A 284,381-nucleotide genomic window follows, 5' to 3' on the forward strand; every position below is an offset into this window, starting at 1 on the left:
CAGCTAATTTTTAAATTATTTGTAGAGATGAGGTCTCACCATGTTGCCCAGGTTAGTCTCAAACTCCTGGGCTCAAGTGATCCTCCTGCCAGTGCCTTCCAAAGTGCTAGGATTATAGATATGAGCTACGACGCCTGGCTGGGGGAAGTTTTATTCCAAAATCTACAATGTATTTTTAATCACTGGAAGATACTTCAGCAAACCAAACCAAGCCATAATTTTATCCATGACCTTTTTCATATATACATTAGAATATCATTCTAAGTATAAATAGTTGAATTTTACTTTTTTTTTTTTTTAATAGAGATGGAGTCTTCCTCTGTTACCCAGGCTAAAGTGCAGTGGCATGATCATTGCTCACTGCAGCCTTGAACTCCTGGGCTCAAGAGATCCTCCCTTCTGCCTCAGCCTCCTGAGTAGCTGGGACTACAGGTTCAAGCCACTGTACTCAGCAGCATTAAAATGTAAACTTTTAGGTTGCAAATCTTATTTTAGATTGTAGATCTCATTCTCATGCACATGCTTCTGTGGTAACATTTTCTTGGTTTGAATAATAAACACCCTGGTTGATAGAGCATAATTAATGAGGTAACAATTAAATGGAAAAATGGCAAAAATTGGCCAGGTACAGTAGCTCACACCTGTAATCCCAGCACTTTGGGAGGTTAAAGCAGGCAGATCACTTGAGGTCAGGAGGTCGAGACCAGCCTGACCAACATAGTGAAACCCCGTCTTTACTAAAAATACAAAAATTAGCTGGGTGTGGTGGTATGTGCTTATAAACCTAGCTATTTGGGAGCCTGAGGCAGGAGAATCGCTTGAGCCAGGAAGCAGTGGTTGCAGTGAGCCAACATCGCACCACTGCACTCCAGCCTGGGCGACAGAGAAAGTCTCCTTCTCAAAAAAAAAAGAGAAAGGTAAAAATCGTTTCTAAAGAATAATTTGGCACACATCTATACTTGGGAGGCTGAGGTGGCAGGATCCCTTGAGCCCGGGAAGGTAAAGGCTACAGTGTGCTGTGATCTCACCACTGCACTCCAGCTTGAGCAACAGAGTAAAACCCTGTCTAAAAAAAAAAAGAAAGAATAATTCTTCCTTAAGGTGAGGTCTATAATTGACTAGTTGGAGCAGAGGGTTGCTATTCTCAGGTACACATATAGTTTTGAAATGATCACTCTCACTGGGTAGTTACACAAATATGATGAAACCAGTCAAAAAAATTTTTTTCTGTATCCACGTTTGTATAAAACAAGAAAATGTCTGGTAATAAAATTCTAAAATGTTTATATTTTCTGCTCAGTGAAAGCAGTATTTTAAAATGTTTAGATAATTAATAATAATAATAATAGCTGACATTTATCAAGGGCTTGTTATAAGCCAGGTACTGTTACAAGCACTTGCTTGGATTATCTTCTCATTTACTCCATCTCACAGCTCTGTAAACTATAGGTATCATCATTATTCCTGTATTAGTCCATGTTCACATTGATAAAAAGAAATACCTGGCAGGGGCCAGGTGCTGTGGCTCACGCCTGTAATCTTAGCACTTTGGGAGACCAAGGCAGGTAGATCATGAGGTCAGGAGTTCGAGACCAGCCTGGCCAATATGGTGAAACCTCATCTCTACTAAAAATACAAAAATTAACCAGGTGTGGTGGCACACACCTGTAGTCCCAGCTACCCCAGAGGCAGAGACAGGAGAATTGCTTGAACTCGGGAGGCAGAGGTTGCAGTGAGCCAAGATCACACCACTGCATGATCACACCACTACACAGCCTGGGTGATGGAGGGAGACTCCATCTCAAAAAAAAACAAAAACAAACACACAAAAAAAAAACCTGGCCAGGCACAGTGGCTTACGCCTGTAATCCCAGCACTTTGGGAGGCTAATGCAGGTGGATCATCTGAGGTCAGGAGTTTTAGCTGGGATTGCACCACTGCATTCCAGTCTGGGTGACAGAGCAAGACTCCATCTCAAAAACAAAAAAAATAAATATCTGCGGCAGGGTAATTTGTAAAGAAAAGAAATTTACCTGGCTCATGGTTCCACAGGCTGTGCAGGAGACATGATGCTGGCATCTGCTTGGTTTCTGGGGAGGCCTTAAGAAGCTTCCAATCAGAAGACATAGGGGGAGCGAGACATCTCACATGCAGGAGCAGGAGCAAGAGAGTGGGTGGAGGGGCTATACACCTTGAAACAACCATATCTCACAAGAACTTACTATCATGAGGACAGTACCAAGGGGGATGGCACGAAACCATTCATGAGAAACTGCCCCCATGATCCAGTCACCTCCCAGTATGCCCTACCTCTGACACTGGGGATCACAATTCGACATGAGATTTGGTGGGGATGCAGATCCAAACCCTATCAACCCCCATTTTACAGATGAAGAAACTAAGGCACAGAAGGCCAACTTCCCATGTCACCCAGTTAACAGAAGACCCAGAATTTTCACCTAGGCAGTCTCATGCCAGAGCTTATACTCTGGACCACACTGCCTGTTGCTGCCATTCATAAACAAACTACTCGCCCTTCTACTCAAATATTGAGGCTAGTTAGTTGCCAATATATTGTCTGGATCTAGTTGCAGGAAAGAGAAACCACTCTAATGTCTTAAGCGGAAGAGAATTAGGTGTTTAGAAAATCGCTGGAAAGTCTGAGAGGAGTGGGCTCCAAGCTGGGCCTTCAGACATTGTTCTCAGAATAAGACTGTCCAGGCCGGGCACAGTGGCTCACACCTATAATCCCTGCACTTTGGGAGGCTGAGGTGGGCGGATCACCTGAGGTCGGAAGTTCAAGACCGGGGGGCGGGCGGGTGGAGGGGACAAACAAGTTCAAGACCAGCCTGCTCAAAATGGTGAAACCCCGTCTCTACTAAAAAAAAAAAAAAAAAAAAGCTGTGCATCATTAAGGATCACCTGTAATCCCAGCTACTTGGGAGGCTGAGGCAGGAGAATCACTTCAACCCAGGAGGTGAAGGTTGCAGTGAGCAGAGATTGCACCATTGCACTCCAGCCTGGGCAACAAAAGTAAAACTCCGTCTCAAAAAAAAAACAAAACTGCCCAACAGGACCCCCAGGGAGTGAGAGGCTGCCAGTGTCATCGCTAGTGTAATTTAAGAGTCGACTAACTTCTCCAAGCTGTGCGCAGTGTAATCCAGAACTTTCAGAGACCAAAGTGGGAGGATCCCTTTGAGCCCAGGAGTTTGAGTTTATAGTGAGCTATGATTGCACCACTGTACTTCAGCACTTCATCCTGGTGACACAGTGAGACCCTGCCTCTCAATATAAATAAGTAAAAGGAAATAAGCCTGCTACCCCTTAACTTACCTGAACTTCTACCAAATAGTGACTCGTGTCTTCACCATGTTTGTCTCTTGACAAGTATGAAGCTTTTGACAGTAGAATTCTGCTGTGAAAAAAAAAATGTTTTCATAAATGTGCTTGCCAGCATTAACAGTCAAAACAGAAGAAAGATGGTTCCCACCTCATTTCTGCCTTCCAGATCTCACAGAACATCTCATTGATGGGCCACATTTCACATGGGGAAACTGAATTGTAAAGGAGTCTGGGAAATGAACTTTTTAGTTTTCCAGAAGTAAGTTAGAAAGCATGCTCGTGGCTAGGCAAGGTGGTTCATGCCTGTAATGCCAGCACTTTGAGGGGCCGAGGTGGGTGGATCTCTTGAGCCCAGGAGTTCAAGACCAGCCATATAGTGAGACCCTTTAAAAAAAAGAATGCTGTGTGTGCATCCACAGATCTACTCTAAAATCTGCTAGAGTGGAACTTGGTGGTTATCTCAAAAAATAACATTCCGTCAGTATGTAAAAACTGTTTGGGGCACAGACCGTGCTCAGAAATCAGTTCTTTTGGCCGAGTGTGGTGGCTCGTGTCTATCATCCCAACACTTTGGGAGGCTGAGGTTGCGGGTGGATTGCTTGAGTCCAGGAGTTTGAGACCAGCCTGGGCAATGTGGTGAGACCCCATTCTCCAAAAAATTAGCCGGATGTGGTGGTGCACACCTGTGGTCCCAGCTCCTCGGGTGGCTGAAATGCGAACATCCCTGAACCTGGGAGACAGAGGTTGCAGTGAGCCAAGATTGTGCCACTGTACTCCAGCCTGGGTGAGAGTGAGACCCTGTCTCAAAAAAAAAAAAAAAAAGAAATCAGTTCTCTTAAGCCACAAATTACCACTGTACACATCCAGTACACTGGACAGTAGTTAATATGCCCTTAAGTGACAGTGTTGAAGCAGTGAAGCAATCCAAGTAAATGCCATTCTCTGAATGCCCTTCTAGCTCATTACAGCTAGGTGACAGATGAGCTTTTAGTATAGCAATGAGTTGTTCTCAAAAACTATTAATTTTGGGCCAGGTGCAGTGGCTCATGTCTATCATTCCAATACTTTGGGAGACCAAGGTGGGAGGATCACTTCAGCCTATGATTTCAAGACCAGCCTGGGCATCATGGAAAAACCCTGTCTCCAAAAAATACAAAATTTAGCCTGGTACACCTGTAGTCTCAGCTGCTTAGAAGGCTAAGGCTGGAGGATCACTTGAGCCTGGGAGGTCAAGGCCACAGTGAGCCATGGTCACACCACTGCACTGAGTGACAGAGTGAGACTGTCTCAAAGAAAAAAAGTTATTTCAGTTTGTTTTCTTATTTCTTTATTTAGAGACAGGTCTCACTATGTTGCCCAGGCCGGTCTGGAATTTCTGGCTTCCAGTGACCTTCCTGTCTCTGCCTCCTGAAATGCTGGGATTATCGGTGTGAACCACTGGGCCCAGCTCCTCTTCTTTATACTTGCCTGTATTTTCTTTTTTTTTGACCGAGTCTTGCTCTGTCACCTAAGCTGGAGTGCAGTGGCGCAATCTTAGCTCACTGCAACCTCCACCTCCCGGGTTCAAGTGATTCTCTTTCCTCAGCTTCCTAAGTAGCTGAGACTACAGGCGCACGCCACCCTACACCCGGCTAATTTTTGTATTTTTAGTAGAGATGGGGTTTAACCATATTGGCCAGGCTGGTCTCGAACTCCTGACCTCATGATCCACCCACCTTGGCTTCCTAAAGTGCTGGGATTACAGGTGTGAGCCACTGTGCCTGGCCACTTGCCTGTATTTTCTAAATTTTCTATAAGCACATAATACTTTTATAATCAGAAAAAAACCATTATTTTTTAAAGCAATTTCATTGGTCAATCAAAATTATTTTGGTGGAAATTCTTAGCTTAATTACTTGGTTTAACAAGCATAAAATTCCTTTTTCCACTGCTTATGGAAATAAAGCCTTTACACTTTCTACAATAACAAAACCATAATGGTCAATGAAAAAAAAAGTTGAGTCATTTTGATTTTGGTAATTGAAAAAGTTTGGAATACTGTAGAAATTGAAGAGTTTTTTGTGGGGGGCTTTTTGAACCATATGTAGATTTTCCCACTTCCTTCTTACCTATAGTTTGTAAGATATGTTGAATTTTTAAAGCTATTCTGTTCAGTTTTCTTGCAAAACATATTGATGACATTTGGAGGAAAAAAGCAATAGGACTTACTATCTTGGTATCATTTGCTGACCTGCCTTTGGATAATGTTACCTTAAGTTTATTTTATTGTCAAAGTTAAAAAGTATGTTTGGGGCTGGACACGGTGGCTCACGCCTCTAATGCCAGCACTTTGGGAAGTGGAGGTGGGCGGATCACCTGAGGTTAGGAGTTCCAGATCAGCCTGGCCAAGATGGCAAAACCTTATCTCTACTAAAAATACAAAAATTAGTCAGGTGTGGTGGTGGGCACCTGTAATCCCAGCTACTCAGGAGGCTGAGGCAGGAGGATCACTTGAACCCAGGACGGGGAGGTTACAGTGACCGAAGATCTCGCCACTGTGCTCCAGCCTGGGCAACAGAGTGAGACTTTTTCTCAAAAAAAAAAAAAAAAAAAAAAAAACCGATGTATGTTTGGGCCAGGGACAGTGGCCTACACCTATAATTCCAGCACTTTTGGAGTCTGAGGTAGGGGGATCACTTGAACCCAAGAGTTCGAGACCAACCTGGGCAACATGACAAAACCTCATCTTTCCAAAAAATACAAAAATTAGCTGGGCATGGTGATGGGTACTTGTAGTCTCAGCTACTTGGGGGACTAAGGAGGGAGAATCCCTTAAGCCTGGGAGGTCAAGACTGCAATGAGCTGTGATCATGCCACTACACTCCAGCCTGAGTGACAAACTGAGACTGTCTCAAAAAAAAAAAAAAATGGCTGGGCACAGTAGCTCACACCTATAATCCCAGTACTTTGGGAGGCCAAAGTGGGCAGATTGCCTGAGGTCAGGAGTTCGAGATCAGTCTGGCCAATATGGTAAAACCCCCTATCTACTAAAAATACAGAAAAATTAGCTGGGTGTGGTGGTGTGAGCCTGTAATCTCAGCTGCTTGGGAGACTGAGGCAGGGGAATTGCTTGAACCAGAGAGCTGGAGGGTGCAGTGAGCTGAGATCTCACCACTGCACTCCAGCCTCAACAACAGAGCAAGACTCCATCTCAAAAAAAAAAAAAAAAAAAAAAGGATGATTGCTTTTGATTTGTCATAATATTTTTTAATATTGGAAATCTCTTCTTATAAACTTTAATATTAAGATTGAGGTTAGAAAGTGATATATATGAAACATAAAAATACGTATATAAAATGTTTATATTTCTTTAAAAAGAGTTCCAAGCCAATTTGAAGCAAAATGATGTTTCTACTATTATTGTTAATATTAATGATATATTTATATTATATTATTATATATCATATATTACATGTTTGTTATATATTATTAATTATTGATGATTTTCTACTAACTATAACTATTAACTATTGTTATTAATAATCTGTGCCAGATAGTCTATTCTTACATGTTAAAAATGATATCTGACAGGGGCTCTTTTATAACTTTTTTTTTTTTTTGAGATGGAGTCTCACTCTGTTGCCCAAGCTAGAGTGCAATGGCAGGATCTTGGGTCACTACAACCTCCGTCTCCTGGGTTCAAGCAGTTCTCCCTGCCTCAGCCTCCTGAGTAGCTGGGATTATAGGCACCTGCCACCATGCCCGGCTAATTTTTGTTTACTTAGTAGAGACAGGGTTTCACCATGTTGGCCAGGCTGGTCTCAAGCTCCTGATCTCAGGTGATCTGCCCATCTTGGCCTCCCAAAGTGTTGGGATTACAGGCATGAACCAGCGTGCCTGGCCCTTATATAATTTATTTAAATAAATATTTTGTACCTTAGCAGATCTTTCTGCCTCTTATTAGAAAAGTACATTATAAATATCTGTTTTCTCTCTCTACAGGGCAATCCTTCAAACACAGTGTTTGACTTAGAATCTTCCCTTTTTCACTCCATTCAAGAGCAGCATTCATAAATTTCCAGGTATGAAAAGTTTTAATTCTTGATCTATGTCACTTAAATGCATTGACAAAAAGTAGAATTTTGTAGTTGTAGATTTTATATGTCAGAGAATGGATCTATTTCTTGAAAATTCACTAAGATATTCAGCATTCTGATCTTTTTGGTCTCCCTGTTTACTTATTACTAATTTTTTAAAATGACATCTTTATTTTGAATATTCTCTTAAGGCAGTATAGTGTATCCTTGTGAATGTGGGCTGAATTTTTTTTTTAAACATCCAGGATACATACTTGAACTACATTTTTATTTTTTTTTAAACTGGTATCCAGGCAATTGTATGGAACTACATTTTTAATTCATTGCCTCTCTTGTGCCTTGGATTCCAGGGCAAATAACGTTAAATGTAAATGTACGGAAACCATCTCATCAACATTTAATTTAATTTAAATAAGATGTTGCTCGCTCTGTCACTGAGGCTAAAGGGCAGTGGCATCATCTAGACTCACTGCAGCCTCCAACTCCGTGGCTCAAGTGATCCTCCCACCTCAGCCCCCAAGTAGCTGGGACTACAGGCCCACGATACCATACCCGGCTAGTTTTTGTATTTTTTTGTAGAGATGAGGTTTCACCATGTTGCCCAGGCTAGTCTTAAACTCCTGAGCTCAAACATCTACCTGCCTCAGACTCCCGAAGTGTGGGGAGTATAGGTGTGAGCCACTGCGCCCGGTCTATTTTACCAAACTCTTATCATCATCAGTTATTAAAATCTTTTGAATGCCACCCTCTGTTGATGATTCCTGAATCTTTATCTCCAGCCTAGATTTCCTGAGCGTATATCCAGACATCCTTATACTGACTTCATGCTTGGTGAGCAAGATTTTAATGACCGACTTTCCATATCACTTCCTCATAAGGAAAGGAGAATATGTTGGTCAGTGGAAAACAAATATCTGTCCCTTTGATGTTTATATTTTTCATCATAATTTATAAAATTGCATTGTGTCTCTCGTTTGTATGGTATATCTGACATACCACATACAGATATATAACATATATAGACCTATATACAAACTCTGTGAGCTTGATTAAAGACGGGATGGGGGAATAAGGAGGGAAGTAGGAAGGCGTTTGGTCCTAAGAAACAGATCATCTTTTTATAGAACAAAATCACGTTTCCCATCAGTTTCTGAAAATCAAAACCTAAACAAGAGAGAATCATGTAAATGACACCAATTTATCTTAGCACCTAGCGAGCTTGCCATTTTCTCTTTTTGAGACAGAGTCTCTCTCTGTCACCCAGGCTGGAGTGCAGTGGTACGATCTTGTCTCACTACAACCTCCGCCTTCTGGGTTCAAGCAATTCTTCTGCGTCGGCCTCCTGAGTAGCTAGGACTATAGGCACATGCCACCATGCCCAGCTAATTTTTGTATTTTTAGTAGAAATGGGGTTTCACCATATTGGCCAGGCTGGTCTCGAACTCCTGACCTCAGGATCCGCCCACTTTGGCCTCCCAAAGTGCTGGAATTACAGGAGTGAGCCACCCCATCCAGCCTCTTTTTTTCTTCCTTTCTCACCCTCCCTCCTTCTTATCTATGGTAGTACGCTACTTAGGGAAAAGTTTAGATTTTCTCTTCACAGTACACCAAATACATTCTAGAAGAGCTAAGTACTACACACACACACACACACACACACACACACACACACACACACACACAAATGGGGGTAAACATTCATCAAACGTCTGGAGGTGGGAAGATACCCTGAAAGTAGAACACACTGAAAACAAATTATGTAGGGAACTTTCAACATGTGCCATTAATTCACTTATTTGTTTATTAGTCTCCAAGTCTGAAGGATATAGATATGGAGGCTGAGAAGGGAAAGGTTTGGGCTGGAATGGTTCCTGAGTCCTCGATTAGGCACTAGAGGGAGATAGTATTACTAATATGCAAGAAAGGGGACACAGATGAAGGAGTAAATTTCAGGGGTTAAGAAAAGGCAGCAGTAATAAGTTTGGAATACAGTAAGTTTGAGGTTATCTTCTGCCTCTATCTGGTGATTGATGATAAGAATTATAGGGCCGGGCACAGTGCCTCATGCCTGTAATCCCAGCACTTTGGGAGGCCGAGGCGGGTGGATCACAAGGTCAAGAGATTGAGACCATCCTGGTCAACATGGTGAAACCCCGTCTCTACTAAAAATACAAAAATTAGCTGGGCATGGTGGCGCGTGCCTGTAATCCCAGCTACTCAGGAGGCTGAGGCAGGAGAATTGCCTGAACCCAGGAGGCGGAGGTTGCGGTGAGCCGAGATCGTGCCATTGCACTCCAGCCTGGGTAACAAGAGCAAAACGCCGTCTCAAAAAAAAAAAAGAATTATAACAGAGGCTCATATATTATTGAGCAGCTACAATGTCCCAGGCACTTGCAGAGTTCTTGGCATTTGCAATGTCAAATAGAATCTACAATTCCATGAAGTGGCGTTGTACTCTCATCAACTCCCATTTATAGGTGAGGAAATGGATGTGTAAACCACAGCAGAGCCAGGGTTTAGATTCACTTTAATGGCACAGCCCATGTGTTTACCCATTGTTATTTATGCTGCTTCCAAGTCCTACTGATCTGCTGATTCTATCTCTTTTGCTCATCTCTTTCTATTTCTTTTCTTTTCTTTTTTTTTTTTAAGACAGAGTCTCACTCTGCCATTGGAGTGCAGTGGCACGATCTTGGCTCACTGCAACTTCTGCCTCCTGGGTTCAAGCAATTCTTGTGCCTCAGCCTCCCGAGTAGCTGGGATGACAGGCATGTGCCACCATGCCCAGCTAATTTTTGTATTTTTAGTAGAAGTGGGGTTTTACCATGTTGGCCAGGCTGGTCTCGAACTCCTGACCTCCAGTGATCCACCTGCCTTGACCTTGTCTACTTATTTTCATCACCACTGCTGTGGTTTAAATGTTGGTCCCCTTCAAAATTCATGTTGAAACTTCATCCTCAATGTGACGGTATTTTTTTTTTTTTAAGACAGGGTCTCTGTCGCCCATGCTGGATTGCAGTGGCACGATCATGGCTCACTGCAGCCTCAACCTCCCCAAGCTTAGGTGATCCTCTTACCTCACCCTCCTGAGTAGCTGGGACTACAGGTGCATGCCACCATGACTGGCTAATTTTTGTATTTTTTGTAGTGATGGGGTTTTGCCATGTTGCCCAGGCTGGTCTCCAACTCCAGGGCTCAAGCAATTTGCCTGCCTTGGCCTCCCAAAGTTCTGGGATTACAGGCATGAGCCACCAAGCCTGGCCCAATATGGCAGTATTGAGAGGTGGGACTATTAAGAGGTGATTGGGTTATGAAGGATTAATGGGTGATCATGGGCGGAACTGGTGGTTTTATAGGAAGAGGAAGGGAGATGTGAGCATGCTCAGCCCCCTTGCCACCTGTACTGGTCTGTTCTTGCATTGCTATAAAGAAATACCTGAGACTGGGTAATTTATAAAGAGTAGAGGGGTTTTGTTGTTGTTGTTGTTTGTTTGTTGTAAGAGAGAGTCTTGCCCTGTTGCCCAGGCTGGAGTGCAGTGGCGCAGTGCCAGCTCACTGCAACATCTGCCTCGGGTTCTAGCAATTCTCCTGCCTCAGCCTCCGAGTAGCTGGGACTACAGGTGCATGCCACTATGCCCAGCTAATTTTTTGTATTTTAGTAGAGGCGGGGTTTCACTGTGTGGCCCAGGCTGCTCTCGAACTCCTGAGCTCCCAGGTTTATAAAATGGCATTGTGCAGTCCACCTGCCTGGGCCTCCCAAAGTGCTAGGATTACAGGCGTGAGCCACCACGCCCGGCCAAAGAACAGAGGTTTAATTGGGCTCACAGTTCTGCAGGCTGTACAAGGAGCATAGTGGCTTCTGCTTCTGGGGAGGCCTCAGGAAGCTTCCAGTTAAGGTGGAAGGCATAAGAGGAGCTGGCATCTTCACATGGCTGGAGTAGGAGGAAGAGAGGTGCTACACACTTTTACACAACCAGATCTCATGAGAACTGACTCACTATACAGTATCAAGGGGGGATGGTGCTAAACCATTCATGAGAACTCTGCCCCCATGATCCAGTCACCTCCCATCAGGCCCCACCTCCAACACTGGGGATTACATTTTGACATGAGATTTGGCCAGGGACACAGACTCAAACCACGTCACCACCCATTCCCCTGCACTATCCCAGGACTCTGCAGAGTCTCCACCAGCAAGAAGGCCTCACCAGGTGTGGACGCTTGACCTGGGATGTCTCAGCCTTTAGAACTGTAATATATAAATTTCATTTCTTCTTTATCTTCTTCATGATGATATTTATATTTTTTCTTTTTTTTTCCTTTATAAATTACTCAGTTTCAGCATTTTTTTTTTTTTTTGGTTGTAAGTAACGAAACAGACTCATACTACCATACCACTACTTACAACTACTTCCATTCCTTTTTCTTTCTTTCTTTTTTTTTTTTTTCAGATGGAGTTTTGCTCTGTCACCCAGGCTGGAGGAGTTCAGTGGAGCAACTTCGGCTCACTGCAACCTCTGCTTCCCAGGTTCAAATAGTTCTCCCACCTCAGTCTCCTGAGTAGCTGGGATTACAGGAGGCACATGCCACCATACCTGGCTAATTTTTGTATTTTTAGTAGAGACAGGGGTTTCACCATGTTGACCAGGCTGGTCTCGAACTCCTGACCTCAAGTGATCTGCCCACCTTGGCCTCTAAAGTGCTAGGATTACAGGCATGAGCCACCATACCCAGCCCAACCCCTTCCATTTCTACCCCTACCATTTTGTCTAGATTACAACTGCCTCCTGCCTGGTGTCACTGCCAACACTGTTCTTACTGCTCTCTGGTTCGATCAAATACTAAATCACCTCTTTCCTTTGCATAAAACCCCTCAGTGCTTACAAGGTCTAATCCAGACTCTTTAAGAAGACAAATATGGTGCTCCACCCATCTCTCACCATCTCTTTTGCATCCTGTGCTCCAGCCATATTGAACAACTTACTTCCTATTTTTCTGATTATACCAGTCTGTGCCTTGGCTCAAACTATATCTTCTACCTAGAATGTTTTTCCTCTATTTTTTTTTTTTCTGAGTGAAAACTTCCTTGCCAGATCCATGCTCCCTCTGAAGGTATAGGGCAGAGTCCTTCCTTGCCTCTTCCTAGTTTCTGGTGGGTGCCAGCAGTCCTTGACATTCCTTCCATTGTAGCTCCATCATTCCAACCTCTGCTTCTGTCTTCATATGACGCTCTTCCTTCTGTGTGTGTGGTTTTATTTCTGTTTTTGTTTTTTTGAGATCAGCCTGTTGCCTAGGCTGGTCTTGAACTCCTGGCCTCGAACTCCTGGCCTCAAGCAACCCGCCCTTCTTTGGCCTCCCAAAGTGCTAGGATTACAGGTGTGAGTTACCGCGCCCAGCCCCTGTGTGTGTCTTTTCAATGTCCTCATTTCTCCAGATATCTCTTTATAATGATATACCACCATAATTCAGAATGACCTATCTTAACTTGACTATATCTGCAAAAACCCTATTTCCAAATTAAGGTCTCCTGTGTAGGTACCACGGTTTAAGACTTCAGCATATAATTTTGGGGGCACAACTCAACCCATGTTTCACACTTGGGAGCAGGAGCAGGAGAGAGAGTGGAAGGAGGTGGTACATGCTTTTTAATTTTTTGTTTATTTTTATTTGAGACACAGTCTTACTGTGCCACCCAGGCTGGAGTGCAGTGATGTGATCATGGCTCACTGCAGCATCAGACTCCTGGGTTCATGTGAATCTCCTGCCTCAGCCTCCCAACTATAGGAAGGCCACCACACCCAGCTAATTTTTTAATTTTTTTGTAGAAATCGGGTCCCACTATGTTGCTCAGGCTGGTCTTGAACTCCTGGGCTCAAGCAATTCTTCTACCTCAGTCTCCCAAAGTGTTGGAATTAAAGGCATGAGCCACTGTACCCAGCCTGGGCTGTTTGTTTGTTTGTTGAGACGGAGTTTTGCTCTGTCGCCCAGGCTGGAGTGCAGTGGCAAAATCTCAGCTCCTGCAGTTTCCGCCTTTCAGATTCAAGTGAGCATGATGGCTCACCCTGTAATCCCAGCACAGTGGGAGGCCAAGGCAGGAGGATCCCTTGGGCCCAGGAGTTTAAGGTTGCAGTTCCATCATGGAACCTGGTCATCTCTTAGGTGGAATGGCCTCTGAGACAAAACATAGAAGAGGATGGCGAGTACATCTTGCTTCTTAATCATGTTACTGATACCAGTGCCATATTTTGACATTATGTAAAATTGATACTGAGATGCCAGCAAGGTCATTTTATCTCAGTTTTGCAACAGCTAATTTGAAACCACAGGCACGGTGAGCAGACCGCATGCTGTCACTGGTCCTGAGGACACTGCAGTATTTGAATGGTGAGAAGTGACAGCACTCAAAAAAGGACATGCCAGATTTCTATGGCTTCTTTACCCTAGGGTCTCAAAGGACATTATTCCTTTCAGTAGTTCTCATTCCTTAGAAAATAGTGCACCAGAATAATTCATCCCTAAGAACGCTAGATGATTGGTATTTTACCATTTTTACTCCATCCCAGTGCCAAGCTTCAGTGTTTTTCTAGTGTGATTGATATATTAGAATTTTTACTTTATAAGCTGTGATACAGCCATAATACGTTTTGGCCACTTTAAGTCTGGAGCTTTTATGATTTCACATTGAATAAAGGTCTGGAAATGTAACACAGAAGTCTGGGTAATGGAAGCAAATAGCCTGTTTTTGACAGAATTATTCTTTAAAAGCAGAATTAAATTATCTTTCTAGAATTTAGGGGTACAAATTCTCTACCCTCAGCCTTTGACCTATAACCTCTTTAGGAAAAAGGACTCATTTCTCTGTCTCTAATCTTTTATAACCAGAAAATACCAAATAATTAAGTGCACCTGTTCAACAGCAAAATATACCTAAAACAATTAATATACAAAGTAGAACCAGTAGTTTCTCTCATTTTTAGAATATCTTAAAAAAAACCCAACAACTTATACTGGCATTTTATAGTATAACTTGATTTATTTCAGGATCTCATTGTAAGAAACACGAACATATGTAGTATATCATGTAACTGCAACAAAATAGTTTGAAAGTGTTGAAGTTGGGGCCGGGCGTGGTGGCTCACGCCTGTAATCCAAGCACTTTGGAGGCCAAGGCGGGCGGATCACCTGAGGTCGGGAGTTCAAGACCAGCGTGACCAACATGGTGAAACCCCATCTTTAAAAAAAAAAAAAAGTGTTGAAGTTGGGACAATCCTGAGAGATCATACAGTCCCACCTCCTACCAACTGCAGTCACCCTAAATCAATGACATTCCACCTCTGCTACAATGGCAGCATAGAATGTATTACTTTGCAAATTGTCTAATTCTGTTGTTAATTACTTTAGCCCAGTGTTTCTCGAATTTTTCTTACCAAAACCCATAGTAAGAAATACATTTTGGCCAGGCACAGTGATTCATGTCTGTAATCCCAACAATTTGGGAAGCCAAAGTAAGTTGATTGCTTCAGCTCAGGAGTTCGAGACTGCCTAGGTAAGATGGCAAAACCCCATCTCTACAAAAAAACACGAAAATTAGCCAGGTGTGGTGGGATGTGCCTATAGTTCCAGCTACTCAGGAGGCTGAGGTTAGAAGATTGCTTGAGCCCAGGATGTTGAGGCTGCAGTGAGCCGTGATCCTGCCACTGTACTCCAGCCTGGGCGACAGGGCAAGACCCTGTCCTTTTCCCCTCAAAAAAAAAGAAAAGAAAAAAAGAAATTCATTTTAAGGCTGGGCACAGTGGCTCATGCCTGCTTCTAATCCCTGTACTTTGGGAGGCCAAGGCTGGAGAATCACTTCAGGCTGGGAGTTAGAGATCAACCTGAGCAATATAGCAAGACTGTGTCTCTACAAAACAATTAAAAAATTAGCTGGGCATGGTGGCGTGCCCTGTAATCCCAGCTACTCAGGAGACTTAGACGAGAGGACCTCTTGAGCCCAGGAGTCTGAGGCTGCAGTAAGCTATGATCGCCTACTCCAGTCCAACCTGGGCAACAGATTGAGACCCTGTCTTTAAAAAACATTTTTTTTAATTAAAAATAAATAAATAAATAGCTGTTATTTATGAGCTCAAATCTGTTTCCCTTTAGTCCTACATTTTGGTCCATTTGTTTTTTAGTGAATATTTATTCATTCAACAAATACTGACTGAGCACCTATGTGCTGGACATTATGCACTGTGCTAGGGATGCTGAGGTGGAAAAAACAGAGACTCTTACCTTTTGGAGCTTAGATTCTAGTGCTCAGTCTAGAGGCCTAGTCTACTAGACCTATTAAGAGAATAATTCTACGGCTAAGTGTAATGGCTCATGCCTATAATTCCAGCACTTTGGGAGGCCAAGGTAGGCAGATCGTTTGAGCCCAGGGGTTTGAGACCAGTGTAGGCCAAATAGTGAGACCCTATCTCTACAAAAAAAAAAAAAAGAAAGAAAGAAAAAGAAAGAAACAATTAGCTGGGCATGGTGGCGCATACCTCTGGTCCCAGCTACTCAGGAGGCTGAGGTGGGAGGGTCACCTGAGCCTATGAAGTCAAGACTGCAGTGAGTCGTGATAGTACCACTGCACTCCAGCTTGGGTGACAGAGCAAGACTCTGTCTCAAAAATAATAATAATACATACATACATAATAAAAAATTTTAAAAAGAGAATAATTCCTGAGCTGGGCGCGGTGGCTCACGCCTGTAATCCCAGCCCTTTGGGAGGCCGAGGCAGGTGGATCATGAGGTCAAGAGATCGAAACCATCCTAGTCAACATGGTGAAACCCCGTCTCTACTAAAAATACAAAAAATTAGCTGGGCATGGTGGCACCTGCCTGTAATCCCAGCTACTCAGGAGGCTGAGGCAGGAGAATTGCCTGAACCCAGGAGGCGGAGGTTGCGGTGAGCCGAGATCGCGCCATTGCACTCCAGCCTGGGTAACAAGTGAGACTCCGTCTCAAAAAAAAAGAATAATTCTAGTTCTTCCACATAATTGCCTTTTAGTATAGGAAGAAAACTATCATGTTTCCTAATCTATACCTCATATGATGTAGTTTCTATGACAGTAGCTATTGAGCTATAGTGATCAACTAAAGCTCCCCATACTAAAGATGGGCTTGTCAAGGAAACCTCCGATAAAGTGACATTTAAGCAAAGACTTGTGTAGAGTTGGGGAACAAGTTATGTGGAGATCCTTCACTCCTGGGTGAGGAATGTTCCAGACACAGGGACGTCAGGAATGAACTTGGTACCTTGGGAAGCATAAAAGCAGTGAGGTGAGACCTGCAGGTAGGGGAGATCTTTCAGAGATCTGGCAACACTTTTAGACCAGCCTGGCCAACGTGGTGAAACCCCATCTCTACTAAAAATACAAAAACAAAAAAATTAGCCGAGCATGGTGATGCACACTTGTAATCAGCTACTAGGGAAGCTGAGGCAGGAGAATTGATTGAACCTGGCAGGCGGAGGTTGCCATGAGCTGAGATTGTGCCACTGCACCCCAGCCTGGGCGACAGAGCAAGACTCCATCTCAGACAAAAATTAAGGTATAATCTACATACAATAAAATGCTCCCATTGTAAATGTATAATTTAATGTTTGACATATGTTCATATGTAATAATCACCATAAATAATATTTGAAACATTTTCATCATCTAAAATTTTCCTCATGCCTTTTTATTCTTATGCCATTTTGTTGTAGAGCCTCCTGTTTCATTCCCAGTTTCAGGCAGCTGTAATCTCCCTTATGTGATTATAGATTAGTTTTGCCTATTCTAAGATTTCATATAACTGGACTAACACAATAGGTATTCTTTTGTATCTGGCTTCTTTCATTGAGACTAATGATTTTGAGAGTCATTTATATCATTGCTTGTATCAGAGGTTGGTTTGTTTCTATTGTTCAGTAGTATTCCATGGTATGGATATAATACAATTTGTTCATTTATTCACCAGTGGATGGACATTTTCTTTCCAATTTTGGGGTAATACGAGCAAAGCTACTATGAAAATTCTTGTATAAGTCTTTTTGTAGACATGTGTTTTCATTTCTCTTGGATAAATACCTAGGAGTAGAATTTCTGGGTCTTAGACTAGGCATAACTTTATTAGAACTGCTAAATAGTTTTCCAAAGTGACTGTAGCATCTTGCATTTCCACCAGCAATGCATGAGAGATCCAGTTTCTCTACATCCTTGCCAACACTTGGTATTGTCAGTCGTTTTGTTTTTAGCCATGACAGTGGATGTGTAATGACATTTCCTCATAATTTTAATTTGCATTGTCCTAATGACCAGTGACATCTTTTCACATGCCAATTTTGTTTGTTTTCTGTTATGAAGCCTCAGGTTTCACCCTGCTGGCCAGACTGGTCTCGAACTCCTGACCTTGTGATCCGCCCACCTCAGCCTCCCAGGGTGCTGGGATTACAGGTGTGATCCACCATGCCCAGCCTATTATTTTGTTTTTTATAAAAAAAATAAAGACAAGGTTTTGCTGTATTCCCCAGGCTGGTCTTGAACTCCTGGTCTCAAGCAATCTGCCCACCTCAGTCTCCCAAAGTGCTGGGGTTACAGGTGTGAGCCACTGCCCCTGGCGTACTTCACACTTTTTGTGTCTTAAGAAATCTTTCCTACCCCAAAGTCCCAAAGACTTTCCTTTGTTTTCTTCTGAAATTTAGCTTTTACTATGATCTTTTTCTTTTCTTTCTTTTTAAAGACGGGGTTTCACCATGTTGGTCAGGCTGGTCTTGAACTCCTGACCTCAGGTGATCCACCTGCCTCAGCCTCCCAGAGTGCTGGGATTACAGGCATGAGCCACCGCACCTGGCCCTACTATGCCCCTTTTCTATGAACTTTTTCTATGATCCTTGTCAAATGAATATTTATATGTTATATAAAGTAAGGATCAAAATTATTTTTTCTTCTATAATGGATATCCAGTTGTTCTGGCACCATTTGTTTGGAAACATGAACCTTTTGCCATTGAGTGACTGTGACATCTTTGTCAAAAGCCAATTGATAAAGTGAACCTGACTAAAAAGTCAATTGATACTATTTTCATGTGTCTATTTCTAGACTCTATTCTATTCCATTGATCTATGTACCTATCTTACTGCCAATAATACACCGTCTTAGTTACCATAGTTATAGTAAGTCTTGTAATTATGTAGGGTAAGTTCCCTTTTATTCTTTCTCAAAATTGTTTTGGCTATATTTTAGGTCTACTAAATTCCCTTTAAATTTTAGAAGCAGCTTGATAATTTCTACAAAGATAAATTTGCTTGGATTTTGTTGGGATTACATTAATTCTGTACGTCCACTTGAATAGAATTGACATATTAACTGTTTCTAATTCGTGTACCTGGCTTATCTTTCCATTTATTTAGATTGGTTATATTTCTTTCAAGTATTTTACAGTTTTAAATGTATAGAGCTTGCAGGCCGGGTGTCGTAGCTCACACCTGTAATCCCAGCACTTTGGGAGGCCAAGGTGGGCTGATCATGAAGTCGGGGGATCAAGACCATCCTGGCTAACATGGTGAAACCATGTTGCTACTAAAAATACAAAAAATTAGCCAGGCGTGGTGGCATGTGCCTAAAGTCCCAGTTACTCAGGAGGCTGAGACAGGAGACTCGCTTGAACTCAGGAAACAGAGGTTGGAGTGAGCCAAGATCGCACCACTGCACTCCAGCCTGGGTGATAGAACGAGACTCTGTCTCAAAAAAAAAAAAAAGACAGCAAGCAAGCTTGCAAATAATTTAGTTATATTGACCCCTAAGTATTTTTGATACTCTCACGAATGCATTGTTAAAAAATTTTATTTTCCAATTATTCATTGCTAACATATAGAAATAAAATTGATTTTCATATGCTGATCCTGTATCCTGTGACCTTGTTAAATTCAGTTATTCGTTCAAGAAGATTCTTTGTAGGATATTCTCTGTACATGATTGTGTCATCTAAAAACAATAACAGTTTTTATTTTTCCTTTTTACACTTTTTTTTTTTTCTTTCCAGACAGAGTCTTGCTCTGTCACCCAGGCTGGAGTGCAGTGGCATGATCTCAGCTCATTGCAACCTGTGCCTTCCATGTTCAAGCTATTCTCCTCCATCAGCCTCCTGAGTAGCTGGGACTACAGGCTTGCACCACCACACCCGGCTAATTTTTGTATTATTAGTAGAGACGGGGTTTCACCATATTGGCCAGGCTGGTCTTGAACTCTTCACCTCATGATCTGCCCGCCTCAGCCTCCCAAAGTGCTGGGATTACAGGCGTGAGCCACCGTGCCCGGCCTCTTTTTACTCTTTATGCCTATTACTTCTTTAACATCTCTTATTGCACTGACTAACATCTCCAGGACAATGGTGGATAGAAATAGTTGAGAGCACAAATCTTTGCCCTGTTCCCTGTCTTAGGGGGAAAGCATTTGATCTTTCACAGTTAAGTAAGATACTGGCAGTTGGCTTTTTGTAGATGGCCTTTAGCAGCTGAGGAAGTTTCCTTCTATTTCTATTTCAATAGAATTTTTATTATGAATGAGTGTTGGATTTTTCAAATGTCTGTTCTGTCTGTTGAGATAGCCTTATTTTTATCTTGTTCTGTTAATGTGGAGGATTGTACTGATACTTTTTTTTTTTTTTGAGATAGAGTCTCACTCTCACCTAGGCTAGAGTGCAATGACGTGGTCTTGGCTCACTGCAACTTCCGCCTCCTGGGTTCAAGTGATTCTCCTACCTCAGCCTCCCAAGTAGCTGGGACTACAGGCACATGCCACCACACCTGGCTAATTTTTGTATTTTTAGTAGAGACAGGGTTTCACTATGTTGGCTAGGCTTGTCTCGACCTCCCGACCTCATGATCTGCCCACCTCCGCCTCTCAAAGTGCTGAGATTACAGGCATGAACCACCACGCCTGGCCTGATTTTCAACTGGTAAACATCTTGTATTCCAGTGATAAACCTCATTTGGTATTATCCTTTCATATATATTTGATTTTAAAATAAAATTTTTTTTTTGAGACAAAGTCTCGCTCTGTCACCCAGGCTGGAGTGCAATGGCATGATCTTGGCTCACTGCAACCTCTGCTTCCTGGGTTCAAGCAATTCTCCTGCCACAGCCTCCCAAATAGCTGAGATTTTTTTTTTTTTTTTTTTGAGACGGAGTCTCACTCTGTCGCCCAGGCTGGAGTGGAGTGGCATACATACCTGTACTCCTAGCTACTTGGGAGGCTTGAGGCACAAGAATCGCTTGAACCCAGGAGGCGGAGGTTGCAGTGAGCCAAGATTGCACTACTGTATTCCAAACTGGGCAATAGAGTAAGGCTCTGTCTCAAAGAAAAAAAGAGAGAGAATTTTCAAGTTTAATGAAAATACTGGAGAAAAAGTCACTGTCCTATGGTGTTGGTAGAGATATAAATTGATACAGTGGGGCCAGGTTCAGTGGCTCATGCCTGTAATCCCAGCACTTTGGGAGGCCAAGGTGGGTGGATTGCCTGAGGTCAGGCATTCGAGAACAGCCTGGTCAACATGGTGAAACCCCATCTCTACTAAAAATACAAAAATTAGCTGGGCATGGTGGTGGTAGGCACCTGTCATCCCAAACTACTCAGGAGGCTGAAGCATGAGAATGGCTTGAACCCAGGAGGTGGAGGTTGCAGAGAGCTGAGATTGCATCACTGCACTCCAGCTTGGGCAATAGAGTGAAACTCAGTCTCCAAAAAAAAAAAAATGATACAGTGTTTTGGGAAAGCCATTTGTCAGTACCCACTTAGCAACTGGACTTCTAGGAATCAAATTATGTCCTAAATGCTTGTCTTAGTCCATTTCTGTTGCTATAGCAGAATACCACAGACTGTGTAATTATAAAGAACAGAAGTTTATTTGGCTCACGGATCTGATGCCAGCATCTGGCAAGGATCATAGGATGGTGGAAGGCATCCCATGGCAAGGAAGCACAGGAGCAACACAGAGACAACATAAGGGCCAAACTCTTAGCAAGAGCCCACTTTCATGCTAACTAACCCACTCCTGAGATAGCGGCATTAATCCATGCATGAATGAGGTGCCCAGATGACCTAATGATCTTTTTTATTTTCTTTTTTTTGAGACAAAGTCTCGCTCTGTCGCCCAGGCTGGAGTGCAGTGGCATGATCTTGGCTCACTGCAACCTCTGCCTCCCTAGTTCAAGCGTTTCTCTGCCTCAGCCTCTCAAGTAGCTGGGATTACAGGCATGTGCCACCACCCCCAGCTAGTTTTTTTATTTTTAGTAGAGACGGGGTTTCACTGTCTTGGCCAGGCCGTTCCTGAACTCCTGGCTGAGATGGACCTCGTGGTCCACCTGCCTCAGCCTCCCAAAGTGCTGGGATTGCAGGCGTGAGCCGCTGTGCCCGGCTCTAATAATCTCTTTAATCTACCTCTTAATACTGTTACATGAATTTGGTAGGGACATTAAGACCATAGCAATGCTCAAGGATCTATATTGAAAAAAATTTTTTTTTTTCTTTTGAGACGGAGTTTCGCTCTTGTTACCCAGGCTGGAGTGCAATGGCGCGATCTCGGCTCACGGCAACCTCCACCTCCTGGGTTCAGGCAATTCTCCTGCCTCAGCCTCCTGAGTAGCTGGGATTACAGGCACGCGCCACCATGCCCAGCTAATTTTTTGTATTTTTAGTAGAGATGGGGTTTCACCATGTTGACCAGGACGGTCTCAATCTCTTGACCTCGTGATCCACCTGCCTCGGCCTCCCAAAGTGCTAGGATTACAGGAGTGAGCCGCCGCACCCGGCAAAAAAATTTTTTTTGAGATGGAATTTCACTCTTGTGAACTCGGCTGGAGTTCAGTGGTGCAATCTCAGTTCAATGCAACCTCTGCCCCGCCAGATTCAAGCAATTCTCCTGCCTCAGCCTCCCAAATAGCTGGGGTAACAGGTGCACACCAACCTGTCCATCTAATTTTTGTAATTTTAGTAGAGACGTGGTTTTGCCACATTGGCCAGGCTGGTCTCAAACTCCTGACCTCAGGTAATCGACCACCTCGCCCTCCCAAAGTGCTAGGATTACAGGTGTGAGCCACCGCACCCAGCCCACAAAAATATTTGTTGCAGCATTGTATTAGTCTGTCCTCACACTGCTATGAAGAAATACCAAAGACTGGGTAATTCATAAAAGAAAGAGGCTTAATTGACTCAGTTCTGCATTGCTAGGGAGGCCTCAGGAAACTTACAGTCATGGCAGAAGGTGAAGGAGAAGCAGGCACCTTCTTTACAGGGTGGCAGGATGGAGTGAGTGTCAGCAGGGGAAATGTCAGATGCTTGTAAGACCATCAGATCTCTTGAGACTCACTTACTATCATGAGAACAGGATAGAGGAAACTGCCCCCATGATTCAATTACCTCCACCTGGTCCCACCCTTGACATGTGGGATTATGGAGATTACAATTCAAGATGAAATTTTGGGTAGGGACACAGCTGAACCATAGTAACTATTATTTATCATATCAAAAAAATGTAAAGTCATGACCCAACTGCCTTATTTCAAAGAGAACAAAGGAATTATTAGATTTTTAACTGAGAGGATACGCTAGTACAGGTTGAGTATCCCTAACCTGTAGTCTCAGCCATTCAGGAGGCTGAAGCAGGAGAATCACTTGAACTTGGGGTGGGGGCATGGAGGTTGCAGTGAGCCGAGATTGCACCATTGCACTCCAGCCTGGGTGACAGAGTGAGACTCCATCTCACAAAAAAAAAAAAAGATGAGCCATTGATTCAATGCTTCTGTAGCAGTATTCCCAGATGCCTTGTTTTGCACTTGTCTGTCATAACCATGCATATATTATGTCTCTGTGTTAGCACAGTATCCCGGGTTTGTCTGTCCTCCACAGACAAGGTCATATAAGGACTGAGCAAAAGCTGGGTCTTTGGGCCTGTAATGAGAATATGAAGGTCCAATCTCTAGCAAAGTGACTCAGTCTTTTTTATTTAATAGTGTCTGGGAGATTTGGGATTTCAAAGCCCATTACTAGTAGAACCTGGCCTATCTTAAACATGGAAGAAACTTCGTTATAGATGGAACTCCTTGAGAACTAACTCATTATAGGTTCTTCGTCTCTATATATGTTCATATTTATAACTTTCATACAGTACTGATTTTTTTATTTTTTTTGAGATGGATTGTTGCTCAGTCGCCCAGGCTGGAGTGCAGTGGTGTGATCTCAGCTCACTGCAACCTCCGCCTCCCAGGTTCAAGCGATTCTCCTGTGCCTCAGCCTCCCGAGTAGCTGGGACTACAGATACACACTGCCGTGCCTGGCTAATTTTTTGTATTTTAGTAGAGATGTGTTTTACTGTAGTTGGGATTACAGGCACCCGCCATCATGCCTGGCTAATTTTTGTATGTTTGTAGAGATGGGGTTTCACCATGTTGGCCAGGCTGGTGTCGAACTCCTGACCTCAGGTGATCCACCTGCCTCAGCCTCCCAAAGTGCTGGGATTACATACGTGAGCCACTGCATCCAACCAGTTAATGTATTTAAAAAATAACCGCTCTGCCCGGGTTCAGTAGCTCATGCCTGTAATCCCAACACTTTGAGAGACCGAGGCAGGCGGATTGCTTCAGCCCAAGAGTTTGGGACCAGCCTGGGAAACATAGTGAAACCCCGTCTCTACTAAAAATACAAAAATTAACTGGGCATGGTGGCGCGCACCTGTAGTCCCAGCTACTTGGGAGGCTGAGGCAGGAGAATTGCTTGAACCCAGGAGGCAGAGGTTGCAGTGAGCCGAGATTGTGCCATTGCACTCCAGCCTGGGTAACAAGAGCGAAACTCCGTCTCAAAAAAACAAAAACAAAAATTAGCCAGGCGTGGTGATGCACCCCTGTAGTTCTAGCTACTCTGGAGGCTGAGGTGGGAGTATTGCTTGAACCTGAGAAGCAGAGGTTTTAGTGAGCCAAGATTGTGCCACTGCACTCCAGCATGGGTGACAGAGTGAGACCCTGCCTAAAAAAAAAAAACAAAAAATCGAGTTAAGTAACTGAATCTGGTGGTGGTCCAGGGTGGAAATGCAGATAGTGAGGCATTAATATAGTCTCAGTCATAGGGAGGTAGAGACTGGATTAGATTATTCCAGTAATACAAAGATCATTCAACATCCAAGAAATCCATTAATGTGATATATCATTTTAACAGATTGTTATGGGTTAAATTTTGTTCCTCCAAAATGATATGATGAAGTCCTAATCTATAGTCTCTTATTTGGAAATAAGGCCATTGAAGATGTGATTAAATTAAGATATGGTCACTAGCGTAGTGTGGGCCCTTAATCCAATATTACTGGTGTCCTTAAGAGAAGACAATGTGAAGATGTGAGGAGAGAATACTTTGGGTTTTTTTTTGTTTTGTTTTTGAGATGGGCTCTCACTCTGTCACCCAGCCTGGAGTGCAGTGGCAGGATCTCCACTCACTGCAACCTCCACCTCCCAGGTTCAAGCAATTATCCTGCCTCAGCCTCCTGAGTAGCTGGGATTACAGGCACCTGCCACCGTGCCCAGCTAATTTCATATTTTTAGTAAAGACAGGGTTTCACCATGTTGACCTTACCATGGTGACCATGTTGATCTTGAACTCTTGACCTTAAGTGATCCACCATCCTTGGCCTCTCAAAGTGCTGGGATTACAGGTGTGAGCCACCACACCTGACCAAGGAGGAGAGAATACTTTGTAAAGATACAGACACACACGCATGGAGAATATAACCATGTGAAGACACAGGCTGAGATTGGGGATAAGCTGCTTCAAACCAAGGAACACCTAAGGCCACCAGAAGATAGAATGAAATAAAGAAGGATTCCTTCCTTACAGGTTTCAGAAAAATCATGGCCCTGTTCACAATTTAATTTTGGATTTCCAGCCTCCAGATTGTGAGACAATAAAATTATATTTTTTTAAGTTACCTAGTTTTTGGTGCTTGTTATGGCAGCCCTAGGAAACTAATATACCAAGAGGGGAAAACATATATATGCAGAATAAATAATACAATTTAGCACTAATTTACAATTTTTAAAAAAGTTTTAGCAAATTGAAAACAAAAGGATACTAATCAAACTCCTATATTAAACATCATCATTCTTTTTTTTTTTTTTTTTTTAATAAGGTTTGTCTCTGTTGCCCAGGCTGGAGTGCAGTGGCACAAACAAGGCTCACTGCAGCCTTGACCTCCTGGGCTGAAGGGATCCTGTTACCTCAGCCTCCTGTGTAGCTGGGACCACAGGCACGTGCCACCATGCCTAGCTAATTTGTTTTGTATGTGTGTAGAGACAAGGTCTCACTTTGTTGCCTAGACTGGTCTTAAACTCCTGGGCTCATGTGATCCTCCCACCTTGGCCTCCCAAAGTGCTAGCAAAGTGCTAGATTACAGGTGTGAGCCACCGTGCACAGCCTAAACATCATTATTAATGGTTAATTTTAGCAGTGTTTCCATTCAGCAAATGATGCCTGCTCTCATGGCTTCTGTTTCACACTTTATGGGAGATCCTAGCCCATGCAATAGGATTAACATAAGAAGTGAGACATAAAAATGGAACTAGATGAAATAAAACTCCTTATTTGCAGGCATTTAATTATCTACAAATAATGTTTCAGAATATCTTTGGGTTTTCTTTCTTTTTCTTTTCTTTTTTTTTTTTTTTTGAGGAGGGTATTGCTCTGAGGCTCAGGCTGGTACAGTAGCACTATCATGGCTTACTGCAGCCTCAACCTCCTGGGCTCAAGCAATCCATCCTCCCTCAGCCTCCCAAGTAGCCAGGACCACAGATATGTGCCATTTTCTTACTTTTGTAGAGACAGAGTCTCCATATATTGCCCAGCTGGTCTTGAACTCAGACTCAAGAGATTCTCCCAACCTGGCCTCCCAAAGTGCTGGGATTATAGGTGTGAGCCACAGCACTGGACTAAGAAAATCTCTGGATAAACCATTAAAATTAATAAGAGACTTTAGCTAATAAGAGAGGTTGCCATATATAAGATTAATATACAAATATGAATAGTATGCCTATAAACCAGTAATGCAATAGGAAAAAATTGTCCATTCACTATAGCAATAAAATCTATGATCAGTAGGAATATAAGAAAAATATGTAAGATCTTAACAGAGAAAATAACATTGAAGAGTATGAAACAAGACCTGAATAAATGGAGAATTATACCATGTTCATGGATAGTGAGACTCAACATTATAAAGATGTAAATTTTCCCCTCAGTTAAGCTATAAGTTCAATGCAATAATAAAGCTTGTCAAACTGATGCTAATGTTTATGAGGTAGAAGGGTCAACAGCATTTTTGAAAAAATGTTACTTGAGGTGCGGCAACTCATTGTAAAGTTTTGATAATTAATACTGTGAAGTATTGGTGCATAGGCAAATGGATCAACTGAAATGAATAAAAAAATCATAAATAGATCAATGAATTATGGACACTAGATGTATAACAGTAGTAGCATTACAAATTAGTGGAGAAGGCTGGATGTAGAGGCTCATAACTGTAATCCCAGCATTTTGGGAGGCCAAGGTGAGAAGATCACTTGAGCTCAGGAGTTTGAGACCACCCTGGGCAACATGGCGAGACCCTGTCTCTATTTAAAACAACAACATCAACAACAACAAATTACTGGGGAAAGGATAAACTGTTCAATAAATGGTGCCAGAAAAGTTGTTTTTATGGGAAAAAAATTAGAATACCATATACAAAATTAATTCAAGTAGATGAAAGCTCTAAAAGTGAAAAACAGAACTTTAAAAAATGTCTTTGGCTGGCCAGGGTGGCTCACGCCTGTAATCCCAACACTTGGGGAGGCCAAGGAGTGCAGATTGCCTGAGCTCAGGAGTTTGTGACCAGCCTGGGCAACACAGTGAAACCCCATCTCTGCTAAAAAAATACAAAAAATTAGCTGGGTGTGGTGGTGGGTGCCTGTAATCCCAGCTACTTGGGAGGCTGAGGCAAGAGGATTGCTTGAACCCAGGAGGCAGAGGTTGCAGTGAGCCAAGATTGAGCCACCGCACTACAGCCTGGGCCACAGAGGGAGACTCCGTCTAAAAAAAAAAAATGTATTTATGTCCTTGAGTTAGAGAAGGGTTTTTTAAAATACAGAAGACTCATACCATTAACTGATTGACATATTTGACCATATTAAAACTAAAAGTGGGGTTGAGTGTGATGGCTCATGCTTGTAATCCCAGCACTTTGAGAGGGAGGCCAAGGTGGGTGGATCACCTGAGGCCAGGAGTTCAAGACCAGGCTGGCCAACATGGTGAAACCCTGTCTCTACTGAAAATACAAAAATTAGCCAGGCATGTTGCTGGGCATCTGTAATCCCAGCTACTTGGGAGGCGGAGTAGGATAATTGCGTGAACCTGGGAGACCTAGGTTGTAGTGAGCTGAGATCACACCACTGCACTCCAACCTGGGAGACAGAGAGAGACTCTGTCTCAAGAAAAGTAAATAAATAAAAAATAAAAATACATCCAGGAGTGGTCATCTTGGAGAAAAATAAATAAATAAAAATAAAAATACAAAAATTAGCCAGATGTGGTGGCCCAGGCCTGTAATCCCACCTACTCAGGAGGCTGAGGCAGGAGAATCACTTGAACCCCGGAGGTGGAGGTTGCAGTGAGCCGAGATCATGCCATTGCACTCCAACCTGGATGACATGAGCCAAACTCCATCTCAAAAAAAAAAAATAAATAAATCTAAAAGTGGCCAGGTGCAGTGGCTTACATCTGTAATCCCAGCACTTGGGAGGCTGGGGAGGCTGAGGAGGCTGGATCACTTGAGCCCAAGTATTTGAGACCAGCCTACGCAACATAAAGAGACCCCATCTCTACAAAAAAATTAAAATATTAGCTGAGTGTGGTGATGTGCACCTGTAGTTCCAGATAGGCAGGGGCTGAGGCAGGAGGATCACTTGAGCCTGGAGGCTGCAGTGAGCTGCGATCACACCCTGTACTCCAGCCTAGGCAACAAAGTGAGACCCTGGCCAGGCGCAGTGGCTCAAGCCTATAATCCCAGCACTTTGGGAGGCCGAGGTGAGTGGATCACCTGAGGTCATGAGTTCGAAACCAGCCTGACCAACATGGTGAAACCCCATCTCAACTAAAAATACAAAAAATTAGCCGGGTGTGGTGGCGCATGCCTGTAATCTCAGCTACTTGGGAGGCTGAGGCAGGAGAATCTCTTGAACCTGGGAGGTTGCAGTGAGCCAAGATTGCACCACTGACTCCAGCCCGGGCAACAGAATGAGAATCCATCTCAAAAAAAAAAAAAAAAAAAAAAGATCCCAGATACATAAGACAAGTTCTTAATGACTTATAAAGAGACTTAGCCTCCCACACAATAATAGTGGGAGACTGTAACATCACATTGTCAATACTAGACAGATCAACGAGACAGAAAATTAACAAGGACATCCAGGACTTGTACTCAGACCCAGAACAAGTAAACTTAATAAACATTTATAGACCTCTCCACTTCAAATACATAAAACATACATTCTTATCAGTATCATATCACACCTATTCTAAAAGTGACTATATAATTGGAAGTAAATCACTCATCAGTAATTTCATAGTATTTCATAGGTTTAAATGAAATATTGGTTGGCTGCTTGTTTGTTATTTTCTTCCCTTATTCCTTCCTGTCTCCATTGTTAAGCACAATTACTGGCATAAAAGAGGTTTTCAATTCCCATTTTTAGACTGCATTCTAGCCTGGGCAATAAAGCAATACTCCCGTTCTCTCTCCCTCTTTCTCTTCCTTTTTCTTCCTCTCCTTCATTCTTTTTTTTCTTTCTTTCTTAAAAAAAAAAAAAAGACAGACATTAAAGAGATTTGCAAAAAAATATAAAACAGTGCCACTCTACTCAAAATTTTTTGTTCTGTTTTGGAAAACATAATTTTTTCATATCTCATATGAATTAATAGAGGAATATTTTAAATTTTTCTGAGGTTTAAATTCCAGTACAGTAAAGAGTGATAGGTAAAACCAGAATAAAAAGTGCTTTGGGATCCTGAGACCAGAAAACTTAACTGCTAATGTGTATATATTGGGATGGCTTCTCTGAGAGTTTTATCCAAGTGAGCATATAAAATGTAGAGTGAATTTACCTACAGTTAGGAGGTTTTAATGAACTGTTTCCTTCACATTTTCAGGTTTTTTTTTTTTTTTGAGACAGGGTCTCATTCTGTCATCCATTCAAGGGACTGGAGTTCCCTCCAACCCTGGGCTCAAGTGATCCTTTCACCTCAACCTCCCAAGTAGCTGGGACCACAGGCATGTGCCACCACACCCAGCTGTTTTTTTGTATTCTTTATAGATATGGGGTCTTGCTATGTTGCCCAGACTGGTCTTAAACTCCTGAGCTCAAGTGATCTGACCACTTTAGCCTCCCAAAGTTCTGGGATTATAGGCGTGAGCCACTGTGCCCGGCCTCATATGTCTTTTTATAAATAAAGTATCAAGCAAAGCTGCCACTGTCCTCTTGTAAATTTAATAAGGTATCATAGGTTTTAGAGTTATGTTCCCTTTTACTTATTTAGCTGATATGTCTTTGTAGTTTGGCATAATCTGGACCCATCTGAATTGTAATATGTGGCTTTTAACAAACATTGTAGATTGCCGTCTTTCATATGTGATTTTTTGCTATTCATGGAATCTATGGCAGTGTCATTAAGGATAGAGCCTATCATTCCTGTGTATACTTGGGCTGTTTTTAACCACATTTGCCTCAGTTACCTAATATTTTTTATTTCTCAATTGATTTCTAGTTTGGAGGTGAAGAAGAAAAAGAATGCAACTGGCAAAATAGCTATTATTTTTTGCCTTTATTCTTATTTTACACTTTCTATTTTTAGTTTATCTTGCTTTGTAACCGAAAAAAAAAAAAAAATATCAGCAGAGCTGCCCTGACAAGTCCAGACTAAATCAGCTAATCTACAGGCAAATGAGCTAAATAAAGTCATTTATCACTTAATGAAGGGTGTTGTTAGGCGATTTTGTCTTGGTGTCAACATCATAGAGCATACTTACACAAATCGGGATGGTATAGCCTACTACACACCTAGGCTATCTGGTATAACCTACTGGCCACATCACCACAAACACACGTGAGTAATGTGTTATGCTACAATGTTGCATCACTGGGCGATAGGAATCTTTTAACTCCATTATAATCTTATGTGGCCACCATCATATTTATGCAGTTGGTTGTTGACCGAAACGTCACTGCTCCGAGCATGACTGTCCTTATAAGTGTATAACACTGTTTTTGTGGTTGTTATGCAGTGCTGGTTAACAATATCATAGTGAGCAAGCAATGGTCAATAAACATATTAAAAGTTAATCCTATTTATCTTTTATCTCTGACCATTTTTTAATTTTTTTCTTTTTATTCGTTGTTTTATTATTTATTTGACCATTTTAAACATACTTATTTCATAGTCTATCAAAGTTTGGTTATGTTTCCTGAAATTCTTGGGTTTCTAATTCTGTTTGTGATGCCTGCTGATTCTTCTTTATTGGTGTTTTTTTGTTTTTGTTTTTGTTTTGTTTTTTTGACATAGACTCTCGCTCTGTCACCCAGGCTGGAGTGCAGTGGCGCGATCTTGGCTCACCACAGCCTCTGCCTCCCAGGTTCAAACAATTCTCCTGCCTCAGCCTCCCAGGTAGCTGGGATTGCAGGTGCCCACCACCACACCCAACTAATTTTTGTATTTTTAGTAGAGATGGGGTTTCACCATGTTGGCCAGGCTGGTCTCAAACTGCTGACTTCAGGTGATCCACCCACCTCAGCCTCCCGAAGTGCTTAGATTACAAGTATGAGGAACCGTGCCTGACCTGATCCTTCTTTATAAAGAATGATTTCCTTATGTGCTTTAACATTTTTGAATTATTCATTCAACAACATTAATTGAATATCTGTTATCCAATTCAAGGAGCTGGAATATATAAGTAAGCAAAATAGACAAAGTCTCTGCTCTCTTGGCCTTTACATTTTAATTTTGGTAGGAGAAGACAGATAATAAACAAATAAATAAAGGCACAGCAAATGGGAAGGAGTGCTTATATAGGTTGGTAAAGGAAAGCCTGTCTGATAAGGTGACATTGGAACAGAAACCTATAAGAAGTGAAAATGTGAGCTCTGTGTGTATCTGATGGAGGAATGTTCCAAGTAGAGGGACTGGCAAGTACAAAGGCTCTGTGGCAGGAACGTGCCTTGAATGTTCAGGAACAAGCAGAGGTCCTGGTAGCTGGAATGGAGTGAGTGAAGGGCAGAGCAGTGAAGATGAGGTTAGAGAAGTCCTGGGAGGGGAAGCATGCAGATCATATGGGGCCTTTTAGGTCATGGGGAGAACTCTGGAGTTGGATGATAAACCACTGGAAGGTTTTATGCAGAGGAGTAATGTGATTTCACTTATGTTTTAGAAGGATCCCTCTGGCTGCTATATTCAGACTAGACCCAAGTTGCAAGAATGCTATTAAAATAGCCTCTAGGGCTGGGTGCCGTGGCTCACACCTGTAATCCCAGCACTTTGGGAGGCCGAAGCAGGCTGTTGAGGTCAGAAGTTCGAGACAAGTCTGGACAACATGGCAAAACTCATCTGTACTAAAAATACAAAAATCAGCTGGGCATGGTGGCTGGCACCTGTAATCCCAGCTACTCAGGAGACTGAGGTAGGAAAGTAGCTTGAATTCTGGATGCGGAGGTTGCAGTGAGCCTAGATTATGCCACTGCACTCCAGCCTAGGCAACAGAGCAAGACTCCGTCTCAAATAAATAAACAAAATAAAACAGCCTCTAGATGATAAGTGGTGGTGACTCAGATCAAGGTGGCAGCAGCGGTCGTGGAGAGAAGTGGTAGGATTTTGCTACTTCGAAGGTAAAGCCAACAACATGGAGTCAAAGATGACGCAATGTCTTTGATCTAAACAGCTGGTAAAATGGAGGTTACTGCTTCCTAAGATGGATAAGACTGTAGGAAAGGTAGATTTAGGATGGGGGCGAACAAAAAGTTTGGTTTTGCACATATTAAGATGCTGTGATTGGCTGGGCACGGTGGCTCATGCCTGTAATCCCAGCATTTAGGAAGGCCAAGGCAGGAGGATCACTTGAGCCCAGCAGTTTGAGACCAGGCTGGGCAACATAATAAGACTCTGTCTCTGTTTATTTAAAATAAATAATTTTTTTTAAAAGATGCTATGATATTATGAAATATATGTTCGGTCTTCATCCCCCTTTCCTAGCATACAACTAAAATCCTTAGCATCTCCAAAGTGATGTCTTTTTGTATGCTAATGAAGACTGATGGCTGGCTGGCAGCCTCTAGGTAGCTTACGGTTTGGGACTGGTCACCAGAAAGATCAGGCAGGAGTAGAGAGGTAGGACTTTCAGCCCACCCTGCCAGCCTCTGGGGAGGAGAGAGAGGCTAAAAGTTAATTTGATCACTAATGGCCAATGATTCAATTAGTCATGCCTACATAATGAAGTTTCCATAAAACCCAAAAGGACTGGGTTTGGAGTGCTTCCAGATAGCTGAACATGTGGAGGTTCCTGGAGGGTGGTGCACTTGGGGCAGGCATGGAAGCTCCAAGCGCCTTCTCACGTGCCTTGCCCTATGCTTCTCTTCATCTGTATCCTTTGTAATATCTGTTATAATAAACCAGAAAACTTAAGTGTTTCCCTAAGTTCTGTGAGCTACTCTAGCAAATTAATCAAACTTAAGGAGGGCGCCATAGGAACCACAATTTTAGCTGGTCAGTCAGAAGCACACATTAAACAAGCTGGGGCCAGGTGTGGTGGCTCACGCCTATAATCCCAGCACTTTGGGAGGCCGAGGCGGGTGGATCACGAGGTCAAGAGATCGAGACCATCCTGGTGAACACAGTGAAACCCCATCTCTACTAAAAAAAAAATACAAAAATTAGCTGGGCATGGTGGCGTGCACCTGTAGTCCCAGCTACTCGGGAGGCTGAGGCAGGAGAATTGCTTGAACTCAGGAGGTGGAGGTTGCAGTGAGCCAAGATCGCGCCATTGCACTCCAGCCTGGGTAACAAGAGCGAAACTCCGTGTCAATAAAAATAAATAAATAAATAAAAATAAAAAATAAAACAAGCTGGCGCCTGCAATTGGCTCAGAAGTAGGGGGATGCCTTATGGGACTGTGCCTTCAGCCTGTGGGATCTGATGCTCTCTCCAGGTACATAGTGTTGGAATGAATGAAATTACAGGACACCTCGATGGTGTCCGATGCAGACCTGATTGCTTGGTGCTTGAAACTGTGAGCCTGGATAGAATCCTAAATACTCCCTAGGGAAAGATACAGGTAGAGAAGATATTTGAGGCCTGAGACCCAGTACATTCCAAAATTTGGAGATTAGGAAAATGGAGAAGAACCAGCAAAGGAGACTGAGAAGGAGTAGCCAGTGAGGTAGGAGAACCATGGAGTGGTGCCCTGGTGGCCAAGTGAAGAAAGTGTTTTAGGATGAAGGCAATGATCAACTGTGTGGGCAAAGTGAAGACAAAGAAATGATCATTGGATTTGATAACACGCAAATTACTAATAACCATAAGAAGAATGGTTTTGGCCAGGCCCCAGGGCTCATGCCTGTAATCCCAGGATTTTGGGAGGCCTAGTCGAGCAGATCACCTGAGGTCAGTAGTTCAAGACCAGCCTAGCCAACATGGTGAAACCCCATCTCTACCAAAAATACAAAAATTCACCCAGTGTGGTGGCATGCACCTGTAATCCTAGTTAGGAGGCCGAGGCAGAAGAATCGCTTGAACCCAGGAGGCAGAGATTGCAGTGATCCGAGATCAAGCCATTGCACTCCAAGAGAATGACACTCTATCTCAAAAAAAAACAAAAGAATGGTTTTGATTTATGGTGATGAAAACCTGATTGGAATGGGTTCAAAAGAGATAGGAGGATATGTGGAGACAGCAAATACAAACAAAACAAAGCAAAACTATTTCAATGAATTTTGTGTAAAGGGAGTTTACACAAAGAAAAGAAAAATGGAATAGTAGCCAAAAGTAGATGTGAAATTAAGGGGAAGTTTTTGTTGGCACATTTGTTTGTGTGTTTGTTTGTCTGTTTTTGAGTCACCCGCCTCAGCCTCCCAAAGTGCTAGGATTATAGGAGTGAGCCACCACACCCGGCCTCTGTTTTTAAGATAGGAGATACTTGATATCATATTTATACAATATTGGTAATTACCCACTTCGTGTACAGAGGGGAATGATTTTGAGTTCAGCTTAAGCACAGCTTATTTCTGCCTGGCTTGGATTCAGAGACCCACCCCTCCTGAACAATGTTGCATTTGCTTCTGCAAGGTGTCCTGAAGGCACCACCAGCCCAGGACCAATTTTCAGATTAATTTTTCTTTTTTTTTTTAACTTAATTTTAATTTATTTTATAGAGACGGGTATCTCTCCATGTTGCCCAGGCTGGTCTCGAACTCCTGGGCTCAAGCAATCTGCCCACCTCGGCCTCCCAAAATGCTGGGATTATGGGCGTGAGCCACTGCTCTTGGCCCAGGTTAATTTTTCAGGTTGAAATTTCCCACACCAATCAGGTAAATTAAATCTGGTCTCTGGAATCTCAAAAGGCAAACCACTGGGCTTCGATATCTCACCTAGGGCCTTTTTTTCCCTACTCAAGGCCGTGCAAAGACAAACTTTCTTTACCTTCTCCTTGGACTTATGGTCAGAATTTTTAGTCCTTTTTCACTAAGGTAGTGGTCCTCAGAGGGTTCTAACTTCCCAGCTCTCAGCTCTAATAGATCAGAGTTTGGTACTGGTAAGGACCTAGTCCCTTAGCCATTCCTGGTCCTCACAGCTCGGGCTGTGCTCCCTCCACTTAGCTGGCATCTAGGGATTTCTACATCTTTCTTGCAAGCCCAGCCACACGTTTAAAAAACTTTGGCTATATTTTATCCAGCGTCTCTAAGGATTTGTGGCAGGAAAGTTTTCACCATATTTTGCTGGAACCAGAAATTTTTCTCCTCACTCTACCTGGATAATTCCTGTTCAACTTCGCGGTCTCAAGTTTAAAAGTTACTTCTCAGAGAGGTATCTCTAACCTTCTCCATCTCTGTCTAAAGTAGGATACTACTCGTAGCCTACACATAGCACCTTCTTTCTTTCTTAGCACTTAACTTGTCATTGTAACTTCATACAGGTCTTTGTTGAATTTAACTTCTTGTTTTTTTTTAGACGGAATCTCACTCTCGCCCAGGCTGGAGTGCAGTGGTGCAAGCTCACCTCACTGCAACCTCCACTTCCTGGGATCAAGTGATTCTCCTGCCTCAGCCTCCCAGGTAACTGGGATTACAGGTATGTGCCACCACACCCGGCTAATTTTTTTTGTATTTTTAGTAGAAACAAAGTTTTGCCATGTTGGCCAGGCTGGTCTCGAACTCCTGACCTCAAGTGATTCGCCTGCCTCAGCATTCCAAAGTGCTGTGATTACAGGCATGAGCCACCACTCCTGGCCTACTTTAACTTTTTTAGAGACAGACTGTCTCTGTGGCCCAGACTGGAGTGCAGTGAGTGGCATGATCGTGGCTCACTGCAACCTACACCCCCTGGGCTCAAGTGATCCTCCTGCCTTAGCCTCCCAGGTAGCTAGGACTACAGGTACTCTCCATCACACCAGCTAATTAAAAAAATTTTGTTTTGTAGACATGGGGTCTTGCTATGTTGAACAAGCTGGTCTCACACTCCAGGGCTCAAGCTGTCCTCCTGCCTCTGCCTCACAAAGTGCTGGGATTACAGGCATGAGCTACCACCCTGGGCTGGAGTCTTAGTTTAATGTCTGATAAACCTTTTAGATTGAAAACAACATGAAGGCAAAAATCAAATGTGTTGGTTCAGCATATAGCAGAAGGCCTGATTTATTGAAGTTGCTTGGCTGGGTACAGTGGCTGATGCCTGTAATCCTAACACTTTGGGAGGCTGAGGCCAGAGGATGGCTTGAGCCTAGGAGTTCAAGACCAGCCTGGGCAACATAGTGAGACCCCATCTCTATACTTATAAAATGAAATAAGATGCTCAATAAATTTTGCTAATAAAACAAGTAATTTTCTAAAAATCTACTAACAATCTAATATTAAATAATATGTTGAAACCTATTATCTTCTGTGTCTTGGTGATTGTATTCTCCAAGAAAGTGTTCTTAATAGAATAAAAGAGGCTTCTGATTATTATTTTACTTGACTCACCTTAGAAAAGGATTGTTCACTTTGGGAGGATGGGGCAGAAGGACTGCTTGATCCCAGGAGTTAGAAACCAGCAGTGGTAATTTGGTTTTTTAAATAGAGACCTTATCTCTATTTAAAAAAAAAAAAAAAACGGCCAAGTGGAATGGTGCACTCCTGTAGTCCCAGCTACTTGGGAGGCTAAGGTAGGAGCATCAGTTGAAACCAGGTGTTCAAGGTTGCAGTGAGCTTCGTTTGTTTGTTTTTGAGGTGTTTGTTTTTTGAGACAGAGTCTTGCTCTGTGGCCAGGCTGGAGTGCAGTGGTGTGATCTCGGCTCACTGCAGCCTCCACCTCCCAGGTTCAAGCAGTTCTCTTGCCTCAGCCTCCCGAGTAGCTGGAATTACAGGCAGCTGCCACCATGACCAGCTAATTTTTGTATTTTTGGTAGAGATGGGGTTTTGCCATGTTGGCCAGGCTGGCCTCAAACTCCTGACCTCAGGTGACCTCGGCTTCCCAAAGTGTCGGGATTACAGGAGTGAGCCACTGCACCCGGCCGCAGTGAGCTTTGATCACACCACTGCACGGCAGCCTGGGCAACAGAGCAAGATCCTGTCTCAAAACAAAATAAATTAATTGTAATGTAGGTTTTGGTAACCACATGTGTCTTTTCTTCTTCAGAATGGAGATCTCCTCTCATCAGTCTCACCTTCTGCAACAACTGAACGAACAGCGCAGGCAAGATGTATTTTGTGACTGCAATATTCTAGTTGAAGGGAAGGTCTTCAAAGCGCATCGAAATGTATTATTTGCTAGTAGTGGCTACTTTAAAATGCTTCTTTCTCAGAATTCAAAGGAGACAAGTCAGCCAACCACAGCTACATTTCAGGCTTTCTCCCCTGACACCTTTACAGTTATCCTGGACTTTGTATATTCTGGCAAACTGTCTCTTACTGGTCAGAATGTCATAGAAGTGATGTCAGCTGCTAGCTTCCTACAGATGACTGATGTCATAAGTGTATGTAAGACTTTTATTAAATCTTCCTTAGACATTAGTGAGAAAGAAAAAGATCGCTATTTCAGTCTGTCAGATAAAGATGCCAATTCTAATGGTGTAGAACGCTCCTCTTTTTATAGTGGTGGCTGGCAAGAAGGAAGCAGTTCTCCACATTCTCACCTAAGCCCAGAGCAAGGAACAGGCATAATAAGTGGAAAATCCTGGAGTAAGTATAATTATCATCCAGCCTCCCAGAGGAATACTCAACAACCCTTGGCCAAGCATGAACCAAGGAAAGAGTCCATTAAAAAGACCAAACATTTGAGATTGTCACAGCCTTCTGAAGTTACTCATTATAAGTCAAGCAAACGAGAAGCACGAACATCCGATTCTTCCAGCCATGTTTCCCAGTCTGAAGAACAAGCACCAGTTGATGCTGAAATGGACTCTACTGCTGTTGGCTATCAGTACGGTCAAGGATCTGATGTCACATCCAAAAGTTTTCCAGGTACCCATAAAGAGCATCAGTCCCCTCAACCAGATTCCAAACTGCTATATAAATCAATCTTCTGTCAAAATGCCCTTAGTTTCAGGTGCTGCTCTAGGCAGTTGAAGCAAGTTTTTTTTTTTTTAAGTCCTATTTCTGTAACGAAATGTATTTAGTAAGGCCAGATGTGGTGGCTCACGCCTGTAATCCCAGCAGTTTGGGAGGCCGACACGGGCGGATCACCTGAGATCAGGAGTTTGAGACCAGCCTAGCCAACATGGCAAAAAGCTGTCTCTACTAAAAGTACAAAAAAAAAGTTACCCAGGCATGGTGGTGTATGCCTGTAATCCCAGCTACTCAGGAGGCTGAGGCAGAAGAATCACTTGAACCCAGGAGGCGGAGGTTGCAGGGAGCTGACATTGTGCCACTCCACTCCAGCCTGGCGACAGAGCAGGACTCCGTCACACACACAAAAAAAATTTAGCCAGCCATAGTGGTGCACACCTGTAGTCCAAGCTACTCAGGAGGCTGAGGCAGGAGAATCACTTGAGCCTGGGAGGCAGAGGTTGCAGTGAGCTGAGATCATGCCACTGCACTCCATCCTGGGCGATAGAGTGAGACTCTATTACAAAAAAAAAAAGAAGAAGAAATTTATTTCATAAAACATGGATTTAAATTTTTAAATTGAAAGTAATATTGGATAAATATAATGACAATCAAACTAATAAGAGTACTAAGGGTCAAAACACATGATTTTCCAAACCTGTGTCTGTGGGTGGTTAGATTACTCTTAAATGTTTAAAGCACTTTTCTAAATAGTTCAATCCCTATGACACATATTTTCACTTTAGTTTTTTTTTTTTCCTGTGTATTTACTCAGAGGAGTGTTTAACTTATTAAGATACAAATACTTTTTTTTTTTTTGAGATGGATTCTCACTCTGTCACCCAGGCACAGTCTCAGCTCACTGCAACCGCCGCCACCTGGGTTTAGGCAATTCTCCTGTCTCAGCCTCCCGAGTAGCTGGGACTACAGGCGAGTGCCACCACACCCAGCTAATTTTTATATTTTTCTTAGAGATGGGGTTTCACTGTGTTGGCCAGGCTGGTCTCGAACTCCTGATCTCAAGATCCACCTACCTCAGCCTCCCAAAGTGCTGGGATTACAGGCATGAGCCACCGTGCCTGGCCCATAATTTTTTTCTTTTAAGGCATGCCTGTAGTCCTAGCTACTAGGGAGGCTAAGGCAGAGCATCACTTGAGCCCAGAAGTTAAAGACCAGCATAGGCAACATAATGAGGCCCCACCCAAAAAAGAACAAACGCCTCACATACAACCCATAACACTGATACTGTAAATCTACCATGGACCAATGTGCAACATGAGACATCTCATTTTTATGATAACAGTAAAATACAGAAAGACCATTTAAATTGACAGTTTCAAAATAATCCTCCCCTCACTCAGAAGTAGAGACTAGGGATAAGAAATGCATATCATCCAATTTCCCCCACCAATTAATCAGTTAACAAATTTGCTTAATAGTTTACTTGTAGGGCAGGACCCACGGTGGCTCACACCAGTAATCCCAGCACTTTGGGAGGCTGAGGCGGGCAGATCACCTGAGGTCGGGGGTTCGAGACCACCTTACCAACGTGGAGAAACCCCATCTCTACTAAAAATACAAAATTAGCCAGGCATGATGGTACATGCCTTTAATCCTAGCTACTCGGGGGGCTGAGGCAGAAGAATGACTTGGACCTGGGAGGCAGAGATTTCAGTGAGCTGAGATTGCCCCATTGCACTCCAGCCTGGGCAACAAGAGCAAAACTCTATCTCAAAAAAAAAAAGTTTATATGTAAATTTAAAGGAAAATTATATTAAAATGAAACTCCTGAAGGTTGTAAGATACAGATTATATATATTTTTTATTTTATTTTGCTTTTTTAATTTTTATTTTTTTATTGTTTATTTATTTATTTATTTGTGTTTGAGATGGAGTCTTGCTCTGTCGCCCAGGCTGGAGTGCAGTGGTGTGATCTCGGCTCACTACAACCTCCTCTTCCCTGGTTCAAGCAATTCTGTACCTCAGCCTTCCAAGTAGCTGGACTACAGGCACGCACCACCATGCCTGGCTAATTTTTGTATTTTTAGTAGAGACGGGATTTCACTATGTTGGCCAGGCTGGTCTTGAACTCCTGTCCTCATGATCCACCCACCTTGGCCTCCCAAAATGCTGGGATTACAGGCATGAGCCACCTCACCTGGCCTCTATTTTGCTTTTATTATAGAGATGGGGGTCTCACTATGTTTCCTAGGCTGGTCTTGAACTCCTGGCCTGAAATGATTTTCCCACCTGAGCCTCCTAAAGTGCTGGGATTACAGACATGAGCCACTGTGCCCCGCATAATTTTTATTTTAGAAAAATTTCAAACATATGCAAAAGTAAAGAGAATGATATAATTAATCTCCACGCACCATTACCTAGTCCCACAACCTTCAATTCATGGCTTGTCTTATGTCTGTATTCTTATCCCTAACCTACTCCCTTTAATATTTTTAAGCCAATCTCAGACATCATATGTTTTCACCTGTAAATAGTTTAGAATATGTTCTTAAAATATAGAAAAAAACTACGATATTATTATCATACCTAAATTGAACTCTCTGTATATATATATGTATATTTTATATATATATACACATATATTATATATATATATATATATATATTTTTTTTTTTTTTTGAGACAGGGTCTCACACTATTGTCCAGACTGGAGTGCAGTGGCATGATCTTGGCTCACTGCAACTTCCACCTTCTGGGTTCAAGTGATTCTCCCACCTCAGCCTCCCAAATAACTGGGACTACAGTCATGCACCATCATACCTGGCTAATTTTTTTATTTTTGGTAGAGATGGTTTTACCATGTTGGCTAGGCTGGTCTAGAGCTCCGGACCTCAAATGATTTTCCACCAAGAAAAAAGCTTAAATAATAAATACTTTTACTTTAAAATTGTGTACAGTTTTAAAATATAGTACTATTTTACATTTAAAATCTAATGACCCTACTGCATTAAATAAAAAAATAAGCTTGGGAGGCCGAGGCGGGCAGATCACAAGGTCAAGAGATCGAGACCATCGTGGCCAACATGGTGAAACCCCATCTCTACTAAAAATACAAAAAAATTAGCTGGGTGTGGTGGTGCGCCCCTGTAGTCCCAGCTACTTGGGAGGCTGAGGTAGGAGAATTGCTTGAACCCGGGAGGCAGAAGTTGCAGTGAGTCGAGGTTGCACCACTGCACTCCAGCCTGGTGCCTGGTGATGGAGTGAGACTCTGTCTCAAAAAAAAAAAAAAAAAAGCATGGCAGTTTGAATTTACCCAACTTTCTAAATATATCAAATACTGAAGTTAAAGTTCTATACTTAGGATTACATTGACAATCTAGTCTTAAAATTTCTTTCATCTCTGTTTTTCCTACCTTCCCAAGATTGGGCTCACCAACTCCTTGTGAATTCTATTTTATTTTATTTTTTTAAGTTTATTTTTTTCTTTCCTCATTTCCAGTGGGGTTGGATTTGATTCTTTCTGTTATTAGAATTGTTATTATGAACTTTCCAGTGATTTAATCAAGCTGTCTCTTGACAGGTGATCTGCCCCGGATGCGATTCAAGTGCCCATACTGCACACACGTGGTAAAGCGGAAGGCAGACCTAAAGCGCCACCTTCGTTGTCATACGGGAGAAAGGCCCTATCCATGTCAAGCTTGCGGAAAAAGATTTAGCAGGCTAGACCATCTAAGTAGCCATTTTCGAACAGTATGTATGTTTTTTTCATTGTTTTACTAATTTTTTTTTTTTTTTGCTTGTTTATTTGTTTTTGTTTTTTTGAGACAGAGTTTCACTCTTGTTGCCCAGGCTGGAGTGCAATGGTGCAATCTTGGCTCACTGCTACCTCTGCCTCCCAGGTTCAAGCAATTCTGCCTCAGCCTCCCAAGTAGCTGGGATTACGGGCATGTGCCACCATGCCTGGCTAATTTTGTATTTTTAGTAGAGATGGGGTTTCACCATATTGAATATGCTGGTCTCAAACTCCCGACCTCAGGTGATTCACCTGCCTCAGCCTCCCAAGTAGCTGGGATTATGGGCATGTGCCACCATGCCTGGCTAATTTTGTATTTTTAGTAGAGATGGGGTTTCACCATATTGAACATGCTGGTCTCAAACTCCCGACCTCAGGTGATTCACCTGCCTCAGCCTCCCAAAAGTGCTGGGATTACAGTCATGAGCCATCGTGCCCAGCCTTCTTTTGTTTTCTGAGACAGGGTCTCTCCGTACTGCCCAGGCTGGAGTGCGGTGGTGCCATCTCAGCTCACTGCAGCCACGACTTCCCAGGCTCAAATGATCCTCCCGCCTCAGTCTCCTACGCTGGGACTACAGGCCTGCACCAACATGCCAGGCTAATTTTTGTATTTTTTATAGAGATGGGGTTTCACCATGTTACCCAGACTGGTCTTGAACTCCTGGAGGCAAGTGATCTACCTGCTTCTATCTCCCAAAGTGCTGGGGTTACAGGCAGAGCCACCACGCCTGGCCCATCATTTTACTTCTTAAGAAATATGTACATTTGACTGGGCGCATTGGCTCACACCTGTAATCCCAGCGCTTTGGGAGGCCAAGGTGGGCAGATTGCTTGAGGCCAGGAGTTCAGTTCAAGACCAGCCTGGCTAACATTGTGAAACCCCATCCACCAAAAATACAAAAATTAGTGGGGCTTGGTAGCGCACACCAGTAATCCCAGCTACTCAGGAGGCTGAGGCACGAGAATCGCCCAAACCCAGGAAGTGGAGGTTACAGTGAGCTGAGATTGGGCCACTGCACTCCAGCCTGGGTTACAGAGGGAGACCCTGTCAAAAAAAAAAAAAAAAATTACATTTATTGGCTTTAAGATCATCTCACTTGCTGAGGGAAATCTTTTCACACAAGTCTACCATATTTAAAATTCTTCCAACATAATGTTTTTACTTTGTACATAAAGCATAATTATATATATATTGATTTTTATTCTCCTTTGAGACCTTGAAGTGGGGTATATTCTTTTGATGGTAAATAGTTTTATATTTCCATTTAAATTCACTTAGTCTAATATGTTTTTATGTACTGGTCTGTTCAGAGCCAAAGATAATATAAATTGTATAAATGTTTTAAGTGTCTAGGTCAGAGTCACCACTGTAGATACTTAGCATCTGCCAGTGATTATTGAACCGTTGTCTGGTGGGATCTCAGTCTAGTTGCTGCTGTGCTGTCCAACCAAAAGGGGTCTCCACTACACCTGCTTTCTTTCTTTTCTTTTTTTTTTTTTTTTTGAGACAGTCTTGCTCTGTTGCCCAGGCTAGAGTGCAGTGGCACAATCTCAGCTTACTGCAACCACAACCTCCTGGGTTCAAGCAGTTCTCTTGCCTCAGGCTCCCAGATAGCTGGGATTACAGGTGCCTGGCCTAGTTTTTGTATTTTTAGTAGAGACAGGGTTTCACCATGTTGGCCAGGCTGGTCTCAAACTCCTGACCTCAAGTGATCTACCTTGGCCTCCCAAAGTGCTGGGATTACAGGCATGAGCCACTGAGCCAAGCCTCTTGGATTTTTTTTAGTATGTTTGGCGGCCTACTTCTATACTGTTCTGACTTTATCTAAATGAATATTCCAAACATTGATTCCACATAACACAATTAATTTTTATAATTTTTAGATTAGGGCCGGGTATGGTGGCTCATGCCTGTAATCCCAGCACTTTGGGAGGCTGAGGCGGGTAGATCACGAGGTCAAGAGATTGAAACCATCCTGGCCAACATAGTGAAACCCCATCTTTACTAAAATACAAAAATTAGGTGGGTGTGGTGGTGTGCACCTGTAGTCCCAGCTACTTGGGGGGCTGAGGCAGGAGAATTGCTTGAACCCAGGAGGCAGAGGTTGCAGTGAGCCAAGATCGCACCATTGCACTCCAGCCTGGTGCCTGGTGACAGAGCAAGACACTGTCTCAAAAATATAAATAAGTAAATAAATAGGCCGTGCATGGTGGCTCACACCTGTAATCTCAGCACTTTGGGAGGCCAAGGCGGGCGGATCACAAGGTCAGGAGTTCAAGACCAGACTGGCCAACATGGTGAAACCCCCGTCTCTAAAAAACAAAAATAATAATAATAAATAAAAATAAATAAATAATTTTTAGATTAGAACCCATAATCTACTGTTCTGACAGCTATTGAACAAAGTTGTTTATTACTAATTATAATACATAATTATTCATCAACTGCAACTGTTTATCAAAGCGTTTCACACATGTTAATTCATTTGGTCCTCACATTAACCCTGTGAGTGGTATTCCCATTAGCCATAGCAAGCAAGCAAAGATAATAATAGACTGATATGTAGAAGCAGGACCAAAGTAATTGTTTATGTTCAGTGTCCAGTAGAATTAGTCAGGCTTCTCATCTGTCTGGGTGGTGCCCATATCTTAACAGTTAAAGTTAAATATTTTAACTGCCACCCTAAAGCAGGTTTGTTTTTATTTTGAAGTGGAGTCTTCCTCAGTCACCAGGCTGGAGTGCAGTGGTGCAATCTTGGCTCACTGCAACCTCCACCTTCCAGGTTCAAGTGATTCTCCTGCCTCAGCCTCCCAAGTAACTGGGACTACAGACACATGCCACCATGCCCAGATAATTTTTGTATTTTTAGTAGAGACAGGGTTTCACCATTTTGGCCAGGATGGTCTCAATCTCCTGACCTTGTGATCTGCCCACCTCAGCCTCCCAAAGTGCTGAGATTACAGGCGTGCACCACCATGGCCAGTCTAAAGCAAGTTTATATAATGTTTTAAATTACTTGCTCCAAGGTACGTGGTTAGTAATGACAAAGATAGTAGATGACTAGAACCCCAAGCCTTGAATCCCTGTGTGGTCCTCTTTCTACCAGATCTTTTCTTTTCTTTTTTTTTTTTTTCCTAGACGGAGTTTCGCTCATGTTACCCAGGCTGGAGTGCAATGGCGCGATCTCGGCTCACCGCAACCTCTGCCTCCTGGGTTCAGGCAATTCTCCTGCCTCAGCCTCCGGAGTAACTAGGATTATAGGCACGTGCCACCATGCCCAGCTAATTTTTTGTATTTTTAGTAGAGACGGGGTTTCACTGTGTTGACCAGGATGGTCTCAATCTCTTGACCTCGTGATCCACCCGCCTCGGCCTCCCAAAGTGCTGGGATTACAGCAGATCTTTTCTTAATAAAAATGGCAAGTACTCCTTCTATCCAAAATATTGACAAATTTAAATTTGTACCATATTTTTCTTTCTCTAGTAAAATAACAAAAAATTAATACACAAAACAAGAGAGATTCCCTCCTCTAAATTAAGATATGTTCAGTCTGGACAACATAGTGAGACCCTTTCTCTATAATTTGTTTTTTAATTAGCCAGGCATGGTGCCTATAGTCCCAGCTCCTTGGTAGGTTGGGATAGGAGGATTGCTTGAGCCTGAGAGGTTGAGGCTGCAGTGAGCCGTGGTCATCACTACACCCCAGCCTGGGTGACAGAGCGAGACTCTATCTTTTTTTTTTCTCTTGGTTCTTACGCAATTTCAGAGAAAGACTCTATCTTAAAAATAAAAAGTATACGGGGCACGGTGGTTCACGCCTGTAATCCCAGCACTTTGGGAGGCTGAGGCAGGTGGAGCACAAGGTCAGGTGTTCGAGACCAGCCTGACCAACATGGTGAAACCCCGTCTCTACTAAAAACACAAAAATTAGCCAGGCATGGTGGTGCGTGCCTATAATCCCAGCTGCTCAGGAGGCTGAGGCAGGAGAATCGCTTGAACCTGGGAGGCGGAGGTTGCAGTCAGCCAGGATCACACCATTGCACTTCAGCCTGGGTGACAGAGCAAGACTCTGTCTCCCAAAAAATAAATAAATAAATAAAGTAAATTAAGGGGGGAAAAAAGCACATGGCACATTGTAAGTGTTTGCAATTATTATCTTGTGAAATTTCCCATTGTTCCCTCAAATACCCAAATTCTATTGGATTAAGTGATATGTCAAACTATTATGTAATATTAATAATAAAAAACATGATAGCCACTATTTAGAGAAAGCAAATGTTTAATATTTCTGTGACATCAATTTATCACTAAAACCCTTGATCTGCTGGGCGCGGTGGCTCACGCCTATAATCCTAGCTCTTTGGGATGCTGAGGCAAGCGGGTTGCCTGAGCTCAGAAGTTCAAGACCAGCCTGGGCAACATGGTGGAACTCCATCTCCAAAAAAAAATAAAAAGGAAAAAGAAAAAAAAATTTTTTTAATAAACCCCTTGATCTTTTTCTAATAATCAGATGTTAATTTGAGTTTAATGCATGGCTTTGAACATCTTAAGTTTATGAACTGGTACCTAAAATATCAAACTGTCCTGCTTTTGAAAAATCACTTTTATCACTATTTAAATCTCTACACAGATTCACCAGGCATGTAAACTCATCTGCAGAAAATGTAAACGTCATGTGACAGATCTAACAGGGCAAGTGGTACAGGAGGGAACCAGGCGCTACAGACTGTGTAATGAGTGTCTTGCAGAATTTGGCATTGACAGCCTCCCCATTGACTTGGAAGCTGAACAACATCTTATGTCCCCATCAGATGGAGATAAGGATTCCAGATGGCACTTGAGTGAAGATGAGAATAGATCCTATGTGGAGATTGTAGAAGATGGGTCTGCTGATCTGGTCATCCAACAGGTTGATGATAGTGAAGAAGAAGACGAAAAAGAAATTAAGCCCAACATTAGGTAGCTGTAATGTGAACCAACAGAGCTGGCATGTCTGCAATTTACATTGACTTCCTCTCTCTTTCTATGGTCAGAATCTAGTTAACAAATTTATCATACTGACTTTAAAGAAATGACCTGATATAACCTGCATGCTTTCTAAACAGGCCATTGTATCCATTCTGAACTTTGTTGCCCTAAAATGTGTTGCTGCACTGGAAAGAAAGAACTAGCTTGAGTTGGCATGATGGATGAACAATTATCCTCTTACTTTCATTACAGTCCTCTTACTTTATTACAGAGATACGTTTTTTCTTTTAATATTGAAAGATCTACTTAGCACATTTTTTCAAAGAAATACTTTAAATAAATTCACCACAATCAAACTTTATGTAAAACAATTTCAAGATGTTTCAAAACCACATATATTACCAATGTTGAATTTCACAGGGAACCTGTTAAGAGTACATTTAAGTATCTGGCAACCCACCTGACTAAAGAAATTAGTCTTTCTATTAATTTGAGATCTGAAACAACTTGTCATTAAGGATTATGGAATAAGACTAAAGCGTTTGAAATTGTTCATATTTGAAATTTTTGTCATTAGGTTAAAAATTACTCTCAGTATTGTTAAAAAAAAAAGAAAAAAGAAAAAACCTAAAGTAGAGGCTGACCAAAGGTTATATACAGATATTTTCTTAAAGCAGGAAACTAATGTTGCATAAAAGTCAGCGTAGTTTGTGAAGACGATCGGTCAATATGGTTATCCATCTCTCTAAAGACAAACAGGCCCAGCACAGTGGCTCACACCTATAATCCCAGCACTTTGGGAGGCCAAGGCAGGCGGATCACCCGAGGTCAGGAGTTTGAAACCAGCCTGGCCAACATGGTTAAACGTTGTCTATACTAAAAAATACAAAATTAGCGGGTGTGGTGGCACATGCCTGTAATCCCAGCTACTCAGGAGGCTGAGGCAGGAGAATTGCTTGAACTTCGGAGGCAGAGGTTGCAGTGAGCGGAGATTGCGCCATAGCACTCCAGCCTGGGCAACAAGAGTGAAACCATCTCAAAAAAAAAAAAAAGAAAAAGAAAAACAAACTAGGAGGTTCTTAGCATATTTGAGTGATTTCTAACATTTATGCAGTGCTATATTATTTATAAAGTACTTGCTCACACATTTTCTCACTCAGTGAGGTGGGTACTATCTGCAGTTTACAAATGAGAAAATTAAGGTCGGAAAGTTTAAGAGACAAAACTGATGACTGGACAGGACCTGATTTTAAACAGTCCTCTTTCAACCTTCTCTCCCTGTATGTCTCCTGAAATGGCAAAGAATAGAAGTCAAACCTTACCACTTGGCAGTAATTATAAAAATAAGCCAACCAGAATTAGAAAGCATGAAAGGAGGAATTGAATCATTTTCAACAACATGCAATATCTTGATCTAGAGTTATTCAAATATGCTAAGTAACGTCCCTACAATACCTATTGCTATGTTTTTATGTCAGGTTATTTATATGTAAATTTAAAGTATACAACTATTTGAACAAATTATTCACTTAAATACATTGAGCATTTTTGCTTCTCTTGTTTATGTAATATTTTCTTTTTTTTTTTTTTTTAAGACAGAGTTTCACTGTCGCCAGGCCGGAGTGCAGTGATGCTATCGGCCCACTGCAACCTCCGACTCCCTGGTTCAAGCGATTTTCCTGCCTCAGCCTCCTGAGTAGCTGGGATTACAGGCACATGCCACCACACCCAGCTAATTTTTGTGTTTTTAGTAGTGATGGGGTTTCACCATGTTGGCCAGGATGGTCTCGATCTCCTGACCTAGTGATCCACCTGCCTTGACCTCCCAAAGTGCTGGGATTATAGGCGGGAGCCATCACACCCAGCCAGGATACAGTATTTTCGAAACAAACTTTTCTCCTGGTATACAAAGTTTAAACTGCTCCCCTGCATAAATTATGAAACATTCCAAAATTACAGTTAAATTAGAGAAGCATTGTTTTCATTCTAAAGGTAAAATCTAAATATCAGAAGTAAAGAACTGAACTTCATGAAAGTTTCTTCTGCAAGTTATCACAATGAAGCTTGATAGAATCTCACTGTATATGGAAAGGCTCCATCTATTTTACTGTTTTGTTTTTGTTTTTGTTTTTGGTGCCTTGACTTGGATTTTTATTGTATTTTTAAATGCCATCACATACCTCAAAATGATACTTTTTGTTATTATTTTATCTTGTTCTTTCATTAATTATTGTCCTTGACACCAATTTCTAGGCTAAAATGGTTACTTTCTTTTAAAAAATGTATAAATATATGAATAACCACTTTGTTTCATGGCACTTAATTGAGACTTTTTCAAGATTCCCCTGCTGGCACACTTCCAGTTGCTTCAAGACCGGATGATGTGCATCGAGTTCACTCTCAACATGACTGTTCCTAAACCAGGATTTTTTTTTTTTGAGGCGGAGTCTCGCTCTGTTGCCCAGCCTGGATGGAGTGCAGTGGCATGATCTTGGCTCACCGCAACCTCTGCCTCCTGGTTTCAAGTGATTCTCCTGTCTCAGCCTCCCAAGTAGCTGGGGCTACAGATGTGCAACCACAATGCCCGGCTAATTTTTGTATTTTTAGTAGAGATTTAGGGGTTTCGATTTAGGAGTTTTGCTATGTTGGCCAGGCTGGTCTCGAACTCCTCACCTCATGATCCGCCCGCCTCAGCCTCCCAAGTGCTGGGATTACAGGCGAGAGCCGCTGCACCTGGCCTAAATCAGGATTCTTAACAATTAAAGTGTATCTGAATGAGGGAGGAAACACTTGTCATTCTCTAGTCTTACCAGGGTAATACTGATACCTTTTGAAATGAAAACCTGATTTTTTTAGTTGGAGCCAATAGGAAAAATGGCTGATTTGAACTTTATTCATATAAATGAAGTAGTGCTTGCATGTGTATACTCTAATGCACTTTAGTCTAGGATCTAAATGTCCTTTTATGCTATTATCTTCTGCATGCAAACTTTACATACATCAGCATGAATATTAGCAACATTTACTGAACACAGTGCCACCAGAAATTGTCTTTTCAGAAATAATGCTTTCTCATAATTGTTTATAACAAGCATCAAACTATCCCCACACAACAAGGATCAAGTTCACCAAACTAGACAGAGAATCTGTTCTATCATTTTAGCATCATAAAAGAAGAACATTTAAGACATGTTTGTAAGTTGTAAATAATGACTCCAGTTATATCATTATATGTCTAAGATGTTAGAGACCAGTTATTTTCTAGAGTGAAGCTGTCTATTGATGATTTGGGAAAATTGAATTCTTTGGCTTTTAAATGTGGGCAAATGTTACATAGGGGTATAATCTGTTTAAATAAGCTTTATTTATGCCAAGGATTTTTTTTAATATTAAGACTTGGTTAGACCAAATTTGCTCTTACAGGAATGCCATTTATCAGCTTCTGAATGACGTTCTAACTCCATTGCCCTCAAGAGTGTCTGGGTATAGGATGAAGCATTACAAAAAGAAAGCACCACTGTAGTCACGCCTAGGGTCTGGAAGAAACAAAATGGACTAGATCTGCAGTTTAAAAGAGTTTTTTAACGCAAGAAGCTCTTCAAATGAATTGTTTCCTATAGATGCTCACATTTAAGGGATAAACTCTAAAATTAGAGCTGCTCTGATTAAAGCCCCCCACAAACCTTTCCCCAGACGCCTCTGCAGAACTCAGGTGCACAACGTTGAAAACCATGGAATTAGATAACTTCTTGAATTCCCTTTGAGCGTTGAAGCATCGTTTCATTACTGCTGTTACTCACTGTGCTTATAAGCAGGTAATCATAAGGTCGCTTAGTGAAGCAAATCATGTCCTTAGCTGATGATGTTCCTTCTATGGGTATCATACCTTAAGACTTTAAAAATTTAGGAACAAATTTTTCAGTATTATATTTTCAGTAATGCAATCAAAATAAGCATAGTTACTGCTTTCTATATGGCCAAGTACTGCCTAATGGATGAAAAAACTTTGGTGCTTCAATTATTTATGAGCTCAGAACTCAATTCATTAAAGTTATTTTGCCAAGTCATGCCAAGATACATTGAAATTTCCACTCATATTGGGTTTTTAAAATATTTTTTATTCCTAAAATTAGTTAAGTGTGGAAAATCACTGAAAGCAGTGTATGTAGCATAAGATGTTTTTAACTGGGAAGGGTGATAATAATAGGTACAGGAAGGACCAAACTTTAGATTATAAACAAAGTTTTATGTTATTTTATATGAGTGCATCAGTATTACTATTTATCATTAATATAGCATTTTATATTTGCAAAGTGTTTAATAATTTTTATGTTATTCTTTACATATCTGTGAAATAGGACAGTTATCCCACATGAAAGGTAAAGAAATTAAGGCTCGGAACCGTAAAGAAACCTAAGGGTCAGGTACAGTGGCTCACGCCTGTAATCTTAGCACTTCGGGAGGCCCAGACAGGTGGATCACCAGAGGTCAGGAGTTCGAGACCAGCCTGGGCAATATAATGAAACCCCATCTCTACTAATAATACCAAAATTAGCCAAGCATGGTGGTAGGCACCTGTAATCCCAGCTACTCCAGAGGCTGAGACGAAAATTGCTTGAACTCAGGGCACGGAGGTTACAGTAAGCCAACATCACGCCACTACACCCAGGCTAGATGACAGAGCTAGACTCTGTCTCACAGAAAAATAAAAAGGGGAACCTAAGACAATCCAGTGAAACAGCAGTAGCAAAAATAGGAAAGAGAATGATCACATTTTCTGAATCCTAGAACATCAGCTTAATTCACTGAAGTGTATTATGTAACACTCTATTTTATAGCTTATTTTATACAAGTAACAGTGGATTGTTTTACAGCTGACGTCATTGTATGTGGATAAATTCTATATAGAATAAATGTTACATAAAGGATGTGACTTTAGTTATGTCACAGGATCTTTAGGGTGTTGCTTTACAACCAGCCGGAAATCTCTTGGCCGGCGGCACCTCTGCTTGGGGTTTGCTTGAGCCTGCTGGACTCGTTCCACCCACGTGGCATGGCAGGCTGTGCTCCACTGCTGGTGTCGGCCTGGATCTCATGCCTGCCGAGGGTGAGCCAGGCACAGAGTGGCAGGTATGTGAGTGAGTGAGCGTCGGGTCCGGCCACTGCACACAACCAGGCGCACCGGCTGCAGCAGAGTGGACACCTCTAGGCGCTGGCACAGGCATCAGCTCCATGCAAGGCTGCAGTGGGACGAGACGTACTGAAAGCAGCTTCCACTGCAGGCACCAGCATCTGGACAAGGGGAACACAGTGGTGCCTGAAAGTTCAGAGACACCAGGAACCGCAGAGCCCCAAAGAGCGTATTACAGCTGTCACAGCCCTGGCTCAGGGAGCCCCAAGGTCTGGGCTGCCAGAAGGGCTGCAGTGCTTCTCTCCTTGTCACCCACATCATGGACAGTGGGAGGCATGTTTCAGCCCTGCTTGAGTTACAGCTCTTTCAGTCCACCATTCAGCGAGTTCTTTTCCTGCATCCAAGAAGAATGAGATATGCAGACAACTGGAGGGTGAGCAAGGCAGAGAGGAGCTTCACTGAGCAACAGAACAGCTCTCAGGAGACCCGAAGTGAGTAGCTCCTTTCCACAGGGCAGAGAGGAGATTCACTGAGCAACAGAACAGCTCTAGGAGACCCTAAGTGAATAGCTCCTTTCCACTGGCAGGTCAACCGACAAGTGTCCAGACAACCAGCTCGTACCAGAAAGGATACCTGCAGGCAGGTCCTTTTAAAGAGACCCAAAGCTCCATCCTGCAGCTGGTAGTCCTGACAGCCGGCTGAGTCTGGCTAAGTCCAGGGAGTTTTACGGGCTCAGAAGGGAGGAAGTGCATGCTGCTTGGTCCATGGGTGTCCATGGTTGTCCCAGAAAACACCGCAAGTTCTCACTCCAGCCCTGGATTCCCATCAAGGAACTGGCAACCCAGCCCCCAGGCTTCAAGCCGTCCCTGGTTTGAATGTGGTATTTCACTGGGAACCCACCCCTTTTCACCCAGGAGCTTGTCTGCCTCCTGCCATCAACATGCCCTCTATGGCACTCAGGTTGTTTGTGCCGAGGGGCACCTGCAGGCCTAAACCAGCCACTCTCATCACCCCCAACTGGCCTCCCTCCCACGAATATGGGTGCCCAAAGTCTAGAGGGGGCTGAGGTGGCAGGGGGCTGGCATGTCAGCACCACCTCAAGCATGTTCAACCTGGCCAGGTCACGACAACACCTGGGTTTGGCCACAACTTTGCTCTGCAACAAAGTTGCAGAGAGGTGCCGGGAGCAGAGAGAGGCCAGGGAATGGGAGCAGGCACTTCCAAGCCTGTAGGGGCCGGGAGCTTCCCAGGCACCAAAGAGTGCAGGGATGCCCAGGTCTGGAGCCGCAGCTGGGTGACTGCAGCTGTGCCCAGGAGTTCGGGGCTCCAGCCCCGTCAACTCAGTAGGGGCAGAGCTCCTGCCTGTTCCCACCCACCATAGGCTCCCTGGAGCATGAGCCCCAGCTGCATTTTCCCCACTGCAGCTGGCCTCGAGGCAGCGCTATTACAGATGGGCCACCGATGCCATTAGTTACAAGTTTTAATGATAATATTCAGGTTATCACAGAAATGCCAGTAAATAGCCAGCTGTTTTACATATTGTGAAGTATATATAACATAATTTTGATACAGGAGTTTAACTATTCCTGCTAATGGAGCCATGAATAGGCCAGAAAAATGAAATCCACGAGGATCTATAAACTTCATTTTTTTTTTTTTTTTTTTTTTGAGACAGAGTTTCGCTTTTGTTACCCAGGCTGGAGTGCAATGGCGTGATCTCGGCTCACCTTAACCTCCGCCTCCTGGGTTCAGGCAATTCTCCTGTCTCAGCCTCCTGAGTAGCTGGGATTACAGGCACGTGCCACCATGCCCAGCTAATTTTTTGTATTTTTAGTAGAGACGGGGTTTCACCATGTTGACCAGGATGGTCTCGATCTCTTGACCTTGTAATCCACCCGCCTCAGCCTCCCAAAGTGCTGGGATTACAGGCATGAGCCACCGTGCCCGGCCTTATAAACTTCATTTTTATGTCAGCCTTCTTCAGAACTGTATTAATGCCACCAAAAAAGTAAAATATTTAAGTATAATGTCAACAATAAGCCACACACAGCAAGAGAAGCAAAGGGACTCTTGAAGTCAAAATATTTTGCAATTACTGAAATAGTATGATAACACTTTTCCCTACTCTTTTTTTTTTCTTTCACACCGTCAAAATCCATTGCATACTTTATCATCTTTAAATCGAAAACCAGAGTCCAGGTGTGGTGGCTCACGCCTGTAATCCCAGCACTTTGGGAGGCCAAGGCAGGCGGATTATTTGAGGCCAGGAGTTTGAGACCCAGCCCGGCCAACATGGTAAAATGCTGTCTCTACTAAAAATACAAAAATTAGCTGGACATGGGGGTGCATGCCTGTAATTCCAGCTATTCATGAGGCTGAGGCACAAGAATTGCTTGAACCCAGGAGGTAGAGGTTTCAATGAGTGGAAATCACGCCACTGCACTCCAGCCTGGGCGACAGAGCAAGACTCCGTCTCAAAAAAGTAAAGAAATAAATAAAATAAGAAACCAGAGACCAGGGAAATGCCAGTCACCCCTTTACCTCTGTGCTTAGCTAGACCATTTGCAAGCATGATTTTATACTTTGTCTGCCTTGCTCTTTCAGATTTCCAGATACACAATTCCATTATATAGTTTCTTGATTTTCCCATTGGGAAAATCTTTTATTTCCTTGTTGATGTTACTTACAACTACATATTTCCTTTACTAAAGAGAAACTTATTTTTATTCAGCCCATAAGAGAAAAAGGGGAACAACATTTCTGCCTAGACCAGGGATCCTCAACTTTGGCTACACATTAGAATCACCTGTGGAGCTTTTAAAATACAGATGCCAGCTACGCACGGTGGGTCATGCCTGTAATCCCAGCACTTTGGGAGGCTGAGGCAGGTGGATCATGAGGTCAGGAGTTCAAGATCAGCTTGGCCAATATAGTGAAACCCCATCTATACTAAAAAAAAAAAAAAAAAAAAAAATTAGTTGGGTGTGGTGGCGCACACCTGTAGTCCCAGCTACTAGGCAGGTTAGGCAGGAGAATTGCTTGAACCCGGGAGGCAGAGGTTGCAGTGAGCCGAGATCGTGCCACTGTACTCCGGCCTGGGCAACAGAGCAAGACTCCATCTCAAACAAAAACAGATGCCTAGGCAAATCAGAATCTCTGGCAGGTAGGGCTTGGATATAAGTATTTTTTTTTTTTAGACGGAGTTTCGCTCTTGTTACCCAGGGCGCGATCTAGGCTCACCGCAACCTCCGCCTCCTGGGTTCAGGCAATTCTCCTGCCTCAGCCTCCTGGGTAGCTGGGATTACAGGCATGCGCCACCATGCTCAGCTAATTTTTTGTATTTTTAGTAGAGACGGGGTTTCACCATGTTGACCAGGACGGTCTCAATCTCTTGACCTCGTGATCCACCTGCCTCGGCCTCTCAAAGTGCTGGGATTACAGGCGTGAGCCGGGTATAAGTATTTTTTAAAAGCTGGGCTGGGTGCAGTGGCTCATGCCTGTAATCCCAATACTTTGGGATGGAGGTAGGAGGATTGCTTGAGCCAAGGAGTTTGAGACCAGCCTGGGCAACATAGCAAGACTCTATCTCTACAAAAAATTTAAAAATTAGGTGGGCGTGGTGGCACATGCCTATAGTCTCAGCTACTCAGGAGGCTCGGGTGGGAGTATCACTTGAGCCTCAGGATCACTGAGCAAAGGATGCAGTGAACCATGACAGTGCCACTGCACCCCAGCCTGGATAATACAGCAAGATCTTGTCTCTAAAAATGAAAAATAAAAGCTTCCCAATGTTTGTGACATGCAAAACAGGGCCCATTCAAGACTTCCCTCTGCCATCCCCATATAGATGCTAGGGAGAGGCAGTAGGACCATTTAACCTTCCAGTTCACTGGTTTTCAATCGTATCACTAAGGAAATTTTTAAAAATAGAGTTGCCCAGTCCAGGAAAATATTTATTTATTTATTTATTGAGACAGAGTTTCGCTCTTGTTACCCAGGCTGGAGTGCAATGGCACGATCTCGGCTCACTGCAACCTCCGCCTCCTGGGTTCAGGCAATTCTCCTGCCTCAGCCTCCTGAGTAGCTGGGATTACAGGCATGCGCCACCATGCCCAGCTAATTTTTTGTATTTTTAGAAAAGACAGGGTTTCACCATGTTGACCAGGATGGTCTCGATCTCTTGACCTTGTGATCCACCCGCCTCGGCCTCCCAAAGTGCTGGGATTACAGGCGTGAGCCACCACGCCCGGCCCGTGAAAATATTTATTTTTGTAAAATTTCAAGACAGTGCATGTTTCATTATCTAAAAAAAAAAAAAAAAAAAAAAAAAAAGTTTTTAATAAAGACAAGTAATATTGACACTCTAATAAAATAGTAAGTAGTCTTAAAATAGCCCATTTTTACTTTGGGATGTATTTGCATTTTAGATATGGGTATTGCATTCTGGGAATTCACACAGTACTTCAATAAAAGAACTATACTGTATAATGAATATATGACTGAAATACTACATCCTGAAAAATTTACAAGCTTCAATATTTTCTTTCTTTCTTTTTTTTTTTTTAAAGATGGGGTTTCACCATGTTGGTCAGGCTGGTCTTGAACTCCCGACCTCTGGTGATCCTCCCACCTTGGCCTCCAAAGTGCTTGGATTACAGGCGTGAGCCACCATGCCCGGCCCAATATTTTCTTTTAAAAGAAAGGAAGCAGAACATTCCAAGTACTGTAAAAGCTCAATTGCTACACATTAGAATTCCATAAAATAATGGAATTAAGTCATTCTTTAGTTCCAGTTAAATGGAATCCTAGAGAGGCAGGAAAATACTAATGTGTTATTTAAAGAAGACTTCAGACAAGTCTGGAAACAAAGCAAATTTCTCTTTTGCTTTATTTCTTCAAGAATCACCATTAAAAAAAAAAAAAAGCTTTAAAAATAAAACACGGGGCCGGGCGCGGTGGCTCACGCCTATAATCCCAGCACTTTGGGAGGCCGAGGCGGGTGGATCACGAGGTCAAGAGATCAAGACCATCCTGGTCAACAAGGTGAAACCCCATCTCTACTAAAAATACAAAAATTAGCTGGGCATGGTGGCGCGCGCCTATAGTCCCAGCTACTCGGGAGGCTGAGGCAGGAGAATTGCTTGAACCCAGGAGGCGGAGGTTGTGGTGAGCCAAGATCGCGCCATTGCACTCCAGCCTGGGTAACAAGAGTGAAACTCCGTCTCAAAAAAAAAAAAAAGAAAGAAAGAAAATAAAACACAACTTTTGGATAGAGTACCATTCTCATTTCCACCTTGAAGGTTATGTTTGCAATCCATTCATGACAAGTATATCTCTTCAGTCTCCTAAAAAAAAGAATTTTTTCGGGGGAATGGGAGGGGTCGGGAAAAAAATTTTTTTTCCAGTGATAAAATGGTACTTTCTTGCTTTTTTTTTTTTTTTGAGATGAAGTCTCCCTCCGTCACTCAGGCTAGAGTGCAGTGGTAATCTCGGCTCACTGCAACCTCTGCCTCCCGACTTTAAGTGATTCTCCTGCCTCAGCCTCCAGAGTAGCTCAGATTACGGGTATGTGCCACCACACCCGGCTAATTTTTGTACTTTTAGCAGAGACAGGGTTCACCATATTGGCCCTGACCTCAGATGATCTGCCAGCCTCAGCCTCCCAAAGTGCTAGGTGGCATGAGCCACCACGCCTGTTCCATAATTGTTTTTTCTTTTTACTTTCTTGAATAATGTTAAAAGGTTACATGCTGGCCAGGCATGGTGGCTCACGCCTGTAATCCAAGCACTTTGGAGGCCAAGGCGGGCAGATCACCTGAGGTCGGGAGTTCAAGACCAGCCTGACCAACATGGTGAAACCCTGTCTTTAAAAAAAAGGTTACATGCTGAGGCCAGGTGCGGTGGCTCACACCTATAATCCTAGCACTTTGGGGGGCCAAGGCAGCTGGAACACTTGAGATCGGGAGTTCAAGACTGGCCTGGCCAACATTGTGAAACCCCATCTCTACTAAAAATACAAAAATTAGCCTGGCATGTTGGCACACACCTGTAATCCCAGCTACTCGGAGGCTAAGGCAGGAGAGTTGCTTAAACCTGAGAGGCAGAGATTGTAGTGAGCTAAGATTGAGCCATTGCACTCAGCCTGGGCAACCATAGCAAAACTTCTTCTCAAAAACCAACAAAACGGTACTGTACCTTTTGTTGCCCATTTGAATTGATTTAAAACTTTTTCTATATACTGAGGAAAAAGTCCACAAGAAACCCAGGCATGGAAAACCCCACCTAAAAGTATTAGCACCACCTGTTAAAAAATGAAGGCCTTGAGATATGGCCACATTGGCTCATTCCTGTAATTCCAGTGCTTTGGGAGACTGGGGTGGGAGAATCACTTGAGGCCAGGAGTTCGAGGCCAGCCTGGGCATAAATGACATCCTACCTCCACCAAAAAAAAAAAAAACCTAAAAATTTAAATTAGGCAGGCATGATGACACAGGCCTGTAGTCTCAGCTATTTGGGAAGCTGGGGCAGGAGGATTGCTTGAGCCCAGGAGTTCAAAACGGCAGTAAGCTATGATTCCACCACTGCATCTCCAGCCTGGGCCACAGAGTGAGACCCTGTCTTTTAAAAAAGTAACAAATAAGGCTGGGCGCGGTGGCTCATGCCTGTAATACTAGCACTTTGGGAGGCCGAGGCGCGTGGATCATGAGGTCAAGAGATGGAGACCATCCTGGCCAACATGGTGAAACCCCGTCTCTACTAAAAACACAAAAAAGTAGCTGGGCATGGTGGCACATGCCTGTAATCCCAGCTACTTGGACGACTGAGGCAGGAGAATCGTTTGAACCCAGGAGGCGAGGTTGCGGTGAGCCAAGATTGCGCCATTGCACTCCAGCCTGGGCAACAAGAGCAAAACTCCGTCTCAAAAAAAAAAAAAAAAAAGTAACAAATAAATAGAAAAGGAAGCCTGGATTTTTTCTCCCTGTACAATGGATATCACGTTCAAGCAAGTGACCCCTCTATAAGCCCTGATTTTATATATTATTTTCAAGGATGACTACACCAGTGAGCGAGATTAGAGTAGGAATTTTTCCTTTTCAGTCCTGTTTTTCCTCACAACTGCATTTCCTGGAAAGTATTGAGTCTAACAGCTCGACACTGCCCCCTCACCCCCGGGAGAGTCCTCCGACTTACCAGACACCCCTAAAGCTAGATTAGCTAGACTCTGGGGGCGGTAGGGGGAAATAGACATTTTTCCGTCGTATGTAGTGGACGCCTTATAAAAAGCCCACATTTGCCAGGCACCAACTAGATCCAGCACTGTCCTCATTTAAAACAGTTGGAGGAAATAAAAAACACAGTTGGAGTTGGCTGGGTGAGGTAGCTCACGCCTGTAATCCCAGCACTTTGGGAGGCCGGGGCGGGCGGATCACCTGAGGTTGGGAGTTGGAGACCAGCCTGATCAACCTGGAGAAACCCCCGTCTCTACTAAAAATACAAAATTAGCCGGGCATGGTGGTGCATGCCTGTAATCCCAGCTGCTCTGGAGGCTGAGGCAGAAGAATTGCTTGAACCTGGGAAGCGGAGGTTGCAATGAGCCCAGATGGCTCAATGAGTTGGGGGTTTGTGCAGTGGAATGACTAACCCGGAGCCACGCCACGACTCAGGGGCGGTGGGGACTCGAAACTGGAACCCACGCGATCAGATGTCGCGGCAGGTGCCTAAGACCTCCACCTGCAGCCGAGAGCAAGCCTGTCTTATCCTGACTTTAGGAAAAGTTGTTTGGTGTTACTTAATGTTATGACATTAAAAAAAAAAAAAAGTAAAAAAAAAAAAAATCTCCCAGGGTGAGATGGAGAGAAAGAAAAAAAAAAAAGTTATGACATTGTGCTCTGTCAAGTCACTTGTGTCTCCGACACCCCCAACTCAGCTGGGACTGCGCCGGTGCTCGGCTCCCCGGCCTACCCACAGGCGGCCAGTAGGAGGTGTCGCCGCCCCAGGAGCCTGCGGCCGAGCCAATGTGAGCCGCGAGAAGTCCCAGGGCGGAGCCTGGACGCGCGGTGCCAGGGAAATCACTCCCGTGGGATTTGGCCAGAGGCCTCTGACTTCCTGTCGCACAGGCTGGAGTGCAGTGGCGCTATCTCAGATCACTGTGACCTCTGCCTCCCGGACTGAAGCGATTCTCCTGCCCCAGCCTCCCGAGTAGCTGAGATTACAGGCGTGAGCCACATGCTGGGCTAATTTTTTGTATTTTTATTAGAGACAGGGTTTCACCATGTTGGCCAGGCGGGTCTCAAACTCCTGGCCTCAGGTGATCCACCCTCCTTAAGCCTCCCAAAGTGCTAGGATTACACCACACCAGGCTAATATTTTGTATTTTTAGTAGAGATGGCGTTTCACTATATTGGCTACGCTGGTCTCGAAATCCTCACCTCGGGTGATCCACTTGCTTCAGCCTCCCAAAGTGTTGGGATTACAGGCGTGAGCCACTGTGCCGGCTTTCATTAACCCTATTTCCTGTTAAATACCCATAGAAAAATAATTGCTAATCCGTTCCTTTCAGTTTAAGTTTACCATACTATGATATTTAGCACCACCCAGTGGCAATTTTTTCTTATGTTCTTGTGAAAAAATAGCAATTTTGCAAACTCTTGATCTCAAAAGAGAATACCTCAATCAACAGAAACAAGAAAAAAGGTGCAAATCAAACTGAAATAATTTCATTTTTATTTTTATTTATTTATTTAATATATTTTTTTAAAGATGGGGTTTCACCACGTTGGTCAGGCTGGTCTTGAACTCCTGACCTCAGGTGATCCGCCCACCTTGGCCTCCAAAGTGCTTGGATTACAGGCATGAGCCACCACGCCCGGCAATAATTTCATTTTTAAATAGTCATCTGCTTTTAAGAGTTCAGATCGGCCAGGCACGGTGGCTCACACCTGTAATCCCAACACTATGGGAGGTCAAAGTGGGTGTATCAGCTGAGGTCAGGAGTTCAGGACCGGCCTGGCCAACATGGTGAAACCCTGTCTCAAAAAGAAAAAGAACACACACACACAAAAGAGAAAAAACAGAAACCCCGTCTCTACTAAAAATATGAAAATTAGATAGGCACAGTGGTGCACACCTGTAATCTCAGCTACTCGGGAGGGTGAGGCAGGAGAATCACTTGAACCTGGGAGGCGTGGGGTTGCGGTGAGCAGAGATCACACCACTGCATTCACTCCAGCCTGGGGGAGAGTGAGACTCCCTCAAAAAAAAAACAGAGTTCAGATCATTTTAAGGTTGTTTTCCTGGCCTCTTGTCTTCTTAAAGACAAACACCTAGGCTGGGTGCTGTGGCTCACGCCTATAATTCCAGCATTTTGGGAGGACAGACAGGGCAGATCAGGAGGTCAAGAGATCGAGATCATCCTGGCTAAGACGGTGAAACCCCGTCTCTACTGAAAATACAAAACATTAGCTGGGCATGGTGGTGCGAGCCTGTAGTCCCAGCTACCCGGGAGGCTGAGGCAGGAGAATTGCTTGAACCCAGGAGGTGGAAGTTACGGTGAGCCGAGGTTGCGCCACTACACTCCAGCCTGGGCAACAGAAGGAAACTGTGTCTCCAAGAAAAAAAAAAAAGACAAATAGCTAGAGCAGGTACAGTGGCTCACACTTGTAATCCCAGCACTTTGGGAGGCCAAGGTGGACAGATCACTTGAGCACAGGAGATCAAGACCAGCCTGTACAACATAGTAAGACTTCATCTCTACAAAAAAATTTTTTGAGATTGAGTCTCCCTCTGTTGCCAGGCTGGAGTGCAGTGGCGTGATCTTGGCTCACTGTAACCTCCGCCTCCCGGGTTCAAGTGATTCTCCTGCCTCAGCCTCCCGAGTAGCTGGAATTACAGGCACATGCTACTACTCCCAGCTAATTTTTGTATTTTTAGTAATCTCTTGACCTTGTGATCTGCCCAACTCAGCCCCCTAAGTGCTAGGATTAGAGGTGTGAGCCACTGCACCTGGCAAAAAAATTTCAGTCAGGTATGTGGTGCATACCTGTCGTTCCAGCTATTTGTGAGGTTGAGTTGGAAAGACTGCTCGAGCCCAGGAGTTCAAGGTCACAGTGAGCTTTGATTGCACCACTGCATTCCAGCCTGGAGGACAGAGCAAGATCCTGTCAAAAAAAAAAAAAAAAAAAAAAAAAAAGATGAATAGCTTAGGTAGTTAAACAAAGAAATTTTTCAAAAATTCTCCTTTTATTCTCTAGTTATATACATACACTCGCTTCCAGATAAAATTCTGTATTACAAGGAAAGGTCTATTTGTAAGGCATAGTATTGACTTTTTCTTCTGAGAAAACAGGAAATGTCATCAGTGCTTTTAAAAATGTTAAAGTGTGAGAGAAAATCAGGGCTCTATTTAGAGAAGTCTAATTGTTTCTCTGAAAAAACAACAAATACAGGATAGCTCTGTCCTATAGCAATCTAAAACACAACCTCCCTGATGTACCTACAGAAAATATATGTCTTAACCAACTTGGAAGAAAAACAAAATTCTGGGTGTAGAAATATATTTTCTTAAGTTATTCTTTTTTCTTTTTTTTTGAGATGGAGTTTCACTGTTGTTGCCCAGGCTGGAGTACAATGGCGTGATCTCAGCTCACCACAACCTCCGCTTCCTGGGTTCGAGTGATTCTACTGCTCTAGCCTCCCAAGTAACTGAGATTACAGGCATGCAACACCATGCCCAGCTAATTTTGTATTTTTAGTCGAGACGGGGTTTACCCAGGTTGGTCAGGCTGGTCTGGAAACTCCTGACCTCAGGTGATCTGCCCGCCTTGGCCTCCCAAAGTGCTAGGATTATAGGTGTGAGTCACCGTGCCCAGCCACTTTTTTCAAACTGGATTCAGCCCTAGGCTGCTGCTGACATCAGTGCTCCTCTCTGGGGCAAGGCTGGAGGGCTTGCATTGCACTGGAAGGGCATGAGGCACCTGTTGCCACAGCAGAGAATCAAATGAAGGACCATAACTGCCCCTTGGGGATTGGAGAATTCCCTAAGTCTGAGTACTTAGGGAACACACACCGAGGCCCTGATTTTCCATTTCTGGAAAAAATTTCTGTTCTACAAATTTCCATATATCAAAAGAATTTAATTCATGGTGTCTTCTCAAGAGGAAGAGGGGGAAAAAAAATCATTCTTCATAGGTTTTTTTTTTTTTTTTTTTTTTTTGAGATGGAGTTTCACTCGTTACCCAGGCTGGAGTGCAATGGCGCGATCTCGGCTCACCGCAACCTCTGCCTCCTGGGTTCAAGCAATTCTCTTGCCTCAGCCTCCTGAATAGCTGGGATTACAGGCATGCGCCACCATGCCCAGCTAATTTTTTTTTTGTATTTTTAGTGGAGACAGGGTTTCACCATGTTGACCAGGATGGTCTCGATCTCTTGACCTCGTGATCCACCCGCCTTGGCCTCCCAAAGTGCTGGGATTACAGGCATGAGCCACCGCGCCCGGCCCATAGGATTCTTTTCCTTTTTGGTGTCTTAAATGTCAATGATCACAAAAACTTCTGGCTTCTCTTCATTATAGACCTGCATTGCTGAATATGTTATTGCTTTGACTTCTGTTCCCTAAAGTTGGGGTGAGAGGAAAAAAAAATAGGTAAATAAGATATTGAAATCATAATCATTAACTCTAGCAACAATTGGCTGAAAGTCAAATTTTTAATATTTTGAAAATAAAAAACTCACAAGAAATAGTTATCAAATTAGCATAGTATACATGGATCCAAGAAAAATGAGAGGCAACACATGCACAGGGTAGTAGGGGCATGACACTCTAATCCTGGCTTTGTTTCCACCTGGGTATGGAAACTGTCTGGCCTGTCTGGACATCGGTTTTTCATTTACAAAATGGGTTGAATCACATAAAGACATATGCATGGGTATGTTCACTGCAGCACTATTCACCATTGCAAAAACATAGAATCAACCCACATGACTGTCAATGGTAGACTAGATAAAGAAAATGTGATAGATATACACCACGGAATACTACACAGCCATAAAAAAGAATGAGATCATTGCAACAATGTGGATGGAGCTGGAGGGCATTATCCTAAGTGAATTCCTGCAGGAACAGAAAACCAAATACCATGTTTCCACTTATTTATTTTTTTTAAGACGGGGTTTCACCATGTTGGTCAAACTGGTCTTGAACTCCTGACCTCACGTGATCCGCCCGCCTTGGCCTCCAAAGTGCTTGGATTACAGGCGTGAGACATTTCCACTTATAAGTGGGAGATAAACACTGAGTACACATGAACACAAAGAAGGAAATGAGACACCGGGTGTACTTGAGGGTGGGAGGAAAGTAAGGACTGAAAAACTGCCTATTAGGTATTATGCTGATTACCTGGGTAACAAAATTATCTGTACACTAAGCCCCCACAACACGCAATGTACCCATGTAACAAACCTGTACATGTGCCCCATAAACCTAAAAATAAGTCGGAAAGAAAAAAAGTAAAAAGCAGCCGGGTACAGTGGCTCACACCTGTAATCCCAGAACTTTGGGAGGCTGAGGCGGGCGGATCACAATGTCAGTAGTTTGAGACCAGTCTGGCCAACATGATGAAACCCCGTCTCTACTAAACATACAAAAAATTAGTTAGCTGGGTGTGGTGGTGCATGCCTATAATCCCAGCTACTTGGGAAGCTGAGGCAGGAGAATTGCTTGAACCCAGGAGATGGAGGTTGCAGTGAGCCAAGATCGAGCCATTGCACTCCAGCCTGGGCAACAGGGCAAGACTCCATCTCAAAAAAAAAAAAAAAAAGAGGCTGGGCGCGGTGGCTCACGCCTATAATCCCAGCACTTTGGGAGGCTGAGGCGGGTGTATCATGAGGTCAAGAGATCGAGACCATCCTGGTCAACAAGGTGAAACCCTGTCTCTACTAAAAATACAAAAATTAGCTGGGCATGGTGGTGCGCACCTGTAGTCCCAGCTACTCAGGAGGCTGAGGCAGGAGAATTGCTTGAACCCAGGAGGCAGAGGTTGCGGGAAGCCGAGATTGCGCCATTGCACTCCAGCCTGGGTAACAAGAGCGAAACTCCTTCTCAAAAAAAAAAAAAAAGAAAAAGAAAAAAGCGTTTGAGGATGATTGAAAACAATGGATTGACTCAAAGAACACAAGCTTTTCTACTATTTGGCTCAGGGCTCTTCCTGAAACCCAAACCATTTCCTTATACTCTAATGTAGGCCCTAGGAACTCAACCTATTCTCTTCTCCTCAGCTGCCAACACTCACTTCACCTCTTGGGACTCTTCTCTTTCCAAGTCTAGCTGTAGAGTAAGATATAGTTTCCCAGGTCAAAAGCTCTCCACACGTCTCTGATATGTGATACTCTGCCCAACCCTGCCCCAGTTTAGAACCACAGGATTAGATGTTCTCTTATGTTCTTTCCAGCTCTAAAAAGAATTTACAATAATTCTGTGCACCATAAAATGTATCAGGCAATAGGTGAATGGTATTTACTAGCTCTATACCACACAAAAAAGAGAAGATTTCACAGAAGGATATGAGTGGCAAGGCCGTTGCTTTTTCTCCTCTGCTACAATCACCCAGCAAAACCACAACCTAAATCAAATTCGACTGTCTGCTTATGGCAGCATACATCATACTAACTGGTATCACCCTAAGTGTATGTCCACACACCTCAAACAGGAATTTAGCAAGTGCAGTAAAATTGCACAATTACCAATACATTCCCCTTTTCACTCTCTGAGACAATTCTTTCTCTAGTGATCATTCCTCCCTCATTCTCACTCTCTGTCAACTGTGCTTCCTAGAGAAAGTAAGAGCAAATCAGTAAGAACTGACTCATCTTCCTGCCAAATCTACCATCATGCTGTATCTGTACTCACGCTAGCCTCTCTGGTTGCAATGAATGGCCTGTCCCTGTTCCCATCAGAAGGTCAACTCCTATACGTGAGTACTCGATCCTATACCCGCTTACCAACTTTTATCAAAGAGGCTGTGGCCCTATCTCTACAACCTTATCTCCTACTACTATACCTTCACTCTCTCAGCTCCACCTTGCTGTTTCCTGAACATAGCTTATCTTATTTCAAGGCCTTTACTCCTGTTTCTTCAGCCTGGAAAGTTCTTCCATATTTCTGCTCCCTTCTCATCTCTCTTGCCTCTGCCCAAATATCACTTTCTCAAACATACTGATATGGTTTGGCTGTGTCCCCACCCAAATCTCATCTTGAATTGCAGTTCCATAATCCCCACGTGTTGTGGGAGGGACCAGGTGGAGATCATTAAATCATGGGGGCAGTTTCCACCATGCTATTCTAGTGATAGTGAGTTCATTCTCAGGAAATCTGAGGGTTTTCTAAGGGGCTTCCCCTTTCGCTCAGCACTCACTTCTTGCCACCATGTGAAGAAGGAAGGAAGTGCTTATTTCCCCTTACACCATGATTGTTAAGTTTCCTGAGGTCTCCCCAGCCATGCTGAACTGTGAGTCAATTAAACCTCTTTCCTCTGTAAATTACCCAGTGTCGAGTACGTCTGTATTAGCAGCATGAGAACGGGTTAATACACATACATTTTCTGACCCGTCATCCCCTCCTCTAACCACTCTTACCTTATCCTGATGGCACTGTTCACTATCTGAAATTATATGTTTACATGTTTGTCTGGCTCACTTCTCCCACTACATTTTAAACTCAGTGATGGCAGAGACGTCACTTGTCCTATTACGTTTCTACTTCGAGTGCATAATAAAATGTCTGAAACACTAGAGGCACTCGATAAGTATTTGCTGCATGCATGCATAAAGTCATGGATGGATGGAATATGGATTCATGGAGAGACGATAAGGACAACATTAAAACCAGGAAGGTATTTTTAAACCAAGAAATATTCCAGGAACCACGTTTTAAGAAGCTACTTGTAAAACATTCCTTTTTGCTTTGAAAAGCTGTTTGATTGGCTGGGTCCAGTGGCTCACACCTGTAATCCCAGCACTTTGAGAGGCCGAGGCAGGCAGATCAAGAGTTCAAGACCAGCCTGACAACATAGTGAAACCCCATCTCTACTAAAAATAGAAAAATTAGCCTGGTGTGGTGGTGTGCACCTGTAGACCCAGCTACTCAGGAGGCTGAGGCAGAAGAATTGCTTGAACCAAGGAGGCAGAGGTTGTAGTGAACCGAGATCCCTCCTGATACTGCACTCCAGCCTGAGTGAGACTTCCTCTCAAAACAAAACAAAACAAAACAAAACAAAACAAAACAAAAAAAAGCAGCACTGGCTGGGCGAGGTAGCTCACGCCTGTAATCCCAGCACTTTAGGAGGATGAGGCGGGCGGATCACCAGGTCAAGAGATCGAGACCATCCTGGTCAATATGGTGAAACCCCATCCTACTAAAAATACAAAAATTAGCTGGGCGTGGTGGTACACGCCTGTAGTCCCAGCTACTCGGGAGGCTGAGGCAGGAGAATTGCTTGAACCCAGAAGATGGAGGTTGAGGTGAGCCGAGATCATGCCATTGCACTCCAGACTGGGTAACAAGAGCGAAACTCCATCTCAAAAAAAATAAATAAATAAAGCAGCACTATAGTTGCTATACCATTTACAGATAACTGGAATCAAACAAGTGATGGATTATTTACTCTTTTTAATTTGTGACATAAAACCATAGGGGAATCCCAAGTGAAAAAACAAGAAGGGGCCGAGTGCGGTGCCTCACGCCTATAATCCCAGCACTTCGGGAGGCTGAGGCGGGCGGATCACGAGGTCAAGAGATCGAGACCATCCTGGTCAACATGGTGAAACCCCGTCTCTATTAAAATACAAAAAATTAGCTGGGCATAGTGGCGCGTGCCTGTAATCCCAGCTATTCAGAAGGCTGAGGCAGGAGAATTGCCTGAACCCAGGAGGCGGAGGTTGCGGTGAGCCAAGATCACGCCATTGCACTCCAGCCTAGGTAACAAGAGCGAAACTCCGACTCAAAAAAAAAAAAAAAAAAAGAAAAAACAAGAAGGAAACATTCTTATTTTTTGTCATGTGTAAAATACATCTTTTGTTAATATGCATATAATTAATAGTCAAAGATTCTGAGACTACTTCTTTCGCTTTTTAAACTGTACATTTTTCAAAAATAAATAATTTCACTTCATCTTCTGTATTCAGAAGCCTAGCGCATTCAATAAAGTTCAACTTTATATCAAGGCTCCAATGTTTAATGTGATTCTATTAGTCTTTTCATATTTACATTTGCTTTCTTTTTTCTTTTTATTATTTTATTGCTTTCTTTTTTCTAAATTAAAAAACTTTTTTAGTTTTGTAGAGACAGGGTCTCGTCATTTTGGCTAGGCTGGGCTCAAACTCCTGGCCTCCTCCCACTTTGGCTCCCAAAGTGCTGGGATTAAAGGTGTGAGTCACTGAACCCTGCCTATATTTGCTTTTTTTCTTTTTTTTTTTTTTTGAGATGGAGCCTCGCTCTGTCACCCAGGCTAGAGCGCAGTGGCATGATCCTGGCTCACTGCAACGTCCGCCTCCCAGGTTCAAGTGATTTTCCTGCCTCAGCCTCCCAAGTAGCTGGGATTACAGATGCCCACCACTGCGCCAGCCTAATTTTTGTATTTTTAGTAGAGACACAAAATTAGGCCACACCACCGCGCCTGGCCCCATTTGCTTTCTTAAAGGCCTGTTGGCCAAGGCTGGGCGTGGTGGCTCACACCTGTAATCCCAGCACTTTGGGAGGCCAAGGTGGGTGGATCACGAGGTCAGGAGATTGAGACCATCCTGGCCAACATGGTGAAACCCTGTGTCTACTAAAAACACAAAAATTAGTCAGGTGCGGTGGTGCATGCCTATAATCCCAGCTACTCAAAAGGCTGAGGCAGGAGAATCACTTGAACCTGGGAAGTGGAGGTTACAATGAGCTGAGACTGCACTACCACCACACTCCAGCCTGGGTGACAGGGCAAAACCCTGTCTCAAAAATAAATAAATAAAATAAACCGTTGGCTGGGTGTGGTGGCTCACACTTCCTTTGGGAGGCCAAGGCAGGTGAATCACCTGAGGTCAGGAGTTTGAGACCAGCCTGGTCAACATGGTGAAACCCAGACGGGTGTGGTGTCATGCACCTATAATCTCAGTTACTTGGGAGGCTGAGGCAGGAGAATTGCTTGAACCTGGGAGGCAGAGGTTGCAGTGCTGAGATCATGCCACTGCACTCCAGCCTGGGCAACAGAGTGAGACTCCGTCTCAGGAAGAAAAAAAAAAAAACTGTTAGGAGTACCAAGCTGGAAGTGGTGGTGTGCACCTGTAAGCTCAGCTACTCAGGAGGCTGAGATTGGGGAACTGCTTGAGCCAGGAGTTTCAGATCAGCCTGGGCCATACAGCAAGACACTGTCTTACATAAACAAAAACTCATAGAATTAAATGAATTAATTTGCTCACAATCCATTCTGAATATTTTCAATGGCAAATATGAATTTAGAATACAGTTATGTGCTGCATAACAACATTTCAATGACTAACTTCTCGGTCCGAGAAGATTATAATACTCTCTCTTTCTCTCTTCCCATATATATATATGTATATATATATGTGTGTGTGTGTGTGTGTGTGTGTGTATATGTGTATATATATATGTGTGTGTGTGTATATATATATGTATACACATACATATCCTTTTTTTTTTTTTTGAGACAAAGTTTCACTCTTGTCACCCAGGCTGGAGTGCAATGGTACAATCTTGGCTCACTGCGACCTCTGCCTGGCAGGTTCAAGTGATTCTCCTGCCTCAGCCTACCGAGTAGCTAGGATTCCAGGCAGCACCCCCACACCCACACCCAGCTAATTTTTTTTTTTTTTTTTTGAGACAGAGCTTGCTCTGTCTCCCAGGCTGGAGTGCAGTGGTGTGATCTTTGCTCACTACAACCTCCCCCTCCCAGGTTCAAGTGATTCTCCTGCCTCAGCCTCCCAAGCAACTAGGATTACAGGTGCAGGCCATCACGCCCGGCTAATTTTTGTATTTAGTAGAGACTGGGTTTCACCATATTGGCCAAGCTGGTCTTGAACTCCTGACCTCAAGTGATCCGCTCACCCTGGCCTCCCAAAGTGCTGGGATTGCCAGGCACGGTGATGAGTGCCTGTAGTCCCAGCTACTCGGGAGGCTGAGGTGGGAGGATCGCTTGAGCCCAGGAGTTCTGGGCTGTAGTGCACTATGCCAAATCGGGTGTCTGCACTAAGTTCAGCATCAATATGGTGACCTCCTGGGAGTGGGGGACCACCAGGTTGCCTACAGAGGGATGAACCGGCCCAGGTCGGAAATGGAGCAGGTAAAAACTCCTGTGCTGTTCAGTAGTGGGATCTCGCCTGTGAACAGCCACTGTACTCCAGCCTGGGCAACAGAGTGAGACCCCGTCTCTCTCTTTATTTTTAATAATAAAGATGGGGTTTCACCATGATGGCCAGGCTGGTCTTGAACTCCTGACCTCTGGTGATCCACCCACCTTGGCCTCCCAAAGTGCTGGGATTATAGGCGTGAGCCACCGCACCCAGCCAAGAGACCCCGTCTCTTTAAAAAAAAAAAAAAAAAAAAAGGTGCCGGGATTACAGGTGTGAATCACCACACCTGGCCTGATTTTTACATTTTTAAATGGTTGGGGGAAAAAAAATCAAAACAATGACATTTTGTTACATTTGAAAATGGTAAGAAATTCAAATTTCAATGTCCATAAGTAGGTTTTACTAGAATACAAGTGAACTCATTCATTTAAGTATTATATATGGCTGCTTTGGTGCTACAACTGAAGCACTGAGTAGCTGCTCTTCTATCATTCTTGGCCCACAAATCTTAAAACATTTATTATCTGTCCATTTTATAAATAAAAGCTGCCAACTTCTGTTCCAATAGATTTTCCTATCATACAGTGAGGCCGTACAGGTTGGCACATACAGAATCTAGAGACACACAGAAAGTAGAAGGTATGTTAGAGAACATCTAGTCCAACATCTTTATTACAGGAGAAGAAATCAAAGTTCAAAAAAGCAAAGCGAATTTTAAATCCCACAATAATCTGAACAAACTTGGCCCTAGAGCCCAATGCTGACTCCTCATCCACCAAATCAGGTGTGTATTATATCACAGTATTTTAACAAAATATATCCAGACAGGTCAGAGAAGTCTGAGAAAAACCTATCCCTTTACACCAGTTAGAACTAACTGAAGTTTAGTGTCACATATATGAACTTTAGGGTAAGGAAATTTTTAATGTTCTTAATGGCTGGATTTTAAAACATACCTGAGGGTGCTTGGACAATGAAAATTCTTCTCCCCACCTTGAGAATACAAATTAAAACATGATTAAGATTTGTTCTCTCTTTATATATTTAAAAATAAGCCTTGTAAGTGTGGTTAAGATGCTAGAAAGCCAAAAGAGACAGGAGGAGTCAGGAAGCTGTAAGTTTCATTTTGATTTGTCAGAAGATACAGTTTGTTGAGGGACCTGTGTGCAGTGGTCATCATTTGCTCTTAAGGTAGACAGTTGAGGCTGGGCGTGGTGGCTCACACCTATAATCCCAGCATTCTGGGAGGCCAAAGGGAGGATCACTTGAGCCCAGGAGTTTGAGATCAGCCTGAGCAACATAGGGAGACCTAATCTCTCCAAAAAATAAAAAAATTAGCTGGGTATGGTGGCACATGCCTATGGTCCCAGCCACTCAAGAGGAGGAGGCAGGAAGATTGCTTGAGCCCAAAGGTCAAGGCTGCAGTGAGCTGTGATTGCACCAGTGCAGTCTAGCCTGGGTGTCAGAGCGAGACTCTGTCTCAAAAGTTTTTAAAATTATAGTGGCCAGGCACAGTGGCTCCCACCTATAATCCCAGCACTTTGGGAGGTAGAAGTAGGTGAATCCAGGAGTTCAAGACCAGCCTGGCCAACATGGTGAGACCTCATCTCTACTAAAAATACAAAAATCAGGCAGGCATGGTGGCAGGCACCTGTGATCCCATCTACTCAGGAGGCTGAGGCACAGGAACTGTTTAAATCTGGGAGGCACACGTTGCAGTGAGCCAAGATCACACCATTGCGCTCCAGCCTGGGCAATAGAGTCAGACTGTCTCAAAAAAAAAATTTTTTTTTTAAACTTAAAAAAAGGTTGATAGTTAATCTCAAAATAAATGTGCCCCAATATAGTGCACCTATAGTGGAATCTCAATAAACATTGTTTAATAAATATTGTTTAAAAACAGAGTAACATATTCAAAATTTTTACTCTCCTCAGAGTTATGAAACTAGTTAAATAGGCGAGGTGTGGTGGCTCACACCTGTAATCTTGGCACTTTGGAGACTTAGGTGGGAAGATAGCTTGAGCTCAGGAGTTCAAGACCAGCCTGGGCAATGTAGTGAGACCCTCCCTGTCTCTACAAAAAATAATAAAAAAAAGAATTAGCTGGGCACATTGTGCCATATTCCTGTAGTCCTAGCTACATGGAGGCTGAGGTGGGAGGATTGCTTAAGCCCAGGAGGTCACAGCTGCCATGATTGTGCCACTGTACTCCAAGCTGAGTGACAAAGCAAAACCCTGTCTCAAAACAAAACAACAAAAACAAAACAAAAAGAAAAAGAACTATTTGAATATCTTCCATTGGAGAAAGCAAGTCTGAGTACCACAAGGCAAAATACTAGACTCTGTAAAACAGTCTGAACTTGGTTTGCATTTTATAACTTTTCCAAAAATTTCCACAATCTGTATATAGAAGGCCCTAGGAAAGTAATCTAGAACTTGGCATCAGTTTCCTCTCTGTCTTTGACACTAAAGTGACTGAAGATCACAACATGGTGTAGTAGAAAGAGCAAAGTTTTAAACTTATATTCAAACACATATTAGTAAGTACTTTTAGACAAGCCTGTTTTTTTGTTTGTTTTGTTTTGTTTTTGAGACAGAGTTTCACTCTTGTTGCCCAGGCTGGAGTGTGATGGCGTGATCTCGGCTCACCGCAACCTTCACCTCTTGGGTTCAAGCAGTTCTCCTGCCTCAGCCTCCCAAGTAGCTGGGATTACAGGTATGCACCCACCACACCCGACTAATTTTGTATTTTTAGTAGAGACAGGGTTTCCCCATATTGGTCAAGCTGGTCTTGAACTCCCGACCTCAGGTGATCTGCCCGCCTCGGCCTCCCAAAGCGCTGGAATTATAGTAGTGAGCACCGTGCCCATCCTTTTTTTTTTGAAACAGGAGTCTCACTCTGTCACCAGGCTGGAGTGCAGGGGCACGATCTCAGCTCACTGCAACCTCCCCCTCCCAGGTTCAAGCAATTCTCCTGCCTCAGCCTCCCGAGTAGCTGGGACTACAGGCATGTACCACCACGCCTAGCTAATTTTTGCATTTTTAGTAGAGACGGGGTTTCAGCATGTTGGCCAGGATAGTCTCCATCTCTTGACTTTGTGGTCCGCCCGCCTCAGCCTCCCAAAGTACTGGGATTACAGGTGTGTGCCACCATACCCAGCAAGCCTGTTTCTCTACCCATTAAAAAAAGAATAAAAATCACGGTATAGGAAAAAGATTCTTGAATGAAACAAAAAAAGTAAGAAAGAAAAAAAAGAAAAAAAAAGAAAACTAAATAAATAAATAAAAATAAAAAGCAGCGGTGAAGATAATAAAAGATCTCACTTTACAAAAAGAAGTTAATGAAATTCAATATAAAATGGGGCCACAGGAGTTGGAGACCAGCCTAGCAACATAGCAAGACACCCTTTCTATAAAAAATTAGGCTGGGCACGGTGGCTCACACCTGTAATCCCAGCACTTTGGGAGGCCGAGGCAAGTGGATCACGAGGTCAAGAGATCAAGACCATCCTGGTCAACAAGGTGAAACCCCGTCTCTACTAAAAATACAAAAAATTAGCTGGGCATAGTGGCACATGCCTGTAATCCCAGCTACTCAGGAGGCTGAGGCAGGAGAATTGCCTGAACCCAGGAGGCGGAGGCTGCGGTGAGCTGAGATCGCGCCATTGCACTCCAGCCTGGGTAACAAGAGCGAAATTCCGTCTCAAAAATAAATAAATAAAATAAAATAAAATAAAATAAAATTAGCTGAGATTAGCCGGGCATGGTGGCAGGCACCTATAATCCCAGTTTCTGGGGAGGCTGAGGCAGGAGAATCGTTTGAACTCCAGAGGCAGAGGTTGCAGCAAGCCAAGATTGTCCTATTGTACTCCAGCCTGGGCAAGAGAGCATGACCCTGTCTCAACAACAACAAATTCGCTGGGCATGGTAGTGTGCACCTGTAGTCCCAGCTACTCAGGAGGCCAAGGCAGGAATATCATTTGGGCCCAGGAGTTGGAGTACGCCTGGGCAACATAGTGAAATGAGAACCTTTTTCTAAAAAAATAAATAAGGCCAGGCACGGTAGCTCACGCCTGTAATCCCAGTACTTTGGAAGGCCAAGGCGGGACGATGACCTGAGGTCAGGAGTTCGAGACCAACCTGGCCAGCATGGTGAAACCCCGTCTCTACTAAAAATACAAAAAATTAGCCGGGCATGGTGGTGGGCACCTATAATCTCAGCTACTCGGGAGGCTGAGGCAGAAGAGTCACTTCAACCTGGGAGGTGGAGGTTGCAGTGAGCCAAGATCAAGCCACTGCACTCCAGTCTGAGCAACAGAGCAAGACTCTGTCTCAAAAAATAATAATAATAAATGAAAATAAAATATAAAAGCTACTAAAAGTAACCTAGGAGGGCCAGGCATGATGGCTCGTGCCTGTAATCTGAGCACTTTGGGAGGCCGAAGCCAGAGGACTGCTTGAACACAGGAATTTGAGACCAGCCTGGGCAACATGGAGACACCCATCTCTTCAGAAAACAAAAAAGTCAGCCAGGCATACTGGTGCACTTGGTGGCCCCAGCTACTCAGGGGGCTGAGGTGGGAGGATCTCTTGGGCCCAGGAGGCTGAAGCTGCAGTGAGCCATGACCACACCACTGTACTTTAGCTGAGTAAAAGACAGATCAAGACCCTGTCTCAAAAAAAAACACAAAAATTAAAAAACCTAAAAAATTTAATTAAGTGCCGGGCGCGGTGGCTCACACCTGTAATCCTAGCACTTTGGGAGGCCGAGGTAGGTGGATCACCTGAGGTCAGGAGTTCAAGACCAGCCTGGCCATCATGGAGAAACCCCATCTTAAAAAAAAAAAATCAAAAAAAGAAAAATTTAATTAAGTGACTAAAGAAACCTACAGAAACAAGTCCAATCAAAGTGACCTAATCAAGTGTTTGCAAACTCTGAAAGGAAAAGAAAAGTATAATTTGCTAATAGAAGGAACTGATTTAAATAGGTCTAGAAGTGAGGATGTATGAGAAAAATGTGTTTCCTAAGCTGGGCTTTATGCTGTGCCATTTAGCAATTATATATACACTCTCTCTAAAAATCAATGAATTGGGAATCAGATTTAACAATTAAAATCAACTTTATTTTGATAAGTTTCTGGTCCTTCCAAGCCCTTAGGCATCCCGCAAAGCCTGATCTGCAAGTTGTCCTCTGATTTATGTTTCCATCTGTTTCCGTGCCCATTGAATTCAATGAAGAATATAACTTTAACTCAGTACTTAAAAGTTTCAACTTACCCAATTGATCGTAATTTGAAATTCCTTTGATCAATACTAAGTACTTTCACTTCCTAGAAAGGAAAAAAAATTTTTAATTAAAAAAAGTTCATAATAGACCATCTTTTATTTTTTTATTTTTATTTTTTTTAAGATGGGGTTTCACCATATTGGTCAGGCTGGTCTTGAACTCCTGACCTCAGGTGATCTGCCCACCCCAGCCTCCCAAAGTGCTGGGATTACAGGCGTGAGCCACCATGCCCAGCTATTAAAAATCCTTACAACCCTTTTTTTTTTTTTGAGATGGAGTCTCACTCTGTCACCCAGGCTGCAGTGCAGTGGCGTGATCTCAGTTCACGGCAACCTCCGCCTCCAGGGTTCAAGCGATTCTCCTGTCTCAGCCTCTCGATTAGCTGGGACTACAGGTTCCTGTCACCACACCTGGCTAATTTTTTTTTGTGTTTTTAGTAGAGACAGGGTTTCGCCTTGTTGGTCAGGCTGGTCTTGAACTCCTGACCTCAGGTGATCTACCCGCCTCAGCCTCCCAAAGTGCTGGGATTACAGGCGTGAGCCACTGTGCCAAGCCTTTAGAACATTTTCTAGCAAACAATAGCATACAACTTCTGTGAAACAAAGAAAATTAAAATGGTAACTAAAACAAGACAACAAATTAGATATATATACATATAGTTCTTTGTTTTTTTTTTTTGAGACAGAGTTTTACTCTGTTGCCCAGGCTGGAGTGCAGTGGCATGATCTTGGCTCACTGCAACCTTCACCTCCTGAGCTCAAGCAATCCTCCCATCCCAGCCTCTGGAGTAGCTGGGACTACAGGCATGTGCCACTGTGCCCAGATAACGATGGGTTTTTTTTTTTTTTTTGATAGAGGGAGTTTTGCCATGTTGCCCAAGCTGAGTATTAAATATATTTCAAGGAAATAAGTTTTTTCTTACAAATTCAAGGGAGGTATTCTTGAAAAATGTACAATCTAAAAATAAGAGTCAAAAGAATTTCTCTGCAAAAGATATATGGTAGAGGGCTACTCCAGGCACACTGCCTGCAGGGTAGCCCTGCTCTGCAAGGCGCAGTACCTCTGGCTGCTGCTATAGACTGCCGCTTCAATAAAAGTGGCTGTTTAAGACCAGGGGATAAAAAGATACATGGTGGAGGAGAAGGACATAGGATTTCAATCACTCTGAGCCTAATAAAATACTGGTAGGCGCTTGAACTCTGCAGGGTGAGTGAGTTAGTTGATAGAATATACGTAGTGAAGGTGGTAAAGGAGAAAATGGAGGAATCATAAAAGCAGAGAGTGCCATCTCTGTTAGACAACGATGACATTGCAGATGTGTTCCCTTCTAAAGGATGACAGCAACAAGCAATCTCCATTTGGCTTTTCCATTTTTTTTTGTTTTTATTTGAGACAAGTCTTGATCTGTCACCCAGGCTAGAGTGCAATGGCGTGATCTTGGCTCATTGCAACCTCCACCTCCCGGGTTCAAGTGATTCTCCTGCCTCAGCCTCCCAAGTAGCTAGGATTACAGGGGCCTGCCACCGTGCCCGACTAATTTTTGTATTTTTTAGTAGAGACAGGGTTTCATCTTCTTGACCAGGCTGCTCTTGAACTCCTGACCTTGTGATCTACCCGCCTCGGCCTCCCAAAGTGCTGGGAATACAGGCATGAGCCACCGTGCCTGGATGGGCTTTTCCTTTTTTCATATTAAGGAAAACTAAAAGCTGCAATTGTTTAACTTAGGCCAATGTGACAGAGCTATTAAATTTCAAATGGAACAAAAGGAACAAGGGATGGACACATATATAGCTTAAACTTGGGAAATAAAAAGTGGGGATGAGGCTATGTGCAGTGCTCACACCTGTAATCCTAGCACTTTGCAAAGCTGAGGCAGGAGGATTGCTAGAGGCTAGGAGTTCAAGACCAGCATGGACAACACAGCAACACCCTGTCTCTACCAAAAACAAAAACAGAAAAAAGTGTGAATGAAAACTGTAGGAACATTTTTATCACACAATCCTGATTAGTGACAAATACATGAAATCTAAATACAAAATGTTCACACATAGGCAAACTCAGGTTAACCAGGAAGTGCCCATGGTCATTATAATTTCTGCAAATCAGTATCATCTTATTTGTATGGATTGATTTTGTTTCACATGTCCTACTTTAAATCATCTGCTATATTTTAAAATATGAACTAAGGATCCATTTGCTCAGTAAAAAAGAAAAATCCTTGCTTACCCGGGGTATGAAGAATTCATCAGCACTGAATTTATAAAGCCACTCATCCAAAAAGTGAAACAGAAGAGACTGTAAGTCATCTCCTACACAGGATCAAAACAGCCATAATAGTATGTTTAATAATTCTGGTCTCTAAAAGCATACTTGAATTTAAAAGTGCAATAAATTTCTTAGGTCAGTTTAAAGAAAGAAAAAACTCATTAATTTTCTGGTTCTTATTGTGAAAATATACTCAGATAATGTAGAAACTGTACAATTCTTTTTTTTTTTTAAAGATGGGGTTTCACCATGTTGGTCAGGCTGGTCTTGAACTCCCGACCTCAAGTGATCCGCTCACCTTGGCCTCCAAAGTGCTAGGATTACAGGCGTGAGCCACCACGCCCGGCCAATACTGTACAATTCTATACAATACTGTATAACAATTTATTCCTTGTGAATAAATAAATTACCTTGGGTTTCTACTTCAACTGTCTGGAGGGGCTCCACTGTCCCAGTATCTGTCATGTAACCAAACATGGCCATAGCACATTGCTCGAATGCTTCCTCCAGAGTATCTCCCCATGCGTGTAACCTAAAGAAGCATAGTCATGCTCCGTGTAATATAATCTACTGTGAGAAAGAAAACTTGATAGCAAGCAAAGTCAAAGTAAACTCAGTATGATAAATACAAATTTTAAGGCCTCAATCAATTTAATAGCACTAAAACTGGGTGCTTTTATTTTTATTTTTAGAGACAGGGTCTCTCTCTGTCACCCAGGCTGGAGTGCAGTGATGTGATCACAGCTCATTAAGCCACTGCATCCACAAAACTGGGTGCTTTTAAACCATCATTTTCATGTTGCGAAGGAACCAAAATGAGAGGAGAAAAATTAAAGATAGGGATACCAAGATTAAAACATTCAGTCTTCCCACTGACATGCTTTCAAAAGAATGAACTCCTACTGTACTCACTGGACATCTGCTGTATGATCCAAATCTAAGGGAGAGAGGGAAAAACACTTATAAGACACTAAGCTTGACTCTCAAATCACACACACAAAATAACTCTAGTCCATTATTATTAAGAATATCATTTTTAAAGAGCAAGAAAATGTGGGCCAGTCTATCCATACCTTTCGCTATTTACTCAACAAAGCTAATTGCTTTGTTGGAATCTTTTTTTTTGAGACAGAGAGCCGAGATTGCACCACTGCACCCCAGCCTGGGCAACAGAGTGAGACTCCGTCTCAAAAAAATAAATAAAATAAAATTCCAGCCAGGCGCAGTGGCTCACGCCTGTAATCCTAGCACTTTGGGAGGCCTAGGTGGGTGGATTTCAAGGTCAAGAGATCGAGACCATCCTGGCTAACAGTGAAACCCTGTCTCTACTAAAAATACAAAAAATTTGCCAGGCGTGGTGGCACATGCTTGTAGTCCCAGCTACTCGAGAGGCTGAGGCAGGAGAATCGCTTGAATCTGGGAGGTAAATGTTGCAATAAGCCGAGATGGTGCACTGCACTCCAGCCTGAGCGACAGAGCAAGTCCGTCTCAAAAAAAAAAAAAAAAAAATTCCAAGTTTCTGTCTCACCTTTTCTTTTACAGCTAACCTAATCCCAGATAACATCAATTTAGAAAATAAACTCCACAATATATATCATGAACTTTTTCCTGATATTTCCACAGAAAAACCAGAAAGTAACAAATGCTACTACAGCACACTCCAATTGGATGTCATCTCAACATTTTCAGAGTCTATTCTTCATCCATATCATGATTTTTTCTTTTCTTTTCTTTTTTTTTCCAGACAGAGTCTCACTGTTACCCAGCTGGAGTGCAGTGGCGCAATCTTGGCTCACAGCAGCCTCTGCCTCCCGGGTTCAAGTGATTCTCCTGCCTCACCCTCCCAAGTAGCTGGGATTATAGGTGAGCGCCATGACACCAAGCTAATTTTTGTATTTTTAGTAGAGATGGGGTTTTACCATGTTGGCCAGGCTGGTTTTGAACTCCTGACGTCAAGTGATCTGCTCACCTAGGCCTCCCAAAGTGATGGGATTACAGGCCTGAGGTACCATGCCCAGGCCACATCATGACTTTCATCAATTTTTCCCACTTAGGATCACAGAATATTAGGGCTAGAAGGAATTCCTGGAGATCATTAATATTATTCCTTCACTTGGAATTGCCTTTGCAAAATTATTACTGAGGCAATTATGACAGTGAAAGAAATCAGACCTAACTAACTCTCTCTTGCTTTTAACCTTTAAGCTGTCCTTGTTCATTTCTGATGGGCCTAACTAACTTTGGGAAGGAATTCAGTTTAAGGTTTGACTCTGAAATAAAATTGATAACAGCCCTTTCCAGAAAAGACTCCCTTCTTGCCTGGGGACCAGTCTGCCTTTGCTGGACTAACAAATTAGCTACAAGATTAGAAATTACAGTTTAGGGGTCATGCAGCCTCTGGCTCTAAGAGTCTGAACCTCTCCAAATTATGCCTGGGGATAACATCACTATTGTAAAACCTAAGATCAATGCTTGAGATATTTTGCAGACTCTGTACTCAATGGGATCACTGACACCACCCAGACTGGTAATCTGGCTCAATCAGTTTTGCCATCCCACCCAGGAATAGAAAACAGCAAGAAAACCTCACTCAATCCCCAATGATTCCATCTCCAACCTGACCAATCAATAGTATCCACTTCCCAAGCCCCTACCCGCCTAATTATCTTTAAAAACTCTGATCCCTGAATGTTTGAATGTTCAGGGAGACTGATATGAGTAATAACAAAACTCCCCTCTTTCACACAACCGGCTCTGTATAAACTTTCTCCATAGCGATTCCCCCGTCTTGAATCGGCAGTGGGCAAAGTGAACCCATTGGGCAGTTAACACTTATAAGAAACAACTTGAGGCCGGGCGCGGTGGCACATGCCTGTAATCCCAGCACTTTGGGAGGCCGAGGCGGGAGGATCACGAGGTCAAGAGATCAAGACCATCCTGGCCAACAGGATGGGGGAGTGAAACCCCATCTCTACTAAAAATACAAAAATTAGTTGGGCGTGGTGGTGCATGCCTGTAGTCCCAGCTACTTGGGAGGCTGAGACTGGAGAATTGCTTGAACCCAGGAGGTGGAGGTTGCAGTTAGCTGAGATCGTGCCACTGCACTTCAGGCTGGTGCCTGGCAACAGAGCAAGACTGTCTCAAAAAAATAAATAAATAAAAATAAAAATAAAAAATAAAAAAAAAGAAACAACTTGAAATCCACAGACAGTGTGTGACTTGTTCAGGACTACACTGTTGATTAGAGGCAGAGCTAGGACTAATAAGGTTTTCTGGCTCCCACTCTAGAGCACTTTGCACAATAACACATTATCTCCTGGTGGCACTCAAGGTTCAAATTCATCTCTATTCTCTCAGAAATATTACTGAAAACTTCAGTAAGTTTTAGGCACTAAGGGGCAATGATCAGCAGAGATCACAAAGAAAAACAGGTATTAACTCTAGAGAAATGAAGGCATGTGTTTGTAAAAAGACATAGAAGACTGTTCACAGCAATTTTATTTCAAAAAATTAAAAATCCAAGCCAGGTATAATGGCGCAAGCCTGTGGTCTCAGCTATTCGGAAGGCTGAGGCAAGAGGGTCACTTGAACTCAAGAGCTCAAGTCCAGCCTGGGCAACGTAGCAAGACCCTGTCTCTAAAAATAAAAAAATTTTAATTAAAAGCAATTTTTTTTTGAGACAGAGTCTTGCTCTGTTGCCCAGGCTGGAGTGCAATGGAGCAGTCTCAGCTCACAGGAACCTCTGCCTCCCAGGTTCAAGTGATTCTCCTGCCTCAGCCTCAAGTAGCTGGGATTACAGGCACCTGCCACCACGCCTGGCTAATTTTTGTATTTTTAGTAGAGACAGGGTTTCACCATGTTGGCCAAGCTGGTCTCGAACTCCTGACCCTGTGATCCACCCACCTAGCCTCCCAAAGTGCTGGGATTATAGGTGTGAGCCACCGTGCCCAGCCTAAATTAAAAAAATTTAAAACCTAGTATCCATCAATAATAGAACAGATAAACAAACCAAGGTATAATCACAAAATAGAATACTACTCAGCAATAAAAAAGCAGGAACTAAAAAAAAAAAAGCAGAACTACTGACACATGCATTAACACAAATCTTAAAACATAAAGCTGAGTGAGAACTGAACTGGAGAACTGTTCCATCTGAACCTCTGTACTAGGTCAAATATTAGCATGACTTTTAGAAGAATAAGGTCATAGGCCAGCCTGGGCAAGAGGGAGACTCCATGTCAAAAAAAAAAAAAAAAAAAAAAGGCCAGGCATGGTGGCTCACATCTATAATTTCTGCACTTTGGGAGACAGAGGCGAGTGGGTCACCTGAGGTCAGGAGTTCGAGACCAGCCTGGTCAACATGATGAAACCCCAGATCTACTAAAAATACAAAAAATTGGGCATGGTGGTACATGCCTATAACCCCAGCTACTCAGGAGGCTGAGGCAGGAGAATCGCTTTAACCCAGGAGGCAGAGGTTGCAGTGAGCCAAGATCGAGCCACTGTATTCCAGCCTGGGCAGTAAGAGCAAAACTCCGTCTAAAAAAAAAAAAAAAGGAGGAGGAGGTCAGGTCCCTAGGATGACCCTTAACCCTCTGTCCGCCATTAAAATGCCTGCCTGAGAAAGAGGATCATGGCCAGAATATGTTTGTTCTAGCAAACACCTTATATAGGCCGCTGAACTTCCTTAGAGATGTACTAAAAAGGGCTTGCAAATGTGAATATGTATCTCTTACTACTTAGAAGTGTCTTTCTCAAGAACCCAAGAGACATTCCTTTGAAATGTAATCAACAAGAAGGATGGGGCCTTTGACTCCCAGTCTCTGAGGGAGGAAAGAATCCTAATTTCCATAACTGTCAGCTATCAGACACAGCTATACTAATCACATTAACACTGATCAACCCTTTGTACTTATTCACTTTTCTGACTCTACTAAGCCCCAGCTCTCTCCTTTCCCTTTAAAATGTCCAATCATCCCCCACACAAAACAGAATGGAGCTCAGCTCTTTTCCCTAATGTCAGTAGTTACTGAATAAAACCTATTTTCACTGCTCCAAGTAATATCCAGTTGTATTTACCTTTGACATGAGTGAAGAAGCCAGACATAAAAGAATCTATACTGTGTGGTTCCATCTAATATGAAACTCTAAAATGGGCAAAATTAAGCTATGGTGATAGAAAACAAGTGTTTGTCTCAAGGCAAGGGAGTGGAGGATTGACTAGAAAAGAGCAAAAGGGAACTTTCTCTGGTGACGGACATGTGCTATTGAAGAGGGAGACCCAGGTATCTCAGATCAGCTTCCTCTTTTCATTCCTAAGACTGTAAACTGAAGCCCTTTTCATATGTAATTCCTGAGACTGTAAACTGAGATCCTTTTCATATGTAATTCCTAAGACTGTAAACCGAAGCCTTTTTCATATGTAATTCCTGAGACTGTAAACTGAGACCCTTTTCATATGTTAAGCTATAAACCTAAGATTCTTCCACGTGTAACATCTAAAGTATAAGCCTATATAAAGATGGAACCTTCCTTTGTTAGGGGAGCTTGGCTGTTAGGCAACTATGCTACCTTGCTCCCAGCCGAATAAACTCCTTCCTCCTGTATTCGGGGTCCAAGAGATCCGTTTCCCGCGGCCGCTCCTGCTACACTATAGATTAGATGGAGTATTGGTTACACAGATGTATGTATCTCTTTATCAAAACTCACCAGACTTTACCCTGTAAGGTCTGAGCAGTTTACACATGTATAACAGACAAATTTTTTTTTTGGGGGGGCACAGTCTTGCTCTGTAGCCTAGGCCAACATGATAAAACTGTCTATACTAAAAATACAAAAATTATCCAGGTGTGGTGGCACGTGCCTGCAGTTCCAGCTACTCAGGAGGCTGAGACAGAATTGCTTGAACCGGGGAGGCAGAGGTTGCAATGAGCTGAGATTGTGCCACTGCACTCCAGCCTGGGCAACAGAGCAAGACTCCATCTCAAAAAAAAAAAAAAAAGAAAGAAAGAAAGAAAAAAAAAAGATGGGGTTTCCCTATGTTGCCCAGGCTGGAGCGAAGTAGCTAGTCACAGGCATGACCATAGTACAATACATCCTAGTACTCCTGGGCTCAAGTGCTTACCACCAGCCTGGCCTTGCATATTTTTATGAAAAGTAACTATATTGTTAAAAAATTTAGCTGCTCATGGTGTCTCATGCCTGTAACCCCAACAACTGAAGACTCTGAGGCAGGAAGACTGTAAGGTCTGACCATGCAATGAACAGCATGGTAATCTCTGTAGTTGCTGGGAGAAACCATCAACCCCTTCAGCACCTAATTTGAGACATTCTTCTATTGTTTTTTATTGCGGCCTCAACTGACAAGGCCATTGGACTCTGTAACCGACCTTGGTCAACCTCCTGATTCCACAACCTACAATACCCTCCCAGCTTGCAAAAATCCACCCTAAAGTTACTTCTGTAACTTTCCACTGCCCACCCCAAACCTATAAAACCAATTCCTATCCCTCAGCTCTAGCTTTAGCTCTTTTCTGCCTCAGCCTGCCTGCGCCCAGGTGAATAAATAGCCATGTTGCTTACACAAGGCCTGTTTGAGAGTGGGTCTCTTCATTCAGAGCAACAAGGACAGCTTGAGGGCAGGAGTTCAAGACTAGCCTGGACAGCATAGTGTGACTCCATCTCTTAAAAAGTTTTTAGGCCAGGCACAGTGGCTCACACTTTTAATCCCAGCACTTTGGGAGGTCAAGGTGGGCAGATCACCTGTGGTCAGGAGTTCAAGACCAACCTGGCCAACATGGAAAAACCTTTTCTCTATTGAAAACACAAAAATTGCCGGGCACGGTGGCTCAAGCCTGTAATCCCAGCACTTTGGGAGGCCGAGGCGGGTGGATCACAAGGTCAAGAGATCGAGACCATCCTGGTCAACATGGTGAAACCCCGTCTCTACTAATACAAAAAATTAGCTGGGCATGGTGGCGCGTGCCTGTAATCCCAGCTACTCAGGAGGCTGAGGCAGGAGAATTGCCTGAACCCAGGAGGCGGAGGTTGCGGTGAGCCGAGATCGCGCCATTGCACTCCAGCCTGGGTAACAAGAGCGAAACTCCGCCTCAAAAAAAAAAAAAAAAAAAAAAAAAAAAAAAGAAAACACAAAAATTAGCTGGGCGTGGTGGCACGCATCTGTAATCCCAGCTACCCAGGAGGCTGAGGCAGGAGAATCGCTGGAATCTGGAGACAGAGGCAGCAGTGAGCTGAGATCGTGCCACTGCACTCCAGCTTCGGCGACAGAGCAAGACTCTCAAAAAAAAAAAAAAAGTTTTAAAAAACCAGGTGTGGTAGTGCATGCCTATAGTCCCAGCTACTTGGGAGGCTGAAGGAGCTGAGGCTGCAGTAAGCTAAGAGTGCAGTGAGCTGCACTCCAGCATGGGCAATAGAGTAAGGCCCCATCTCTAAAAAAAAGTAAAAGTTACTAATAAAAAAAATTTAGTGGAGACTGGTGCTGTTTTACATGTTTTCAAGTATTTTAAATGTCTCACAATATATTCATTTAGTTGGAGTGCATAAATAAAATCCAACCTCATAAATATGCAGAAGGAAAACAGGAGCATTTTAATAGCTTTTTCAAATAATTGTGGACAGGCTGGTCCAAGTGCAGTGATGTTTACAATTAATTCATCAAAACCAGTTATAGATTTCTTTGTTCCTTCTCCAATCCCACTGCTTTACTTAACTAGCCTTTAAAAAAAAATTACAGTCTTTTTCGATATTATACCAAAACTGACAACATGGTAGTTTTTTCAAGGTTGGTTGCAACATGGAATCCGAAACCTTAACAATGAACTTACCATACTGTAAAATGAAAATCCATTGATCTATTATGTACTTAGAATGAATCTTTTTTTTTCCTTTTTGAGACAGAGTCTCACTTTGTCACCCAGGCTGAAGTGCAGTGGCATGATCACAGCTCACAGCTTTGACCTCCCAGGTCCAAGTGATACTTCCGCCTCAAGTCTACCAAGTAGCAAGGACTACGGGCATGCACCACCACACCCAGTTAATGTTTTGTAAGAGACAGGGTTTTGCCACGTTGCCCAGGCTGGTCTCAAACTTCTGGGCTCAAGCAATCTGCCTGTCTTAGCCACCCAAAATTCTGGGATTTAGCTCACCAGGCCCGTAAATTCTAATTTCACTTTAAAGCTTGAATTTTATCATTAAATACAAAAAAAATTTAGCTGGTTGTGGTAGTGGGCGCCTGTAATCCCAGCTAATTGGGAGGCTGAGGCAGGAGAATCCCTTGAACCTGGGAGGCGGAGATTGCAGTGAGATCGAGCCACTGCTTGCCCATCGAGCCAGCCAAATGCTCAAATTTGAATACAAATAGCATGTCTTTCATTCTTTCAAGAAAAAGTGTTCCATGAAAAACGCAGCTAGTTCAGCTCACAACTCAATTACACAAGTTCTTTACCACTTGTAATCAACACTTAACATGCCACAAAAACTTTATACATTACTTCCAATTTTGTTACACAGAATATTATGAGGACTAAACTCCGCCTTTTTTTTTTTTTTTTTTTTGAGACGGAGTTTCACTCTTGTTACCCAGGCTGGAGTGCAATGGTGCGATCTCGGCTCACCGCAACCTCCGCCTCCTGGGTTCAAGCAATTCTCCTGCCTCAGCCTCCTGAGTAGCTCGGATTACAGGCATGCGCCACCATGCCCAGCTAATTTTTGTATTTTTTAGTAGAGATGGGGTTTCACCTTGTTGACCAGGATGGTCTCGATCTCTTGACCTCGTGATCCACCCGCCTTGGCCTCCCAAAGTGCTGGGATTATAGGCGTGAGTCACCACGCCGGGCCCAACTCTGACTTTTCTTTAATGTTGCCCAAATTTCTATTGAAGGTGTCTGGGGAGTCATGCCTTACAAATCACAAATTCTCATCAGATGGCTTTTATTTAACCTGACTTTGGCATAACATTAAAAGACAAGGAAGAAAATCAAAATATTTTACCCCAAAACATGTTTCTTTGCCATATTTTGTAATGGCCCTGCAAAGCTGTTCTTTGTGGGGGAGAATTTGCATCCGTAAAGATCTCTATTAACATAATTTTTCTTCTAGACCCTCCCAATCCTAAAGAGATTAACTAAAATCTGAAAGGAAACATTTGTCATCTATTGTTTCTAAGGGCTGCCATTATAAGAATTCTAAAGAACTTTGTTCTCCACAATCTTTTATCTTAACCAGAACATTCCCTTTCTATCAATCCCAGGTCTTTAGACACATTCAACCAATTATCAACCAGAAAATGTTTAAATTCACTATCTCTTGAAAGCTCCCTCACCCCCTAACCCTCCCACTCCCCTCACCCCCTGGCTTTGAGTTGTCCCACCTTTCTGGACCAAACCGAATTATTTCTTAAATGTATCTGATTGATGTCTCATGCCTCTCTGAAATGTGTAAAACCAAGCTGTGCCCTGACCACCTTGAGCACACTGAGCACATGTTCTGAGGACCACCTGAGGGCTGTGTCAGGGGCCACGGTCACTTACATTTGGCTGAGAATAAATCTCTTCAAATATTTTACAGACTATTTTGTTGACAATTAAAAAGGTACACATTCAGAATATCAAAAAGTTAAGATTTAATAACATCAATAGTTCTTACTGATTCATCAAGGATATTCTTCTTTTTTTTCTTTTTTTCTGAGACGGAGTTTTGCTCTTGTTGCCCAGACTAGAGTGCAATGACGTGATCTCAGCTCCCCACAACCTCTGACTCCCGGGTTCAAGTGATTCTCCTGCCTCAGCCTCCTGAGTAGCTGGGATTACAGGCATGCACCACCATGCCCAGCTAATTTTTGTATTTTTAGTAGAGACAGGGTTTCCCCATGTTGGTCAGGCTGGTCTCAAATTCCCGACCTCAGGTGATCTGCCCACCTCAGCCACCCAAAGTGCTGGGATTACAGGTGTGAGCCACCACTATGCCCAGCCAAGGATATTCGTTAAAAAAAAATTTTTTTTTTGCCGGGCGTGGTGGCTCACACCTGTAATCCTAGCACTTTGGGAGGCTGAGGTGGGTGGATCACCTGAGGTCAGGAGTTCAAGACCAGCCTGGCCATCATGGTGAAACACAAAAAAATTAGCTGGGCATGGTGGTGGGCCCCTGTAATCCCAGTTACTTGGAAGGCTGAGACAGAAGAATCACTTGAACCCCGGAAGTGGAGGTTGCTGTGAGCTGAGGTGGTGCCACTGAACTCCAGCCTGGGTGACAGAGCAAGACTCTGTCTCTAAAAAAACAAAAAAAAGGAAAAAAAGGGTTGGCTGGGTACGGTGGCTCATGCCTGTAATTGTAGCACTTTGGGAGGCTGAGGCAGGTGGATCACCTGAGGTCAGGAGTTTGAGACCAGCCAGTCCAACATGATGAAACACTGTCTCTACTAAAAATACAAAAGAAATTAGCTGAGCATGGTGGCGGGTGCCTGTAATCCCAGCTACTTGGGAGGCTGAGGCAGGAGAATTGCTTGAACCTGGGTGACAGAGGTTGCAGTGAGCAGAGATCGCACCACTGCACTCTAGCCTGGGCAACAGAGTGAGACTCCATCTCAAAAATAAAATAAAATAAAGGGTTAATGCAGGGGGGTCCCCAACCCCCAGGTTGGTACCAGTTGGTGGCCTGTTAGGAACCAGGCAGCACAGCAGGAACCAGGCAGCACAGCAGAAAAAGCTCACAAAGCTTTTTCTGTATTTACAACAGCTCCCAATTGCTCACATTACTGCCTGATCTCCAATTCCTTTCATATCAGGCGCAGCATTAGATTCTCAAAGGAGCCTGAACTCTACTGTAAACTGCACATTCGAGGGATCTAGCTTGTGTGCTCCTTATGAGAATCTAAAACCTGATAATCTGTCACCCCCAGATGAGACCATCTAGTTGCAGGAAAACAAGCTCAAGGTTCCCACTGATTCTGTATTACGGTGAGTTGTAAAATTATTTCATTATATATCACAATGTAATACTAACAGAAATAAAATGCACAATAAATGTAATGTGCTTGAATCATCCTGAAATGATCCTCCCCCAAAACCCGTGTCGATGGAAAAACTGACATCCATGATACCAGTAGCTGGTGCCACAAAGGTCGGGGACCACTGATTGCACTACGCAAAAATACTTTTTGCATAGTAAGAAAAAACAATAACCCAAGAGAAATAAATAACCTAAGAGAAAAAAGGGCCAAGAATATTAACATGCACATCCTAGAATGGGAAATACAAATAGCTTCCAAAACCCTAAAATATGTTCAACTTCACTTATAATGAGAAAAATTAAGTATACAAATTGGAAAAGACCAAAAAGTATGGTAACAATTAGTAAAAGTGGAAGGAAAGAGGCACATTCATGAAATACTAGTTAAAGTATAAATTGGTACAACTTCTGTAGAGAGCAACTGTCCAAGTTAAAAATACATACATCCTTTTAAAAAATGTATGAGTCTTAGCAGTAGAAACAAAAAAATACACATATCCTTTGGCAAAGCCATTTAACTTTGAGAACTTGATTCTACAGCTACATTTGCACACATACAAAACAATGGATGTACAAGTGTATTCAATGCTGCACTGTTTCTAACACCAAAACAGTAGAAATAGCCTAAATGTCCATCAACTAAAATTGGTTAAAGACAAGACTAGAACATCTAGGTATGTACATGTAAGAAAAAGGTAATGATGACTGCTCTACAGAAGGGGACTAGGTGGTTGGGGATCCGGGCTCCTAGAGTTACTTTTCACTGCATATGTTATACTTAAATCAATATATATAATCTATTAAGAATAATTTTTTTTTTTTATACTGAGTCTTGCTCTGTCGCCCAGGCTGGAGTGCAGTGGCAGATCTTGGCTCACTGCAACTTCCGCCTCCCGAGTTCAAGCAATTCTCCTGTCTCAGCCTATCTAGTAGCTGGGATTACAGGCGCCCACTACCACGCCCGGCTAATTTTTGAATTTTTAGTAGAGACGAGGGTTTCACCATGTTGGCCAGGATGGTCTCGAACTCCTGACCTCAGGTGATTCGCCCGCCTTGGCCTCCCAAAGTGCTGGGTTTACAGGCGTGCGAAAAGAGATATGCTAGGGAGGTATGCCACATCCAGAAAGCACAGAACGCTATGGTAAATAAGTAGATTTTACAGAGAGGACAATGAGAAATTAAAGATTTGAAGCAGATAAGTCAGATTTGCGCTCCACAAACCACCGCCAACTTTAGAGATAATGCTAGCTTAACGTTTTTTTTATCTTTTTTTTTTCTCTTTTTCTTTTTTTGTTAGCTTAACGTTTAATACAGATTTTTTTTTTTTTTTTAGACAGAGTCTCACTCTGTTGCCAGGCGCCAGGCTGGAGTGCAGTGGCACAATGTCGGCTCACTGCAACCTCCGCCTCCAGGGTCAGCCGCCCAAGTAGCTGGGACTACCGGCGCACGCCACTACGCCCAGCTAATTTTTGTATTTTTAGTAAAGACGGGATTTCACCATGTTGGCCAGGATGGTCTCGATCTCTTGACCTCGTGATCCGCCCACCTCGGCCTCCCAAAGTGCTGGGATTACAGGCTTGAGCCACCGTGCCGGGCCTAGATTTTTTTTTTTTTTTTTTTTTTTGAGACGTTGTTCGCTTTTGTTGCCCAGGCTGGAGTGCAATGGTGCGATCTCGGCTCACCGTGTGTGAGCCACCGTGCCCGGTCTAAAACAATTATTTTAAAAAATAATTGTCATAAATAAATGTCAAAACCAGGTCTTTTTACTAATATGATCGAGGTGAAACGTCAAGTTAGATATCCCCTAATTAGCTTTCTGAGTCCTCTAACCTGGCACACTCTATCTCACTGTTGGGAGATACATGGGGGCAACAACCTTTCAAACACCGGAAAATATCTTCAGAAATCACCAAGATAAATGTGATCAGGCACATGTGGAACAGGTTCAAGAGACTGTAAATGTGGGAGGCCAGGTTTCGCGACTATTAAACCAGGTGGCTTTTTACTGCCGCATCTCCAGGACAAGTACGAACGAGACTACAGTACGGGGCACAATGGGATCATGCTTGAGGCACCCATGGGGCAAAGTAGAAGGAGCAGCAGGAAGCCATGGGTAAGGAGAGGGGATGCCTGTGCGCCCACGTCTGAAGACAGAAGTAAGCCACCTACTCACACTCGTACTTCCTATTGACTGGCGGATACTTGGCCTTGATCGCCTTCTGTTTCTCAGTCAAATTGTAATCTCTAACATCTTCCTCTTCCTGCGCCATGACTGCCAGGATTAGACACTCTTACTTCCGCCCTTCATCTGCCGGACTTCGGCCCGCAGTTACTACTTCCGCTCTAGACTCCGCCCCTTGGCAGACACCCTTAAAGGGCCACACACCGTTCTCAGAGTTGGCTGCCGACCTACTTTAGTCGCTACCCTGCCGCCTGGATGACACGCTTAAAAGGCCAAAACCCCATCTTCTGCGCTTCCTTCATTACTAGTTCCTTCTAAAGACTAAGGGAAAACGTTTGAAGGGCACCTTGAATGAAACCCTTCTGGGTCTGAGTGGTGAGGTTCTTTTCTCCCTCTCACCCACAAAATTGATCATTAGACCCGAAGGCATTCTAGATTTTTCATCTCAGTATTCTGAAAGGGTCGTAAACTTTACAGCCTTCAAGAAAATGGCTGCCCTCGGGCCGCGGGAGTGTGTGGACTAAACCTCTCACGTGATCCTGGCCGGGAGCAGTCCCGTCAACCCCGGCGCTCGCATTCGCTGGAAGTCGGCTCTGGGAGGTGTGGGGGGAGGGGCGGAGAGCTCGCCTTGGTCCCGCGGTAAGCTACTCCGCACGTCTGGATAGGTCGCGAACACGGCTTCCCCGCCCACCTGGCCGTTAGGCGCACTCCGATTGGCTGATGTTGGCGCGAAGGTGCGCGAGTCGGCCCACACGCAGGGGGCGCAGGAAACAATAGAGGCCCCGCGCGTAGAGCGAGCGCTTGCAGCCTCCCCGCCCCTCCCGCAACGCTCGACCCCAGGATTCCCCCGGCTCGCTTGCTCGCCATGGCCGACAAGGAAGGTGAGGGTACTGGGACCGCCCGAGGAGGGCAGGGGGAGCCGGGACTGTGCCGCGGCCTCGATACGGCCTAACAGTGAGGGCAGGCCCGAGTTTGCCGAGTGCAGTCTCCGGTACCGAAGGCGTGAGGAGAGAACTCCCCTCGGGGCGGGCTAACGGCGCGCCGGTTCCCTGGGACCGACGTCTGTCGCCGCTGGCGAAGCAGGCGGTGGGGTCCTCAGCGGGGTGTTTGTTCCTCCTCCCGCCCCCGAAGTCGGTCTCTCGGCCTCTGTCCCGATCCTCGGGACCCCGCTTCCTACCTACAAGGCTCAGAGCTCCGGCCTCCTCATCGGGCTTGCGAGTTTCTGCGCGCACAAGCGTGTTCGGAGGGCCTGGCGCCGTGGCCTGGAACGGGTAACGGAGTGTCTGGCGGGCATGGCCCGAGGAGTTCCGGCGCCGCGAAGGTGGAGTGTGGGTGCCTCCGCCGTGGGGATTTAGACAAATCTCCTCCATTTCAGAGTTAGGTTGTAGGAGTCATGCCGGTAGCTTTGCAGATGTTTAGTCGGCTTCCGTTTTTTTGCTGACTTAATTTGTTTGAAAAATTTTAGCAGCCTTCGACGACGCAGTGGAAGAACGAGTGATCAACGAGGAGTACAAAATATGGAAAAAGAACACTCCTTTTCTTTATGATTTGGTGATGACCCATGCTCTGGAGTGGCCCAGCCTAACTGCCCAGTGGCTTCCAGATGTAACCAGGTGACATGACTCTCCTGAACGTTATTTTGATGTGTCTTCAGTGTAGATTTCTCATATTGATTTTCTGTTTTCCGTTCTTCAGTCACCCGGAGAGGCCATGTGATCAAAACCTCTTGGTGACATTTTTCTTTTCTTTTTTTTTTCTTTTTAAAAGATGGGGTTTCACCATGATGGCCAGGCTGGTCTTGAACTCCTGACCTCAGGTGATCCACCCACCTCTGCCTCCCAAAGTGCTAGGATTATAGGCGTGAGCCACCGCGCCCGGCCTTGGTGACATTTTTTTCTAGGCTGCAAAATAAGGCAAAATAATGATTTTGTAATTTATCTGAGACGAGAAAATATGTTGGTGTTTTCTCTGATACTGAATTGAATAGCTGTAGCTGACCAAATAGTAATACAAAACTTGTCAACTTTCAAAAATCATTAATTACTGCCAGGAGCAGTGACTCACACTTGCAGTCCTAGCACTTCGGGAGGCCCAGACGGGAGGCTTGTTTGAGGCCAGGAGTTGGAGACTAGCCTTGGGAGCATCTCTTACCCACCCCTCCAAAAAAAAAAAAAAAGCGTTGCCATGAGTCCAGTCCTTAAAACAAAACTTTTTAATTTTTAGAGATGGAGTTTCACCATGGTGACCAGACTGGTCTTGAACTCCTAACCCTTCCCCCTGCCCCCAGAGCAGTTTTACTCTGTTGTCCAGGCTGGAGTGCAGTGGCAGGATCTCAGCTCACTGCAACTTCCGCCTCCCAGGTTCAAGCGATTTTCCTGCGCCACTATGCCCAGCTAATTTCTTTTGTATTTTTAATAGAGACAGGATTTCACCATGTTGGACAGGCCGGTCTCCAACCCCTGACCTCTGGTGATCCACCTGTCTGGGCCTCCCAAAGTGCTGGGATTACAGGCGTGAGCCACTGTGCCTGGCCTCAACAAAACTTAATTTGAATTCTCATAGAATGTCATGGTACCTGCCTTCAGGGAACACAGTGTCTAGTTGAAAGTGGCAGATATAAAATAATAATTATAGTTACAGGTGATGACAGCAGTTGTAGAGAGAGATTCCTCAGCCTCCTGAGTAGCTGGGATTACAGGCATGCACCACCACGCCCCGCCTCCCCAAGCAATTCTCATGATGAATTGAATGTGGAACTCCTGGTTACGTTAAAGAAGCTTCTGGACCTGGCATGGCGATTTCACGCCTGTAATCCCAGCACTTTGGCAGGGGAGGCGGATCACAAGGTCAGGATTTTGAGACCAGCCTGGCCAACATGGTGAAACCCTGTCTCTACTAAAAACACACAAAAAAATTAGCCAGGTGTGGTGGTTCATGCATGTAACCCCAGCTCCTGGGGGTGCTGAGGCAGGAGAATCGCTTGAACCCAGGAGACGGAGGTTCTGGTGAGCTGGGCACCAAGAGGTATCAAAAAAAAAAAATTGCTTGGGAAATTCAGGATAATTGGAGTCATTCCTGTCACGTGTTTTCAGTGGTAATTCAAACCATTTAAGAACTTATGTGCTGGGCATAGTGGCTTATACATGTAATCCCAGCACTTTGGGAAGCTGAGACAGATGAATCGCTTCAAGCCAGAAGTTCAAAACTAGACTGGGCAGCATGGTAAAAACGCCCTATCTACTAAAAATTTAACTATTATCAGGGCATGGTGGTGCACACCTGTATTCCCAGTTCCTCAGCAGGGTCTGAGACAGGAGGATCACCTGAGCCTTGGGAAATCAAGGCTGCAGTGAGCTGTGATCCTGCTACTGCACTCCAGCTTGGGCTTCAGAGTGCCACCCTGTCTCAAAGAAAAAAAAACTTGTGATGGAGTACTTGATGAAAAATGTACTTGAATGGTGATTCCAGATTTACTATGGTCATATGCTAAATTGTGCTTCTTGGACTAGTGGATCACAAATATTGGCCACCCCATACCTACTAAACACCCTTGGACCCCTATTTTTCAGAAACTTTCCAGGTAATATAATAGAATGACTAGTTGCTTGCCTATGAAAGCAACAACAAAAATTTTTTAAAAAGAAAAATAGAATGGCTAGCTAGGTTTAGAAAGCAAGAATTAAATACTTAATTCCCCAAGGCTGAAATCTGTATTGTCATCCCTAGTTTTTTGCTTTAGCAAATCTAGATAATGAGAATTGTTTCTTTGAGATGGAGGCTCTTGTTCCCCAGGCTGGAGTGTAGTGACACGATCTCGGCTCACTGTAACCTCTGCCTCCCGGGTTCAAGCAATTATCCTGCCCAAGTAGCTGGTATTACAGGCACCCCTGCACCATGCCCAGCTAATTTTTTGTATTTTTAGTAGAGACAGGGTTTTGCCGTGTTGTCCAGGCTGGTCTTGAACTCCTGACCTCAGGTGATCGTCCACCTTGGCCTCCCAAAGTGCTAGGATTACAGGCATGAGCCACCGTGCCTGGTTGAGAATTGTTTAAGACAGGACCTTGTTCTGTGGCCCAGACTGGGTTGGAACACAATCAGAGTTCCCTGCAGCCTTGACCTCCTGGGCCAAGGGATCCCCCTGCCTTAGCCTCTAGAATAGTTGGGACTACAGGCACATGCTACCATGCCTAGCTAATTTTTGAAAAAATTTTTTGCTGTGTTGCCCAGACAGTTAACTTCTGGGCTTTAGTGATCCTTCCACTTTGACCTCCCCAAGTGCTGGGATTACAAGCATGAGCCACAGTGCCTGGCCCTATTTTTGTGTTTTAAGATGAGGGTTACATACAAGCAAGCAGCCCTGATGCAGTGTTTACTTTTGTGTGTGTTCTTTTTCTGGTGTTTATTCATATTCATTTCCCCCTTTAAAAAAAAGAAAGAAGAGGGGGGAAATAGGGGAGGGACAGCGGGGGGTGGGGAGTTGGGGAGAGATAGCATGGGGAGAAATGCCACATATAGGTGAAGGGGAGGAAGACAGCAAATCACACTGCCACATATGCACCTATGCAACAATCTTGCATGTTCTTGACATGTACCCCAAAACCTAAAATGCAATTAAAAAAAAAAGAAGAAAAACCACAATTGTAATTCTTTAGCATTGTCCTCTCCTTCATTCTTCTTCTGGTTCTTTGTCTAGCCTTCTACATACAGGTAATTCCAATTTGCTGTTCATATCCCTCTTTTCATCTTTTTTTTTTTTCTTTAAATTTATTTCACGGATCATAGGAAACAATCATTTCTGTTTTTTCAATGTATGGTATATGTTCTCAAAGCTTTGCCTGTCACATCTGTGCAGAAGAATTCCTATTGATGTCTTTAGACCTAACTTCTCCAGAGCTTTTCCTGATTTTTCTTCTGCTTGCTGGTGTCTTCCTTGATGTATCTTACTGGCTTCCCCAATTAGACATGTTGTAAATGGAATAATTCCTTCCATGAAGATCTTACCCCAGCTTTCTCTTCATATTGTTCCTATTTCTTTTTATCCTAATTGGCATTTGTTTTTCATTTTCTCTTTCTCCATTTTGCAGGCAATCAATTTATAAAGCTCAATGAATTCTGCTTGTGTAGCGTCTTTCCCATCTCTACCAGGGGTTCTCAAAATTTTATATGCATCATAATCAGTTGGCGGTATTGTGAAACATAGTTGTGCCCCGCCTTCTAGAGTTTCTGATTCAATGGGTCTGGAGTAGATGGGAGAATTTGCATTTCTAATAAGTTCCCAGATGGTGTGGATGCCCTTGGCCCAGTATGGAGTACAGAATGTCTTAAGATTGTATTCAGGACACTTAAAAAGTCAGTTTTAATCGGCTTTCTCCCCCACTGTGCTTTCCCATATCAAAGGTCAGATTTGGACTTCAGTATACTTCTGTTACTTAGTAGCTGTGTGATCTTAGGCAAATTTTTTAATTTTCTCTCTCTCTTTCTATCTTTCTGTCTGTCTGTCTTTCTCTGTCACCCAGGCTGGAGTGCAGTGGCACGACGTCCGCACTCTACAACCTCTGCCTTCTGGGTTCAAGCCATTCTTATGCCTCAGCCTCCTGAGTAGCTGGGATTAGCCAGCTGAGGGTTTTTTAAGGACCAAAATCATGTCTTAATCATCTTTGTACTTCCATAGCATTTGGAGCAATGTGTCTGTTGATTAGGTGTTTAGTAAATATCTGAAAAATTGGTTTGCTTAATCTAATTTTTCTCTTTTCCCTTTTTTCATTTTTTTCTTCGGATTTTCTTTGCACCCTTTCCCCTTTTTTCCTTTTTGATTAAAGTTTTAGTAAAGAAAATTATTAGCATACCCAACAATGGTTTTCTTAACCTCTAACCTGTTGTAGTGAGTGAGTAGTTGATTCATATTTTATTCCATTAAACGTTTTACTTCTTCTCCAGAGTAATTAAGTAGAAAATAAGGCTCTTGGCCGGGCATGGTGGCTCTTGCCTGTAATCCCTGCACTTTGGGAGGCTGAGGTGGGTGGATCACTTGAGGCCAGGTGTGGTGGCAGGTGCTTGTAGTCCCAGTTACTTGGGAGGCTGAGGCACGAGAATAGCTTGAACCCTGAGAGCTGGAGGTTGCAGTAAGCCAAGATTGCACCACTCCATTCTAGCCCCGGGTGAAAAATCCTGGTTGTAATAGTGCCTTTTACATAACATGTATATTATTGACTTCATGTTTTCTTGATGTTACTAATTTGAATAGTGACCATATATTGCTGTTACAGACCAGAAGGGAAAGATTTCAGCATTCATCGACTTGTGCTGGGGACACACACATCGGATGAACAAAACCATCTTGTGATAGCCAGTGTGCAACTCCCTAATGATGATGCTCAGTTTGATGCATCACACTACGACAGTGAGAAAGGAGGTAGGAATCTTAAAGGTGAAGGAAGTAAACATGTATGGGTCATATCTTTCATGTCTTTGAATTGTAAAAGTTATATTATTTAGTTTGATAAAGTAATCTCTGACTTTAGAAATAATATTTAAGCTTGAGAGAGAGCCTGAGTTTGCAGTGGTAGAGTTGTAGATGTCAGAAGAAATACTTAACACATCCTTGGTTCTATACCTTTGCAATAAACTTTTCTCAACTGGTGCTGGCGGAGGAAATTTCTATAATTGAAAGAAGCAAAAATATACCCTATGTTATTGCTGTACATTTATTGGTAGTGTTTTTTGTTTGTTTGTTTTTTGTTCCTGAGATGGAGTCTCGCTCTGTTATCCTGGCTTGCATGCAGTGGCGCAATCTCGGCTCACTGCAACCTCCATCTCCCAGGTTCAAGCAATTCTTTTGGCTCAGTGTCCCGAGTAGCTGGGATTGCAAGTGCCCACCACCACACCTGGCTCATTTTTGTGTTTTTAGTACAGATGGGGTTTCAACATGTTGGTCAGGCTAGTTTCAAACTTGGGTGAGCCACTGCACCCTTCTTTATTTTATTTTTTTATTTTTTAGAGTCTTGCTCCGTTGCCCAGGTTGGAGTGCAGTGGTGTAATCTCAGCTCACTGTAACCTCTGCCTCCCAGGTTTAAGCAATTCTTCTGCCTCAGCCTCCTGAGTAGCTGGGACTACAGAGGCCTCCCACCATGCCTGTAGTGTTTTTTTGTATTTTTAGTAGAGAAGGGGTTTCACCAAGTTGGAGAAGGTTGGTCTCGAACTCCTGACCTCAGGTGATCCACCCTCCTCAGTCTCCCAAAGTGCTGGTATTACAGATGTGAGTCACCACACCTAGCCATATTGCTGTACATTCTTAACATGGGAGATACTACCTTTAAGGAGGTGAAAATTGGTTTGTGTGTGTGTGAGAGTACGTGTAAATAATCTTATGGTTGATTGTATAAAGCACAGATATGCACAGAGTACATAGGATATCTATGGTATTAAATTTCATAGGATTGATGGGGCGGGGCTAGTTCTTAAAACCCTTCTTAAAGGAGCATTAATTAAAAAAAGAAAACGTTCGGAAACATTAACGTAAATTACCCTTTCTAGGTTTAAAGTGGTAGAAATGACTTAACCATGGCACGCCCTATGTGTATAGAAATTTAAGTTCCAGGCTGGGCATAGTGGCTGACATCTGTAATCCCAAAGGCCAAGGTGAGTGGATCACAAGGTCAGGAGTTCAAGACCAGCCTAGCGAAGATGGTAAAACCCCGTCTATACTAAAAAAAAAAAAAAAAATAGCCAGGCCTGGTGGTGGGTGCCTGTAATCCCCGCTACTAGGGAAGCTAAGGCAGGGAATTGCCTAAACCCGGGAGGCAGAGGTTGCAGTAAGCTGAGATCGTGCCACTGCACTCCAGCCTGTGAGACAGAGTGAGACTCCATCTCAAAAAAAAAGAAAAATTAATTAACAATGAGTTGATTCATTATTATGATACCCTGTTTTTTAGGTGATAACCTAAGGGTTTAACTGCTCATGAAATGCTTACTCTCTTTGTTTTTTGAGAAAGAGTCTTGTTTTGTTGCCCAGGCTGGAGTGCAATGGTGCAGTCTTGGCTCACTGCAACCTCCCCCTCCCGGGTTCCACCAATTTTCCTGCCTCTGCCTCCTGAGTAGCTGAGATTACAGGCACGTGCCACCATGTCTGGCTAATTTTTTTCTTTTTAGTAGAGATAGGGATTCACCATGTTGGCCAGAATGGTCTTGATCTCTTGTGATCTGCTCACCTTGGGCTCCCAAAGTGCTAGGATTACAGGTGTGAGCCACTGCATCTGGCAAATTTTTGTATTTTTAATAGAGATGGGGTCTCACCATGTTGGTCAGGATGGTCTCGATCTCTTAACTTCATGATCTGCCTGCCTTGGGCTCCCAAAGTGCTAGCATTACAGGCATATGCCACCAATATTTGTATTTTTAGGAGAGATGAGGTTTCACCATGTTGGTCAGGCTGGTCTCGAACTCCTGACCTCATGATCTGCCTACCTCAGACTCCCAAAGTGCTAGGATCACAATCACACCCGGCCCACTATTTTTTTTTTTTTTTTTTTTCAAAAGAGGTAGAAGTTGGTGAGTTTCCTTTATTATCCTCAAACCAAATTATTATAAAAAATAGAAGATGGGCTCCCATTATTGGGGTTCTCCTGATTAGCAGAATTCATTTTTAAATCTAAATTCTTTTGGTTTATAGTTATTTGCCAGGATTGTAATTGTGCAGTTTAGTCTTTGGTCATTCCACATTTAGCTTAGTGTGATGCAGAATGACAAATAAGTTCTTACAAAGGTCAGCAAACATGATTTTTGTGTCACTGACCCAAAAGTGACCCAAGTGATTTCTGGAAAGTTATTCTCTGTATAGTGATCTGTGATGTGGGCTGGGGAAGAGAACACTGAACTTCTTTAGAACCTGTTGTACCACTAGTTTTTTGGGTTCGTTTTTTTTGTTTTTTTGAGATGGAATCTGGCTCTGTCATCCAGGCGGGAGTGCAGTGGCGCGATCTCGACTGACTGCAACCTCTGCCTCCTAGGTTCAGGAGATTGTCCTGCGTCAGCTTCTAGAGTAGCTGGGAGCTACAGGCATGCACCACTATGCCCGTCTAATTTGTATTTTTAGTAGAGGTGGGGTTTCATCATGTTAGGCTGGTCTTGGAACTCCTGACCTGAAATGATTCACCCACCTTGGCCTCCCAAAGTGCTGAAATTACAGGCATGAGCCACTGTGCCCAGCTCAGAGTTGTACTATTATTAGCTTTGGGGTTTTGGGTGAATCATTTAGCCTCTCTGAGTCCAGTTTCCATTCTGTTAAATGAGGATAAATTGTTTTTAAATTTTTTGGTTCTTGGTGTTAATTAGGCACAAATAACTCTGATTGATAGTGTGATAAATTGTAAAAGTATATATATGTGTGTATACACACACACACACACACACACACACACAGTAAAAAACACACCCTTCTCCCATACAAACCTTTCCCCAGCCAGGTGTGGTGGCACAGGCCTGTAATTCCAGCACTTTGGGAGGCCGAGGTGGGTGGATCACTTGAGGTCAGGAGTCGAAGACTAGCCTGGTCACCATGGTGAAAGCCCATCTCTGCTGAAAACACAAAAATTAGCCTCTACTAAAAATTAGCTAGGCATGGCAGCACGCACCTGTAATCCCAGCTACTCAGGAGGCTGAGGTGGGAGAATCACTTGAACCCAGAAGACGGAAGTTGCAGTGAGCCAAGATCACACCATTGCACTCCAGCCTGGGGAAAAAAAAAAAAAAAAAAAAAAAAACCTTTCCCCTGGAGATGACTTAAATGGATGTATTGTGATATATTCTGATGGTTATATAGTAGACCATAATTAACCATTCCTTACTGATTGACATTTAGATGGTTTCTAATTTTTTTACTTCAAAAGCATAGTTTTGCTATAGTCTAAGTAGAATGTTGGATCAAAGGGCAGGACCATTTTTGAATATAATTGATACCACTAAGTTGCACTCCAAAAAAAAGATTCAGAGTCCCACAACAACATATGTATTTATGTCTGTTTCTCCATGCCCTTGCCAACATTGGACTTAATAGAGTTCATCCTTAGTTTACATTGCTTTTTAAGTTATTTGTGATGTTGAGCGTACTTTATATCTCCCTTGAGCTGCTTATTTATGTTTTTTTGCCGATACTTTTGAGTTCTCTTCATATTACACCCCCTCCACCCAATAAATAGGTGCAGATCATTTTCTAGTTTAACTTACAATCTTAAGTCTTGTTATTGATAGTTGACTGCAGCCTCTAATCCAACTTATGGGCTGTAATGATCCTCCCACCTATTCCTCCCAGGTAGCTGGGGCTACAGACATGTATCACCATACCTGGCTAATTTTTTTGAGACAAGGTTTCACCATGTTGGCCAGGCTGGTCTCAAACTCCTGACCTCAGGTGATCCGCCCACCTTGGCCTCCCAAAGTGCTGGGATTACAGGCATGAGCCACCACACCCAGCTTTTTTTTTTTTTTTTTGAGATGGAGTCTGGCTCTGTCACCCAGGCTGTTGTGCAGTGGTGCGATCTTGGGTCACTGCAACCTCCACCTCCTGGGTTCAAGCCATTCTCTTCCCTCAGCCTCCCAAGTAGCTGGAATTACAGGTGCGTACCACCACTCCTGGCTAATTTTTTGTATTTTTAGTAGAGACAGGATTTGACCATGTCAGTAAGGCTGATCTCGCATTCCTGACCTGAGAATCTGCTCGCCTAGGCCTCCCAAAGTGCTGGGATTATAGACGTGAGCCACTATGCCCGGCCAATTTAATTTTTTTTTTTTTTTTTTTTTAAATGAGACGGAGTCCTGCTCTGTCGCCCAGGCTGGAGTGCAATGGAGCAATCTCGGCTCACTACAACCTCTGACTCGCTGGTTTAAGCAATTCTCTTGCCTCAGCCTCCTGAGTAGCTGGGATTACAGGTCCCTGCCACAACACCCAGCTAATATTTCTGCATTTTTAGTACAGACAGAGTTTCTCCATGTTGGATGGGCTGATCTGGAACTCCCGACCTCAGGTGATCCACCTGCCTCAGCCTCCCAAAGTGCTGGAATTACAGACTTGAGCCACTTTGCCCAGCCCTATTTTTAGTTGTTTGAGAAATCTCCACACAGTGCTTTTCACAGTGGCTGAACTAATTTGCATGTCCACCAACAGTGTGTAGCATTCACTTTTTCTCTGCAGCCTCACCATGTTATTTTTTGATATTTTAATAATAGCCATTCTGACTGGTGTGAGAGGCATCTGTTTTGATTTGCATTTCTCTGATGATTGGTGATGTCGATCGTTTTTTTCCACCTTTGTTGTCTACTTATATGTCTTTTTTTGAGAAGTATCTGTTAAATCTTTTTATATTTAGACAGAGTTACTCTTGTTGCCCAGGCTGGAGTGCAGTGGCACAACCTTGGCTTACTGCAACTTCTACCTCCTGGGTTCAAGCAGTTCTGCCTCAGCCTCAGTAGCTGGGATTACTGGCATAGCCTGCCACGCCTGGCTAATTAGTAGAGATGGGGTTTCACCATGTTGGTGAGGCTGGTCTCAAACTCCTGACTTCAGGTGATCCGCCTGCCTCTGCCTCCCAAAGTGCTGAGGTTCCAGGTGTGAGCCACCGTGCCTAGCGTAATTTGCTTTTTTGAAAAGGGGCTGGGGCAGTGGCTCACGCCTGTAATCCCAGCACCTTTGGTAGGCCGAGATGGGTGGATCAGAAGGTCAGGAGTTGGTGACCAGCCTGGCCAACATGGTGAAACCCTATCTCTACTGAAAATACAAAAAATTAGCTGGACCTGGTTGCACTCACCTGTAATCCCAGCTACGCAGGAGGCTGGGGCAGGAGAATTGCTTGAACCCAGGGGGCAGAGATTGCTGTGAGCTGAGATCGAGCCACTGCATTCCAGCCTGGGTGACAAGAACGAGACTTTGTCTAAAAAAATAAATAAAAAGTAAAAAGTGATATCTTTAGTTTTTAGTCTGAATTATATATGATGAACTATTAATTTAATCATGATTAAATAATTTCTGTGATTTACTCAATCTGGTAGAACTTATTTGTAAGGTTTATGGGCTCAAAAAGTGGCTCAGTGGTAAAAATCACAATGGTTGTTACCTTGTTTGAGGACATAGTATTGACTGGGAAGGATACAGCTTGTGCCTTCTGGGGTGATGGGAATGTTTTATATTTTGACCTGGTGCATACATATGTATAAATGCATCAAGCTACAATGGTTTGTATACCTTTACTATATCATGTTATACCTCAGGTTTGTTTTAATAATATTTATGTGGAGAGAAGCCCACAAAATAGGAAAGCAAGTTGATAGCTCAACCTTTCTACTTCAAATTGTTCTTTTCATATATCAGCTTCAACACCTATTTATTCATTTGTCTTATATTATTATATACACATTTTTTTCAAACAGGGTCTCACTCTTCTTGCCTAGGCTGGAATGCAGTGGTATGATTACAGCTCACTGTAGTCTCAGCCTTCTAAGCAGCTAGGACTACAGGCATATGCCACCACACTTGGCCCCCAAAATGTTTTTTTTCATATTTTTTATTTTTTATTTTTATTTTTTTTGAGACTGAGTTTCGCTCTTGTTACCCAGGCTGGAGTGCAATGGTGCGATCTCGGCTCACCGCAACCTCCACCTCCTGGGTTCAGGCAATTCTCCTGCCTCAGCCTCCCGAGTAGCTGGGATTACAGGCACGGGCCACCATGCCCAGCTAATTTTTGTATTTTTAGTAGAGACGGGGTTTCACCATGTTGACCAGGATGGTCACGATCTCTTGACCTCGTGATCCACCCGCCTCAGCCTCCCAAAGTGCTGGGATTACAGGCTTGAGCCACTGTGCCCGGCCCTCCAAAATGTTTTTTAAATGGAATTTACCATTTTTTTTTAAACCCCATCAAATTTAACAGTGAGGGGTATATGCAACTTTAGTGACACTAATGATAATCAGTTCTGATAACCCAGTAACATAGGGCCAGCCCAGTTTTCAACTTTGAATACACTGACTTCTTATTACTGTGGTTTTTTTTTACAGTTAAGGAGGCCTACATTTAATATATGCCCAATACTGAAATAACTGACATTATATAGTGGTTACCCCTTGTTCTGTGGGCTCTGTGCCCCCTGTAGCTGCTTCTTTGTTATTGGTGCCTTTCTTCTGGTTTTTATTTTATTTTTTTGAAATGGAGTCTCGATTTGTCGTCCAGTCTGGAGTGCAGTAGCGTGATCTCTCACTGCAACCTCCGCCTCCCAAGTTCAAGCTGATTCTCCTGCCTCAGCCTCTTGAGTAGCTGGGACTACAGGTGTACACTACCATGCCCAGCTAATTTTTGTATTTTAGTAGAGATGGGGTTTCACCATATTGGCCAGGCTGGTCTTGAACTCCTGACCTCAGGTGATCCACCCACCTTATACTATACTACACCTTACTACACTATACTGTAGTCTCCTAAGTATGTAATAGCATTATGTCTTAAAAACAATGTACATACCTTAATTTGAAAGTTCTTCATTGCTTAAAAAAAATGCTGACGGAGGCACCAACTGAACACATGTTGGGAAAATGGCACTAATTTAATCAACACAGGGTTGCTATAACCTTCAATTGGGGAAAAAATACGTCTGTGACGCACAATAAAACGAGCTATGCCTGTACTTAGACTGAAGTTTCTTGAGATACATACCATGTATGCCTTGTGTTTTCATAGATTGTAGATGCTTGTGGGCTGTAGTTATGGAAAAATTAGTTTAATGTGGGATTTTTTTCTCCTTTACAATCTATCTTGAGTTTTTATTTTTAGGTTTTTAGCCTGTGTGAAACATTTGCTTTTCAAAAGTTATTTTGAAGTTGAAAGTTATCTAATATGAAAAAAGGAAGTTATCTAATATGACAGCCATATCACCCATGTATATCCTTGCTTTCTGAAAAGATGTTTGTCCTTCAAAGAATAACACTAGGCTGGGCGCAGTGGCTCTCTCTTGTAATCCCAGCACTTTGGGAGGCCGAGGCGGGTGGATCATGAGGTCAAGAGATCGAGAGACCATCCTGGTCAACATGGTGAAACCCCGTCTCTACTAAAAATACAAAAATTAGCTGGGCACAGTGGCGTGTGCCTGTAATCCCAGCTATTTGGGAGGCTGAGGCGTGAGAATTATTTGAACCCAGGAGGCAGAGGTTGCAGTGAAAAAGAATAACACTATATAGCAATGCGATTGACAGTATTTTTATTTATGAGTTACTAATGGATAAGGTATTTGAGGCTCAGAGAAACTGAAGGCTTTCCCTGAATCATCAAACTAAGTAAGTAGCAGAGCCACTTAGGCCTGGATCTTGACTCTTACTTAGGAACTTGCAGTTGTATCATGCTGCCTTCTGTTATTCTTTGATCATTAACTATCTTGGTTTATATATTGCTTTGCCAAGATTTACATAATCACAAATTATATTGTCATACAAATGGTACTTGGTAGAACTCTCAAGTGCATATAGTAGTCAAGTGTGAATAAAAAATGTTTTCATCCAGTTGTTGCTTAACTGGTTTATTTCAACCAGGGACTTTGGTTGGCACATGTAAGTGGGGGTAGCAAAATGGAACTGGCTGCTGTGGCTCTGTTTTTCCTCATTGAAACACTAGGGAGAACATAAACGGCATGATGATATTTCAGAACATTCATCCCAAACTAGAGCTTCAAACAAGTGATGGAAGAAGGACACTTGGGTGTCTAGCACACTGTGTACTTGATATTCATTATCATAGTAACATTGTGGTTTTTTTTTTTTTTTTTTTGAGACGGAGTTTCACTCTTGTTACCCAGGCTGGAGTGCAATGGCATGATCTCGGCTCACCGCAATCTCCGCCTCCTGGGTTCAGGCAATTCTCCTGCCTCAGCCTCCTGAGTAGCTGGGATTACAGGCACGCACCACCATGCCCAGCTAATTTTTTGTATTTTTAGTAGAGACGGGGTTTCGCCGTGTTGACCAGGATGGTCTCAATCTCCTGACTTTGTGATCCGCCTGCCTCGGCCTCCCGAAGTGCTGGGATTACAGGCGTGAGCCACTGCGCCCGGCCCTCAGTAGCATTGGTTTTATTCAGCATACTTATCTGTACTTAAAAATTCGAAAACTTTATTAAGATCTGCTTTTGAAGTAGATCTCTAGTTTTCCTTAATTTCAAAGAGTAATATAATACAGCCATCCCTCAGTATCTGTGGGGAATTCGTTCCAGGACCTCCTTTGGGTGCCAAAATTCACAGATGCTGAAATCTCTGATACAGCATGGCTTAATGTTTGCACATAACCTATGCAGATCTTCTCATACTTTAAACATCCATCTATGTACAATACCTAATACAATGTAAATGTTTTATAAATAGACTTGTTCAGGGAATAATGATGAGGGGAAAAGTCTGTACATGTTCAATACATGTGCAGTGTTTTTCTGAATGTTTTTAATCCATGGTTGGTTGAATTCATGGATGCAGAACTCACTGATATGGAGGGCTATCTTTCTTATTAGGTATTTAACTACCCGGAGTCACAGGGGTAGGAAAGGACCTTAGTGCTAGCAGATGTCTAGATTACATCTAGCACATCTGCTAAGGAAAAAAAAAAATCCTTTCCTATATTCTTATACTCTGGGTAACATTGAGTAACTCTTTGTCCTCATTTGCAATTGATTTATTTACAGAATTTGGAGGTTTTGGTTCAGTTAGTGGAAAAATTGAAATAGAAATCAAGATCAACCATGAAGGAGAAGTAAACAGGGCTCGTTATATGCCCCAGAACCCTTGTATCATTGCAACAAAGACTCCTTCCAGTGATGTTCTTGTCTTTGACTATACAAAACATCCTTCTAAACCCGGTACGTGCCCATTTCTATTCAAATACAAATGAGACTATGGGAATTCTTAGGCCCACTCACTCTGAGTTTAATTGCATGTTACTTACTCTGTATAATTTAACATCTTGTGATTTGTTTTGCTAGGTGGATACTTTTCTTCATTTTGCCTGCGTGAAAAATAATGTTTTTTTTTACGTAGAACAAAATACAGGTGCTACTTAAGCATTGTCTATTTGGTGTAACGGTTCCTGTGTCATTTATAAACATTAAGAGCTTTAGACATCTTGATCAAAATTCCGTTATGCTCAGTAGGCCCAGAGAGCCACTGGACTGGGTAGTCTTGATGTGTCTGTCACTTTGCAGATCCTTCTGGAGAATGCAACCCAGATTTGCGTCTCCGTGGACATCAGAAGGAAGGCTATGGGCTTTCTTGGAACCCAAATCTCAGTGGGCACTTGCTTAGTGCTTCAGATGACCATGTGCGTATCCTTCCATTTTGAAGCAAATCTGGGCTAGTTACCAGTTGGTTTCTTTTTTGGGGTGTGTGGGGAGGTGAGAATCTTCCTTTTATATAATGGTTAATTTTACATTTAAGACCATCTGCCTGTGGGACATCAGTGCCGTTCCAAAGGAGGGAAAAGTGGTGGATGCAAAGACCATCTTTACAGGGCATACAGCAGTAGTAGAAGATGTTTCCTGGCATTTGCTCCATGAGTCTCTGTTTGGGTCAGTGGCTGATGATCAGAAACTTATGATGTGAGTAGAATCCATTCAGGGTTTTTTTCTAAATACATTGTCTAAGTTTTAAGTTTAGTCACCATTTCAAGATTTTTTTTCTTTTTTTCTTTCCACTGAAGTTGGGATACTCGTTCAAACAATACTTCCAAACCAAGCCACTCAGTTGATGCTCACACTGCTGAAGTGAACTGCCTCTCTTTCAATCCTTACAGTGAGTTCATTCTTGCCACAGGATCAGCTGACAAGGTCAGTTTGGTTTATTTAAAAGAAAACATAATTTCTCCAGCTTCTTTTGAATTGCAGAGATATTTTACTTAGAGTATTTTTTCTTATTTTAAAAAATTGATTACTCTTCTTTTTGTAGACTGTTGCTTTGTGGGATCTGAGAAATCTGAAACTTAAGTTGCATTCCTTTGAATCACATAAGGATGAAATATTCCAGGTAAGAGAAACTAATGCTACTAATTTCTTTTGTTTTAAGAACCTGAACCGGGCGTGGTGGCTCACTCCTGTAATCCAAGCACTTTGGTGGCCAAGGTGGGCGGATCACCTGAGGTCAGGAGTTCAAGACCAGCCTGACCAACGTGGTGAAACCCCGTCTTAAATTTGGAAAAAAAAAAACAAAAAAAAAACCTGAATGTGTGATGGGCACACATGTGCTATATGCTGTTGGTAAAAATAGAAATCTATATGCCTATGCTTCTTTCTGTGGGAAATTTTTTTCTTTGTTATTTCTATACTTTTTCATACTGGTTATTGACCACCTACCTTCTACAGATACTAAGAAAACTAGACCAGGTGTGGTGGCTCATGTCTGTAATCCCAGCACTTTAGGAGGCTGAGATGGGCATATCACTTGAGGCCAGGAATTTGAGACCAGCCTGGTCAACATGGCAAAACCCTGTCTGTCTGTCTCTGTGTCTAACAGACACTCACACACACTCTCTCTCTCTCTCTTTCTATATATGTATTTTTTTTTAATTTATTTATTATTTATTTATTTATTTTATTTTTTTGAGACAAGAGTCTCACTCTGTCTCCCGGCACCAAGTTGGAGTGCAGTGGTTCGATCTCGGCTCACTGCAACCTTTGCCTCTTGGGTTCAAGCAATTTTCCTGCCTCAGTCTCCCAAGTAGCTGGGACTACAGGCATGCGCCACCATGCCCAACTAATTTTTGTATTTAAGTAGAGATGGGGTTTCACCATGTTGGCCAGGATGGTCTCGATCTCTTGACCTCGTGATCTCCCCACCTCGGCCTCCCAAAATGCTGGGATTATAGGTGTGAACCCCCGCGTCTGGCCTAATTTTTATTTATTTATTTATTTTTTTGAAGAGTCTTGCTCTGTCGCCCAGGCTGGAGGGCAGTGGCGCAATCTTGGCTCACTGCAACCTCTGCCTCCTGGGTTCAAGTGATTCTCCTGCCTCAGCCTTCTGAGTAGCTGGGACTACAGGCGTGTGCTACCGTGCTCAACTAATTTTTTGTATGTATTTTTAGTAGAGACGGAGTTTCACGGTGTTGGCCAGAGTACTGGCATTACAGGCATGAGCCACCATGCCCGGCCCCTTCTCTATATTTTTTAATAAAAATTTAAAAAGAGAAAAACTAGTGCCTGATCATTTTTTTCAGCCCTGCTTCTGGCACTCAGTGGTCTCTTCCCTTGTTCCAATATATTCTTCATCTTTCTTTGCATGCCACATTATTGGAACACTAAGCATGTGGGAGTTGTTTATCCTACTGCTCAAGGTCATCACCAAGGTCTGATTGCAAAATTTAAAAAGAAATAATTGTTACACTACGTTCAAAGCCTGTTACTAGGGTATTATGAGAGATTACATTGTAGTCTTTGATGTCCAAGAGCCCTCCTCCCACTCATCGCGCCGCCCCCCGCCCCGCCCCAGCCTTTTTTTTTTTTTTAGATGAAGTTTGCTCTTGCTGCTCAGGCTGGAGTGCAGTGGTTCGATGTCGGATTGAAGCAGTCCTCCTGCCTCAGCCTCCTTAGTAACTGGGATTACTGGCGCATGCCACCACAACCAGCTAATTTTTGTATTTTTGGTAGAGACAGAGTTTCACCATGTTGGTCAGGCTGGTCCTGAACTCCTGACCTTAGGTGATCCACCTGCCTCAGCCTCCCAAAGTGCTAGGATTACAGGCATGAGCCACCGTGCCCACCTGTAAAATAAATTCTTTGGCTCTTACGTAGTGTCTATAATACTTTTGACTTCCTCTTCCCTTTTATTTACAAAATTTTTAAATTGTTAAATATTTTGTGATTTCTTTTCCCCCCCCTTTATTTTCTGATTCATGGCTTTGCTGTTTCTTTCATTCTTATGCGTAGGTTCAGTGGTCACCTCACAATGAGACTATTTTGGCTTCCAGTGGTACTGATCGCAGACTGAATGTCTGGGATTTAAGGTAATTCATGTATTCATTACTCTGTATATATAATTATTTCCTTTATTGACACTTTGCAAAGGTAATCTGTTTTAACTTTTTAAATTATGCTTTTGTGCTAGTAAAATTGGAGAAGAACAATCCCCAGAAGATGCAGAAGACGGGCCACCAGAGTTGTTGGTATGTTACAAGCATTGGACAGTACTGAAATAGTCTATAATTTAATGTCCTCTCTCTGCATTTAACATCTTTATTTTCTTCCTTCTTACAGTTTATTCATGGTGGTCACACTGCCAAGATATCTGATTTCTCCTGGAATCCCAATGAACCTTGGGTGATTTGTTCTGTATCAGAAGATAATATCATGCAAGTGTGGCAAATGGTAAGGATCATTTATTTGGGGGAGGTGAGATGAGAATGCCATGGAATCAATTTACATTTATATGTTTTATGATTACAGCTACCATCTGTGTTCATTTTACTCCCAGGTGTGATTTCAAGGCTTGTTTATACGTTGTCATTTTTGACTGCCTACTTGTATTTGGTTATCCCACTGGTATTTTAAACTCAGCTAAACAAAACTGATTATCTCTCCCACTTCTCTTTTCTCCTCTTTCCTCCTCCTTTCTTTATTTTTGTTTTGTTTTGCTTTGATTTTGATACAAGAGTTTAGCTCTTGTTGCCCAGGCTGGAGTGTAGTGGCACTCACCACAACCTCTGCCTCCCTGGTTCAAGTGATTCTCTTGTCTCAGCCTCCCAAGTAGCTGGGATTACAGGCGCCTGCCCACCACACCTGACTAATTTTGTATTTTTGGTAGAGAGAGGGTTTCTTCATGTTGTTCAGGCTGGTCTCAAACTCCTGACCTCAAGTGATATGCCCGCCTTGGCCTCCCAAATGCTAGGACTTTCTTCTTTTTTTAACATGGCTCCAATATTTTCCCAGCTAACCAGACTTGAAAACTCAAGAATTTTTCATGTCCTTTCACCTTTAGTTCTAGTTCATTTCCAAATTTCATACCATCTGTCTGCAGTGTTTTTCCTATCTTTCCTCATCATCTTACAAGTACAAATTTACATACCCAAAGGAGGGGTGTCATACCATAGCATCAAATACTACCATTTCTCTATGAAACCTAGCTAGATTCCAAAAATATTCCCTATCTCTACCTCAAAGAAGGTAGTCACCCTCCTCACATTTTCAGAGCACTTCAGTTTAATAAAAATAACTATGGTGTCTCATATTAATATTAAAAAATAGTTACATTCTGGAGATAGATGGTGGTTATGATTATACAGTGAGTGTACTTAATGCCACTGAACTGTACACATAAAATAGCTAAGCTGTTAAATTTTATGTTATATGAAGTTTACTGCAGTTTCAGGGTGGAAGAGAAATCCTTGCTCTTTTGTCCAGGCTGGAGTGCAGTGGTGCGATTACAGCTCACTGCAGCTTCCACTTACCAAGCTAACATCATCCTCCTACCTCAGCCTCCCTAGTAACTGGGACCACAAGTATGTACTACCTGGCCTGGTTAATTTTTTAAGATTTTGTAGAGATGGGGTTTGCCATGTTTCCCAGGCTGGTCTTGAACTTGTGAGTTCAAGCAATTTGCCCACCTCGCAGAGTGCTGGGATTACAGATGTGACCCTGGCCTACAATTTTTTTTTTAGGAATTGCGTAACTTGATGGTTGTCTGGTAAATGAAAATAATTCAGAAGAAACTATAGATCTAGTACCAGAATAGTTTTTGACTCAGCGTGAGGAGGGGGGATATTTTAATCAATACTTTCATAAAATGGAATAGCACTATTAATTGAAGACAGAAATAAAATGTTTGTGGTCTGCCAGATTAACAGATTGTACTACATCCATACTTTTCTTTTACCTCCAAATGCCATCATAATATCTATACTTTGTAATATTACTATCAGCGTATCAAAAAGAAAGATGATTAGGGGCTGTGCTCAGTGGCTCATACCTGTAATCCAAATAATTTGGGAGGCTTAGGCGGGAGGATCACTTGAGGCCAGAAGTTCTAGACTAGCCTGGGCAACAAAGTGAGACCCTGTCTCTTAAAAAAAATCAAAAAATTAGCTGGGTGTGGTGGCTCACGCCTGTAATCCCAGCACTCTGGGAGGCCGGGGCAGGCAGATAACAAGGTCAGGGGTTCAAGACCAGCCTAACCAACATAGTTAAACCCAGTCTCTACTTAAAAATACAAAAATTAGTCAGTCTTCGTGGCATGTACCTGTGGTCCCAGGTACTTGGAAGGCCAAGGCAGGAGGATACCTTGAGCCAGAAGGTGGGGGCTGCTGTGAGTCATGATGGCATGTGCGTTTAGTCCCTGCTCTTTGGGAGACTGAGACAGGAGGATCCCCGAGCCCGAGTTTGAGGCTACAGCTAGCTGTGATCACACCACTGCACTCCAGCCTGGAAAACAAAGTGAGACCCTGTCTCTAAGAGCAAGAAAGAAGAAGGGTTAGGCTTATAAGGTATTCATGTCATACTGCTAATAGGGGAAAGCAGACTGAAGAATAGCATGATGGTATTCTCATCTTAAAAATTTTGTGCATCTAGGCTATATTTAGAAAGCTGTTTGCTAGCCAGGCTCGTGCCTGTAATTCCATCACGCCTATAATCCCAACACTTTGGGAGGCTGAGGTGGGCGGATCATGTGAGGTTAAGAGTTCGAGACCAGCCTGACCGACATGGAGAAACCTCATCTCTAAAAATACAAAATTAGCTGGGCGTGGTGGCGGGCACCTGTAATCCCAGCTACTCAGGAGGCTGCAGCAGGAGAGTCACTTAAACCCAGGAGGCAGAGGTTGTGGTGAGCTGAGATCTCGCCTTTACACTCCAGAGCCTGGGCAACAACAGTGAAATTCTCTGCAGAAAAAAAAAAGCTGTTAGCTAAAATGTTGTTGGTTTCTTTATACCCTTCTGTATTGTGGTTTTTTTGTTTGTTTTACAAAAAAGATATGTTAAATGTATAACAAGAAAACAGAAAATTCACCTCACTTTGTAATAAATCCATTCAATATTAATACAAAAACTTAATAGCGGGGCGTGGTGACACACACCTGTAGTCCCAGCTCATTGGGAGCATGGCATGAGCCTGGGAGGCAGAAGTTGCAGTGAGCTAAGATGGCACTGCTGCACTCCAGCCTGGGTGACAGAGGGAGACCCTGTCTCAAAAAAAAAGAAAAAATTAAGTTCAGGGTTAAACTAGATCCCTGCAAGGCCATCACCTCCATTCCGGGTTGTTAACTTTATTTGGTCTTTTTAGCATTGTGGTAGATTAAGTAAATATTTGGTCTTTATCCCACTTCTTGGCACAGAGCTCCTTAAAAACACTTGGAGTTTGCAGAGTGCTAGGAGTGCCTGTCATTCCTAATGATCCACTTTGGACCACACCTGAGTTTGTTCTACTGTGGGGTGACTTTCGTGGGGCCCTTAGATAGCTTCATAGTGGGTTTAATCAGAAAGGCCAAACACTTGATTTGAGAATTAAAACTTGTTGGCACCACTTATCAACCTTGGGGTCGCAGGGCTAGAGACTGAGCTCTATAAAAACTCTTAATTTGGGCTGGACATGGTGTCTCACACATGTAATCCCAGCACTTTGGGAAGCTGAGGCAGGCAGATCACCTGAGGTCGGGAGTTTGAGACCAGCCTGACCAACGTGGAGAAACCCCATCTCTACTAAAAATATATAATTACCCGGACGTGATGGCACATGCCTGTAGTTCCAGCTACTTGGGAGGCTGATGCAGGAGAATCCCTTGAACCTGGGTGGCAGAGGGTGCGGTGGGTGGAGGTTGCAGTGAGCGCAGATCTGAGCCATTGTGAGTGAAGCTCTGTCTTTTAAAAAAATCCAATTTGATGAGCTTCCAGGTTGCTGAACAACTCATCGACATGCTGGGAGGGTAGCATGCCTGGAAACTTCATAGAAACTCTGCAGCCCCTCCCTACCTTGCCCTATGCATATCTTTCATGTGGTTCCTCAATTGCATCATTTATTTAAAAAATAGTAATAGTAAAAAAGCTTCTGTATTCTATGAGTCATTCCATCAAATTTTTAGACCTGAGGAGGCAGTAGTGAGAATCCTGAAATTTGTAGCCAAATGGGATACAGTGTGTAGGTAGCCTGGTGCCAAGGACTTGCAACTGGCCTCTGAAGTAGGGACAGTCTTGTCCAAAGCTAACTTCAGGTAGTGTCAAAATAGAATTGACTTGTACTCCCATTTTAAGTGTGCAGTTCAGTAGTCTTCAGTGTATTTACAGTTGTGCAACTCACCACAGTCAATTTGAGAAAATAAAAAGAAACCCTGTACCCATTAGCCATCATTTCCTCTTTTTTCTCATATTCCCCCAGCCCTAAGCAGCCACCAATCTGGATTTGCCTATTTTGGACAACTTAATATAAATAAAATCATAAAGTATATAACTTGCTTTTTTTTTGGCACACAGTCTCACTTTGCTGCCCAGGCTGGAGTGTAGTAGTGCAGTCTTGGCTCACTACAACCTCCACCTTCCAGCTTCAATCAATTCTCATGCCTCAGCCTTCCAAGTGGTTGGGACCACAGGTGTGCACCACCAAACCTGGCTAATTTTTGTATTTGTAGTGAGATGAGGTTTTACCATCTTGGTCCGGCTGATCTCAAACTCCTGACCTGAAGTGATCATCGGCCTTGGCCTCCCAAAGTGCTGGGGTTACAGGCGTGAGCCACCTTATCTGGCCTGACTGGCTTTTTATTGCCAAACAATATTCCCTTATATTGGATTCGATATATTATTTATCCCTTTGTTAGTTGATGAATGTTTGGATTGTTTTTACTTTTTGGTTCTTATTAATAATGTCTGGTTAGGCCAGATGCAGTGGCTCACTCACACCTATAATCCTAGCACTTTGGGAGGCCAAGGCGGGCAGATTACCTGAAGTCAAGAGTTTGAGACCAGTCTGGCCAACATAGTGCAACCCCATCTCTACTAAAAATACAAAATTAGCCAGGCATAGTGGCATGCACCTGTAATCGCAGCAACTCGGGAGTTGGGCTGGAGAATTGCTTGAACCCAGGAGGCAGAGGTTGCAGTGAGCCGAGATTACGCCATTGCACTCCAGCCTGGTTGACAGAGCAAGATTCCATCTCAAATAATAATAATGTCTGGTTAAAGAACTCAAGAATGTTGGTTATGAAGACAAATAGAATCCACACTTCAGTTTTGTGGGAATGTCCTAATCAGGGGCCTGTGGACCAGCTGTCTATTTTTATTGGAACATGGTCATGCTAATTAATATTTTATACCCATTATAGGTTGCTTTCATCCAACAGTGGCAGAGTTGAATCGTTGTAACACAGACTGTGGCCCAAAAGCTATATTTATTGTCTGGTTCCCTGGCCTAATCTGTTGTTGAAACCTTGACTTTATGAAGTCTTTCATGTTTACTAAATTCTTTTTCTTGTTTTTGGGCAGGCAGAGAACATTTATAACGATGAAGACCCTGAAGGAAGCGTGGATCCAGAAGGACAAGGGTCCTAGATATCTATATGACTTTACTTCTTGTGATTTTAGACTCCCCTTTTTTCTTCTCAACCCTGAGAGTGATTTAACACTGGTTTTGAGACACAGACTTTGTTCAGCTATCCCTCTATATAATAGGTACCACCAGTAATGCTATTAGCCCAAACAGTGGCTGTTTTCTAAATATTAATGGGGGAGGGGGCTTGATTCAGCAAAGCCACAGACTTACATTGAAATTTTCTTCAGGAATTTTCTAGTAACAAACCCAGGTCTAAAGTAGCTACAGTAAGGGGAATATTATGTGTGATTATTTTTCTTATGCTATATCCCCAAGTTTTTCAGACTCATTTAAGTAAAGGCTAGAATGAATAAGGAATTAGAGCCAAATGAGGTAGGTGTCTGAGCCATGAAGTATAAATACTGAAACTTGTCACTTTTATTCAGGAAATAGGGGAGATTCAAGTCATATAGATTCCTACTCAAATCTTGACACCTGACTTTGCAGGATGCACATTTTCATACGTAGACCAGTTTCCTCTTGGTTTCTTCAGTTAAGTCAAAACTACACGTTCCTCTTTCCCCATATATTTTTGCTTGTTAGTGTATTTCTTGAGCTGTTTTCATGTTGTTTCTTTCCTTTCTGTGAAATGGTGTTGTTTTTGTTTTGTTTTTTTTAACTTGGGACCACCAAGTTGTAAAGATGTATGTTTTTACCTGACAGTTATACCACAGGTAGACTGTCAAGTTGAGAAGAGTGAATCAATAACGTATTTGTTTTAAAAATTAAATTAATCCTTGATAAAAGTTGCTTTTTTTTTTAGGAGTTAGTCCTTGACCACTAGTTTGATGCCATCTCCATTTTGGGTGACCTGTTTCACCAGCAGGCCTGTTACTCTCCATGACTAACTGTGTAAGTGCTTAAAATGGAATAAATTGCTTTTCTACATAACCCCATGCTGATGGGTTTTATTTAGTTTAAAACATCCATCAAACACCAGTCTCTGGCTTTAGAAGAGTCATTCAGGTGAAAGACATAAAATAGTGAATCAGAGGTGGCACAGATTAGTCTTTGTTAAGGTAACGTTTCTTTGAAGTCCATCTCTAAAGAACTACATCAGCTTTCAAGAGTGTCAAAGGCAGTTTGGTAGAGAGAATTTAAGGCAAAATTTAAATTTGGAAAAGGTGCTTGAACCTCCCCAGCATGTTTTTCACTGGGGCCTTTACTTAGAGGTTAGAAATAATAGGCTTTGAAAGCCTTTATTACCAGATGCAATAACCAGATAAAATGTCTGGTTCTTTCCAGTCACTTAGTTTTTTGTTGTTGTTTTTTAACAGAGCAGATCATTCTGCCCCAAAACCACTTTCATGAGGTAAGATCTTTGGGAAAATCTGAATAGCCTTAACCATTAGGTTCAAATCTCGATTGCTTTCTTTCTTTCAAGTCTAGTTGTTTCAGAGTATAGTGAAAATTACCCTGACACAATTTTTTTTTGAGACGGAGTTTCGCTCTTGTTGCCCAGGCTGGAGTGCAATGGCATGATCTTGGCTCACTGCAACCTCTGCCTTCCAGGCTCAAGCAGTTCTCCTGCCTCATCCTCCCAAGTAGCTGGGATTACAGGCATGCGCCACCATGCCCAGCTAATTTTGTATTTTTAATAGAGACAGGGTTTCTCCATGTTGGTCAGGTTAGTGTCAAACTTCCAACCTCAGGTGATCCACCCTCCTCCGCCTCCCAAAGTGCTGGGATTACAGGTGTCAGCCACCACACGTGGCCACCTTGACACAATTTTAAGAGTAAACTATTTGAGTCAACATATCCTTTAACAAAAAGTAAACTTTGTAAAAGTATTCATTTAATTTCTAACACTCAGTGGCACAAAAGAATGCAAATTGTAAACCGATGTGCAATGGAAATTGGCTTTTTTTGACTCCACATGTGCCCCTCAATGTTTTTGGTTTGGGTCAACATAAAACATTCTTTAAAATACTCCAAGATGCGTCCATACATTGATCCTTTACTCAGCACATATGTATGTGAGGATTGCTGCTGGAAGACAGGAGGCTTATTTTTCCTTTCCTTGATGCACTGAGATCAGTACCAACAGCAGATGAAATCGAATCCAGCAAAGAGTTGACTGGTGTTCTGTCTCTGGCCAAGTCCAGAATCTTTTTAAGCAGGTCAGCCAGTATTTGCAACTTTCACAGGATGATTGCTTGCCAAGTTTCTGGCACTCTTGTCTGTTTGGAAGAGTACGTCCAAAGGGTACTTAGTGATCTTCTAAAAAGTGTTTTGGTGTTTCTGGGTTACAGATTTGGCCATATGTTTCTAAACAGCCCCTGTAAGGTTGAAAGAAAAAATAAGTTTATACTTTCTGCAAGTTAAAATAATACAGTAGAAAGTTTATAACATCTGAAGTTTAGTTAGTGCAGGCTTTGTTGAGATTGTTACCGTGTGATTTTTGGATGATCAGGAATGACTTTCCCCTAGCAAATATTTGGATGTCTCCTATTTATGAAATAGAATGAATGGTAACCTATGTGATAGTGATGGGTGGGATAGTTACACATTTTCTCTGCGAGGTTAACTTCTTACAGGTATTGTTACAACGCCTGAAATCCTGTAATTTCGGTTCTTTGGACACATTTTCTCTGCTAGGTTTACTTCTTACAGGTATTATTACAACACCTGAAATCCTGTATTTCAGTTCTTTGGATTAGTCGTTGTCTTTTCCATATTGTACTTTTAATCTGATCCACACAAATGCATTTAGCAGATCATTGTCTTCAATTGCAAGGTTATAATTTCCCAAACGTTAAGAATAGTGTCAGTCATTATGTAGATTAAAACACAGTATAGGCTATGCTCGGTGACTCACACCTGTAATCCCACCATTTTGGGAGGCCGAGGTGGGCGGATCGCCTGAGGTCAGGAGTTCAAGAACAGCCTGGCCAACATGGTGAAACCCCATCTCTACCAAAAATAAAAAATTAACTGGATGTGGTGGCACATGCTTGTAGTCCTAGCTACTCTGGAGGCCGAGGTCACAGTGAGCTGATACCACGCTACTGCACTCCAGCCTAGGCAACAAGAGTGAGACTCTGTCTCAAAAAAAAAAAAAAACACACAGTATAAGAAAATCCTCAAGGCCTTGTTTGGCAGCCCATGCCTGTAATCCCAGCATTTTGGGAGGCCAAGGCTGGCAGATTACTTGGAGCCTAAGAAATGGAGACCAGCCTGGCCAATATAGTGAAACCCTGTCTACTAAAAATACAAAAAAATTAGCTGAGTGTGGTGGTGTGCACCTGTAATCCCAGCTACTTAGGCTGAGGCAGGAATACCACTTGAACCCGGAAAGGGTAATTGCAGTTAGCCCATGTCGTGCCACTACTCCAGCCTGGGCAACATAGCAAGACCCCCCCATCTCTACTAAATAAAAAGAAATTTAAAAAGAAAATCCTAGAAAATTACAGCAACAATTAAAATAGTTGCTTGTGAATTTGATGTAAATTTAAGAAATAAAATTTACAGGCATCTGTATAGTGTGCAGCTTGACACGTACTTTATTTTATTCTTAGTTTCAGGGACTCTGGGACTTTTTATGAGAATATAACAGTAAAATATTCCGGGAGGGATCCTCAATAGGTGATTGGTCAGAAAGATGCCTTCAATTTTGTCAGTGTCTAAAAGAATCTGTGTAATATGAACATCTCTGCTTCCACCCAAAACCACAGCGTTTGAATATAAGGAAATTAATGGATAGATAATGTTGATTGTTTTTGATAACACAACTGCCTGCTATTGTAAGGAAGCTGAAAATAGCAGGTGGGTAGGGTAGGGTTAGGAAAGTATGCCCAAAGCCTAGGTGCCACAGAATTCCTGGCGATAATAAGGCATATTTTGAGTCCTACTAGAAACTGAAACATTCCAAATGAACTTTTGAATGCCTGACCCAGGTATTTTGGAGGTATGGGTTATCCCCTTGTCATTAGGTACACACTTGGGGTTTTTTTGTTTGTTGTTTTTAAGACAGTCTCACTCTCAACCAGGCTGGAGTGCAGTGACATGATCTCGACTCACTGCAGCCTCCGCCTCCTGGTTCAAGCCATTCTCCTGCCTCAGCCTCCCAAGGAGCTGGAATTACAAGGTGCCCACCGCTACACCAGGTTAATTTTTTTATTTTTAGTGGAGATGAGGTTTTGCCATGTTGGCCAGGCTGGTCTCAAACTCCTGACCTCAGGTGATCCACCCACCTCGCCACCACCCCCCCCCCGCCCACGTGCTGGGATTATAGGTGTGAGCCACCGTGCCAGGCTTGTTTTTTTTTTAGGCATTAATTAGTATTGTTAAGCTAGGAAAGCAGTAACAATGCAAATGCCACTCTTCTCTCCACAAGGATCACCTTGAGACTTTGTCTCCATTCCACCTGCCTGAGAAGTGGGAGCATCAGCCTGTTCCGGGTTCTTGGGTAGCATAGCCCTTTAATAAAAGAGAGCCATTTTCCATGTGTTCGTGGATAAGCACAATTTGAAAATCATTTCCCAAATCCATTTTTTGTTTTTGACTCTAAAATTTCCCCTAAGCCCTCCCCACCATCCCCTCAGCCAGTGTTGGATGAGATTTGTGTAGCAGCAGAAACTGACTTAAAAGTAGAGAGCTCTTCAGCAAGACTGAGCCTTAGCTGCTCCATCTCTTTGTTTTTCTGTTGCTGGAGTTGCACCCCGCTTCTTAACTGCTTCTGGCGTTCTTCCATTTCCTCCAGCTGTTCCTGCATGAGATGGCCAAGAACATTTCTAATGAGCAAAACAATAAAAACCTGATATTGTCCACTCTTATTTATAAAACACTTTTGTTAATTGTTTCATCTTCATAGTATTGAGGCTGGCATTTATATGATAGATTCCAAAACAGGTTCAAAGAGGTTGTGTCTTGGAAAGAAGTGACAATGCTTTTGAAAATGGTGATATAAAAGGAATCTTGTACGTTAGCCACAGCTTGCTTAATAGAATTCTGAGAGGGTGATCAGGCACTCAGGGACTTTTTAGTATTACAATCTTAAGTTGTTATTGAGGAGGATTTTGGTCGTTAAGTTAGTGAGTTGAGAGTTTCATACACCTCTCCATGTGCAAGTTTCTTTTTGTTAAGATAATTGGTAGGGTTTTTGTTTGTTTGTTTTTATATGTGCTGATGAGGTGAGCATGATAATTGGTAGTTTTCAATAAATACTAAAGTTGAAATTAAAAATCTTTGTGGCCGGGCGCGGTAGCTCACGCCTGTAAATCCCAGCACTTTGGGAGGCCAAGGTGGGCGGATCACGAGGTCAAAAGATCGAGACCATCTTGGCCAACATGGTGAAACCCCATCTCTAAAATAAAATAAGTCTTTGTGGCAACAATTATTAAATATTGGCTAGAATTCTAGGAAAGTTATACAACTAGTGGAAGTCTGCGTTTAGAAAATAATTGGCTTGGTAGGCGCTGGGACTCACACCTGTAATCCTAGCACTTTGGGAGGCCAAGGTGGATGGTTCACCTGAGGTCAGGAGTTCAAGACCAGCCTGGCCAACATTGTGAAACCCCCATCTCTACTAAAAATACAAAACATTAGCTGGGCATGGTGGTGGAGGCCTGTAATCCCAGCTACTCAGGAGGCTAGGAGGCACGAGAATTGCTTGAACCTAGGAGGTGGAGGTTGCAGTGAGCCAGGATCGCCATTGCACTCAGCCTGGGTAACAAGACCAAATCTGAGAGGGAAAAAAAAATAGAAAATAATTGGCTTAAGGAAAATTTTTGTTTCCAAAGTTCCTTAAAGTCAGATAATTTCTATTTAGTACTTAACTTCATATGCAAATTGATGCTTTAGTGAGGGTGTTGGCTGTCCTAGTTGTTAATTTCCTGCATATTTTGATTTTTTTTATAGAGACAGGGTCTTACCATGTTGCCCAGGCTGGTCTTGTTCCTGGGCTCAAGCAATCCTCCCACCTCAGTCTCCCAAAGTGCTGGGATTACAGGCGGGAGCCACTGCACCCAGCTCATCCTTTTTACACAGAAAGACTGAATTTGTTTAGTACTTCTAAGTTGGAAGATGAAGATGCTATGCACAGGAGGCTCTTCACAGCTCTCATAACTTTCTCATTCTTCCAAAACCAGGCTGGGATGCATTCTGTAAGTTGTCCCTGCCTGGCCAGGCACGGTGGCTCATGCCTGTAATCCCAGCACTTTGGGAGGCTGAGGTGGGTGGATCATGAGGTCAAGAGATCGAGACCATCCTGGCCAACATGGTGAAACTGTCTTAATTAAAAATAGAAAAATTAGTTGGGCATGTTGAGGTGTGCCTATAGTTCTAGCTACTTGGGAGGCTGAGGCAGGAGAACTTGATCTTGGGTGGCAGAGGTTGCAGTGAGCTGAAATCACCACTGCACTGCAACCTGGGAACAGCGAGACTCCGTCTCAAAAAACAAAACAAAAAAAACCCTGCCTAGGATGTATACCTGAGGAATAAAGTAAGGAAGATGTCAGCAAGTCAGTCTCTAGTTTACCTGCTAGCTAGCATGGATCCTTAAGGAAGCAAGAGGGAGTTGGTATATTTTAAAGGGACAATGACTAACAGATTTTGAAGAATACTAAGGAATCCAGTTGGGGTACATGCTAGTATTAGAAGGATCTAGATAATTTGTCCTCTTGAGTCATATTTAACATTGTACCTGTGGCACATCATCAATCTGCACTGTTTGATACTCTGGCTGAATCTCAGCTTTCACCAACATTGTCAAAGGACCTTTTTAGTACCCAGCCATGCCTAAGAGTGTGTCATCTAAAGAGGGAAGCATCTGCATACTGCTGTTTTGATTTCCCAGTCCTCACTACCTACCAGACCTGTTGATAAGGCACAAAAGTACTTGCTTGGAAAGGCAGTCAGCCCACCAGTGATAAGCTACGGCAGTGGAACAGCCTCACTGAAATGAAGGCAAGATTGCTACAGTGGCATTGAGGAGGATCTCTCTTAATCTGTGTTAACTACTAGATTAACTTTCCAATTCAAAATCCTTCAAAGGCTTTCCACTTTAGTGGCATTCAGACCCCCCTCTAGTTTGACCCCTACCTCCAACTTGAACCTCCATTTTTCTTCCATGTGAACATTTTTATCTAGTACTGAAGCCACTAGTCATATGAGTCATTTCAAATATGACTAGTCTCAATTGAGTGTGATGTAAATGTAAAATACACAGCAGATTTCTAAGCACACACAAAAAGAATGAAATACCTCAATATTTGGTACTGATTACATGTTTATATGTGCTGGGTTAAATAAAATGCATTAAAGTTAATTTAACCTGTTTTTTTTAAATAGACCTACCAGAACATTTAAAATGACATCTGTGGCTTGCAGTGATAATTAGCACTATTGTAGCCTGACCAACGCAGATCTCTGTGCCTGTGTTCCTGCCACTTCTTTCACCTAGACAGCCAGATCCTTGTTCTCTGCTGCCTTCTACTTACATACCACTCATTTCTCAAGGGCCAGTACATGTCTGTCTACAGTAAGTAGCCCCAGTATTTGCATTGACAGCATTCCCAATTTTAATTTTCTACCTAGGCCAAAGACAGAGAAAGGATACATTCCCCAACTCAGGGAAGAGGGAACTGCTATAGCAATAGTAGTATGAAGTAGTAGGCGACGTGGAAAACAGGAGGTTATCTGTCGCACACTAAGGATATTGGGTAACTTCAGGAAGAAGTGAAACTTGGGTTTAAAGGATGAGTAAGAAGGCCAGGCTTGGTGGCTCACGCCTGTAATCCCAGCACTTCGGGAGGCCGAAGCGGGCAGATCATGAGGTCAGGAGATCAAGACCATCATGGCCAACATGGTAAAACCCCATCTCTACTAAAACTACAAAAAAGTTAGCTGGGCATGGTGGCGCACACCTGTAGTCCCAGCTACTCAGGAGGCTGAGGCAGGAGAATTGCTTGAACCCAGGAGGCGGAAGTTGCAGTGAGCCGAGATCCAGCCACTGCACTACAGCCTGGGTGACAGTGCAAGACTCTGTCTCCAAAAAAAAAAAAAAAAAAGGATGAGTAAGAGTTAAACGGGAAGAAGTCTAGTCCATTAATAATACTGTAGTATTGTTAGGCTCATGTTATTAATCTCATATTACATGTGAGGGTGCTGAGCCACAGAACTTAAGTAATTTGTCCAAAGTTTCCAACTTAATGATAGAGCCAGGATTTGCCATTGGCTTACAGCTCATACTCAAGGTTTAATAGGCTCTATAGTGGTTCTCAGACTTTTTTGTGAAACCCCAAGAGCTGGCCAAATTGGAGTGCCCTTGGTACTTTTGAGGTTAGAGAAGAACTCCACTTTTACCTGTTTTATATATTGGCATTCTACATTAAATTATCTGGGGGAGAAGGGCTATGGCTTTAGAGAAAACCTTTTTTGGAAACTACTGGTCTAAAGAATACATAAAACTGTTTTTAGTCCCAGCTGGATCTTGTTCTTACATTCCTTATTTTGCCACAGTAAGCTCACTTCCCAAAACGTCTTTTTGTGTTTCCATGCTTTTGTATCAGCTGTTCCCTCTGCCTGGAAGACCTCTCCCTTACCTGCCCAGTGAATTTTTTTTTTGAGATAGAGTCTTGCTCTGTTGCCCAGGCTAGAGTGCAGTGGTGCCATCTTGGCTCATTGCAACCTCTGCTTCCCAGGTTCAGGCAATTCTGTATCAACCTCCAAGTAGCGGGGACTACAGGCAGCCTAATTTTTTTGTTTTTAGTAGAGATGGGGTTTCACCATATAGGTCAGGCTGGTCTGGAACTCCTGACCTCAGGTGATACCCCTGCCTCAGCCTCCCAAAATGCTGGGATTACAGGAGTGAGCTGCACCTGGCGTGAATTCATTCTTAAGGCTCAGCTCCAGCATCCTGTAGAGCCTAAGTATGGGCATAAGCTAGATTGCTCAGAAATTACATCTTCGCTCCATCACTCTCAAGCTGCCTAACCCTGGGCAAATAATCACTGCTCTGCCTTACCTCTTTTTCTCATTTTTCAAACGCCTTATCACTAACGCATAGAGATGTAAGGACTAAAGGAATTATTTTTTGAAATGGAGTCTCACTCTTGCTCAGGCTGGAGTGCAGTGGCACAACTTTGGCTCACTGCAACCTCTGCCTCCCAGGTTCAGCGATTCTCCTGCCTCAGCCTACTGAGTAGCTGGGATTACAGTTGCCACTATGCCTGGCTAAGTTTTGTATTTTTAGTTTCACCATGTTGGTCAGGCTGGTCTCAAACTCCCAACCTCAGGTTTTCTGCCTGCCTCAGCCTCCCAAAGTGCTGGGATTACAAGCATGAGCCACCACACCTGGCCCTAAAGGAATTATTTTGTGTGAAAAACTTGAAATAACATTCTGGCTATTGTTGATGTATGAAATGTCTCCTCATTTGCCCAGGTTCGGGTAGTCATGCCTCTTTTCATCAGGACAGTGCCTCACTACAGCCGTTACAGTGCTTACCACATTCATGTTTCATTGATTCCAAGACTGACATTTTAACATCTCAGATCAGGATGCATGTTAAAATCAACAGTGCTGGGCCGGGCGTGGTGGCTCACGCCTATAATCCCAGCACTTTGGGAAGCCGAGGCGGGTGGATCACGAGGTCAAGAGATCGAGACCATCCTGGTCAACAAGGTGAAACCCTGTCTCTACTAAAAAATACAGGCCGGGCGCGGTGGCTCAAGCCTGTAATCCCAGCACTTTGGGAGGCCGAAGCGGGTGGATCACGAGGTCAAGAGATCGAGACCATCCTGGTCAACATGGTGAAACCCCATCTCTACTAATACAAAAAATTAGCTGGGCATGGTGGTGTGTGCCTGTAATCCCAGCTACTCAGGAGGCTGAGGCAGGAGAATTGCCTGAACCCAGGAGGCGGAGGTTGCGGTGAGCCGAGATCGCGCCATTGCACTCCAGCCTGGGTAACGAGCGAAACTCCGTCTCAAAAAAAAAAAAAAAAAAAAAAAAATACAAAAATTAGCTGGGCGTGGTGGTGCATGCCTGTAGTCCCAGCTACTCAGGAGGCTGAGGCAGGAGAATTGCTTGAACCCAGGAGGCGGAGGTTGCAGTGAGCCGAGGATCGCGCCACTGCACTCCAGCCTGGGTAACGAGCAAAACTCGGTCTCAAAAAAAAAAAAAAAAATCAACAGTGCTTAGATTTTATGAAATAAATTCATTTTGTCTTGTTTCCTTACTTCTGGAGTACAAACTCTTTGAGGGCAGTATTCCCCCTCGCACCCAACACACACACACACACACACACACAATTTCTTTCTTTCATTTTTTTTTTTTTTTTTTGAGACAGGGTGTCTCTGTTGCCTGGGCTGGAGTGCAGAGGTGTAATCACAGCTAACTGCAGCCTCCTTGGGGTTTCACTGTGTTGGCCAGGCCGGTCTTGAACTGACCTCATGATCCGCCCTCCTCAGCCTCCCAAAGTGCTGGGATTACAAGTGTGAGCCACCATGCCTGGCCTAGTTTCGTTTGTTTGTTTTTGAGACAGGAGTCTTGCCCTGTCACCAGGCTGGAGTGCAGGTGCATGATCTCATCTCACTGCAACCTCTGCCTCCCAGGTTCAAGCGATTTTCCTGCCTCAGCCTCCTAAGTAGCTGGGACTACAGGAACTTGCCACCATGCCCAGCTAGTTTTGTATTTTTAGTAGAGATGGGGTTTCACCATGTCCAGGATGGTCTCAAGCTCCTGACCTCGTGATCTAGCCACCTTGGCCTCCCAAAGTGTTGGGATTATAGGCATGAGCCACCACACCTGGCCCACAGGGTTTCATAGTACAGACTACAGAAAGCTTGATAAAATACTCAATGAAGTCAATGCAGCCATTTCAACAAGGAAACTTGTTCCCTTAAGGGCGTATCAAAATCTCTGGGACATAGATTTTTCAGTTTATCTAATGGAATGAGTGTTTCAAAAGATTAAAATATTGCTTAGAGCACCACACTATAGTCTTCTCATTAGTGCCCAGCAGCACTTAACTGACATTTGCTCTGAGCCACAAGTTGCAGAGAGGAATACAACGATAAGTAAAATGTATTCCCTACCTTCTGAAAGCTCAGTCTAGGAGGGACTACGTAATTGTTTATTCACTTAGTATTTATATCCCACTCTGTTCTAAAAAGGGATTAGAACTGGCTCACACTTAATCAGAAATAACTTGAATGCAAGAGAGGTGGGGACAAATGCACATAAAAGGAAAATGAAGATGAGACTGTTCTATGAAGGCTACAAAATTAATTGCAGCTTTTGCCATTATAAGTACTTGAGTCCAGGATTTCAAGACCAGCCTGGGCAACATGGCAAAACCCTGTCTACAAAAAATAAAAAAATTGGCCAACTGCGATGGCACACACCTATAAATCCTAGCTCTTCAGGAGGCCAAGCGGGGTGAATAGCTTGAGCTCAGGAGTTCAAGCCCAGCCTCGGCCACATGGTGAAACCCTGTCTTTACAAAAAATTAGCCAGGCGTGGTGTCACACACTTGTAGTCCCAGCTGCTTGAGGGGCTGAGACAGGAGGATCGCTTGAGCCCAGGAGTTTGAGGCTGCAGTGAGCCCCCAAGATTGCACCTGTCTCAAAAAAGAAAAAATTAGCTGGGCATGGTGGTACATGATTGTGGTCCCAGCTACTCAAGAGGCTGAGGTAGGAAGATTACTTCAAGCTGGGAGGTCGAGGCTGCAGTGAGCTGTGATAATGTCACTGCACCAGCGTAAGTGACAGCAAGACCCTGTCACAAAAAAACAGCGCAGATAACTTTTGGTCCCTAGCATGGACCTGAATGAATGAAGAATGGAGAAAAGAATTGAGTGGCCCCAGCCAGGCGTGGTGGCTCACACCTGTAATCCTAGCACTTTGAGAGGCTGAGGCAGGCAGATCATGAGGTCAGGGGTTCAAGACCAGCCTGACCAACATGGTGAAACCCAGTCTCTACTTAAAAATACAAAAATTAGCCGGGCGCGGTGGCTCAAGCCTGTAATCCCAGCACTTTGGGAGGCCGAGGCGGGTGGATCACGAGGTCAAGAGATCGAGACCATCCTGGTCAACATGGTGAAACCCCGTCTCTACTAATACAAAAAATTAGCTGGGCAGGGTGGCGCATGCCTGTAATCCCAGCTACTCAGGAGGCTGAAGCAGGAGAATTGCCTGAACCCAGGAGGCGGAGGTTGCGGTGAGCCGAGATCGCGCCATTGCACTCCAGCCTGGGTAACAAGAGCGAAACTCCGTCTCAAAAAAAAAAAAAAATACAAAAATTAGGCCGGGCGCGGTAGCTTACGCCTGTAATCCCAGCACTTTGGGAGGCTGAGGCGGGCAGATTACCTGAGGTCAGTAGTTCAAGACCAGCCTGGCCAACATGGTGAAACCCCATCTCTTGGCCAGGCATGGTGGCTCACGCCTGTAATCCTAGCATTTGGGAGGCCGAGGTGGGTGGATCACCTGAGGTCAGGAGTTCAAGACCAGCCTGCCCATCATGGTGAAACCCCATCTTTAAAAAATATATATATATTTAAAAAAAAAAGAAACCCCATCTCTTAAAAAAAAAAAAATAACAAAAATTAGCCAGGTGTGTTGGCGCACACCTGTAATCCTAGCTACTTGGGAGTCTGAGGCAGAATTGCTTGAACCCAGGAGGCGGAGGTTGCAGTGAGCCGAGAACGCACCATTGCACTTCAGCCTGGGCAACAGAGCAAGACTCTGTCTCAAAAAAAAAAAAAAGAATGGCCCCTTGGCCGGGCGCGGTGGCTCATGCCTGTAATCCCAGCACTTTGGGAGGCCGAGGCAGGCGGATCACAAGGTCAGGAGATCGAGACCAATCTGGACAACATGGTGAAACCCTGTCTCAATTAAAAAAAAAAAAAAAAAAAAAGAATGGCACCAAAGAACAAATTTTTCTTCCTACATGTGACAGTATCCTTCAGCCCCAAAGACCTTGGACTCTGGCCACCCTTTCTCCAAGTTAAAAGCCCTCAGTTCCTTTCATGCCCAATGGGCCTACCCTGTACTGCTGCACCTCTTCATCTCGTTTTTGCCTCACAAGTGCAATCTGGTCCTCCAGGTTCCTGTTTTGCAGTCGGAGCTGCCAGGCCTCTGCTTGTAGGGGTCTCAGAGCCTCCTTCATCTCCTGGATCTCAGCCTGGGTTTTCTGCAGAGCTTTGGTCCCAGCTTCTTTCCTCTCTAGGAGCCGCAGGAGCTGAGGCTCGTACTCCTCCTCCAGGCCCTGGCGACTCTCTGCCATGAGATTTTCAAACTGGGTAGAGAGTCGCCGGCTCTCCTGGAGAAAGTGCCCATCTCTCTGGCTTGGAGGGGCCTCTAGTTGTTGCCGCAACTGCTCCTTTTGCTTCTGATAGGCATCCCGGAGTTGTGCCAGTTCCTCTGAGAGCTGGGCTGCCCTCGTAGTCAGCGCTTCCCGGAAATCGGCAAACTGAGCCACGTCCTGCTGGCGGCACTCCAGCTGGTATTGGTAGGCCACACATTCCTTCGTCACCTTGAACAGTTTCTGCTTGACCAGCCGGATCTCCTCCCTTAGCCCATCTCTCTCCAGCTCTGCTTGGGCGTGGAGCTTATAGGCAGCCAGGATGTCCTGATGGACTTGCTGCACCTCCTGCAGGGCTGGTTCCCGGAGCAACACAAGCTCATGGATGAGCTGATCCCTCTCCTCTTCCAGCTGGGCCACAGCTTGGACACACTGCTGGAAACGCCCCTCTAGCAATTCCAGGTCCTCTATGCTCAGGTTCTCCTCCTCCATACTGGGGCTCAGCTCAGCTCTGAGGCTCTCGTCAGGGTTAGATTTCTCCGCCCTTGTGACCGTCTCTCCCTCACAAACAACCTGCTCTGGGCTTGTGGGCCTTCCTGGCTCCACGGGCCCCTCCACAAACTGTATCCCATCTGGCTCCATGGTTTCCTCCACACACACTGTCTCTGGATTCCCGGGCTCCTCCACATACAGAGCCTCATCTGGCTGCATGGCCTCCTCAATATACAGGGCCTCCTCTGGCTTCTCAGTCTCTTGCACATAGAGTGTCTCATCAAGGTCACCTGTGTCCTCCAGGTAGAGAATGTCTTCTAGGTTTAAGGTCCCCTCTGAAGATAGAGTAACTTCTGGGTTCAAGGCCTCTGCCTCATTTAGGGATTCAGGGTTCTCTTGAAGAGGAGAATTGGCCTCTGCTCTTGTTTTCCTGCAAAAGAAATGGTTGGAAGTGAAAGGGCAGCCACAATCCCAGGACGGTGTAAGCCTGGAGCCAGCAGCCATGGGCCTAGACTACCTCAGGGTCTTAGATGTCAGCAGCCACTTGTCTGCTCCCTCCACTCTGTCAGTCCACCCTTCCACACACCCAGCCACTGTGTAGATCCCCAGCCAGCATCCTAGCAACGTCACCATGTGTTCTCTGCTTATGCAGCTCCAAGGATGCAAATACCTGAGGCACCACTGTTTGTTCCACAGTTATAATAAAAAATTTTTGTTGTTGGGGGGATGGAATCCTACTGTGTTGCCCAGGCTGGGGTGCAGTGGCACAATCTCGTCTCACTGCAACCTCCACCTCCCGGGTTTAAGCAATTCTCTTGCCTCAGCCTCCAGAGTAGCTAGGATTACAAGCATGTGCCACCATGCCCAGCTAATTTTTGTATTTTTAGTAGAGATGGGGTTTTGCCATGTTGGCCAGGCAGGCCTCAAACTCCTGACCTCAGGTCACCCACCTGGCCTCCCAAAGTGCTGGGATTGCAGACATGAGCCACTGCACCTGGCCCAGTTATAGTAAAATTATAATGTTGAGGTAAAACCTTCATTGCAACTTTTTTTCCTTTGAGATAGAGTCTTCCTCTGTCACCCAGGTTGGAGTATAGTGGTGCCATTTCCCTCTGCCTCCCAAGTAGCTGACTATAGGCATGTACCACCACATCCAGCTAATTTTTGTACTTTTAGTAGAGATGAGGTTTCACCATGTTGGCCAGGCTGGTCTTGAACTCCTGACCTGATGTGATCCACCCTTTTCAGTCTCCCAAAAGTGTTGGGATCACAGGCATGAGCCATCACACCCGGCCCTTCCTTATAACTTTTAGCTGCTGGATTTACCTGATTCTTCCTTCTAGGATCAGATATTTCTACCTTCTTTGCCATGTAAGTTCTCTAAACACTTAAAAAATAACCATGGTCAAGTGCAGTGGCTCATGTCTGTAATCCCAGTACTTTAGGAGGCCAAGACCTCTTGAGTCCAGGAGTTTGAGGCCAGCCTGGGCAAAATGGCAAAACCCCATCTCCAAAAAAAAAAACCACACAAAAATTAGCCGGGCATGATAACGCACACCTGTAGTCCCAGATACTCGGGAGGCTGTGGTGAGAGAATCACCTGATCCTGGGAGGTCGAGGCTGAGGTGAGCTATGATTGCACCATTCTGCACTCCAGCCTGGACAACAGAGACTCTGTCTCTTAAAAAAAAAAAAAAAAATGGGGGGGGGGAGGCGGGGCAAACAAAACGGTCGGTTGCAGTGGCTCACACTTGTAATCCCAGCACTTTGGGAGGCCGAGGCAGGTGGATCACCTGAGGTCGGGAGTTCGAGACCGGCCTGACCAACATGGAGAAACACTGTCTCTACTTAAAAAAAAAAAGATTGGCTGGGCGTGGTGGCTCATGCCTGTAATCCCAGCACTTTGGGAGGCCAAGGAGGGTGGATCACAATGTCAGGAGTTTGAGACCATCCTGGCCAACATGGTGAAACCTCGTCTCTACTAAAAAATAGAAAAAATTAGCTGGGCATGGTAGTGCGTGCCTGTAATCCCAGCTACTCGGAAGGCTAAGGCAGGAGAATCACTTGAACCAGAGAGTTGGAGGTTGCAGAGAGCCAAGATTGTGCCACTGCACTCCAGCCTGGCAACAGAGTGAGACTGTCTCAAAAAAATAAAAAAATAAAAAAAAAAAGATTAGTTGGGCATAGTGGCACATGCCTATAATCCCAGCTACTCAGGAGGCTGAGGCAGGAGAATCGCTTGAACCCGGGAGGCAGAGGTTGCAGTGATCCGTGGGTGGGCCAGTTCTAACAAGGTCAGGAGTTCAAGACCAGCCTGGGAAACATAGTGATACTATAACTGCTGCATGCCAGGCTCTATTATATGTGCTGTAGTTACCTCTTTTGGACCTCACACCTAACCTAGGAGGATGGTAAATACCTCAGGCTTTCCTCATGTTGGCCAGGCTGGTCTTGAACTCCTGACCTCAGGTGATCCACCTGTCTTGGCCTCCTAAAGTGCTGGGATTATAGATGTGAGCTGTCCCACCTGGCCCTGGGGCACTGCTTTTGATACCCATTCCCAATTTCAAGCTCTTGGGGAACTTAAGAATAAAGGTAAATTTAAAAAAAAACATCCTCAAGACAGTGACAGTCTGAAAGCTGTCATTTATGTCACGAGGATATCACACAAATGAAGAGGGCGCTGGAAACCTGGCCATGTATAGAGTAACAAAGATAAGCTGGGTTTGGTTTTTTGTTTTTTTTTTAGATATAGTTTTGCTCTTGTTGCCCAGGCTAGAGTGCAATGGCACGTTCTTGGTTTCACCATGTTGCTCAGGATGGTCTTGAATTCCTGGGCTCAAGCGATTCTCCTGCCTCGGCCTCCCAAAGTGCTGGGATTACAGGTGTGAGCCACCGTGTCCAGCTATATAACATATTCTTGACAAGTGCTGACTTTGACCAAAAAATTAGTTGGGCCTGGGGTGGCGGGCACCTGTAATCCCAGCTACTTGGGAGACTTCTGCAGGAGAATGACTTGAACCCGGGAAGCGGAGGTTGCAGTGAGCTGAGATCAGACGATTGCACTCCAGCCCAAGCTACAGTGCAAGACTCTGACTCAAAAATAAAAAAGAACTGGCCCACCCTTCTAGTCTGTCGAAGGCTCTTGAATTCAGATTCTGTCGTTCCAACATGTGAGTTCTTTGACCCACCTGCCAGCTCAGTCAGTTCCCCTGGGGAGTGCTCTTGCTGTTTTGCCCCTCAAATGCAAATGGCTTTGATCTTACCTGTTTCTGTTTTGTTTGAGATGGAGTCTCCCTCTGTCACCCAGGCCTGAGTACAGTGGCGTGATCATAGCTCACTGCAGCCTCAACCTCCCTGGCTGAAGCAATCCTCCTCCCTTAGCCTCCCGAGTAGCCAGGCCTACAGGCATGCACCACCATACCCACTAATTTTGTAACTTTTTGTAGAGATGAAGTCTTACTATATTACTAAGGTGGGTCTCAAACTCCTGAGCTCAAGCGATCCTCCCACCTAGACCTCCCAAAGTGCTGGAATTACAGGCATGAGCCACCACATCCAGCCATAGACAAGAAATCTTTGGACAGCTCTTTCCCTCCCCTATATAGCCAGTTCATTGAGAAGGGACCTTTCTTTTTTCTTTTCTATTCTTTTTTTTTTTTTGAGATGGAGTCTTGCTTTATCTCCCAGGCTGGGTTCAGTGGCACGATCTCAGCTCACTGCAACCTCCGCCTCCCAGTTCAAGTGATTCTCCTGCCTCAGCCTCCTTAGTAACTGAGACTGCAGGCACACGGCACCACGCCCAGCTTATTTTTGTATTTTTAGCAGAGACGGGGTTTCACCATGTTGGCCAGGATGGTCTCGATCTCCTGACCTTGTGATCCACCCGCCTCGGCCTCCCCAAGTGCTGGGGATTACAGGCATGAGCCAACGCACCCAGCCAAGAAGTGACTTTGCTATCTCAGAAAGACTACAATCTCCATCCCTCTCTCTGCATCCCACTCTCAGGGCCCTACTCCAAGTCATCAGGTCTCAATGGCACTTTTGTCCTGGTTCTCTAACAGGACTTCCTCCTCTCCTCACCCCAATCTATTCTCTACACTACCACAGTTAACTTGGTACAACACAGAGTGAACGATTGCTCCACTTCACCAAAAAATACCCAAACTGCTAGGCATAGTTCCAAGGTCCTTAAAGATGTGGCCCAAACATGCCTTTTTTAGCCTCATCTCACATTCTTCCTGCAACCCACCCAATGCTTGACATCCCAGAGCATGCATTAACTTTTTACACCTCCTAGTCTTAGCCCGCAGTGTCCAGCTGAGAAATGCAGCTTCTCAAACACCACCTAACTAGAAAACAACCCTGTTCTACCTGGAAAGGCAGAGCTCCTATAACCAACGCCAGGAAGGATGCACCTGCTCCACCAGCCAGACCTACTGTGATACTCAATGGTCCCTGCTTTCCCGGCACCCGGCCCTTGCGTCATTCTCCTGCCGAGCCACATACCTTGGAATGACTTCACTATGTTCAAGATTATTCTAGGCATTTTACATCAATACTCATTTATAGAATCCTCATCTATTGGCCGGGTATGGTGGCTCACACCTGTAATCCCAGCACTTTGGGAGGCCAAGGCAGGTGGATCACCTGAGGTCAGGAGTTCAAGACCAGCCTGGTCAACATTGTGAAACCCCATCTCTACTAAAAATACAAAAAAATTAGCTGGGCATGGTGGTGGGGGCCTGTAATCCCAGCTACTGGAGAGGCTGAGGCAGAAGAATCACTTGAACTAGGGAAGCAGAGGCTGCAGTAAGCCAAGATTGCGTCATTGCACACCAGCCTGAGCAACAAGAGCAAGACTCCCTCTTGGAAAAAAAAAAAAAAAAGAATCTTCATCTATTATCCCCATTTTATAGATGAAGAAGCCAAAGCACAGATAGAGTAAAGAACTCACGGCCAGGTGTGGTGGCTCACGCCTGTCAGCCTGTCATCCCAGCAATTTGGGAGGCCGAGGCGAGTGGATCAGGAGGTCAGGAGATCAAGACCATCCTGGTCAACATGGTGAAACTCCGTCTCTACTAAAAATACAAAAAATTAGCTGGGCATGGTGGCGCGTGCCTGTAGTCCCAGCTACTTAGGAGGCTGAGGTAGGAGAATAGTTTAACCTGGGAGATGGGGAGGTTGCGGTGAGCTGAGATTGTGCCACTGTACTCCAGCCTGGCAAGAAAGCGAGACTCCATCTGAAAAAACAAAGCAATAGCAACCAAAAACCTCACACAAGTTTCTGCAACTCTTTTTTTTTTTTTTTCTTTTGAGACAGTTTCGCTCTTGTTGCCCAGGCTGGAGTACAATGGCGCAATCTCAGCTCACGGCAACCTCTACCTCCGAGGTTCAAGCGATTCTCTTGCCTTGGCCTCCCGAGTAGCTGGGGCTACAGGTGCCTGCCACCATGCCTGGCTAATTTTTGTATTTTTAGTAGAGATGGGATTTCACTATGTTGGTCAGGCTGGTCTGGAACTCGTGACCTCATGATCTGCCCATCTCGGCCTCCCAAAGTGTTGGAATTATAGGCGTGAGCCACCGCACTCGACCTCCGCAACTCTTATAAGTGGCAAAGGCTGGGGATGGCCTGCGGTATTTACCATCCTCCTAGGATAGGTGTGAGGTCTAAAAGAGGTAACTACAGCACATATAATACAGCCTGGCATGCAGCAGTTACAATATCCTGTTTTTTTTTTTTTTTTTTTAAGAGACGGGGTTTTACCATGTTAGCTAGTAGGATGGTCTCGATCTCCTGACCTTGTGATCCACCTGCCTCAGCTTCCCAAAGTGCTGGGATTACAGGTGTGAGCCACTGTGCCCAGACCCTTTTTTTTTTTTTTGAGACGGAGTTTCACTCTTGTGGCCCAGGCGGGAGTGCAATGGCGTGATCTTCGCTCACTGCAGCCTCCGCCTCCTGGGCTTAAGCAATTCTCTTGCCTCAGCCTCCCAAGTGGCTGGGATTACAGGCACACGCCACTAAGCCCAGCTAATTTTTTGTATTTTTAGTAGAGCCAGGGTTTTGCCATGTTGGCCAGGCTGGTCTTGAACTCCTGGCCTTGGGTGATCCGCCCACCTCAGCCTTCCAAAATGCTGGGATTACAGGCATGAGCCACTGTGCCTGGCCTCACATTATACTTCTACCTAACAAATTTCATATATATATATATTTTTTATTTTTTGGGTTTAGGTTTTGCGGTACATGTGAAGAATATGCAGGATTGTTGCATAGGTACATACATGGTAATGTGGTTTGCTGCCTTCCTCCCCATCACCTATATCTGGCACTTCTCCCCATGTTATCCCTCCCTACCTAACAAATTTCTAATTTTTGTTTTTTAAAAGATGGGGTTTCACCATACTGATCAGGCTGGTCTTGAACTCATGACCCCAGGTGATCTACCTGCCTCAGCCTCCCAAAGTGCTGGGATTACAGGCGTGAGCCACCACACCTGGCCTACCTAACAAATTTCTACTCATCCTTCAAGCCCTGCTCAGACTTCATCTGTTCCATAAAGTATCTCCCAGACAACCCCATCCGTGTTCTCAGGGCACTCTGTATGCAGCACATCTTCACACTTACTGCTCCAGTTACAGAAGTGCATGTGTCTGTCTCCCTGATAGTGAGTTTCCTAAGGACAAGCAGAGTTCTCATTCTGCTTGCTATCCTAGGGTGGGGCTCAGTAAAGGCAGACAGGCAGAAACTGGGTGAACTCCAAGGAGGAAATCTGCCCAAGGTCGAGTAGCAAAGCTGGAAGTAGAACCCAGGCCTCCTGACCTCCAAGCTGTGCTGTTAGAACACATCGTGTTGCCTCCGCCACCCACCCATGGTGCCAGGCCTCTGCTGGGTGCTGCCCTCACACGGCCACTTCTCTTAGAGAGAGAGGAGGGAAAGAAGCAGATGACAGGAGGCTCGGGGGGAGAGGAAGCCAGCTTAGCTGGGGCCCCTCAGGTTTCCTTGGGCCCTGTCCCCAGAGGACCTGCAGAGCTCTCCAGTCCTGTTCAGGGATGTGGCTGGGAGTGCGTGTGACATTGTGCAGGCGAGAGTCCGTGTGTCTGACTGTGTAGCCATAGGCGTGGACAGCAGTACAGGCGAGTATGTGTGTGTAAGACCGCTCTGTTTTGTGCCCCTGTGTGACAGTGAAGGGTGTCAGGAGATGTGTATTTGCATCCTCACCTCTTGGTACACCGGGAAGTCCCAGAGCCACAGTATGATCTGGGACAGAAATACTTGCCACTCACCCCAAATCCCTCAGCCACAGGTCCCTTCCCCAACTAAGCCGTGGGCTGCCAGCATGGATAGTGGGGAGGGCCCCTGAACCCTGCCCCCACCCATCCCAGGCCAGACCAGAGAGAACAAGCTCTGACAGAGTCTTAACTTCAAGCTGGCAGATGCCCAGCCTTGCACCAAGTGGCTTCCACACTGCCATTTCAGCAGGGGAGGCCTCCGTCTCCAGCTGACATTTGCAGGGCGGAATGAAGGCAAGCGAGAAGTGTCTTTGGCTGCCATGGGCCAAATGGTACTGGAGTGGTGGATGCCCACTCACCTGGAAGGGTTAATGCTCATGCAGCCCCGGGAGCGGGAGGGGTATTATAAAAAGCCACAGACAAACGGAGGTGCGGGAACCCCGGACCGGCCAGACTCCCGGATGTCCCCTCACGAGGCGGCTCCAGTGCCCCACCCCGGCTGGACCACTACCCCCAGGCAGGCGAAAGACGCCCGAGGGCGGGGGAAGGGAACCCGTCCAGCACCCCCTCCCCAGGGGGGCGGCGACGCGGGCCCCGCAGGGTCCTACCTCGCGGCCTGAGCGGCGCCGTCACCGCCGCGCCGGGGCTCCGGGCTGGCCATGGCTGCGCGACCCCGAGCTGGCGGCCGCGTTATTAATAGCCGGGCCCGCGGGCCCTTCGCTCCGGCGCCCGCGCCCGCCGCACTGCCAGCTGCAGCCGACACCGGATCCCGGCCGGCCCTGAGCCGGGCGCGCCCACTTGGCCAGGGCTCCTGCCGGGGGAGGAGGGAGAGGCCCCGCGGCCCGGGGGGCGGGGAGAGGCCGCCCCTCCCGGACCAGCTTGGGGCGGGGGTGGGGACAGGGGCCTGGAGCGCCCTCTCCAAACTTCCCAGCCGGTGGTCTTCCCGAACCGTCTCCCCACCCTTCCTTTCGTGGGGTCCCACAGAAGAGGAGGGAAGAAGGGGCTCTGCAGCCCCAGGGAGACCTTCCCGTTCCAGCCTGGAAGGGTAGGGACAGGGTTGGGTGGGCTGCTCAGAGGGACCCAGCACCCCTCGCCCGCGAGTGTTTGTGGGTGTCCGCCGCCGCTCCGTGCTCTCCGATTCCCACTCACGAGGGGAAGGAGCGCAGTCACCCTCTGGGCACTCCGGGCTGTCCCCAGCAGCTGTCGTGAAGGGCGGGGCAGGGCGCAGCCGGGGAAGAGGGTTCACAGCCACACCCCACGAGTTTGGGAACAGCCTGGAACCTGAGGGCGGGCGGGTGGCTGGGGTTTGGGAGGACTGCGGAGTTTATGATCACATTGGGTCCATATTTAACCCCTCTTTCTGCCCCACCCTTCGAGGCTTCCTGGGGTCTCTCCCCTGCTCCACCTGTCACCTCACTCAGCCCTCTTCTGTCAACGTCAAGACATACCTCCCCCGACGTCCTCAGCTCACTAGTGTCAGGGTCAAACCAGCACTGACATCTTTCTCCCCAAGACAGAAGCTGCTGGGCCCCTTCCCAGACCTGGGCCTCAGGCATTCTTCCTTCGAATTCCTTTTTCCACTTAGCCGCTCTGTCTGGGGAGGTCTTTGACTCAATCGCAGAAGAATGCCAGCACCATAATGAGCCCCAGGGGCTGGGGTGCCTGGGAGGCGGGTGAGGGAAGCATGAGGTGGTGTTGAATGTGTGTGGGCTTGTGTGCCCCTGTGTGACTCTGCGGTGATTGTGGGGTACATGTCTGTGTGTGAGCATGTGGATGTGTGACTGTGTGATCTCAGGGTGAATGTGTGTGGAGATGGTGCCATGTGGAGTGTGTGTGGGGCTGGCTGTTATGACTGTGTTTGTGGAGCATGTGTATGGTCCCTCGTGTGACTCAGATTGTGTGCTTGTGCGTGACTGGATGTTCATTCATCCTCACGTCTGAGTGTGCCGCCTGTGCTGTATATTTATATTTCTCTGTCTAATGCAAGTGGGTAGAAGATTTAACACCCAGGGCAGCCAAATACACCCTTGTAAGGTATGCAGGAGAAAAAGCTGGGTTTTGAGGCTGCTGGTCATTTTCTGACTTACCCCTGAACTATTCCAGGGGAGGAGGCTGGCGAAGCCTCAGCTGCTGGACATTTGACATCTGCTGCCCGCCAGAGAGGAGCTAAGGCAGCAAAGGCAGGCCTGCCAGCGGCTCTGTTTGCTGTGGTGCCCAGCAACAGGCAGCAAGGGTGGCATTTAGAGGAGCTGGCCCTGCCCCTCTAACCACCAGCCCAGGAGCTGGCCCTCTGGCCCCCTCCTACCCTCCTGCTCAGCGCTTCTTTAGGCTGAAACCCTGAATTCCCCAGGGTCCCAGAAACTTCCCACCTCCAGGCCTTTGTTGTTGTTTTGTTGTCGCTGTTGCTGTTGTTTCTTGCAGTCAAAGTCTCACTCTGTCATCCAGGCAGGAGTGCAGTGGTGCGATCGCGGCTAACTGCAACCTCAACCTCCCATCTCAGCCTCCCAAGTAGCTGGAACTAGACGCACACCAACACAGCTGGATAATTTTTGTATTTTTTGTAAAGACAGGGTCTCACTGAGTTGCCAAGGCTAGTCTCAAACTCCTAGGCTCAGGTGATCCTCCTGCCTCAGCCTCCCAAAGTGCTGGGATTACAGGTGTGAGCCACCACACCCATCTAGGCCAGTTCTGCTGCTCTGTCTGCCTAGAACACCCTTTCCAGCTCTTCCCAGCCCACCTTTCACTCTCCTTCAGGCCTCAGCTTACACGACACAGAGGCCTTTTCTCCCCATCCCCTCCCCATAATGTCCACCCACTTATTTTTTGTTTTTTGTGTTTTTTTTGTTGTTGTTGGGTTTTGTAAAACTTTATTTAATAGAGATGGAGGTCTCACTATGTTGTCCAGGCTGATCTTAAACTCCTGGCCTCAAGGGATCCTCCAGACTCTGCCTCCCCAAGTGCTGGGATTATAAGCACGCGCCACCATGCCTCACCCCATTTACTGTTTATCCCTGTCACCCTGTTTGTTTTCTGTGCAGCATTTATCAATCTGCAACAATATTATTCATTTTCCATTCCTTCTTTTTCTGCTTCCCCCACTAGAATAGAAGCCCCAGGAGGGCAGAGACTATATGTGTCCTGTTTACTGCTGTGCCCCCAGAGCCCAGCACAGGGCCTGGCATGTATTAGGACCTTAAAAAAAAATTGTTGGCAGGGCGCGGTGGCTCATGCCTGTAATCCCAGCACTTTGGGAGGCCGAGGTGGGTGGATCACGAGGTCAAGAGATTGAGACCATCCTGGCTAACATGGTGAAACCCCGTCTCTACTAAAATCACAAAAAAAGTCGCTGGGCACAGTGGTGCACGCCTGTAATCCCAGCTACTCGGGAGGCTGAGGCAGGAGAATCGCTTGAACCTAGGATACGGAGGTTGCAGTGAGCCAAGATCATGCCACTACACACCAGCCTGGTAAAAGAGCGAGACTCCATCTCAAAAAAAAAAAAAAAAAAAAAAAAAATTATTGCTTGCTTTTGTTTTTTTTAATGACAATCACAATCATTTGTTTTACCCACAGATCTGTAATTTGGGCAGGGCTTGGTGGAGGCAGCTCATTTCTGCTTCAGGTGGCATCAGCTGAGGTGGCTTGCCCAGAGGCTGCAGAACTCACATCTCACATCCAGGACAGCTCACTCATGTGGCTGGCAAGTTGGTGCAGTCTGTCAGCTGGGAGCTTAGCAGGGGATTTGGCTGGGGGTCTTGGTTCCCCTCCACATGGGCTTTTCCACAGGCTGCTTGTGTTTCCTCATGGTATGGTGGCTGATTCTGAAGAGTAATGTCCCAAAAGAACAAGGCAGAAGTGAAAAGCATTTTTTTTTTAGCTGGTCTTGGAAGCTACACACTGTCACTGCTGACATATTCCTTTTTTTTTTTTTTTTTAAGACGGAGTTTCACTCTTGTTGCCCAGGCTGGAGTGCAATGGCGCAATCTTGGCTCACCACAACCTCTGCCTCCGGGTTCAAGCGATTCTCCTGCCTCAGTCTCCCGAGTAGCTGGGACTACAAGTGCTTGCCACCACACCTGGCTAATTTTTGTATTTTTAGTAGAGATGGGGTTTCACCATGTTGGCCAGAATGGTCTCGAATCCCTGACCTTGTGATCCACCCACCTAGGCCTCCCAAAGTGCTGGGATTACAGGTGTGAGCCACCACACCTGGCCTACTGCTCACATATTCTGTTGATCAAGGCAGTCACAAAGACCCCAGCCTCTAGCTCATGGAGAGGGGACATAGATGCCACCTTTTTTTTTTTTTTGAGATGGAGTCTCGCTCTGTTGCCCAGGCTGGAGTGCAGTGGCATGATCTCAGCTCACCACAACCTCTGCCTCCCAGATTGAAGCAATTCTCCCGCCTTAGCTGGGATTACAGGTACACCACCATGTCTGGCTAATTTTTGTATTTTTAGTAGAGATGGGGTTTCGCCATGTTGGTCAGGCTAGTCTCAAATCCCTGACCTCATGATCCGCCTGCCTTGGCCTCGCAAAGGGCTGGGCTAACAGGCATAAGCCACCACACCTGGCCAGATGCCCCCTTTTAATGGGAAGGGTGTGTCAAAGTCACAGTGTAAGAAGAGCTTGTGGAATGGGATATAGTATTGCCTCCATCTTGGGAAAATAGAATCCGCCAAAGATGCAGACTCCCATCTTGGTCTTCCACCATCTCCAGACTGTTGCCCTAATCCACGCCTGTCCAAGACCAATCCAAGCTCCCTTCTAATGCCTCATTCTATCCAATGAAAGAGAAAAGGAGGGGTTGCTCACTTCATACCACTTCTGATTGTGTCCTATTGCCAGAACTTAGTCATATGGCCATACTTAGCTTTAGTGGCTTATTATAAAGGATACAGATGAAGAGATGTGTAGGGCAGAGTTATGGAGGAAGGGGCATGAAGCTTCCATGACCTCCCTGGGCACACCATCCTCTAGGAACCTCCGTATGTTCAGCTACCTGGAATTTCCAAAAAAATTATTGAATGAATGAAGGGAAGAAGGATGGTTCTATTTAAACTAATTTAGGCAACATTTGATGCCTACTGTGTGCCATGTCTGGGCCACTCACCTCTCAGAAACCCCAGTGTACTCAGGGAGACAGATACACATGTGCCCAGATTGCATATACCAAGGCAGAGTGACGCATCTGAGGCCATAAAATTCAGCTCACTTGGCAAACATTGGCACTTGGGCTGTGCTGGGCCCTGTATCAGAGCAAACAGCCTTATTTGGCCTAGGCCTGCAAGAAGCTTTCAGTATAGAGGAAGCTAGAACCGTCTCCTGGGGAGAAAAACCTATGCAGAGAATAATGCCAAATCACTGGGCTGACTGATGTGATAGACATTGAGAACCAGGGAAGCCAGGGATGGATGGGAGAAATTAACTCCAGGGCTGGGGATGGCCTTGTGAACAAAGTATTTGGGCCTGGAAGGATGAGAAAAGCTGTTCTGGCATCAGGAACCAGGAACAGACTCTGCTTTGAAGGACAAGCGCAGCCACTCTTATCTCTCAGCCCCTCCACAAAGCCAAACCCGGGAGGAGGAGAGAAGGCCCAGGGCTGGCTACTCTTTGCTTAACCTTCATTCTCAGAGCTGCATGTCCTAGAGCTGACTCCTGTGGCCAGCCTCTCCTGGGCGCCCTTGCCTACTGGCTTCAGGTGGGGTTTGGCCAAACTGAGGACCCTGGCAGGAGATCAGAGAGAGAGGAGAGTGAGATAAAGATATTTATTTATTTATTCTTATTATTTTTTAATTTTTAAAATTTATAAAAAAGAATATGGAAGGCTGGGTGCGGTGGCCCACACCTGTAATCCCAGCACTTTGGGAGGCCAAGGCGGGTGGATCACGAGGTCAAGAGATAGAGACCATCCTGGTCAACATGGTGAAACCCCGTCTCTACTAAAAATACAAAAAATTAGCTGGGCATGGTGGCGCGTGCCTGTAATCCCAGCTACTCAGGAGGCTGAGGCAGGAGAATTGCCTGAACCCAGGAGGTGGAGGTTGCGGTGAGCCGAGATCGCGCCATTGCACTCCAGCCTGGGTAACAAGAGCGAAACTCCGTCTCAAAAAAAAAAAAAAAAAGATTATGGAACGCTTCATGAATTTGCATGTCATCCTTGCGCAGGGGCCATGCTAATCTTCTCTGCATCATTCCAATTTTAGTATATGTGCTGCCGAAGCAAGCACTGTTTATTTTTATTTTTATTTTTTGGGGACAGAGTCTCGCTCTTTTGCCCAAGCTGGAGTGCAGTGGTGTGATCTCAGCTCACTGCAACCTCTGCCTCCTGGGTTGAAGCCATTGTCGTGTCTCATCCTCCCAAGTAGCTGGGATTACAAGCGTGTGCTACCACACCCAGCTAATTTTTGTATGTTTAGTAGAGACAGGATTTTGCCATGTTGGCCAGGCTGGTCTCGAACTCCTGACCTCAGGTGATCCACCCACCTCAGCCTCCCAAAGTGCTGGGATTATAGGCGTGAGCCACCGAGCCACCTGCAAGATATTTATTATGTCCCCTCCCCGCCTGTGACTTTAGCAGTAACTAGAGTCCTAAAGCCATGGGTCCTGTTGGGTGGCTTGTTCCCACGGTACAGCTCTGGCCAGGTTCCTTAGCAAGGCTCCCTCCCCTGCTCCTTCAGGCCCAGGGGGAATGATTCTATCCCACCTTTGCTCGTCCCAGGTGCTCCACCATTCCTGCCCACACCTCTGTGAATGGTCTCTTCATTAAATCCTCTTCTGGCAAACACTGAGTGTTTGAGTGTGCCCCTGTTTCCTGCTGAGACCCCTAAGATAAGAACTGAACCTTAGAAAGCCAGGCCCTGAACAGATAATTTAGGGGGACTCTCTTTCTTTCTAAATACCCCTCTGACAGCTGGCTGTGGTGGCTTACACCTCCAATCCCAGGGAGGCCGAGGCAGGAATATTGCTTGGGTCCAGGAGCTCAAGGCTCCAGTAAGCCATGATCGTACCACTGCACAATGCTCTATTGCCTGAGCACCAAAATGAGACCCTGTCTCCAAAACATACATACATAAATTCCCACCAGCTGGGCTCAGTGGCTCATGCCTGTAATCCCAGCACTTTGGGAGACTAAGGCGGGTGGATCACCTGAGGTCAAGAGTTCAAGACCAGCCTGGCCAACATGGTGAAACCCCCATCTCTACTAAAAATACAAAAATTAGCCGAGCGTGGTGGAGCATGCCTCTAAGCCCAGCTACTTGGGAGGCTGAGGCAGGAGAATTACTTGAACCTGGGAGGCGGAGGTTGCAGTGAGCCGAGATTTCGCCACTGCGCTTGCTCCAGCCTGGGCAACAAGACCAAGACTCTGTCTCAATCAATCAATCGATCCCCACCAAAAACCAGAATCAGAAAAGTTGTGAACGAATTTCATCCCCCGTGAAGAGTGACCTTCTGGCCGCCACTCCAGGCAGGGTCCCCACCCAAGGGGTCCCTCTGTCTTAGGCATGTAGTTACTGTGGCTTGTAGAATGGGGCAGGCAGGGAGCTGTGAGTGAACGGACGTGTGTGGGAGGAATGGGTGGATAAGCTGGGAAGTGGAGAGACACCAGAGGGCAGCAGGGGAGGCAAGGCCTTGGCAACTGTCTCCCCCTGACCCCAGAGCAGATCCTATTCCCCCCCTTGGAAGCCAACCTCCCTGAACCTCAGCTCCCTCTCAGCAAAATGGGCAATTAACACCCTCTTCACAGGATTGTTGTGAAATGCAATCAAATGTGAGGCTCAACACATGAGCCACTGGAAGTGAATTTGCTCTGGAAGCTGAGAGTAGCACATTCCCCATTACTACTGATGCAGGTGGGAGACATTTTGCTCACTTTCTTTTTTTTTTTTTTGAGATGGACTCTTGCCCTGTCATCCAGGCTAGAGTGCAATGGCGCAATCTCAGCTCACTGCAACAAGAGATTCTCCAGCCTCAGCCTCCTGAGTGGCTGGGATTACAGGCATCTGCCACCACACTCGGCTAATTTTTTGTATCTTTAGTAGAGATAGGGTTTCACCATGTTGGCCAGGCTGGTCTCGAACTCCTGAACTCAGGTGATCAGCCTGCTTTGGTCTCCCAAAGTGCTGGGATTACAGGAGTGAGCCACTGCACCTGGACCTATTTTGTTTTATTTTAAAATTTAATTTAATTTAATTTTGAGATAGAGTCTTGCTCTTGCTGCCCAGGCTGGAATGCAATGGCACAATCTCAGCTCACTGTAATCTCCACCTCCCGGGTTCAAGCAATTCTCCTGCCTTAGCCTCCTGAGTAGCTGGGGTTACAGATGCCCATGACCAAGCCCCGCTACTTTTTGTATTTTTAGTAGAGACAGGGTTTTGCTATTTGGCCAGGCTGGTCTTGAACTCCTGACCTTGTGATCTGCTCGCTTTGGTCTCTCAAAGTGCTGGGATTACAGGTGTGAGCCACCACACCCGGCCTCTGCTCACTTTCTTTGTGCCAAGAGCTCCAGCAACCCATCTAGAGGTGGGAGAAGGGTGCTACAGAGATGCTCTGGCAGGGCCCTCTGACCCACTACTTCTGTTTTTTGTTGTTGTTGTTTTTTTCTTTTTTTGAGACCTAGTTTCACTCTGTGGCCCAGGCTGGAGTGCAGTGGCTCAATGTTGGCTCACTGCAACTTTCGCCTCCCGGGTTCAAGTGATTCTCCTGCCTCAGCCTCCCAAGAAGTTGGGATTTACAGGCATGTGCCACCACGCCCAGCTAATTTTTGTATTTTCAGTAGAGACAAGGTTTCACCATGTTGGTCAGGCTGGTGTTAAACTCCTGATCTCCAGTGATCCGCCCGCCTAGGCCTCCCAAAGTGCTGGGATTACAGGCAGTAAGCCACCATGCGCCGGCCTTGAGAGACACTTGATAAGTGTTTCTTCTCTTAATTTTCTTTCTCCCTGCCCTCTGGGAACGCTGTCTGGGAGCCATCGGGGCCTATCCGGTGCTGACCACTGGCCACGGCTTCAGAGGACGCTGCGTTCAGGGTCGTCCCTCCCCAGGCCGGGCAATGCCGAGCACTACCTCCAGGGGGCGCCGCAACACCGACCCCGCGCCCCGGAGGTTGTCTTTTGTCGCGGCCGCGCGGGGCCGCCTGGGCCCTGAGCTTCAGGACCGAGGGCGCGCCGACAGTGGGGAGGTCCGCGTCCCAGCTGAATCAAGGACGTCCTTTGGCACCGCAGTAATAATGAACACACCACAACAATAATTGCCGCAGATCCACCCGTAGCGAGCTGCTGAGGGTTAAAGGGCGCCTGCGCCTGCTGGGAGGCTGTGGGACTCCGGGAAGGAGCCAAGCCTTAGACTCTGAGCTGGGTTCGAATCCAGATCAGTCTCTCACGTTTCCGCTCTGTACCCTTGGGCTTCTCTGAGCTTCTGCTTCCTTTGCTTTGTATAGTTCTTGAGAGGAATAAATGAGCTCCTGGAGAGCTCTTTGAAGAGCAACTTAGGAGAAGTGCATGTACCATAATTCCCTCTATCCTGGCAGGGAGCTCTGATTGAATTCCTTTATCAGATGAGAACACAGGGGCCCTTTTCCCAGGCCCGCGGGCCTCCATTGGTCTCTCTCTCCCCTAGCACAGCCCAGAGGCCAATCCCGGAGCTCTCTTCCTAAACCCCCTCTCCGGAGATTCCCCACTCCTCTCTGGAGTTGCCAGCACCTTCAGCTCCTTGGGCTCCTCTGGGCACTGCCCCTCCATCCCCAGGTGCAGGCGCAAGCCAGTAAGCTTCCTCTGGCCAATCCCACTACATCCTTCAAACTGAAGCAACGCCCCTGCCTTGTTCTCCCTACCTCTTCCAAAACGCCATCCAGCCATCTTCTCCAGAAAACCCTTTCTCGGCACCCTCTCCAGGTCCACAGCCTTTGCACACTCCACTCCCTGTATCTGGAACACCCTTTCCCCAAGCCCTAAAGTTTGTTACTCAGAGCACAGCTGAAATATCACTTCTTCCAGGACGCCTCCTCCCCTCTGGTCCTATGGTCCCCTGAGTTTCTTCTGCATTTCTTGTTTTGTTTTAAAAGATGAAGTCTCGCCGGGCGCGGTGGCTCACGCCTGTAATCCCAGCACTTTGGGAGGCCGAGGCGGGTGGATCACGAGGTCAAGAGATCGAGACCATCCTGGTCAACATGGTGAAACCCCATCTCTACTAAAAATACAAAAAATTAGCTGGGCATGGTGGCGCATGCCTGTAATCCCAGCTACTCGGGAGGCTGAGGCAGGAGAATTGCTTGAACCCGGGAGGCAGAGGTTGCAGTGAGCCGAGATTGTGCCACTGCACTCCAGCTTGGCGCCTGGCGACAGAGTGAGACTCTGTCTCAAAAACAAAAACAAAAACCATGAAGTCTCACTCTGTCGCCCAGGCTGGAGTGCAGTGGCATGATCTCGGCTCACTGTGCCTACTGGGTTCAAGTGATTCTCATGCCTCAGCCTTCTGAGTAGCTGGGAGGGACTACAGGTGTGCGCCATCACACTCAGCTACTTTTTGTATTTTTACAAAACTACTGTACTATATTGGCCAGTCTGGTCACTATATTAGTTTCACTATATTGGCCAGGTCTTGAACTGCTGACCTCAGGTAATCTGCCTGCCCCAGCCTCCCAAAATGCTAGGATTACAGGTGTGAGCCACCACACCCAGCAGGAATTTTCGTTTAGTGCTTAATGTCCCCTGACTACAGAGCAAAGCCCTCGAAAGCAAGAACCTCATCAGTCAAGGGCTCCATGTTAAGCCCAGGGCCCTGCCCTGTGACTGGAGTAGAGTGAATTTTGGGCAAATGTATGTCTAATGAATGAGCGATTCCACACAGCTGGGTCCACACTCACCAAGCCTTCTCAACAGCCTCAGCTCAAAGGCACGTACACAGAGTTGACACAGGCACACACACGCACAGAATCACAAATGGTACACAAATGTGCAACAGGCTTATGCACAAAGCTGAATTCATCTGATTCACCTGTGCTCACTGCTCCTCTGTGTCCTAGGTGTGTCTTCACTCTTTTTGTTCTTTCTGTTTTTTGAGATGGAATTTCGCTCATGTTGCCCAGGCCCAGCTCACTGCAACCTCTGCCTCCAGGGTTCAAGCAATTCTCCTGCTTCAGTCTCCCGAGTAGAAGGGATTACTGGCATGCACCACCACGCCTGACCCATTTTTCTATTTTTAGTAGAGGGGGGTGGTTTCTTCATGTTGGTCTCGAACTCTCAACCTCAGGTGATCCGCCTGCCACGGCCTCCCAAAGTGCTGGGATTACAGGACCGTGCCCTGCCTTTTTTTTTTTTTTTTTTTTTTTGAGATGGAGTCTCGCTCTGTTGCCCAGGCTGGAGTGCAGTGGCACGATCTCAGCTAAGTGCAACCCTCCGCCTCCCAGGTTCAAGCAATTCTCCTGCACAGCCTCCTGAGTAGCTGGGGTTACAGGTGCACACTACCACGCCCAGCTAAATTTTGTATTTTTTTTTTAGTAGAGACGGGGTTTCACCATGTTGGTCAGGCCGGCCTCGTGATCTGCCCGCCTTGGCCTCCCAAAATGCTGGGATTGCAGGCATGAGCCACTGTGCCTGGCCACTCTTTTCTTTTGTGAATTGGGTCCCTGAAAACAAGAGGTGTTTTTTTTTTAGGCGGAGTTTCACTCTTTTGCTCAGGCTGGAGTGAAGTGGAGCTATCTCAGCTCACTGCAACCTCTCCCTCCCAGGTTCAAGTGATTCTCTTGCCTCAGCCTCCTGAGTAGCTGGGATTACAGGCACCTGCCACCACGCCCAGCTAATTTTGTATTTTTAGTAGAGACAAATTTCCTCATGTTGGCCAGGCTGGTCTCGAACTCCTGACCTCAGGTGATCCACCTGCCTTGGCCTCCCAAAGTTCTGGGATTACAGGCGTGAGCCACCATGCCCGGACAAGAGTTGTGTTTTTTTTTTTACCAGCCTAGGAGTCCCTAGGAGAGGGCAAATTGCCCCCTCAGACTGGGAATCCCAGACAAATGCTCTATCTCCCCAACTAGTTTGGGGACCTGGGCTCAGGAGTATCTCCCTTACCAGCCCAGGAGCTCCGGGATCAGTCTGCCTTCTACTTCAGGTTCAGGGCCCTGGGCCATGGTTAGATCTGCCCACTAAGTAGCCTTGGAGCCGCAAGAGCAGCATGGGCCTTCCTTGATTCAGCCAGGTACTCCAGGAGCAGAGCTGAGCTGGATCTCCCCCAGCAGGCTGGTGACTCCCGCAGGCATGGCTGTGACTTCCTGACCCCTCTCCACCCCTGCCGCTGTCCACTGCCCTGACCCTTCTACCTTGATGCAGCAGTTAGGGCTGGGCTGCGCTGGGCTGGGCTGGGCTGCCAGGGCTTTGGAAGCAGCAGCAAACCCAACAGCAAACCACACTGTGAGACGAGACTGGTCCTGTGGCATCCCCTAGGAGGTGACAGGATCAGCGAGGCTGCAGCAGGGGTGACCTGGACGCCTCAATGTGTTGAGCAACTCATCCATATAGCTAGTCACTCACCAAACCAGTCCAGAGTCACTGGGCCTGGGCCTACAGCGCTCTATGTCTGTTATGTAGTTAAATCGTCTCATCAATCCTGTGAGGTAGGTGTGATCACACCGCATTTACAGACAAGGAAACTGAGGCTCATAGAAGGGCAGTGACTTGCCATAAGCCACAGAACTGGGAAAGAGCTGGCTGGCCACCTACGGCATCTCCTACCCAGTTCAGGAAATATTTAGGGATAGATTCCACAGGTAGAGAGAGGTGGGTAGCGGGATGCCCAGGTTTCTGGCTTGGGTGGCTTTCAGGAGGGTGCTGGCTCCTGAGACAGGACTGCCAGAGGGTGAGAGTGCCTGTCAGGGAGTTGGGGAGGCGTAGGTTGCCAAGCAGCCAAACAGGGCAGGCAAGAGATGGGTCTGGAACCCAGGCTTCCCCATTCCCAGCAGGAGCGTCCCCTACCTACTCGGCTCCCCACCCAGCTCCTGGCACTGGAGTCCTGGGTTCAAGTCCCATTCTCCATCTGACCCCATCTGAAAAACATGGGCACAGACCCCGTGTGGTCAACACCTGGGATTCCTGCTCCTTTAAGCCTTTCCCTGTGGAGGGTGTGGCCCTGGCTGCAGGTGAGCGCTGTTGCCACGTCAGCAGGGCGAGCCCTGCCCTGCCCCTCCCCCAGCTCTGGAGGGAGGCTCCAGAGGCCCCAGAGGGCGGTGGGAAGTGGGTGGGGAGAAAAGGTGGAGCCTACTTGGCTGGAGAGAAGGGGAGGGCCCTAGGGGTGGGTGAAGGCACCTGAGTGTTGGAACACCTGACTGTACCAGCCTCTGTGTGTCTGTGAGGATGTCTGTGAATGTTCTAGAGTGCACAGGAGTGTGTATGAAATAAATGTGCGCTTTTTCTTCTTCTTTTTTTGAGACAGAGTTTCACTCTTGTTGACCAGGCTGAAGTGCAATGGCGCGATCTTGGCTCACCGCAACCTCTACCTCCAGGGTTCAAGCAATTCTCCTGCTTCAGCCTCCTGAGTAGCTGGGATTACAGGTGCCCGCCACCATGCCTGGCTATAAATGTGTGCTTTGACTGTGAGGGTACAGGGGTGTACGCAAGACTGCATGAATGTTTCGAGTACCTCCTTCGTGTGCCTTTGTGTCTGTGTGGCTGTCCCTGGGTATGCAGGAGTGAGTGTGAATGTGTTTGTGTGTCTCTAGGGTGCCTTTGTGTGGCCAAGTGTGTGTGTGACCCTCTGAATAAGTCTCAGAATAAATCTGAGCTTTTGTGAGTGCACATCTAGAAGCACCCCTCCAGCTGGCCCCGGGCTGATGGAAAGCCTGCCCCATCCTTCAGAAAAGCCCAGCCCCTGTGCCCCGTCCCTTCCTGGTGACTCACTGCCTTTACCCCTTGTCCCCACCTCCAGAGCCTCCTGCCTTAAAGAGTAGTCCCTGTCTTGCCCAGCGTGTCCTCTCAACACTCAAAGGAAGGCTCAGTCCCCTCCTCTAGGCGGACTTCTGTGACCAGGGAAGGGGGACCTAACATTATCTGCTAAGCATCTTCTATTGTACCCCCACTTGACAGATGATGACACACCGCCCAAAGCACTGCAGTGACCTGCTGCAGGTGGGCATCTGTGTTTGATTCCACGATTTTTTTTTTTTAAGACAGGGCTTGCTCTATCACTTAGGCTGGAGTGTAGTGGTGCAGCCTTGGCTGATTGCAGCCTTGATCTCCTAGGATCAAGTGATCCTCCTGCCTCAGCCTCCCATGCAGCTGCGACCACATGTGTGCATCACCACACCCAGCTAATTTTTATTTCTTTGTAGAGACAGGGTCTCATGTTGTTGTCTGGGCTGGTCTCAAACTTCTGGGTCAAGTGATGCTCCCGCCTCAGCCTCCCAAAGTGCTGGGATTATAGGTGTGAGTCACTGTGCCTGGCAATTCCATGACTCTTAAAGCCTCCCTGGGCATGTCCAGCCCCATCAATGGCCCTAGTCCAGGGATTTGGACCTGGAAAAGAGAAAGGAAACTGACATTGAGTGAGCCCCTCAGTCGCTTTCTTGGCCCTTTCCATGTGGTCATTTTATTCCCTGCAGGCTTGCCCAGAGAGGGGAGGCAGCTTGCTTAGGGTCACATAGTCAGAAAGTAGCCGAACTGGCCAGGCTCGGTGGCTCATGCCTGTAATCCCAGCACTTTGGGAGGCCAAGATGGGTGGATTACGAGATCAGGAGATCGAGACCATCCTGGCCAACATGGTGAAACCCTGTCTCTACTAAAACAAACAAAAATTAGCTGGGTGTGGTGGCGCTCGCCAGGAGGCTGAGGCAGAAGAATCGGTTTAACCCAGGTGGCGGAGGTTGCAGTGAGATGAGATTGCGCCACTGCACTCCAGCCTGGCAACGGAGCAAGACTCCGTCTCAAAAAAAGAAAGAAAGAAGGAAAGAAGAAAGAAAGAAGAGAGAGAGAAAGCAAGCAAGCAAGCTGAGGTAGGATTTGAACCCAGGCCTTTCTGGCTCTGGAGCTTATGCTATTAGGTATGGGGGGAGGTTGGGGATGAGCTGGTCTAGGGCTGACTGACCGCTAGTTGTGGAGAGAAAGGAGGAAAGTATGATGAGGCACAGGCGGAAATGGAGCGAGGGCTGAGGTGACACAGTCTCATGTGAGCCCCATCAGCAGCCCCAGCAGGGCTTCCTGTTCTAACCAGAATCCAGCTCCCTGTCCATTGCCCCTCTCCCCTAGACTGAGGGGCTTGGTTGGGGAAAAACGTGACTAAATCAGCCCAGGCTTGAGTAATCTCCCCACTGGCTAGTCGCAAGTGTTTGGAATTCCACCATTCCAGTGACCCCTGTCCCCTTTACGCTCTTCTTTCAGAACCACAGGCTCTCGGGATGTGTCTAGTCCCCAGCCTCGCCTAGGGAAGTCTGGCTAGAGCAGGGGGCACCGGATTGATGGAGGTCATGGATGCTTTTCTGGAATAAGGGTGGAAGCAGTGGCAATGGGACAAGGCACCAGCAGGGAGTGGGAAGGGCAGGCCTCTGGGAGGCAGATCATCACAGCAAAAGCAGGACTTGACTTTCACCTTTGAACTTCAAGTCCAGGGTTTTTGTTACCATATGTGGCTTCCACTGGATATCAGGGCTGACTTTGGCTATTGAAGGGGTCAGAGAGGCAAAGATGTGAGAGGCATAGTTCACTTGGCACTTTTTTTTTTTCCCAAATAAGATTACGACACACACACACACACACACACACACACACACAAATTATGACACATTTTTTTTCTTTTAAGACAGAGTCTTACTCTGTTGCTAGGTTGGAGTGCAATGGCATCTCGGCTCACTGCAACCTTTGCCTCCCAGCTTTAAGCAATTCTCTGCCTCTGCCTCCCAAGTAGCTGGGATTACAGGGGCCTGCCACCATGCCTGGCTAATTTTTGTATTTTTAGTAGAGAGGGGGTTTCACCATCTTGGCCAGGCTGGTCTTGAACTCCTGACCTCCTGATCCACCCGCCTAGGCCTCCCAAAGTGCTGGGATTATAGGCATGAGCCACTGCACCTGGCTACCTTTTTTTTTTTTTTTTGAGACGGAGTCTCGCTCTGTTGTCAAGCTGAAGTGCAGTGGCATGATCTCGGCTCAATGCAACCTCTGCCTCCCGGGTTCAAGTAATTCTCCTGCCTCAGCCTCCTGAGTAGCTGGGACTGCAGGCGGATAACAGCACACCCAGTTAATTTTTGTCTTTTTAGTAGAGACGAGTCTTCACCATGTTGGCCAGATGGTCTCGATCTCTTGATCTCCTGATCCGGCCACCTCAGCCTCTCAAACTGCTGGGATTACAGGTGTGATCCACCTTGCCTGGTCCTTCATTTGGCTCTTTTGGGTGACAAGGACCAGAGAAATGCTCACCCAAGGGCTTCAGGAGACAGGGCCTTGTTGTGAGGCTGTTTGGAGAAGTAACACAGGCAGGGATGGTGCCCCTTACCTCCAAGCCTCAGGGGGTCTTCATGGATGTTCACAAAGCAGAATAGCTCTACCGACCTGGATGTCTCGTCTTTGCCTTGGCTGCAGGCGCCTGATGCTCCCAAGTCTGAGGCTTAGTGGTCGCACAGACTGTTACACTGAGATGTTGCTTCTATCCTTCCTGTACATCCTGCCTGACCAGCTTCCTTGCTGCCTCCTGGCTCCTGCTGCCTCGTGGTCCTGCCCACAGCCTTCTCTGGATACTCCCTCCTCCCCGACAGAGGAGCTACTGTTGGGGAGGAGGATCCAAGGAATCTGATTATTTTGGGGCAGCTTCAAGCCAGACCACGTCATGGGCCACTGGCCAGCTGAGAGAGGGCCCAGGACCTGGGTCAGGCCCACCTCTGGTCTAATTAGTGGCAGGCCAGTTGGGTCACTTGGTGACCTATGAAATCCTTAGAAAGGATGGTGAACAAGGCAGGCACTTAGAGCATAAACCACTCTGTCTTGAATCCAGACCCTGGTTTCTTTTATTTTTATTTATTTATTTATTTAGTGAGACAGAGTTTCGCTCTTGTTGCCCAGGCTGGAGTACAATGGCATGATTTTTGGCTCACTGCAACCTCCGGTTCAAGTGATTCTCCTGCCTCAGCCTCCTAAGTAGCTGGGATTACAGGCATGTGCCACCACGCCAGACTAATTTTGTAGTTTAGTAAAGACGGGGTTTTGCCATGTTGGCCAGGCTGGTTTCAAACCCCTAACCTCAGGTGATCCACCCGCCTCAGCCTCCCAGAGTGCTGGGATTACAGGCATGAGCCATGGCACCTGGCTCTGATTTCAGCCACTTCCACAAAGTATCCTTTGGTATCTTTGCCCCTATGCCCAATACAAGGCTGGCAGAGTTAAGCGTCAGAGACTGTGTTCATGAACAGCCAGGGGAGTGAAATTCGCTAAGGAGTACTGAGGCCCTGTTGAAGGCCAGGGCTGTGCAGTGGGGTCTGGGACTCCCGTGTCCTTGTCCGGGGCTCTCCAGGATCACCATCATCTTGAACTTCCTGCCTCCATGCCTGTGGGCTTGGGTCCCTCACGTGGGTCTGCCTCTCTGTGTCCTGGAGATGCCGGGGCACTGGAGCTCTCTGTTGCCACTCCTGCCATACCAGACTCTGGGATGTAAACACACAGGCTTCTCTCTGCCTGCAGGTCTGACTATACACCCCTGACCCTGGCTCTCACAGCCTCTCTGCCTTGCTCCCTCGCTGTCTGGGTGTCCTTGTTTCTGGCCTTTATGGGTGGCCCTGGCTGACTTGCCTGATCCTGGCCTGGCCTGAGGGGCGGGGTGGGTGGTGGGAGGAGGGTGCACAGTGCAACTCTTGTTCAGGGGATGAAGGTGGGGCCAGTGCCTGCTCTGTGTTCCAGCCCTGGCGTGAGTCCTGGCGGGCCAGAGGGTGAGCTGCTGCCGCTCTAGCCACAGCATCATCTCCACATCTGTTCCGCTGAGTCGGTCTGGAGCTGCTACGGAAACTGCCCAAGAAAGCCCTTGGCTGGCCTCTCCTTCCAGGCTATTACCGATCCCTTTACCTCTGGCTCCTCCATCTCTCAGCCTCTGCCCTGGGTCATGACAATGACAAGGAAGTAGCTGGTGTGGCTATGGCCAGAGACTGGTGAACACAATGCTGGCTCAGGGCTGCAGTTCAAAATGCTTCATCTGGGAACTGGAGGTGAATACCAATAAGGCTTGATGAGAGAGACAGGGAATCAGTGTAGGGATGGGGCTAGGTGAGGGGACTAGAGGTGGGGGCTGAGTGAGAGGATTAGGGTTCAGTGAGGAGATGGGGACCCAGTGAGGGGTTGGGGCTCAGTGAGGGGAGGGGGGTCAATGAGGGGATGGGGGTCAGTGAGGGGATGGAGGCTCAGTGAAGAGGTGGAAGCTAAGTGAGGAGGTGGGGCTCAGTGAGGAGATGGGGACTCAGTGAGGGGTTGGGGCTCAGTGAGGGGAGGGGGGTCAATGAGGGGATGGGGGGTCAGTGAGGGGATGGAGGCTCAGTGAAGAGGTGGAGACTAAGTGAGGAGGTGGGGCTCAGTGAGGAGAGGGACTCAGTAAGGGGATGCAGCTCAGTGAGAGTTGAATTAGAGAAGAAGTAGACAAGACTCTGGACTTAGTACCCTAATGCTCTCTTCCTACCCCAGCTGTGGTCCCGGAGCCTACCCCTGGTCTGTATTCAGCTTGACCCAAGAGGGACATGACTATGCACCTTGGTATCGTGACCTGTATCTGGGACTGAGACAGGCAACGTCAAACAGTCCTGAATGGCAAACTGTGAGGCCTTAGGGGCTGGGGGCCAGGGCTGGGAGGGAGCCACTGAAGCCAGTGGGAGGGAGGCCTGGCCTTAGGTCCTGGAGGCCACAGAACCTCTTTTTTTTTTTTTTTGAGACAGAGTCTCACTCTATTGTCCAGGCTAGAGTGCAATGGCGTGATCTTTGCTCACTTCAACTGCAACCTCTGCCTCCTGGGTTCAAGTAATTCTCCTGCCTCAGCCTTCTGAGTAGCTGGGATTACAGGTGTATACCACCATGCCTGGCTAACTTTTGTATTTTTAGTAGAGATGGGGTTTCAACATGTTGGTCAGCCTGGCCTCGAACTCCTGACCTCAAGATCCACCCACCTTGGCCTCCCAAAGTGCTGGGATGACAGGCGTGATCCACCGCAACTGGCCTAAGGACCTTCTTATTTCCCAAAAGTTTCCTCTTACCTCTAGGTCCTAGAGGCTGGAAGCAGCTTCCAGAAAGGCATTTGGAATCCTGGGAAAAGAGGTGGCACTATCCTGGGTTCTTAGGATGCCCCTTCCCTCCTCATCACTAGCCCCCATCTTTTTTTTTTTTTTTTGAGACAGAGTTTTGCTCTGTTGCCCAGGCTAGAATTCAGCGGCCAATCTTGGCTCACTGCAACCTCCACCTTCCGGGTTCAAGCGATTCTTCTGTCTCAGCCTCCACAATAGCTGGGACTACAGGCAAGTGCCACTGTACACGGCTCATTTTTTTTATTTAAAAAAATTTTTTTTTTTTTTTAGTACAGACAGGGTTTCACCATGTTGGCCGGGCTGGTCTTGAACTCCTGGCCTCAAGTGATCTAGCCGCCTCAGCCTCCCAAAGTGCTGGGATTACAGGAGTGAGCCTCCACACCCAGCCAGCCCCCATCTCTTTTACCAATGACCTTCCCTTGATTGAGCCCACCCTCTGCTATAGAGTCCCCACTCTCTCTGTCTCTGTCCTCTTACTGACCCAAGGTGCCCCTCAAAGAACCCTTAGACCAGAACTAAGACTGTCTTTCAGCTGAGGTGTTCAGACACTGCCCTATCTCACCTGCAGGGAGGGCTGTCTACACTGGTCCCAGCCATTCTGGCTGGACTAAGGCCTTACTACCCAAAGAACTCACTGCTCATTTGCATTCATTTACATATGATCACTTACCATTCCAATACCCAAGCCTGGGCTGGTGAGGAGTGGCTGCACATATGCATGCTATTTGTATATTTCCCTGTTAGTGAGAAAATGCTCAAGCCCTTTTCCCTCCCCAGCTCCCCAAGGTCACCCTGTTTAGGGTCTGAGCTGAGGAGATCTTTGGCTGGGCTCCGCAGAGAAAGTACAACAGTGCACAATGTTACATGGGAGCTAGTTTGGGTTCAGAACCCAGAAGTGCACTGAGAACATGGTAGCTCCACAGCATCTGTGTGCTACCACTACTCAGTTCTATATTCACGGCACACGTCATTACCTGATCATGGCACTCTCCCTCACCCAGAACCATTTTGGGGGCACCAATTGGCATGTGAGATTCAATCTATTTGTCTTCCCTCATTAGTCCAACCACGTCCTTTCCAGACAGGGAAACTGATGCCCAGAGAAGATGCAAAAAATACAGATCATATCCACCATCAATGCCACTTTCCAGCCTGGAAGCATATGGGCTATTCTCTTGGAGGATGGGGGAGGGCAATTCTACTCTGTGTAATAAAATCTCCTGCGTCAGCATGGTGGCTCATGCCTATAATCCCAGCGTGGGAGATGGGAGGATTGCTCGAGGCCAGGAGTTCAAGGCTGCAATGAGCTATGATCTCACCGCTGCACTTCAGCTTGGGTCCCAGAGTGAGACACCCCTCTCAAATAAAAAAAGGAAGGAAGGAAGAAAGGAAGGAAGGAAGGAAGGAGGGAAAAATATCACAAAAAATACTTCTGGGTGGAATTAGAGGTGATTTTTATCTATAACTTTGTGTTTCTCTGCCTTTCCTGGATTATTTTTGAGGATGAGTTCATTTTGTGATCAGAAATTCCTAGTAAAAAGGCCGAGCACGGTGGCTCATGCCTGTAATCTCAGCACTTTGGGAGGTCGAGGTGTGTGGATTGCCTGAGCTCAGGAGTTCGAGACCAGCCTGGGCAACACGGTGAAACCATCTCTACTAAAATACAAAAAATTAGGCCGGGTGTGGTGGTTTACACCTGTAATCCTAGCAGTTTGCGAGACCAAGGCGGGAGGATCACAAGGTCAGGAGATCAAGACCATCCTGGTTAACATGGTGAAACGCTGTCTCTACTGAAAATACAAAAAATTAGCTGGGGGTGGTGGCATGTGCCTGTAGTCCCAGCTACTCAGAGGCTGAAGCAGGAGAATCACTTGAACCAGGAGGCAGAGGTTGCAGCCAGCCGAGATTGCACTACTGCACTTCAGCCTGGTGACAGAGGGAGACGCCACCAAAAAAAAAAAAAAAAAAAAAAAATTAGCTGGGCGTGGCAGCTTGTGCCTGTAGTCCCAGCTACTTGGGAGGCTGAGGGCAGAATTGCTTGAACCTAGGAGGTGGAGGTTGTAGTGACCTGAGGTCATGCCACTGCATTTCAGCCTGGGCGACAGCGTGAGACTCTGTCTCAAAAAAACAAACAAACAAACAAACAAAAAAGATATCTAAGTCAACTCTGCCAACCAAGCTGAAAGGTGCTATTTTTTTTTGAGATAGGGTCTGGCTCTGTTGCCCAGGCTGAAGTGCAGTGGCACAATCTCAGTTCACTGCAGTTCCACCTCCTGGGCTCAAGCCAATCTCCCACCTCAGCTTCCTGAGTAGCTGGGACTATAGGCATGAGCCATCACACCTGGCTAATTTTTGTATTTTTTTGGTAGAGACGGGGTTTTTGCCATGTTGCCTAGGCTGGTCTCAAACTCCTGGACTCAAGTGATCTGCCCGTCTCAGCCTCCCAAAGTGTTAGGATTACAGGCATAAGCCACTTCACCCGGCCTATTTTTAAAAAATTAACTAATTAATTAATTAATATTATTATTTTTAAAGATGAGGTTTCACCATATTGGACAGGCTGGTCTTGAACTCCTGACCTCAGGTGATCCGCCCACCTCAGCCTCCCAAAGTGCTGGGATTACAGGCGTGAGCCACTGCGCCCGGCAATAATTATTTTTTTTAACGGAATTTTGCTCTTATTGCCCAGGCTGGAGTGCAATAGCGTGATCTCAGCTCACTGCAACCTCCGCCTCCCTGTTTCAAGCGATTCTTCTACCTCAGCCTCCCAAATAGCTGGATCCCACTCCAGCCAGGGCAACAAGAGTGAAACTGTCTGGAGAAAAAAAAACGAATAACAAATTCTACTGGGGCTCGTCTGGCCTAGAGAAGAACAGTGATTTGCATGCTCTCCTGTATGATGTATGTGCAATACCCCATTCTGTGGGGAGGGAAGTCACTTGCCCAATGTCACACTGCATGCTGCGTGAAAAACCAGCTTAGGCCCCAGAGAAGGCTGCTTTGCAGCCTGGGAAGAGGTGACAGGTCCTGGCATGATCTGCCCTACCTTCTCCAGGACCTGAATGCCCCTCTCCATTCAGGACAATGGGAACACCTCCTGCCAAAGCCTCTGCTAGTCCTCTCAGTGGGGAGGAGTGAGGAGAGAATGGAAAAGGCTGTAGAATGAGGGGTGTGGGGGACTCCACACAGAGCCAGCAACAAATGGGCAGAGCAGGGACTGGAGGAGGAAGGAAGGCCCTCTCTCCACTGGGACTTTGAGAAGGGGCCATTTTGGCAGGAGGATGGGCGCAGTTTGCCTATTGGTATGCATGAGCCCCCGGGCACCTTCACTCACTGTCTCTACATATCACCCAGAGCACAGGACAGGGACACCAATGCACCAGCTCTCCAAAGCTGTGTGACCTCGTGCAAGCCGCTTAGTCTTCTCACCTGTGAATTGGAGGCGATAGTCCTTGCTTCCCAGGGCTGTTTGGAGCATTAAAGGCAATCACAAAAGTGAAGGACCCCAGCTGGAGTGGGCGAGGCAGTCCAGCAAAGGCTGGTTGCTACAGTGACAGTGGCACTCCTCTCCCAGCCTGCCCCACACAGCTGGCAATGGCCAGGAGAGCTTGTTGGGGGAGGAGCCCTCTTCCTTCCTGCCCCTTCCAGCTGGGTATCAAGATCTGAGACCAGATGTGTTGGTGAGTGACTCAGCGCTTTCCTGCCTGGAAACTCCTCCCTGCCTGTCTCACCAGGCTGGGCCAGGGAGGGTGAGACAGCAGACTGGGGGTAGGAGTGGCTGATTCTGAACAATCTCAGGGGAGCCATAGGGGAAAGAAGGGAGAGGGAAGGAGGAATGAGAATGGTGCGCCTTGGCCTGCAAGATGGGCCAAGGAAGATGGGATGGAGGAAGTGGGACAATTCTGAGACTGTCAAGGAAGAGGTAGGATGAGGGTTTCCTTGTCTAGTCAACCTAAAATGACCAACTGCTCACTCCTTCCTTCTCCCACCTGCATACATCCTATTCCCAGTATTTCCAGGCCAGCCCAAACCCATTCGTCCTGCCCTCCTGGGCCGCATGCCCACGTGATGCTCCCTTCCTTCCCTTTCCTCTCCTCCTCTTCCCAGCCAACCACCTCCACTTCCCCACCTCCCTCTCACTGGCCCTGTTACTAACTCCTCGGTGCCGACGCTCTCTAGAAGGTTGTCTTCTATTGCCTAATCCCTAACCCAGCTCAGCTTAATCTGTCAGGGACAGTAGGCACGGTTGACCTGGTCCTTCTGGACCTTCCTAGAGCTTTTTTTTTTTGAGATGGAGTCTCTCTCTGTCACCCAGGCTGTAGTTCAGTGATGTGATCTGGGCTCACTACAACCTCCACCTCCTGGGTTTAAGCAATTCTCCTGCTTCAGCCTCCCAAGTAGCTGGGATTACAGGTGCTCACCACTACAGCTGGCTAATTTTTGTATTTTTAGTAGAGATAAAGTTTCACCACGTTGCCCAGGCTGGTCTCAAACTCCTGACCCCAACTGATCTGCCCGCCTTGGCCTCCCAAAGTGCTGGGATTACAGGCCTGATTCGCCATGCCCGGCATCTTCTTGGAACTCCTTTCTTCACCTAAATATCACCCTGCTAGTTTCCCTTCTATCTCTTGGATAATTCCTTCTCTATTCTCCTCTTCCCACTCTCCCTCTTAAAGGTAAAGTGTTTTCTTGTTCACTCACTCCTTCCTTCCTTCCTTCCTTCCTTCCTTCCTTCCTTCAATGGAGTTTTGCTCTTGTTGCCCAGGCTGGAGTGCAATGGCATGATCTCAGCTTACTGCAACCTCCACTTCCTGGGTTCAAGCAATTCTCCTGCCTCAGCCTCTCGAGTAGCTAGGATTACAGGCATGCGCCACCATGCCTGACTAATTTTTGTATTTTTTAGTAGAGACAGAGTTTCACCATCTTGGCCAGGCTGGTCTCGAACTCCTGACCTCAGGTGATCCACCTGCCTCGGCCTCCCAAAGTGGAGCCACCATGCCCCTCCCTAAATTCTGTCCTTTCTAGTGGATTAAGTGCATGGATCTTGGCATAAACTTGGGTTCAAGTCCTGGCTCTCCTTTTCACTAGCTGTGTAACCTGGAGTAACTCCTCAGCTTCCTCCTCCATTAAATAGGTTGATCTTACCTATCTCCTGGGAATCTAATGCGATAATGCACATAAAGCATTCAGCACTGGGTCTGGCGCATAGTAAGCGTTCAGGTAATGGCACCTGTAGTTAATATCCTTTCTTTCTGGTCAGTTTTCTCCACCTCCCAACTCCTACCTACTGGACATGTTTCGCTGGATGTCCACATCAAATTCTAAACCGCTAAAAGGAAAATGCCATCTCTTCTGTTTCCTTCCTAAACACCAACTTATCTTGCTGCCCCTAGCTCTATTAATGCCCCACCATCTTTTGTCAGGCCCAGCCCTCAGGGATGTTGTACAAACAAGTACCAAAGCTATGTGCAGAGGAGACTGACTTGAAAAATCATTGTCTGCCCAGTCTGGTGAGAGAGCTAGACAGGCGAACAAATATAATAAGATAATTGCTCTACTAGAGGTTTATATGGAGGACTTTCTGTGCTTAGAAGGAGGGCTGAGGTGCAGCTGGATCAATCCAGGAAGACTTCCTGGAGATGATAGCATTTGGGTTGGCGCCTGTAGGCTGAGTAGGAGCTTGAAAGGTAGACAAGTCAGGGAGAGCCAGAAAAATTACCCACAGACAAAGGTGTGGCTATGAGAAGGCAGGGACTGGAAGCTCATCTGTGTTTTAGAGAGTTTCCCTGGGGCCGTGGAGGATGCTGGAGGGGAGAAAAGCTGAGGCAGCAGACAGACTCAAGAGGAAGATTTCGGATCTGAAAGTTTACTCCTGCTCTGCCAAGCAATGCTGTGCAACCTTAGGAAAATCACTTGAACTCACTGAGCTTCATCCCTCATCTGTCAAATGGAGAGAATAACAGGGACCCATGGGGATGCTGGGGAGGGCTGAATGAGCTAATGGAAGGGAAAGTGCTCAAGTGCTGGATAAACGCAAGCTGTTGTTATTGTAGAGAATCCACTGGGGCAGGCCGTGTTTCAGCCGCAGCCCCACCTCAAAAATGGCCTCCCTGAGCCTCCTGCAAGTCAAAATCCACATCCTCCCGGGCTTGGGGGTGGAGTGGGGTACAGGATGCAGGGGAAGGGTGCACACATACCTGACTATGGATCTTGGCTCACTGGCTGTGTGACCTGGGACCAGTGTCTTCCCCCTCTGAACCTCATTTCATAGAGCTAAGAACCCAACTAACAGGGCTTCTGTGAATTCTGTGGGACGAGGTAAGTGATCATTAATTGTAGACCGTTAGTTCCCTGTCCCCTGCTCTTCAGTTCCCTCCTCCAGGGCCTGGCACTAAGCTGAGCAGAGTTGGAAACAGTAAATATTTAATAACAGATGGGCTGAGAGCTCCTAAGTGAAGGGAGATGTGGAGGAACCAGAGGACACCTGCTTCCCCAGCAGGGGCAGCTGTGCAGACAGGCCGACCTGGGTTTCAGGGCCAGTGGCAGCCAGATCCTGAAGGAGCTTTTGCCTTCAGTGACTTCCTGAGGGAGCCGCAGCTAGCAGTGGCCTTCTCAGGTACCCGAGCCCCACAACAGGTCTCTCTCCCATCCTCTCTCTCTGCCACTCAGGGGAGCATCAAATGGATGTGGACCCCATTCAGCAACCATCCACCGAGCCCTCTCCACTGTGCCAAGCCTCTCCTGGCACTACAAATTCTGAGAGGAAGGAGGCCAGCCCTTTCTCTTCAGGGCCTCCCATCTAGCTGCAAGAGTGATGGAAAACATGTTTGCTAAAAGGTGATAGCCAGCCTGGGCAACATAAGGAGACCACCCTGTGTCTACAAATAATTAGAAAAATTAGCCAGGCCTGATGATGGCACATGCCTGTGGTCCCAGCTACTCAGGAGGCTGAGGTGGGAGGATGATCGCCTAAGCCCAGGAGGTCAAGGCTGCAGTGAGTCGTGATCATGCCACTGTACTCTATCCTGGGCAACAGAGCAAGACCCGGTCTCAAAAAAATAAAAGAAAAGCTGGGTGGCCAGGTGTGGTCCTGGGGGCTGCAGCTGTGCGTGTCATCACTTACTCACTTGCCTGGTGGTCAATGATTTAAAGGTTTCCATCCCAGGAGTACGCCTGTTCCTTAATAGGAATTTACAGGGACAATGCCTTTGACCAGGGGAGCCACCCAAGGGTCCCAGACTTGGGTCCCAGAGCAATCAGGCCGAGAGACTGTGTGGCTTCCTTTCCCTTCCTGCCTAGAGGTGCTGCCCCTCCCTCTGGCCCTGGGCCTCCCCTTTGTGAATTTGTGTCTCTGGGGTTGTTTGTGGGTGGAGGCAGCACAAAGAGCATTTTGGAGTGAGCCAGAGCTAAATCCAAATCCCGGTTCTATTACTACCTAGCTGTGTGACCTTGGTTCAGTTTCTTATCCACTCTGAGTCAGTTTTGCGGAAAATGTTCAAATTTGCAGTTTCTTTATGTGCTTGTATGCAAATGTATAGAAAAAGGCCAGAGAGGGGCCGGGCGTGGTGGCTCACACCTGTAATCCCAGTACTTTGGGAGGCTGAGGCAGGCGAATCACCTGAGGTTAAGAGTTCAAGACCAGCCCAGCCAACATGGAGAAACCCCATCTCTACTAAAAATGCAAAATTAGCCAGGCGTGGTGATGCATTTCTGTAATTTCAGCTACTTGGGAGGCTGGGGCAGGAGAATCGCTTGAACCCAGGAGGTGGAGGTTGCGGTGAGCTGAGATTGTGCCATTGCACTCCAGCCTGGGCAACAAGAGTGAACTCCATCTCAAAAAAAAAAAAAAAAAGAAAGAAAAAAGAAAAACAAAAAAAAAAAAGGAAAAAGGCCAGAGGGGTATGTGCTACCCTTCTCATTAACAGTGGTTGGGGTGGGGTGGGTGGGGAAGGGGTGTGTGATGGGGAACTTTCACATTGTATCCTGTTTTCTCCTGTATTATCTGGCCTTTTATAAGCATGTATATTATTGCATTTGTAAGAAGCGGGCATGATCTTACCAACTTTACAGATTATTGGAAGAATTTTTAAAAGATCCTATAGATAAAACCCTTCTCATGCTGCCTGCTGTAAAATTGGTTCTCACCAAGTATGAGTTCCCTTCTCTTCTCTTCCCCTTGACTGGAACTGGGTTTCTATCTGTAACTTTTTTTTTTTTTTTTTTTTTTTTAGATGGAGTTTCGCTCGTTACCCAGGCTGGAGTGCAATGGCGCGATCTCGGCTCACCGCAACCTCCGCCTCCTGGGTTCAGGCAATTCTCCTGCCTCAGCCTCCTGAGCAGCTGGGATTACAGGCACGCGCCACCATGCCCAGCTAATTTTTTTGTATTTTTAGTAGAGACGGGGTTTCACCATGTTGACCAGGATGGTCTTGATCTCTTGACCTAGTGATCCACCCGCCTCAGCCTCCCAAAGTGCTGGGATTACAGGCGTGAGCCACCGCGCCCGGCTGCCTCTTTACATCTATGTTTGTTTAAGGGACCTGGCTGTATCCGTCTGTGGTTTACAGGCCGCTAAGCGTCTGTGTGTATTCTGTTTTTATACTGGTGAATGTCTGTGCATCTGGAAATGTGTGCATTTGTGAATGTGTGTCTGTGAGTCTCTGTATAAATGAGCATATGTTTGGGTGTATTGGTGGTGTGTATGTGTGTGGGGTGTGCCTGTGTATCTCAGCTTGTTTGTGTCTGTTTATATGTGTTTATTATCTTTTTAATGTATATATATTTTTGAGTCAGGGTCTCCTTCTATGGACCACGCTGGAGTTCAGTGGTGTGGTTGTGACAGCCTTAATCTCCTAGACCCGAGTGATCCACCTCAGCCTTTCAAGTAGCTGGGACCACAGGCATGCACCACCACACCCTGCTATTTTTTTTTTTTTTTTTTTTTTTGAGAAGGAGTTTTGGTCTTGTTGCCCAAGCTGGAGTGCAGTGGTGCGATCTCGGCTCACTACAACCTCTACCTCCTGGGTTAAAGCGATTCTCCTGCCTCAGCCTCCCAAGTAGCTCGATTATAGGCATGAGCCACCACGCCCGGCTAATTATTTGTATTTTTAGTAGAAATGGGGTTTCACTATGTTAGCCAGGCTGGTTTCAAACTCCTGACCCCACGTGCTCACCTTGGCCTCCCAAAGTGCTGGGATTACAGGTGTGAGCCACCGTGCTCAGCCCAGCTAATTTTTTAATTTTTGTAGAGATGGGGGTCTTCCTGTTGCCCAGGCTGGTCTTGAACTGCTAGGCTCGAGCAATCCTCCCACTTCCGTCTCCCAAAATGTTGCGATTACATGCATGAGCCACTGTGGCCTGCCTGTATGTTTAGATGTCAGTCTGCCTCAGCATACCTGAGTGTTTATGGGTATCTAGGGGTGGCAGTGTGTATCTGGGTTTGTATATGGGTGTATGTACCCACGTATTTGGATGTGCAGTGTGAAGTAGTGTGTAGGCAGGTTTGTCAACCCGTGTCTGTGTCTCAGTGTGTTTGTGTCTACATCTATGTAGAGGTAGGGGTGAGGGCAGGGGTTTCTAAGAGTCCACATCCGGTTGTTCTCCTATCTGGGCAGAGAGCTCTGCCCACATGTTTCAATCCCTCCCCCATTCCAGAAGGGCCTGAGTGTGGGTGTTTCCCTTGTAGCCCTGCCCTTAGACACAGGGCTTGCTGCCCAGGACTGGTGGAGTGTGTGTCTGCAAACACCTAGAGAGGGGCCCCAGCCAGCAGCTCGAACATGAGCAGCGAGCCCTCTGAAACCTGGGGTCAGGAAATCTCTGCTCTCTCAGTCTAGGTCAGTGTCCATCTGGCTGAGCTTTTTGTGTTTGTCAGATGCAGCCACACAGTTGGGGAAACAAAGCGCGTCTCCACGGCAACCCGCCTCCACCTTCGAACTTGGGCAGTTCAGTGGTTTTGCAGGGCGGGTGGTGAGGATGAGTTAATAAGCTTTCTGCATATGTGTACTGCACCCCCACACCCTAACATACTCAAATACCTCCACACACACTCCTTCCCTAGGTAAAATTGGATGTTCAGAACGGGGAAACTGGTTCCCAGAGAGGGCAAGTGTCTTGTTGCCCAAGGACACACTTAGCAAGTTAGTGGCAAGACGAAAATAATGAGAACAAGGTTAGCTGTAGGGCTCCTTTTGCCCCATGTAGTTTTCTCATTCTAGGATTCAATAATTATTTTAGAAAACAGATATGTATGTATGTTTTATATATACTTTATAATTTTTTATTTTATTTATTTATTTGTTTTTTTAGACAGAGTCTCACTCTGTCACCAGGAGCCAGGCTGGAGTGCAATGGCGCGATTTCGGCTCACTGCAACCTCCGCCTCCCGGGTTCAAGCAATTCTCCTGCCTCAGCCTCCTGAGTAGCTGGGAGTACAGGTGCACGCCACAACACCCAGCTAATTTTTTTTTTTTTTTGTATTTTTCGTAGAGATGGGGTTTCACCAGGTTGACCTGGATGGTCTCGATCTCTTGACCTCCTGATCCACCTGCCTCAGCCTTCCAAAGTGCTGGGATTACAGGCGTGAGCCATCGCGACCGGCCTATTAATTTTTTTTTTTTTGAGATGGAGTTTCATTCTTGTTGCCCAGGCTGGAGTGCAATGACGCAATCTCAGCTCACTGCAACCTCTGCCTCCTGGGTTTAAGCAATTCTCCTGCCTCAGCCTCCTGAGTAGCTGGGATTTAGAGGCATGTGCCACCACGCCCGGCTAATTCTGTATTTTTAGTAGAGACAGGGTCTCTCCTTGTTGGTCAGGCTGGTCTTAAACTCTTGCCCTCAGGTGATCATCCACCTCAGCCTCCCAAAGTGCTGGAATTACAGGCATGAGCCACTGCACCTGGCCAAAAACATTTCTTAAAGTAATGAAAAGCAGGTACACACACACAGTTGGGTTCTATGGTAATTTTTAAAAACAATTATTTTTTTGAGATGGAGTCTTGCACTGTTGCCCAGGCTGGAGTGCAATGGCATGCTCTTGGCTCACTGCAAACTCCGCCTCCCAGGTTCATGTGATTCTCCTCCCTCAGCCTCCTGAGCAGCTGGGATTACAGGTGCACACTACCACATCTGGCTAATTTTTTGTATTTTTAGTAGAGACGGTGTTTCACTGTGTTGGCCACACTGGCCTTGAACTCCTGACCTCGTGATCCACCCGCCTCAGCCTCCCAAAGTGCTAGGATTACAGGCGTGAGCCACTGTGCCCAGACAATTTTTTTTTTTTAAAGAAACAGGGTTCCTATTATGTTGGCCAGGCTGGTCTTGAACTTCTGGTCTCACGTGATCCTCTTTCAGCCTCTTGAGTAGCTGGGACTACAGGCATGCACCACTGTGCCTACCTCTGTGCTAACTTTTGGCAAGCCATTAAGTTGGGCTGGCTAGATAACTTGTTTCTTTGCAGACCTCAGAATAAAGCTTCTCCTGGCATTTTTACCAAGTTGTTAAAACTCTTACTACTTACTCCTGCTTACCTATGAGACAGTATTTTCTAACTACCCACTAACTAAAACAAACTGCTGCAGGAGTAAATTGAATGCCAGCATTCAGATAAAACCATTACGACACCTGTAACTTAGGGCTTCAAATTTTTAGCCCATTAAAAATGTCATCACTGTTCTCATTCATTTACTTTATTTTATTTTGAGATGGAGTTTCGCTCTTGTCACCCAGGCTGGAGTGCAATATGCGATCTCCGGTCACTGCAACCTCTGCCTCTTGAGTTCAAGCAATTCTCCAGCCTCAGTCTCCCAAGTAGCTGGAATTATAGGCACCCACCACCACACCCAGCTAATTTTTGTATCTTTAGTAGAGACAGAGCTTCACCATGTTAGTCAGGCTGGTCTCGAACTCCTGACCTCAGGTGATCTGCCCATCTTGGCCTCCCAAAGTGCTGGGATTAGAGGCGTGACCCACTGCGCCCTGTCTGATTTACTTTATTTAGACAGAGTCTCACTCTGTCGCCTGGGTTGGAGTGTAATAGCATGATCTTGGCTCACTGCAGTCTCCACCTCCTAGGTTCAAGCAATTCTCCTACCTCAGCCTCCAGAGTAGCTGCGATTACAGGCACACGCCACCATGCCTGGTTAATTTTTGTATTTTTAGTAGAGTTGGGGTTTCACCATTTTGGCCAGGCTAGTCTTGAACTCCTGACCTTAGGTGATCCACCCACCTGGGCCTCCCAAAGTGCTGGGATTACAGGCCTGAGCCACCTCGTCTGGCCTTTCATTTTTATTTTTTTGGAGACAGAGTTTTACTCTGTTGCCCAGGCTGGAGTGCAGTGGTGTGATCTCAGCTCACTGCAACCTCTACCTCCTGGGTTCAAGCAATTCTCATGCCCCAGTCTCCTGAGTAGCTGGAACTATAGCCACACACCACTACATCTGGCTAATTTTTGTATTTTTAGTAGAGATGGGGTTTCACCATGTTTGCCAGGCTGGTCTCAAACTCCTGACCTCGGGGATACCCCCTTTCCCCCGCCTTGGCCTCCCAAAGTGCAGGGATTACAGGCGTGAGCCACTGCACGCAGCCCCACTGATTTGCAAGTAAAAGTTATAAGTTTTGATTTGTAAAATTTATACTTATAAAATACTGCTTTTATCTATCAGAATTTGGGATGGATATTATCTAAGAGAGAAAAAAGTTCCACTGCTAAAATAAAAAGTTTGAAAACCACTTTTCTACCCTGTGGACAGCCAAGACAGTGACAATCTGATCACTGAATATCTGTGGTCAATCTCTTGAAGCTGGGACACAGTGCTCAGGAGATATTTGTTGAAAGAACGAAGGGAAACACAACTGGTTGCACACTAGAGACTGGGTAGTGGCAATAACTACCTCTCTGCTCTCTCCTTTCTCTCTTTCCTCTCCCTGTACCCTCACCTCTTCCCCCTCTTCTCTTTTCTTAGTGGCTGGCAGCAACTTAAAGCTGGGAGCCAGTGAGACTCCATCTTGATCTGGCCACACACCACTAACACCCTGGGCAAGGCATTTCTCCTCTCAACTCAGCGGGAGGAAAAATGGGTGGAATTAGGCTTGGGGCTTGATTCTAAAAGATGCCTAGGGGATCAAAGAAGACCTCAGCAGGGAGATTGTTTGAAATGTTAAGACGGCTGCCACAGATGCCAAGAGCCACGGATTAGGGGACACAAGAATGCTGGCTGGGACCTGCATCGCCCCCTCCCGACTTTCAACTATGCAGGACTGCTCTGCCCTCTGGTACAATTCTGGCCCTTGCAATTGGCCTAAGAACTGAGGGGAGCCACAGGTGCTCCCACCCCGAGGTTCTCTGTCCCTTCCTGGTCTTACCTGTAATATTTAAGAGGCTCAGCCACACCTTTGGCCTGGCTAACCAGTCTGGAGTGAGGATTGTTTGTAGAAGGAGGCCAGGCCCAGCAGGGGACAAAGCTGGCTCCTGAGAAAGGCAGGTCTCCCAAGTGGAAGGGGGGATTGGTGTCTGTGAGGGCAACATCAGGGTGGTCCTGGGCTTTTCCCAAACAGAAGGGCAAAGCTGGAGGGCCCTTGGGCTGCTGCCCCAAGACTGGTTTTTGCTGGTTCCTCCCTGGGGATGGGTTGGAAGTTTCCTTCCTGGTCAGGTGACAGCCTGGCTTCAGGTTGAACTTTAGGCCCTATCGACAGGGACTGCTGGGAAGTCTGCTCCCTCAGCTGCCTGCAAGGTCAGCAAAGACATGTAGCTGAGCTGAGCAATCATTAATCCAGGGAGCAGGATTCAGCTGCTGTGCAGACACAGGCTAGCTCTTCCCAGGCTAGCCCTTCCTGGATGGCTCAGAAGCATGTCTGTCCGTTAGGCCAGAGGCCAAGAGGGAGAACTGGGGCTGCTGGTCTGAAGATGGTCCGAGCTGGGGGTGGGAAGTGAGAATGTCTGGTTGCTGGCATCAGGAGCAGTGAAGGGAATACAACCCTGACCGCTCCTCATTCCCCTTCTTCCTCTCCCACCTCCAAACAGAGGATCCAATCTGTGGGTTGATTCCTGGAGATTCTAGTTTGAGGGGACATCCCTGAGGAATTATATGAGACACTGGCAGGGCCATCTTCAGAGGCATGCCAACTGTCAAGTCAAACATAGCCCTGTGCTCAAAAAGGCCCTGTGCTTGGTTGAATGTTATGCTGTTGCTTCTTTTTTTTTTTTTTGAGACAAAGTTTCACTCTGTTGCCCAGACTGGAGTGCAGTGATACGATCTTGGCTCACTGCATCCTCCGCCTCCTGGGTTCAAGTGATTGTCCTGCCTCAGCCTCCCAAGTAGCTGGAATTATAAATGCCCGCCATCATGCCCGGCTAATTTTTGTATTTTTAGTAGAGACGGGGTTTCATCATGTTGGCCAGGCTGGTCTCGATCTCATAACCTCAAGTGATGCATCTGCCTCAGCCTCCTAAAGTGCTGGGATTAGAGGCTTGAGCCACTACGCCTGGGATTTTTTTTGTTTTTGTTTTTGTTTTTGAGAGGGAGTCTGACTCTGTCACCCAGGATGGAATGCAGAGGCATGCTCTCAGCTCACTATAACCTCTGCCTCCTGGGTTCAAGCGATTTTCCTGCCTCCCTCCCAAGCAGCTACAGGTATGCATCACCTGGCTAATTTTTTTGTATTTTTAAATTTATTTTTATTTTTTATTTTTTGAGATGGAGTTTCACTCTTGTCACCCACCAGGCTGGAGTGCAATGGCATGATCTCAGCTCGCTGCAACTTCTACCTCCCAGGTTCAATCGATTCTCCTGTCTCAGCCTCCTGAGTAGCTGGGATTACAGGCACCCACCACCATGCCTGGGTAATTTTTGTATTTTTAGTAGAGGTGAGGTTTTGCCATGTTGGCCAGGCTAGTCTCAAACTCCTAAACTCAGGTGATAGGTGATCTGCCCACCTCGGCCTCCCAAAGTGCTGGGATTACAGGTGTGAGCCACCAGGCCAGGCCGATTTTTTTTTTTTGGATTTTTAATGGAGATGGGATTTCACCATGTTGGCCAGGTTGATCTTGAACTCCTGACTGCAGATGAGCTGCCCACCTCGGCTTCCCAAAGTGTTGGGATTATAGGTGTGAGCCATCTTGCCCGGCCTGGTATTGACTCTTGAAATCCTTTTTTTTTTCTTTTTTTGAAGACAAGGTCTCACTCTGTCTTGCAGGCTGGAAGGCAGTGGTGCAAACATGGCTCACTATAGCCTTGACCTCCTGGGCTCAAGGGATCCTCCGACCTCAGTCTCCTGAGTAGCTAGAACCACAAGTGCTTGCCACCACACCTGGCTAATTAAAAACTTTTTTTTTTTTTTTGGAGAGATGAGCTCTCACCATGTTGCCAAAGGCTCGTCTCTAACTCCTAGGCTCAAACAATCCTCCCACCTGGGCCTTCCAAAGTGTTGGGATTACAGAAGAGAGCCACTGTGGCAGGCCTTGAAATTCTTAATAAGTATAGAACAAAGGGCCCTGCATTTTCATTTGCAATGGGCGGTGCAAATTATGTAGCCAGTCCTGGCCACTGGGAAAAGGAGTTGCTGAAAGGTTTAGTAGCAGGCAAGATTGACATGTTTCTGCTGACTATCCCCTGCCAAAAGCCATGAGTATATTTGCTTTCTTTCCTTCTCCCTGCAATCAGACTTTATCCAACAGGCCAAGACCCTGCACATCATTCTCTCTGCAAGTCTCAGCGCTGGCTGTAACATTTTTTTTTGAGATAGAGTTTCACTCTTTCCCAGGCTGGAGTGCAATGGCACAATTTCGGCTCACTGCAGCCTCCGCCTACTGGGTTCAAGCAGTTCTTCTGCCTCAGCCTCCAAAGTAGTTGGGATTACAGGCATCCATCATAATATCCAGCTATTTTTTTTTATTTAGTAGAGAGGGTTTCATTGTGTTGGTCCAGCTGGTCTTGAACTCCTGACCTCAGGTGATCCACTTGCCTGGGCCTCCCAAAGTGCTGAGATTACAGGTGTGAGCCATCGTGCCTGGCACCTGTAACACTTTTCCCTTGAAAACTGCATTCTCTACATTTCCTTCCCTCACCGACTAACAGAGGAAGAGATTGGGTTCTTAGGATTAGTGCTAGACTGGGCCAAGAGCACTCAGAGACAGGGCTGGTTCCTGATCCAGAACAGGTGCTCTGGGATTGTCGGCTGGATCTGAATGAATGGTGGTTAGACAGGAAACTGAGGCCTGGCATGGACACTGGGTGGTCTGCCCTGGGGCCCCCAGGTGGGAAAGTGTCAGTGATGGCCCAGGTTCACCACAGCTGAGCCCCTGGAGACATGGAAGGGGCTGAGGCAGGTTAGGGAGATCCTACTGCACTCCAGTAATCCTACAATATTATGGTGAGTGCTATCTACAGTGTGCCATGACTGACTGGGCTGTGTGGCCCAGACAAATGGGCCCCTGCCCTCGTGGAGACCAGGACCAGGAGACAGCTGTGTGACTAGAGTCAGACTGGGTGACTCTGGTCACCCCACTGGTAGGGACATCACAAAACCCTTCTGGGGACTGAGGGAGGGTTTCAAGGGTGCTGAACGCACAGCTGGCCCCCAGTGCAATTTCTAGCCATTTAGGGTTTGAAGCCTCGAACCAGGCAGAGACAAGACCCAGATGCCCATCATGGCTTCTCTGCCGCTGACCACCTCTGAGTTCCTGGGCAATCACTGTCCCCTCCTGGCCTCCATTTCCCTTCCGTCTTAGCTCCTCGTGGGATCAGATGATATAAAAGGGCTTGGTCAGCTGTAACAGAGCCAGAGACCTGGAGGCAATGAGCACAGCAATTTCAGATTCTTAAAGGCTTCCTTTCCTACCAGCCTCACAGTCACACCTCTCACCTGCCCAGAGTTCAACCCTAATTAGTGTTGAGCATCTCACTGGGAACTCCTGGTCCAGGCAGAAGTGCCCTGGGGCCTCAAAGCCTAGCCCCAGGGTAAACGGAGGAAGGGCTAGCGTCATCCCTGTCACCAAAGGGTGAAGCGGGAACCCAGGGGGCCTGGGCCCCAGCACACCGAAGGTGGCTGGAGGCTGGGGGAAGGTGTGGCAAAGAGCGAGGAGGCGACCACGGTCAGCAGATGGGAGGGAAATGCCCACTGCGGGTCACAGGTCTTGGGCGTGTCTGAAGCCTCTGTTCCTGGCGCACGCACCCCCCCTCCCAACACTGTCGGGGCTTGGAAGGAATTCTCCACATTCCCTTATTCCAGGAAAAAAACCATTCCAGAATCCCCCGTCTGTTCCCAGCCCAAACTTGGGATACCGACTCCCGGGGTCCAACCATAGCCTCTGGCTCCCCCTTTCCAAAGGCCTTCCTTTCCCGTCCCCACCCCACATCACCCTCTTCCGAGCCGACCTCCCGCGGGGCCCCCTCTCGGGCGGCCCCACGACCAGCCCTCTCGGGCCCCGGCAGGGGGCACGACCCCGGGCTCCCGGGACCCTCCTCTCGGGACTGGACCTCACCCTCTGCCGGGCCTGGGGGAGGCGGGGAGGGGCCATCAGGCAGCGCCGCTCCCGCCCCGCGGCCGCTCCCGCCCCGCTCCTTCCCTCCCCGCCAGCCTCCGCCCCGCCCGCCGCCCGGCCGGCCCCTCCCGCGCCGCTCCCGCCGCCCGCTCTCCGCGCCCGCTCGGCCTCCGCCGCCCAAACTTTTCTCCCGGCGCGCGTCCCCGGCGGCCGCCTCCAGCATGGGCGCCGCGCCGCAGGGGGCCTGACCCGCCGCCCGCCCGCCCGCCAGCCATGGCGGCCCGCGCGCCCCCCGCCGCACCTGCGGCCGAGGAGCCGGGGAACCCGGGCGGCCCCCCGCGCAGGAAGAAGTCCCGCTCCAGCCTCCGCCGCGCTTTCAGCTGGCTGCGGGGCAAGCGGCGCAAGAAGAAGGCGGCGGGGGCCGAGGCCACTGAACCGGCCGCCCCCCGGGCCAAGAAGCCGGAGGACAAGGCCAAGAGGGCCAAGGGCAAAGGCCGAGGTAAGGCGGTCGGCACCTGGGCTGAGCGCGGGGCGGCGCCGAGGGTCCGGACGCGGGGGCTCTGCCGGGGGTCCGCGCGCGGCGTGTTGGAGGCGGTGAGGACACGGCTGAGTCCGAGCACCTCCACCCTGCGCTGCCCTCCGCACTTTCCAGACCCGGTCCTGCTCTACTCTGAGGGGAGAGGACCCCCGGCCGGGGCAGGGATCCCCTGGCAGAGCAGGAAGTGCTGGCAGCCCGACTCCAGGGCGGTGAGGCGATTCCCCCTCCCCCAGGCTCACCCAGGTTCTGCCCTCTGCTGAGTCAGGGGGTCAGAGACTTAACTTTGGCCAGTGGCCAATGAGAGACAGGTGGCCTTGGGTCTCTGGTAGGGACCCTCCGGGCCTGGAAGGTCAACCGCACTCATAAAGAGTTCCAGCCCTACAAAGGACCCAGCATGCAGCGCAGTGTGCCCTGCCTTGGCTTCTTAACAGTGCTGGCTTTTCCCACCTGGCCTCCCTCAGGCTCACCTGGGCCAGACCACAAACATCACTTCCTGGGGTGGTGAGCTCACCAAGGTGAACCAACCCACCCCTCCCCATCACTCCTTCTTCCAGCCCTGGTAGAAACATGCCAGTGTTGGAAATGTGCTTACAGATGGGGGAAACTGAGGCCCAAGCTCAATAGAGAGGCTGTACCTGCGTTGGGGTGGGTACTGAAAATACAACAGCTAATTATCAGTCTTTCTGATTCTGAGCCCCTGGGCTCCTCCTCTGGCCTGGATGGGCAACCTGAAAGGAGGGGAAGCCCACCTGGCCCATCCTTGCTGAGGTCACCTTCAGCTTCTTTCGTGGGCCTTTCCTCATTTTCCCTGTTTCTGTCTTCCTTTTGGTGGGGAGGGCTTGAGTCTTTGCAGAGGGTGGAGCTCCCATGGGGTTTGCCATCGTTGGAAGTCCACCTTTCCTAGACTGCTGCTGCAGTGCTGGAGGTGAGGAAATGGCCAGGTGTGCGGGCCCATCCCATTCTGCCTGTGTTTACCCTCCCAGTGTCCTTTAACCACCTCTTCTGGGAGAGTTAGAAGGAACACTTTAGGGGTCAGGAAGAGTGTGGAAAGCTTTCTGTGTGATTGTATCCGGCCTGATCTTCCTTTTGGATAAGGGCCCTGCTTCCCTGCAGCCCAGCCACAAATAGAAGTGAGGGTGCTGGAGCTGGGATGACTGGGCCAGACCCTGAGGGAGGATTGGATTTGGGTGAGGGGTGTTTCCAGAGGCTCTGCAGTCCTAACAGGACATAGAGTCTGCCCCAGGGCTGCCCCACTGGGATTCAGTCTGAAGTCATCCCCATCTCATTCAAGAGGGCATTGCAGCAGGATGGATTGTGGTCAGACTGTCAGAATTGGCAGGCAGAAGGCTGGTGGACTAACAACAGTGTCTGCTCCAGGGCAATGGATCTTTTTCCTCTATGAGACCAGCCTGGGAGGCAAGGGGCTGGAAAAGCTGAGCCTATAGGTCACTGCTCCAACAGCCTGGGTTTGGGGTCATTGGGTCAGTGTACAGGCCTCCCTCTCGCCTTGTGTCTGGTATCAGGTGGCTCTGGGATTTCTGGGCAGCATGTCGGCATGATTTGAGCCCATGTGCATGGGCAACACCTCCTTGCCCCTGGCTGTTGTTTCCCCAGGTCTGGAGGTGGCCCCAGGTACAACCGGAGGAAGTCCTGTTCCCTTTTACTTCAGCCTTCTATTATTGCAATTGTTTCCTTGTCACCTGCCTGGCCCAACTTCTTTTCTGTTTATTAAGAGAAATGAATCTGATCCCTCTAATCTCCACTGGCAACGCTGGCCAGGAAGGGGAAGCCTTAAGAAGTCTTAACTCTTTCAGGGAGAATGTTCAGAATGGAGATTGGGAGAGGTGAGAAGGGATACACAGGAGATTCCTTGGGAGGTCAGGGGTCTTTGCTGAGGAGATCATTATCTCCTCCCTTCCAATCTCTGGCTCAAAGACCTGTGAGATGCAGGTCTTGATTTGTCTAATCTGACTCTCCTACTATAAGATGGAAAAACTGAGCTTCTCATGGAATTTTGAGCACCAATCTTCCACGACTCCCTTGCTGACCTCACTACCCTGCCCAGACTTAGAAGAGAGGAAGTCTAACATTTATTGATTAGTCTGAATGTGTCAAGATCTCACTTGCAGATGAAAAAATGGAGGGTCAGGGACAGTGAGTGACTGATTTGACCAAACTAGGATTTAAACTCAAATCACCAAAAAAAAAAAATAAATAAATAAATAAAATAAAAAATAAAAAAATAAACTCAAATCACCTGCCTCAAAATTGGAGACTGTTTTCATGATTCTCCCAAGGACATAAAGCAGCAGGTAAGGCTTGAAGATCTTCTCATCCAACTCACTTTACAGATGGGAAATGGCCCAGAGAGAAGTGAGGGAACTTGATAGAGTGGGCAGAGTATCAAAGTCAGGCCAATGAGAGTTTAAATCCTGGCCCAGCTGCTAGCAAGCCTCATGACGCAGGAAAAGCAACTTCTCTTTGGGCTCCCTGAACTCCACCACCGTCTTGTGGAAAAGAAAGGGAGAATCCTCTGGCTGGACATTGCCTTGATGGGGCTGTGACCTTTCTGTCTCACCAAGATTCTCACAAGAGAGCATATGAAAATTGGCCAGGTATGGTGGTTCATGCCTGTAATCCCGGCACTTTGGAAGGCTGAGGCGGGCGGATCATGAGGTCAGGAGTTCGAGACCAGCCTGGCCAATATGGTGAAATCCCATGTCTACTAAAATACAAAATTAGCTGGGCATGGTGGCGCGCACCTGTAGTTCTAGCTACTCAGGAGGCTGAGGCAGGAGAATCACTTGAACCTGGGAGGCAGAGGTTGCAGTGAGCCAAGATCACACCACTGTACTCCAGGCTGGGCAACAAAGCAAGACTTCATCTCAAAACACATACACACACACACATAAAATAAGGCTGGGTGTGGTGACTCACGCCTGTAATCCCAGCACTTTGGGAGGCCAAGGGAGTTCAAGACCTGCCTGGGCAGCACAGTGAAACCCCATCTTTACTAGCATACAAAAAATCAGCCAGGTGTGGTGGCAGGTGCTTGTAGTCCCAGCTACTTGGGAGGCTGAGGCAGGAGAATTGCTTGAACCCAGGAGGCGGAGGTTGCAGTGAGCCAAGATTGTGCCACTGCACTCCACTCTGGGCAACTGAGTGAGACTTAAAAAAAAAGAAGAAAATTATATTAAAGAGAAGCTGCCATAGAAACGCAAGGGATTGCTATGACTGTGTTTATAAGTTTAGTTACCTGAGCTCTAAGTACCCAGTCTGGAAGGAATGGGCTCTGAGGCTTAAGAACAACTCTGCTGCCCTGGTCCTCTCCTCTCAAGCTACGTGATGCTGGCAGGTTATTCACCCCTCCAAGTCTCAGTTTCCTTATCTGTAAAATAGGGATAATAAATCCTGGCTTTATAAGGGCCTTTCCAGGATCAAATGAGCTAACAGACGTGCAAGCGTGTTGTGAACTGTGGATCAAGGTGCAGCTAGCAGCAGGTTTCTGCTGCTGTTATGCTGCTGAGGACTTGGGCATTAGCTAAGTTCATCCAGATGCCCGTGATGATGATGATGATTATTGAGGGGTATTCACAGAGGGTAAAGTCTCACCTTTTCCTACAGGAGGACTCAGACATAAGAAAAAGTTAAAAAAACAAAAACAAACAGGAATCCATATCTTCCAGAAATACCACCTGGACTCTAGACAAGTGCGTGGGTAGGAAGTGTTTCTGGGATAGATGCCAGGACTGGAGCCCAGAAGATAATCAGGGGAGGCTTTCTGGAGGAGGCGAGCAGCCTACGGAAGGAGGGCAGGGTCCTCACTAATCTGAATGGGAAGAGAAGTAACAGGAAGCTGCTACATGCTATGTTTACCCTGGCCAGGCATTTTCATCAAAGTCTTGCCTGGTTTTTACAGCAACTTGTGAGGTGCACAGTTATCACCATTTGTAGGTAAGAAAAAGGTAGCCCAAGGTCACTCAGCTTCATTTATTTGAAGAAGACATATTCTTTACTCTAGTGTTACGCACTATTCAAGGTGATGAGAATGCAGGAGGAACAGGCAGGCAAGGTCCCCATCTATGTGGAAGTGAGGTTCACAGCATCACAAAGATGGAGCCACTCAGTCTGCCTCCAGAGGCCACACTCTACAAAAATCAAAATTATATGATGATGGCTGTTCGGGGTTTTTTTTTTTTTTTTTTTGAGATAGAGTCTCACTCTGTCATCCAGGCTGGACTGCAGTGGTGCAATCTCAGCTCACTGCAACCGCCGCCTCCCTGGTTCAAGTGATTCTCCTGCCTTAGCCTCCCAGGTAGCTGGGACTACAGGCGTGGGCCACCACAAGTGGCTACCTTTTTTTTGTATTTTTTTTAGTAGAGATGGGTTTCACTGTTACTGGACAGGCTGGTCTTGAACTCCTGACCTTGTGATCCAGATGATGCCTGTGTTTCTGATTCTGGAGGGGGTAACCTCTCTAGAGTCTTAGACAAAACCAGTTTTAGGGAAAGGGGTATGTAGTCCTCCTGAGGGTTTCTCTTGTGCAGTGGGCAGTGGCTAAGGGGTGGGAGTGGTCGTGGCTCTGATACTGAGAATTTGAGAGCCACCCTCCCAGGCCTAGGTGACTTAGCCCCATGCTAACTCCAGTGAGTTCACTGTGGCCTCTCCAAGTTCCCTCTGGCCACTCAGGGAGGACTGTCCTTGGATGGCATGAAGTTGTGGAGAGAACCCTGAGTTTGAGTTCTGCTCTGTTGTATGATCTTGGGTAAGTCCTGGCCCTCTTGGGACCAGACATGCCCTGCCTTGACAAAGATGGGGTTTAATAGCCTCTGAGACTCTTGCTAGTTCTAGGATTCTGTGGGTTTGAGAATGCGCTGAGGGAGCAAGCCTGTAAGGGCTGGGGGCTAGGCATGGGGATGGGAGCTCTGTCCAGGAAAGGAGAGCTGACCTCCCACTAGCCAGATAAGACACTGAGACCCAATGGCCTGGATGTCATAGGAAGGTGGGTAAGGTGGCCGGGAGTGGTGGCTGATACCTATAATCCCAGCACTTTGGGAGGCTGAGGCGGGTGGATCACTTGAGGTCAGGAGTTTGAGACCAGCCTGGCCAACATGGTGAAACCCTGTCTCTACTAAAAAAACAAAAATTAGCTGAGCATAGTGGCAGGCACCTGTAGTCCCAGCTACTTGGGAGGCTGAGGCAGGAGAATCACTTGAACCCAGGAGGCGGAGGCTGCAGTGAGCTGAGATCATGCCACTGAACTCCAGCCTGGGCGACAGAGCAAAACTCAAAAAAAAAGGAAGGTGGGTAAGGAGAGTCCGGTATGAACAATGCCATTTCTCCCTGCTGAGGAAGGGGCCTAGATAGCTCCAAAGCAAAGTGAGAGTCCAAAGTATCTGGGGTCCTGGGCACCTTGCCCTTCTGAGGTCAGGATGGTATCTGTTTGCCCTTCAGTAAACGCTCTATGTGTTTTCCCCTTCTGTGTCAGCTCCCACGCTGCTGCTTCTGTCTGGGATGTGCTCGCCTTCACTTTGCTATCCAGTGAACTCCTATTCAGCCCTCAAGGCCTCGTGTCAGTATCATCTCTGTCATATTCCCAGGGGAAGTTATTGCCCCCAGACCCTAGAGCAAGATGCTTAAGAGAGTTGGGGTTGGACAGAATATGCTTTTCCGGCCACTTTCTTCTTGGGTAAAGGGCACTTCAGTGTCCTTACTTGGGGCCTGGACCAATGTAATAGGGGCTGAGTTCCCTCTGCTATGAGATACATCCAATAGGGGAGTGGTTTCCCCAGAGAAATCTGGGGTTTCTCAATAAGAATGTGACATTTTGGCTTCCCAGAAATGTAAAAAATAAAGAGCATGGCAGGGTGGCTGCTCTGTCTCCCCCAAACCCCTGTGAAAGGATGGACACTTTCTTCCTAGGGTCCAGATCGGAGAGGGTGTCTCACTCATTTATTTCACAAATATTTCCTGTGTAACTGTTATGTACCAGGCACTGTCCTGGGGATGAATAAGAGAGACAAAGACCTGGGCCATGAACCTCACAACGAGTGTGTGTGTAGGGGGGAAAGTACTACACTGAACAAGCAATTAATGGTTAAAAACTGTGACAAGGGAAAGCACAGCGATTTCTGGGGGAGGTCAGGGATGCCTTCCCCAGGGTGGTGGCACTTGAGCTAAAGTGGAAATATGAAAGTAAGCTGGGATTGAAGGGTTTGTGGCACTGGCGTCAGGCAAGGCACCTGCTAGGGGCTTGGGACCAGCTGGTTATCTGGGGCTCTGTGGGGTCCAGGGATTGCTGTACTCCTTTGAGTATTCAAAAGGGCAGAGACTGGATTGACTGACTCTTCCCTCTGCCCTGGCCAGCACAAGGCCTGGCTAAGTGGCCTTGGGTGATAGGTAATGCTCCAGTATAGGCCCCCAGAGATGGGCATCTCTGGATCCTAGACTCTTGGAGCTGATGGCCCGAGATGTCATAGGGAGCTCTCATGGCACATACAGGCCAGGCAGCTGAGGCCCACAGGAGGAAGTGACTTGCCCAAGGTCACATGGCCATCTAGTGTCAGAGGCAGAGGCAGAAGAGGAGCCCACACATGCCAGGACTTCAGCTTCCTCACTCCTTTGTTCAGACTTCAAATGGAAAATCCCATCCCAGAGAGGTGCCTCTGCCAGGGGTGGGAAGAGCTGAGAAGGAAGTGAGGCCAAGGGAGTCTCCCCTGCCCTCCCCTCCCCTCCCCTCCCCTCCCCTTGACACCTTCAGGGGCTCCTTCCGGCTGTCTCTCCTTCACCCTTCTCTTGGAAATTCCCCTCGGGCCTGAAAGGGACTCTCAATTAGTGTGCTCTCCCCCGACTATTCCCTCCCTGCCGTTCCTGAAGCAGGACTCCTAGCAAGGGCTGAACTGGGGTGGCCAAGCCCTGTGGCCCCCAAAATCCACATTCTCTTGTCAGCAGAAGGCAGAGTGTCTCCCCTCAGCACCTGCTCCTTGGAAATCCCTCTCTCTCCAGACCCTCAAAGCTGTCTCAGCTGCTCATGGCCTGTCACATGCTAAAGAAAACGAATAAGAGGAGGCATTGTATGTTATCTGGGCCACAGTGAACATGGCAGGGTTGGAGGAGCAGGGACACACACCTTCCTTGTGCAGACCCCAAGGCCACCTCCAGCCCGTTTGCAGACTTGGGGAAGTCAGCCAAGTTCCTGCAGCTTCCTTGGGTAGGAGGAGTGAAATCTCTGTCCGCCTCCCCCATCGTTAGTTATACCCCACTGTACTTTATGCCCTTGTGCTCCACTGTTCTGCAGGGCTGATTTGTTAAAGGACTGTCAGCCCCACTCACAGGGTGCCCAGCTCTGTGCTTGGCATGGAAGGGGAGACAGAGACAGCTCAGCCCACAAAGGATTGAAACCCTGAATTGTGCAGCAAAGTATGTGATTCCCAGCAGGCTCCTGGTAGAGAGATTACTAAGTGAGGCCTCCTGTCTGCTTAGGACACCTCCCTCTCCAAGTCTAGCTAGGTGAGGTCTTCCCCACCATTTTCTTTTTTTTTTTCTGAGGAGGAGTTTTGCTCTTGTTGCCCAGGCTGGAGTGCAATGGCATGATCTCGGCTCATCGCAACCTCCGCCTCCCGGGTTCAAGCAATTCTCCTGCCTCAGCCTCCCAAATAGCTGGGATTACAGGCATGTGCCACCACGTCCGGCTAATTTTGTATTTTTAGTAGAGATGGGGTTTCTCCATGTTGGTCAGGCTGGTCTCGAACTCCTGACCTCAGGTGGTCCGCCCGCCTTGGCCTCCCAAAGTGCTGGGATTACAGGCATGAGCCACTGCGCCTGGCCTTCCCCACCATTTTCTAAGAGGGTCACGAGGCATTCCAGCTCACTCTTGTGGTTCCTGGAGTTCTGGTCCATGTGTCTTCCATACCACCTACTTCTTCCCACCAGTCCTAGCCTAGCCTCTCCTATGTTCTTGGCAGTGGGCAGTACTCCTCCCACCAGATCCTGGAGCAAGCACTGCCTTTGCAGTGAAAGTATTTATGCACTATCATCACTACCTCCATCAGTATGCAAGCATCACTGTTGCTACTACAGCTAATCTACAAGCCCCACCATCTCCAGTTCCACCAGTTTCTATTAAACACATAGGTGCACCTACTGTGTGCTGAGCCTGGGGTTCCTAAGAGGAGTTAGACAATCACTGCTCTTGGGGAAACTATGTTCTGGTAGGAAAGGCAGATACTAAAACCATCGTCTGAAGGCTGGGAAGGTGTTACACGGGGTGCAGGGGAGCCCTGGGGTGTGATCAGTACTATATCAGAAGGCAGCACGAATGCCTGTGGGGCCTTCAGTAAGGGAGCACTGAGCTGGGGGAGTAGGGGGTGCAAGGAGGACTTCATGGAGGAGCAGCATGTAGAGCAGGGCATTGAGAATGAGAAGGCACCTTTCAGTCCAAGGTGGAAGGGGGGATGGCAGGTGTGAAGGCCTGGAGTTGTGTGCTGGAGGGTGGCAAGCAGTTTTGTGTGGTTGTAGCTCTGAAAATGAGAAGACTCTCATCTCAGAGATGAGGTCTGAACTGGTGGCCAGGGGCAGCTCCTCCAAGGCTTCCTGTGAAGGCCAAGGCACCTGCCACACTTCAGACATCCTTTGAGACTCTTCACATACTTGTCCTCACTTATGCCAAGAAATTTAGACTTTATCCTTAGGTATTCCCTCTGCTCCCCCATACTAACTGTCCTTTTTATGGGCCCCAGTTTCTCTATATACATTCAGGGAATTGGCTAGCAGATCTCTGAGGTCTTTTTCAGCTTTGACACTAGGACCCTTTTCTCTGTGCAAAGTACATGCAGCTTGGTACACATTGTCTGGTCATTAAATATTTTCTATGGGTGAATAACTTGCCAGCCTTTCAAGGACTGCACTGTTGTCAACCTGAGACTCTAGCAAGAGAAGGGCCTCAGAGAGAGTTGAGTTTAGTTTTGACTCTCCCATTTTGCAGGGAGGGAACAGGCTGTGCTGGAGCCATCATCTGGCATAGGAGGAGCATGGTGCAGTGGAGGGGCTTGTTCCAGTGCAGGAAGGATAAGCCATGTGGGGCCTAGAACTGGGGGCTCTAGACTTCCAGCCCAGTGCTCTCTCTGCTCCACCAGGCTGCCTCTAGTTGGAGAGACAGGGCAGAAGTGATGGTAAAGAGGAGTCATTGTCCAGGCAGTGGGGCCCTGGGCAGGTCCTTTGACAAAGGACACCTGTGATGAAGACACAGGTGGGAGCCCCAGGCAGCCTAGAAGAAGGCTTTTACCTCTTTCTCTTTCTTTTTTTTTCCATTCTGTGGCCCAGTCTGGAGTGCAGTGGCCTGATTTCAGCTCACTGCAACCTCTGCCTCCCAGGTTCAAGTGATTCTCCTGCCTTAGCTTCCCGAATAGCTGGGACTACAGGCATATGCCACCACGCCTGGCTGCTAATTATTTATTTATTTTTTAGTGGAAACGGGGTTTTGCTATGATGGCCAGGCTGGTCTTGAACTCTTGACCTCAAGTGATCCACCTACTTTGGCCTCCCAAAGTGTTGGGATTACAGGCATGAGCTACAGCACCCAGCCCTTAACAATTTTTTTTGTAGAGATGAGGGTCTCACTCTGTAACCCAGGCTGGTCTTGAACTCCTGGGCTAAAGTGATCTTCCTGCCTTGGCCTTCCAAAATTCTTTTCTTTTTTTTTAGAGACGGGGTTTCACCATGTTGGACAGGCTGGTTTTGAACTCCTGACCTCAAGTGATCCACCTGCCTCGGCCTCCCAAAGTGCTGGGATTATAGGCGTGAGCCACCGCGCCCGGCCTTGCCTTCCAAAATTCTATGATTATCTGAATAAGCAACCATGCCAGCCTAGAAGACTTCTAGAAGAGGTAAGACTTGGCTTGAGCTTTGAAAAACTAAGGTTATAGCAAAGAATATCACTGAAAAAAAAAAAAAAAGAAATAAAAACTAAGGTTAGTATAAGGGGAGATGAGTGAGGGGCACTCAGCTCCACAGAGGTACACAGATGTGGTCGGTTTCACATACCCGTATCTGTGTGCCTGCATGTCCCATTACATACACAACCAACTGTAGATATGGGCATATACTCAATAAACACAATTACACAGCCATACAGGCACACAAAAGCACATGTAATTACAGTCCTTTTTTTTTTTTTTTGATAGGTTCTCTCTGTCGTCCAGACTGGGAGTGCAGTGGTGCAATCTCTGCTCACTGCAGCCTTGACCTCCTGGCTTTAAGCAATCCTCCCACCTCAGCCACCAGAGCAGCTGGGACTACAGGCACACACCACCACGCCTGGCTAATTTTTTTTTTTTTTGTAGATATGGGGTTTCACTATGTTGCCCAGGCTGGTCTTGAATGGCTGTGCTCAAGAGATCCTCCCACTTCAGCCTCCCAAAGTGCTGGGGCTACAGGCATAAGCCACTGCACCCAGCTGTAATTACAGTCTTAGAGATAAATATATTTGGCTGGGCATGGTGGCTAATGCCTATAATCCCAGCACTTTGGGAGACCAAGGTGGGTGGATCACCTGAGGTCAGGAGTTCAAGACCAGTCTGGCCAACATGTCGAAACTCCATGATACTAAAAATACAAAAATTAGCTGGGTGTGGTGGCATGCACCTATAATCCCAGCTACTTGGGAGGCTGAGGCAGGAAAATCTCTTGAACCTGGGAGGTGGGGGTTGCACTGAGCCAAGACGGCGCTACTGCACTCCAGCCTGGGCAACAGAATGAGACTCTGTCTCAAAAAAAAAAAAAAGATAAACATATTTACCCATACATGCGCACAGGCCAACTATTACTCAAATACACAAAAATCAGTGATATTCACCCACCCTGAGACAGTCACAATTACATAGCCAAATACACAAAAGCACTCATCCAGACATGAAAACAGACTCAATTATATGGACACAGCTCATACAGAGATGAACTCTAAGAGAGGAACCCACATGTTTAGGGTCACAGATACACAACTACACAGCCACACTCAAGGACTCAATTACAAATGTTCAATTACATGCTTGCCTTCAAGGTCAGGCAGTGACAAAGATAAGCAGAAGAGGTGGTAGCATGGAGCAGTGGATATCACAGTCTGGGTCTGAGTCCTGGCTCTGTAGCTTAATGCTGTTTGACTTTGGGCCAGTCAGTTGACTTCAAAGAACTTCAATTTCCCTATCTGTAAAATGGGTATGATAAAAGTACCTACCTACGCCTGGCATGGTGGCTTACGTTACACCTGTAATCCCAGCACTTTTAGAGGCTGAAGTGAGTGGATCACTTGAGGTCAGGAGTTTGAGACCAGCCTGGACAAAATGGCAAAACTCCGTCTCTACTAAAAATACAAAAATTAGCCGGGCATGGTGGAGTGCATCTGTAATCTTAGCTACTTAGGAGGCTGAGGCAGGAGAATCTCTTGTACCCGGGAGGCAGAGGTTGCAGAGGCAGAGGGTGCAGAGTTGGGGTGCGCCACTGCACCCCAACCTGGGCGACAGAGCAAGCCTCTGTCTCAAAAAAAAAAAAAATACCTACCCTACACAATTGTATTGTGGATAAAATGAAGTAATGCATGAAAGCAGTTAGCACAGACCCTGGCACATAGTAAACACTAAGTAAAAGGGTGCTACTATTATTCTGAACATCATAACTACAGAAATACAGTCAGTTCGATACATTTGTACACACACGCACGTGACACTTATGGGGAGGTGACTTGTGGGCTCTAGCGGCAGCAGGGCTTCAGACCCGTCTTCTCCTAGCTCCCTTGCACTCCTCAGAGCCGTAGCTAGCCTCTGGGCTGAGAGAACGGGCGGGCGACCCTCTTGCCCCGCCTGGACCGGCCGGGCCTTCCCCTGAGCGTTCTAGGCTGGGCGGCTCAGCAGGTCTTCCAGGTCCCGGGAGGGGCGGAGCCGACGGGATGCGCGCCAGGCCCCGCCCCTCATCCGGCCCCACCCCCGGCCTGGCCATTGGCCGCAGAGCTCGGGGGCGTGGTCGAGCTGGGGCTGGGGGCGCCCGCGGTGCCCGCCCGCGAGTCTCGCTGCCTCCCTCCCGGGGCTGCGGGCCCGGCGGCCGGGCTGGCTGGGCCGCGCTTGGGTTCCCACGCCAGTTCCCGCGCCCGCCATGGGCAACTCACACCACAAGAGGAAGGCCCCCAGCGGTCCCCGGGTCCGCAGCTTCTGGCGGTTCGGGCGGTCGGCGAAGCGGCCCGCAGGTAGGGGCCGGGGTGGGGGCGGGGCAGGCAGGGAGGAGGGTCCCTGCTGCGGCCGTCGCCACCGCTGCTGCCCCCTCCCGGGGCCTGGAGGGTGTGAGTGTGGGGGGTCGGGAATCCCCGCGCAGACCCCACCCCTCAGGCACACGGAGACACACGTACACGGTAATACCCACGGATGGGCACACGTACATGTTCGCAGTTTACACGGTCACACGCACGACACCCACTCAGATGTACGGACACGCAGACACAGGAGCATACACACCATCACACCCTCGCACCATCGCAGTAGGACGCACAGAGCCTGAGACACAGGTACATGTATACCTATGCATGCAGTTTACACAGCCACACGGACTACACCCCCGCATAAATCCAGACACAGGCACACAGTCGTTCACACACATCGGTCATGTGGGTACAGTTGCCCAGCGTCTTAGGCACACAGATGTACACACAGGTTCGTAACTGTACAGCCAACCGGACTCCCACTCAGGCTCCCAGCAGACCCTAAGGCACTCCGACACACACGCTTATTCCCCAGATCTTAGCCCCCAACAGGCTGAAGGCTGAAAGTTTGTAGGAGGGAGGGGAGACAAAGGTGGAAGGGAGAAGCTGGAAACCCGGGGCTGGAGGCTCGGGACCGCCTCCATCTGGCGCGATCGGGAGTCGGACTGGTTTTCTTGGCTCCCTCCCTACCCCCACCCGCGCCACCGCGGCTTCTCTCCGCTCTCCCTTCCGTCCCCCGCGGTCCCCGAGGTCGCCGCCGCATCTCCCCCCTTTCAATGCAGCCACCGAGCTGGAACGCAGCCCTTGCCGGCTGCTGCGGGATCCCTCCGCGGGTCACATTCCAGGCTCCAAGGGGGAGGGGAGGGAATGGGGAAGGCCTCCAACCCCAGGGTGGGGAGATGGGATTCCTGTTTCCCCCAGCAAGTGCGACAGTTCAGGGTATCCCCGAGGGGTGCTGGAGGAGGGGCCACCGAGAGTGCCTCGTTTTCTTACTGGTGAATCCAGAGATGGGGGAAGGGCAGGGTGATGGATTCATTCCCCCTCCCCAAGATAGAGGGTCTTCAACATAGGCAGGCACCCTAGGGGTACCTGTTGGTCTGGGGGAGTGAGGGAATCCCAGAGGAGGTGGGGTGAAGGGGGCCCTGCTGTGGTGGGAGAATCCACGGGTGTATTCCCAGGATGGCCCACATTCCTAGAGATTCCGAACCGGAGCTTGATGATCTCATCGCTCCATGGAGTGGGTGATGGAAAGAGCCTGGGCTGGGAAGTGGGGGACCTCTCTTCTCAATGAACCTCTGGAATAAGCTCTGGTGACCTTGAGCAGATTCCGTTTGCTTCTCTGGACCACTCTGGCTCCTACAGGGGCCTGTCTGTGAAATCTGGAGCCTTAGGTGACTTCTTGGGACCCTTACTGTCTGGCTAGCCATCTCATGGATGAAGAAACTGAGGTCCCAGAAAGAGGGACTTGTCCAAGGTCATTTGCCTCTGGTGGTTTTAGGTAGTAATATAATCAAAATGACAGCAAGAAAAGGGTTAACTAAGTTCAGTTAGACTCTTTGAGGATTTCTCAGAAGGTAAGTGTTAATGAGAATCTCCAGGACCTTCCAGCACTCCCCCTGCCCTAGCAGTCCTGAAAGTCCTATCTATGCCTACCTGTCTCTCCTAGAATCTGCACTAAGGGGGCAGTGCTGGGGCTCTTCATCTGTCCTCTGATGGCATCTCGGATCTGATGGTTTCCTAGGAACTGTGGGCCCAGACTTGTGACCATATGTGATGGAGGAGAAAGAAGATAAGAAGGCTGTGTTTATAGTCTCTTGCCTACTGGCCCTTGACAAAGTGGCCTGGGGCTTCCAGCAACCCTTGTGAGCTTCCAGCTCCTGCTGCAATTCATGAGTCAACTCAGGCTTTAAGATGTTCTGAAAAAAATTAGAAAGTAATGGCAAGACAACACAGAAATTAAGTGTGGGGGCTAGGAATATTCTAGACTATATATCAAAAGCCTTCTGGGCTGGGGTCAGCTTTAGAAAATTGAGGAGATGGTCCTAATTTGGTCTTTGAAGTAACCACAGGATTGAAATTAGTCCTAAATTGTTGATGAAATAAGAGAACTGGGGGTTCCTTTCAGCTGTGGGCTATGGTCTGGAGCAAAGGCATGGAGTTGAGGTGAGGCAAGGTGGCTCACACCTGTAATCCCAGCATTTTGGGAGGCTGAGGTGGGAGAATCACTTGAGCCCAGGAGTTCAAGAGCAGCTTGGGGCAACATGGCAAGACCCCCCCATTTCTACAAAAAATAAAACACTAGTTGGACATGGTTGCACGTGTGCCTGTGGTTCCAGCAACTTGGGAGGCTGAAGTGAGGGGATCACATGAGCCTGGGAGGTCAAGGCTGTGGTGAGCCGATCATACCAGTGCACCCCAGTCTGGGTGACAGAGTGAGATCCTTTCTCAAAAAAAGTGAATGGGCTTGAGACCCTTTCTCAAAATAAGTGAATGGCTCACACCTGTAATCCCAGCACTTTGAGAGGCTGAGGGGGGCGGATCACCTGTGGTCAGAAGTTTGAGACCACCTTGGCCAACATGGTGAAACCCCCTCTCTACTAAAAATACAAAAACTAGCCAGGCATGGTGGTGGGCGCCTGTAATCCCAGCTACTCAGAGGCTGAGTTAGGAGAATCGCTTGAACCCAAGAAGTAGAGGTTGCAGCTAGCCAGGACTGAGCCACTGCATTCCAGCCTGGGTGACAAGAACACGACTCTGTCTCAAAAAAAAAAAAAAAAGGCTATGGAGTTGAGACTGAGCATGGAGGTAGAAGGGAAAAGTGGTTGAAGTTCCTTCTCTTGAGGTTCCATTATGAATGTAAACCTCAGTACCTTTGGTTTTACTTGTGCTGAGATCCTAAGTCATCCTCGGCCTCAGCCTCTGCTGTGACAGGCCCAGGTGGGGATTGGAGCTTGAGTACTTGTCCATTTCATTAGTCTGTGAGAGGAGGAAGGAGAGAGTACAAGGCAGGCAGCGAGGACTGGAGTCTGCAGGCCATAGGGAGCCAGTGAAGGTGCTTGAGCAAGGGAGGAGCCTACAAAAGTGTGTTAGGAAGATGGCTCTAGGGTGGGGGCAGGTGCAGGCAGGACAGGTTGAGGGGTGGGTGGGGTGGTGAGAGTGGAGATTCAGAGACTGTTGCAGTAATCCAGGTGAGAGGTGATGAGGTGAGGGCTGGGGACAGGGTGGGGGCTGTGGGAGTGGAGAGGAGTGGCAGCTGCAGAGACACTTTGGAGGAAGTGGCAGAATTGATGGGACCTGGGATTAACCTGATATTGAGAGTAAGGGCCAGAGGGAGCTGAGTGGGCTTCTGTGCTTGAGGCTGCTTGGCTGGGAGATGGTAGCAGAGATAAAAATAGGGTCCTGTGCTGCCTCTTTACATGAGTTAATTCATTTGTCCTTTGACTGGCTATTCTCCCATTTTAGAGATGAGGAAGTTGGAGCTCAGAGAAGTGAAGTCAATCTCCCAAGGCCACACAGCAAGGAGATGGCTGAATCTGGATTCAAACTCAAGCCTGTCACATTACAAAGCCTGTGCCCTTAATCCGTTTAGGAATAGATGGGTGTCATCTTATGATGGAGGTGCTTGCAGGTCCCCTGGGCAAAGAAAGCCTACAGCCCAGGGGATTTGGACTATGTAGAGAGGACTAGTGGAGGAAGCACTGTGGGGAGGATTAGGGGTTGAGGACTAAGCAATTAAAGCCTCCAAGGGCTTAGAGAGGGAGCAGGTGGGAAGGGGAAATCAAGACTCAAGGAAGGATTGCTCCCTCAGATCAAATGCCCTTGGAAGGTAGAGAAGTGTGAAGGTGTACGAGGTAAGGCCTCCTGACTGCTGGAAGGACACTGTAACCTGCCGGGATTGTTTGGCCTTGGCACTCAGGGAGCCACCCAACTCTCCCCTTCCCAGGCTAGCTGGGCACTTGGTCCTGGGCAGGTTGGGGAATGGTGGTGGATATGAATTGGGAGCCCAGGAAGACCCATCCTCTTCCTGTTCCCATTCGTTTTGCATGGTCAAGCTCACACACATGGCCCTCCTTCTGGTTGGATTTATTGTTCCCATTATGCACACGGGGAGACTGAAGGAAGGGACTGCTGGAGTCAGATCATCCAGAATTCTTTTCATCCCTCCCACTGTCTGTAGACCTGGAGGTTTAACCTCTTGGAATCCAGGGTCTTTGGTAGGCTCCACAGCTGGAAAAGGCTCTCTCCTTCATTCGCCCCATGTCTCCTCCCCTTTCTTGGAGGGAGACTTGTGACCAACTGCTTGGGTGACTTGTTTGTGGGAGCCCTGGGCTTCTAGATAAGAGACTGGTCCAGCTCTCTCTGATCTGAAGGATCTGAGATAAGTGAATCTCCTTGCTGCCCCAGGCCTTGACTCAAAGCGGAACCACTGACCTCGTTCCTTCTAGGGGCAGAGTCATCCATAGTGAGGCTCCCACATCCCAGATGAAGAAACTGAGGCCCAGAAAAACACAGTGCCTGGCTCAGGATCATGCTGCAATTCAGGGGAAATGAAAGCTCCAACTTAGGACTCCTCACTCCAGGGCAGTGAGATCTGCTCTGGGCCTGGAATTCCCTTCCCTCCCGAACTAAGGGGTTAGGGCTGCCAGAGAGGGGTGTCACTAAAAAGAGCTAGGGAGCTGATGTCACGTGTTCCTTATCAGACCTTATCTTAATGGTCCTTAACTCTACTTGAGATGTGAAGAGAGCTGGAGTGGGTGGAGAGGAGGCTGCTGCTGACATGGGGAGAACATGATTTTGCAGCCAGTCAGAGTTGGGCTCATATCCTGCCTCTGCATTACTAGCAGTGTGACCTTGGGCAAGTTTCTGACCTTGGGGTCAGGGTTTATGCTGGATTGTGTGGCTTTCTTTAAGGTTCCCAGGCACTCTGTGAGGTGGGTATTAGTCCCACCTTACAGATGAGGAGACTGAGGCCTAGAGAGGCCATTCATTTATCCAAGGCCTGGAATCCAGACCTCCTGACTCCCAGCTCTTTCTTCTCCTTACTCTGGTGGCTGCCTCTCTGGCATCCATAAGATGGGGATAATCATGCCTTGAAGCAACTAAGAAAAGGGCTATGGAAAGTTAGAATTGTACCTTGGCCGAAAGGGATTATTATGTCATTGCTGGGAGCAAATAACTCATTAGGATATTTATTAATATTATTATAGCTAATTCCTCCCTGCACTACTGCCTATTCCCCCAGGGCACCCCATGGGATGGGCTCCTCCCCTCCCTGCTCTAGGCACTCCCTGCCCCCCATTATTTACCTTAGAACCGGCCTGTCTGCTCTGCCCCCGCTGGGGTGGGGCTGGACACCAAGGGAAGGAAGGAGGGGGATTCCTGCACAGGTTGGGTGCAGAGCCTTGCTTTTCTTTGGGCAGAGATTGAGGCTGTCCACCCCCCACCCCGACCCTCCTTACCCATTAACTTTCTCAGACTTAGGATCACTAAGGTTGTTGGAGTGAGACCCAGGTTCAAATCTGAGATCTGCCACTCCCTGGCTGGGTGACCTTGAGCAAGTTAGTCACTTTCCCTTGAGCCTCCTAGTGCTCACTTGTAAAAAGGAAACCACTCCTGCCTTTTAGCTTTTCTGTTAGGTGTTCTTTGAGACAGTAGAAGAGAAAGTGTTTTGAGAACTGTGAAGGGCCTCCACCTGAAAGTTTGTTATGCTCATTTTCCTTTGTCTTGCCTCTTTGGAGATAAAATCTACAAACACTCTGGGTTCGGGTTCTGCTTCTAGAAAGTGTAATGGGGTGGGGGGAGGGCCTTCGTTTGTCCACCTGTATGGTGAGGGGTTGAGGCTAAGGGCCTCTGAACCCCCAGAATTCTGGCTCATGGGCTGGCCAAGGGTAGTTCAGACAGGAGTAGGGAGTTGGAGGCTGGGTTGGCTTCGGAGGGTTCAGCCTCCTGAGCAAGGCCACCTGGACAGCTGTGCCCTCCCCCCTCATTCCTCTCCCCTGAGTCAGGCCTGCCTGGCTGTGGGCGCGCCGCCACCCCCCGCCCCTTGCTCTGGAATGGGGCAGGTTGAGGCCTCACCCCATGGAGGATGTTGCCAAGATAGTGTATGCGCATGCGCGTGGCCTTGGGAGACAGGGGCTCCCGCCATTCCTCCCTTTCCCCAGGCTCAGGAAAGCCCCTGAGTAGGGGCCACACACACCTGTTTTTCTGTACAGACAGCTCCTTGGCAGGCCCTATGTGAGTCTGTGCAGTCGGTCACGGGTGAGGAAGGCAGGGACCAGGGTGGCTTAGGTGTGCTTTGTGGGTGTGGTTTCGAGAGTGCCCACCTGTGGAGGTGGCCCCAGTGGGACGCTGCCCGAGTCCCTGCCCTGGTAAACTGTCTCTGAGTTGAGGAACGTACAATGTGCTTCCTGGTGTGCCCTGCGTGCTGGGGGCGTGGCCAGGAGCAAGGTGTCTTCTCAGATCCAGGAGGCTTCCTCCCCCAGGCAGGTTGGGGATGGGGAGGCAGTGTGGGGTGCTTCCCTCATGGCCTCAGCCCTAGGCTGTACCTCTCTACTGTCAGGGCAGAAAGCCCTGGAACAAGGACTCTTAAGCGTGGCTGTGGGCAAGGTCCTTCCACTCTCTGGACCTTAGTTTTTTTGTGAAGTACCCCTCCCTGTCACCTGGGACTCAGGTTGCTGAGCCCCTCCCTAAGCAAGCCACAGGTGTATAGATAGACCTGGGGTGGCTCCGAGAGGCTGCTGGCTCTGACTGTGGGTGGGTAGGGGGAGGGGTGTTGCTGGGGCAACCAGATGTTATCAAGTGTAAGCCATTGGATCTCTGGGAATTTGCAGCTGTGGCCCTGCCTGCCAGCTGTGGGCCTGGGACCTTGAAGAGCTGATGTTCCCCCACCCCCATCTTGGCAGGAGCTCAGCCCTTAGTTTCCCTGGTTAGAGGGTAGCTGAGGATGACTGTTGTGTGTGGTGAAAGGCTCCAGTTTTAGAGCCAGCCAGAGCTTGGGAAGTCACATGGCTCTCTGAGCTTCACAGGCCCGTGATCAGTTACTAGAAAATTACCTTCCAGTACCTGCCTCGAAGAGCTTTTGTAAGATCCATGAGGACAGAGACTGTGTTTTGCCTTCCGCCAGGACCTGGCATGGTGCCTGGCATGCATTACCCTGCAAATGTTGGTCTACTGGTCTTTTCTGTTTGTGTGAGACTGATAAGAAGGGTGGGTGGGTGGGTCTGGCTTAAGAGGGGAAGAGTGAGGACAGTAGGTGGTCAAGAAAGCTCCAATTTGTAGGAATGATGGGGTCCCATGACCCTTCTTCAGAGGGGAGAGCAGGTTTGTAGCTGGCAAAGTGCACAGAACATGGCTTTTGGATTCAAGTTGTTCTGAGGCAGAATACCGCTTTGCCATTTATACCATGAAGGGTAGGGAGGGCAGCTTTATAATGCTTGCTCCCTCTGGCCTCCATTTCCTCACCTATAAAATGGGAATAAAAGTGTCTACTTCTTAGGATTGTTGTTTAGATCTCAATGATTTGTAGATGTGACTATTCAGCTCCACAAATGTTTGTTCTCTGGAGAGCAAGGGGTCAGCTTATGCTTGAGTAGTCTTGAAAGGCCAGTGCTAGGGTGGCAGCAAATGGGGAAGGAGCTGCAGGGGGGTCGTGTCACTTGGGAGCTGCTGTGAATTTTTAGTTCCCTACCGACTCAGAGAGAAAGGTGCTATGACAGAGGGGTGTCCTCAGGCACGGCTGGTGGGCTCCTGCACAAATACATATATATAGTTCACAGACTCTCTTTTGTAGTCTCTGCTATGCTTTTTAGAGTCACTAGGGGAATCTTTTTTTTTTTAAACTTTATTTTTATTTATTTATTTTTTTTAGAGATAGGGACTTACTGTGTTGCCCAGGCTGTAGTGCAGTGGCACGATTATAGCTCACTATAACCTTGAGCTCCTGGGCTCAAGAGATCCTCCTGTTTCAGCCTCCCAGGGAATCTTTTTTTTTTTGAGATGAAGTTTTGCTTTTGTTGCCCAGGCTGCAGTGCAATGCTGTGTTCTCGGCTCACTGTAGCCTCCGCCTCCTGGGTTCAAGCAATTCTCTGCCTCAGCCTCCTGAGTATCTGGGATTACAGGCATGTGCCACTATGCCCAGCTAATTTTGTATTTTTAGCAGAGACAGGGTTTCACTAAGTTGACCAGGCTGGTCTCGAACTCCTGACCTCTTTATCTGCCCACCTTGGCCTCCCAAAGTGCTGGGATTACAGGGATGAGCCACCACGCCTGGCTGTTTTGTATTTTTTTTTTAGCAGAGTTTGCCATGTTGGCCAGGCTGGTCTCAAACTCTTGACCTCACGTGATCTACCTGCCATGTTGGCCAGGCTGGTCTCATACTCTTGACTTCATGTAATCTACCTCCCTCAGCCTCCCAAAGTGCTAGGATTACAGGTGTGAGCCACCGTGCCAGACCGGAATACATACATACATATATATATATATATATATATATATATATATATATATATATATATATTCTTTGAGACCTTCTCGCTCTGTCACCCAGGCTGGAGTACAATGGCATGATCTTGGCTCACTGCAACTTCTGCCTCCCAGGTTCAAGTGATTCTATCACCTCTGCCTCCATAGTAGCTGGGACTACAGGCACATGCCATCACGTCTGGCTCATTTTTGTATTTTTAGTAGAGATGGGATTTCACCATGTTGATCAGGCTGGTCTTGAACTTCTCAGCCTCCCAAAGTGCTGGCTTACAGGCGTCAGCCACTGCACACACCAGAATATTTTTTAACAGTGTCACTACCCAGCTGAAACCCTCAAGGCCTATGGGGCCCACCCCAGCCTCACCTGGTGCCTGCTCTCCTCTGATACCATCTTTACCATTCTTTCCATTGCTCAGTCCTCCAGCCATACTGGCCTCCCCTACCTTCCCTGAAACCTACTACTCCTGCCTCAAGGCCTTTACAGTTGCTGTAGCCTGTCAAGAAGACTCTCCCCACAGTACCTGCCCTGACTGGCTCCTCAGTATTCAAGTCTCAGTTCCAATGTCCTTTTCTGTTTATTTTAAAATTATTATTATTATTTTTTGGACAGAGTCTCCCATTGTTGCCCAGGCTGTAGTGCAGTGGCACGATCTCGACTCACTGCAATCTCCGCCTCCTGGGTTCAAGCAATTCTCCTGCCTCAGCCTCCAGAGTAGCTGGGATTATAGGCACGTGCCACCATGCCCAGCTAATTTTTTGTATTTTTAGTAGAGACGGGGTTTCACCATGTTGACCAGGATGGTCTTGATATCTTGACCTCGTGATCCACCCGCCTTGGCCTTCCAAAGTGCTGGGATTACAGGCGTGAGCCACTGCACCCGGCCCCAGACTGATCTTCAACTTCTAACCACAAGCCATCCTCTTGCCTTGGCCTCTCCTAGTGCTGGGATTACAGGTGTGAGCCACTGTGCCTAGCCTGTTCTTTTCTTAGAGGGGCTTTTCTTTTTTTCTTTCTGTTTTTTTTTTTTTTTTTTAATGAGACAGAGTTTCACTCTTGTTGCCCAGGCTGGAGTGCAATGGTGTCATCTCAGTTAACTGCAACCTCCGCCTGCCAGGTTCAAGCAATTCTCCTTCCTCAGTCTCCCAAGTTGCTGGGATTACAGGCATGGTCCACTACACCCAGCTAATTTTTTGTATTTTTAGTAGAAATGGGTTTCACTATGTTGGCCAGGCTGGTTTCGAACTCCTGACCTCAGGTGATCCACCCACCTTGGCCTCCCAGAGTGCTGGGATTACAGGTGTGAGTGATGGTGCCTGGCCAAAGGGCTTTTCTTGACAACCTAACTAAACCATTCTCCACACTGGCCCCACCAAACCTTCCTGTCACAGCTCTGCAGTCTTCACTACCTGAAATTACATTGTTAGTTTACCTCATCCATGTATTCATCAAATATTTATTGAACTCAACTCATAGCATGTTTCAGGCACTGATTTATACTCTGGGGATAAACTGGTGAACAAGATAAAGAAGTTCTCCATTAATGATAGTCCCTAGTACTAGGTTAATAAATGTTTGCTGATAAATGAATGGATACAACAATCCTGTTTTTTTTTTTTCTTTTTCTCTTTTTTTTTTTTTGAGATGGAGTCTTATTCTGTCACCCAGACTGGTGTGCAGTGGTGGAATCTTGGCTTACTGCAACCTCTGGCTCCTGGGTTCAAGAGATTCTCCTGCCTCAGCCTCCCAAGTAGCTGGGATTATAGCCATGCACCACCACACCCAGCTAATTTTTTCTTTTTTTTGAGGGAGAAAGAGTCTTGCTCTGTCACCCATGGAGTGCAGTGGTGCGATCTTGGCTCACTGCAACCTCCACCTCCCCAGTTCAAGTGATTCTCTTGTCTAGCCTCCCAAGTAGCTGGGATTACATGTACCTGCCATCACGCCCGGCTAATTTTTGTACTTTTAGTAGAGACGGAGTTTCACCATGTTGGCCAGGCTGGTGTTGAACTCCTGACCTCAGGTGATCCGCCTGCCTGGGCCTCCCAAATTGCTGGGATTACAGGTGTGAGCCACAACAATCTTATAAAGAGGAGTTATTGGCCTTGTTTTCATATGAGGTCATGACTTGTGTGATGGAGCTGGATTTGAACCTGGACTTGACTTCCTTCCCAGTACTTCTCCACTTTTCTTCCTGACTTTTTTAACTGCCTTCACCTATGGGCTGTTTCTTGGCTAATTCTGTTCTCTCTGCCTGGTGATCCAGGACAGAATCACTGACAGACTGGGGCCAATGTGAAGAATCCCAGGCTAGGGGAGAAGGAGGTCTGCTTTGAAGTCCAGCCTTTGCAAGATTAAGTATGATCTTGGAGAGTTCACTGTGCTTCTCTGGGCTTGTGATATCACATTGTCAGTGGGAAGAAAGTCCTTTGGAAAGTGTGGGGCTGAACGTATGTATGAGGGGCTGTACCACCAGCCACTGTGGTTCTGCTCTGGGCATCTCCCTGGCTTCCCAGGACTGTGTCCCAGGACTGGCCCCTGCCCCTCTGGGGGGCTCTGCCCACAGTCTTGCCATCCCACAAGTAGCCCTGGGCTCCTGCCTGCCTGGCTGCAGCATGCTCTGAGCTCTTTCCCCAGGGAATTACCCTGGCCAGCCAGGAAGCTTGGGGATGGGCACCCTGCCAAGTCTAGTCTGGTGGCCCGTCCACCTACCATCTGGCAGCTGGGACCCCTGCCTTAGCTCTAGACTTGGGGGCAGGGTTAGTGATCCGCTACTGGATTGAGTATCTTTGGTCCCCCTAGTCATACTCTGCTGGAGCAGATCACCCACGGACTCCTGGTCTTAGTTTCCTTTCTGTGCCCTTGCACCCCACTTGAGGGGCGGGGTCAGCAGATGGGCGGGCTTAGTAGCGAAGGTGGGAGGAGGACCTGGAGAGCAGCAGCCCCTCCCCCTCCTCTGCCTGGAGCCGGCGCTCTGCGGCCGGGCGGGAGGGCTCGCATCCCCATAGTGCTGGGTTACAGTGAAGGCACGCCCCGCGCTCTGCTCCGGAGAGGCTGGGTGGGATAGGGAACGTCCCGAGTGGCCCCCGCAGTCATGGTGGTGTTCCTGGGCCGCCACCTCCCGGCACTTCTAGGGCTGTTTAAGAAGAAGGGTGAGTGGGTGTGGCTTGGGGGGAGGGGAGGGATGCTCGAAGCCACCCTTTGCCAGACCCTTATGTAGAGTGGGGGATCAAGGCTGGGCAAGAGTAATGGGATGGGGGCTGGAGGCTGGTAATGAGGCCAGAATCTCCCTTCCGGCTGTGCTTTTGTCCAGTCGCTTTGTTGCTGCCTTTGTCTGGGCCCTGCTTCTGGCGTGAGAGGATGGATCCAGGTGTCTCTGACCTTGAAGCCTGCAGCCCTCCCTCGAAACTTGCCTCCCTGCCAGGGTACCCACACTTTACTGGGTATACCCTCCCATTCAAGATGTACTAGTCTTTCCTAGTGTGCAGGGGAGGACAGGACGTGGGGAGCCCAGAAGAGAGGAAAGTAGTGCCACTGGAAGTTGGGGAGCCTGCTCAGTGAAATCTTGCCTAGAGGCCTGAGAATGGAGAAGTTTTGGAGGGAGGGGCCTGTTCCTCCTTCCTTCTCCTAGGAATTGGGCTTTTAGACCTGGATTAAGACATAAGGGCCAGAGTTTATTGGACTTTTGAGGGTCGGGGACCCCCAGTCTGAGTGTGATCCAGGAGTCCCCTCTGGGAACTCGGAGTTGAGTCCAGGGTCTGCCTGACTCCTGTTGCTGGGTGACCTTAGGCAGGGCCTTTCCCCTTTGAGCCCCTTCCCCACTGGTAAACTCTGGGGATCTAGTGCGCTGGTCTGGTTGGATCTGTTGGGGGCCTCCTGGCTCTGACCTGTGGGATTCCTACAGACTTCCTGGGGCAGGAGCTCTGGCTGTGGACAAATGGGCTGAGGGAGGAAGAAAGGCAGGTTTCTGAACTGAAGACCCTGCTCCTGGGGCATGGCCCTTTAAAGGGCTTGTTTTGTTCCTGTCCCTTTATAAGGTGCTACCAAGGTCACATGACCCTCCCAGCGCTTTTGCTTATGTTGTGGGTTTCATTTAAAGCGGGGCTGGGGCTGCAAAGTGCTGACACAGTCCCCCATCCCCAGGATTAGATGGCCATCCCCTCCATGGGCGGGGCTTGTAACAGGATCCTTTGTAATGGATCCCTGGCTCCTCTGCTACTGGGGCCAGGGCCAGGGCCTCCAGGAGTGGAGGATACCTGGGACTGTTTCCCCAAGAGAGACTGGAGCTCCCTTGGGCAGGTGGAGGGGCCTGGGTCTTTCTTTTCCCCTCCCCTGCCCATCCTTCCATTAAGGGGCAGCCACATGGGTGAGTAGGAGACCCAGGAGGCCATCTCCTTGGTCTGCATCCCCCTTCCCCACCACCTAGGATTTTCTGGGAATCTGGTTGTAACTCCTGCCATCTCCCTCTCCTTCCTAATTTTTCATGGTATCTTTTTCCTAGACCTGGGCCAAAGGGTTGCATGAAAAGGGTGGTTTGTTTTCCTGTGAAGTTGGGTTTTGGGTATGGAGGTGAGAGCAATGTATTTGCTATGGGCTATGTGTATACTGCGGATGTCTTTTGTGGGACCCTGAGTGATGTGTGAGTACACAGTTGTATATATACTTGGTTACTGTTTGTTTATATACAGAGCAGGGACTGTGGGTGTTATATGTTTACGTGCGGGCTGGATGTGCTCAGTGTGTGTACCTATGTGTGTTTATACTCGGATGCTCTTTGTTTATATACGTGAACGATGTCTGTGGGTGCTGTGTACATATGCAGTAGACCTGTATACCTGCGTGCCCTGCATATGGTGCCTTATATGGGGCTGTTTCTGTGGTGTGGGTACTCAGATATATGGACACTGGGGTGTAGTTTGTGTCTGTATAATGGGGACTGTGTGTGTTGAGTGCATACTCCAGAACTGTGGGTTATGTGTCCAGACTGGGGGAAGGAGGCATTGCTTGTGTATGCAAGGGTCGTGTGTAGTCTGGGGACCATGGATGCCCTTGCTGTGATACCTGTGCATCCCCAGGGCCCAGATGTCTTCACCTCATTTCCCTGCCTCCTCCCTCCAACTAGGCTCTGCCAAGGCTGAGAATGACAAACGTCTAAGTGTAGGGCCCAGCCAGGGGCCAGGGTCTACAGTGGATGAGCACCAGGACAATGTCTTCTTCCCCAGTGGACGACCCCCGCACCTGGAAGAGCTGCACACGCAGGCCCAGGAGGGGCTCCGCTCCCTCCAACACCAAGGTAACCTTCCCATCTACTCCCCTCCCATCTCGTTCCTCCAGTGCTGCTCTCTCAGCCCTCAAGGTCAGGGGCCTAACCCAACATACCCTTCTGGTGTCTTCCAGAGAAACAGAAACTGAATAAGGGTGGCTGGGACCATGGAGACACCCAGAGCATCCAGGTGAGCCCTGTCTTCAGCTCAGTCCTGACTCTTCTCTCCCTGCTTGACTTCTGGCAAGGATGTCTTAGAACATTTCTAGGTCTCAGTTTCCTTCCTCTATCACAAAGGGCTATGCTAAGTGACCCCTGAGAGCTAGTCCAAGGTTACTCAGTGCTAGGTGATGCTGGAGGGGATCTATGAGTCAAAAGTTCTAGTGGGAGGCCGGGTGCAGTGGCTCACACCTGTGATCCCAGCACTTTGGGAGGCTGAGGCAGATGGATCACTTGAGGTCAGGAGTTCGAGACCAGCCTGGCCAAAATCGTAAAATCCCATCTGAACCAAAGATACAAAAATTAGCCAGTCATGGTGGGAAGTACCTATAATCCCAGCTGCTTCAGAGGCTGAGGCAGGAGAATTGCTTGAACTTGGGACGTGGAGGTTGCAGTATGTCAAGATTGCACCACTGCAGTTCAACCTGGGTGATAGAGTGAGTCTCCATCTCAAAACAAAAATAAAAACCAAAACGTGCCAGTGGGAGCCCTGAGGAGGCAGCCCCACCCCACCCCGATCAGGGCCTGATCTTCTTCTTCCCTGATAGTCCTCCCGGACGGGGCCGGATGAAGACAACATCTCCTTCTGCAGCCAGACCACATCCTACTTGGCTGAGAGCTCCACAGCAGAGGACGCGCTCTCCATCCGCTCGGAGATGATCCAGCGAAAAGGTGGATTCATGGGCAGGGGAGAGGGACGGTGGGCACCATAGGGTCCCAGCATCTGTTTTTTTCCTCCTTATCCACTGTTTCGCCAGGCTCTTTGATTCAGTGAATTCAGAAAACACAGTACCCTGTTTTCTCTTGCACGTTCATGATATACACTGACTATAAAGCAGTTAAGAATTAGAAAATCTTAACTGTTGGGGGCCTGGTATAACTACTTGCGAGTTGTGTGACCTTGGGAAAACCCTTAACCTCTTTAAACTTCTGTTTGATGTTTTATAAAAATGAGGATAAGTACCTTATTGGAAGGAATGCCAAATGTTTAGCATGCCAACTAACACATAATAATATGTTCACTAAATAATAAGCTGTCACTAAAGAGAAATTACCATTGTTGACTTAGTAGCCTTCCAAAAGTCTTACAGAAAAGAAGCCTCTAGCTTTGTTTAACCTAACCTTGCCCATACCTACTTGACTGCAGAAACCGTTTCTCGCAGAGCTCTTATTACAGAAGTAGTGCCCTGCAGAAAGTGCTCTGAGTCCTTTTGCTCTAACAGTTTTTCTCTCCCTGGACTGGCCCCCAGGCTCCACCTTCCGACCCCATGACTCATTTCCCAAATCCGGAAAGTCAGGGCGGCGGCGGAGGGAGCGGCGGAGCACTGTGCTGGGACTCCCGCAGCATGTGCAGAAGGAGCTTGGTGAGCCCTGGGATAGGAGGGCAGTGGTGGTGGGTCGGGAGCCTTGGTCAACCCCTCTCTGCTGACCCCGCCTCTCCCCCCGTCCCTTCCAGGCCTGAGGAATGAGCGTGAAGCACCAGGCACGCCCTGGCCTCCTGGTGCGCGGGATGCTGTGCGCATCCCCACGGTGGATGGCCGCCCCCAAGGCACCTCAGGGATGGGAGCCCGGGTGTCCCTGCAGGCGCTGGAGGCAGAAGCAGAGGCTGGCGCTGAGACAGAGGCCATGCTGCAACGCCACATTGACCGTGTCTACCGGGATGACACCTTTGTTGGCCGGTCCACAGGCGCCCGGCCCCCACCGTTGACCCGGCCCATGTCCCTAGCAGTACCTGGACTGACAGGAGGGGCAGGGCCTGCAGAGCCCCTGAGCCCGGCCATGTCCATCTCCCCCCAGGCCACCTACCTGTCAAAGCTGATACCACATGCCGTGCTGCCACCCACAGTGGACGTAGTGGCCCTGGGCCGCTGCAGCCTGCGCACACTAAGCCGATGCAGCCTGCACTCAGCCAGCCCGGCCTCCGTCCGCTCACTGGGGCGCTTCTCCTCGGTCTCCAGCCCACCGCCCCGCAGCCGCCACCCTTCCTCCTCCAGTGACACCTGGAGCCACTCTCAATCCTCTGACACCATTGTGTCTGATGGTTCCACCCTCTCTTCTAAGGGTGGCTCTGAGGGCCAGCCGGAGGGCTCTGTGGCTAGCAGTAGCGTGGCACCCCCTCCCCAGGGAGGCAGTGGGAGGGGCTCCCCCAGTGGGGGCAGCACTGCTGAGGCCTCAGACACACTCAGCATTCGGAGCAGTGGGCAGTTGTCTGGCCGGAGTGTGTCCCTACGTAAGCTGAAGCGACCTCCACCCCCTCCCCGCCGGACCCACTCCCTCCATCAGCGGGGCTTAGCAGTGCCTGACGGGCCCTTAGGGTTGCCCCCAAAGCCTGAGCGTAAGCAGCAGCCCCAGCTGCCTCGGCCACCTACCACTGGTGGCTCAGAAGGGGTGGGGGCAGCACCCTGTCCATCCAACCCAGCAAACAGCTGGGTGGCCTGCTTGTCTCCGGGTGGCTCCCGGCGCCCCCCACGCTCCCCAGAACGGACGCTTTCACCCTCCAGTGGATACTCCAGCCAAAGTGGTACTCCCACCCTCCCTCCCAAGGGCCTGGCAGGTGCCCCTGCTTCCCCAGGCAAGGCCCAGCCCCCTAAGCCAGAGCGTGTCACATCGCTTCGCTCCCCTGGGGCCTCCGTGTCCTCTTCTCTCACATCTCTGTGTTCCTCCTCCTCTGACCCAACCCCCTCAGACCGCTCTGGGCCACAGATGTTGACCCCCCTGGGTGACAGGTTTGTCATACCTCCTCACCCCAAGGTGCCTGCCCCCTTCTCCCCACCTCCCTCCAAGCTCAAGAGCCCCAACCTAGCTGCCCCTGCTCCGGCTGCCCCTGCTGCAGTTACTGCGCCTGTCTCTACCACTGATGCAGGTCCTCAGTCCCCTTCCACTCCCCAGACATCCTTGACCCCACTGCAGGAGTCTCCCATTGTCTCCAAAGACCAGTCACCCCCACCGTCCCCACCCCCATCTTATCATCCACCCCCACCACCCACTAAGAAGCCAGAGGTGGTTGTGGAGGCGCCATCTGCTCCAGAGACTGCCGAGGAGCCCCTCCAAGATCCCAACTGGCCCCCACCTCCACCCCCTACCCCTGAGGAACAGGACCTGTCCATGGCTGACTTCCCTCCACCCGAGGAGGCCTTTTTCTCTGTGGCCGGCCCTGAGCCTGCAGGCTCTTCAGGCTCCCCGGCTGCTTCGTCCTCCTCAGCTATTGCTTCGCAGAGTCAGCCCCCGGGTAGCCCAGACCCTCCTCCAGCTCCACCAGCCCCAGCTCCTGCTAGTTCTGCCCCAGGGCTTGTGGCCAAGCTCCCTCAGAAGGAACCAGTGCGCAGCAGCAAGGGCAGCGGGTCTCCCAGGGAGGACACGGGTGCGCCCCTGGTCACGCCCTCGCTCCTGCAGATGGTGCGGCTGCGCTCCGTGGGTGCTCCAGCAGGGGCTCCCACCCCGGCACTGGGGCCATCGGCCCCCCAGAAGCCACTACGAAGGGCCCTGTCAGGGCGGGCCAGCCCGGCGCCTGCCCCCTCCTCAGGGCTCCATGCTGCCGTCCGACTCAAGGCCTCCAGCCTGGCTGCCAGCGAGGGCCTCTCAAGTGCCCAGCCCAATGGACCACCTGAGGCAGAGCCACGGCCTCCTCAGTCCCCTGCCTTGATGGCCAGCTTCATCTTCTCCAAGGGCACTAAGAAGCTGCAGCTGGAGCGGCCTGTGTCCCCCGAGACCCAGGCTGACCTCCAGCGGAATCTGGTGGCTGAACTCCGGAGCATCTCAGAACAACGGCCATCCCAGGCCCCAAAGAAGTCACCTAAGGCTCCCCCACCTGTGGCCCGCAAGCCATCTGTGGCAGTCCCTCCACCCGCCTCCCCCAGTTACCCTCGAGCTGAGCCCCTTACTGCTCCTCCCACCAACGGGCTCCCTCACACCCAGGACAGGACTAAGGGGGAGCTGGCGGAGAATGGAGGTGTCGTGCAGCTGGTGGGCCCAGAGGAGAAGATGGGCCTTCCAGGCTCAGGTACAGTGGGCAGTGCTGGGGTGGGGTCCCATTGCTGATGCAGGAAAGTAGGAATCTGAAGACCCGCCAGGGGGGATTTGCTCTTGGATCTTTAACTTTTCTGGTCTGAGGATACATGGGAAGGATGAGCTGTCACCCTTGCTGGGCCCCAGAGGAGGAGAATGGTGTGTGAACCTCAGGCCTACTGTGTTAGAATTCCAGCTTTGCCCCTTTCCCTACCCTTCCTAGCTACATTGTAAAGTGTGGGGCAGTGACACATACATTATAGTGTCAGAACATTTGTAAGGTGTCCAGCCCAGTGCTTCGGGCACAGTAAGTCAAAGGGTTAAGAAGGTTGGGTGAGGGTATGCCTTGTTGGGCTCTTCGCGCCAGAACCAAGCCAGGAGGCTCCTTGCTAAGTGTCCCTTCTTTTTCTCCCCCAGACTCACAGAAGGAGCTGGCCTGACCACCAGGCACCTCACTGGCACTGCTGACCCATCCCAGAAACACAATCTCAGGGACCCGAGCAGCTCCAAGGACGAGGATACAGCAGACACAACCTAATAGAGAGGGCGCCTGCAGCCTTAACCTCCACGGCCTTCGATACTTATGCAAGCCTGGTGTTGCTCCTGTCCTCCGAATCATCCCGCGCTCATGCCTTTTCCCGAATGGGTTCACCTCCGGCAGTTGCCGCTTCAGTCTTGGCCTTAGCCTCATTTTGAAGGAGGTAGCTGGTGGGAGAGGGTGGCTGCGCCCCCTGCTGGCCCTGAGGCCTCAGAGTTGGGAGCAGGACACCTTACCTGAGTTTGTTTCATTTTTTTTTTTCATGTCCAAACCATGCACATACTATAGTCCAGAATCAAAGCACTTTTCAAAGTGGCTGCATGGCCATGCTCCAGGGCCCAGGAAGCCGCATTCCAAGGGCCTGTTTACATAGCAGTGGAATCCATTCCTGGCAGCCAGCCCATAGCTTGGGACCAGTCTGTGCCCTCCTCCCCAATCCAGTTTACTCCTCTAGGTTCTTGGAGGTGGCCAAGTCATTGTGTTCCCACAGGCTTCCCTAGGCTGGGGGCAGGGGTGGGGCTGTGGAATTCCAAAGCACAAAGAGGTGCAGAGGGGGCTAGCCTTCCTGTGCCTCAACTCACCAACCAACCCCCTGCCTTCCAGTTCTGCCAGGTGCTCCATGCCAGGGACAAGTAGGAGACTGCCAGGGCCCAAAGAGATGGGTGAGCAGAGCAGTAGAGTCGCCGTGGGGCACTTGGCAGTGTCAGGAACCTGCCCCTTGCCTCCTTGAGCACGCTGGGGTGGGTAGGCACCCAGCACTTCAGAGGCAGGAGCCTTTGGGCTGAGCAAGCACCGAGAAGGTATATGGAAGGGAGCACCTGGTGGCGGAGAGCTTCCTTGGGCAGTGGGTCCAGGCCTGGCCCTCTGGACTTCATTCTCTGACCTTTCTACTCATTTTGGTGCATGTCCTTTCTGCAGCTGCCTTTCAGCACATGTGGTTCCACTGCGGGGAGCTGACGCTGAGTGACAAGGATGGGAAGCCACAGGTGCATTTTACTCGTCTTCCCTAGTCAGTGAAGGGCATCCAGTGCTCTAGGGCAGGCTGGGTGGTGGTCCCCTAGGTATCAGGCTCTCCTACTACACTCTCCTCCAGGAATGTTAACCTTTCTATTTTCAGCCTGTGCCACCTGTCTAGGCAAGCTGGCTTCCCCATTGGCCCCTGTGGTTCCACAGCAGCGTGGCTGCCCCCCAGGGCCACCCCTTCTTTCTTGATCCTCTTTCCTCAACAGTGACTTGGGCTTGAATCTGGCAAGGAACCTTGCTTTTAGCTTCACCACTAGGGAGAGAGGTTGACATGACCCCCGACCCCCGCTCACCAAGAGCTGGGAACAGAGGGGATGTGGTGAGTTGTGTTCCTCTGGCCCTCTCCAGGGCTTTTTCAGCTCGTCACTACTGTCTTCTCCCTGTAGCTAATCAACCAATGTCCTTCCCTTGCTTGTGGGCAGTGGAGAGTGCTGCTGGGTGTGTGCTGTGCCTGCCCACTGAGTTGGGGAAAGAGGATAATCAGTGAGCACTGTTCTGCCCAGAGCTCCTGATCCACCCCACCCCCTAGGATCCACAACTGAGTCAAAGCTGCATGAAACCAGGCCCTGGCAGCAAACTAGGACCTGCTGGAGGCAGGAGGGAGCCTGACTTCTGTCTCTGTCCCTCCTCTCCTCCAACGTTACTGGAACTCTATCCCGTTAGGATCTTCTGAGCTTGTTTCACTGCTGGGTGGGACAGAGGATAAAGGGGAAGGGAGGGTCTAGAAGAGGCAACCCTTCTTTGTCCTCTGGGGTAAATAAGCTTGACCTAGAGCAAATGGAGACCAAAAGCCTCTGATTTTTAATTTCCATAAAATGTTAGAAGTATATATATATATACATATATATATTTCTTTAAATTTTTGAGTCTTTGATATGTCTAAATAAAAAAATCCATTCCCTCTGCCCTGAAGCCTGAGTGAGACACATGAAAAAAACTGTGTTTCATTTAAAGGTGTTAATTAAATGATTGAAACTTGGCTGTGGCTGCTGCTGCTTAATGGGGGAGGGACAGAGCAGTGGTCTGAGACCACATTTAGAAGGGAAGATGTTTTGTCTGCTGCACACATTGGACCTAAGTGTGGGCCTCTTCTGCTTACTACTGCCAAAAGGGACAGTCAAGACGTCTCGTCCATCCTATGCCACCCAAGTCCCCATTACAGGGTCAAGGAACCCCAGGCTAGGTGAGGGGCCAGCAGCTGCCTCACACTCGTGTTCTCTCCTGAGATGGTCCAGCTCATAGACAGGCCACATCCAGCCACCCCTGTTCAGACATTTTATTTGAATTTATGACAGTGATGGGGATTTGACTGAGATGCCTTATGAAGAAGTATCCTACCCTCTCTGAAGACAGAATCACTCTCTGCCACCCATTCTGCCTGATGCTAACAGCATGCAGCTGGTTTAGAGAGTGTCCCAGCCTAGCTGGATCAAGGGAAATTCCAGGAGCCCTGGGGCAGGCCCTGCGCCCCTAGTGCCAAGCCTCAGGCTAAGCAGACATCGGGAAAGCTGCCAACCACTTGGTAGACCACTAGGTTCTGTTTTCCCTTCCCTTTCCTTTTCAAATCCCACAATTTCCTGTTGGGGAGAAGCTGTAATTAGCCCAGTCCGGGTACTAGATCCCAGCTAGAGGTGCAGCTGCTGGGATAACTCCAAGAAAACCTGGGCACCAATATTTTTCCAATTACAAGGACTGTGGCATAAATTTTTAAATGAGTTATGTCGAAAACAGATTTCTCAAGTCAGCTGTCAAGGGGAAAAGGTAGGGCTGGACTCTGCTGCTGCCCAGCCCTTGTTAGGGGTCAGTCTCTCACTGCAGCCAGACCGGAAGATCCTGGGTTCTGGGGAGGGTGAGCTGCCCCTTATTGAGTTCTGCACCTAATAAAGAGTCCAAACCTGCTGCTTCCGTGTCCTGAAAGATGGGTAAACAGGGATGGAGCAGACTGAAAACACAGAAGATCAGCAGACTGATGGATGGAGCAGACCGAAGACACAGCAGATGACTCAGTGGTGGGAGAAGGGAGGAAGAGACACTGCGCTGGCTAGCTAATGTTCCCCCCTTTCAGCGATTTACAGGAAATGGACCCCAGCTTGGTCATGAAGTTGGTTTGCTTCCACTGTGCGATGCACTCCTCAGAAATTTTAAAGTCAGCCTGGACAAGATAGATAACAAAAGAGATTTTAATGATGGTGGTGGGACTACAAGAAAACTCTTATATACCAGCAGGGTAAGCTGGCTTAGCTTTTCTAAGAGATGCTTGTCAAAAGCTTTCACGTTCATATCTTTTGACTCCAGTAAGTTCATTTTAGGGAAGTTTAAGAATATAATCCTAAGTGCAAAGGCCTATGTACCAAGACATCTGACACATCATTCTAATAGTGAAAAACTCAGAATAACCTCAATGTCTAGTAAGAGTTTAGATTTTGATAATTATGGTAGAATACTATACAGTGCAACCCCCCTTCAACGTTTTAAGAAGATGGGAAAATTTTTCATGCATAAAGATAAATTTAAAAATCATTCCCAGCACTTTGGGAGGCCGAGGCGGGTGGATCACCTGAGGTCAGGAGTTTGAGACAAGCCTAGCCAACATGTACTCTACCCTGGGTGACAGAGCAAGACTTTGTCTTGGAAAAAATAAAAATCATGGCCAGGTACAGTAGTAGCTCATGCCTATAATTCTAGTGCTTTGTGAGGCCAAAGCAGGAGAATCACTTGAGTCCAGGAGGTTTACAGGCTTGAGGTTACAGGGAGCTATGATGGTACCACTGTAATCCAGCTCAGGTGACAGAGTGAGACCCTGTTTCTAATTAATAAACATTATCACTCCAAGCATAGCAAAAGACCAGAAGGAAATAATCACTAATGGCATTCTTTAGTATCTCTAGGTGGCAGAACTAGGATATTTTGTTTTATTCATTTTTCCCCTATATTTTAGACATTTTCTACCATGAAAATTTCTTTTTTATATCAGAAAAAAGATTCACAAAGTCAGACTAGAAAACCAGGAAAGGAGGGAGTGGGCAAAGCAAATGGCCTAATGCAGGAGGATGGAGAGTGGAAACCACTCTCCATGTCCTCCAGAAGCACTCATATAACTAAAGAAACATGATATTAACTAGAAAGAGTCACACTATTGTTAGTTCCACAAGGAGAGTCAACTCCTGCTGCTTTATGTCACTGGCATAGCCCAAGCACCCAAAACAGCGCCTGACACCTACATTATGGACTCGGTATTTGTTAAATGAATGAATGAATGAATACAGGGATCAGTGGGGCAGGTCAGATCTTCACTGTCCAGAAGGCAAGGAGACAATAAGTGTTCTAAACTCAAGGTGGGCAGGAGAGACCCTGGGAGGGTTCTGATCCTGGCCTCATCATTTCTTTCTTTTTTGAGATGGAATTTTGTGCAGTTGCCAGGCTGGAGTGCAATGGCGCAATCTTGGCTCACTGCAACCTCCACCTCCCAGGTTCAAGTGATTCTCCTGCCTCAGCCTCTTGCCTAATTGCAGGCGCCCACCACCATGCCCAGCTAATTTTTTGTATTTTTAGTAGAGACGAGATTTTACCATGTTGGCCAGGCTGGTCTTGAACTACTGATTTCAGGTGATGTGCCTGCCTTGGCCTCCCAAAGTGCTGGGATTACGGGTGTTAGTCACCGTGCCCGGCTGTGGCCTCATCATTTCTGATGACCCTATGTGATCTTGTCAGTTATCTTGCCAGGTAAAATGGGGATAATCTCCTATCACAGACTGAAGATCAAATGAAGAAATGTCTGAAGTCCCTCACACAGGGCCTCAAATGATCTGTCAGAGATGTGAAGTCCTAAGACCCCCATGTTCCTCAGGCACCTTGAATTCAGAAAGGTCTGCAGAGGAGGAGGAAGAGAGGGGCTCAAATGCAGGAACTCCCAACTGGGAGAGGGGCAGCTATGGCTTCAGTAGTAGGACAGTCTGGGGACACAGTCCAGGCAGCCCACTCAAGGAGGAGAATTATAGCTGTTTACCTGCAACTTCTCAAAGACCTTCTTCTTGGGCTTGAGCTCCTCATCTGGTTCGCCCTTTTCATAGCCCTTCACAAACACTCGCTCACCAGGAGCAGAGCCTGCTGGAGGGTCCAGAGGTTCAACCTGGCGGTTTATCCCTTCTCTGGGAAGACACACAGGACAAGGGAAGGGTGAGGCTATGGATGGCTTCTAGTAACTGTGGAGGCCAAAGCAATCCCAGCCTTTACACCGCGGCCCTGATGGGATTTAGGGCATCCTTCGTATCAGAGCTCCAGGAGGTCCTCTTATCTTGCCACATCTCTGCATATCATCAGGGTTAGATTAACCCAGGATATACAAAAATCCTGTGTCAGGAGAGATACCAAAATCTGTGTTTCTAGGGGAGGAAGTATAAAATAGCACAGCAGGGACTTTATAGCCATCAACTGGGATTTGAATCCCTGCGCCACTTCTTACTACTAGTAAGACTTGGGCATGTACTGCTTTGAGTTCTTCATTTCTATTTTAACAAAATTAACTGTAGGTAAAATGCTTCATTGACAGTACTTGTACGGTAAGTCCTTCATGCATCAACTTTTGGCATCAGCGAGGAAGAGGCACGTGTTCTCAGAGCTTCCACCTGGTGTGTGGAAGGACATCATATGGGACGATTCCCCACTCTTCCTGGCTTCCCCAGGTTCTGTGCCCCACCCCAAGTCCTCACTCACATAGAAGCACACAGAAGCATGCCTTGGGACTCGACTCCTCTCATCTTCTGGGGTTTCAGGTTGCACAGCACCACTACCAGCCTGTCCTGCAGCTCCTCCTTGGGCACAAACTGTACCAGGCCGCTTACCACAGTCCGTGGTTCAGCTTCCCCAACGTCAATCTTCTCCACATACAGGCTGTCTGCATCTGGGTGCTGCCAGAAAGAGATGTCAGGAGGAAGAGGATCATCATCAATTAGAGGAGCAGCCTCATGAACTCTCAGATTCCAGTAAGGAACGTCCACTCTCTATAGAGGCCCCTGGAAGGACCCTCTAGAGCTAACTTTCTTTCCAGGTCCCAGATAGCAGACAGGAGAATGGTCTCTGAAGGTATATTCTACTCTCAACTGAGGCCAGATTTGAGTAAAATGGACCTAGAAGCTTGGGTAAGAGGTGGAAGGATCTTTAATAGAGATGAAATGGCCCAGACTGTCTAGATGGCTATCATTATGGTGCGCGTGCTGCACCACATAGGTCCTAGGTGGGCTGGGAGATGGGAGGGGCACAACTGCTGGCCTTGCCTCTGATGCAGGTGCACCAGCATTGATCTCAGGGTAGTTTTGGTGGTTGGGGTATACAGTGAAAAGCAAATCAATGCTCAAGGGAAAAGAAGCCCAGAACAATGGTTCCAGGCCACTGGGTGCAAAATCTTCTGTCTCTGGGAAAAAGGAAATCTTCTTCCCTCTACCACTTTCTGAAGGGGGCCAAGTGGCCTGTCCAAGATAAGGCCTGTAGCTAGTCCAGACAGGCTGGCAGAGACCAGGTGAGTCCATCAGACCAAATTTAACAGACAAACATGTTCCTTTAACATCTGCACCCCCTGCTGAGTTCCTGGCTGTGTTTGGTTGCGTAACGTCCACAGGCAACAATCGCAACAGAAAGCCTGATGCCTGGAATTAGACACCTGCACTCTGACTTGCAATATGACCTCAGGATGTTACTTCCCATCTCCAGGCCACGTTTCCTTCAGATGGAAACAGACAAACCTGACCCAATCTGCCTCTCTGCGATATGGTAAAAAATGAGTACCTTCTCCACAGTGATGATTTTCCCCACACGGATATCCAGCCGGGATGGGATGACCTCCTCTGGTTCTGAATTCTTGGCAGGGCCTTTGGCCATTGGCTCTGGAATGAGAAGAACCCCATGAGGTAGAATTCTTCCCCATGGCAGGTCAGCTGCTGATCCCACCACGTGAAGACACTGAGATTAGGTAAGATTTAGTGTAGAATCCTGAGTCTAAACACTGAGTTATAGTTTAATACTGGGTTGGCAACCTATCAGACATGACACTTTGCCTCCTTTAGGTATTTCCATTCATGAATTCCATATAGAATTTACTGAGTCTGGCCAGGGGTTGTGGCTCATACAATTTTAGCACTTTGGGAGGCCGAGGCGGGAGGACTGCTTAAGCCCAGGAGTTTAAGACCAGTCTGGGCAATACAGCAAGACCCTGTTTTTGAAAAATTAAAAAAAAAAAAAAAAAAAACCCATAATTTACTGAGTTTTTTTCTGGAAGGGTCACATGAAGCTATTAATGCCAATATCTCAGCATCACGCATATCTGGATGGCCAACTAAGAGCAAGGTCCATGCATATAGAAGGAAATGGGGAGAATCTACAGATAAGCTTGTCTCCTTTTTTTTTTTGAGATGGAGTTTCACTCTTGTTGCCAGGCTGGAGTGCAATGGCATGATCTCGGCTCACTGCAACCCCCGCCTCCCAGGTTCAAGCCATTCTCCTGCCTGCCTCCCTCAGCCTCCCAAGTAGCTGGAATTACAGGTGTGAGTCACCGCGCCCAGCAAGATAAGCTGCTGTAAGCTCTGTAGGCTCTGCCCAAGCAGCTATATAAGAGACTACTGATATCCTATATACCAGATGGGCATAACAGGTCTAACCCAATCTCTATCATTTTTTTTTTTTTTTTTGAGACAGTCTCACTCTGTTGTCCAAGCTGGAGTGCAGTGGTGCAATCATGGCTCACTGCAGCCTCAACTTCCCGATGCTCAGGTGGTCCTCTGACCTCAGCCTCCTGAGTAGCTGGGACTACAGGCATGTGCTACTATGCCCAGCTAAATTTTTTTTTTTCTGGGTAGACTGAGTTTTGGTCTCTAACTTTTGGGCTCAAGTGATGTGCCTGCCTCAGCCTTCCAACGTGTTAAGATTACAGGTGTGAGCCAGTATGTCTGGCCCCAATCACTATCTTTGTTTTTTATTTTTTGAGACAGTCTTACTCTGTCACCCAGGCTGGAGTGCAGTATTGTGATCTCAGCTCACTGCAACCTCTGCTTCCCAGGTTCAGCGATTCTCCTGCCTCAGCCTCCAGAGTTGCTGGGACTACAGGCACACGCCACCACGACCAGCTAATTTTTGTATTTTTAGTAGAGATGAGGTTTCACCATGTTGGCCAGGATGGTCTTGATCTCCTGACCTCATGATCCACTGGCCTTGGCCTCCCAAAGTGCTGGGATTACAGGCGTGAGCCACTGCGCCCGGCCCCCAATCACTATCTTTAATGAAGAGGCAGATTTAGCAAACAGACTAGAAGGACCAAAGTCCTTACGCCAGCAGCTCTCAGCAGTGCTGGTACAAAAGGATGTGATCACTTCCTTGTGTTACCAAACCCAAATCAAAATGACTCAAGTTCCATTCTAGGAGCCAGTAGGACGTGACATTCCTGCACTTCAGATCCCCTGGGTTGTTGTGCCCTCAATTTTAAGACAGGCATTTTTCCAAGGCTCATTGACAAGATCTCTCTCCTGACAATGTCAGTCCCTCTCTAGCTGGCCTTACTCTGCTTTGAGGGATCTGGGTAGGCAGCGCTGGCCAGTTTCTTCAGGGCAGGGGTATTAAACTTTTCCCGGATTGGATCTAGCAACTTGTTCAGCGCAACTTCAACAGAATTCTTTAGGTCTCCAGGATGTACAACCTGCAGAATCAAACAAGACCTAGTGAGATGAGGTCTAGAACAGGGCATAGGACATCTGAATCCAAGCAAGTAGGATCAAGATAGTTTTTCCCAGCAGTCTTTTTTATTTTTTTTATTTTTTGAGACGGAGTTTCGCTCTTGTTACCTAGGCTGAAGTGCAATGGTGCGATCTTGGCTCACCGCAACCTCCACCTCCTGGGTTCAAGCACTTCTCCTGCCTCAGCCTCCCGAGTAGCTGGGACTACAGGCATGCACCACCATGCCCAGGTAATTTTTGTATTTTTAGTAGAGATGGGGTTTCGCCATGTTGACCAGGATGGTTTCGATCTCTTGACCTTGTGATCCACCCGCCTCGGCCTCCCAATGTGCTGGGATTATAGGCGTGAGCCACCCCGCCCAGCCTTCCCAGCAGTCTTATTTGATCCTTGTGATAATCTTGTGAGGTAGATAGAAGAGAGAAGGGAAAACAGATTCAGAAAGGCTAACGTGTCCGAAATCCAAGTCTTTTGATTCTGAAGTCCATACTAACTTTGAGGGTGTTTAGGAGCTGAATGTACTTGTTAGTCTAATTCTTCTAGTCTCTCCATTTATGCTTAGAGTAGGATCACAGACCAAGTGGTATTTACAAGCAGAGAAACATTCACATAGGTAACCCAAGGCCTAAAGACAACTTGGGGGAGAGAGCTGAGTAAGAAGAAAAGAGGAAGGGCTTTGGAGTTCGACAGACCCAGATTAGATTCCCAGCTAGCCGTGTGTGACCCCAAACTAGGCACATAACCCCTCTAAGCTTTGGCTGCTTCTTTTTTTCTTTTTGTAGAGACAGGGTCTCGCTATGTTACCCAGGCTGGTCTTCAACTCCTGGGTTCAGGCAATCTGCCTGCCTCTGCCTCCCAAAGTGCTGGGATTACAGGCGTGAGCCACTGCGCCCGGCCACTGTTGGCTTTGTTACTTATAAAGTGAGGCTAACAATAGCTGTATCTCACAGGATGGGGATGAGGGTTAAATCACTGAATGTGGGTGAAAATGATGAGAACACTGCTGGTATATGGTAATACTTCAGTAATTTCATTTTATTCCTTGTGTCCTATAACTGCCCCCCACCGCCTTCTTTTTTGAGACGGAGTCTCACTCTGTCGCCCAGGTTGGAGTGCAGTGGCGTGATCTTGGCTCACTGCAACCTCCACTTCCCGGGTTCAAGCAATTCTCCTGCCACAGCCTCCTGAGTAGCAGGACTACAGGTGCACACTGCTACACCCGGCTAATTTTCTGTGTTTTAGTAGAGATGGGGTTTCACCGTGTTGCCCAGGCTGGTCGCCAACTCCTGAGCTCAGGCAATCTGCCTGCCTCGGCCTCCCAAAGTGGTGGGATTACAGACGTGAGCCACCATGCCCAGCCAACTGCCCCTTTTTTATATCTCAAATCTGGTATTAAAGAATCTTGTAGATATTCTGAGGGGACATCTCTTAGGAATGAACACTTTAAATACAACAATGCCAACATTTTTGCTTCTGATTTCCTTAGGAATATTTAATTTTAATAAAAGCTCTAGGGCTGCTGCTGTCAAATATGGTGGCTACTAGCCTTGTGTGGGTATTTAAATGTAAACTAAAATTCAGTTCTTCAGCTGTACGTGCCACACTGTAAATGCTCAATAGCTCACGTGGCTTCTGTGTCAGGAGTACAGATAGGACATATGCATCACCACAGAAAGTACTGTTGGATAACATGGCTGCAGACCTTTTTTCTGAGGCATTTCATCTATTCCTAATTCCCACAAAATACTTTTTTATTTTTGGGACATGGTTTTGCTCTATCACACAGTTGTAGTCCAGTGACACAATCATGGCTCACTGCAGCTTTGATCTCCTAAGCTCAAGTGATCCTCCCACCTCAGCCTTCCAAGTAGCTGGGACTTACAGGCATGCGCCATTATGGCTGGCCAATATTTTGAATTTTTTTTGTGTAGAGATGGAGTCTCACTATGTTGCCCAGGCTGGTCTTGAACTCCTGAACTCAAGCAATTCTCCTCCCAAAGTGCTGAAATTACAGGCATGAGCCACCGGATCTGGCCAGACATTAACATTTTGAACAGCCCCATTAAATTGGTTAGACCTGAATTCAGAGTCAGTCACAATCCCCCCATTTCATTCCCTATATTATTATGTCTTCCCTTTGTGACCTGGCCTTGCCTCTCTCTCCCGTAATCCCCTCTCCTCACCTTTTAGACTCTAAGTGAGACCAAGCCACCTGCGATTCCTCGTACATCATGCTGTTTCATCCTACCATGTCTTTGTACAATTACTTCCCTCACAGATTTCTTTGTGAACTCCTATTTCTCAAGCAAAATAGTACTTGGATAGTTTCCTCCACAAGCTTTTCTAGAGAGTCAGTTAATCACTTACACACACACACATGTGTGTGTGTATATGTGTGAGTGTATATATATATATATTTTTTTTTTGAGATGGAGCCTTGCTCTGTGGCCCAGGCTGGAGTGCAATAGTGTGATCTTGGCTCACTACAACCTCCACCTCCTGGGTTCAAGCAATTCTCCTGCCTCAGCCTCCCGAATAGCTGGGATTACAGGTGTGCACCACCACAGTCAGCTAATTTTTGTATTTTTAGTAGAGATCGGTTTTACCCACGTTGGCCAGGCTGGTCTCAAACTCCTGACCTCAGGTGATCAGCCCGCCTTGGCCTCCCAAAGTACTAGGATTACAGGCGTGAGCCACCACATCCGGCCACTTCCTCCTATGTTATTTCTGGAATATATATATTCTTTTCGTTATATATATTCATATATATTCACATACATAGCCATATAGAATATATATATTTACATATATTCACAGGTCATATATATATTCACGTACACACATAAAACATACATATGTAAAATGCAGCCAATGAAATGTTTACAAGTCTGCCTCTCTTACTGGACTGAGCATTAGGAGGACTGACCCCTCTGTGTAATACCAGTCCCTAGCATAGTGCCTAATACATGGGCACCTAGTAAATCTTCGTTAAAGTGTCTGTTGAAATGAATAGGAGCCTCTATTGTGTCCTTTGGTAATTGTCTCTTATTTTTGAACCCTGATTTTGTACCTGTTCCTGAAATACTTCATCCTTGCTAGGTTCAGTCCTTTATTCCAGCTTGCTGAGTCCTTTGGAGAGTGATTAAAGCACCAGTATATTAGCTTTGTACCATCTGCTCATTGAATCTGGGAACCACCTGAATCCTCATTGAAGCCATTAACGAAATATGCAGCCCTAGAGGGCATCAAGACAGAGCCCTGGCCAGGTGCAGTGGCTCATGCCTGCAATCTCAGCACTTTGGGAGGCTGAGGAGCGCTGATCATCTGAGGTCAGGAGTTCAAGACCAGCCTGGCCAACATTGTGAAACCCTGTCTCTACTAAAAATTACAAAAATCAGCTGGACGTGGTAGTGGCTGTCTGTAATCCCAGCTACTTGGGAGGCCGAGGAAGGAGAATTGCTTGAACCTGGGAGGTGGAGGCTGAGATCGTGCCACTGCACTCCAGCCTGGGCAACAGAGCAAAACTCATCTCAAAAAAAAAAAGCAAACAAACAACAACAAAAAAGCAGAGCCCTGTGGTGTAACTACAAACCTGGTGGGCCAAGATGGAGAGGTCTGGCAGAGTTCAGTGGGGATTAGCTTTCTTTTTTTCTTTCTTTCAGAAAAGCTAACTGACAAGAAACTTTAACCAAAACTGCAATTTTGAAGGAAAATGGACACCAGTGAGATTACCAAAAGTAGAGCAAAAATACCAGGCAGCTCACTTCTACACAGAACAAGTTGTTTTAAACAAGTTTGAACAGTCAGCAAAAAAATAAGAAAATACAGATCTTCAGGAAAGGATTCCTTTTCCTTTCGTGTTACCTCAGCAGCAAAGTCCTTTTCCAGGTCCATGTAAGCTGTGTAGGTTTTGTTTCCGCCCCATTTCTCATCTCGAAGGATCACAAACTCTGTAAGGAAAAGGATCTATGCTAACAAATTCACTGACAGTGGCAGAATTGGCATTCCTAGCCCAAATGCATGACTGTTTGTAGTTTTTCCCATATATTTTGAACTTTATTGTATCGTATTTTATTATTCTTAAATTGGATGAGTAGCACGATTGTATACCCAGCTAGCATTTCAGCTGCTTCATGGGAAGGCTTGTGGCTTATATCTATTTTGTTGCATTCCTCTAGTTCAACATGTCTGCCCCCACCCTTACTTCTAACACCTCTGCCCACCCCAGTGTTCCCTCAGAACCTAGCCTGGTAACAAATATATGGACAATTAAATGACATCTCAACATCATTCATACTTTAATATATAAGAAATCAGAGCAGAGAATCAGGGCACCCAGTCCCTGGAGGAAGAGTCTTTGACAAATCACAAGTATGATCACAGCACGAATTTTGCTATTCTAGCCTGGCCTCTAGGAAGAAAACAGAGAGTGTTACCGGACTTCAGGGGAAAGAGGACATGCTTGATGAAGGACAGAACCCCATTGTTCTCCACATTTCCTGGCTCACAGAAGGCCTTCTTCAATTTTTTCTTCACATCCTCCTTCCGATCAAGGAGATCAATCTTGGACTCCTAGAAGTTATGGAAGGGAAGAAGACCTCTTGTGGTTGAAAATGAGAATATGCTCAACTAATACGAGTTAAATTTTGTTTTTTAACTTGGAGACAGGGTCTCACTGTGTTGCCCAGTCTGGAGTGCAGTGGCACAATCATGATTCACTGTAACCTCAACCTCCTGGGCTCAAGAGATTCTCCCATCTCAGCCTCCTGGATAGCTGGGACTACAGGAATGCGTCACCAAGACCAGCTAATTTTTCTACTTTTTGTAGAGACAGGGTTTCATCATGTGGCCCAGGCTGGTCTCAAACTGCTGGGTCCAAGTAATTCTCCTGCCTTGGACTCCGAAAGTGCTGAGATTAAAAGCGTGAGCCACTGTGCCCAGTTAAAAACATTTTTTTTTTTTTTTTTTTTTTTTGAGACAGAGTTTCGCTCTTGTTACCCAGGCTGGAATGCAATGGCGCGATCTTGGCTCACCGCAACCTCCGCCTCCTGGGTTCAGGCAATTCTCCTGCCTCAGCCTCCTGAGTAGCTGGGATTACAGGCACGCAACACCATGGCCAGCTAATTTTTTGTATTTTTTAGTAAAGACAGGGTTTCACCATGTTGACCAGGATGGTCTCGATCTCTTGACCTCATGATCCACCCGCCTCGGCCTCCCAAAGTGCTGGGATTACAGGCTTGAGCCACTGCGCCCGGCCCAAAAACATTTTTTTTTTTTTTTTTAATGAATGAGAGGTTCTCATATTGCCCAGCTTGGCTTTGAACGCATAGCCTCACCTCCTCAAGCGCCAGGACAACTGGCCAGAGCCACCGCGGCTCCCCAAAAACATTCTTTTTAAAAAGATTTTAACATTAGGTACTTGGAGATATTTTTTTGTGGAGGTGGTAAAAATAAATAAAAAAAAAGATTTTACTTTGGGCTGGGCACAGTGGCTCATGCCTGTAATCTTATCACTTTGGGAGGCTGGAGGATTGCCTGAGCCCAAGAGTTCAAAACCCGTGTGGGCAACACAGTAAAACTTCATCTCTACTGAAAATAAAAAATTAGCTGGGTGTGAAGTATGTGCCTGTGGTCCCAGCTACTTGGGAGGCTGAGGCAGGAGGATCGCTTGAGCCCAGGAGGTTGAAACTGCAGCCTGGGTGACAGAGTGAAAAACCACTCACAATCCTGCCATCTAACAAATTAAACTATTTTAATATTTTGTGTTCTTCTAAGGCTTTGTCTATATTGACGGGGTCTCGCTCTGTTGCCCAGGCTGAAGTGCAGTGGCATGATCATGGCCTTGCAACCTTTGCTTCCCAGGCTCAAGCAGTCCTCCTACCTCAGCCTCCCAAGTAGCTGGAACTATTGGTGAATGCCACCACCCTAGCTAATTTTTAAAATTTTTGTAGAGATGGGATTTTACCATGTTGCCCAGGCTGGTCTCGAACTCCTGGACTCAAGTTATCTGCCCACCTTGACTTCCAAAAGTGCTAGGATTATAGGTGTGAGCCACCACGTATGGACTATTTTAATAGTTTTTATGCCGCATATTCCCAATTATTAGTGGAAACATAATTCAACAAATTCCAAACTGTTAGATTCTATCCTAATTTTTACAAATTATATATATTAATGCTACACTGGACATCTTTGCAGAGTTTTTTCTTTTTTTGCCTTTTCTAGAATCATTTCCTTAAGCTGCCCAAAATTGCTAGGTTCAAAGTTGTTTTTTGAAAAAAAGATATCCCAATCAACATTGCCATCAACAATGTGTGAGGATATCTGTTCACAGCAATCAGCCAAATAAGATATTATACATCATCTACAGCTATTTTTCCTTTTTAGGTAATAGGCTTTGTTTCTTATTTTGGAGGGAGTGAGTTTCATTTGAGTTCAGTGTTGACCAAATTCTGGCCCACATGTGTCAGTATATGAATCACCTTTTACTGGGTTCCACCTAATCCTAATGAATCAAAATTTCCTGGGGTTGGGTCAGGCTATTTTTTTTTTTTTTGAGACAGAGTCTCACTTTGTCTCTCAGGCTGGAGTGCAGTGGCGCGATCTTAGCTCACTGCAACCTCTGCCTCCCGGGTTCAAGCGATTCTCCAGCCTCAGCCTCCCAAGTCACTGGGATTACAGTCACATGCCACCACGCCCGGCTAATTTGTTTTGTATTTTTAGTAGAGAAGGGATTTCATCATCTTAGCTACAATGGTATCAATCTCCTGATTGCGTGATCTGCCCACCTTGGCCTCCCAAAGTGCTGGGATTACAGGTGTGAGCCACTGCACCTTGCCTTTTTTTTTTTTTAATTTGTATTTTTAAAAAGCTCTCCAAGTGATTCTGATTTGGGAACTACTCCTGGCCTGATTACCAGAGTGAAGATACAGCAATTATCACCAAACAGGATGAGTGATATATTTGTCAGAGGGATAAGAGACACACAATGTTTTAATGTGAGAGAAAAAGGAATAAGTATAGTTTTAAAAAATATGGTAATGGGTGAGGTTAGAAAACAACAACAAAAAGAAAAAATACAACAGTATACATGCATATATTCACCCATCTCTGATCAAAGTTTGAGATACCATATTTAAAGAACTAGATGAGTGTGCAGATGTGACTTAAATCAGAATCACCTAGTAGGATTTGAAAGAAAATACAGATTCCCAGCCAGGCATGGTGGGTCATGCCTATAATCCCAGGACTTTGAGAGGCTGAAGCAGGCAGATTACTTGAAGTTAGGAGTTTGAGACCAGCCTGGCCAACATGGCGAAACCCAGTCTCTAATAAAAATACAAAAATAAGCTGACTGTGTTGGCAGGCACCTGTAATTCCAGCTACACGGGAGGCTGAGGCAGGAGAATCACCTGAACCTAGGAGGCAGAGGTTGCAGTGAGTTGAGATAGCACCTGGGTGACAGGCTGGGTGAAACTGTCAAAAAAAAAACTGTATCAAAAAAAAATACAGATTCCTGAGTTCCTCCCAGAACTACTTTATCAGAATCTCTATGGACAGGGTCTATACTTTTTTTTTTTCAATTCCTTAGATGATTCTGAAGGTAACCCATGTTTGGGAACCCAGAACTCAACTTTTCATATCTTTGGATTTCCACGCTCTAATGATCAGAACCAAAGTGAACTTTCCCTCAAGTACACAAGCTCAAGAAGAGGGACTCTTAAATGTTAAAAGATATCATAATATCAGGTATCACCCTAAGAATCAAAATGCTAATTAGTGAAATGCAACCATAGTGCTCTCATTAATAAGGCTGAATTTTATCACAGTTCTATGAACAAAGACATTACTTTTGCTTGTATTTTTTATCAGCAGTAAAAACCACTGAATGATGATTAGATCTCATCAAGACTGCTCTGCATCCTTCAATACTCAAGAACCACTGAACTAACTGAATGCTGTAAGGACCCTTATAACTCAAATATTGGAGAATTCTAGTTAGCCAGGTCACTGTTCTTTTCAGTCCTTGATCTCTCCATTGAGGCTGAAGATTTCTAAATTCAAGTCTCAGCTGGCAACTTACCTCTTCTGAAGAGCTCATTTTGCTGCCTGTTAATCCTGGAACCATAGGATTCATCAGATGGATCCGTTTTGAATAGCCAAGTGCAGGGAGGTACTGAGAGATTAGAGAAACACACAAAAGCAGCTATTAGTCTAAGTTCCTCCTCAGTGCCCTGATCTCATCTAAATTGGCTAGCAATGAACAGTTGATATATTGCTTCCAATCCTTTTTTTTTTTTTTTTGAGACAGAGTTTTGCTCTTGTTGCCCAGGCTGGAGGACAATGGTATGACCTCAGCTCACTGCAACCTCCAACTCCAGGTTCAAGCGATTCTCCTGCCACAGCCTCCCGAGTAGCTGAGATTACAGGTGCCCGCCACCATGCCTGGTTAATGTTTGTATTTTTAGCAGAGACGGGGTTTTGCCATGTTGGCCAGGCTAGTCTTGAACTCCTCATCTCGAGTGATCCACCATCTCAGCCTCCCAGAGTGCTGGGATTACAGGCGTGAGCCACTGCACCCGGCCCTGTTTCTAGTTTTTGTATACTGAATATGTAGTTTTCGACAGTGATTGTAATTCAAGTGAAGTTTTTTTTCCCTACTGCTTTTCTATCAGTATTACATTGTGAGGCTACTGGACTTAATGTCACCATAAACAATAATAAAAGCTAGATCTTGAGTGAAGGGAAGTAAGGTGACTACATACTTGCCTTGGCTTTCTCACTGAAGGTATTTTTTGGCAAACTAAGTGCTGAGAAAAACAGACCAAGTAGAGGAAACAGCTATTAGAGTTCAGGGCTGCAGGAGTCTAGGGATTGGGGGCTCACTGCAACCTCTGCCTCCCGGGTTCAAGCAATTCTCCTGCCTCAGCCTCCAGAGTAGCTGAGACTACAGGTATGCGCCACCACCCCTGGCCAATTTTTGTATTTTTAGTAGAGATGGGGTTTCACCATGTTGGTCAGGCTGGTCTCGAACTCCTGACGTCATGATCTGCCCGCTTCAGCCTCCCAAAGTGCTGAGATTACAGGCGTGAGCCACTGCGCCCGGCCAATACTGGATTTAACAGAAGACAGGATTAATAAACTTGAAGAAAGGTCAATAGAAAATATCCAAACTAAAGCACAGAGGGAACAAAGAAAGGAAAACAATAGAACAGAATATGGGACATGAGTTTTTTAACCCACGTGTAGCTAAACTCTGAGAGGAAAAAGAGAACAAGAGAGAAGCAGTATTTGAGGAAATCATGGCTAAGAATTTCCCAAATTTGATGAAAACAAATCCACCGATTCAAGAAGCTCAGCGAAATCTAAGCAGAATAAATACAAAGAAAACTATAGCTGAGGCCAGGCACAGTGGCTCACACCTGTAATTCCAGCACTTTGGGAGGCTGAGGCAGGAGGATCATGAGGTCAGGAGTTTGAGACCAGCCTGGTCAAAACAATGAAACCCCGTCTCTACTAAAAATACAAAAATTAGCTGGGTGTGGTGGCGGGCGCCTGTAATCCCAGTTACTCAGGAGGCTGAGACAGGAGAATCATTTGAACCTGGGAGGTGGAGGTTGCAGTGAGCCGAGATTGTGCCATTGCATCCAGCCTGGGCGACAGAATAAGACTGTCTCAAAAAAAAAAAAAAAAAAGAAAAGAAAACTATAGCTGAAAACATCATAGTTGGTCAGGCACAGAAGTTCACATGTGTAATCCCTGCAATTTGGGAGGTCAAGGCAGGCAAATCATTTAAGCTCAGGAGTTTGAGATCAGCCTGGCCAACATGGTGAAACTCCATCTCCAAAAAAAAAAATTAGCTAGGCGGCATGGTGGCACATGCCTTTAGTCCCAGCTACTCGGGAGGCTGAGGTGGGAGGATCACCTGAGCCCAGGAAGTTAAAGCTGCAGTGAGCCAAGACCGCTCCAGCCTAGGTAGTGCAAGCAAGACCCTATCTCAAAGAAACCAACAACAAAACCATCATAGTCAAATTGCTGAAAATCAGAGATAAAGAAAAAAGTCTTAGAAGCAGTCAGAGAAAAGATATATTGTCTGTAAAGGAGAAACAATAATACTTAGAAGTGACTTTTCAGTGGAAACTGTGGGAGCCAGAAGGCAATGCAATGATTCTTTAAAAGTGCTAAAAGAGGTTGAGCGTGGTGGCTCACGCCTATAATACCAGCAGTTTGGAAGGCTGAGGCAGGCGGATCATGAAATCAGGAGATCGAGACCACCCTAACATGGTGAAACCCTGTCTCTACTAAAAATACAAAAAAAAATTCGCCAGGCTTGGTGGCACACACCTGTAATCCCAGCTACTCGGGAGGCTGAGGCAGGAGAATCACTTGAATTGGGAGGTGAAGGTTGCAGTGAGCTCTGAGATCACACCACTGCACTCCAGCCTGGGTGACAGAGCAATGACTCTGTCTCAAAAAAAAAAAAGGGCTAAAAGAAAAATAATTGCAAATGTCAAATTTCATACCCATTAAAAGAAACAGAAGGATGTTTTCAGATAAAAGAAAGCTGAAAGAACTCATTACTGAAAGAACTACAAACACTACACTACAAACACAAAATACTAAGTGGGGGCTCTTTAAGTTGCAGGAAAATGAACTCACACAGAAGCATAGAACTGCAGGCAAGAATCAAGAGTATCAGAAAGGGGAAGTAGGGGTAGATATAGATGAAAAGTGACTTAAAAAAACAATTATAGGCCGGGAGCAGTGGCTCAGGCCTATAATCCCAGTGCTTTGGGACGGCAAGGTGGGTGGAAGGCTGGAAGTTCGAGATCAGCCTGGCCAACATGGTGAAACCCCATCCCTACTAAAAATGCAAAAATTAGCCAGGCATGGGCCTATAATCGCAGCTACTCAGGAGACTGAGGCAGGAGAATCGCCTGAACCTGGGAGGCAGAGGTTGCAGTGAGTTGAGATTGAGCCATTGCACTCCAGCCTGTGCAACAAGAGTACAACTACGTCTCAAAAAAAAAAAAAAAAAAAGTATATATATATATATATATATATATATATATATATATATATATAATATAAGCATTTCTGCATTCATTAAATATATCAAAAAACTAAGCTGGGCCAGGTGCAGTGGCTCACGCCTGTATTCCCAGCACTTTGAGAGGCTGAGGCAGGCAGATCACAAGGTCAAGAGATTGAGACCATTCTGGCCAACATGATGAAACCCCATCTCCACTAAAAATACAAAAATTAGCTGGGCATGGTGGCATATGCCTGTAGTCCCAGCTAGTCAGTAGGCTGAGGCAGGAGAGTCCCTTGAACCCAGGAGGCAGAGGTTGCAGTAAGCCAAGATCGTGCCACTTTGCTCCAGCATGGTGAAAGAGCAAGACTCCATCTCAAAAAAACAACAACAACAACAAAAACAAACAAAACAAAACAAAACTAAGCCGGGCACAATGGCTTGTGCCTGTAATCCCAGCACTTTGGGAGGCCAAGGCAGGAGGACTGCTTGAGCCCAGGGGTTTAAGACCTGCCTGGGAAACATAGGGAGGCCTCATCTCTACAAGTAATTTTAAAACCAGCTGAGTGTTGTGGTATGCACCTGTGGTCCCGCTACTTGGGAGGCTGAGGTGGGAGAATCGCTTTAGCCCAGGCTGTGGAGGCTGTGATGAGCTGTGACCGCACTATTGCACTCTGGCCTGGGCAACAAAAAAAAGACAAGAAAAAGAAAAAGATGCAGGGAAATGCGAACCAAATGCTCTGTGAAAGGATAGTAGTTCCAACTGGTAATGCCTCTTCTTGGAAACTGGGCTACTAGCAAAGAAGCAAATCCAACAAGCGTGGGAGCAGCTTCTTGGTGGTCACCAGGCACATGGGCTTTGGAGTTTGAAAAATCTGGGTACTAATAATTACTGCTTGGTTACTAACTGTGTGATATTGGACAACTTTCTTATTCTTCTAGCCTAGTTTTCTCATCTGCAAAACAAGGAGGATATCTACCATACACCATGACTAATGGGACTGACACATCATCATTCAATAAACTACAGTTGCATACCTCTGAGGCGCAAGAGAAAAAAGACAGGAAAGTGGATACTCACCTTCTCTGCAAAGGTGAAAATCTTTCTCTGATCAACGCCTCCAAATTGAGCATCTACTTTTAAATACTCTTCATCCAAAGCCTATGGAAAGAAACATGTGAAGATCAACATCTGTTTTATTTTATTGAGACAGAGTCTCACTCTGTCACCATCACCCAGGCTGGAGTGCAATGGTATGATCTCAGCTTACTGCCACCTCTGCCTCCTAGGTTGAAGCAATTCTCCTGCCTCAGCCTCCCAAGTAGCTGGGATTACAGGCATGTACCACTACGCCCGGCTAATTTTTTATATTTTAAGTAGAGACAGGGTTTTGCCATGTTGCCCAGGCTGGTCTTGACCTTCTGAGCTCAGGTGATCCAACCTCCTCGGCCTCCTGAAGTGCTGGGATTACAGGCATGAGCCACCATGCCCAGCCTAAACATCTACTTTATTTTTTCTATATAGGTCCGAGAAATCAGAAACTTCAGAAAATTACTAGATTTTTCAGAAGGTAAAGCCAGGGGCCAGGCACGGTGGCTCGCGCCTGTAATCCCAGTACTTTGGGAGGCCAAGGCAGGCAGATCACAGGGTCAGGAGTTTGAGACCAGCCTGGCCAATATGGTGAAACCCTGTCTCTACTAAAAATACAAAAATTAGCTAGGTGTGGTGGTAGGCGCCTGTGGTCCCAGCTACTCGGGAGGCTGAGGCAGGAGAATTGCTTGAACCCAGGAGGTAGAGGTTGCAGTGAGCCAAGATTATGCCATTGCACTCCAGCCTGGGTGACAGAGCAAGACTCCATCTCCAAAAAAAAAAAAAAAAAGGTGAAGCCAGGAAGAAATAAATAGCAGTCAGCCTCCTTGAGAGCTGCAAAGACAGTTGCTGAGTGCTTGAGGTAAACATTACTCCATGTGGATGTCATGGGATAAAAAAAATAAGTAGAGGCCCTCAGGATATGCAGAATCCTACAGGGAGGGAGAGAAGGAAAGAAACTGTAGTCATGCCAAAGGCATCCTACTGAATAAGGTGGCCTGTGACAAATGACATATAAATAGTATAAAGAAGTCCTGTAAGCACTCAGGAAAAAGGTAAGCCTGAACTAGAAAACAGTGACTGTCCAGGTGTGGTGGCTCACGCCTGTAATCCCAGAATTTTGGGCTGAGGTGGGCATGTCACTTGAGCCGAGATGTCTCAACAAAGACAACAAACACAAATTAAGCGTGATAGTACACATTTATAGTCCCAGCTACTCGGAAGGCTAAGGTGGGAGGATCACCTAAGCGCAGAGAGGTCGTAGCTGCAGTAAGCCATGATCATGCTATTGCACTCTAGCCTGGGAGACAGAGCAAGGCCCTGTCTCAAAAAATAAACACAACAGTGACTGCCACTTATGACATGCCAGGCCTGGTGCCAGCTCTGAGATAAATCAGACCCGGACTCTCCCTTCAAGAAGCCCAGTTATCCAGCTGGGGAGAGACATGTAAACAGATCATTTCAACTCAGTTGCTAAGGGCTAACCTAGATGTTCATATAAGGAACAGTGCTGACATAAAAGAAAAAATTATCTCTAATAAGATGGATGTGGGGAAGGCTTCCTAGAATCAGATGGGCTGGGCTTGGTTTTGAAGAACATATAGATGTTTTACACCATGCAGAGGAAACAGAATGTGAGAAGGCACAGAGGTATGAAGGGTTTAGGAAAATTTTGAGTGATATACAGTCTGCAAAAGTACAAACTTCCAGGGATGTGGGAAGTAGTGACTGATGAGGTTAGAAAAGTAAGGAAATGTCATCCTAGGGTGTCTAGTGTTATCTTGGCCAGTGAAAGGTTTTAAGGAGGGGAGAAATATGACCAGCAATGTAGGAAGATAACACCAGTAACAGGGCAGGGTAGAGACTGGAGACCCATGGGTTGGAGACAAAGTGAGTGGCTCAAAGTCTACTATGAAAGTCTAGGTGGGAAATGATCAGCAAAAGACAATGAGGATGCAGAGCAAGAATGAATTTAAGACATTTTTAAGAAGTAGAACTGATAAAATTTAGTGCATGATTGGCTGAAGGGAAGAGGAAGAAAAGGTTAAATGAACAAGCAGGAACAATCTAGAACAGTATTATCCAAGAGAACATGTGGTGATGAATATGTTATATGTCTGTGCTGTCCAATATAGTAGCTAACCAGGAACTTGATAAATAGCCAATGCGACTGGAGAACAAAAATTTCCATTTTATTTAATAGCCACATGACTAGGACCACATTAGATGGTACAGACCTAGTTTTATTTTATTATTTTTTTTATTTTAAGACATGGAGTTTCATACACACAGAATAAAAGAGATGGAGTCTTGCTCTGTTGCCTAGGCTGGTCTTGAACTCCTGGCCTCAAGTGATCCTCCTGCCTTAGCTTCCCAAAGTACTGGGATTACAGGCATGAGCCACTGTGCCTGGGGCTATTTTTTTTGTAGTTTTAGTAGAGACAGGGTTTTGCCACGTTGGCTAGGCTGGTCTTGAACTCCTTGCCTCAAGAGATGCGCTTGCCTTGGCCTCCCAAAGTCCTGGGATTACAGGCATGAGTCAGCATGCCTGGCCTATTTAGCATAATTCTTTTTTTTTTTTTTTTTTGAGACAAAGTCTCGCGCTTGTTGTCCCCAGGCTGGAGTGCAATGGCACAATCTTGGCTCACTGCAACCTCCGACTCCTGGGTTCAAGCGATTCTCCTACCTCAGCCTCCTCAGTAGCTGGGATTACAGGCACCCGACACCACGCTCAGCTAATTTTGTATTTTTAGTAGAGACAGGATTCCACCATGTTTGCCAAGCTGGTCTCAAACTCCCGACCTCAGGTGATCCACCTGCCTCAGTCTCCCAAAGTGCTGGGAATAGGTATGAGCCACAGCCCCGGCCTATTTAGCACAATTTCTGTTTTTTTTTTTTTTGAGAGGGAATCTTGCTCTGTCATCCAGGCTGGAGTGCAGTGGTGTACTCTTGGCTCACTGCAGCCTCCACCTTCTGGGTTCCAGTGATTCTTCTCCTCAGCCTCCCAAGCAGCTGAGATTACAGAAGTGCACAACCACATCCAGCTAATTTTTGTATTTTTAGTACAGACCGAGTTTCACCATGTCGGCCAGGCTGGTCTCAAACCCCTGGCATTGTGATTCACCCACCTCGGCCTCTCAAAGTTCTGGGATTACAGGCATGAGCCACCGCACCCAGCCTATTTAGCATAATTCTTAAAGGCACTAGGATTTTTGGGATGTAAATGAGTATTGGCTTCAACTGCATTAGCTGCATTAGCTCCTAACAAGAGAGTCAGCCTGTCCTTTGAGGATTTGAAGCCAGGTATTGACTTCTCTCTAGCTATGAAAGTCCTAGATGGCATTTTCTTCCAATAGAAGCCTATTTCATCTACCTTGAAAATCCATTGTTTAGTGTAGCCACCTTCATCAATGATCTTAGCTACATCTTCTGGATAACTTGCTACAACTTCTAAATCAGCGCTTGCTGCTTCACCTTGCACTTTTATGTTATGGAGCCAGCTTTTTCCCCTTTAAGGCTCATCAACCAATCTCTGCTAGCTTCAAACTTTTCTTCTGCATCTCCCTCACTTCTCTCAGTCTTCATAAAACTGAAGACAGTTGGGGCCTTTCTCTGGAGTAGGCTCTAGCTGAAAGTAATATTGTGGCTGGTTTGATCTTCTATCCAGACCACTAAAATTTTCTGTATATCAGTATAGACAAAACTTACATCTGTTGCACTTTCTATTTTTCAGGTGTTCACTGGAGTAGCACTTTGAATTTCCTTCAAGAACTTTCCTTTTGCATTCACAACTTGGCTGTTTGGTACAAGAGGCCCAGCTTTCTGCCTCCCTCAGCTTTTGACATGCATTTCCTCACTAAGCTTAATCATTTCTAGTATGGATTTAAAGTGAGAGATGGGTGACTCTCTTTTTTGCCTCAACACTTAGAGGCCATTGTAGGGTTATTAATTAGCCTAATTTCAATATTGTTGTGTCTCAGGAAATAAGGAGGCCAGAAGAGAGTGGGGAAATGGCTGGATGGTAGAGTAGTCAGAACACACACAATAGTTATTAAGTTCATTGTCTTATATGGGCACAGTGTGTGGTGCCCCAAATAACATCAAAGGTCACAGATGGCATATCACCATACAGATATGATAATAATGAAAAAGTTGAAATATTGTGAGAATACCAAAATATGGCACAGAGACACGAAGTGAGCACATGCTGTTGGAAAAATGGTGCTGGTGGACTTGCTGGACACAGGGTTGCCACACACCTTCAGTTTGTAAATAATAGCATCTGTGTAGTGCAGTAAAGCAAAGCACAATGAGATACGCCTGTCATCAAACCAGAGCAGAAAAGGTCATCGGGCCACTCCATCCCCCTTAAGTACCTGCAATCCGGGGTACAAGAGACCACTCAGCAAAGGGTGCTCCACCTGCTTTACCACCTCAGCTCCAGCCTTCTTGGAATCGTGCTGTGTGACCACGGAGGAGAGTCTGTACACATCTAGTGTGTACTCTCTGAAGAGGAAAGGAAGAAGGGACAGCTGTAAACCTGGGCCTAGGCCTCAGTTTCCTAGGGCAATCTAAAGCACATTAATTTACTTCCCTAACCTTAGTGTAACCGGGATCTCAGTTTTAAAAATATTTTTTAATCACTGACTTTCTTGTTCTTCTTTCCCTCCCTTCTAGTGTTGCATGCTTACTTATGTTCTTGCTTAAGAAATTCCAGAGAGGAGGGTGAGGATTCAAAAACTACCTATCGAGTATTATGCTGATTACCTGAGTGACAAAATTGTCTGTAAACCAAACCCCTGTGACATGTAATTTACTGATGTAACAAACTTGCACATGCACCCCTTGAATCTAAAATAAAAGTTGGAAAAAAAAAAAAGAAGTTCCAGAAGCTAATCTTGAAACAAACTAGGCATGGCGCCCAGATTGCAGAATCCTCCTGCTCAGAGGGAGTCTCAATTAGTCCATTATCATGAGTCTGAAGTTAAGATAACACCAGCCATACCTCCCAATGGGCAATTATGCAAGACAGCCATCAGAACAGAGACACACAGACCCTGCATTTTGCACCACTCCTGCACATCTCCCATACAAAGTTTCCCTTTAAAAACATTATGGTAAAATTCAGAATTTAAGATGGTACTTTAGAACACTGGTCCACCATCTTCTCGGTTTGTTGGCTCTCTTTGATTAAACCTGCTTTTCTTCCTACCAACCCTTGTCTCGTGTCTGGCTTTCAAGTGGCTGGGCAGCTGAACCTGGGTCCAGTTATACTAGGCCATTCAAATAGAGCACTGCCTGGTAGCTTCTAAAATGTGACACACCGGCCGGGCGCGGTGGCTCACGCCTATAATCCCAGCACTTTGGGAGGCCGAGGCGGGTGGATCACGAGGTCAAGAGATCGAGACCATACTGGTCAACACAGTGAAACCCCGTCTCTACTAAAAATACAAAAAAATTAGCTGGGCGTGGTGGCACAGGCCTGTAGGCCCAGCTACTTGGGAGGCTGAGGCAGGAGAATTGCTTGAACCCAGGAGGCGGAGGTTGCGGTGAGCCGAGATCGCGCCATTGCACTCCAGCCTGGGTAACAAGAGCAAAACTCCGTCTCAAAAAAAAAAGAAAAAAAAAATGTGACACACCCATCCTCTCATCTAAAATATTACTTTATTTTTATGGTTTTCCTTTTATCTTTTTTTTTTTTTTTTGAGACAGGGTCTCACTCTGTTGCCTAGGCTGGCATGCAGTGGTGTGATCACAGCTCATTGCAGCCTCAATCTCCTGGGCTCAGGTGATCCTCCCACCTCAGCCTCCAGAGCAACTGGAACTACAGGCATGTGCCACCGCAACTGGTTAATTTTTCTATTTTTTGTAGAGACTTGGTTTTGCCATATTGCCCAGGATGGTCTGGAACTGCTGGGCTCAAGTGATCTGCCTACCTCTGCCTGTCAAAGTGCTGGGGTTACAGGAGCTACAGTACCCGGCTTGCTTTCCTTTTAAAACAGGGCTTTAATCAGTATTTTTCTTCACTTCTGGAAAATGTTCTGCTGTTATCTCTTGAAATACTGCTTATCTGCCATTCTCCTTCAGTCTCTTCATCTGGAATGTCTTTTCAACTGATATCAAAATTTCCCAATCTATTTCTGTTTTTTGTGTGCTTGTTTGTTTGTTTGTTTTTGAGACAGGATCTTGCTCTGTTGCCCAGGCTGGAGATTGCAGTGAGCCAAGATTGTGCTTGGGCAACAGAGTGAGATGTTGTCTCCAAAAAACAAACAAACAAAAATAAACTGAAATACATGTGAGAAATAATGAACAATACAAGGAATAGGGTACCCATCACCCAGTTTTTAAAAAAAGGACCTAGTCAGGCATAGTAGAGCACACCTATAGTCCCAGCTGCCAGAAGCTGAGGCAGGAGGATTGCTTGAGCCCATGAATTTGAGGCTGTAGTGAGCTCTGATCATGCCACTGCACTTTAGCCTGAGTGACAGAGATTCTGCCTCAAAAAATAACAAAAATAAAATTTTAAGGCTGGGCGTGGTGGCTCACGCCTATAATCCCAGCACTTTGGGAGGCCGAGGCGGGTGTATCACGAGGTCAAGAGATCAAGACCATCCTGGTCAACATGGTGAAACCCCATCTCTCCTAAAAATACAAAAATTAGCTGGGAATGGTGGCGCACGCCTGTAGTCCCAGCTACTCAGGAGGCTGAGGCAGGAGAATTGCCTGAACCCAGGAGGCAGAAGTTGCGGTGAGCCGAGATCGCACCATTGCACTCCAGCCTGGGTAACAAGAGCGAAACTCCGTCTCAAAAAATAAATAAATAAATAAAAATAAAATTTTAAAAAATTATATAAAGAAAAAGGACCTAAGAATTACTTCTGAAGCTCCTGAGCAGTCCTCCACAATTCTCTGCCACTTCTTCTTCCTTCAGAGTAACCACTATTCTGAACACCTGTGTTTCTTTCCAGTATTATATTACATTTATATATCACTATAAACAATGTGTTATAAATATTCTTGTGTATTTTGGTATACAAGTTTCTCTATATATGCCTAGAAGTAGAATTTCTGGATCACCAGGGATTTGCATCTTGAACTTTAGGGGATGATGCCTATTTGCGCTTTTATCAACTGTTTTCTTTAATTTTGACATTATTTAAAATTTTTGCCAATTTGGTGAGCACAGAATGTTTTCTCACTGTGGTTTTAATCTATATTTCTTTGAATAATAAACAAAGAGGTTAGTAGCTTTCCCTACGCACTCTGGTCATTCAGGTTTCTTCTGTGTAATGCCAGACTTTTTCTACTGGATTGACTTATTTTTTTTTTTAACAAATGATTCTGTAGTTTTTGAAATTTAAGACTTAATATTAATTCTTTGCTAGTTACATGTGTTATACATTTCTTCCAGTTTGCGGCTTGTCTTTCTACTTTACTTCTGATGTACTGAAGTTCTTAACTTTAATGTAGTGGAATTCATTAATCTTTTCCTGTGATTTGTGCTTTTGGTATGTCTTGTTTTTCCTACCCTAAGATTATCAGATTGTACCATATACTGTCTTTTAGGTGTTTTGTAATTTGGTCTTTACAATTAAATCTTTATTCCACTTAGAATGGAAGAATCAATTTTTTTCTGTATTGATAATCAATTGTTTCGACACCATTTTTGCTTTAAATGTTTATTCTTTCTCTGCTAGTCTGCAATGGCAGCTCTGTCATGTCAAGTTTCCATGTTTGTGAGGATCTATTTCTCAACTCTCCATTCTATTTCATTGGTTAATTATCTATCCCCAGGCTAATTCCACATACATAAATGACATAGAATTTGGTATCCAAAAAAGTAGAAAAATGGGCAACACTTGCACAGGCATTTTACAAAAGAGGAAATCCAAATGGCCAATAGAAACATGAAAATAATCTTTTACTGATATTTTCAGATATTTTACACCTATACCTGCATGGTAATCTAGGTAATTTCAACCTAGATTTCTAGGTTGAAAATCCTTCTCTTTCTGAATGTTGGGCTCAAGCAATCCTCCTGCCTCAGCCTCCCTAGTAGCTGGGACTATAGATGTGTATAGATGTGTTCCCTCCCTTCCCTCCTTCCCTTCTGTCCTTCCTTCCTTGTCTCTCTGTTGCCCAGGCTGGAGTGCACCTCCAGGGTTCAAGTGATTCTCCTCCCTTAGCCTCCTGAGTAGCTGGGATTACAGGTGTCTGCCACCACATCTGGCTAATTGTTTGTATTTTTAGTAGAGATGGGGTTTCACCATGTTGGTCAGGCTGGTCTTGAACTCCTAACCTCAAGTGATCCCTCCACCTTGGCCTCCCAAAGTGTTGGGATTACAGGTGTAAGCCACCTTGCCAGCCTAGTGCTCCTTTTAAGAAATGTGAAGCTATTCTGATTCCTGACATTTCTATATGTTATTTCTTCTTCTTTTTTGAGAAAGAGTTTTGCTGTTATCGCCCAGGCTGAAGTGCAACAGTGTGATATCAGCTCGCTGCAACCTCCACCTCCTGGTTAAAGCGAGTCTCCAGCCTCAGCCTTTGGAGTAGCTGGGATTACAGGTGCTTGCCACCACATCTGGCTAAATTTTTTGTATTTTAGTAGAGACAGGGTTTCACCATGTTAGCCAGGCTGGTCTCGAACTTCTGACCTCAGGTGATCTGCCTCCCAAAGTGCTGGGATTACAGGTGTGAGCCACCATGCCTGGCCAATTTCTTTTGTCCCTTTGGGAGTTTGTAGAATATTTTTTGTCCTCAGTGTTTTAAAATATCAAGAGAATATACTTTAATGTGGATTTACTTTTATACATTGTGATAGGCACTTAATGGGCCCTTTCCATCTGAAACTCATGTCCTTTAATTGTCCTTATTTTCGTGAATTATTTCATCCTTAAATTATTTCATTATTTCCTTCACTTTGATTCTCTCTCCTCTTTTCTGAAACACTTATTTAAATATTAGACCTCCTGGCCTAGTATTCTAATTTTCTGACCTTTTTCTCTCTTTTTTCGTTCTTGTGTTCAATGAGACCAGAAAACCAAAGTTCAAGAACATACAATTCAATGATCCTCAAGGTGCAAGTAGTGTTCTGTGTTCCATATACTATATTTTGTAGATTCTAAGATGCATATTTTTTTAACATTTAACATTCTGAAATCTAGATGAGTCTTATAAACAATGGGATGTTATACATTAACGTTTTTGACGGTATCTAAGATTAACTGAACTATAGTATCTCTGTATTCCCATTTTTACTCTAATCACTGAATATTCTTGATTAACTTGTCTGTACATTGCTACATTTAGTATAAAAAAATTTTATCCAGCATTTTTAGCTGTTTTCAGCAGGTTACAATAGTCTGCCAGATTGCTAGAAACAAAAGTCATTATCTATATCTCAACCACTATTACATCTTTTGTCCATCTTTCTGGTCCACATTTTGGGCAAATTTCTTAGTACTACCGTTCAAATCTCTAATTTTCGCTTCAAGTATATTCGGTCTAGAGTTGATCCTATTTATCCAAGACTAGGTTTTTTTTTCCTTTAATAACTGAAATTTCCATTTCCAAGATTTCTAAATGATTCTTTTTATTTTATATGTTCATGTTTCACTCTGCCACTCTGTCCCTTGGTTATTATTTTTATTTATTTAGAAATAGAATCTCACTCTGTCCCCCAGTGCAGTGGCAAGATCTCAGCTCACTGCAACCTCTGCCTAGTGGGTTCAAGAGATTCTTGTGCCTCAGCCTCCCTAGTAGCTGGGATTATAGGAATGTACCACCACACCTGGCTAATTTTTTGTATTTTTAATAGATACATCACCATGTTGGCCAGGCTGGTCTGGCCTCAAGTGACCTATCTGCCTCAGCCTCTCAAAGTGCTGGGTGGTTATTTTATATATTTTCTTTTTTTTTTTTTTTTTAAGACGGAGTTTCGCTCTTGTTACCCAGGCTGGAGTGCAATGGCGCGATCTCGGCTCACCGCAACCTCCGTCTCCTGGGTTCAGGCAATTCTCCTGCCTCAGCCTCCTGAGTAGCTGGGATTACAGGCACGTGCCACCATGCCCAGCTAATTTTTTTGTATTAGTAGAGACGGGGTTTCACCATGTTGACCAGGATGGTCTCGATCTCTTGACCTCGTGATCCACCCGCCTCGGCCTCCCAAAGTGCTGGGATTACAGGCTTGAGCCACTGCGCCCGACCTATATTTTCTTAATTAGAAATTTTTTTTTTAGAGATGGGGGGTCTCACTATGTTGCCCAGGCTAGTCTCATACAATCCTCCCGCCTCAGCCTCCCAAAGTGCTAGGATTACAGGCATGAGCCACCACGCCCAGCCTTATTTTCATATTTTTTCTATCATTGCTGTGTTTGGAACAGAAGGAGCATATCAAGTGTGCACTACAAAGCCATCTTCCTATAAAGTCACTTTTTTATCTTCCTTTCTTTAAGACAGAGTCTCACTCTGCTGGCCAGGTTAGAGTGCAGTGGCATGATCTCGGTTCACTGCAACCTCTGCCTCCCAGGTTCAAACAATTCTCCTGCCTCAGCCTCCCAAGTAGCTGGGATTACAGTAGTTTACCACCACGCCTGGCTAATTTTTGTATTTTTAGTAGAGATGGAGTTTTGACCTTAGGTGATCTACCCACCTCAGCCTCCCAAAGTGCTGGGATTATAGGTGTGAGCCACCATGCCTGGCTCTAAAGTCATTTTTGTATATAGAAAAATATCAAGTGACTTTGAAGCAAGATAGCTTTATTTATCCCACCTTCCCATATCCCAAATTCTCTTAAGTTCTTGGAGAATAAAAACCATGCCTGTGTTCTTCACAGGTATAACTTCAGTGCCTAGACTAGTGTCTGGCACATAGTAAGAATTCAATATATACTTGCAAGACTCATTCCCTCACCACCTTCAGGTTTCTGCCTAACATCATTTTAGTAGAGAGGGCTTTCCTAACCATCTCATTCAAATTGAAACCCCCATTTCCTGAAAACTTTCTCTACCCTGGCCTGTTTGCATTGTTTCAGCAATTGCCATCTGATACACACATAACTTAGTATTTACTGTCTGTATTTCCTTGCTAGAATGTAAGTCCCATTAGGATGGGGACTTTTGTTTTGCTTTACTTTTGCATAATCAGTATCCAGAACAGTGCTTATCATATACCAGGGGCTCCATAAAGATCTGTAGATTAAATACAAAAATGAATAAAATTTCAGGTACTCTACAAAGGCTGAAGATTCAAAGATCGTTTATAATAGGATGTTTATATGCTTTATTTATTCATTTCTTATCTTTTTTTTTTTTTTTTTGGAGACGGAGTCTTACTCTATTGCCAAGGTTGGAGTGCAGTGGTATCATCTTGGTTTACTGCAACCTTCACTTCCCAGGTTCGAGTGATTCTCATGCCTCAGCCTCCCAAGTAGCTGGGATTACAGGTGTGTGTCACCACGCCCAGCTAATTTTTTGTATTTTTAGTAGAGATGGGGTTTGGCCATGTTGGCCAGCCTGGTCTCAAACTTCTGATCTTTAGTGATCCGCCCACCTCCAAAGCACTAGGATTACAGGTGTGAGCCACCACACCTGGTCCTATTTTTCTTTTCTTTTCTTTCCCTTTCTCTTCTCTTTTCTTCTCTTCCTCCCACCCCTTTCTTTCTTTCTTGAGATGGGGACTTGCTATATTGGCCAGGGTGGTCTTGAACTCTTGGCCTCAAGCAATTCTCCCAGCTTGGCCTCCCAAAGCACTCAGATTACACGCGTGAGCCACCCCGCCCAGCCTACATGCTTTCTTTAAAGCGCTAAATGTATCAACAGTGAGGAACGGTAAAGAAAATTATATTAGATACAGTAAAAAGAGAAATTTACTAGTAAGCAAGAGATCTGGGTTCACATCCTGACTCATCTACTTACTAGATATATAAACTTGGAAAGGTTAAATCTGAATTAATTTCCTTATCTGTGAAATAGGACAAAATAAGGCTTACTTTAAAAAATTGTTCTAAGGGTTTAAATGCAAAAGTGACTAATAGAGTGATATGTACTTAGAAATCCATATCTGAGGCTTTAAAAATTGTTTACTGTGGAGACAATGAGGCAGCATGCGGGAATTGCTTAAGAAAGAGTAAGTTAAGCATTAGGACACAAAATATCTATGCTAACGTTCCAGATATGAACAAAACTCACAAAGATAAGCAATAACAATTGTTAGGATGGTGAGAAATATTTTTCTTTCACGTTTCTTTTATTATTTGGTGAGGCTAGAAGAGAAAGGGAGGCTGAATTATTCACTATCACATTCCCATATCCTGTAAGTTCTGCAAGGCCAAGGACGTTGTTACGGTTACGTTCATATCTCCAGCAAACAGGACAGTACCAAGGCATTTATTAGTCAGTACACTTCTGATAGATGAATTACAAGGACAAAGAGTATAAAGTTTTAAATGGTTCTGAATAGGTCATGCCAGACAGCTTCTAATCTAAACGTAAAGAATGCCTGCACTCCACAGGCCTGTAATTAGCTAGAACCACCAGAGCCACAAGGAAGGGGGATGATCAAGTACTTACTTGCTGAGCTGGTAATCAGTGCCTTTGATGAACTTGAGCTTCTCCAAGGGTACACCAATGCTCTCCAGCATTGCTTTGATCACATTCTCATAGTAACTAACTCGGAGTTCTAGAAGTTCCCATGGGGCTTTCATGTTATCCAGGTATGCGTGGAGGTCCGCAAACAGAATTGTTACCTGGACAAGGGATAAGGGGTCACCAAAATGTGAATTTGTCCAAGTACCTCCAACTTCTCTCCTCCAGCCCCACCCTGTCCTTGTTAAGTCTCTCTTGGGTCTCCCTTGGGTCAGTCCCCAAGAGCTTATAGCATTAATTCTTACCTCACATCCTGCCTTCAAGAAGTCTGCAATCTTTGACATGGGTACAAAGTAAGCCACATGTGGTTTGCCAGTGGTTGCTGTTCCCCAGTATATTTTAAGTTCCCGCTCCTTCAGTATCTCCTTCAGCTTCTCTTCCCCGAGAACCTCCTGTTGTGGAAGCAGAAGAGTTGGTTTAATGCCGGTGCCCCACCTTGCTCATCCTTTACCCTGTGACAAGGAAAACAAAAGCATGTGTCACTGGAGATGGCTCAGAGCCATCAAGGGGGTCCAGCCATGCTCTCAGTGCAGACAGCCAATGTAAGTTGGTACTGCTGCTAGTATCACCCCTGATGTTGGGGAGTGGGGACATGACCCTAACTGCATCTCTGCCTCCAGCTACTTGTAAACCAAAACTAAATTCTAAGACCCCTGACTAACTGAATGGATCCCCCATTTTGGCCAATGGGATCCCAAAGAAACCTAAAAAACTAGTTCAGGCCAAGACAGAAAGGAAGGGTCTGACATGCCTCATTATGCCCTCCTCCCTTTGGAGTATATTTATTCTTTTTTTTTTTTTGAGACAGAGTCTCACACTGTCGCCCAGGCTGTAGTGCAGTGGCACAATTTTGGCTCACTTCAACCTCCACCTCCCAGGTTCAAGCAATTTTCCTGCCTCAGCCTCCCAAGTAGCTGGGATTACAGGCATCTGCCACCATGCCCAGCTTATTTTTGTATCTTTAGTAGAGATGGGGTTTCACCATGTTGGCCAGGCTAGTCTTGAACTCCTGACCTTGTGATTTGCCTGCCTCAGCCTCCCAAAGTGCTGGGATTACAGGCGTGTGCCACTGCGCCTGGCTCATTTTTTTTTTTTTTTTTTTTTTGAGACAAGGTCTTGCTCTGTTGCCCTGGCTAGAGTCCACTTGGGCAAACACAACTCACTGCAGCCTCAACATCCAGGCTCAAGCAATCCTCCTACCTCAGCTGAGTAGCTGGGGCTACAGGCACATATATGCCTGGCTAGTTTTTTCTGTTTAGTAGAGATGAAGTCTCACTATGTTGCCTAGGCTGGTCTTGAACTCTTGGGCTCAAGTGATCCTCTGGCCTCAGCCTCCCAAAGTGTTGGGATTATAGGCATAAGCCAGCCCACCTGGTGATCCTCTGGAGTTTAGATACAACAGACCAGCATTGACATTAAAACACAGATAGTAAGATTGACAAAACAAACTCTCTGCAGCAGTAAGATACCAAATTCCAACCTGATTCTAGTATAGCACCACATGACAGACAGCAGACCCTGAAAGAAATCAAAGTATTTTACCCCAAAAGATATTTCTTTGACATATTTTTAAATGGCCCTACAAACTGTCTCTCGGGGAAATGTGCATTCTGTAGAGAAATCTCCTACCCTTACTAAATCTTTTCTGGAGAGTCTGACACCTTTTAAGATCAGTTAATAGACATTCACCATCAATTCTCTCTGAAGCCAGCTACCTAGAGGCTTCATCTACAAGACAAGAACCTTGGCTTCCACAACCCTCCTTATCTTTTTTTTTTTTTTTGAGACGAGTCTCCCTGTTGCCCAGGCTGGAGTACATTGGTGCGATCTCAGCTCATTGCAACCTCAAGCAATTCTCCCACCTCAGCTTCCTGAGTAGCTGGGACTACAGGCAAGTGCTGCCATGCCCAGCTAATTTTTGTATCTTAAGTAGAGATGGGTTTCACCATGTTGGTCAGGCTGGTCTTGAACTCCTGACCTCGTGATCCACCCACGTTGGCCTTCCAAAGTGCTGGGATTTACAGATGTGAGCCACCAAGCCAGCCTAACCCTCCTTATCTTAACTCAAACTGACTTCAACTCTTCAGGCAGAGTTTAACTCTTTCAACCAATTACCAATCAGGAAATCTTTGAATACACCTAGAAACTAGAATCCCCATCTCCTCTCTGGGCAAACCAATGTATACCTTAATTGTATTGATTTAAATTTTTGCCTGTAACTTCTATCTCCCCAAAACATATAAAACCAAGCTATAACCCAATCATCTTGAACACATGTTCTCAGGACTTCCTGAGACTGTGTCAGATGCCATGGTCTTTAACCTTAGCAAAATAAACCTCTAAATTGATTGAGACTTGTCTCAGATACCTTTTTCTCCCCCAAGACAGAGTCTTACTCTGTCGCCCAGGCTGGAGTACAGTTCTGTGATCTCTGTTCACTGCAACCTCCACCTCCAGGGTTCAAGCGATTTTCTTGCCTCAGCCTCCAGAGTAGCTGAGATTGCAGGTGTGCCCCACCACACCTGGCTAATTTTTTGTATTTTTAGTAGAGACGGGGTTTCACCATGTTGGTCAGGCTGGTCTCAAACTCCTGACCTCAAATAATCCACCTGCCTCAGCCTCCCAAAGTGCTGGGATTATAGGCATGAGCTACCACATCTGGCCTCAGATACTTTCTGGTTTACATACCTTTAACGCACTCTCCTTCCTTTCATAGCCAATTTCTTGAAACAGTTGTCTTCTTTTGGTCTTCATTTCCTAGTCTCCCATTCCAATTTGAATTCCATGCCACATCATACTGTAATAACCTGCTTTTTGCCAGCTAAAACTAACTCTCAGATTAAAAGCTGTTCAGGCTTTATGTTAGCTTCTTGAGCCGGACAGACTCCATCTTAGCTTCTTCATATTAGTTATTTTCCCACCATCAAGTATGTAACTATAGTTTGTAGCTGGGGCAGGCTGACACTGGGCACCTCCAGGAGTGCATTAGTTGATAAGAGGCCAAGTTAAGTGGTACCAGCAGAGCCTGGGAATGCAGGTGCAGTTGAATGCCCAGAACGCCCATCATCTATAAGTTGTGTCTTTTATAACAGCTTTACTCCTTGCACCTGGCACTGTTTTATTTCTCATGTACCAGTTTATCTTTTAACTTTTTTGCTTACTCTGCTTTTGTGAAAAATTTGCTTCAGCTAGGTTCCCCCTCCCCTCAAAACTAGGGTATAAAAGACCACCTAACTTTTTCTTAGGTGCCGAGAGAATTTTGGGCGTTGCCAGCATGATAAAGGACTCATAATTCTATCTCAGAGTGTGGCGCATTCCTTGACTCGCTCGGGTACAACAATAGTACTAAATTCCATATCACATCACACATACTCTTGCTAAGATCACAGAGGACCTTCATGTTGCTAAATTCAATGAGTATTTTTTAGTCTTCACTCCCTCCCAGAGGTACTCTCCTTTGGTCTCCTTTATTTTATTCTCTAAGTTTTCCTATTCTCTGCCTGCTTGGATTTCTTTGCAACTGTTCTTATTTTTCCTAGTCATTAAATATTAGCAATCTCTGGGGCTCTGGTCTTTTTTTCTTCTTATTCTACATTCTCCTTAACTGATCCTCTTCAGTTGCTTCAATTACTACTGTGAGCCAGTAACTCCCAAATCTCTTGCTCACATCCGTATACAGAACCGTGTTCTTGTTGTCAACCCAATCGTTCAAAACATAACTCATGCTCTTGACTTCTTACTTCACTCCTCAACCATCTTTTTCACTGATAATTTCACTCCTTGTTCAGTAAATGGTACCATCATTTAGAGTTATTCAAGGTACTCCAAAACTGCTCTTCAACCCTCCTATTTCTCTATGCCTCTATATCACCACCCAAATCCAGGCCCCATCAGATCACACCAGGATTACTCTAACATTCTCCTAACTGGTCTCCCAAATCTACTTTTGCTCCTTCCAATCAATTTTCTTTTCTTTTTTTTTTTTCTGAGATGGAGTCTTGCTCTGTCACCCAGGCTGGAGTGCAGTGGTGTGATCTTAACTCACTGTTCAGATGATTCTCCTGCCTCAGCCTCCCAAGTAGCTGGAATTACAGGTGCCCACCATCAGGCCCGGGAAATTTTTATATTTTTAGTAGAGATGGGGTTTCACTATGTTGGCCAGGTTGGTCCTAAACTCTTGACCTCAAGTGATCTGCCCTCATGGGCCTCCCAAAGGCATGAGCCACTCTGCACCTGGCCCCTCCAATCCATGTTCTAAAAGGTAGCCAGAGACAGTCCTTAAAACCCAAAAACTTCTTTAAAACTCATTGTCCTTTTTTATGACCTTTAATGATTTATTTTTGTCCTATGACAATATTGGAAAAATTCTAATAGGCCAGTATATGTAGCATCTCCCCAAGTTATGGTTTTGGGAGGCTGTTAGAAACCATGATATTGCTGGTTTGAATCATGTATTAGCACGACTTGTTAAAATCCTGTGGTGCTCCAAGTCTGTTGGCAGGTGATCCCGCATGCTCAAGAGCACCTCCAACTATATGAACACTTGGAGGGTTATCACCACCCAAGAAGATGTCACATTACTTAGCCTTTAAACCCTGAGTGAGGCCAGGTGCGGTGGCTCACACCTGTAATCCCAGCACTTTGGGAGGCCAAGTTGGCAGAATAACTTGAGGTGCGGAATTTGAGACCAGCCTGGCCAACATGGTGAAACCCTATCTCTACTAAAAATAGAAAAATCAGCCAGGTGTGGTGCTGCATGTTTGTAATATTCCAGCTACACGGGAGGCTGAGGCAAAAGAATCACTTGAGCCTGGGAGGCGGAGCAAAACTCTGCTTCAAAATAATCCCAAAAAACCAAAAACCCGTGAGTCAATTCTAATAGTTTTGTGTATCTTAAGTCCCCAGTCAGCACTATTTTATAGAGAGGGAATAGGAAACTAAGACTCTAGCTAGGGGAAGCATGCAACAACTTTTGGTTAAAATTAAGTTGTGAATGGAATAACCTAAATGTCCATCAACTGATGATGGATAAATAAAATGTATATCCATACAAGAGAGTATCATTCAACCATAAAAAGGAATGACGTTTTGTTAGGTGCAAAAACGGATGAATTTTGAAAATATTATGCTAAGTGCAAAAAGACACAACAAGACACACATTGTATGATTCTAGTTATATGAAATGCCCAGAATAGGCAAATATCTGGAGACTGAAAGATTAGTGTTTCCCTAAGGCTGGGAGTAGTGGGTAATAGGTAGTGTCTGCAAGTTTTATTAGATAGTGTGATAGTTGCACAACCTGTGAACATACTAAAACTCACTGAATTGTACACTTTAAAAGGGTGAATTTTATAGAATGTGAATTACATCTCAAAAAAAGAAAAAAACAGGGCAGGCTGTGGCCCAACTGATGTATCACTGCTCTTTGAAGAAAGCCCAATTTAAAACTGAACAGAATAAGACCTACAAGGCTCGCGTGACTTGGTCCCTGCCTGCCTCTCCTAAACGAATAAACAATTAAAACGTATAGTATGTAGGAACAATAATGGGAAAAAAGGCAGAGCAAGGGATAGTGCAATTCTAGTGCCAGAGGATTTGTTATTTAAATAAAGCGGTCGGGAAATGCCTCCCTGATAAGGTGACAATAGAAGCCGGGAAGAGTCAAGCAAATACACAATATAAAAATTTTTCAGTGCGTCCTCATAACTTTGCTCACTCCATTCCAGCTAAATTAGCCACAATTTCTGTTCCCTTCATCTGAAATGCTCTCCCTCTCATTCTTCCATTCTTCCTCTGGGTAACTCCTACTCCTGTAGTTCTTGGTAACAGTCGGAACAGACGTGGCCTGAGGGCGGGGGGATCTATTACCTTCAGGGCACAGTTTAGAAGTCACTTCCTCAGGGAAGCCTTCCCTTCTCTCATTTCCTTTTAAAGCTCCCAATATAGCATCTTCCAGTACTTACTTGAACCCTGTAATGGGTCATTTTTAACTTTTGGTCCCCTTCAGACAAGCTCTGGCAGGCCCTTGACGTATTCTGTGACCAAGCCCCCTATTAATCGTGGCACTTAATGGGGGGTGGAGTGGGAGTCCTGGATTCAAAGCTTGGCTCCAACACAAGTTAACTGCACGCAAGAGGGGAGCCCGCTGTGATTTCTGTGAAACCCAGGGAAGGGCTGCTTGACTGACCGATCATCAGTGAGATCTGCAACCTCTCTCAGAGCGGCCCCAGCGCCGAGTCCCCGGCCCCACACACTTAGAACCCAGTAATGGGGCTCAAAATCACTGAACCTCGGGCTCCTAGTCCCCCAACGGCGCATTTCCAATGCCCAGGCCTGACCTGCAGGTTCCGGGTGATAAGCTGCAGTTTCTCTTCAGGGCTGGGAGCGTCCCCCATGGCTCTGCTACCCCTGCTTTCCACACTTAGCCCGGCACCAGAAGCCCTTCCTGGGTCACTGTCGCCGCCGCGTGCCGGGAACCGTCACGCGAGTCCAGTCAGGTTGCATCAGCTGAGCTCGTCGCTCGGCTTGCTTGGCCTGAACCCCTCCCCTCCCGGCAATAGCCGGAAAAAGTGAAGAACAGTAGAGAGTCGAGCAGTTCGATGAGCCTGGAAAAGGTGGAGCCAGTGGGCAAGGAAGGCGGTGCGGAGGGCGGGGCTGAAGAGCCTGCGCGGGGCGCAACACTCCAAGAGGCGGGGCGATTTTCTGCCAATCACTGCTGGTTTGCTCTCCCGCCGGTGTTGGTCGGGTGGACTCCGGGTGGGGGAGGTCGGGGAGGGGGCGATAAAATGGCGCAGGGGGCGGAGTGAGGCGCAGTCGTTCGCCCAGGCTTTGGCCCGGCTTCCGGAGGTGAAGAGCGGGAGGGACGAGGGGGTCGGCGTTACCCGGCCGGGAGGGGGATGGGGGCGCCTGTTGCTTCTCCAAGGGGCTGCGCATGCCGCTGGCCCCTTGGAGGGATTGAGAGGCCCACGCCCTGCTGCGAGAAGGGCGCGTTCTAGCTCCTGAGGTGACGGCGAGGGAATGTCCCTGCCCCCCACCTTCAAGTCGGCGGGCGACAGATGCCCCTCACCCTGCTGAGGAAAAAGGAAGCTCCCTGGTCGTCTGAGAGTCGGGGAGCGCCGTCTGCAGTCTCTGCCCAGTGGGGGTGGGGACCGTGGTTGTGTAGGTGGCGGGGGACGCCTCTGCCCCGGCCGGCTTGGCGGGAGGCTGTTGCCGGCGGGAAACTCGCGAGCTTTTCTGTCGCGTCTCGTGGGTGGGGGCAGAAAAAGGACGACGCTTCCCCCGTGGAGATTTGAGGACTGTGGTCCCCGGGAGAGAAGCGCACCGCCCGGGCCTGCTGAGGGGCGAGTTTGCCCCTGCTGGGGGAGGGTCGGGGAGAGAGAACCCTCGCTTCTCCCGCCTTCCACGGGGAGGCGGGAATTCGCGGTGTCCCCAGAGGAGGGAGGGGCAAAGGCCCTTCCTGGAGGGCGACTGGAACGGCGACACAGTCCCGGGCTGTATTTGTGAGGGAGAGCCAAGGCAGTATCCTCCAAAGGTTGGGACTGGGCCACCCTTCCTCCAGGTCCTCAGGGGCTGGAAGCGGCGTCACCAGTTAATTACTTCCTAGGCAAGTGGGAAAGCAGTTGGCTGCCTCAGAGTGGGCCCTGGAGAGGTCCTAGAAGTGGTTGAATTGCCCACCGCCTGCCCTAACCTGGTCTCCAGTTTTTTGTGTATTTGTTAGGGACTCTGAGCTCTAGCCGACCTGCCTAAAATGTTTTAAAGCACATTTTCTTTTTAAAAAGAAACCTGTTGCTGCAGCTTAGCAAGTCTGTTCTGTGTCCATGTGGGAGGAGAATCCTGGCACCCTCATCTAGTGAAATATTACCTAAAGCAAAGATTTGCAGCCCTGTTTTGTTTTTTCCGTCCTGCAGTGTTTTTAGTTACCTCGAAGGAATTTGCAAAACTGTTACAGATAATTTGAGTTCATTTTGATTTTTTGCAAATGTTATGTATATTTTGTGGAGTGATAAAGCCTGCTGTGTTTCGTACTGTGTGGTTCACACGTACTGCATTTGGGGAAGGTTGGAAATCAAAGGCCAGGGGAAGGTCTTGTCCACTGTAAATAATCTCTGCACTTGGCCATACCTGTCAGATCCTGCTTGGTAATGGTCTTGATTTTAGAGCTTGAAAGAGGATGTGGGTTTGCATCTAGTGTTGCAGTTTTAGTGGCCTCAGTAAAATAAGGCTTTGTGCTCGAAGGCAGTAGGTTTTCTGAGGTGAGATAAAAATGGAAAGGGAACCAGTTTCTGAGGTTGCAACCAGGAGGTTCGAGAACAGAGAGAGGGGGTGGTAAACTGAAGTGTGAAGAAGGGGGTGGACAGGTGAGAGAGATGTGGAAGGACAGAATAGGGTCACAGAAAGGATGGGGTGTAGAGGAACTAAGAGATAGGAGATCGGAAAAATATTCTTCCCTTAAAAATAAAGGGGTATGGCCGGGCATGGTGGCTCACGCCTGTAATTCCAGCACTTTGGGAGGCCGAGGCTGGAGGATTGCTTGAGGCCAGGAGTTCAAGACCAGCCTGGCCAACATGGCAAAACCTCATCTCTACTGAAAATACAAAAATTAGTTAAGCATGGCAGACATCTGTAATCCTAGCTATTGGGAGGCTGAGGCACAAGAATCACTTGAACCTGGGAGGTGAAGGTTGCAGTGAGCCCAGATTATGCCACTGCACTCCAGCCTGGGTGACTGAATGAGATCCTGTCTCAAAAATAAAAATAAAATATAAAATAAAAATATAAAAGAGTCCCCATATTTTAAGTGGAGGTTACCAGGCAAGTACCAAGAAAGGTGGTAGATGGTAGACAGAGATGTAAGTAACCCTTCTTTTGACAAGTAAGGCTGTCTTTGGAATTTCACTTAAGAACTTCAATTTTATCTGAGGATTCCCCCCCGCCCTTTGCACATTCATGAAACATAAGGGTTGTTTTTGGTATAGTACTTTTAGGTTTAGACTGCTTTCATGAACATCCTCTTTTTTTCTCATGATAATCTGTGTTTGAAGTTAACAGAATTTAATGGGTGTTCTCATCTGTATTGAGGTTCAGAGACTAAGTGAATTGCTAAGGTCCAGTACCTCTATAGAGGATAGTTCAGTGAACATTAATTTGCAGAATTTGCCTGATGTTTCAGATGTCTGTCTAGGTCTTTGGTGACAATATGGTTGAATGCTGGATTAAACTAGATGAGACTAGAGCATACTAGATAATTTCAAGCAGGGTCTAGGGGAAGTTCCCTACCAGTTTGGCACTCTTTTTTCCTGCGGTTCCTATGTTTCTCTTAAGACTGACTCTTCAGGGGTCAGGGCAATGATGATGGTGGAGTGAAATAATAACTGTGGCCACCAGTTATTTGTCTCTTACATTGTGCCTCTAGTGTGCTAAATTTATGTTTGTGATCTCATTTAATTCTTGCCACAACCCTGTCAGGTAGGTACTGTGATATTTGAGACTTCACAGAGTATAATCATTGTCTTTCCCATTGACTTCATACTTTTAAAATGTTTTTATTATTTCAAGCATATAAAAAAAATACAGTGGCTGGGAGTGGTGGTTCAATGCCTGTAATCCCAGCACTTTGGAAAACTAATACAGAAGGATTGCTTGAGTCCAGGAGTTCAAGACCAGTCTGGGCAACATAATGAGACTCTGTCTCTACAAAAAAAGAAAAAAATTAGCCAGGTATAGTGGTGTGGTCCTGTAGTCCCAGCTACTCAGGAAGCTGAGGTGAACGACTGCTTGGGCCCTGGGGTTCAAGGCTGCAGTGAACTATGATCACACCACTGCATTCTGCCTGGGCAACAAACCTGAGAGCCTATCTCAAAAAAGTAACAATTTTAAAACAGTATAGAAAGTAACATAATAATAATGAACATTTTAATGCCCACCATCCTGCTTTATCTTAGATTGCCATATTTGTTCCAGGTCTCTTCATGCTATTTTTTTTTTCTTTTTTTTGTTTTCCTTATTTATTGTGTTGTGGCCTAAGATGAGATATTGTTTTCTTAAGAAATAAAATGTTGGCCAGGCGTGGTGGCTCACGCCTGTAATCCCAGCACTTTGGGAGGCTGAGGCAGGTGGATCACAAGGTCAGGAGTTCCAAGACCAGCCTGGCCAAGATGGTATTTTTATCTCTACTAAAAATACAAAAATTAGCCAGGCCTGGTGGTGCACGCCTGTAATCCCAGCTACTCGGGAGGCTGGGGCAGACTCTGTCACCAGGCTCTGTCACCCAGGCTGTAGTGTAGTGGTGTGATTTCTGCTCACTACAACCTCCGCTTCCTGGGTTTCAGCGATTCTCCTGCTTCAGCCTTCTGAATAGCTGGGACTACAGGCCTGCACCACCACACTCAGCTAAATTTTCTTTGTATTTTTAGTAGAGATGGGGTTCTGCCATGTTGGTCAGGCTGGTCTTGCTTGAACTTATGGCCTCAAGTGACCTGCCCACCTTGACCTCCCAAAGCGCTGGGATTATAGGTGTGAGCCATCTAGCATATTGTTTCTTTAATAAAGTAATTGCAGGGGGAAAAGATCTGAAATCTTTAGATTAAAATACACATAAGACGTTAACAGCCAGTCACACTGTATGGACCTTATTTGGATACTGATTATTTTTTAACCTTAAAAAAAAGTTATGATATAAGATAATTGGAAACCTGAACTATTTTATGATAAGAAATTCTTGTTATTTACAGATGAAATGATAGATGCCTGGAATTTGCTTCAAAATAATCCAGTAAAGTGGGGAAGGGGATAGGGCAACATTAGCTATGAGTTGATAGTTGTTGGGGTTGAGTGATGGGTGTGTGGGGGTTCATTATACTATTAAGTTACTTATGTATATGTTTTGCATTGTTTATAATAAGTACTTTTGAAAATGAGGAAATAACATCAGAAAGAGGACGATTTGTACAAATTAAAATTATCTCTTTCTCTATATACCATATATATGGTATTGTTTTCTATACTTTTGTTCCCAGATCTATTGGAACGTAAGAGAAGCTCAGAAAAGGCATTTTTTTTTTTTTTGCATCTGGATATCATGTTATATAGGGATTGATTATTGCAATGGTTATGAAGGATATTGGTCCTATTAAGGTGGCTTAAAATATTTTTTCCAAGAGACCAAAAGCTCTCTTTGGTCTTTACTCTTGAAGTTTGTTACAGATTGTACTGAATTTAGAAGGCCTGAGTTTGGATTCTAGCTCTGCCATTTGCTGACCAATCCTGAGCAAGTCTGTCACAGATGTAGTAGGAAAAACATTGCCTTTGGAATTAGACTTGGGTTTTGATCCTTGCTCTATCTAACATTATTAGCTATGTGTACTTGGTTAAGTCACTTAATGCTTCTGAACTTTAGTTTCCCAAGAGGGAAAATCTGTTGAACTCTCCATTTGGCCAACCAAGGGCTTGAACTAGACCTTTTGTAAGGAGTTGGAATGGGGGGCGATGGCCCAGAAAGGGCATCTAAGAAATGTAGCTGTTTAACCCCAGTGCCTGTGATATTTGTGCCTGACAACCATAAACTTTCTGAAGTCAAAGAAGGACGTTTTCCAAAAGTAAACTTTTTTTCTAACTGCTGCCTAAAGATATAAACTAAGTAAAATAACTCAGTCATTAATGCAGAGAAATTACTTTTCATAGAGGCATCTGCTTCAACACTTAGAACTCTCATAATTGCTAGAATATAGTATTGGTAAAATAAGTAGTAGCAGCTCTAAGTTTAAATACAACAGAGAACAATTTCCTTTTTTTTTTGAGATGGAGTCTCGCTCTGTCGCCCAGGCTGAAATGCAGTAGCGCGACCTCAGCTCACTGCAACCTCTGCCTCTTGGGTTCAAGCGTATCTCTGCCTCATCCTCCTGAGTAGCTGGGATTACAGGTGCCTGCCACCATGCCCGTTTAATTTTTGGATTTTTAGTAGAGACAGGTTTTCACCATGTTGGCTAGGCTGGTCTTGAATTCCTGACTTGGTGATCCACCTGCCTTGCCCTCCCAAAGTGCTGGGATTACAGACGTGAGCCAGTGTGCCCGGCCAGAAAATGATTTCTTTGATAAGATTAATTTTACAGAGTTGTGTTGAAAGGTTAAATTACAGTTGTAAAATGTGTTTTACAGCACCTGATTTATAATAGGTACTTAATATTTATTTTTCTCCCATTTCATTTCTAAGATGAGTAAGTTTAACTAGGTCCCTTCTAATTCTAAAATTCTGTAATCCCTCTCATTTCTTCTAACTCTTTCTCTAGTACTTTATTGTCTGTACCATTTTGTATTATCTCATATTGGTGCTTAATTTTCAGTGTTGTTTCCCTAACAAGATTATACATTAAGATTATACATTATGAGGGTGGGAGCTATATCTTGAATTCTTGGAAATAATAAAGAGACATATCACATAGCTTGTGCTGTGTGATGATTGTAGCTCAAAAAATATCTTCTAAAAGAGTGTATGAACTAAAGTTAAAACTCAGGGTGTGGTATGGAGGGTCATGGAGTAGGGAAAATTTTATAGTTACAAGGCTACAAGGAATTTTCCAAATTATTGAGTTCAGTGTATAAGCATTTCTTATAGCTTCTCAGATGTGTGAAATACTAGCTTTTTATCACCTTTCCCATTTGGAAAATAATTATAGATTAGGCCTGTCATTAGCTATTTAAAAACTAGGTTTTAATTATACAAGTAAACATTCAAGTAGAAAAGTAAAATGATACAGAAGTCCGACCTTGACCTACCTTATGTCCCTGCAAGTTATAATAGTTATCAATTTTTGTTTGTATCTTTTTTTTTTTCTTTTGAGACAGGGTCTTGCTCTGTCATCCAGGCTGCAGTGCAGTGGCACGATGACTGCTTTCTGCAGCCTCAACCTCCCAGCTTCAAGTGGTCCTCTCACCTCAGCCACATGAGTAGCTCCTAGGAATACAGGCATGCGCCACTATGCCTGGCTAATTTTTCTGTTTTGTTTTTTTTTGTAGAAACTGTTTTGCCTTGTTGCCCAGGGTTGTGTTTGTTTTAATGACCTTTTTTTTTTTTTCACTTATATATTTATATTGTAAAATATTTTTATATCTGTGGTCATGATTAATTTTTAGATTTTGTTGGAATCTCAGACATTGCCTAGTCCCCCTCTCCATCCCTTTCCTATTTTGTAAATGAGGAAACAAGTCCATATGGTCAATTGGCATACCCAAGTTATTGGAGCTGGCTAGTGATACAACCAGGACTACACCCCAGGTCTTTGGACTCCCACGCCAGTATTCATCCTACTAAAGTAGTTAATAGTCTTAAGAAAGTACAAATTGTTGAGAGGAACAAAACTAGTTCCCTTAGTTGCATAATTTTTTTTCTTTGAAGATTTTTCTTTGGTGTTCTTGACTCAGAAAATCCAACTTTCTGGTATTACAAAAAAAAAAATCCAGATAAAAATTAATACATCGAGCACCTTAAAGCATAATACAGTTGACTTTGTAATTAGCAGAGTTGAAAGTGATGAGAAGATCCTCTAATTTTCTTTTTGCCTGCAGGAAGGTGGGAGTCAATCATTTTGACAAGTCTCCTGAAAGGAACAGCTAGCAGGAGCTGAAACCTTTTTCCATTTGGTCTCGTGGCAAAGGCAGAGATTGCTTCAGCAGCTCCACACAGTATGGAAGACAATTATTTACCTTCTTGTATTCTTGAATTTTGTTTTATTTCAAAAGCAATACATATTTGTTTTGTGTTAAAGTGTAAACTGAATATTTAAACATTTTTCATGATATACATTTGTTTTGTTTGTATGTTGTAGATATCATTCCATGATAGTACTTACAGATCTACTTCACTGTGTTTTTAAATAGTTGAAAAGTATTCCATAGCACAAATGTACCATGATTTACTGAACAGTTCTCTTGGTAATGGACATTTAGGTTGCCTCCAGGATTTGGCTACTTTGAACATATATATGAAGGACAGATTTTCAGAAGTGAAATTGCTGGGTTACTCTGCACAAAATATTATACTGACTTTTACTGATAGTGTATGAGTGCTGTTTCTCCACATCCTCACCAATTCAGATTGTCATGGCATCTTAATTATTACCATTTTAGTAGGCAAAAAGTATTTCATTGTTCTAACATGTATTTTCATGTTTCTGGTAAAGTTAAATATCTTAAAATTATTTCTCATGTTACAAGTCACAGTGCAAAGATTTTGAAATACTAGAACATTACCCACATATAGTTGGCTATAATTGGTATAAGGTTATTTTCTGTTCCTTATACAGTTGGTATAAGGTTATTTTCTCAGTGAAACTGTCTCTTATTTCTCCAGAAATGATGTGCTCACTGGTGCCCTCTGAACAGTCTTCTGGTACCTCTCTCTTGCCTAAAGACAATGCCCCATTTTCTTGGGGTTCCTTGGATGAGGATGGATTAGATGATTCCCTGCTGGAGCTGTCTGAAGGAGAAGAAGATGACGGTGATTTAAATTACACAGAGGAAGAGATTGATGCACTCTTGAAGGAAGATGACCCATCAGATGAGCAGTCTTCTGGGGAAGATTATGATGGGCATGTTGAGAAGGGAGAAAGAGGGAGTCAAATTCTACTTGATACTCTCCAAGAGAAGAATTCATCGTACAGCTTGGGACCAGTAGCTGAGACTCCTGACCTCTTCAAACTACCTCAGCTAAGTACATCAGGTGGTCGTGGACAAGCTCCTACTAAACCGTTAAACAAACGGTCTGTATTAGAAAAGAATCTTATAAAAGTGACTGTTGCACCATTTAATCCAACAGTTTGTGATGCTTTGCTTGATAAGGACGAGATTGATTCATCCAAAGATACTGAAAAACTCTCTTCCCTTGGAGAAGAGATGAGAGAAGATGGTCTTACCCCAAATGAAAGCAAACTTTGTACTGAATCTGAAGGGATCAGCCCCAGTAATTCTGCCTGGGATGGGCCCCAGCTGTCTTCAAACAATAACTTTCAACAAGCTGTCTCTGATAAAAATATGGCTGACAGTAAGAACCTTACGTCTGTATTCTCTCGGATCTCAGACCATTCAGAGACTCCTAATATGGAGTCATCCTGCAGAAATGGTGGTTCACATAAACCAAGTTGTGAAATGAGGTCTCCGGTTGTTTCCAGCTCATCAAACAAAGTAAGTACATTGTTAAAGGTGAAGACAAAAATGAAATAATTTTTATTCAGATGTATAGCAGGAAGTTGATATGTGTACCCCTGTCTCCATACATATCAACTTCCCCTACTGTGGGCATCCTGCACCACAGTGGTACATTTGTTATAATCTAGCAGAGCTTTGTGTTCAGACAAATTGGGGTTTGGATCCTGACTAGCACTGTGACCCTGGGCTAATTATTTAGCTTCAATGTTTTCCCATATTTCTTACCTAAATTGGAGTAAATAATACTTCATAGTATAAGGCTTAATGAAATAATGTGTTTACATCACCTGATACATAATATTAAATTATCCTTTATTGAATAATTACTAAGATGGTAATTCTATTATTTTTTCTGTCCTTGGGTTTCAGCTTAAGTCTCAATCTTTATTGCTATGCTATATTAGATATAGCACTAGCTCTGAGTCAGCCATGAAAGAGCTGAAAAATCTTGGGCAATTTACCTAACCTTTTTGAGCCTGATTCCCTATCTGCCAAATGAGTGTAATAATCCCTGCCACATAGGGTTTCTTTCTTTTTTTTTCTTTTTTTTTTGTTTGAGACAGAGTCTTACTCTGTTGCCCAGGCTGGAGTACAGTGGCACAGTCGTTCACTGCAACTTCCGCCTACTGGGTTCAAGCAATTCTCCTGTCTCAGCCTCTTGAGTAGCTGTGATTACAGGGTGTGCGCCTCCACGCCTGGCTAATTTTTGTATTTTAGTAGAGATGGGGTTTCACTGTTATTGGTCTGGCTGGTCTCGAACTCCTGACCTCAGGTGATCTGCCCACCTCAGCCTCCCAAAGTGCTGGAATTACAGGTGTGAGCTACTGTGCCTGGTCAGGGTTTCTTTAATTATTTTTTTTAAGATTACAAAAAAAGATTACAGTTGCTATAGCATTTAGTTAAAAAATATTTCCATAAATAGTGTTGTTTTCAGTGGTTTTCTTGTAACTAAGAACCACCTTTCCTTTTGCATTCCTCCCCTCAAAAAGCAGAATGTTCTTGACAAGGATTCTGGGAAGATGAAAGGCCATGAGAGAAGACTAGGCAAAGTCATTCCTGTTCTACAAACCAAGACCAGGTAATGTAAAGTATAATTAGATATTCTGATTTCTTTTGTTTCTCTTCAATTTCTTTCTTCCCCTCCCCTGTTTCCTCTTAGCGTAGGGAACAAACCCTGCTTTTGGAGTAAGCAAACTTGAAGTTCTAGCACTACCAACTGTGTGACTTTTGGCAAGTCAAACCTCTTACCTCAGTTTTTATGCATAAAATAAGGCATCATTAGATGCCTTCTCTGCTGCTTTACAGTTATTTTGAAAGCAAAATAGACATATTAGTGAAAGCACTACAAATATAAGATTTCTTCTCCTGTGTATGGGGCAGGCTAGTCACGTATATGATAAGAGGTTAGAATAATTTTAACAAAACTGTTGAGATATAACTAGTAGAAAATTATTTCTTCATCTCTCCCAATTTGCGTACAACTGCCCTTGAGAAAAAATTCTAGTAGGGGTTGCAAATTTGCGTCACCTTTTCAATTTATTCTCTTGTTGCCAGGAGATGGCAGTGTCTCTATGTGGTCCTTTTAAATTGAATGCACTAGAAAAGCTTTTTTTAAAATGTTGAATCAGATTAGCTTCTTTACAGTGAGATTTTTAAAAATTCTTTTGATTATACATTTATTATATTTACTTTGCTTAAAAAATTTAATTAGGCTCGGCATGGTGGCTCATACCTGTAATCCCAGCACTTTGGGAGGCCGAGGTGGGCCAATTGTTAGAGCTTAGGAGTTCAGTACCCATCTGGGCAACATGGCAAGACCCCGCCTTTACTAAAAATACAAAAAAAATCCGGGTGTGGTGGCATATAACTGTGGTCCCAGCTACAAGGAAGACTGAGGTGGGAAGATTGTTTGAGCCCGAGGGACAGACATTACAGTGAGCTGAGATCAGGCCACTGCACACCAGCCTGGGAGACAGTGAGAGCTTGTATGAAAAATAAAATAAAATAAAAATTTTAATTATTACAAATAAGGCTAAAATTTTCTTTGACTACCACCCCAAATCCCAGTTCCTGGTTTTTTGTTTTGTTTGCATAATTGAGGGAAACCTTGTGAATTGCTTACAATGTAAATGATACCAGAAGCTCACAACTTGGGACAGTAATAAATTTGTAATCTCAATTTTCTCATCCACTGACTCTTTAATACAGTCAATCGGTATGAGTAAGGGCTAGAAATTGCTCTCACCAAGGTCACCATTGCTCTAATTGCCAGATCTAGTGATTCTTTTCCATCCTTACCCCATTCAGCTTTTCAATTTGACTGTATAAAATTAGCTTTTTCCTGACTAATCTTGAATTACTCAACAAATGCTTTCTTTCTCTAGGGACTAGGTAATCTTCACCTTTCTATTCCTTGTTAGAAGGAGGTTGTATCTATTTCCTTCTTCTCTTTGTATTTTTTGAAATTATTTTTTTTTTTAGAGACAAGTTCTCACTCTGTGACCCAAGCTGGAATGTAGTGGTATGATTGTAGCTCACTGCAGCCTTGAACTTGTGGACTCAAGTGATCCTCCCTCCTTAGCCTCCTGAGTAGCTAGGACTACAGGCCTAGCTAATCTTAAAAAAATTTTGCTGGGTGTGGTGGCTTACGCCTGTAATCCCAGCACTTTGGGAGGCTGAGGCGGGCAGATCACGAGGTCAAGAGATCAAGACCATCCTGGCCAACATGGTGAAACCCTGTCTCTACTAAAAATATAAAAATCAGCTGGGTGTGGTGGCATGCACCTGTAGTACTAGCTACTCAGGAGGCTGAGGCAGGAGAATTGCTTGAACCCGGGAGGCAGAGGTTGCAGCCAGCCGAGATCACGGCACTACACTCTAGCCTGGGTGACAGAGCAAGACTCTGTCTCAGGAAAAAAAAAAAAATTTCTTGGGTCCTGCTGTGTTGCCCTGGCTGGTCTCAAATTCCTGGCCTCAAGCAATCCTGCCAAAGTGCTGGGATTACAGACTGGAGCCACCACACCCAGCTTCTCTTTCTTTTTCTCTTGACTCCATACTCCATTTTAGCTTTATATTATGTGACTAATACTATCTTCTGCCCCTGGATCATAAAGAGAATTTTCTCTCTACATTCCTGGTTCTAATGGGCTGTTTTTCTTTTTTCGGGTTTGCTTCGTTCAAGGACTAATGTTCCAACGTTTTCACAGTCAAATCTAGAACAGCAGAAGGAGATTTATCTCAGGAGTGTCATTGCTCATATAGAAGACCCAGAGGACTCTAACCAAGGTAACATAGTAACCAAAGAAAGGCATATAAAACATGTGATGTGACTTTTTCTTTCCAGTGTAACATAGCTTAAACTGGGAGATTGTTTAGAATTTTCTGAAATTCTTGAGAAAGATAACTTCCTTACCCAGATTTTCACTTCAAGGGATTGCCTAACCAGATAATTCTCAAAGTGGTTTGGTTAACCAGTATTAGAGAGGAGTCTAAGCACACTTAAAACAGTACATGGAAGGTGCCTCCCTCATGGTTGAGGCTTTAACCCAGACCTGTACATTTTTGCTAGGGAATTTTTGTCTGAAAAATAGTGAAGTGGACAACCAGGTGCTGCTTACTAGTTGTTGGTTTTTGAAATTTGAAATGTTTTATTTTCCCTGTTACCTTCAGCATTTAAACGTAAAAGCAGGCATTTCAAACACTGTTCTGTATTTTGGCTTCTGAATAAAAGCTCTTGAAAGGTTTAACTACTTTCCAGATCCTTCAAGTTGTATTCCCCTCACTTCATTAGAAGATATTGCAAACCAAAGTGACTAGATTCTTTCTCCAGCTCTCAAGAGACTACAGTCCATGTTATTCAGCCTGAACTATTGGCTGATAGGAAAACTCCTAAAGTGGAGACTTATGGGAAGAACTGAAGATGAAAAGGTTAGAGAGGTTTTATACTCTTATAAAGATCACTCCAAGCCGGGCATGGTGGCTCATGCCTGTAATCTCAGCACTTTTGGAGGCAGAGGCGGGCAGGTCATTTGAGGCCAGGAGTTTAAGACCAGCCTGGCCAACATGGCAAAATTCTGTCTCTACTAAAACTATAAAAATTAGTCAAATCATATTCTTTCAGGGAAAAAAACAAATTTGCCTGGAGTGGTGGTATATGCCTATAATCCAGCTACTCGGGTGGCTGAAGCACAACAATCACTTGAGTCCACGAGGCAGAGGGTGCAGTGAGCCAAGATTATGCCGCTGCACTCCAACATGGGTGACAGAGTGAGACTGTCTCAAAAAAAATAAAAAAATAACTCCATATTCTGTCATCTCTATTCATTGAGAAAACTCTTCATTTCAGTATTGGTAGGTTTAAAGATAAGGAATTGGAAATGTAAAGAGGCGTATGATAGGGTCTTATCTCTCCGGGAATTCATAGTCCAGAGAAGAAGATAATTACACTGCAGTATTGATTAATACTGTAATAGAATTAAATATAAAGCACAGTAGGAGCAGAGAAGGAGCCCTTCTGCTTGTGTTTGGGAAAAGTGGAAGATGGGGAAAGAGGATGCCCTAGGTGGGCTCCACAGAGGAGATAATTAGTTTAATTACTCTGAGATCTATTGTAAATCACTAGGGAGCGTTTTAGGAGAACTTTTGGTGCTTTTGCAGAGCAGAGGAGACTCTTTTTTTATTTGACAAATTCTGAATCATTTAGTAGTTTTTTCTTGTTTGTTTTGTAAGGACATGAGTGAAAGGTTTAGAACTCTGAGACACCAGTCAGAAGAATTTTTTTATCCCCTATCCTTTTATTTTTTTATTCAGTATTTCATAAGCAACCAAATATTATTCATACTGATTTCTTAGCCCTGTGCTTGTGAGATCCCTTTGCTTGAACTGTTTTATGTCTGGTAGAAGTAGAGAAACCTCTCCTCCCTACCCCTCCCCTCCCCCCATCATTGGAGAGGCAAATTTAAAAAAATTATGTCTATATCAAGCTCTGTGGAAGAGGCCTAGCCATGTCATTGCTTTTCACTGTGTGAGCTGACTCCTTTTTTTTATATCCTAGGTAGTTAACACTGATGATATCCAGTTAACATTTTCTCTCTCATTGGAGCATTTAAAGAAAATTCTCTAGGCCCCAAAGAAAGAGGTGGTTTTTTATACCCTAGTTTGAAAAGGGAGGGGGAACCTAGCTGAAGCAATTTTTTACAGAAGCAGAGCAAGCAAAAAGTTAAAAGATAAACTAGTACATAAGAAGTAAACAGTACCAGGTGCAGGGGCTTAAGCTGTTACAAAAGACATAACAGCTTACAGATATGGGGGCTCTGGGTACTTAACAACATCTGCATTCCCAAGGGCTGCTGGTACCACTTGACTTGGTATCTTATCAGTAAATGCATTCCTGGGTCTGCTTGAAGTCAGCTTAACCTGGCTACGTGCTCAGGGGAAAGGGGGAGAAAAAGGAAGGCAAGTGAAGAAACTGACATGGAGTCTGTCCAGCTCAAGAAGCTAACATGAAGTCTGAACAGCTCTCAGAAATAGAGTCAGTTAGGCTAAGAAAGGGTAGGTTATCACAATAAAAATGTTGAGAAATGAAGGTGAGTGGTGATTACACTTTCTACTTTTGTGTATATTTGAAAATTTCCATAATTAAAATACTGGTTTTTTTTAAGTGCATCTTTTATTTTCAACATCACGAATTACTCTAAAAAATTTCAAAGACCTCTGACACTTCCTTCTGCCTTCCAGGAACCCAGTATAATATTAAGTTTTTCTGTCACTTTCCATTGCCCAGTATTCCTACATGCAAAATCATAAGATTTTTATATACCATATTGCAGGGGGTGGGTGGTATATTCTTCACCTTTCCTTCATTTGTATGTGAATTATAGTGCAGCCAGAAGTGTAAAACGGGAGCATATCCTCCTCCTTTTTGAAATGTTTATTGTATTTAACCTTGAAAAAGTGTAATTGTTCAGGTTCTTACCAGACACAGAGAAATTAGAAAGGAGTAGATTCAAATGTAGTTCTTCTCAGTTCAGTTTGAATCCTGTCCATTGGGTTAGTTTTCTGCTTTCACTTTATCAATAGTGTGTATATTAAATTGATGTAGAATGTAACAAAGTAAATCATCCTTCAACTCCATTATTCTAATGTAAGTATAATCTCTTTAGTATCATGTGGGCTTTTATTATAATAACAAATAACCAACCACTTCCTTTCTGGTATCCCTGCAAATGGAAAACTTTATATGAAATTATAAGTACTGGCTGGGCACGGTGGTTCACGCCTGTAATCCTAGCACTTTGGGAGGCCGAGGCCGGTGGATCACCTGAGGTTGAGAGTTCAGGTACAGCCTGACCAACATGCAGAAAACCTGTCTCTACTAACAATAAAAAATTAGCCAGGCGTGGTGGCACATGCCTGTAATCCCAGCTACTCGGGAGGCTGAGGCAGGAGAATTGCTTGAACCTGGGAGGCGGAGTTTGCGGTGAGCCAAGATTGTGCCATTGTACTCCAGCCTGGGCAACAAGAGTGAAACTCCATCTCAAAAAAAAAAAAAAAAAGAAATTATAAGTACTTAAAGTACAAAAGGACCATTAAAAGCTTCTCTTTAATCTCCTAACACATAAATCTCTTCTATGTATCTTTGCCAAGTGACCATTTAGCCTTTGCTTAGAGTTTTAATAATGCAAAACGTATTACCTCATAAAGCAGATCATTAATTGCTTAGAAAATTCTAGTTGTTAGAAAGTTATTCCTTACATTGAGTCAAATGTGGCTTCCCTGTAATTTCTATTGGTAGTTCCTAGTTCTGCCCTTTAGCATCATGAAAATTAACTTTGTTCTCTCTTTCATTTTTTATTCTTTTTTTGAGGGGGGATGGATTACTGAGTCTTGCTCTGTTGCCCAGACTGGAGTGCAATGCTTAATCTCAGCTTATTGCCGTCTCTCCCTACTGGGTTCAAGTGATTGTCCTGCCTCAGCCTCCCGAGGAGCTGAGACCACAGGCGTGGGCCACCATGCCCAGCTAATTTTTGTATTTTTATTAGAGACAGAGTTTCACCATTTTGGCCAGGCTAATCTCAAACTCCTGGCCTCAAGTGATACACCTACCTTGGTCTCCCAAAGTGTTGAGATTACGGGTGTGAGCCACAGCACCCGGCCCATTTTTTATTCTTTCAGACATTAGAAATGATTCTCTCTTCTACAAAGAAAAAAAACTTAAAATCACCTATAAATCCATTTTGCCACCTAGAAATAGCAAAATTAACATTTTGATAATTATCTTTCCTGTAAAGTAGAATATACATATGCAGGGAAATTACATATTAATAGTTTATAATCTGCTTTCTTTGTACTTAATGTATTTTAAGGACCTTTTTATGTTAAATATTTGAAATTAAGATTTTCAATGATTACAAAGTATTTTATTGTATAATTATTTTACCTTGGTAAATTAGATTGCGTCCTTTTTTTTTTTTTGAGACAGCGTTTCGCTCTTGTTACCCAGGCTGGAGTGCAATGGCGCAATCTCGGCTCACCGCAACCTCCACCTCCTGGGTTCAAGCAATTCTCCTGCCTCAGCCTCCCGAGTAGCTGGGACTACAGGCGTGCACCACCATGCCCGGCTAATTTTTGTATTTTTTAGTAGAGACGGGGTTTCACCATGTTGACCAGGATGGTCTCGATCTCTTGACCTCTTGATCCACCCGCCTTGGCCTCCCAAAGTGCTGGGATTATAGGCGTGAGCCACCGCGCCCGGCCACGATTGCGTCTATTTTCATTAGTGATGCTGCAGTGAACATTCTGGTCAATAAATGTTTATGTATAACTCTTATTTCTATAGGGTGAATTCCTAGAAGTGGAATTGCTGGGTAAAGTATATAAACATTTAAAAAACTGTTACATGTTACCAGATTGTCCTGCCCGCAAAAATTGTATTAATTTTAGTGTTATTGGCTGAGCATGGTGGCTCACGCCTGTAATCCAAGCACTTTGGAGGCCAAGGTGGGCGGATCACCTGAGGTTGGGAGTTCAAGACCATCCTGACCAACATGGTGAAACCCCGTCTTTATATAAAAAAATAAAATTTAAATTAAAAAAAAAATTTTAGTGTTATCAATTTGATAGGTAAATCTTAACATATTTTATTTTAATAATTGGTAAGGTTTAATTTAGGTCACTTGTTTTGTAGATTGTCCCAGATTCTGAATTTTGTCTGTTTCTTGTGGTATCTAATTTGTTCCTCCATTCTCTGTATTTCCTGTAAACTTGAAGCTGGGTCCAGAGGTGGGATTAGATTCAAATTAAGTGTTTTTAGCAGGAATAATTCCTAGGTACTATCATGTATTCATCCTACACTATATCCTCCTAATCAAATTAGGAGGCATATATGACACTTAATGACAGGTTGTTCCACAAATATTAATACTAAGTTTGTTAAGGTGTTAACTGCCATATCTTTCCATTGTAAAATATATTTACCCCTTTGTAATTAGTAAATTATCTGTGGGGTGATGCTTTCTTACCATGTGAATATCCTGTTCTCCAGCAACTAACTGTTCATCTAATTGCTTGAGCATTTATTGATGATGCTTGCTTGAATGAGCTACTGCACTGAAAGTTACATAGAAAATGTTCATTTTCACCAGGCAGGTGGCTCACACCTGTAATCCCAGCACTTTGGGAGGCCTAAGTGAGAGAATCATGAGGTCAGGAGTTTGAGACCAGCCTGGCCAACATGGCAAAACCCCATTTCTACTAAAAATACAAAAAATTAGCTGGATATAGTGGTGAGTGCCTGTGATCCCAGCTACTCAGAAGGCTGAGGCAAGAGAATTGCTTGAACCCAGAAGGTGGAGGTTGCAGTGAGCCAAGATCACACTGCTGCACTCCAACCCAGACGACAGAGTGAGATACCGTCTCAACAACAACAACAAAAAAAAACCAAAATGTTCATTTTTGGCTGGCTGGAGTGGCTCACGCCTGTAATTCCAGCACTTTGAGAGGCCAAGGCAGGTGGATCACCTGAGGTCAAGAGTTCGAGACCAGCCTGACCAACATGGTGAAACCTATACTAAAAATACAAAAATTAGCTGGGTGTGGTGGCGGGCACCTGTGATCCTAGCTGCTCAGGAGGCTGAGAGAGAAAATCTCTTGAACCAGGAGACAGAGGTTGTAGTGAGCCAAGATTGCGCCATTGTACTCCAGCCTGGGCAACAAGAGCGAAATTCCATCTCAAAAAAAAAAAAAAAAAAAGGAAAAGTTTCTAAACATAATTTCTTCTACATTTATTAACTAGCATTCTTTTATAAAGATTTTCTATTTTTTTTAGCATTACTATAACCTCATGGATTTTTTTTTAAAAGAATCAATGTGTTGTAATCAATTATAGTTACTGTTCTTTTTTCTTTCTAATGCTCAGTTTGTCTCAAATTTGATAAATGGGAGCTCCTTCAAGCTGACTCTTACTGTTATTGACACGATCTCATTAATCTTTTTTTAAATTGTATTTAAAAACAAAAAATACACCTAACATAAAATTTACCATCTTAACCATTTTTAAGTGTACAGTTCAGTAATGTTACACATATTCAAATTGTTGTGAAATTTATCTCCAGAACCTCTTCATCTTGCAGATTTAAAACTCTATGCGCAGACAACAGTTAACCCTTCTCTCCCCTCAGTCTCTGGTAACCACCATTCTGCTTTCTGGGATTTTTTTTTTTTTTTTTTTTTTTTTTTTTTTTGGTGACTACTTTAGATACCTCTTATAAGTGGAATCATACAATATTTATCTTTTTGTGACTGGCTTATTTCATTTAGCATAATGTCTTCCAGATTCATCCATTGTGGCATGTTGACAGGATTTCGGTCCTTTTAAAAAAATTTTATTTTTATTTCTTTCTATTTTCTCACCACTCAATTTTCTTCCTTTTTAAGGCTGAATAATATTCCATTGTATATGTACATACCATTTTGTTTAATCCATTCATCTGTCAGTGGACATTTGGGTTGCTTCCACCTCTTGGCTATTGTAAATAGTGCCACTTTGAACATGGGTCTACAAATATCTCTTTGAGACCCTATTTTTAATTCTTTTGGATACTTATGCAGAAGTGGGATTGCTGGACCATACGGTAGGTCTATTTTTAATTTTTTGAGAAACTTTCATACTGTTTTTCACAGTATTTGCACCATTTTACAGTCCTACAAACAGTGCACAAGAATTCTGATTTTTCCCCGTCCTTGCCAGCACTTGTTTTTTGTGTTTTGTTTGTTTGGTTGGTTTTTTTTGAGGTTGGAGTCTCACTCTGTGGCCCAGGCTGAAGTTCATGGTACAACCTTGGCTCACCAGAACCTCTGCCTCCCAGATTGAAGCGATTCTCATGCCTCAGCCTCCCAAGTAGCTGGGACTACAGGTGCACGCCACCACGTCCAGCTAACTTTTGTATTTTAGTAGAGATGGGGTTTTGCCATGTTGGCCCAGCCGGTCTCAAACTTCTAAGCTCAAGTGATCCTCCCATCTCAGCCTTTCAAAGTGCTGGGATTACAGGCATGAGCCTATACCTGGCCCGTGTATTTGTTTTCATTTTGTTTTTTTTTTTTTACAGTAACTATCCTAATGGGTGTTAAATCAGTATTCATTGTTTTTGTGTTACAATTAAGGAAGTATTGTTCACTGCAAAGCCAAGTAGTATATTATGGCTTCATTTTCTTTCTTGAATTGTTTATTTTTGTAGAGTTGTTAATTGTTTCACTTTCTTTCATTAAATCTTTTTTTTTTTTTCTGGAGACCTTTTTCCTAGAGCCCTCTGTTCTGCTGCTCCAACTTGCACTACTTGTTCTTATTTTTATTTTTATTTATTTATTTTTTAAGATGGAGTTTCACCATGTTGGTCAGGCTGGTCTTGAACTCCCGACCTCAGGTGATCCACCCGCCTTGACCTCCAAAGTGCTTGGATTACAGGCGTGAGCCACCGTGCCCGGCCCACTGCTTGTTCTTTAGCCCTGCAACAGAGCTGTCATTCCAGGATTTTCCTTTGCTGCTCTCCTGGGTTGAATCCTGTTTCTTGGATCCGACAGCTTCCTCTTTTTTATCTTTGGTTTTAGTAGATGACATCCTCTGAGAATATCTAAGAAAGAGTGCATAGATTTTTTTGTGTACATATCTGAACATGCCTTTATTCTATCCTCATACTTGATTGATAGTTTGATATAGAATTCTAGATTTAAAATCAATTTTTCCTCAGAAATTTGAAGACAATCGGCATTGCCCTTAAGAAATCTGTTATAATTTAACTTTTATTTCTTTGTATGTGATCTGTCTTTTTCTCTCTGGAATTTTGTTTGTTTGTTTGTTTGGAGACAGAGTCTTACTCTGTTGCCCAGGTTGGAATGCAGTGGCATGATCTGAGCCCACTGCAACCTCTGCCTCCCGGGTTCAAGCGATTCTCATGCCGCAGCCTCCCTGGTAGCTAGGATTACAGGCGCACACCACCATGCCCGGCTAATTTTTGTATTTTTAGTAGAGATAGAGTTTCACCATGTTGGCAAGGCTGGTCTCGAATTCCTGACCTCAAGTAGTCTGCCTGCCTCGACCTCCCCAAGTGCTGGGATTACAGGCATGAGCCACTGCACCCGGCCTGGAAGTTCTTAAAGTTCTTAGTGTCTTCTTTTTATTTATTGTATTCTAAAATTTTGTCCCAATTATTGAAATATTTTGGTGTGGGTCCTTTTTACCCCTTTCTATGCCTTTTTTTTTTTTTTTTTTTTTTTAATAGAGACAGGGTCTCACTGTATCAATCAGGCTGGTCTCAAACTCCTCGGCTCAAGTGATCCTCCCGCCTCAGCCTCCTAAAATGCTGAGATTACAGGTATGACCCACTGTGCCTAGACCATCTCAGTGGTCCTTTTAATCTGGGCATATATCTTTTGTATATCCTGGGAATGTCTTGCATTTTTTTCTTTTATAATTGTTTTCCCTCTGTATTACCTGTTTCTTTCGTGAACTCCTAATAAATAGTTAGCTATTGAACTTTCAAGGATGGATGTTCTAAGTTTCTTTTTTTTCTTTGCTTGTTCTGCCTCACTCTCTCTAGTCTACTTGGTGAGATATTTTCTCAACTTTTTCTGTCTGTCCTTTTATTGACTTCTTTATTTCTACATTTACATTTATGATATCTAAGAGTTCTTTGTTTTCTCCCCTTTTTGCATATTTTATGAATTCTCAGCTTTGCTGAAGATATTTTTTTTTTGTATAATTGAAATGCAATACACTGCAAATAAGCAAATAATTTGTTGAGTCTAGAATATGTATGCATTTTGTGAAATTATTGCTGTTATGATAATAAGCAGTTTCAACTAAAAACTTCCTTTCTGCACCTTTGTAATTCCTCCCTTCTGCCTTTCTCTGCCTCCTCTAATCCCCAGGCAAGACTGACCTCTGATCTAGTGTCTGCTGCAGATTAGTTTGCATTTTCTAAAGTTTTATATGATAGAATCATATACTATCTACTCTTTTGAGTCTGGCTTCTTTGTCTCAACATAATTATTTTGAAATTCATGTTGCATGTATCAAGTTTATTTCTTTTTATTGCTGAGTAGTATTCCATTATGTAGATTTATCCCATTCATTGTTTATCCATTCACTTAGATGGGCATTTGGCTTATGTTCAGTTTCTAGCTATTACAGATAAAGCTATTAGGAACATTCATGCACAAATCTTTGTATGGATATGCTTTTCTTTTTCTTAAGTAAATATCTAGAGTAAAATGACTGGGTCATATGGTAGGTGTGCGTTTAAGAAACTGCCAAACTGTTTTCCAAGGTAGTTGTACATTTTTCATTTCTATTAGCAGTTGTATGAATTCTGGTTGCTCCCAGCCTTACCAACACTTGGGTATGGTCAGTATTTTTAATTTTTTTCCCAACTTTTTAATTGTAAAATACATATAATATGCATACAACCATCTTTTTTTAACCTTTCTTTAAGAAAAAAAAAAATTTTGGCTGGGTGTGGTGACTCATGCCTGTAATCCTAGCACTTTGGGAGGCCAGGGCGGGCAGATGACCTGAGGTCAGGAGTTGGATACCAGCCTGGCCAATGTGGTGAAACCCCATCTTTACTAAAAATATAAAAATTAGCCAGGTGTGGTGGTGGGTACCTGCAATCCCAGCTACTCAGGAACTGAGGCAGGAGAATCACTTAAACCCAGAGGGCAGAGGTTGCAGTGAGCCAAGATCATACCATTGCACTCCAGCCTGGGTGACAAGAGCAAAACTCCATCTCAAAACAAAAAAAAGTTTTAAAAGTGTACAGTTTGGTGGTATTAAGTATATTCATATTGTTGTACAGCCGTCACCACTATCCATTTCAATAATTTTTTGGTCTTGCACATCTGAGGCTTTTATTTTTTTAGAGATGGAGGTCTTGCTATATTATGCAGGCTAGACTCAAACTCCTAGCCTTAAGCAATCCTTCTCAGCCTCCCGAGTGTCTGAAACTACAGTAGGCATGCTTTGCTGCACCCAGTACAAATCCGAAGCTCTATACCCGTTAAACAATAACTCCCATTTCACTCTCCCAGAGCCCCTGACAACCACCATTCCACTTTGTGTTTATGAATTTGACTACTCTAGGTACGGGGTATAAGTGGAATCTGACAAAGTAGTATTTGTCTTTTTGTGACTGGCTTATTTCACTCAGCATAATGTCCTCAAGGATCACGTACGTTGTAGCATGTGTCAGAATCTCCTTCCTTTTTAAGACTTAATAATATTCTAGTGTATGGATATCACATTTTGATTATCCTTTTGTACATCAATGGACACTTGGTTTGCTTCCACCTTTTAGCTGTTGTGAATAATGCTGCTATACGTATGCATCTACAAATATGTTTTTGAGACCCTGCTTGCAATTCTTACATACTGAGAAGAGGAATTGCTAGATCATATAGTAATTCTATTTTTAATTTTTTTTTTTTTGACATGGAGTCTAGCTCTATCACCCAGGCTGGAGTGCAGTGGCACAACCATAGTGCACTGCAGCCTCAAACTCCCAGCATGAGTCTCCTGAATAAGGTTGAACTATAGGTTCACACCACCATGCCTGGCTGATTTTATTTTTTATTTTTAGAGACAGGGTCTCACTGTGTTGCTCAGGCTGGTTGTGAACACTTGAGCTCAAACTATCCTCCCACCTCAGCCTCTTGAGTAGCTGGGATTATAGGTGTATACCACTGCACCCAGACTGTTTTCTGTCTTTTACTTATTTATTTGTTTTTTGAGACAGGGTCTCTGTCACCGAGGTTGGAGTACAGTGGCATGATCTTGGTTCACTGCAATTTCTGCCTCCCAGGCTCAAGCAGTCCTCCCACCTCAGCCTCCCAAGTAGCTGGGACTACAGGCTTACCACCACACCTGACTAATTTTTAGGGTTTTTTTGTTTTTGTTTTTGAGATGGAGTCTTGCTCCGTTGCCCAGGCTGGAGTGCAACAGTGCAATGTCGGCTCACTGCAACCTCCACCTCCCAGGTTCAAGTGATTCTCCTGTCTCAGCCTCCTGAGTAGCTAGGGTTACAGGTGTGCATCCACCATGTCCAGCAAATTTTTGTATTTTTAGTAGAGATGGGGTTTCACCATGTTGGCCAGACTGGTCTTGAACTCCTGACCTGAAGTGATCCGCCCACCTCAGCCTCCCAAAGCACTGGGATTACAGGCTTGAGCCATCATGCCTGGCCTAATTTTTTGCATTTTTGGTAGAGACCATGTTTTACCATGCCACACACGTGGCCCCCTGTTTTCTGTTGGTTTATTATTATTATTATTATTTATTTATTTATTTATTTATTTATTTATTTATTGAGATGGGATTTTGTTCTTGTTGCCCAGGCTGGAGTACAATGGCACTATCTCGGCTCAGTGTAACCTCCACCCCGCAGGTTCAAGCAATTCTCCTGCCTCAGCCTCCTGAGTAGCTGGGATTACAGACATGCATCACCACACCCGGCTAATTTTGTGTTTTCAGTAGAGTTAGGGGTTTCTCCATGTTGGTCAGGCTGGTCTTGAACTCCCGACCTCAGGTGATCCACCCACTTCGGCCTCCCTAAGTGCTGGGATTACAGGCCTGAACCATGCCCAGCCTTTTTTTGTTTTTGTTTTTTGTTTGAGACAAAGTCTCATTTTGTAGCCCAGGCTGGAATGCAGTGGTGCAGTTTTGGCTCACTGCCACCTCCGTCTCCTGGGTACAAGCAATTCTTCTGCCTTAGACTTCTGAGTAGCTGGGACTACAGGTGTGTGCCACTATGCCTGGCTAATTTTTGTATATTTAGTAGAGATGGGGTTTCACTATGTTGGTCAGGCTGGTCTCAAACTCCTGACCTCATGATCTGCCTGCCTCGGCCTCCCAAAGTGCTGGGATTACAGGCATAAGTCACCTTGCCCAGCCTATTTTCTGTTTTTTAATGGGAGTCATCCTAATGGTGTAAAGTGGTCAGTTTTTATAATTTTAGACATTCTAATATATGTGTAGTGATAGCTCGTAGTTTTCATTTGCATTTCCCTAATGAGTAATAATATTGAGCATCTTTTCATGTGCTTGTTTGCCATCTGTATATCTTCTTTGGTGGAGTATTTTTTGCTCATTTTAAAAATTGGATTATTTTATTATTGAGTTTTGAGAGTTCTTTAAATACATATTCCAAATGCAGGTTTCTTTGCCAGATAAGTAATTTGCAAATATTTTCTCCCAGTATATTTCTTGTCTTTTCATTACCATGAGTGTCTTTTAAAGAACAGATATTCTTAGTTTTGATGAAGTAAATTTGTTTTATTTTTATTTATTTATTTTTCTTGGTAGTCACTGGTTATAGCAGATGAAGTAAGTTTAATCAGGTTTTTAAAATTTTTATGGATTATGCTTTCATGTGGTATCTAAGAAATCTTTTCCTAAAAGAAAGGCCACAAAAATTTTCTCCTATGTTTTCTTCTAGAAGTTTTGTTTTTTTTTTTTAATTCAGTCTCCGTAGACACTGCCAAAAATTGCCAACACTGACTGTATTTCAAGTCGTCATGGCGGGGTATTGGGAAAAGTTTTCAATTAGCAATAATCGAGCCTTGGATAAACCTCATTGGCTACAAATACTGCCACTGTGCAAAGCTTCTTCTAGAAGTTTTATAGCTCTAGGGGTTACATTCCTTTTAAAATTCATTCTGTATATCGTGGAAGATATGAATTTAGTAACAAAAAAAAATGATTTTATAAGGGGTTAAAAAAAAAAAAAAAAAAGCTTGTAATAGCGGAACTTCGAGGCTGAGGTGGGAAAATTGCTTGAGCCCAAGAGTTTGAGACCAGCCTGGGCAATGTGGTGAAGCCCTGCCTCTACCAAAAAAAAAAAAAAAGTTAGCCAGGCTTGGTGACACACACCTGTAGTCCTAGCTACTCGGAAGGCTGACACAGGAGGGATCGCTTGAGCCCAGGAGAGGGAGGTTGCAGTGAGCTGAGATCGCACCACTACACTCCAACCTGAGTGACAGTGTAAGACTTTGTCTCAAAAAGAAAAAAAGATAGGAACATAAGGCTTATTTTCTTGGCACATGGATATTCAGTTGGTTCTTTACCATTTATTGAAGAGACTCCATTCTGCATTGAATTGTCTTTGTACCTTTGTCAAAAATCAGTTGTCTAGAAAAATCAGCTTTCCAGGAAAAAAAAGGCTAATGTGTTCCACTAATTTTCCTATTTTTTGGTTGTGTTGGCTTTTGTAGATTGTTTGCATTTCCATAGAAATTTTAGAATTAGGATATCAATTTCTTTAAAAAGGCCTGCTAGGATTTGGATTTGGATTGGATTTTGATGGGGATTGTATTGAGTCTATTTAAATAAATAAAATAAAACTGAGGGAGAAATAATATTTATTTTTTTGAGATGGAATCTCGCTTTGTTGCCTAGGCTATCGTGCAGTGGCACAATCTCAGCTCACTGTAACCTCTGCCTCCGATTCAAGCTATTCTCTTGCCTTAGTCTCCCAAGTAGCTGGGATATACAAGCACCCGTCACTACACTCAGCTAATTTTTGTATTTTTAATATAGATGGGGTTTCATGATGTTGGCTAGGCTGTTCTGGAACTCCTGACCTCAAGTGATCAGCCCCCCTTGGCCTCCCAAAGTACTGGGATTACAGGTGTGAACCACTGTGCCTGGCTTGAGCCACCTCGCTGGGCTGAGAATTAATGTTTTAATACTGAGTTTTCTTATCAAAATCGTCTTTAATTTCCTTCAGCAATGTTTTGTAGCTTTTGGACAGTCCTGCACATCTTTTATCCAATTTATCCCTGAGTGTTTCAAATTGTGATGCTTTTGTAAAATGATGTATTTTTAAAAATTTCAATATCTGTTTATTGCTATTATATAAAAATGTAATTGATTTTTATATCTTGATCTTATATTCTGTAATCTTCCTAAATTATTTTATTAGTTTTGGTAACTTTTTAATAGATTTCATCAGGTTTTTTCTGTAGGTTTTTTTTGTATTGTCAGCAAATACATTTTTACTTGTTTCTTTCTGACTTGGATCCCTTTTATTTGTGTTTCTTGTGCTGCCTAGGACCTCCATTTAAGTACAAATAATGAGCTCTATTCCGTTGTTGATTTTTTTCTTTTTTTTTTTTTTTGAGATTGAGTCTTACTCTGTTGCCCACACTGGAGTGCAGTAGCTCAATCTCAGCTCATTGCAATCTCTGCCTCTCAGGTTCAAGCAATTCTCCTGCCTCAGCCTCCCGAATAACTGGGACTACAGTTGCCAACAACCATGCATGGCTAATTTTTGTATTTTTAGTAGAGATGAGGTTTCACCATGTTGACCAGGCTGGCCTCGAACTCCTGACCTCAGGTGATCCGGCCTCCTCAGCCTCCCAAAGTGCTGGGATTACAGGCACAAACCACTGTGCCCGGCCAATTTTTTGTATTTTTAGTAGAGGTGGGGTTTTGCCATGTTAGCCAGGCTGGTCTCGAACTTCTGGCCTCAAGTGATCTGCCTGCTTCTGCCTCCCGAAGTGGTAGGGTTACAGGTGTGAACCGTTGTGCCTGGCCGTTACTGATTTTTGCAAAACATTTAGAACTGGGCACAGTGGCTCATATCTGTAATCCCAGTGGTTTGGGAGGCCAATGTGGGAGGATCATTTGTGCCCAGGAGTTTGGACCAGCCTAGGTGACAGAGCAAACCTTGTTTTGTTACTAATTTTTTTGAGAATAGGGTCTTGTTCTCCGTCGCCCAGGCTAGAGTGCAGTGGCTCCATCTTGGCTCAATGCAGCCTTGACTTCCTCAGCTCAAGCAATCCTCCCTCCTACCTCACCCTCCAGAGTGCCTGGGACTATAGGCATGTACCACCATGCCTAGCTAATTTTAAAATCTTTTTGTAGAAATAGTCTCCAGCCTTGGCCTCCCAAAGTACTGGGATTATGGGCATTAGCCACCATGCCCAGACTGTTTTCTGATTTCTATTCCAATACATACATATATATATATATTTTTTTTTTTTTTCTTCTGCTAACTTTGGGTTTCATTTGCTCTTTTTCTAGTTTCTTTAGATGATTGCTACCTATGATCATTGATTTGAGACTTTCATATATTTACATATATGGTTTTTTTCATTGTGGTGGCACATACTTGTAGTCCAAGCTACTTGGGAGGCTGAGGTGGGAGGATCCCTAGAGCCTAGGAGGTTGAGTGAACAAATGTCGCATCATGGCACTCCAGACTAGATGATGGAGTGAGGCTCTGTCTCAAAAAAAAAAAGTTGAAATAGAGATGGTATCTCACTGTGTTACCCAGGTTAGTGTCAAACTGTTGGCCTCTCAAAGTGCCATGATTATGGGGCATGAGTCACTGTGCCTGGCCTTGTTTTCTAGCTTTTTTTTTTTTTTTTTTAGACAATTTCTCTCTTGTTGCCCAGGCTGGAGTGCAATGGTGTGATCTTGGCTCACCACAACCTCTGCCTCCCAGGTTCAAGCGATTCTTCTGCCTCAGCCTCCCGAGTAGCTGAGATTACAGATTTGCACTACCACGCCCGGCTAATTTTGTATTTTTAGTAGAGATGGGGTTTCTTTATGCTGGTCAGGTTGGTCATGAACACTTGGCCTCAGGTGATCTGTCTGCCTCAAGGCAGCCTCCCAAAGTGCTGGGATTACAGGCATGAGCCACTGCACCTGGCCTGTTTTCTGACTTTTTAATGTGGAAGATCAGATCATTGATTTCTAATTTCTCTAAGCATTTAAAGCCATGGCTTCCCTTAAGGTACTGCTAGCTGCATTCCACACATTTTGATATGGTTTTTTGTTTGTTTGTTTGTGTTTTTGAGACAAAATCTTGCTCTTCACTCAGCCTGAGAATGCAGTGGTACAATCATGGCTCACTGTAGCACCAACCTACCAGCCTTGTGATTCCCCTACCTCAGCCTCCCAAGTAGCTGGGACTACAGTTGTGTGCCACCATGCCCGGCTAAGTTTTGTATTTTTTGTAGAGGCAGGGTTTTGCCACGTTGCCCAGGCAGGTCTCAAACTCCTGGTCTCAAGTGATCTACTCACCTCAGCCTCCCAAAGCGCTGGGTTTACAGATGTAAACCCATGGGCCTTGCCTTAACTTTTTTTTTTTTTTTTTGAGATGGAGTTTCACTCTTGTCACCCAGGGAGTAGGGCAATGGTGTGGTCTCTGCTCACTGCAACCTCTGCCTCCTGGGTTCAAGTGATTCTCCTGCCTCAGCCTCCTGAGTAGCTGAGATTACAGATGCATGCCACCATGCCCAGCTAATTTTTGTATTTTTAGTAGAGACGGGATTTCACTGTGTTGGCCAGGATGGTCTCCATCTCTTGATCTTGTGATCTGCCTGCCTCAGTCTCCCAAAGTCCTGGAATTACAGGCATGAGCCACCGTGCCTGGCCCCCTTATTTTTATGTTTAAAGTAGATATCTTACAGGCAAAATATAATTGGTAGCTGACTTTTGCTTTTTTTTTTTTTCCTGTCTCACAATCTCAGTCTTTAATTGGAGTGTTAATCCATTTACCTTTAATGTACAATCCCATATGGCTGGATTTAAATCTACCATCTTGTTACTTGTTTTCTGTTTGTTTTTTCCTTTTTCATCTTTTCCTAATTTTTTTTAGTATTTTTTAGTATTTCATTTTATCTCCATGGTTTACTTACTACCTATATCTCTTTGTTGTATTTTTATTATTTTATTTAAATATAAAATAATATTTATTATATTTTGGAGATGGGATCTCACTCTGTTGCCTAGGCTAAAGTGCAGTAACTACTGTAGTCTTGACCTCCTGACCTCAAGCAGTCCTCCCACCTCAGCCTTCAAAGTGCTGGGATTGCAGGCATGAGCCACCATGCCCGGCATGTTACTTTTACATTAAACAGTAAATTATCTTTTAAAGACATCATCTAAATAGGAGAAATAGCCTTTTATATGTACTCACATACTTTATAGTGCTTTTGATTTTTTTCTATAGATCCAAGTTTCCATCTGGTACTATTTTCATTTCCTAATGAACTTCTTTTAATGTTTCTTGTAGTGCACATCTACTGATGATGAAGTTTCTCTGCTTTTATTTAGAACATGTTTATTTTGCCTTCATTTAAAAAGCTTTTTATTTTGAAAAATTAAAGACTCATAAGTTTCAAGGCTCACCTCAGTTGTTTCTCTTCCCTCAGGGATCACAATTCTCAATAGTCTGAAAGCACTTGTTTCATGTAGTTTGCCTAGTTTCTAGTAGCTTACAATGATAGGTTAAGTCCCCCATTCATCTTAGCTAAAAATGGAAATATCTGCCTTGATTTTTATTGAAGATCATAAGCAGCAATGGTTATATAAATTCTGATTCTGAATTTTTCAAGACTGATGAGGACATTCATATATCATTCAGTATCCCTGTATCACTTCATAAATGAGTTACATAATTCCTGTTTCTTCTACTTTTTGCCTTGCCTGCAAGGAAAATCAGTCAAGATTTCTACTAGATCATCGCAGTTGTGTTGACTTAGAGGTGACACATTTGCATTCTTGCCTTCTACTTATTTTTTCTTTTCATTGATATTTTATTAATCTGTTTATAAAAGCAGTAGCCCATGTCCCTTGTAGCACATTTTATCTTTTCTTCCTTCTCCATTGCCTCCCCTTTATTAAGTATTTTACATTGCATGGAATAGAGACATTATAATTGCCTTTAAGTAACTGAGTTTAAGGATTTACAGCAAAAGATGAAGATTAGATGAGACTGTTTTCACCAGGCCTCCTAGTGTGAAGAATCAACCATAGAGCTGAACCACATGCTCCATCAGAAACGTGTGCTTCTGGCCAGGCATGGCTCATGCCTGTCATGAGCACTTTGGGAGGCCAAGGTGGGTGAATCACTAGGTCAGTCAGGAGTTCAAGACCAGCCTGGCCAATATGGTGAAACCCTGTCTCTACTAAAAATACAATAATTAGCCAGGTGTGGTGGCAGGTGCCTGTAATCCCAGCTACTTGGGAGGCTGAGGCAGGAGAATCACTTGAAACCAGAAGGCAGAGGTTGCAGTGACCTGAGATCGTGCCACTGCACTCCAGCCTGGGCAAAGGAGCGAAACTGCGTCTCAAAAAAAGAGAGAGAGAAATGTGCGCCTCTGTCCCCTATTGGAATTTTCCCTAATTTAGTCTGTTTCTGTGACCAGTACTTTTGTTGCTCTCTATTAGCTATCCCATGTAACTGTTTTTCCTAGAGCCCTGCCTGTGTACTGTTCTCTCTCTTGTTCTCATTACTAATGCTCACATTAACATTCCAAAGGAGAATATTTGATTGGTTTACTTAATGACCTGTTGGTGCCAAGCAGCCTTCTAGGTGATTAGGTCTTTAGCCAGCTGAGAGAATCTCTTCTTTAGTCATGTGCCACACTTGTTTGAGTTAGGGTCATGTGGGTGATATAAAGTATGATGTCCTATAAAACCTGTCAGAGGCTGGGTACGGTAGCTCATGCCTGTAATCCCAGCACTTTGGGAGGTCAAGGTGGGCAGATCACGAGGTCAGGAGTTCAAGACCAGCTTGACCAACATGGTGAAACCCTGTCTCTACTAAAAATCCAAAAATTAGCTAGGCATGGTGGCAAGCGCCTGTAATCCCAACTACTCAGGAGACTGAAGCAGGAGAATCTCTTGAACCTGGGAGGCGGAGGTTGCAGTGAGCCGAGATCGCGCCACTGCACTCCTGGGCAACAGAGCAAGACTCCATCTCAAAACAAAACAAAACAAAATAAAAGCTGTCAGATTGGCACAGCAGGTACTCGGCATTATCCATTCTCCTCCATTATGATATAAAAATTGATTCGCTTTAAACTTACTAAGAGCTGTTAATAAACTGGATGTTTCCCCAAAACCAGTCACCTTCATATTTTTAGATTTAGATGAATTGTTGACCTCATTCCTGAAATATTGTGGTTTTTTCCCTTCTTAATTTCATTCTTAGTCACAAAACAAAGGACAATCTTTACCACCTTTTAGCCACAACTTAAAATAAATCCATGACACTGATTGTTGGTCCAAGAAAGCCCATCTGTTAGAGACTATGAAGAGAAGAGAAAATTCAATGTTCCCGTTCGTGTTAGCGTCTCTAAATTTGGAGGAAGATGAGGTTGAAACTCTAAGCTAAAATGAGGTTTTTGGATTATTAGCCCCACCTGGGTTTGAATCCTGGCTTTTCTCATTTACTAGATGATGAGTATCTTTTCTTCTTTTTTTTTTTTGGAGACAGTATTTTGCTCTGTCACCCAGGTTGGAGTGCAGTGGCATGATCATGGCTCACTGCAACTCAACCTCCTGGCCTCAAGTCATCCTCCCATCTCAGCCCCCTGGAATAGGTGGGACTACAAGTGTGAACTGCCACACATGGGTACTTTTTGTAGAGATGGGGTTTCACCATGTCACCCAGGCTGGTCTTGAACTCCTGTGCTCAAGCCGTCTGCCTTGCCTCGGCCCCCCGAAGTGCTGGGCATGAGTATCTTTCTAAGCTTCAGTTTACTTGTGAATAAAATGGAGGTTGTGGAGTTTGCCATCTGTGATTGTTAGAATTAAATAAGATACATGCAAATGTTAGCTCCCAGTGTTTCTAGATCATTAAATCTTATTAATAAGGGTTAGACTAGTCTAACAATAAGTTATTAGTGTTAAGGAAAATTAAAATTATTTGGTGTATGAGCTGAGATCTAATTATTGAGACCTGATTTACAAGAGACATAGTGCTATATGATTTTACTTTCTAATCTCAGCTATGAAATGTTGGTCCCAGAAAATTTTTTAAGGAAAGTCTATCCTATGATAGTTTTCTATTGTAGGAATTTGGCTTTGTCACTAGAAATGTGACCTTGGGCAAATGAGTTAACTTTTCTGTGCCTCAGTTTCTTTACAGTTTTATATACTTTTGTCTGTAAAATGGGGAAAATACTTTATAGGATTGTTGTAAAGAATAAATGAGTTGATATATATAAAGCATATAGGACAGTTCCTTTATTTATTTAATTAAGCTTGATATATAGTGTTATTTAAATTGCTGCTGCTGGATTTGAGTCCTAGCGGTTAAATATTTGAATATTAGGCTCTTTTGGCTTAACTGGCTATTCTCATCATTTAACATGAATAGATATGTTTATAATTTCCATTGCCAGATTCGTTTTCTAAAATGCAAGTGATAAGAGGTGAGTGAGCTGAAGGACACCTTCTATAGATAATCTTCTTTTTGTTTTGTTTTGAGACAAAGTCTCGCTCTGTCGCCCAGGCTGGAGTGCCAATGGCGCAATCTTGGCTCACTGTGACCTGTGCCTCCCGGGTTCAAGCGATTCTCCTGCCTCAGTCTCCCGAGTAGCTGGGATTACAGGCGTGTGCCACCACACCCGGCTAATTTTTGTATTTTTAGTAGAGACGGGGTTTCACCACATTGGTGAGGCTGGTTTCAAACTCCTAACCTCAGGTGATGGATTCTCCTTGGCCTCCCAAAGTACTGAGATTACAAGCATGAGCCACCACACCCAGCCCTCTGTAGATAATCTTGTGGTTTCATTTTGATGGACACAGAATTTTCATATATTATTAGCCCTTCTTTGTTATGCTTTGGCAGGAAAAATGTACCTTAAAATTTTTATAAAGCTGATTCTCCCCTGACCCACCTCTCATTGAAATGTCCTTTTTGGGTGGCCACAGGGAGTGGAATGCGAGCTATGTGAAAGTGGGGTATTGAGCCGGGCATGGTGGCTCACGCCTGTAATCCCAGCATTTTAGGAGGCTGAGGCAGGTGGATCACAAGGTCAGGAGTTTGAGACCAGCCTGGCCAATGTGGTAAAACCCTGTCTCTAATAATTCAGAAATTAGCTGGGGCCGGGTGCAGTGGCTCACGCCTGTAATCCCAGCACTTTGGGAGGCCGAGGCAGGTGGATCACGAGGTCAGGAGTTCAAGACCAACCTGGCCAACATGGTGAAACCCTGTCTCTACTAAAAAATACAAAAATCAGGCACGGTGGCAGGCGCCTGTAATCCTAGCTGCTCGGAAGCTGAGGCAGAAGAATTGCTTTAACCCGAGAGGTGGAGGTTGCAGTGAACTGAGATCTCACCACTGCACTCTATCTAGCCTGCGAGACAGGAAGACTCTGTCTCCAAAAAAAAAAGCCAGGCGTGGTGGTGTGCGCCTGTAGTCCCAGTTACTCAGGAGGCTGAGGCAGGAGAGTCGCTTGAATCTGGGGAGCGGAGGTTACAGTGAGCCAAGATCGCACCACTGCACTCCAGCCTGGGTGACAGAGTGAGACTCTGTCTCAAAAAAAAAAAAAAAAAAAGACCTTTGATTTTAGCTTAACAAATCCAGCAGGTAAGGAATTTTCTAATCAAGAGATACTTCCTTCACAAGGAAACTCATTTCTGATTTGTATTTTCTTCTCAAGGAGTGACAATAATTCCTTTTCTTTCCATATTAGTGAGATTGAACATTCTTTTTATCATGTTTATTGATCATTTGTAATAATTTTGTGAGTTATCTATTCATGCTCTTGACCTTTTTTTAAGAGACTTTGTAGAAAAAGGACATTAAACTGTCCATTTCAAATATATTTTTCATTTTGTCATGTATCTTTTATTTGGTCATGCTTTTTTAACAGAGAAAATTTTAATTTTAATGTAATCTATAAATTTTTCCTAAAAAGTGGTATCTTATTATGATTTGAAAAATATTTGAGCACCATAAAATGTCATAGTTTATGTGCAGATGGATCCATTTAATAAACATTTTTCGTTACAAATTAGAAGTAAAATTTAACTTTTAAATTTAATTAAAATATATTTAATTAAAATAAATTAGAAGGTGATTTCACAGGATTTGCAGAGTCTTTGCAAGCTAACATAGGCCTGAGGCACTAACACCATAGTAGCTACCGCTCACTGCACACATGCTGTGTGCCACAGCAATGTGCGAAGTCTTTTATGTATAATATTCCTCAAACTGAACTTCAAGCTAAATTGTATTATCTGCTTTTCATAGATGAGTAGTGAGGCCTGAAGAAGTGAAATAATTTGCCCAGGGTCACAGAGCTAATTGATGGATTGGAATTTTAACTCAACTCTGCCTAACTCCAAAATATATAATATACTTTTTTTACAAAGCTCTGCTTTTTGAAGCTTCAAATAAATTAAATTTTGTTCTAAAAGTTACATTACTTTTACTAGAACTTGACAATATGAGCCTGCTCTTGGTTCCTGAAAGCACAGTAGATAATAATGAAAAACATGTAAACTAGCTGAAAGTAAAGTCTCCACTGTCTAGGGCAGTGGTTTTCAAAGTGTGGTTCTCAGCTGGGTGAGGAGTTTGAGACCAGCCTGGCCAACATGGTGAAACCCTGTCTCTACTAAAAATACAAAAATTAGCTGGGGGTAGTGGTAGGCTCTTGTAATCCCAGCTACTTAAGAGACTGAGGCAGGAGAATCACTTAAACCTTGGAGGAGGAGGTTGTAGTGAGCTGAGATCGTACCACTGCACTCCAGCCTGGGTAACAATGAGACTTCATCTCAAAAAAACAAAACAAAAAAACAAAAAGCAAAAAATGTGGTTCTTAGATCACCAGCGTGAGCATCACTTGGGAATTTGCTCAAAATGCGAATTCTCAGGCCCTACCCAGATCTATAGTTTTCTGATTATGTATAATCAGAAAGTCTGGAGTCTAGGCTTAACAATCTGCTTTATAATACCTCCAGATGATTATAATGTATGTTACAATTTGTGAACTACTGATCTAGGGATATTATTTCCTAATTAGTGTTTTATTTCTGCTTCTATTGAGATTTAGCCGAAGTCTAAATCCTTGAGTGCAAAATTAGCATTATTTTGCATGGTGGCAAGGACATGAAGTCACACAGGAGGTAGTTGAATCCTGGGTTATCAAGAATTTCAGGGCCAGGCATGGTGGCTCATGTATGTAATCCCAGCACTTTGGGAGGCCGAGGTGGGTAGATCGTTTGAGGTCAGGAGTTCAAGACCAGCTTGGCCAAAATAGTGAAACCTCATCTCTAGTAAAAATACAAAAATTAGCTGGGCATGGTGGTAGGTGCCTGTAGTCCCAGCTACTCCAGAGGCTGAGGCAGGAGACTCGCTTGAACCCAGGAGACAGAGATTGCAGTGAGCCGAGATTGCGCCACTGCACTGCAGCCTGGGCACAGAACAAGACTCTGTCTCAAAAAAAATAATAATAATTTCAGGCAAGTTCACCTCCCTGAGCCACAGTTTCCCATCTTTGAAATGATCTAACATCTATCTCCAGGTAAGATTTTTTTTTAGAATTAAGTAAAATAATAATGTAAAGTGCCTAGTACATTGCCAGAATCCCAGGTGTTTGAGAAATTGCCTCTAGCAATTTTTCTTGTTAGCAAAGAGCGCCCACCTCCATCTGTTCTAAATTCCTCTTGTTTCTTGAATGTATTTGCTGTTTTTTTATCTCTGGGGCTTTGCATTAACTGTTTTCTCTTGGACATCCAACCTCCTATACCCCTCTTTACCTCACTAACTTTTATACTCCCTTTAGATCCCTGCTATAGTTAGTCCCCCTGGAGAGGGATTTCTCTAACCCTCACCTTACAGTTTCTATAGCAGTCTATATTTCTCTATCACTGCATTTATCACACCACTTTGGAATCATCTGTCTCCTATGTAAACTTCATTGAGGCAGTGTCTTGTTCACTGCCATATTCCTAGGGACAAGTGAATTTCCTCGTATATTGTAGAAGCTAAGTGTTGAATAAATGAATGGTGGCTGCCATTATTGCTTCACCTTCATCCTCCAAGAGCAGTCTCCCCATTCTGGTTTATAGTTTTTGTGCTGACTGCTTGTGATAATCATAAATATATATTGTTGAGAACAGTGCCTGTTTTATCTTTCACTGAAAGCACATACTTCGACCTTGGCTGACACAGTAGTTCATTCAGCTATTTCCTAACCACTGATCCCTCTGTATCACAGGTATCTCTGGGGAGCTATATGCCTTGATGGATCAAGTTCATCATATGCAACACTCAAAATGGCAGCATCCTTCAGACCTCACTACGCGGTGAGTGCGATTAGAAGAAGGAGGAGAAGGGGCAGGGCATGGTGGCTCACGCCTGTAATCTTAGCACTTTGGGAGGCCAAGGCAGGCGGATCATTGGAGGTCAGGAGTTTGAGACCAGCCTGACCAACATGGAGAAACCCCATGTCTACTAAAAATACAAAATTAGCCAGGCGTGGTGGCACGTATCTATAATCCCAGCTACTTGGGAAGCTGAGACGGGAGAATCGCTTGAACCCGGGAGGTGGAGGTTGCTGTGAACCGAGATCGTGCCATTGCACTCCAGCCTGGGCAACAAGAACGAAACTTTGTCTCAAAAAAAAAAAGGAGGAAAAGAATGGAGTTGCTGGGCATGGTAGCTCACACCTATAATCTCAGCACTTTGGGAGGCCAAGGTGGGTAGGTCACTTGAAGTCAGGAGTTTGAAAGCAGCCTGGCCAACATGGCGAAAACTCTATCTACTTAAAATACAGAATTTAGCCGGGTGTGGTGGCTAGGGTATATAGTACCAGCTACTCAGGAGGCTGAGGCAGGAGAATTGCTTGAACCCTAGTGGCGGAGTTTGCAGTGAGCCAAGATGATACCACTGTACTCCAGCCTGAGTGGCAGAGCGAGACTCCATCTAAAAAAAAAGAAAGGGTGGAATTTGGCTGCAGGAGGAATATAGTGGGGATTAGGGGCTGGAATTGTTTAATTCAAGAGGTGAGGGGAAAAGAAAGCGATGCAGCATAATGGAATAAGAACTGGACTAAGGCTGAGCACAGTAGCTCATCCCTGTGATTCTAGCACTTTGGGAGGCCAAAGTGGGAGGACTGCTTGAGCCCAAGAGTTCGAGACCAGCCTGGCCAACATGGTGAGACCCTTCACTACAAAAAAATACATAAACTCAGCTGGGCATGGTGGTGTGTGCCTGTAGTCCCTGAGAGTGCCTAAGAGAGGAGGATTGCTTGAAGCCTAGAAGTTTGAGGCTGTGGCAAGCAGTGATTATGCCACTGCACTCCAGCCTGGGCAGGGCAAGACCCTCTCTCAAAAAAAAAAAAAAAAAAAAAAAAAACTTGGACTGAAATTCAGGCAACCTGAGTTCCAATACTAGCTTTGCAATTTGATGTCAAAGGAAGGAACTTTCTAATTCTGAAATCTTCTGGAATTTTTTTTTTAAGACTCAAATTTAATATTACAGTCTTCTGGATTCTTATTACAGGGTGGCTGTACCAATTTATTTAGTTATTCTGATTCAGAATAACTAAAAAAAGCCTTGGAATCATCCTTTACTCTTTTCTCTCTCACCCCATATTCAATCCCATAGGCTCTGCATATACAGTTGTCCTTGGTATTCATGAGGGATTAGTTCCAGGACTCTCTTTAGATAGCAAAATCCACAGATGCCACGTTCCTTTTATAAAATGCCATAGTATTTGCATAACCTGTGCACATCCTTCCATATACTTTTAATCATCTCTAGATTACTTATGATACCTAATACAGTATAAATGCTATGCAGATAGTTATACTGTATTGTTTAGGAAATAATGACAAGGAAAGTCTGGACATGTTCAGTGCAGATGGAACCATCCATTTTTTTTTTCTTTGAATATTTTCAACCCATAGTTGGTTAAATCCATGGATGCGGAACCCACAGATGTGGACAGTCAGCTGTATATCCAAAGCCTAACTATTTCTCACCATTTCACCTGGATTGTTGCAAGTGACAATTGCAACATTTCACCTGGATTATTGCAGTCTCCTAAATGACCTTCCTGCTTCTCCCTTTGCCAATGCACTGTTCACAACTGAGCAGCCAAGGAGATTTTAAAGCATGTCAGATTTGCTCAGTGTTTTCCAGTGGCTTCCCATCTCACATCTTCCCATTCTCATAATCCCCTACAAAGGCCTGTATGCTTTGGCCTGTGTTCACCAACTTCATCTCCTAATACTCTTCCCTTGCTTCAGGGTCTTTACACTCATGTCCCCTCCATAGTTGTCAAAATTATAGCATTTCTCAGAAGGAAAGGCAATGTAGAATGTAGTATAATTGTTATTAGATAAATTCTGGAGTGAGATGTGAGTTTAAATCCAGGATCTTCTACTTAACTCTACTGCATAACCTTGGGTAGGTTATTAACCTGAGGCTTAATTTCCTTACCTATACAAGGAGTTAATGAAAATAGTGGTAGGACTGTTGCAGTATTAAGTGAGGAGAGATATTTAAAGAAGTCAGCAAATATTTGCATATAGGACTAGATAAATGTCAGGTACTGTTACAATTATTTTCAACCCTGGCTACGACTCATAATCACCTGTGGAGATAGCTAAAAATACAGATTTTCGGGTCCCGATTCCAGGCATTCTAAGTCATTAAGTCTGAGAAGAGGTAGAGGTCAAGAATCCATATCTGTATTTGTTTTTTTTTATTTTATTTTATAATCTATATCTTTAGAAAGCTTCCTGATTGTTATTAGGAGCACTTTCAGAGTTGAAAATGGGATCAAATTATCTCAGAGCATCTTGCTCGGAACCCCAGCCAGCACATAACTAAAAGAGACTCTTAAGAAACTTTACTTTGAGTCTGTGCTGTTAATTTTTCAGTCTCAAAACTTGCAATGTGATACTCATATGATGACCTACCTCTCTGGGAATTTATTCTAATTTTAACTGCTGTGTCCTGAGCAACCTTGAGCTGTGTCAGACAATGAGGTCCTTTTGGAGGTACAGGTCTGATGCAAACAATGAAGTATAGATCCTATCCTAAATTCTTCCAGGAAGAAAATTTTTTTTTCCTACTTAAACATTATTCTACATTAGTTTTCCTTAGAATACTGTGTATATGGCATAGTACCATAATACCTATGGGAATTAGGTGGCTTTGGGAGTTGGAAAGAAATAGGACTTATGGTGTGGTGTTCATATAAATAAAATAGTATAAAAAATAAATAAAATAGTATAAAATTTCTAAAATTGTGAGAATTGAAATATAAAATTAATATCTATTATATATATCTATAAAATATAAAATTATATCTATATATAGATATAATTTTATATAGATATAATTATATCTATAATATCTATATAGATATCTATATATATTTAATTATATATTTATATGTATTGACATATAGATTTATATCTATATATATAAATCTATATAGATTTATATATAGATATCTATATAAATCTATATAGATTTATATAGATATCTATATATAGATATATCTATATAGATATAGATACAATTTTATATAGATATAAAATTATATCTATAAAATATAAAATTGTGAAAATTGAAATATAAAATTAATTTCCCAAAGTAA

The 284,381-nt window shown here is 45.4% G+C and overlaps 7 protein-coding genes and 2 non-coding genes across 21 annotated transcripts in view; 4 read left to right on the forward strand and 5 right to left on the reverse strand.

Annotated features, from left to right (window-relative positions):
* Positions 1-7,330: 7,330 nt before the first annotated feature.
* ZBTB8A (zinc finger and BTB domain containing 8A) lies at positions 7,331-47,362 on the forward strand. 4 transcript variants are annotated; one of them, XM_064363644.1, is made up of 5 exons: positions 7,331-7,403; positions 35,708-35,827; positions 37,370-38,193; positions 41,820-41,993; positions 46,845-47,362. In XM_064363644.1, exons 3-5 carry the CDS (start codon positions 37,371-37,373, stop codon positions 46,994-46,996), a joined length of 1,149 nt encoding a protein of 382 aa, XP_064219714.1. In that variant the 5' UTR covers positions 7,331-7,403; positions 35,708-35,827; position 37,370; the 3' UTR covers positions 46,997-47,362. The 4 variants fall into 4 exon arrangements, with proteins under 4 accessions (XP_064219714.1, XP_064219712.1, XP_064219715.1 ...); XM_064363642.1 differs by having other exon boundaries at positions 41,820-41,989; positions 46,664-47,362; XM_064363645.1 differs by having other exon boundaries at positions 41,820-41,989; positions 46,845-46,977.
* A 10,604-nt stretch (positions 47,363-57,966) lies between these two features.
* Positions 57,967-91,545, reverse strand: ZBTB8OS (zinc finger and BTB domain containing 8 opposite strand). 3 transcript variants are annotated; one of them, XM_064363647.1, is made up of 7 exons: positions 91,224-91,279; positions 78,942-78,966; positions 78,440-78,561; positions 77,991-78,073; positions 75,755-75,807; positions 71,434-71,470; positions 57,967-63,742 (listed from the first exon to the last, which is right to left on the reverse strand). In XM_064363647.1, the coding sequence occupies exons 3-7, from the start codon at positions 78,510-78,512 to the stop codon at positions 63,656-63,658; spliced, it is 333 nt and encodes a 110-aa protein (XP_064219717.1). In that variant the 5' UTR covers positions 78,513-78,561; positions 78,942-78,966; positions 91,224-91,279; the 3' UTR covers positions 57,967-63,655. The 3 variants fall into 3 exon arrangements, with proteins under 3 accessions (XP_064219717.1, XP_064219718.1, XP_064219716.1); XM_064363648.1 differs by lacking the exon at positions 75,755-75,807 and adding an exon at positions 71,703-71,791 and having other exon boundaries at positions 57,968-63,742; positions 91,228-91,545; XM_064363646.1 differs by having other exon boundaries at positions 57,969-63,742; positions 91,228-91,339.
* Positions 91,546-91,976: 431 nt separating this feature from the next.
* On the forward strand, positions 91,977-116,688 carry RBBP4 (RB binding protein 4, chromatin remodeling factor). Its single transcript, XM_012440748.2, has 12 exons — positions 91,977-92,117; positions 92,702-92,849; positions 97,503-97,648; positions 106,932-107,105; positions 107,448-107,563; positions 107,680-107,840; positions 107,942-108,068; positions 108,187-108,264; positions 110,160-110,236; positions 110,338-110,395; positions 110,487-110,597; positions 115,692-116,688. Exons 1-12 carry the CDS (start codon positions 92,102-92,104, stop codon positions 115,755-115,757), a joined length of 1,278 nt encoding a protein of 425 aa, XP_012296171.1. The 5' UTR covers positions 91,977-92,101; the 3' UTR covers positions 115,758-116,688.
* Positions 116,355-137,423, reverse strand: SYNC (syncoilin, intermediate filament protein). Of its 3 annotated transcripts, XM_012440734.3 has the most exons (5): positions 137,371-137,423; positions 128,783-129,962; positions 120,381-120,505; positions 120,140-120,216; positions 117,984-118,076 (listed from the first exon to the last, which is right to left on the reverse strand). In XM_012440734.3, the coding sequence occupies exons 1-5, from the start codon at positions 137,421-137,423 to the stop codon at positions 118,066-118,068; spliced, it is 1,446 nt and encodes a 481-aa protein (XP_012296157.2). In that variant the 3' UTR covers positions 117,984-118,065. The 3 variants fall into 3 exon arrangements, with proteins under 3 accessions (XP_012296160.2, XP_012296157.2, XP_021532800.2); XM_012440737.3 differs by lacking the exon at positions 120,140-120,216 and having other exon boundaries at positions 116,355-118,076; XM_021677125.2 differs by lacking the exon at positions 117,984-118,076 and having other exon boundaries at positions 120,026-120,216.
* A 5,462-nt stretch (positions 137,424-142,885) lies between these two features.
* LOC135269617 (U6 spliceosomal RNA) lies at positions 142,886-142,992 on the reverse strand. Its single transcript, XR_010337866.1, has one exon. It is a non-coding gene; the product is annotated as a U6 spliceosomal RNA (small nuclear RNA).
* Positions 142,993-173,637: 30,645 nt separating this feature from the next.
* NHSL3 (NHS like 3) lies at positions 173,638-206,771 on the forward strand. Of its 4 annotated transcripts, XR_002479621.2 has the most exons (8): positions 173,760-173,985; positions 199,867-200,037; positions 200,142-200,197; positions 200,775-200,898; positions 201,477-201,590; positions 201,683-204,226; positions 204,649-205,569; positions 205,688-206,771. XR_002479621.2 is itself a non-coding variant. In XM_021677154.2 (7 exons), exons 1-7 carry the CDS (start codon positions 173,760-173,762, stop codon positions 204,669-204,671), a joined length of 3,258 nt encoding a protein of 1,085 aa, XP_021532829.2. In that variant the 5' UTR covers positions 173,638-173,759; the 3' UTR covers positions 204,672-206,771. The 4 variants fall into 4 exon arrangements, 3 of the variants coding, with proteins under 3 accessions (XP_021532829.2, XP_064219710.1, XP_012296119.2); XM_021677154.2 differs by having other exon boundaries at positions 173,638-173,985; positions 204,649-206,771; XM_064363640.1 differs by lacking the exon at positions 173,760-173,985 and adding an exon at positions 186,075-186,256 and having other exon boundaries at positions 204,649-206,771.
* Positions 206,772-207,053: 282 nt separating this feature from the next.
* YARS1 (tyrosyl-tRNA synthetase 1) lies at positions 207,054-244,808 on the reverse strand. Its single transcript, XM_021677155.2, has 13 exons — positions 244,613-244,808; positions 238,520-238,666; positions 238,200-238,375; positions 230,007-230,136; positions 225,622-225,702; positions 221,592-221,684; positions 217,945-218,080; positions 217,373-217,458; positions 213,338-213,473; positions 211,574-211,671; positions 210,506-210,699; positions 209,799-209,940; positions 207,054-207,944 (listed from the first exon to the last, which is right to left on the reverse strand). The coding sequence occupies exons 1-13, from the start codon at positions 244,667-244,669 to the stop codon at positions 207,834-207,836; spliced, it is 1,587 nt and encodes a 528-aa protein (XP_021532830.2). The 5' UTR covers positions 244,670-244,808; the 3' UTR covers positions 207,054-207,833.
* Positions 244,809-245,051: 243 nt separating this feature from the next.
* The window catches only part of S100PBP (S100P binding protein), a 42,366-nt gene continuing 3,036 nt past the window's right edge, over positions 245,052-284,381 (forward strand). The window contains exons 1-6 of one of the 3 annotated variants that reach the window (XM_012440654.3): positions 245,052-245,120; positions 251,835-251,951; positions 252,619-253,448; positions 254,462-254,550; positions 256,654-256,757; positions 280,986-281,073. In XM_012440654.3, coding sequence (XP_012296077.1) covers positions 252,621-253,448; positions 254,462-254,550; positions 256,654-256,757; positions 280,986-281,073 — 1,109 coding nt within the window. In that variant the 5' untranslated portion in view covers positions 245,052-245,120; positions 251,835-251,951; positions 252,619-252,620. Of the gene's footprint in view, positions 245,121-245,497; positions 251,582-251,834; positions 251,952-252,618; positions 253,449-254,461; positions 254,551-256,653; positions 256,758-280,985; positions 281,074-284,381 lie in introns of those variants that run through there. The other 2 variants (XM_012440671.2, XM_012440663.2) reach the window with 2 other exon arrangements.
* Positions 269,483-269,624, reverse strand: LOC135269589 (U4 spliceosomal RNA). Its single transcript, XR_010337842.1, has one exon. It is a non-coding gene; the product is annotated as a U4 spliceosomal RNA (small nuclear RNA).

Source organism: Aotus nancymaae, unplaced genomic scaffold (assembly GCF_030222135.1).
Source record: "Aotus nancymaae isolate 86718 unplaced genomic scaffold, 86718_ANA_hifiasm-v0.15.2.pri h1tg000053l, whole genome shotgun sequence".
NCBI classification, from domain to species: domain Eukaryota; kingdom Metazoa; phylum Chordata; class Mammalia; order Primates; family Aotidae; genus Aotus; species Aotus nancymaae.

What these genes read in the sequence shown, in the direction of transcription:
- SYNC (XM_021677125.2), bottom strand. Translation starts at nt 137,423, where the DNA reads ATGGCCAGCCCGGAGCCCCGGCGCGGCGGTGACGGCGCCGCTCAGGCC. An exon ending in GGCGCCGCTCAGGCCGCGAG is followed by an intron (nt 129,963 to 137,370) that starts GTAGGACCCTGC and finishes TTTCTTTTGCAG; the next exon opens with GAAAACAAGAGCAGAGGCCA. An exon ending in AAGAGGTGCAGCAGTACAGG is followed by an intron (nt 120,506 to 128,782) that starts GTAGGCCCATTG and finishes CATCTCATGCAG; the next exon opens with GAACAGCTGGAGGAAATGGA.
- ZBTB8OS (XM_064363648.1), bottom strand. Translation starts at nt 91,324, where the DNA reads ATGGCGCAGGAAGAGGAAGATGTTAGAGATTACAATTTGACTGAGAAA. An exon ending in ATGAATTCTTCATACCCCGG is followed by an intron (nt 71,792 to 77,990) that starts GTAAGCAAGGAT and finishes TTTTTTGGAGAG; the next exon opens with ATTAGGTCTCCCTATGTTGC. An exon ending in CATTGTCCAAGCACCCTCAG is followed by an intron (nt 63,743 to 71,433) that starts GTATGTTTTAAA and finishes CCCCAACTTTAG; the next exon opens with GGAACAGAAGTCAAAGCAAT.
- NHSL3 (XM_021677154.2), top strand. Translation starts at nt 173,760, where the DNA reads ATGGCGGCCCGCGCGCCCCCCGCCGCACCTGCGGCCGAGGAGCCGGGG. An exon ending in GGCCAAGGGCAAAGGCCGAG is followed by an intron (nt 173,986 to 199,866) that starts GTAAGGCGGTCG and finishes CCCTCCAACTAG; the next exon opens with GCTCTGCCAAGGCTGAGAAT. An exon ending in GATGGGCCTTCCAGGCTCAG is followed by an intron (nt 204,227 to 204,648) that starts GTACAGTGGGCA and finishes TTTCTCCCCCAG; the next exon opens with ACTCACAGAAGGAGCTGGCC.
- ZBTB8A (XM_064363642.1), top strand. Translation starts at nt 37,371, where the DNA reads ATGGAGATCTCCTCTCATCAGTCTCACCTTCTGCAACAACTGAACGAA. An exon ending in CACATCCAAAAGTTTTCCAG is followed by an intron (nt 38,194 to 41,819) that starts GTACCCATAAAG and finishes GTCTCTTGACAG; the next exon opens with GTGATCTGCCCCGGATGCGA. An exon ending in TAAGTAGCCATTTTCGAACA is followed by an intron (nt 41,990 to 46,663) that starts GTATGTATGTTT and finishes ATCTCTACACAG; the next exon opens with ATTCACCAGGCATGTAAACT.
- YARS1 (XM_021677155.2), bottom strand. Translation starts at nt 244,669, where the DNA reads ATGGGGGACGCTCCCAGCCCTGAAGAGAAACTGCAGCTTATCACCCGG. An exon ending in TCTTGAAGGCAGGATGTGAG is followed by an intron (nt 238,376 to 238,519) that starts GTAAGAATTAAT and finishes TCCCTTGTCCAG; the next exon opens with GTAACAATTCTGTTTGCGGA. An exon ending in AAAAGGACTTTGCTGCTGAG is followed by an intron (nt 213,474 to 217,372) that starts GTAACACGAAAG and finishes TTGATTCTGCAG; the next exon opens with GTTGTACATCCTGGAGACCT.
- RBBP4 (XM_012440748.2), top strand. An exon ending in CCACAGGATCAGCTGACAAG is followed by an intron (nt 108,069 to 108,186) that starts GTCAGTTTGGTT and finishes TTCTTTTTGTAG; the next exon opens with ACTGTTGCTTTGTGGGATCT. An exon ending in ACGGGCCACCAGAGTTGTTG is followed by an intron (nt 110,396 to 110,486) that starts GTATGTTACAAG and finishes TCCTTCTTACAG; the next exon opens with TTTATTCATGGTGGTCACAC.